Raw genomic sequence first — 259,214 nt, forward strand, 5'->3', positions numbered from 1 at the left:
CCTGTCTGTCCTGTAGTTTACAGTTATTATCTCTATTTGTTGATATTCCAATATGTGGCTTGGACACTGCTGGCAGGTTTGTTTTGTAGACGCGAGAGTTCAGGGTCCTTTTAAGTGTCAACTCTAATCTGTTCAAGTCTTGTTGGGATTGCGTTCAAGTGAAGTTCAAGTGAAGTAGCTCATGTACCGAGACATCCAAGCCTGGTATCTCATCTCATCAAGTGGTTTATGATCTGTTTCCACCTTTACTGGTCTACCATAGGCATCATAATGAAACTTCTCGAGTCCATGTACTACTCCTAACATTTCTCGTTCAATGTTCGAGTAGCGACGTTCCGTCTCCGTGAGGAGTTTGCTGCCAAACGCAACAGGTCCCTCGTCCTGAAATAGTACTGCTCCGTGGCCGCGCTGCAGAAGCGTCAACCTGGATCGTCACTGGCTGCTTGCCACTGAAATACTTCAGTGCTGCAGGTGCCGCAATTGCCTGCTTAATGCTGTTGACACTGGTCTGGTGTTCTGGGGACCAGACAAACTCACTGCCCGATTTAGTAAGATCCGGTAATGGTGCTGACGATGATGCGAGATTAGGTATGAATCTGCTTAGGTACTGTACAGCTCCTAGAAATGACTGTAAATCCTGGACTGAAGTAGAAGGATCCATAGCCGTTATTGCCTCTATCTTTCCAGGATCCACTTCCAGGCCATTTGCATTTAGAATATGGCCATAGAATGGAATACTCGTACACTTGACACGACATGAATCTGGGTTAAACTTGATCCCAGTTGCTTGAGCCCGTTCGATCACAGCACTCAGATTTTCATCATGATCACTGCCATCGTCTTTAAATCCAACGACAACAATATCATCAGCGATACCTGTGACTCCCGTAAGGTCACCAAAAGTCTCTTCCACCTTCTTCTGGAACACATCCTGTGCGCAGACCAATCCAAAAGGTAGCCGGAGAAAACGATATCTCCCGAAAGGACTATTGAACGTGGTGTAATATGAAGCTTGATATTCCAGTAACCACTCTTTGCATCAATAGTGGCTCATTAGTAGTACATCATCTAGGGTTGGTGTACAGTAGTGAGGCCTTCTTATCGCCTTATTTAAATCCTTGGGATCCAGGCACAGGCGTATCGAGCCATTTGACTTAGTGACGCACACAAATGAGTTAACCCAGTCTGTGGGTGTGTCCACTTTCTCTTTAATTACTTTCTCGCATAGAGAATCTAACTCCGCTTTAAAAGGCTCGCGTAAAGCCTCTTGTACGCGACGGGGTGGGTGTATAGCTGGTGGTACAGTTTCGTCTAGCGTTATGTGGTATTTGCCTTCGAAGCAGCCAATGCCATCAAAGCAATCCTTGTAATCACTAACCAGTTCCTCTTTAGCATTGTTACCATCTGGTTCCTTTCTTGGGGTTTCTTGTGGAGATCAGTGTTATCAATTCCAGTTTCTGACACGTTGGAAGACCGAGGATAACTGGTCCCTTGCAATCAACAACATGAAATACACTGTTTATAGTCTTGCCCTTATGTTCAATCTCTAAGGTGCAAGTACCATACTGCTTTATCAAGTGTCCTCCGTATGCTGTTATCTTAATCGTACTGTCTGAAAGTTGACTGTCCGAGAAAAGTTCTTGGTACTTGTCATCGGGAATGACTTTTCTGCTCCAGTGTCAACTTTAACAACGACAGGCTTCGTGTTAATTTTTACTGTCACCAATTCCATTCTGGATGACATCACATCAACATTAAGTGAGTGAAAGTATAAGTGCTCTTCATGAGGTTCAGGGCCAGCCTTTTCCATTAAGTGTAATTGCTGCCGCTTACTTTTAGATGCTGACTTGCTTGTCCATTTGTCGGGTCTTGGAGGTGCATTTGGAGTGGATTTAGACCTGCATGCACGCTGCCAGCGGTGTAATTTATTACAACCATTACACTTTGTGTTATACGCGGGGCAGTTCTGACGCTTTGAGAGATCATGGGCCAAACCACAGTTCCCACATTTCTGGTTTGATGGGGTTGACATGCCTTGTCCACCATGTTTGTTTGGTTTCTTGGAGAGTGAGTGGATCTGTTCACTGTTATCCGGTGAATTCATGCCTTGAATCTGCTTTTTGGTGGCTTCCTCAGTCCTCGCAATGTCCATTGCTTTATTTATGGTGAGGTCAGAAGCTTGTTTTAGTAGTCCTGACCGTACCTGGTCCGAGTTTGTTCCAAAGATCAGTGCATCAATCAAGTGCTCATCAGGGCTTGTGAACTTGCACTCTTGAATGAGAACCCGAAGTCTCTTCATGAACTTGTCGACTGACTCGTCGTCTTCTTGTCTCATTGTTCTTAATTTAAACCGGGAAAGCCTGAAATTACTTTTAGGAGCGATGAATTCCTCAAATTTCGTCCAGTAAGTGTCGAGTTTTTTCTTTTCCTCGTTCGTGAGGTTCCATGTCGAAACGGTTTCTATCCCATCGTCGCCTGACCACAGGAGGAGATATTTGACCTTTTCTTCCTCAGATTTGCTTTTCAAAGGTCCATCGAAGATCAACTCACACTTTGCCTTGAATTTTTTAATACAGCTGAGTTGCATCTAGCGCATTCCAGTCGCTGGATGGCGGGGTAACTCCAGCGAGCTCCATGTTCAACTCGAACAAAATATAACGTCCAGGGGCCGGTTCCTGAAAGGCCGATTAACTTAACCCTAGATCAGCGCCTAATCCTGCGTTAAAATTCGCTAATCGTAGGTTAGCTAACCTACGGATAACTCACCGTTCCCGAAAGCCATGTAATCCCCCGATTTACTAACCCTAAGCGAGTGAAAAACTGGTTTGACGAGCAAACTTCACACAGGATACCCACAGTAGATCAACAGAGAGCAACTCAAATATTTACCTTTGGTGATTTCATTTTGAAGAGAAGCCCCAAAACACCTCTACATCGCCTGTAATTACCTCCAATTCATTGCCAAAAATGTCATTTGCAGGATTTGAGTTTGGTGCGTGACACTAGCGAGACAGATTTATTTCAATTATAAAATTCATGTAACTTTCTGTCTGTCCCAGCACAATTTTCCGTGTCAGCATCGCAACAAAGCAAAATGTTAGGACATTGATCCCTACATTGTTTTTGTGTAACGACGTCTTCTTTGTCGGCAACTTCATTTTTATAAAACTTAAGTTCTACTACAAAGTTTGGGAAGCCTGTGTTACGCCAACTAAACCGTAGGTTAGCGAGTTAACCCACCTCGCCAGCAGGGTTAGATTTTACCAACAAAATAACCCGGAGTTAATGCTAACCAGAGTTTCGGGAACAGAACTAATCCGGGGGTAAAAATTTAATCGTGGGTTAGGCCCCAGGTATTGTTAGAAGCTGCGGCTTTGACCTACTATCCGACTTCTGACGACATGTTATGTTTTGATGTCGGATGGCCCCACAACAAGTGGGGCCGGTTGCATAAAGCCTGGATAAGTCTTATCCACCGGTTAAATCCGAGTGGTGTGATTTGGTTGCATAAAGCCCGAATAAAGGTTATCCAGTGGTTAAAGTTATCCGGATGATAGAGGTCGGATAAAATCTTATCCACCGAATAAATGTGGAAAAAAACAAAATGGCGTCTTGCTTTCCATATATATATACGCTTATCCATGCAAACGACGATTTTTACTGGTGGTAAATTTACAATGAACTACGAACTTACATGCAGCTTTGGCAGGACTGGAATCAAACTATATTGTCCGTTCTGTCGAGAAATGTGACTTCCAAAGACAGGAAGAAGCTAAACACTATCCCCTGCGATCATTACATTACAATCTGATTGTGCTGCTTGGCCTTAAACGGGGAGAGTATCCTGTCCCGACCAGAAACGTCACCAAGCGGTCTGGTACCGCTTGATATTTTGGACTTCTCTGTTTGCTATAAAGTAGCACACGCCACGAAAAGGCAAGTAGGAGTCGGGAAATCAGTCTTAGATACTTTGAACTTCTCTGTTTGCTGTAATGTAGCACACGCCACAAAGTGAGAGTCGGGAAATCAGTCTCAAGGGGTGGGACTCGATCCTATGCGCGCGCGGTCAGACTCTTCTCTAAATATGTCTAAGTGAAATTCAAAAAGATTTTTAAATGTTTTTATGTTTTTTTTTAAGTTCGTTTCCGTCCTTGTTCTTTATTTTCAACTAGCATTACAGATGGTTTCTCAGCAATTTCTACAGTATTTTTGTAGATTTATATCTGCTAGCTGTTTATCTCATTATCTTAAAAATAATTTAATTGTTAGGCGGCCCTGTGTTTTTGTGTTGCGTTTTGCTGGAACCAATAGCCATCTGAAAATCGCTGATTACGCGAGGGAAGAAGTTTAACTGAATACCAGTGAACTTAATTATATTTGTGGCATCGCGCTTGAAGATGCCAAGTGTTATGTTTCTGATATCTGATGGCTCGGATGCAAGAAGATATCACATCAACTGAGGTTTACTAGGACGCCATCTTGGCTCGTTTACATGCGTCTATGCTGATTATTACACAAGGATACCATAACATATTATAACACAGGGATACCATAACATCCCTCCTCTTCTGAACACTTTGAATGCAATAAACAAAATGATTGCACAAATGTCTCAAGTCCTGTACTAGCAGAGAACAAACATAGTTTCAAGTCCAGTCTCTCAGGAGCTTTCCTGATTCTGGTTGAATGACGTAGTGGTGGTTTATCCACTGTATTGGCAGAGGTGTCAGGAATACTGCTAGTATCAGGTTTAGGGTCGCAAACATCATCTCCGAGTGCAGTGTCTGTTGGTTGAAAGCTAAATGTCTCACCAGTCCGATGAAGATGACGACGACTCCGTCTCAGGGTTCTGCCAATTTCCATGGCAACCATGTATGAGCGGGGTTCTGGTGTTGCATTCTGTATGACACCAGGTTCCCATTTGTGTGATTTTGGATTTAGTACCCGTACATTCTGATTTGGTGTGAGCATGGGAAAACCCTTAGCACCCTTGATTGTATTTGTCCTGTCTGTCCTGTAGTTTACAGTTATTATCTCTATTTGTTGATATTCCAATATGTGGCTTGGACACTGCTGGCAGGTTTGTTTTGTAGACGCGAGAGTTCAGGGTCCTTTTAAGTGTCAACTCTAATCTGTTCAAGTCTTGTTGGGATTGCGTTCAAGTGAAGTTCAAGTGAAGTAGCTCATGTACCGAGACATCCAAGCCTGGTATCTCATCTCATCAAGTGGTTTATGATCTGTTTCCACCTTTACTGGTCTACCATAGGCATCATAATGAAACTTCTCGAGTCCATGTACTACTCCTAACATTTCTCGTTCAATGTTCGAGTAGCGACGTTCCGTCTCCGTGAGGAGTTTGCTGCCAAACGCAACAGGTCCCTCGTCCTGAAATAGTACTGCTCCGTGGCCGCGCTGCAGAAGCGTCAACCTGGATCGTCACTGGCTGCTTGCCACTGAAATACTTCAGTGCTGCAGGTGCCGCAATTGCCTGCTTAATGCTGTTGACACTGGTCTGGTGTTCTGGGGACCAGACAAACTCACTGCCCGATTTAGTAAGATCCGGTAATGGTGCTGACGATGATGCGAGATTAGGTATGAATCTGCTTAGGTACTGTACAGCTCCTAGAAATGACTGTAAATCCTGGACTGAAGTAGAAGGATCCATAGCCGTTATTGCCTCTATCTTTCCAGGATCCACTCCCAGGCCATTTGCATTTAGAATATGGCCATATAATGGAATACTCGTACACTTGACACGACATGAATCTGGGTTAAACTTGATCCCAGTTGCTTGAGCCCGTTCGATCACAGCACTCAGATTTTCATCATGATCACTGCCATCATCTTTAAATCCAACGACAACAATATCATCTGCGATACCTGTGACTCCCGTAAGGTCACCAAAAGTCTCTTCCACCTTCTTCTGGAACACATCCTGTGCGCAGACCAATCCAAAAGGTAGCCGGAGAAAACGATATCTCCCGTTCCAGTAACCACTCTTTGCATCAATAGTGGCTCATTAGTAGTACATCATCTAGGGTTGGTGTACAGTAGTGAGGCCTTCTTATCGCCTTATTTAAATCCTTGGGATCCAGGCACAGGCGTATCGAGCCATTTGACTTAGTGACGCACACAAATGAGTTAACCCAGTCTGTGGGTGTGTCCACCTTCTCTTTAATTACTTTCTCGCATAGAGAATCTAACTCCGCTTTAAAAGGCTCGCGTAAAGCCTCTTGTACGCGACGGGGTGGGTGTTTAGCTGGTGGTACAGTTTCGTCTAGCGTTATGTGGTATTCGCCTTCGAAGCAGCCAATGCCATCAAAGCAATCCTTGTAATCACTAACCAATTCCTCTTTAGCATTGTTACCATCTGGTTCCTTTCTTGGGGTTTCTTGTGGAGATCAGTGTTATCAATTCCAGTTTCTGACACGTTGGAAGACCGAGGATAACTGGTTCCTTGCAATCAACAACATGAAATACACTGTTTATAGTCTTGCCCTTATGTTCAATCTCTAAGGTGCAAGTACCATACTGCTTTATCAAGTGTCCTCCGTATGCTGTTATCTTAATCGTACTGTCTGAAAGTTGACTGTCCGAGAAAAGTTCTTGGTACTTGTCATCGGGAATGACTTTTCTGCTGCAGTGTCAACTTTAACAACGACAGGCTTCGTGTTAATTTCTACTGTCACCAATTCCATTCTGGATGACATCACATCAACATTAAGTGAGTGAAAGTATAAGTACTCTTCATGAGGTTCAGGGCCAGCCTTTTCCATTAAGTGTAATTGCTGCCGCTTACTTTTAGATGCTGACTTGCTTGTCCATTTGTCGGGTCTTGGAGGTGGATTTGGAGTGGATTTAGACCTGCATGCACGCTGCCAGCGGTGTAATTTATTACAACCATTACACTTTGTGTTATACGCGGGGCAGTTCTGACGCTTTGAGAGATCATGGGCCAAACCACAGTTCCCACATTTCTGGTTTGATGGGGTTGACATGCCTTGTCTACCATGTTTGTTTGGTTTCTTGGAGAGTGAGTGGATCTGTTCACTGTTATCCGGTGAATTCATGCCTTGAATCTGCTTTTTGGTGGCTTCCTCAGTCCTCGCAATGTCCATTGCTTTATTTATGGTGAGGTCAGAAGCTTGTTTTAGTAGTCCTGACCGTACCTGGTCCGAGTTTGTTCCAACGATCAGTGCATCAATCAAGTGCTCATCAGGGCTTGTGAACTTGCACTCTTGAATGAGAACCCGAAGTCTCTTCATGAACTTGTCGACTGACTCGTCGTCTTCTTGTCTCATTGTTCTTAATTTAAACCGGGAAAGCCTGAAATTACTTTTAGGAGCGATAAATTCCTCAAATTTCGTCCAGTAAGTGTCGAGTTTTTTCTTTTCCTCGTTCGTGAGGTTCCATGTCGAAACGGTTTCTATCCCATCGTCGCCTGACCACAGGAGGAGATATTTGACCTTTTCTTCCTCAGATTTGCTTTTCAAAGGTCCATCGAAGATCAACTCACACTTTGCCTTGAATTTTTTAATACAGCTGAGTTGCATCTAGCGCATTCCAGTCGCTGGATGGCGGGGTAACTCCAGCGAGCTCCATGTTCAACTCGAACAAAATATAACGTCCAGGGGCCGGTTCCTGAAAGGCCGATTAACTTAACCCTAGATCAGCGCCTAATCCTGCGTTAAAATTCGCTAATCGTAGGTTAGCTAACCTACGGATAACTCACCGTTCCCGAAAGCCATGTAATCCCCCGATTTACTAACCCTAAGCGAGTGAAAAACTGGTTTGACGAGCAAACTTCACACAGGATACCCACAGTAGATCAACAGAGAGCAACTCAAATATTTACCTTTGGTGATTTCATTTTGAAGAGAAGCCCCAAAACACCTCTACATCGCCTGTAATTACCTCCAATTCATTGCCAAAAATGTCATTTGCAGGATCTGAGTTTGGTGCGTGACACTAGCGAGACAGATTTATTTCAATTATAAAATTCATGTAACTTTCTGTCTGTCCCAGCACAATTTTCCGTGTCAGCATCGCAACAAAGCAAAATGTTAGGACATTGATCCCTACATTGTTTTTGTGTAACGACGTCTTCTTTGTCGGCAACTTCATTTTTATAAAACTTAAGTTCTACTACAAAGTTTGGGAAGCCTGTGTTACGCCAACTAAACCGTAGGTTAGCGAGTTAACCCACCTCGCCAGCAGGGTTAGATTTTACCAACAAAATAACCCGGAGTTAATGCTAACCAGAGTTTCGGGAACAGAACTAATCCGGGGGTAAAAATTTAATCGTGGGTTAGGCCCCAGGTATTGTTAGAAGCTGCGGCTTTGACCTACTATCCGACTTCTGACGACATGTTATGTTTTGATATCGGATGGCCCCACAACAAGTGGGGCCGGTTGCATAAAGCCTGGATAAGTCTTATCCACCGGTTAAATCCGAGTGGTGTGATTCGGTTGCATAAAGCCCGAATAAAGGTTATCCAGTGGTTAAAGTTATCCGGATGATAGAGGTCGGATAAAATCTTATCCACCGAATAAATGTGGAAAAAAACAAAATGGCGTCTTGCTTTCCATATATATATACGCTTATCCATGCAAACGACGATTTTTACTGGTGGTAAATTTACAATGAACTACGAACTTACATGCAGCTTTGGCAGGACTGGAATCAAACTATATTGTCCGTTCTGTCGAGAAATGTGACTCCCAAAGACAGGAAGAAGCTAAACACTATCCCCTGCGATCATTACATTACAATCTGATTGTGCTGCTTGGCCTTAAACGGGGAGAGTATCCTGTCCCGACCAGAAACGTCACCAAGCGGTCTGGTACCGCTTGATATTTTGGACTTCTCTGTTTGCTATAAAGTAGCACACGCCACGAAAAGGCAAGTAGGAGTCGGGAAATCAGTCTTAGATACTTTGGACTTCTCTGTTTGCTGTAATGTAGCACACGCCACAAAGAGGCAAGTGAGAGTCGAGAAATCAGTCTCAGGGGGTGGCACTCAATCCTATGCGCGCGCGGTCAGTCTCAACTCTAAAGATGTCTCATTGAGATTCAAAAAGATTTTTAAATGTTTTGAATTTTATGTTTTAAGTTTATTTCCGTCCTTGTTCTTCATCTTCAATTAGCATATCGCAGATGGTTTCTTAGCACATTTTGTAGTATTTCTTGTGGATTGATATCTGCTAGTTGCTTATCTAATTATCTAGAGATAATTACATTGTCAGGCGTCCCTGTGTTTTCGGGTTGCGTCTTACAAGAACCAATAGCCACCTGAAAATGTCTGATTACACAAGGGAAGTAGTTTACCTGTATACCAGTGAACTCAATTATATTTGTGGCATCGCGTTTGAAGATGTCAAGCCTGTACATTGGCCTTAAAAGGGTGCTCTATTTGTTCAAGGCTTATATTTGCCGAACGTTTATTTCTACTCCAAAAAATACTCTCATCAATAATTATAATAGAAAAAATAATCAATTAGGTAATAATGTTAAAAATCATTTCTTCATCTGATCTTGTCGTGTCTTGTGAATCAGATAAGAGACAATGAGTAGGTGATCCCTTGTAAATTACAGTAAATGTTATTTTTATTTTCACTTTCAATGGGCATAGTAAACAGAGAGGGACTGAGTGCCTACACTGATCTTCATTTTGGAGGACCCCCACCCCTAAAAAAAGAAATTGAAACTCAAGAAAAAATGGAAAGGCCGTTTGTATTGATCACGTAGTATGGGGAAACCACTCAATCCCTCTCTGTTGGCTATGCCCATTTAAAGTGAAAATGAAAATAACTCTTTTAACATTATAATGCAAAATTCAGTCAAGCCAATGGTAATCTAAATCACTTATCTGCCTTTCACAATTAAAACATTTTCTTATTATCTTTTTTTGTTCTAGGTGCGCAATTTTGGAGATCTGCTAGAAAATGTCTTGTGATCAAACAAACAGAGTTCCTATTCTTGAACAAGAAAAAAGGCAAAGGAAAGAGCCCAAAGCAAAGTCAGCTTCTAGAGGAGATCCGAAAGATGGTTTCCGATGCCTGCGATCAGCCCCCTCGTGAACTGGCAGCAAATTCGTGAACTGGCAGCATGAACTGTCAGCAAATTCAGAGGCCGCAACAAGGGAAATGGCACAGCAAGAAGTAAAGGAGCTTTTCAAATGCTCCCTATGCTTTTCCACCAGCTCTCTGCCAGCTGCAAGTTGTCCCAGATGCTACAAGCTCATCGGATGTGTGCCTTGCACGGAACAGTGGGGAGAAGCTTCTAGGAATGAATCTAGATATCCGTTTTGTAGAACCAGAAGACAGTACTGCATAGCACCAGTGGTGCGTGGCCTCGCGGACATTTTGGGTCAGCCCATATTCCTCCCCCAATGGGAGATGAAGATGAGGAAGAAGAAAGTTATGATGATCTTAGGCCCATTCTGTGACATTTCATTATTCTTCTCCAAATGTTCGTTTTGCCCTTGATGATGATTATATAATACAATAATACATATTCTTGGACGATTGTGTCCACCTGTGAAGCAGTCATTCGTTTGATACCTCGATTCTTGCAGAAAAGCCTGATATTCCTCTCCGAAAAGCCTCGACTAACTTTTGGAAATGTTTCTGTCAGTAATTGCTTATTTTTTCGTAACACTTTTTTTGTTTAACCAGGTTTTCTATCGCTTCTTGATTCTCGTTCAAATATTCCGCCATATTGATTTTTTTCAAGAAAAAAGGCGGGAATCAGTACACCGCAAAGAGTGATGGTTATACTAAGTAGCCCGCCTGTGATTGGAGAAAATGAATATAAGCTTAAAATAAATAAACCTTGTTCGTTGAATAATTTACTGTTAATGAAAATAAACAGAAATATCGTATAATAAAATGGTATTGGAATATTCCAAATGGCTGCATCCAAATGTGAAATGGAAGATGCAGGAAATATCAATTTTAAAATGAAAATTGACAGTATCGAAAAAAGCATAGGGATTTTTCTATTTCAAAGTCAAAATGACAAGTTTAAATTTAGAAATAACCTTTTTTCATCAACAAAAAATGAATGATATGCCAAAAGTAGAATTGCCTGAAATTCTCACTGATTTTTGTACTTTGCTTTTGCGACTTTGTATTTTGAATTTGCGAGTTTGTATTTTGCTTTTGCTAGTTTGTACTTTGCATTTGCGAGTTTGTATTTTGCTTTTGCGAGTATGTATTTTGCTTTTGCTAGTTTGTACTTTGTATTTACTAGTTTGTATTTCGCTTTTGCTAGTTTGTACTTTGCATTTGCGAGTTTATATTTTGCTTTTGCTAGTTTGTAGCGGAGCTTTAGGTATAGAAATATGGTATAGCTATGCGACTTGGTTTTGTGGTCATCGCGCGGTTACCCTGTGGTGTCACAATCCATCCATCAATCCAGTCAATCGTGCAACTCCCAGGCTCCACTCTATCTTACGCTGTTATGTGTTTTTTTTTACCGCCTCGCTTTGTGCTGCAAAGTTCGTATGTTCACAGAAAAAGGCAGCTTGAAAATTGTATTTAATGAGCAAATATGCGGATTCAAATGGTCTGAAGTTTTTGAGGAAACGTTTTGTCTGAAGTAAAAGCCGATGTAAAATCTACCCGCGAGTGTTCGTGAATCCTGCCCGTCGTAGCAGCAGCTGCTAGAAAGAGGACTAAGAGAGGAGAGGCTCTACACTGCCATTCTATATTATCTATATTCATTCACGTCTATATCTATGTAAGGAGATCCCGAAAGGAGGCCTTGAATTGATGTCTGTTTTCAGCTATAAAAAGCATTTACTTGTGTTGACGAATTCCTTGCTAGCAGAAATATCACGGTTTACAACAAAAAGCGAACACAACCACTAGGCAACAAACATAAAGCAACAAAAAGAAATCACTGCCAAGGTGAGTTTTGGACGATGATTTGTATTGAGAATATGACAGTTATTTTTTGTTGTTGTTGTTGTGCTGCCCGTTTGTTCGCTTTTTTCCAAAAATCAATCGCTCAAACTAAAACACCGTACCAGCTTAAGTTTGACGTCAAGATGCCATATCACTATCGTCTATCCTTGCTTTGATTGGCTAAAATACTATCTACTTGAATTCCGATTGGCTTATAATTTATTCAACTGACAATCGCCGTGAAAATGTTACATTGGTAAATACTTACAAGTTCTATAAATTCAGGCGTATATTCCTCACGGTAAGTAAAAATTTAACGACAGAAATACGTAGTAGTCTAGTTACTGTATCAATGACACTTAGCTTGTTCGATTTATACATACATATGTTTTTAGAGTACAGATGTTTACAAGTTTTCATTTTCCCCCAACACTATTCCAGATTGGAACAGCCTTCCAGCACACACCGCTAGTGCCAGTTCATTACTTTTAAGACCTTAGTTTCGAAATAGAGCTGTATAAATTATTATAATGTACTGTTTTAGTCTTATTTATTTATGTATATTTTGGTATTTATGTATATATTATTTTGGTATAATGCAACTCAGCTTAACCGAGCATTAAAACTGAAACTGAGAATTTGTGGTGTAACGAACAATTTTTCTATCAACCTTAAATAATAAGGAAAGGGGAAATGTTAGGAGAATGCTCAATCAAGTTGTTGCATTACTGTTAAAGTTTTCATCAAAGATATACAGTAGTCCGGTTTCTTTTTTCTCTCTGTTTTGACTATTTTCATACGCAATTGCTAATGATTTGCTGTTTTCCCTCTGCACCCTGAATAAATTAAAATAGGTTAAGTTTGAAATTAGACATTTTCATTTAGCTCTAATCAGTAATATCAAGATTTTTTTTAAATTTGCTTCCCAAGTCAATTTGTTCTCCCCCATTTGATTGAATTTTATTTTTTAGTAGCATTGGCATGTGTTGATCCAGCTGCAGGGTTTCTATAAAAAAAAAACAGCAGACCACCATGCTAAAGGGTGGGTTCACCAATATGTAATGCATGATCGAGGTATATTTGTGGATCAGTAGTAAGTGGCACCTGAAGTGTATCTAACTATATCATTATATCTTTGAAATGCTGTTTCATCCATTATTTGTTTCTTTGCAAGGGCAAAGCTGGTCAGTATGTAGCTTTGATACAAGGTACATTAATGGAACTTCTATAAAGGGATTTATTTGAAAAATAAAATATTTTATGCGTTCCGTATTTTTTGCATTATGCTTGTAAAACAATAACTCCAATTACAAAATGGGTCAGCTCAGTCTACCCCCGGTGGGGAGTCTTGACGCATGGCGAATCCTCGCCGTTATGACGTATCATGCTCATGCATTTATTGTTGAAAAAACAAATTGTTAGTGACAGCATGACTTGTTAGCTGTCACAATGTGATTAGTATGTCCTGTTGGACAGTTGGTTGGTGACAGCATGGTTTTTATCTGTCACATGTTACAAACAAACGTTTATGGACAGCATGGTATAATGTCTGTCAATATTGATTGAAGTATGTCATCTGTACGTGGACAAATTATGATGCAGCAATTAAATGGGACTTGTCATGTTGCGGCGTCAAGTGTTGACTGCCAGGCTTTTCCCGCTGCTAGCCACTATAAAGGCGTTGTTGTTTCTGTATCGTTGTAATTATGTATTGTCAATTACTGTTATATTAATGTTACATGAACTTGATACTGGGTTAAAAAAATAATTCAAATGTGTTCACATCCTTTTAGATGTTGCGAAAAAGCACAAGAAGGAGAAAGGCAACAGCTATAGTGGCAAAGACACAAAAAAGGGCAATGCTAACAAGGAGCCAGCTCCATTATCTCTTGCAGATGCAGATAACACTACTTATCATCCAGCACCACCAGTAATGTCCATTATGATAGATATTGACCAAATAGCCAGGAAGCAGTGGTGAAGGGACTGAGCCAGCAAAAAGACGCACCCACACCAAGCCCAGATCCAGTGGTGGTGGCAGAAGAGGTGGTGGAAAATTTATAAAGCAGTGTTATTCAGGCAATCTCAGGTGAGGCGGTTCCCATGGGGTCAGCCCAGCCAAACCAGGGGCAATATTCCACTCAATGTCAGTTCCCATTGATGCTCGGGTACCAGAAAAGATACAAGCAAAAATTTGGAGCAACGAATTCTTTGATTTAGGGTTTTACTCACAACAGTCACAGCATCTTGTTGTAAATGACCCTAAGTCATCTGATGTAGCCACCCTAAGTCATCTGATGTAGCCACCCTAAGTCATCTGATGTAGCCACCCTAAGTCATCTGATGTAGCCTCCCTAAGTCATCTGATGTAGCCTCCCTAAGTCATCTGATGTAGCCACCCTAAGTCATGTGATGTAGCCACCCTAAGTCATCTGATGTAGCCACCCTAAGTCATCTGATGTAGCCACCCTAAGTCATCTGATGTAGCCACCCTAAGTCATCTGATGTAGCCTCCCTAAGTCATGTGATGTAGCCACCCTAAGTCATCTGATGTAGCCACCCTAAGTCACCTGATGTAGCCTCCCTAAGTCATCTGATGTAGCCTATCCCACTATATGCCTGGAGCCAACAACTAAAACACGCCCACCCCTCTCCAAACAATTCCCAAGCCTTTTCAAAGTACAAATTCGCAAAAGCAAAATACAAACTTGCAAAAGCAAAGTTCAAACCCCCAAATACAAAATACAAACTCGCAAAAGCAAAGTACAAACTAGCAAAAGCAAAGTACATACCCAAAAGCAAAATACAAACTAGCAAAAGCAAAGTACAAACTTGCAAAAGCAAAGTACAAACTCAAGCAAAGTACAAACTCAAAAGCAAAATACAAACTAGCAAAAGCAAAATACAAAGTCGCAAAAGCAAAATACAAACTCGCAAATCGTTTTGGGGTACGGCGTGGTGATAATCTTACCACATGTCCTGTGTTTGCCACAGAATTGTATGTAAACCATTCAAAATCTATAAGAATTGGTATTGTATCAGTGTTTACTGTTTCGTCATTTAACACCCGATAAGGAGTTCAGAGAAAGAATTTTTCGTCGTCTGCTGCAGAATCTGTTTTTTAAAAGTATACCTTAAAAGTTATACCTTAATGAATTTAAACTTCCCGGATCACATACTTTACATGGTTTTCTTGCAGGCAGTGCAATAACTCTGGCTTTGTCTGGCGCAGAAATTAATGACATTCTTACTCACGTCGGATGGAAATTTTTCTCTACTGCTTCTCACTACATGCAGCTATCCAAGGTCTTGTCTGCTTCGTCTGCACCATCCCGTTTGAGGGAGGCGTCTTCCAGCCAAACCGACCCAGGACAATCTTACCGACTTCTGAACCCTCTGCAAAACTTCTCTTCCTCGTCCCCTTCTTCGCAGTTGCATATAGTTTTACGATGGTTAAAATCTCCCGGGTTTTGGTTTAGACTGTTAGTCGGTAGATTTGTAAAAAAACGTTGATTAAATGAATGATTTGTTTGATTTTTTAGATTGGTATATTATATATACCTATAGAAGGGGAAATAATATGATATTATATATGCCAAGGTTTGTTTAGCATTCCCCACCTAGGTAGGGAACCATTTACATGTATACCATACCTTAATATGGAATACTCGCGTGTATTGTTAGTACGTGAATGTATTACTATCCTAAGTACTAAGAATATTAACATAATAGTACTAAGAGTATTAACATAATAGATATCCCATCATACACCGGGGTACATATATTCGCCCGTACAAGTGCCTTTGTGTCAGTCTCTTCGATGCCTTTGAGTTAACTGTCAAGCGCCCACCCATCCCACCCCAGATTCACACACGCGAGTAATCCGCTGTCCACCATGGACAGTCCCATTTTCATGTATTCCATATCTTTATATGGAATACTCGCGTGTATTGTTAGAAAGTGAATGTATTACTATCCCAAAAGAAAAGCATCTAAGATGTTGTAGTAGAGGTACGATCTTTATATCCTTCCAAACACGATAAGACACAAACTTTGGGAAAACAGATATATTCAGTACAGTTGTCTTGCGCACAACTCTCCGTATTTCTTCTAGTTTTACAATCAACATATCAAATTACTCTATCGGGCGATAGTTACACAATCAATTATTAACTAAAAGTTCCACCTCTCATACCTTCAGCCTCTATATTTATTGAATTATTAATAGGCAGTCATCTTCTAAGATTCCAATCGAGTTCATAAGTTGCTTTCCAAAGAGTGTTTTTTGTACGTTCTTGTGTTAGTGGGCTAGTTCAAACTCATTGAGGTTGATGAAAAATGGAAACCCAAATGTCACCCCTTATCACATTCCATAAAAATTTTGGCAAGAAAACCATTTACCAGCCAACCTTTGCTGGGGACTTGTACCTGACCTGCAGTACTGGGTTGATGCATACTTGGGTACTGTGTGGCTTGCTGCCTCCCTAAGCATTTAAATTTGTTAGTCATTTTTTGACAAGGATGTAATATGTGTGTGTAATAGGGACAGGTAAGAGAGATACAAACATTACTGTTAGTAGTATCCATCCTCTGTGATTAGCTCCCCCCCCCTAATATACATGTACCTCAGCTCACAGTTTTAACACTAAAATGTATGACAATAGCACCCTGACAACACCAAGAAGTGTCGTCTCCTGGCAGGCACATAGCTACCTTTTGGATAAATCTCAATGGATACATGGTCAAAGCCCTTTCAAAAGACACAGATTGGAAGAATAAAATTGCAATTTATTTTTAGGACAATGCTTTGGTGCCTCAAAGAAATTCTGGCTACGTGCCTGCCTTTGGCAAGCACTCGTAAACCAAAGGCCATGAACAGGGGAATTAATTGGCAAGCACTCCTATCCCAAAGGACATCAACAGGAGAATTAATTGGCAAGCAATCCTAAACCAAAGGCCATCAACAGGGGAATTAATTGGCAAGCACTCCTAAACCAAAGGCCATCAACAGGGGAATTAATTGGCAAACACTTCTAAACCAAAGGCCATCAACAGGGGAATTAATTGGCAAGCACTCCTAACCCAAAGGCCATCAACAGGGGAGTTAATTGGCAAGCACTCCTAACCCAAAGGGTATCAACAGGGGAATTAATTGGCAAGCACTCCTAACCCAAAGGCCATCAACAGGGGAATTAATTGGCAAGCACTCCTAACCCAAAGGCCATCAACAGGGGAATTAATTGGCAAGCACTCCTATCCCAAAGGCCATCAACAGGGGAATTAATTGGCAAGCACTCCTAACCCAAAGGCCATCAACAGGGGAATTAATTGGCAAGAACTCCTAAGGCCATCAACAGGGGAATTAATTGGCAAGAACTCCTATCCCAAAGGCCATCAACAGGGGAATTAATTGGCAAGCACTCCTAACCCAAAGGGTATCAACAGGGGAATTAATTGGCAAGCACTCCTAACCCAAAGGCCATCAACAGGGGAATTAATTGGCAAGCACTCCTAAACCAAAGGCCATCAACAGGGGAATTAATTGGCAAGCACTCCTAACCCAAAGGCCATCAACAGGGGAATTAATTGGCAAGCACTCCTAACCCAAAGGCCATCAACAGGGGAATTAATTGGCAAGAACTCCTAACCCAAAGGCCATCAACAGGGGAATTAATTGGCAAGCACTCCTAACCCAAAGGCCATCAACAGGGGAATTAATTGGCAATCACTCCTAACCCAAAGGCCATCAACAGGGGAATTAATTGGCAAGAACTCCTAACCCAAAGGCCATCAACAGGGGAATTAATTGGCAAGAACTCCTAACCCAAAGGCCATCAACAGGGGAATTAATTGGCAAGAACTCCTAACCCAAAGGCCATCAACAGGGAAATTAATTGGCAAGAACTCCTAACCCAAAGGCCATCAACAGGGGAATTAATCGGCAAGCACTCCTAACCCAAAGGCCATCAACAGGGAAATTAATTGGCAAGAACTCCTAACCCAAAGGCCATCAACAGGGGAATTAATCGGCAAGCACTCCTAACCCAAAGGCCATCAACAGGGAAATTAATTGGCAAGCACTCTTAACCCAAAGGCCATCAACAGGGGAATTAATTGGCAAGAACTCCTAACCCAAAGGCCATCAACAGGGGAATTAATTGGCAAGCACTCCTAACCCAAAGGGTATCAACAGGGGAATTAATTGGCAAGCACTCCTAAACCAAAGGCCATCAACAGGGGAATTAATTGGCAAGCACTCCTAACCCAAAGGCCATCAACAGGGGAATTAATTGGCAAGCACTCCTAACCCAAAGGCCATCAACAGGGGAATTAATTGGCAAGAACTCCTAACCCAAAGGCCATCAACAGGGGAATTAATTGGCAAGCACTCCTAACCCAAAGGCCATCAACAGGGGAATTAATTGGCAATCACTCCTAACCCAAAGGCCATCAACAGGGGAATTAATTGGCAAGAACTCCTAACCCAAAGGCCATCAACAGGGGAATTAATTGGCAAGCACTCCTAACCCAAAGGCCATCAACAGGGGAATTAATTGGCAAGAACTCCTAACCCAAAGGCCATCAACAGGGGAATTAATTGGCAAGAACTCCTAACCCAAAGGCCATCAACAGGGAAATTAATTGGCAAGAACTCCTAACCCAAAGGCCATCAACAGGGGAATTAATCGGCAAGCACTCCTAACCCAAAGGCCATCAACAGGGGAATTAATTGGCAAGCACTCCTAACCCAAAGGCCATCAACAGGGGAATTAATTGGCAAGCACTCCTAACACAAAGGCCATCAACAGGGGAATTAATCGGCAAGCACTCCTAACCCAAAGGCCATCAACAGGGGAATTAATTGGCAAGCACTCCTAACCCAAAGGCCATCAACAGGGGAATTAATTGGCAAGCACTCCTAACACAAAGGCCATCAACAGGGGAATTAATTGGCAAGCACTCCTAAACCAAAGGCCATCAACAGGGGAATTAATTGGCAAGCACTCCTAACCCAAAGGCCATCAACAGGGGAATTAATTGGCAAGCACTCCTATCCCAAAGGCCATCAACAGGGGAATTAATTGGCAAGCACTCCTAACCCAAAGGGTATCAACAGGGGAATTAATTGGCAAGCACTCCTAACCCAAAGGGTATCAACAGGGGGAATTAATTGGCAAGCACTCCTAACCCAAAGGCCATCAACAGGGGGAATTAATTGGCAAGCACTCCTAACCCAAAGGCCATCAACAGGGGAATTAATTGGCAAGCACTCCTAACCCAAAGGCCATCAACAGGGGAATTAATTGGCAAGCACTCCTAACCCAAAGGCCATCAACAGGGGAATTCATTGGCAAGAACTCCTATCCCAAAGGCCATCAACAGGGGAATTAATTGGCAAGCACTCCTAACCCAAAGGCCATCAACAGGGGAATTAATTGGCAAGCACTCCTAACCCAAAGGCCATCAACAGGGGAATTAATTGGCAAGCACTCCTAACCCAAAGGCCATCAACAGGGGAATTAATTGGCAAGCACTCCTAACCCAAAGGCCATCAACAGGGGAATTAATTGGCAAGCACTCCTAACTCGAAGGTCAACAACGGGAAATAATTTGCTCATTCTGTAGGACCTCACATTTCTATGTTATTCAAGCTTGTAGGGATACGATGAGGAGGCTTGTAGGGATACAAGGGAGAGGCTTGTAGGGATACGAGGGAGAGGCTTGTAGGGATACGAGGGAGAGGATTGTAGGGATACGAGAGGGAGAGGCTTGTAGGGATACGAGAGGGAGAGGCTTGTAGGGATACGAGGGAGAGGCTTGTAGGGATACAAGGCTGAAGCTTGCAGGGGGACAAGGGAGGGGCTTGTGGGGATACTAGGGAGAGGCTGGAGAGCATCGCAACGATTTTACTATGCTCGCACCCATTCACGACGTTTGATCGTGTACAGTTGTACAAGAAGTATCATTTAATTCAACAGTTATACTATATTTTATCAGTATTATTATTGTTATCATTATTATACGGACACACTTGTAACGTCGAGAAAATAATCTGATAATAACAAACTTCGCTTGTGGTCTGTTCATCAGAATGAGCCATAGGGGGGACTAGGTAGTTTGAGTGAAACCCCCCTGGGGGTCGCCGCGGGCCCCTCCGACCCCCCCAACCCCATCTTAGGTTTGGGAGCCGCGCCTCGCCCCTCCGAGCCCCCCAGCCCCTCCTTCTATATATCAAGCATATAATGTTTCACGTACATGAATAGTTAGGGCAATTGTTCATGTAGGCATGTAATGTTTCACGTACATGAATAGTTACGGCAATTGTTCATGTAAACATATAATGTTTCACGTACATGAATAGTTAGGGCAATTGTTCATGTAGGCATATAATGTTTCACGTACATGAATAGTTAGGGCAATTGTTCATGTAGGCATATAATGTTTCTTGTACATGAATAGTTAGGGCAATTGCTCATGTAGGCATATAATGTTTCACGTACATGAATAGTTAGGGCAATCGTTCATGTAGGCATATAATGTTTCACGTACATGAATAGTTAGGGCAATTGTTTATGTAGGCCGGGCGCGGTTCGCGTACACGACTTTTTGGGGCAATTGTTCATGTAGGCCGGGCGCGGTTAGCGTACACGACTTTTTGGGGCAATTGCAGTTCGAACCCCCAAGGACTTGCAATTAGACATCCGTCTGTCCTGTGGTATACCGAGCGTTCGAAGGATGAGGTGCGGAAAGGATTATTGCGGGTGGCTAAAGGTCGGCCACGCAAACACGTGCGGCCGCAGGTGCATGGACACTTACTGCAAGGTGCACCTCCAAAGGCTCCGTAAGGGCATCCCCCTCCCCGTGCCGTGCAGGATCTGTGGCATAGGGACTCGGTCGGAGACGCGGTTGTGCCGCCCCTGCGGAGCGAATCGTGAAGGGCAGAGGATGCGTGGCGCCGAGAGGCGCGCTCGGAAATGGTTCGCACTCGTCCTGTCTGACATCGCAGCCCGCGGTACGGGCAATTGATACTGGGTGGCACAAGGCATACCCAAACGCTCGTCCTGTCCGACACCGCGGCCCGCGGTACGGGCGATCAGAGATTGGGTGGCACAATGCATACCCAAACGCTCGTCCCGCCGGCTGTGGTACGGGCAATTAGAGACTGGGTGGCACAAATCATACCCGAACACCCGTCCCGCCGGTTGTGATACGGGCAGTCGGAGACTGGGTGGCACAGGGTATACCCAGGGTACACAGGGTATACCCAAACATGGACGCTCATATAGAGGAGATTCTTGATAGCATGCCTGACAAAGAGGCGCCCGCCGACAAAGAGAGCTTAGACCCCGAGGAGTACTATTCTCTCTTCGTCGACGGCGCCCATCTTCGGTTCCCAAGCGTGGATGCCACCCTTCGGGGCCAAGACATAAGCGCCGGTGTTTACCAGGAGATACGAGATCTTGGTGGAACAGGTGTCTGCTCTAAAGCCGGTTATGCGGGGGCCTGATATTAATGACGACGGCTCGGTGTGGTGGGTCTCGCACGAGCGAGAGTCTCTGCGGGCGAACGCAGTGCTTCCGCTGGTGCTCGGGATGGTAGACCCCGACCGGCGTTACGGACTCTTCGCGGTCGTTGGTAAGGCCCCCGCAGAGCCATTGGCGCCAATCACGGAGGAGGAAGGGCGCTCGGAGCACAAGATTGGTGGTTCGTTAGTCAAAAGAGGGGACCAAATCGCAGTCGGCGCCCTGGAAGGCATCGATGCGGGTATTTGGGAGAAAGGACGAGAGTACCTCGTCTACGTGAGATACGAGCTTCGCCCTTTACCTGAGCAAAATGGGGAGCCTGGGCCAATGTTTGAGCGAGAGGGGAGTGACGCCTTCGCTAACTGTGTTGTAAGCTATGTTGCCGACTTCTTGAGGAACCGCGGCACCTCGCGCTCCCTTGGTCTGACCAAGACACGAGGCAAGATCCTCGAGCGATTTGTCAAGAAGCTGGCCACTACGGGATGCACCAAAGAAGACCTCTTTGAGATGGAAAAGAAGCTTGAGATAAAGCTGGTAGCCGTGGACGCCCTGGGCAATGTTATGTGGGACTCGGGGAAGTACGAGAGGGGGTACACACAAATCCGCATCCCTTGCCACAATAACCACGCCTGGGCGGAACTTCCGACTGAACCACCTGCGATCGCGAGCGTCCACGGCCTAGATTTCGAGGCTGAGGGGGAGCTTCGTTCGTTATGTCAGGAGAAGGCAGCGCCTCGCGCTACCAGTGCCGCCACAAAAATGCGTGAGGCAAAAGTGCGAGAGGTGCTCATTCGCTTTATAAACAGGGCGATCCCCAGAAGCATGAGGATCTGGCTGGGTGGGCGTGTTATAATCACGCACGAAGGCAAACTGTACCGATCTGGACAAGACGGATGGGCTATCGACAGGGCGTTTACAGACGAGACTGGATATGATCCTCAATGGCTCCCTGATGACCACCCAGCCTACCAAGAGTACACCGAAGCTACGCACTCGATGGGCGGTGCAATAGGGTATCGCTTGAAGAAGTGGACCCAAAGAGAGAACATCAGGCCAACGCCTCTTAAATACAGGGACGTCTGGCGAGCGGCGCAGGTTGAGTCCAAAGTGTGGAATAGCAAGGAAACTTAAAGGCGAAGCCTCATGCGCACATCGACATGCGTGCGGCGTACCTAGGATGCGAGGACAGCGTCTTCGGCGGCGCCTCGGACGCCATTGATTTGGTACGGAAATACGGCTTCCCTACGAACGTGTATCGTATCGCGGATGTTGTGGGACGGCCATTGAGCGAGGTTCTTCAACTGACCGGGGCCATTCAGCTGACCGAGTGGGGGTTCTCTGAGGCCTGCCACCCCTACACTTCCGGGAGGGTAGGGCAGCACTTGGAACAAAACGAGGGCTGGATCACTACGCCAGAGCTCAAGGACCTGTTAGACTCGGGTGACCTCGTCATGGCCGCGGCGAGGGAGGTGTTGTATAGCGTCGGAAAAAAGGACTCCATCAAGTTCCCCCACTCCATCGCGTGCCGCCCCGGCGGCGAAGACTCGCAGTACCCTGAGGGCCGAGATCTCGCTGTCCGTTTCGTAGGCAAGTGCGCTCGCCATGGCGACGAGTCCTCGGTCGTAGTCCGCGACCGTGAAGGAGCCGCGTATCTGACAAACCTCCTTGCGGGCACCGACCACTTACTTAACTTCGAGCATGCCGACGGGGCTCATCTGATCCAATACAAAGACGTTGTCCGGCGCTCACAATGGTACCATATCAGGGCCTTCGTCTTGGCGTACACAAACATAGCGTTGCGACGCATGTTGAGGCGGATCCCTCGCGAAGACGTCCTCCGAGTGTGCACAGATGCCATATACGCAAAGGCGGTGCCCAGTGGTGTGAAGCTCGTGGAGCGAAATCCGAGGTATGGAGAGTGGCGCCACAAGAAGCCTGGGTACGAGTGGCGACCCGAAGCGGCTTGGGGTCCGAAGAGGTCGGGGTGCTTGGCTAGGTAGCCAAGCACTGCGCCGAGTCTGCCGTGCGATCTAGTGGCCGCAACCTCTGCAAGGATGTATCTAGCCAGCCAGGGAGGATCGGGGAAGACCGAGTGGGCGGTGAGCATGTTCCGCGGCCGCAACGTGGTGGTGCTCACCCCCGAGAACGACCTCGCCCACGACCATCGCAACAACCCGCGACTCGCGTGCGCGGGGCGCGCTCAAACCTACCACCACTACCTCTGCATACCAGCGGAGAAGCCGATAGAGGAGTGGAGACCTTCCTAGCTGGGGCACAAACTCGACCGTCTCGCAAAAGTGATTATCATTGACGAGTGCTGTAAGGTACAGACTAAAGTGCTACGCGCCATCCTAGGGTATCTCACCACGCGGCCGTGTCAGGTAGTGTGTTGTGGCGACTATGGGCAGGTCCCGCCCTGGGGAGATAAAGAGGGGCCTCACGATATGCTCAAGTTGTGGGAACATCCGCTGGTTTGAGTCCGACTACAGCTGCCTGTGTGAAGACTGCGGAAAGCCGTACAGTACATGCAACTGCGGCTCTGCCGCGCCCTCCTCCAGGCTCCACGGCATAAAGGGCCGGATTTGGTGTCAGCCAGACTCCCAACAGCTTGAGGTGTTTCGAGAGGAGTGGGATGGGGTGGCGTTCGACGCGGCGATCGAGCAGGCCCACCCAAGCGATATGTGGGTGTGCTCGACCAACAAGATGGGGGCCCTTGTTCAGCAGCGATTGGTAGAGCACCACAGGAAAAACTACCCCCGATTGCCAGCAACCATCCGCTTTGACCCCGATCCCAGCGTCGCGCATCGTTATCGCAAGCAAGGGCGGCCGGTGCCCGTGCCAGGCAAAAGGGGTGAGAAGGTCGGCGCGTACAAAGGCACGGTAGTCGAGGTTCCTTTCGACGCGGTCCTTTACGGGCTTCCCCTCGAGTGGAAATACGCGGGCTGGGAGACAGTCCACCGGGTGCAGGGCAAGACTATCCAGACTCCAAGACGCTTGTTTATCATAGACCACAGCTTAAAGGGCTGGATCACGAATGCTGTATACACCGGCATCTCCCGCGTGCGGCTCGCCGACCAGATAGTCCGCGTGATCCCCCCCCCGGTGACACCCCAGGTGCCTTGGTTCCCACAGGACTGCAGGCTACGCCCAGTGAAGAGCTCATTACAGCGCGAATCAATGATACGCTATAGACGACAGGCAAAAGGGTCGCACAAAGTACACGGGGCCGCACCACGTTCTGACGGTAGACCACGTACTCGGCATGATTGCTGACGCGGAAAAGAAGTGCACGCTCTGTGGCACTCAGCTTCTGCTTCAGGGGTACACCAAGAGTCATCCCCAATGCTTCAGTATCGACCGGCTGGACGACAGTCAGGGTCACTACAAGTGGAATGTCAGACTCACGTGCCTTAGCTGCAATAGAAGGCACAAGCGCTGATCACGCTAGTGTGCTGCTAGGGTGACGCTAGCGCGACCAGCAGTCTGTTTTGTCACGCTAGCGTCACGCTACGCAACTGCGAACGCGTGAAGCCGTGCTTAGAGTACGCCGTGTAATACAACACTGGCTGTCCGGGCTCCATGACCCTCTTTAGTATTGGGTATGCCTTGCTTGTCCACCACGGGTCCGTCGCTCGCCGTCGGCCCTTGTCCTGAACGTCTTCCTCGTTTACGGCGATGTACACTTCCGTTCCTACCTCTAAGGGGACCTCTAAGGGAGGCTTTTCGGCTTTGAGAGGAACGCGCCTCAGCCTTATGGCGTCTTTAGGCGCAAAGCCAGTCATGCGAGTCTTCGTTGCGTTTATGTCCGAGATGACGATTGGCAAAGCAGTAACCCACTCGCGGTTTGTCTTGCCGGATGCAAGCTCCATCGAGTACTGCGCACGAAATAGGTGCTGTGCCAGCCAGCGATGGAAAGACTCGGCGAAAGCTTGGCTCCTGTGGTGCCCTGGCTCAGTCCGTCGGACCTCCACCCCGTGGTCTGTTAGGAGCTTTGTGGTAGCACCCTTGAACTCCGTGCCGTCATCAACCATGAGGACTCTAGGCCATGTGAGAGGTCCCTCTGCATAGATGCCAGCGAGTTCGCGGGAGACGACGGCCGCGCTCTTAGTCTTCAGTGGGCGGGCGGCTTTATATCGTGAAGCAACGTCAACGACAGTCAGGGCATACTTGTACCCGCGGTCGGTTGGCAAGAATAGCAGGTCCGACTGGTGGATACGGTTTGGTATCTGCTCCGAGAAGTGGGCGTAGGTAGTCGGAGGAGGGGGTGTCTGTGTGTAGCCCCCAACGGGCTGCGAGCTTACCCACTTGCGCACTCGATCTATGGAGCATGAGCCCTTGGGAAGTTTGGCATGCAGAGCGGTCACTCCCTGGAAGCCACCTCTGGCGTATATACAAGACGAAGGAACGCATCGAGTTCTTCGTCGGACATGCGCTTGCCGTTCCGGCGGGCCATTACGTGTGTATCGCGATGCATTGCAATGCGTTGCAACGCATGTATCAGTCTCCAACAGGCGTTTGCCGTCTGCTGCGCGAACTCGGTCTGCAATCATCTTATACGTATACGCATGCGTATACGCGCAGCATGGAAAAAGGCCGCCTAGACGCAGCGCTGGAACGGCAGCTGCATCACAGCAAGCGGCTAGCTGCGTAGCCGATGGCGAGAGCGCCGGCGCCAATGTACGCCAACTCGGCGTTCTTCTGCGTTTTGCTGGGGATGTAGTAGTCGGACAGCTCGGGGGCCCACATCGACTCCAGGGATTGTTTCGGCCGGGTCTGGTTGTAGAGTTTGAGCGCGTAGTCGGTGTCGGTGAAGTTCTGCTTTGCGAGGGACCCTCTCGTGACTTTGAGCTTGCCAATCGAGGATTTTTTGTCGCCGCTGTTGGTAGCGTCCATAGTCTTGTTGGTATTTCTCTAGGGCCTTGTCGTGCCTCTCCTTCTCAGCTAAGGAACGGCTCTCATCGTTCGACAGGAACTTTGCGAGGTAGTTGCCACCAACGAATGCAGTCGCGTTTAGGACGGCGCCGCCAACCAAAATCGCGATAGAGGCCATGTTTGTGCGAAGCACACTTCACGTGCGCACACTTCACGTGCTGTGTGAATGCCTTCGGCGGCGCATGCGCATGAATTTTGCAAAGCACGCACGAGTCTAATACGCGGCCTACGCACGCCACAGTACATACTACATGGGCAGGATCTTCTGGTCCTCAAGGTAACCCTTCAAAGCGACAGCACCTGCAACGGCGGCAGTCATTTTTGCGTAGTTCATGGCGTTCGCGGAGGGGTCTTTGGTGAAGTCCTCGCGTAAGACCTTGCGCCCAACCCAGCCGATACCGGCGACGAGGCCGGTTATGACTGCGGCGTCGGTGATGGTCTTTTTAATCTTGCTCTGCTGCATCGTCGACATTATATATGCGTACACGCGTATGATGCACGGACGTGCGGATATGGGTGGGCCCTCATGTCTAAATATCTGCTTACTCCATGGATAACAGCCGAGATTTGCATTGTCCGGGAGCGCGAAGCGCTGTCGCCGGAACGCGATCCTTGGTCTGCTGCGCGGCCGCCAGCGGCGGCCTTGCGGGCGGAGTCACGTCGTCGGTAGCTCGCTGGTTAACAGCTGGTGTGCGAGTGAACGCGGCAGCTAGCTCCCGCCTACGTGTGTAGAGGCCGAACAATGACACTAGAAGACCAGCGACCCCGATAACCGTGCTAGCCGACCAGGCAGAGTTGCTTTTCGTGACTGGTGTGCTACCTCGCGTTGACACCGCGCGTCAGCGCTTGCCGTTCCGGCGGTGTTCACATGACGTGCTATGTGTAACGCCCCGACGGCTAAAGCCATCAAACGACCGCATCGTAGAGACAGGCTTCCGCACAATGTGCGGAGCTCGTTGTTGATGATGTAGTCGGACACTAGGTCATTGTGAAGATCGACCACACTGTCTATCGGCAGCGCCATGCCTACTAGCTTGGTCGTAAGCTTCAGAAAGCTGTCTGCCAGGGCGTCCGTAGTCCGGCTGGCTAGAGCGGTCTCGTATTGCTTTTCGTACTTCCTCACCTCCACGGCGCTCATGCGTTTGACGTCGTCGTGAGTCAGGGCCTTGCCTACCATTTCTCTCGACTTCCCCGAGGCTACGAGAATCGCGAGTTTCTCCCTCGCGTCTGCTATCTCAGTTTGCTCACCTCCGGTTGCCGTTCCGGCAGGATGCGTCGAGCAGTCCAACGACTCGACGGCCGGGAGGCCGGCGGCGCCCCCCTCAAGAAGACTCTCAAAGTATTCGTCGCTCATCATGCCGTGGCTAAGGTGCAACACGTGTGATCAATGCGTTATGCCCTAGGGCGGTGGTTACCGTTCAACTAGGGCGGTGGTATAAGGGTGACGCAAGCAAAACTCTAACTTCGAGAACTTTTTCGTCTTGAGGGCCTTCATTTTCTCTTTCATCTTCATATCTGAGAGCTCCGCGCCGTAGTCATGCTGGGTAGCTTTCATGTCCGCCTTGCTCGGGGTATAGAAGACCACCAAGTCCGCGATGTTCTCACTGAACGGCTTCGTGATGCTGGTGAGCTGCTGCGTGATCACCCACACGCTAATACCCACGTGGCGCGCGCTGAACGCCAAGTTGACGAGCTGGTCAGAGCGCCTCTTTACGTCTTTCGAGGCCGCACAGTCGTCGAGTATGATTAGCGTGAGAGCGGAGACAAACCTCAGCAGTATGTCGATCTGACCCGTCTCAGGTGCGATGACAAACAGACGATTGTCGCCCTCGCCGAAGCCGTCGTATGTTTTGTTGTAGACAAAGGTAGGGCACATGAGCACGATGTAGTCAAACTTTCCCCGGAAAGGGCCGCGCAGCCGGTCCACTACGAATTGGGTCTTCCCGCATGACGTCGGGCCCACGATGAGAGCGTTAAATGGGATGTTTTTCGGTTCCATACCGCGCTGCCGCAGCGCTTCGCGCAGAAACTGTCTGTGCTCAGTATTGTATGGACTCTAGCTGTCCGTTCATAAGGTTCATTTGGGCGTCGGCCACCACAAACACGTGACAGTTTACGGTACCCGTGCCGCTTGCCGTGCGTTTTATCTCGAGGTGCACACCGTCACGGGTATTGACCAATCGGAGACCACCCCCATGGATAGCACTGTCGTCCGTCGTTCGAAGGTCGATCCACAGAGCAAACTTGTCATCGCCATAGAACGACTCGGGGCCGACCGCCGGGGCAGCAGGCGCTCCGCTGTGCCCCCCCCCGGGGAGGGGCGGACGAACCGCCTTTTCGCCTCCCCCCAGAAATCCGTGGGGCGCAGCCCCTGGCTGAAGACCTTGTTTGGCATGCCGTCGATTGTAACGCGAACGCTCTTGATGTCGGGGTACACGAACTTCTCAGAGTCGCGAGCCCCTGCCATGTATGGCTCCACAAAGACCACTCATAGACCTTCGCGGCAGGTTGACACTCTCGTTGATTATGCTGTCCGTCCCTTTGCTAATATGGAAGGTGTTGTGAAGGTTCACTTGCTCGTAGAAGAACGTTGTGCCGTTTTGGTAGGCGGCGGCTGCAGACCGGGCGAGGTTGTTGTCCCTCAGGCTTTCGTATTCATTCCAGCTCTAGATTTTTGATGCCATAGGATAATTTGGTAGCATCGCTTCCGACTACTACCTGGTCAACCGTTGCGAACGTGATCCCGAAGAGCAGCGCCTCGGAGAGCGCCCTTGGGTACAGCACGCCGTGGTCCGTCAGCAGAGAATGGTCTAGCGGGATGGTGTACCTCGCCCCGTGGGCGGCGTTTAGAGCGTTCTCCTTGGCGTTACTAGTCGCTTTATCGCCAGCCTTGGAGCGAAGCTTGCGCATGTTTTCTGACTGTATGCCCTGCTCCAGGCGGTCCTCTCTCTCGACCTTGGACAGGTAAAGCTCCTCATACGTCTTGAAGACGTCGTAGCGGTTGGTGTCCTGGAGCGTTTCTCCTGCAAACGTGATTTTCAGGCGGCTCACGAGATTTCGGCCGACGTTGTTCACGACGGTATTATTTGCATGGCCTGAGATGGAGAGATCGAGACCGACCCTCAAGGAGCCAGGCACGAGCGTGACGCCTTCCGATAGCTTTGGGACCGCCACATATAGCGTCTCGCCTGGGGAGGCCGTCGACGGGTTGAGAGTGACCCGGTGAACAGTTCTCTCGGCTTTCAACCCCAGAGGAGTTCTGGGTGTTCGTTGGGGGTCAAGTTTATCGCTGACTGACGTCGTATACGTATATATACTATATATACATAAAGTACGAAGCCGCGTGGCTATGGTGCGGACTGTTAGACATGTCTAATATAGCGTAGCACGAGTTATGCGCACGCATCGTGGGTGATGTTGACGTTGACATTGACATTGACGATACCTTGCCGGGTGCGTCCGCCGATCGCGGAGCGGGGGACGACGAGACGACGCCCCTTATCCCGTTTGACCCCGACGATGGGGAGTCGATCCCAATGACGAGCACGTCATCGCGTATGCATGCTGCGCATAGCATGGCTACGCGAAGCGCAACGCAAACGACCGCTGAAAATCCTCGTTTACCACAGAGGGTGCAGCGACAAGACTCGGTCTCCAGTCCCTCAGGGAGAAATACCCAGACCTTAACGAGAATCTGATACGGTTCCAGTCAGACCAGAGGGGAAAGACGCTAATACAGCTTCGCAACCTCGGTCAAGGAGATTGGACTAAACCAAGACAGCTGTTCAACGATGACGGGGGCGTTCGACAGGACGTTGCAAAGCTGAAAGGCTTCAAGCTGGCGATGGGGTCCGTGGCAGAGGTAGACGCGGTCATCCAGGAGAACACAGAACGGGTCCAAGAGCTGCAAGGGGTGGTAGCCACAGACAGGGAGACCATCGACGACACTAACACGTCAGAGAGTAGCCGCCAAGAGGCCAGTGAGCGCAACGAGGAGAGGCTGTCCGAGATTGACGAACTAGAACGCGAAAACCGAGAGCTCGAGAACCAAAAGCCGCTAAGAGAGCTCATCAAAGCCATCTTCAAAAAGTACGGCTTTACCGTCACCGCCATCTGGTTGGCCGTAGCAACAACGATCGCGGCCATTGTGACGTCGCTCGGCAAGTCGCTCTCCTCCGTGGCCAGAGGGGTCGGTAACGGGCTTAAGGCCATCGGGAAAAAGCTAGGTGAGCTTCTCCCCGGGCTAGTAGGCAGTGTTTAAGGCTGCAGGAGAAGCGGTGAAATTCCTTGGCGAAAATGCGTGGCTGCTCATTCTAGCCGTAGCCGCGTTCTTGGTTCGTCGATAGCAAAGCAGTCATCGGAAGAAGTAATACGCCGCGGCCACCGCGAGTGCCGACAACCCCGCCTTGAGGGAGGTGTGGTCGCTTTTTTCGCCCGTTCCGGCGGCAGTCTTGCTGTGCGCAGCGTGCGTACGTGGAGAGGGGGCAGGGACCGCGCCCTCTGGGTGCACTTTCGCAGGGGCGGAATCCTTGCTTTGCCGCCGGGACGGCACGCGGTCGATCCCAGGGTCAGTCGCGTGTTGCACCCTAGGATGCTCGCCGGCCATGTTATGAGCACCGAGTGGCTTTGTCTCGGTGTTGATCGCGTTTGCGCCGAGCGTCATGGAGTCCGTGGCTTTCTGCAGCTTATTGTTGTAGCCCACGACGCTTTGCGTGTTTATTACCAGATCGCTCGGCATCAGCCACACTCCCGGTGCGACCGCAAGACTCAGTCTCACCTTGGCCTCCTGCACGGCTAACTGGTACCTTTGCACGCTTTGAGCGATGTCGTTTTCTATGATCGCGTCTTCAAGCAGCTTCGTGAACTCCGCCTGCGCCTCCATGGCCGGCCCACCGGCCCCCGCGATAGAGGAACGGACGTTTACCTGCGCCCCAAGCACTGTGTAGACGAACGCCTCGACCGAGCGGTCGAGTCTTCCTAGCCCTGCTTTTGTCAGCCCCTCACCTTTGGGAGGCGCAAACCAGCTATATTGCACGCCCCCGTGGTCGTCGTTGCGTATGTAACCCACCTGCTTCCCACTATTGTACGTCCCACCTTCGTCGCTAAACAGATTGAGGTGGCTCGGGTACACGTCTGCCGCTGTGTCGTAGCCACGGATCACGTGCACGTTCCGATACCCCTCCACCGGGTAGAACACAAACACATCGCCTAGCCCGTGGTTCCGCCCGCCTTTCCATCGGAAGTCCGGCTTACGCGGCAAACCGAACTCTATACATAGACGCTCGAAAGCGGCCTTCTTGTAGGGGTTACCTTTTTGCGTGAACGGGCTGTCGCCAGGCAGAGGGGCGCCGAGCTCGTAGAGTATCCTCCGGGTGGTAGAGTAGACGTGAAACCTTAGAAATCCCCTGATGACAGAGGGGAGCGTGGCGAAAGCGGGGTCGACTAGGGACACCCCACATCCGGCGGTTGCGCACCAGACCGCAAAGTTGAGTTGCTGTGGCCAGTACCCATAGGAAGGCTCCGATAGCCACCGGCGAGACTCCTTGGCGGACTTGTGCGTGACTACTGTCTCTTTGAATATGTCTCGGACCCTAGCCGTGAATGATTTGTCCTCAGCCACGTGTATCTCTAGCTGCGTGAGTAGTGGGGTGATGTCTGAGGCCGTGCTCTCCACGGGGGTCGCGGGCACGGCGTAGAGCAGCTATTGCGCGAGGGTCAGAGACCTAGGGAAACCGGTTTTTGCGCGTTTGACTTGTTCGGCTATAGCGCGTTTGATATGTTCGGCTATAGAGGCTCGCGCCGCAACTGCCGCCTTCTTCGTCTCCTCCTCCTCCCTTCGGGGAATCGCCTCCTCGTTCAGCATCCGCCAGCCTTCCCAATCCATGCTCAGCCCTATTAAACACGAAGGCGGGCTATGTTCAACACAATGGTGGTCCTACATGCTGTGTTCACCGGAGGCGAACTGACGCTCTTCTTCGAGCAGCCGATAAGGCGCCCACGCTTCGTGGCGCTCCGGCAGTGCTCGCTGTTTAACAGCTGGTATAATCTCGAGCGGGAGCATCAGATAACGACCATAGCCTCCCTCCCGCCCATCGCTACTCTGCCAGCCGGGCACCACACGGCCGAGTCCATCGTGGAAACGATCAACCGCGCTCGTGTCCAAAGGCGTTGCGTTCCTGAATGCCGAGCTTTGCGCACTATTTGGCCTGGAGGCTAAAGACGATCAGTTGGGTGGACGGGGCCTCGTACTGCCCGTGGGGGGGCCCCACTTAAGGTGACTTTGCCGAAAATAGAGGCCCTCTACATCTTCTGCGATATCGTAGACCGCTCGCAATGCCTCGCCTTAGACGAGCCTTCAAACGTTCTCGCTTGCCTAGAAACCCGCGGGAGGCCGCACGAGAAAGTCGTCTATGGGCCCGACATCCCCGTTTGTGTCGCAGCATCTTCCTCTGAGTTTGTCTCGAGTATCCGAATATGGATCACTGATGACCGCGGTAGACGGGTGGACTTTGAGGGCAAGCCTGTTCGCCTCGTATTAGAGCTAACCTAGGTCCGACATAACAAGCATGGCAAACAGCGACGTTAGCAGCGGTGCCATATACCCCTCGCTTCCCAGCGTCTGCCCCCCGCAAACGCACACGACGCCCACCGCTCCGGCAAGCATCGGCGGCGACGTGCAAAGCTTCCGACTCCAGAAAATATGTGACACTCAGGCGGTTCTAGACAACGAGATAACGCATCATCGACAGGTGCGGAAGAAGTATAAGCGCGCCTTTGCCGTTACCCATGCTGTGTCTGTGGCATCCGGCATCGCTGCAGGGGCGCTTTCCAGCGCCGGGGTGGGGGTCTCTTTGAGTGGGATAGGGGTTCTGATCGGCGGTCCGCTGGCAGGGGTCGCTGGGCTGGTCGGTGTCGTGGGCGCGGGCGCGGGGGTAGTCTCTAGAGGTCTTACGACCAAGGTGGCTAAACACGAAGACACGATGGTTTTAGCGGAGAGTAAGAAAAACTCGATCAGCGAGCTGGTCTCTAAGGCTCTGCAGGACGGGCATATCTCAGACGAAGAGTTTCGGCTAATACTTCAGGAACAAGAGAGATACTACGCTCTCAAAGCCGCTATCAGAGCTCGACACGGCCTCGCACCGCGTGAGAAAAAAAGCGGAAAAGGGCACTCCCTGGGGACACGCGAAAAGATGAAAAAAAGGCTGCGAGAAATTCGCGAGGAGTTCGGGAGCGAGGTGTTCGAGTAAAACTCAGGTTTAAACGCCACGCCAGCGGCTATGAATTTACGGCCGAAAAACGGTCGTTCCGCGCTCCGTAGGTTGGCGGCCCTCCCCGACACCATCGCTATTTACCCCAAAAAGTCGTGTAGGCGAACCGCGCACGGCCTACATGAGCATTTGCCCCAAAAAGTCGTGTACGCGAACCGCGCCCGGCCTACATGAGCAATTGCCCCAAAAGGTCGTGTACGCGAACCGCGCCCGGCCTACATGAACAATTGCCCCAAAAAGTCGTGTACGCGAACCGCGCCCGGCCTACATGAACAATTGCCCTAACTATTTATGTACGTGAAACATTATATGCCTACATGAACGATTGCCCTAACTATTCATGTACGTGAAACATTATATGCCTACATGAACGATTGCCCTAACTATTCATGTACGTGAAACATTATATGCCTACATGAAAAATTGCCCTAACTATTCATGTACGTGAAACATTATATGCCTACATGAACAATTGCCCTAACTATTCATGTACGTGAAACATTATATGCCTACATGAAGAATTGCCCTAAATATTCATGTACGTGAAACATTATATGCTTGATATATAGAAGGAGGGGCTGGGGGGCTCGGAGGGGCGAGGCGCGGCTCCCAAGCCTAAGATGGGGTTGGGGGGGTCGGAGGGGTCACTCAAACTACCTAGTCCCCCCCGCCATACATGAAGTACCTACCTTGTTTAACTCGCGCAATTTTACGTAAATATCCCCAGGAACGGAAAAAAACTTAAAGCAATCTCTTACTAATACACTTAACCCTTTCACGCCCAAGTTTTTTTTTACTGACGCACACAAAATGACACCAGGTCTACAGTTTTTCTCTTTTTCCATAGAATTACATGGGCTGACATAGTAAGAACAAATATCGCCCACATAATTATCGATCGGAATAAAGTACTTGTTTTCCAAATATTGTATTGCAACAATTTTTATAAGCAGGCAAAGACAAACTTTTTTGAATTTAGCGCAATTTAACTGCGTGCTCGTCATTTGTTAGTTCCAGTTTATGCATGTTTTCAGATAAACTACATCAAATTAACTTCAAAGATTCATAGTTAACTCTTCAGGGAAGCATATCCAAGTATTATACATAGCTATTTTTCAGGTTTAAGCGAGCTGGTTGTGATAGTCATGTCAGCACCGTTTCTGCACAATACAGCATCAACATGGCGGCAATAAAAGCACGGCTTGCATGGCCATTTCATTTCTAAATTTTAATGCCTTTATTTCATGGATTGAACAAAACTCAACTGTCCATTTTTGCTCATAATTGTCTAATTGATTGACAATTGGCCATAATCTGTGAATAAATCAAACATAGCACAACAACACGAGGATTTGAGAACATCATCGAGCGGAACGAGTGGTGACTATTGAACAAATTCAAGATGGTATTGTGAAAAATTTTCTGCATTGTTGTTCAGATGCGGCCAAAATAGGCTTGCAAGAAAGTATTATTTGCTGCTATTGGTTTTGCAATGTCCAACTGGACGAGAAACAAGTCTTTTTCACTCAAATATTGGCAATTGTCCGATGCCATGAGTACTTACAAAAATACCGAGATGGTGGCTGAATTTATTCACCGCTAGTTCCTGCATCGTTCGCTGTTGCTCTCAAACCACTCAGAATCTTTCTCTTCGTTTCCTTTTTGCCATTTAGAAGCGCCTCAAACAAGTTTGTTCGATTGACAAGAAATTCAATCAATTCAGAATGATGAAAATATAAAAAAAAACAAAGTTCAAAGTCATTATTTGGATGATTCTTCGGTCCGATGAATGGAGTAGCTTCTTGTTCCTCAATGGCAGTACCAGTTCTGTACCAAAGTTGGTCTTTGGGTCGCAAAATACCGACATTTTTCTGCTAGAAATTAGCCCACGGCCATCGTTGTTTAACGATTTTGAATCTGTCTCTCCCAGGCCGTAAAACTCTTTTAAATCTCTATAAAAATCACCCAGAATATCATGAGTCAAATCCATGATCTAAAGGCAAGGTCCGTGGTCGTGGATGGATTTCGAACGCGCGAAAAAGTTTTAACTTTGGATAAAAATTTCATGACGAACGGTTCGTATTCCCTGCTAGCAGAGGCCTCTTTTCTCTGTATTTCGCTGGGCTGGAGTTCGCGAGTAAAAGATACCTCTGCCATGGGTCAAAACTGTTTCTGTTGCGCATGCGTCAGCGTTAATAAGCGACCGACGTGCCAAAACCCGTACCATCGCGCGAAAGCTGTCAATATGCTAATATGCTTTGCATAGGTTTAGTCGGAAATCATGAATCAAACTCCGGTTAGTTCTCCTCTTCGAAAAAAGAAAACAACTGTTCAATTTCAATCACCTAAAACGTCACTAAAAAGATTGAACAACAAACGCAGCAAAGTGTATCGGCGTGTTGGGGATTTAAAACTACGATTAAAACTACGGAAAGAGTGCTTGTCTGAATCGGTTTTTTATGAACTCAACAAATCTCTCGTGGGCTCATCAATCACGTGACATCATGTCCACAGGGAACCCAATAACAATAAAAACGATAATGTCAATCTATGAATGTCAGTTATATATGAGCTCAGACATCCTCCGGGGGGGGGGGGGGGGGGGGGGGGCGTAGTTGTCGGGCCCAGTCTGCGATGCGGTCCCTTGTGGCAGCTGTGATTCGCATGCTTCTCCTGATAGGTTGGTTGGACTGGAGCTGACCTCCTGTCTGCGCGTCTGCAGTTTCCCCAACATCAGTAGTAATCTCAAGGGGATATAGCTTGGAGATAGGTCTGTTCGTGTGACCCTTAGCTGTTTTTAAGGTTACAGCCCGTACACATCCGTCGGCACCTCTAATCAGATCTTCCACTACGCCTAGTTTCCACTTCAACCTCTTTTTCTCGCTGTGGATCTGGACAACGTCTCCTATCTTGACGCGTGTTTCACCGCCGGTGATGATGTTGTCAACATAGAGATTGTCCCTCATGTCCTGTGTGACTGGTGTCTTATGATTATCAAGGTGTGTTTGAAGGACAGCATTCAGCATAAAGGGGGAGCTCGCAGAGCCAAAAAGGACCGACTTGAAACGGTAGGTCTGGAACTCACTTTCGGGGTCACCGGGATCGGATAGCCATAGGAACCGGGTCATGTCGCGGTCAGCTTCGCTGAGACGTACATGGAGGAAAGCTTTTTCTATATCGGTAGAAATTCCAATAGGGTTGGCGCGAAACCGCACTAAAATCGAGCCCATGTCGGCTAGGTAAGGTGAACCGACCTCTAGGCAGTCGTTCAGACTTGGGGTCGAGGGAGCCTGGTGACAACTACAATCGAAGACAATACGAATGGGCGTGGTCGATGACTCCTTTTTTACATGGTGGTGGGGTATGTAGTGGGCGTGGTCAGACGGGTCAGGGCTGCTAACCTTCTCAATGAACCCTCTGGCCTCTTGTTCCTTGATGATGTCGTCATAACTCTTCATCAAATCTGGTGAAGTCGTCGTGCGGTAGCCCTTGTGCGTCTCTCGCAGATACTGAAGTTAGTTGGGAGAGGGGCGTGCTCTTCTTTCCAGGGAAACCCAGCAATGTATGTGCCGTCTTCGTCTCTAGTGATCGAGGTGGCCTGGTAATTAGTCAAGAAGTTCTTCTCAGGGGGGTCAGCATTGGGTGATATGCCCATTGACTCTAGGGACCAAAATTGCTGTAGATCAAATTCATCTTCTTGGTGGGCTGAAATGTGGAATATGTTAGTCACATTGCCCTGCATCCCCCTGGCCCTTACAGGACCAGATAGTAGATAGCCCAATTTGGACTGCATAGCTGTGGGCCCCTCTTCCCCTCGGATAATCTTATCTTGAACAATGTCCCAGTAATGGTCAGCACCAATTAACAAGTTGATCTCGAAATTACCACTGGACACTGGGTGTGCTAATTTCAATCCTTTCAGGTGGGGCATGTTACTGACATCTGTGTGATATTTGCATTGCAAGGGGGTGGCTATATGTGGAACAACAAGCACCCGGAGAGGAATCCTATCCCCTTGCTCACTGATTACTTCAACATTTGTCTTCTAGTCTCCTAAGGGAATGTTCTGTTGCCCCGAAGGCAGACATGGAGATATTCTCCCTTGAAATAGGCTTTGCGCCGAGTTCATCAGCGAGTTTCTTAGTAATGAAGGAGCGTTGCGCGCCCTCATTGAGAAGTATGTTCACCTCCCTGCTAGTATTCCCAACCCTGACATGGCTTACGGCAGTTTTTAGAAGTATCGGATACTCATGGGTGATGCCATAGGGGTGTGCTGGTGCTAATGTGGTATGAACCGACTGGGATTGCTCTGCTTGGGGTGGAAGCTCCTTGTCCCCAGGGTGAGGACCTTGCCCCTTGTCTCTCTCACAAATTGTGGTGTGATGTTTACCTCTGCATTGACGGCAGCGAAACTTCGAGGTGCATTTGGAGCTGATATGGGAGGATGAAAGGCAATTATAACAGAGCCTTAGCTTGACAACAATGTCCTTCCTTGCCTTAGGGTCAGAAACGGTGGCGCAGTTATGTGTACTGTGCTTCCTTTTACAGTAAACACACTGAATGACCTTGGGTTTGCCTTTCCCCTGGGGATGAGGCCCCTTTACCCCGGTAAAGAATGAGGCTGTGGGTGTAGAATCCGACAGGAGGGGGGATCCTGCTTCTAAAACCATAAGCTCATGCTTAAGAGCTTCCCTCAGACCTTGTATGGTCCAGTCCCCCCCTTGTTGTGTCCTGGCTAGGTTGCGCTTGGTTTCATTAGGGAGCTTTCCTAAAATAACAGGAATAAGGAGTTCCCCAAAGGAGTCTTGGGACTTGCCGAGGGCTTCTAGTGCTCTTATATTGGTTTCCAATGCATCACAAAAGGGGCGCAAGCTCTCAAGATTGCTTGTGGGAAATTGCAGATATAATAGAGCAGTCATATGAGCATTCGTCAGTCTGTGTGTTTGCCCAAAACGTTCCTTGAGGGTGGCCAGTGCCTTCACATAATTATCCCCTGAAATTAGGTAGCCCCCAATTGCTTGCTCTGCCTCCCCTGAAACCTGGGCCTTTAGGTAATTAAACTTGTCTACATCAGGCAAGCCTGGCTTGCTGTGAACAGCTACATTAAAGGAATCCCAGAAGGTCATCCACTCCAACGGGTCCCCACTAAAAACGGGCAAGTTCAGCTTTGGGAGACGTGTGCTATAGGAGTTGAAGTTACTTGCTTGGGGAATGAAAGGCTCATTGCTGGGGTGAGTAATGTTTGGGGGCGGGACAACTTGAGTTGTGTTTGAGGGTGGCACGACTTGGGTTGGATCTATATTGGTTGGATTTTGAGACATGGAAGAAGCGCTTTGGGGAGAGGATGTTGAAGCGACAGACGGCGGAACGACGGGGGAGGGAGTATTAACACTCGGTACATTGTCATTGTTAATGATCACACTTAGCTTTGCAATCATATCTGTGATCCCTTCCTGGATTTCCTCCGTTTCCATTATTTCCTCCTCCAAATCTTCAGGCTTCTCGATTTTCGGGGCTATGATCTCATCTAAGTCTCGGAGTTTCCCAGCCTTTGCTTCGAGTTGTTGCGTTGTGTTTTTCGCCGATGCGAGTTCGAGTTCGGTAAACCCGCCATCTTTGGTAAACATCTCCTCGGATTTCTTCATTAACTTCGTAAGATGGCTCCTGTGGCCTCGCCGAGAGGCAATTAGACGTTGCAGCTCCTCCATCCTGGTCACGGCACCAATGTATCGGCGTGTTGGGGGATTAAAACTACGATTAAAACTACGGAAAGAGTGCTTGTCTGAATGGGTTTAATGAACTCAACAAATCCCTCGTGGGCTCATCAATCACGTGACATCATGCCCACAGGGAACCCAATAACAATAATAACGATAATGTCAATCTATGAATGTCAGTTATATATGAGTTCAGACACAAAGACAAGTTTTGTCTTGTTTGTGGGATTAATTTCAAGACATCTGGGCAGGCGAGTTTCTTCAATGTAAATATCGCACAGTTGGATTCGAAGAAAATGTTACAAAACTTTTTGGTAAACTTAGATCAGCTATTCCCAGAAGAATATGCAAAACCTGTAAACGGACAATTCTGAATGAAGATAAGGTCTTTTATTATTCGTCGCGTGATATTTCTACGGAGGACGCCGTTTCGAATGCGGGCTTATTATCACGCAGCGGATATACGTTTCATGCATGCGCTAGTCATTGTGGGCTCAAATAGTGGCCAGTAATTAATGAACGGAGCATGCGCTCTGGATCTCGTCCACGATCGTGGACGGCGGTTTGATCAAACGAACTTGCGACCCATGGCAGAGGTATCTTTTCCTCGCGAACTCCAGCCCAGCGAAATACAGAGAAAAGAGGCCTCTGCTAGCAGGGAATTCGTTGTACTGACTTGTACTGAGCTGTAAGAGAGAAACGTGCAGAATTTCATGCTCTATCGATTCCACGTGTTAGGTTTCCATATAAGGCAGTCCTTTTGTCTTTTTGTCCAATGACATAGAGGCATACAGCAAAATACGGAAAATTCCGTATCTAGGCGCGAAAGGGTTAAAAACAAATTATAAAGTTAGATAAGGAAACACTTCGCAGGCGGAATGTTTGTATAAGCGTCCGCTTATAACGCGAGTTTTCCTCTGACGAACAAAATGGCGGCCGGGTGCGAGGTCGACCAAAGTAAATTGAGACTCGATTTTCTACACGAAAGCTACCATTCCACAGGGCCGCCAAGATATTTGTGAAAACCTGAATAAACAAGCTTTCAATTGAGCCTGAGCCCGCTTGTTCTCGTAGAATGAGTACTCGGACCGGTCTAGGTAATGTGGGGGGGGGGGGGGGGGGGGGGCGTGATGGACTAACAGAAGATTGATTTTTGTATCAAACAGACATGCAGGAAGCTGTCAAAGAGTAATTTGAAAAATTATGAAATCACCCTTGGTGGAGGAGGGGCTGAAGTAGCAGGTAGACTAGAAAACAAGTTTAAAAAAGGATGTTTTACCTGTATAAGAAAGCAACTGTCTCTGGCAGGCATGTTCCGTGTCTATCTTAACACATGGACCCCTCAACCGGCCTGTACCGGCTTTGGGAAGTACCCAAAAAATTCATAAATTCAAAATAAACACAACAAGATGAAGATACTCAGGCATCAGTCTAAGGGATAAATGGTCTTGCAGATATGCATCCAACCAAGGTGTTGGCATCTACTCTTAAGCCAAATAATAGCACAGGTTCTTTGACAAATCTCAAATCGAACAAGAAGAGAAAAGCAGAATCACCCCTCTCAATAAAACGCTCAAAATACCACACAAGGGAGAGAGATCAGCAAACACAGCTCAAGACACAAATAGATACCTTTATTCTGATCCTCCAGGTACATTTCCTTGGCCTCAAAACACAATGTCCATTCCTTGAAGGATTGTACAACCACGAAAATATCTTTACGTATTGCAAAGCATTCTGGGAGATCCAGGGGGAAATTCACGAGGGGAGGGCCAGTCAACACTCCTCTCCCGAAAGTCAGATGGTTTTTTAGAAGTCTTTTCACCCCGAAGCCAAACAAATCAATTCCAGCTCATACAGACCCAGAATAGCAGTGTAAACAATTTTCGAATCAATTTGGTTTCAGAAAAGACAGCATTTAGGAGAGCTGTGGTGTTAAATTAGAAAATTATTTTCTCATCCGGGCAAAGCCAAACAAGAACAAATCATCATGAATCCACCTTTGCTTGCAAATATCCATAAGCAAAGCACTCAATTATGCCCCAAAAGACTTCATGATGTCCTGAGACACTCTCCTAATATGCTCATAGCTGTATTTTTGATGAAAAATACAAGCAACCATCAACTTGTGCTGGCTTCAGCACAACGACGAGGGATTAAAAGTGGGGACCGCAAAGCACTGTTGGAAAGCTTGGATACCGCTGACTAGGTGCAGCTGTGTTTGACTTTGACGGGCTGTATAAAACTCAGAATAGAAGGGAGGTATCTGTTTTCAGTCTGTTTTTTGTAAATTCAGCTCCAAAAAGCCAGGAGTCAATGGGTTAAACTATTGTAATAAGGGTCGGACCATTTGACTTTTGAGTCAGCTGGAATTTATCCCCATGCGCAGGATTTTTTTCTCATGATCAATTCTGACAAGTGACAAGCGAGTCCCGTGTCCACCCTGTGGCCATGTGCTGGCGCAGGGTATTAGAAGATGCTTTTCGGTAAACGAAGCATAATGGTTGTGCATTGCATCTTTTAGGGTCAAAAGAAATCTGTAAGTGAAATATATAAGCTCCTTTCATAATGAGAAAATGAAGAGGGAGATATTACTGTATTTCTTTGGTGTTTTTATCCTAGATATTTCTGGGGATTTGTATCAAAGCTGTGGACAAGTGCACGGCTTCCGGTAAAGGAGAAAATAAAAACTAGCTGCACGGCTGGTTTCCCATTTTCTTGATTTTAGCCGAAATAACAGGCAGGCCCGTACCCAGGATTTTTCTCCGAATAAGTTGACTAATTTTTCCGGGGGAGAGGGAGAGGGGAATAAGTTCTCTGATAAAAATATGTCCACCCTTGCACTGCCTTTACAGTGCCTCCACGGGACGTTTATTGTTTTGTCTACAAACAGCACGTCTATTTTGAGAAACGAAAGTGGACCTTCGTCCGTTGTGGAGGGGGGGATTGTTCGCACCCCCTGCACCCCCCTGGGTACGGGCCTGACAAAGATCTTACTTTAAAACCCATCCACAGCCAAACGATGTTTTAAAACTATGCAACGAGCGACCCGCAAATGCTCGGCACAGTATGAACGAGACGTGGAGTTCGACACTGTCGTATTCGCCTTGCCTCGCATAACAGCCGCGCAGGAAGGAAACAACTAGATGCACTGCTTTTGATCTTTTCGCGATTTTAAGCCAAAATGAAAAGTTCTGACTTTAACAACCTCCCACCGTTATTAAGAACCATCAAACGATGGCATCGAGCTTGAAAAAAATTCGCAAAAGGCGACATGCGAATGCTCGGCAAATGAACGAAGCGCGCAATCCGACACAGTCGTTCACCATCAATCGCCAAACCATACAGGTAAGAACTATTTTAAAATATTTTCTGGCGCTAACCTTGGTCTATGGATTACTAAGACTGCTTTTTCCACCAATTTCTGGACGACAGCCATCACTAAAAGCCAAGAAAACACACAAGCCAAAAGAAGCCGTGCAAGAGTTCCAACGCTAGTTGCACGGCTGTCATAAATATCCGGTCCGCTTTGAAAAATTCAATCTAAAACCATAATATTGAACGTCTGAATTGTGAAAAATCATTTCTAATGGATCAGTGAAAAATACAAACAAAACAATAAATTTAAAGGCCCAACAGTCCTATTCGAAAACAACAACAACAAAACAACATGGTGAACAAAACTTTGGGGGAGGGGAGGGGGAGGAATTGAATTGAAAAGGGTATTTCTTACTTCCATTATTTTTATTCTTATTCTTGCGTTTATTGAATAATCTATTCAATTATTTACTTATCCACAATTTTTCAACTTTAATTTACAGATTTATACTCATTATCTTTTATATTCCTAATTTATTATTCAGCAAAGAGCATCAAACTCTTCTTTCGAGCTCGTTTCCTGTAATGGAGAATCATGCATTTCTTGCTACTACTACTATTTCCCGTGAAAGTATTCCAGCGATGCGTCAAAGTGATTATTAATAAAAGCCGCTCCTGTTTGCTTCCGCTTCCGGATCTATTATTGAGCCCGAGTGAGCGTCGCCCATGCCAGATTCCCCAGTGTATGTGGCATTTCCGTTTCATTGTTTTGATAAATTGTCGGTATATTACAACATTGTATTTAAAGAAAGGTTTTCTTGCTATCGATGACATTGACAGTACCGGCTTTCCATTTCGGAGTTTTTTGTCAGACACGTTGTCATTGTCTGTCGATTCCATACGCAGCGGCTCAGCTTTCCACAACATTCGTATAATATTCTGAATTATAGAATATCGATTTGAATTGGGAGGGAGGGAGGGGGCAACCCTAAAATAGAGGAGTATCTGATGTTTTCTGTAGCAGAAATGTACTCAGATTGAATGTCACTTTTTTTAAAGATTTTTTTCTCGCCAACGCGAACACAAAGTTATCAGGCTTCTTAAGCGCAAACGCAAGACAGAAAAGGGTTGCGTTTTTCTTTCGCTTTCAATCGGTCAGAATTACCGATTTCCCCTACTCCTTATAAGAGTAGTGATATTAAAGCAGAAAACATAACTACGAGTTTTATTTTTACTTGATTCTAATATACGTCTGCAATCTTTTGTATATTATTACAAGTAAAAAAAGTTTTTTTCATGCAGGGAAAGATTAAAGCATTGTCCTTGAAACACTACTCTAGGCCAATTAGTTTTCATACAAACATATTTAAGAATTTCTTTAAAAAAGTTGAGATCCAAAATATATCTCTAAAATCCCTTCATACAGCCTAACATGACGCCTGTGGGTGACCTGTGATTTCATCTCTCCTTCCAGATCATCGAGAGATGTAGAGAATGTAGAGAAGTAGTTTCTTCCCAGGGGTTGTCAATACTCACGGGAACTCGTGACGTATTACGCCACATAATCGGTACGTGAAATGTTTGATTTGTGTCGCCCGACGCATGGTTTATCTAGCAACTTTCCACGTTTCCAACACCCATACCACCTCAGATACCAGGAGACGGCAGATAATGTGGGCAGACACTACGTCAATGGAGAGTGCGGTGCGCAATAGCAGTGCGGGGTTCACATAAACGATATGTGGTTTCTCAAATCAACACCAGTTAATACCACTGGTGTCTTAACATCATTTCCAAAGGCGGAGTATCAATTTCCCACGCTTAGGATTAGCAATTACTTTGAACAATTGATTTCGAATACTAAACGTCGAATTTTTACGCTCGAGTAGGCACCGGGCAGGCGTTACTACACAAGGTCACGTGACCAACTGGCTTAAAACCGCGAGTCACAAACCAAAACCACACGGAGCATCAGCTTCGCATCCGTTTACTTGAGACTGAAGTGTCCAAAACAAGCCACAAGAACGATCGACCTCGTCGGACAGTGATCTACCCCACGTGCCTGAAAATTCAAGTCTAAAGTTCTGCTCTGATTTTGAAACGGCCGTACACTCGAAGGATTTAAGCACATGCGCATCGAACGATCGAAAATTTGTAAATCGTGATGGCTGACTGAGTTTGATTGTGATGGTTAACAAATCCTGGGAATAAATCGTGAATGGAGCACTAGCTGAGTAGATCTAGTGCTATATAGAACAACACACAGCCAAGTTGAGGTAGGTTATTTCAAGCAATCTCATTTATTTGTGTTCGATAGTTTATAAATACGCGTCCATTTGAGTTTTATGGCTGTTTGTTTTTACGTCCAATTCGCTCCAGATATCGTTGGCCCTCCTACAGACTTGCTAATTTGCAAGTAAACTTTATGGTACTGTTAACTTCGAAATACATTTTAACAAGAGAAAATACAAATTTACTTTTTTGGAAGACCCCAACATTCATGTATTTCAACATGAACTCGCGAGGTCTTGTAAGACGCTTTTGCATTGAAATGGAGTGTTGTGAGGAAAGATAGCCATCAAAACCCAGATCAACAGACAAAATCCCCGTGCAAATCGCTAGCTTTATTATAACAGAAACAGCATCCAATTAACCTTTCACTATACACTACTGTTTAAATATGTCAAAATACAAGTAAACTGCATTAGCCAGTTCAGTATTTGCAAAAACGTAGTAGTAGGTTGTGTACACAAGAATGCTAGTGTGTGGAAAGCTAAATAAAATAGCTCTATCCCAAACAAAAATCTCCAGAAAATCTAAACGTCGAGTTAGCCTGTCATCAGGTGCGCTGTATATATAGTATGTGTTTCTATAAGGTCTTTCCTTTCGTTTGAGTAACATTCTCTTGCCCTTTCAAGTGTTTTGTGTATTTTATCCAAACTTTACATTGACCTACATTCTTGAATTCCTATTTATCTAGAAATGACATGTGACAGATCTTGTTAAATTCTTGCTAATGTTGTATGTAGGTAATTTTTTACTGTTGCCGTTTATAGGATCTATACAAAATAGGGGTTGATTTTCATTGAGATGTTTTCATTCATTAAAGTAAAAGATTCTTTCAAGGCTTTTGTAAGTACCTAAAGTCATGTTTCCTACTCAAAGGGCATTGCGCTTAGCCACAATCTGAATTACAAATCTTAAAAACAAGCAATGAACATCCTAAATCATTCATAAGTATTCCTGCGCTGTCTCAAATTTCAAGCTTCAGTTATTTTCAGTTAAAATTCATGATTTTCAAGTGCCTCTTTCTCATGATCAGAGCAATTGTCTGTTGTTGAGACTAACAATATGTTATTTTGATGCAGAAACATTGTTTTATACTGTTTGTATTCACGACTTTAGTACTCCTGGTTGGATTTTACCAACAGATAGGTCTCCCTAATTCTGTTTTTGTATTATTATTATTAATATCAATAAGAAATACATGTAAGATAGGTCTATAAAGTCCATTAATTATCCAGAATGATAAAGATTTCTGTAAGTGTTATTTTCATTGTCTGTCACATCAGACATTGCATCTCACCCACTCTAGATGATTATGCCATGTGGCTTATCTTATAGTGCAGATGAAATTGTGATCAAGGAGCAAAACTATCATCTTTATTCTATTTCATGAAATATTAAATAGTTCAAACTGTGAATTTATTTAATGTCTTTTTGAAAGTGCTGTGTTTATAATTTGGGGTTGCATAAATAATATTTTTATCTACTTCCTCCTGCTCTTACTTTCCTATTTGTCTTTTTATTTCTTTCAGTGTCCATCATTTTTTTATTTTTGCTCTTCTTGGGAAATGCCAAAATGATTCATAAGCCATCTGGTATATTGATTTGAAATAGAGCATTTGTTACTTACAGAAGTAGGAATTCTGTTTTGCCAACAGTAGATTTGTAATAATTCTCTGCCTTCTGATAAATGCAGGTTCTTATTTCTTACTGAGTGTAGGGTTATTGGTGTGTAAAAACACATGCGAGATCATGCATTTTTTTAACTCAGTCCATTTTGAGTAAATTTACCCTTGATGCCTTACCAACCATTTCCAATGCTGTGGGGAAAAAGTAAATGTCTAATTGTAAGACAGCTTGATGTTGTCTTGAGCATGCATTTCTGTGGGGAGTCCTAAAAAGTGTGAATTATTTTGGATAAATGTTGAAAATATACAGTTATACATATTTCAAATAAGGTTGCACTTGAAGAATCCATGTAGCGAAAAACCTGCAATGCTCAATGGGTATCAAATAAAGAAGCGAATAGGCATTAAAAAAAAACAGTTTGAGGCTAGAAAAACTGTAGAATTCTTTTTTCATTTTCCTGTGAACATTCGCATGGCTTTCAGATACCAGGATTCACCCATTTATTTGCAACTGCACAAAGAACTGCAGGTTATAATTCAATGATTTCCAAGTGCAGCATTATTTGAAATATAGGTATTATATACACCTATTTAAAAAAAAGTTGCACTTTGGTTATCGCAGATGTGTGTGTCGTAACCCGAGGGGCACCATGGGAGAAATTAACTGTGTAACAAACAGTGCTAAAAATGACCTCTTCGTAGTCCCAAGATCTTAGGTAGCGGGTTATTTGGATGAGATTTTTTCTAGGCTTTTTCTATTGATTAAGTGTGGTTTTACTTGGGGAGGTCAAAGTGGACACTGTGGCGATATTCACAAAATTTGGTAGCAAAGATGCACAATTCGTACGGGAAGACAAGTTGTGAATGTGAAGTTTAAGGAGCATGAAGAGCTACCATATTTACTCATGTATAATACGCACTTATGTATAATACGCACCCCTATTTTTGAGGTCATTTTGAAAAAAAAATAGAAAATTAACTGTATTCAAGAAAAATCCTATATAAAAAATATGTTGAAAAATGATATTCAATACCAGTGAAAAGTCAATAAAAATAAGCACGTGGAAGGCATAGATAAACAGTAAAACATTATTTTTATGTTCAAGTTTTTATTTACATGGTCAAAAGTTACGTAATGGTGTTACAGCATAATTTGTTTATTTTCCAAGTTGACAAAAATTTTTTTTACAATTTCCCATTTATTTACAGATCTTCAAAACTAAGGAATGTTACCGCTGTCCATACCTTTATAAAGGTATTCGGAGAATCCTTCAAACTCGGGTTCAGAATCAGAGGCAAAAAGTTCTCTCACAAATGAATGATTGTCCGATTCGTCATCGCTATCTGTGTCCTGGCTGTTTGAGATCCCACACTTGAGGATTGATCTCTTGATCATAACCTCCGGAATGCTTTTCCACGGCGTAGCTTCTTAGAAAATCCGACATTGACTTGAGCTAAGATAGCTGATATTATCTACAAAAGCACAGGCTCTTAATTTGCTCTATCCTCAATCCATTACTACTTAAAGTTTATGTGATATCTGTAATTGTAGTCATTTGGAGTTTACTTGCAAAATATTTTAATTAATTCTATCAAATTTTATATTAGTCAGATAGCTCTACAAATACAAGAACTGAGGGCTGATTTCTGGGCGAACATCCTTATGTTTGACCCAGATATGCTGGTGTTTTGGACGAGTCTGGTTTTGTAAAGTTTCTACTTACACTAAAATGGCTTCTCTCATCGACACTAAAATAATCATTTTTTTCGTTATCACTCAAAAAGGCCAATGTACAGTCAGTCGTTCTTTTGTTTAAAACCGTGATTTCTGATTATTTTAGGACAAAACGAATCACAAGAAATTACGGTTTCACCGGTCTTCAATTTTTGAAAGTAGAAATTGTTTCCACTCACTACCATTTGTGAACTTTTTCACATCCTCAAATGTTGGAGGCAAATGTTGACGGCTGATCTCCCCCCCTGTCTGAAAGTAGATTCCATTATACACTGTGGGTTACGACACACACATCCAGGATAAAAAAAGTGCAACCTTTTTTGAAATAGGTGTATATGTAACTATTCCTATCTACTGTGCAGTAATATCAATCAACTGATAAAACTATCTCTCTTGTCTCTCCCATAGCCCTGCCATCAAATATAGGTATTATATATATGTCACTATTCCTATCTACTGTGCAGTAATATCAATCAACTGATAAAACTATCTCTCTTGTCTCTCCCATAGCCCTGCCATCAAATATAGGTATTATATATATGTCACTATTCCTATCTACTGTGCAGTAATATCAATCAACTGATAAAACTATCTCTCTTGTCTCTCCCATAGCACGGCCATCAAATATGAATGCCAGCACAGCAGCATGGAAGTGGCTGCAAATATCATCATTTCTCTTTTGTATTGGAACTTCTATCTCATCCAGTACTAGAACACTTTATCAAAGCTGTTTAGGTAAGGTTTTTGGTTTATTGTGTGCGTTCATTTGCCTTGTTATGATACATGGCCTCTATTTATCCAGATACAGTCACCTCACAGTTACAATTCTTTTTAACACCTTACAAGGTGTCATAATCATTGAACCATGATTGTCATTTGTTATTTACACCTTACAAGGTGTCATAATCATTGAACCATGATTGTCATTTGTTATTTACACCTTAACTCTGCTTGGCCTTTCTCTTTCAGATTGTATAACTTTCCCTCAAAGTACAGAGTATAGTATTATAGATGCAAAACAGATATTTATTGATGATGAACAGAACAAAATAATTGTAGCTACTAGGTAGGTTATGAATACACTCATACAGCTATCTACTGTAAAATACACTCATACAGCTATCTACTGTAAAATACACTCATACAGCTATCTACTGTAAAATACACTCATACAGCTATCTACTGTAAAATACACTCATACAGCTATCTACTGTAAAATACACTCATACAGCTATCTACTGTAAAATACACTCATACAGCTATCTACTGTAAAATACACTCATATACAGCTATCTACTGTAAAATACACTCATACAGCTATCTACTGTAAAATACACTCATACAGCTATCTACTGTAAAATACACTCATACAGCTATCTACTGTAAAATACACTCATACAGCTATCTACTGTAAAATACACTCATACAGCTATCTACTGTAAAATACACTCATACAGCTATCTACTGTAAAATACACTCATACAGCTATCTACTGTAAAATACACTCATACAGCTATCTACTGTAAAATACACTCATACAGCTATCTACTGTAAAATACACTCATACAGCTATCTACTGTAAAATACACTCATATACAGCTATCTACTGTAAAATACACTCATACAGCTATCTACTGTAAAATACACTCATACAGCTATCTACTGTAAAATACACTCATACAGCTATCTACTGTAAAATACACTCATACAGCTATCTACTGTAAAATACACTCATACAGCTATCTACTGTAAAATACACTCATACAGCTATCTACTGTAAAATACACTCATACAGCTATCTACTGTAAAATACACTCATACAGCTATCTACTGTAAAATACACTCATACAGCTATCTACTGTAAAATACACTCATACAGCTATCTACTGTAAAATACACTCATACAGCTATCTACTGTAAAATACACTCATACAGCTATCTACTGTAAAATACACTCATACAGCTATCTACTGTAAAATACACTCATACAGCTATCTACTGTAAAATACACTCATACAGCTATCTACTGTAAAATACACTCATACAGCTATCTACTGTAAAATACACTCATACAGCTATCTACTGTAAAATACACTCATACAGCTATCTACTGTAAAATACACTCATACAGCTATCTACTGTAAGCACAATCTAGTTTTTGATGTTGCATATGACTTATTTTAAAACTTTCCTTTTAAATGTAAATAATGGTATATTTTGAAAAAAAAATGAGGAAAGTAAATTGATCACACGCAGATACCAGTAGTTCTCACTGTGATTTAGTCCTGATTTGGATTTTGAATCCTGAGTTTGTCTTTACCTCCTGTCTCTGCAACCAACCAAGAAATATCTGATGATTTGGGTTTACATATTTTAGCATGTTTTATGTCCATTTTTTAAAATTAACATGTGTTTGTTTTGTTTGATGTACTGTTTGTTTTGTTTGATGTATTATGTGTTTGTTTTGTTTGATGTACTATGTGTTTGTTTTGTTTGATGTACTATATGTTTTGTTTGATGTACTATGTGTTTGTTTTGTTTGATGTACTATGTGTTTGTTTTGTTTGATGTACTACGTGTTTGTTTTGTTTGATGTACTACTTCTTTGTTTTGTTTGTTGTACTATGTGTTTGTTTTGTTTGTTGTACTATGTGTTTGTTTTGTTTGATGTACTACTTCTTTGTTTGTTTGATGTACTATGTGTTTGTTTTGTTTGATGTACTACTTCTTTGTTTTGTTTGTTGTACTATGTGTTTGTTTTGTTTGATGTACTATGTGTTTGTTTTGTTTGATGTACTACTTCTTTGTTTTGTTTGTTGTACTATGTGTTTGTTTTGTTTGATGTACTATGTGTTTGTTTTGTTTGATGTACTACTTCTTTGTTTTGTTTGTTGTACTATGTGTTTGTTTTGTTTGATGTACTATGTGTTTGTTTTGTTTGATGTACTACTTCTTTGTTTTGTTTGTTGTACTACTTCTTTGTTTTGTTTGTACTACATGTTTGTTTTGTTTGATGTACTATGTGTTTGTTTTGTTTGATGTTCTATGAAGTTTCCAAATTCTTAGAAGCCTGTATGGTTAGCATATGACTGCCAATTTTTTTATTTTGTTCAGTAATTATATTATCATTATTACTGTTTTTTTTTTTGCAGAGGGACTGTGTTAAGACTCACTGCTACATCCCTAAGATTATCATCACCATCTGAAGATGTATGTTAACCTTTTATCTTGATCCCTTTTGGCAATGATGAGCTGAACATAGCAGAAGAGATTATTCAATTAACGGCTTATTGAACAAAAGAAGGAATTCACCCCTTGGCTTGTCAAGGTTGTGGCTTAGTATTATGAACTATGATGAATATTTATAAAATAAGTATACAGTAGGACAATATAGATAATAATATGTATGATAGTATAGTACACATATAGCGATATCATTTAGCCATGAAGCTGTTTTCAGTTTTACGAAAACTTTTAATGCATTTTTAGGTTCTGCCAAGAAAGTGTCTATTTTCTGTATTTTTAAAAATTTCCTATTCAATTTTTTAATGGTTTGTCATAGATTGTGGATCTTAAACCTAAAGACAGTGCAATACAGCGGTGTATGCAGATGGGGAAGTCACAGGTAAAAATAGTCATATAGTAAATATACAGTAGTTATTGTAGCCATGGTAAACGTGGTTTAAAGTTCAATAAATTATATAATTAAAGAGTTCTAGCCTGATCCTAACTGAGTCTACCCATCAACTCCTTCTATCGCATTCAAGTGTTTTACTTATTTTTTTATTGGTGTAAATGGTGTTCATTGTCAATCTGTTTGTTAATTAATTACTCTATTTTAAATTTATCCATTTGTCTGGCTCATTTAATATTTCCCTCTTTCTTATTCCTGAATTACGTACTTGTTTATTACTAATTTGTCCATGTTTTCATCAATTAAATATGAGTCTTCATTTTCAACCCTTAGGCTGTTTGCCATAACTTTTTCAAACTGCTTTTACTGGATACAAATCAGAGACTCTTTGCATGTGGGACAAATGCTGCAAACCCTACCTGTTGGAGATTCAATGTAAGCTGTAGATAGATAGAGTATGCAATTAATTGACAAAAAGTTTCCCTAGACCAATACTGTATAGATTACAAAAGCTGCATATATTCCAAAATTTCATGTCAAATTGTGATTTAAATATATCAGGTTGCCATATATCAAGTTGCCATAGGTCACATTGTCATTTTAAAAATATTGACTATTTTTCATATTGAAAATTTAAACGGACAAGTGACTTAGTTTGGCTTTTTAATCTCGGGATGTATCCTTCTATGAAAAATATTTTTCTTGCAGAGGACAGCGTCTTTATCACCACTTCCTCCCACTGGCATTGAAGGGGAGACAAGAAGCCCAGAGCTCCCAGACCAGGATGTGACTGGTGTATTTGTCTGTAAGTTAAGCTCCCAATATGCGATTGCAGTGATGTTTGTATTTAACCTTTGTGAATTCGATTTTGTGGCTTTTAGATTATAGCATTTTTTAAATACTCATACAACCAACATTTATTTTCTCTTCCAGCTCAACCAGACAATGGGGAATACTTGTTCACTGGGATAAGTATCAGGTCTGGAACGAGGTCCACCATCTACAGAACCACAGCCCAGGACTCTATTAATAATTATTTGGCAACAGAAGGAACTGAAGCCTTCCTTAAAGGTATAAACTTTGTTTTGCAATGCTTGTCCACCACAACATATATATTCTTCTGTCAAAGTTAAAGGGAGCAGCATCACAAAAGACATCTTACGACATAGTTCATGGCCCAGTGGGTATAGTACAGTACAGCCTGGAAGAAACTTAACATTTTGTGTGTGTTTTCTGCGCGAATTTTGCATGTTTTTTGCGTGTAGTTTGAGTGTAATTAGATTCATACTCTCCAACTACACGCACCTACAGGGGACTACACGCACCAAGCTACACATACCTGTTAGCCTCATTAACTTATTTGGAATCCCTTGAGAGCATTCGTGGCTACAACTCAATGCCATGCATTTGTATGTGAAAAGAAAACTTGGGCGTTTGGCGTTTGATGTGATAGAATTTCACTATTCAAAAGCCTGATACAACTTTAGCTCCTTTACTTTATAATATCGGCAATAAAAACTGATCTCTTTAAACTTCATGCCTAATTTGGCTTAATACAAGTAGTTTTACCAAGCGAAAGTAGAAAGTTTTTTTTGTATTAATAAGAAGGAGTAAAAGCGAAGGTTATGTGTTGAACTGGTGCTTTCTTGCTCAATCAACGAAAAAAGTTACCAAAGCCATGTGAAACTAATATATTTAGCCGCGCTCCGTGCTACTAAAATCGCTACGAAATGTTTAGTATGTTAGTCTAATTCACGAGAAATGCTCATTATAAGATCACGGCAATCAGACAGTGTGTTAGTTTTACCAACAACAAAAGAACGTGCAAATTCACACCGGCTAGTCACTGTATACAAAGTCTCGCCAGCTAGTCAGACACTATATGTAGTTGTTTGTCACTAGCATGACATGATGTTGTGTTTAGGAAGTGTAGTAAATTTCGCTTGTTAAAACGCTAGGGTAAAACATTGACGACGACAACGGCATGTTAATGTTGACGGCAACTTAACTATGATTGTTTTCCCTTGCTATTAAACTTGCGCATCAAACAGACCCCTCATAAACGAATACTCTATATCCCAGCTTTAATTCGCTATAAAGAACGTCGCAATCGGTAAAATATTCTATTTAGTTTGGGTTGTACGCAAGATCGAGAAAGCGAGGTGACAATTGATCTTCGCTTGCCTTTGCAAAACAAAGACATTGTTATGTCAGCGGCAACTAAACTATGACTGTTTTCTCTTGCTATTAAACTCGCGCATCAAACAGACCCCTCATAAACGAATCCTCTATATCCCAGCTTTAATTTGCTTTAAAGAACGTCTCAATCAGTAAATTAGTCGATTTAGTTAGGGCCGTACGCAAGATTGAGAAAGCGAGGTGACAATTGATCTTCGCTTGCCTTTGCAAAACAAAGACAGTGTAATGTCGGCGGCAACTACCGCATTATTTTAATGCATACATGCCCGTACGCTTCAACTAAAACGTCCTCGTTTCAAGTGGCTTTCGTATGAAAGTATTTTCGGCATTATCAATATTTCTCCCTTCATTAAAAATTCGAGCGAACAATAGCCAACATTCCTGCACAACAAAGGAAAACTACACACACCGTTCGTGTAGTACACTCAGCGTTTTACACGCAAAATCCGCGCATACACTACACTAAAAAAAAACGTGCCCGACGCTGTTAAGTTTCTTCCAGGCTGTACTGTACATCATAATGCATGGCCTAGTGGGTATAGTACAACACAATGCATGGCCTAGTGGGTATAGTACAACACAATGCAAGGCCTAGTGGGTATAGTACAACACAATGCATGGCCTAGTGGGTATAGTATAACACAATGCATGGCCTAGTGGGTATAGTACAACACAATGCATGGCCTAGTGGGTATAGTACAACACAATGCATGGCCTAGTGGGTATAGTATAACACAATGCATGGCCTAGTGGGTATAGTACAACACAATGCATGGCCTAGTGGGTATAGTACAACACAATGCATGGCCTAGTGGGTATAGTACATCATAATGCATGGCCTAGTGGGTATAGTACAGCACAATGCATGGCCTAGTGGGTATAGTACAACACAATGCATGGCCTAGTGGGTATAGTACATCATAATGCATGGCCTAGTGGGTATAGTACAACACAATGCATGGCCTAGTGGGTATAGTACATCATAATGCATGGCCTAGTGGGTATAGTACAACACAATGCATGGCCTAGTGGGTATAGTACATCATAATGCATGGCCTAGTGGGTATAGTACATCATAATGCATGGCCTAGTGGGTATAGTACATCATAATGCATGGCCTAGTGGGTATAGTACAGCACAATGCATGGCCTAGTGGGTATAGTACAACACAATGCATGGCCTAGTGGGTATAGTACATCATAATGCATGGCCTAGTGGGTATAGTACATCATAATGCATGGCCTAGTGGGTATAGTACATCATAATGCATGGCCTAGTGGGTATAGTACAACACAATGCATGGCCTAGTGGGTATAGTACAACACAATGCAAGGCCTAGTGGGTATAGTACAACACAATGCATGGCCTAGTGGGTATAGTACATCATAATGCATGGCCTAGTGGGTATAGTACATCATAATGCATGGCCTAGTGGGTATAGTACAACACAATGCATGGCCTAGTGGGTATAGTACATCATAATGCATGGCCTAGTGGGTATAGTACAACACAATGCATGGCCTAGTGGGTATAGTACATCATAATGCATGGCCTAGTGGGTATAGTACATCATAATGCATGGCCTAGTGGGTATAGTACATCATAATGCATGGCCTAGTGGGTATAGTACAGCACAATGCATGGCCTAGTGGGTATAGTACAACACAATGCATGGCCTAGTGGGTATAGTACAACACAATGCATGGCCTAGTGGGTATAGTACAACACAATGCATGGCCTAGTGGGTATAGTACAGCACAATGCATGGCCTAGTGGGTATAGTACAACACAATGCATGGCCTAGTGGGTATAGTACATCATAATGCATGGCCTAGTGGGTATAGTACAACACAATGCATGGCCTAGTGGGTATAGTACATCATAATGCATGGCCTAGTGGGTATAGTACAACACAATGCATGGCCTAGTGGGTATAGTACATCATAATGCATGGCCTAGTGGGTATAGTACATCATAATGCATGGCCTAGTGGGTATAGTACATCATAATGCATGGCCTAGTGGGTATAGTACAGCACAATGCATGGCCTAGTGGGTATAGTACAACACAATGCATGGCCTAGTGGGTATAGTACAACACAATGCATGGCCTAGTGGGTATAGTACAACACAATGCATGGCCTAGTGGGTATAGTACAACACAATGTATGTCCTAGTGGGTATAGTACAACACAATGCATGGCCTAGTGGGTATAGTACATCATAATGCATGGCCTAGTGGGTATAGTACAACACAATGCATGGCCTAGTGGGTATAGTACAACACAATGCATTGCCAAGTGTGTATAGTACAACACAATGCATGGCCTAGTGGGTATAGTATAACACAATGCATGGCCTAGTGGGTATAGTACAGCACAATGCATGGCCTAGTGGGTATAGTACATCACAATGCATGGCCTAGTGGGTATAGTACAGCACAATGCATGGCCTAGTGGGTATAGTACAACACAATGCATGGCCTAGTGGGTATAGTACAACAATGCATGGCCTAGTGGGTATAGTACAACACAATGTATGGCCTAGTGGGTATAGTACAACACAATGCATGGCCTAGTGGGTATAGTACAACACAATGCATGGCCTAGTGGGTATAGTACAACACAATGCATGGCCTAGTGGGTATAGTACAACAATGCATGGCCTAGTGGGTATAGTACAATACAATGCAATGCCTAGTGGATATAGTACAACAAAATGCATGGCCTAGTGGGTATAGTACAACACAATGCATGGCCTAGTGGATATAGTACAACACAATGCATGGCCTAGTGGGTATAGTACAACACAATGCATGGCCTAGTGGGTATAGTACAACAATGCATGGCCTAGTGGGTATAGTACAATACAATGCAATGCCTAGTGGATATAGTACAACAAAATGCATGGCCTAGTGGGTATAGTACAACACAATGCATGGCCTAGTGGATATAGTACAACACAATGCATGGCCTAGTGGGTATAGTACAACACAATGCATGGCCTAGTGGGTATAGTACAACACAATGCATGGCCTAGTGGGTATAGTACAACACAATGCATGGCCTAGTGGGTATAGTACAACACAATGCATGGCCTAGTGGGTATAGTACAACAATGCATGGCCTAGTGGGTATAGTACAACACAATGCATGGCCTAGTGGGTATAGTACAACACAATGCATGGCCTAGTGGGTATAGTACAACACAATGCATGGCCTAGTGGGTATAGTACAACACAATGCATGGCCTAGTGGGTATAGTACAACACAATGCATGGCCTAGTGGGTATAGTACATCATAATGCATGGCCTAGTGGGTATAGTACAACACAATGCATGGCCTAGTGGGTATAGTACATCATAATGCATGGCCTAGTGGATATAGTACAACACAATGCATGGCCTAGTGGGTATAGTACATCATAATGCATGGCCTAGTGGGTATAGTACAACACAATGCATGGCCTAGTGGGTATAGTACAACACAATGCATGGCCTAGTGGGTATAGTACAGCACAATGAATGGCCTAGTGGGTATAGTACAACACAATGCATGGCCTAGTGGGTATAGTACAACATAATGCATGGCCTAGTGGGTATAGTACATCATAATGCATGGCCTAGTGGGTATAGTACAACACAATGCATGGCCTAGTGGGTATAGTACAACATAATGCATGGCCTAGTGGGTATAGTACATCATAATGTATGGCCTAGTGGGTATAGTACATCATAATGCATGGCCTAGTGGGTATAGTACAACACAATGCATGGCCTAGTGGGTATAGTACAGCACAATGCATGGCCTAGTGGGTATAGTACAACACAATGCATGGCCTAGTGGGTATAGTACAACACAATGCATGGCCTAGTGGGTATAGTACAACACAATGCATGGCCTAGTGGGTATAGACAGCTTGGTAAAATTGATGTTACTTATGAGAGATTTGAAGTTAACTTGAAATATAGTTTACTGTCAAGAACATTGTTGACATTTTCAGACGCTCACTTTGTGTCATCATACCACATCCCGGATGAATTCATCTACTTCTTCTTCAGGGAGACTGCCATTGAAGAAAAGCCAAAGGTTGAAATTAATATTAAAAACACTAATCAATATTAAAAACACTAATGAATATTAAAAACATTCATCAATATTCAATAGGAACCTTATTGTTCAATAAGATACCCTTCTTTGGACATGTGAGATGGGATTGAAATTGTCTCCAGGGAAATATTTGAGTATATTGAAAAAGCTATCATGGCGTCATGAAGCTTTACTGTTTATAATGTTGCATGTTCATTAGCATATAATTTGATACTCTATCTTACCTCTTGCTCGGAATTTCTCCACCAAACATTTATAGAATCCCCCCTCCATATTTACAATGTTTTATCCAATCCCTGAACTTTTGAGAAATCAGTCTTGAAAAAAGTTATGTTCTTGTGAAAGTCTTGTTGACACAACCTACCCGCCATTTACAACTTTTCTTGGAGTTTCTAGTAGCCTTATGAACACTTTCCTGCAACGTTTTCTTTTCTTCCTCCAAGGTTCTAGGGGCCCTGAACTTTTGTTTGGAAAGGACATGTAGTGTTCCCTAAAAGTTTGTTTATCTGTTACTCTGTTCTTTACATCTTTAGGCTGTTTATTCAAGAGTGGGAAGAGTCTGCTCTGTAAGTATTATCACAGTAAACTGAATCATTACAATAAAAATGAATAACATCTCTATGTGTGTGACTACATGGTTTGTAATATCTGTAAGTATTATCACAGTAAACTGAATCGTCACAATAAAAATGAATAACATCTCTATGTTTGTGACTACATGGTTTGTGATCTCTGTAAGTATTATCTCAGTAAACTGAATCATCACAATAAAAATGAATAACATCTCTATGTTTGTGACTACATGGTTTATGATTAGTATCTGAGATTACATTTTTGCTCTCTAAGTATGACTCAGGAGGCTTGTTTGTGCTGAGCAAGAAGTTCACATCATTCACAAAATCAAGAATTGAGTGTGCATCTCCTGGGGATGTACAGTTTAACTTTGACCTGATTCGTAAGTCTTTAACGCAGATTCTCAAGTTGCTTGATTATTCACTGGGATCTTGTTGTGGTATTTAGAACCCACTATTCTATTATCATTTTCCTATATATTTTTTCAGAATCAACTTTCAAGTATGGGGATGGCCCTGAAGCTATTATTTTTGGTGTGTTCACAACACCCAAGTAAGTGCTTGCTTTTCTGGTATATGTATTTACCAAACAGCAAAATGTAAACATTGTATTTGTACAAGCAACAGGAGTACGATGCTTTCACCAACTTGTGCTTCTTAAGTTCGAATTGGGAAGTTTATTGTCATTTTTATATCTTTTTCTGAAAGATAAACTTTAAAGTGTTTCTGAAGCGAAAGGAAACATAGCCTTTTTGTGTCATTTTTTTAAACCTCAAATATCAAAGGAACAACATTTCAAAGCTGTCGATCCACATAAACCCATTGGAAAAAAGTATTGCGTGAAGTAGGTGTTTTTGTCCCATCAAGTGCGACATTTTGAAGGGCTTGTGACATCACTTGCTCAGCGGGAAGAAAAGCGCGCGAAAGGAAGGCGACGGTCATGGCCACAACACAAGCCCATATGAAGTTTACTTTGCGGATTCCCGAGGCCACAAAAGCTGCAAAAATTATGGCCTAACAACTGACTTGTCGATGTTCCTTCCGCCCCTAAAATGACATGGTGCAAAAAGATTAATCTTGTGTGAAGATCGTCGAGGAAATCAGAATGTTGCACCTTTCTAACCTTAGGCAATTTGAACTGCTACTTCGGAGCCTACTGCTACTTTGAAGCTGCTACTTCTGAGCCAACGAGTTACACAAAGTTGACATTCTTGTAGCTAGGCACAGAAAAATCTATAGCGAATCTAAGAGCAATGTGGGGTTCGAACTGTGAAAGGGTTTTAAAGAGAAATAAGTCTATCAAGAAGGCAAAGTCGTTGAGAAAATGGCAAGGTATTTGTCTTGTTTTGTTCGGTTTTGATTGCTTACACGTGCGCTCAATGGATTCGCGTCATCGTTCACAAGCCATTTACTTGTTGTTCTTCTTATAATTCGTATTCAATTGACCTTTATGAATTATCTCTAGTAGAGGGTCTTAACATGACTATCAATCCTAGCTAAAGATATTTTGGTTAATTATAGAAATCTGAGCTGAAGGGTCGTTTACAGTGTTTTGGTCGATTGACAATCCGCTGTAGAGTGGAACCTACACAATCAGGTTTAGGCAAGGTGGAAATCGAACACACCAAAATAATAATCCCCTCAAAGTGTTCTGGGGCCATTAGAATAGCAAAACATGCTGATGGGGCAAAAAATTCATGATTTGATTGAACTAATAAAGCATTTTGTGGTGTTGAGAGGGGGGCACATTTTTTCATGTCTGCCTATTTTGCTAAACAGGGGGGGAAAAGTTTCCTCCCCCTTGTTCTAAGCTATAGCCCTGCTGCTAAATCAAACTGTTTTTATTATATGTCACCTTAAGAGTTAGAAGGGGAATGTGCATCTACTCAGGTGACTACACAAAGAAGTTTGTTTTTCCACTTAGGGCTACAACTAGGGGGATCAAGTGTTTCCAGGGTGGCTAGTATAAGGATTTCATGGAAAGGAGATCCAATGTCCTTTTTTATGTTTTCATACAAAATCTCAGAGATTAGGGGACCACAGCAGTCCACCCCAAGGTACACCTTAGATGGAGAAAGAAGGCTATAGAGAGTTACCTAGCCTTACCTTGCTAGTCCACCAGAATTGTATAAGCTTGCTGTCATATGCTCGGTGAAAAAGACTATATAATCCATCATGTTGACCCTCGCCCTCAACTTTTCATAGTACAGTATGCAAATAATTTCTTCTCCTGTATCTATACTATTAGCAGTAGAATGTTTTTTTAATAAAACCATTTTTGCCATTGCCCCCCTTCACAAGATTGAAGTTAGAAGCTAACAAAGTGCAACCAAGGGATAAGTTTCAAATACCCCAAAGCGCCATGTAGAGTCATCAGCAATGGTAAAAGAAAACAAGGAAGAAATGAAAATAGTGATGCAATTAAAAAAAGTATTTCTAGCTAATCAAAGACAAAATGCAGACGTCAAGGATCAAAGAAAGAACAGTCACAAAATTAAAATTTAAATGAAATAAAGCCTGAATTGACTGTTATCAGCTAGGAAATAAAAGCTTATTGTATAACAGACTAATGCACATACACTGGCTAGACACTCAAGAGTTAGTGACTATTCATGGTCACATTTGTGACTTGGTATCAAACAAGCAGCCTTCTATAAATCGGAGTCACTTTGCTTCCCAAACAGCCAAATGGTGAATAAATATTGGAATCAATAAACTTGTGGATATTCTCAATCAAGAAAATTTTGCACAAGACTATGCTAAAGAAAAGGGGTATGTATGCTGTACAGCCAATCTAAGGTTCTGAGCAACTTAAATTTGAAATGAGTGAGTAAACCTTTAATTTTACGCAATGCACAATCATGGCGAGTTTGTAATGGGCATGCCAAGTGCAATGACAGACCGCAGGGGTCATCTTGAGCCCTCTTGGCTGAGGCCATACGATTATGATGATGAAACGAGAGCGATATCACTGAAGCTTGTATATTTGGATAGTGTCTCTTTGCTTTGTATTTACTGTATTATTTGATGAAAACTAATGAAGATGAGTCCCTCACATAAACCAAGCTGATGTTGACTTGAAATTGAGTACAGACCCTGTAGCATTACTGTGCCTCTCAATGATTCTTACAAAATTAAAGTATGTAATACTCTATCTCATGGGCCCTCAAGTGCACATCAACAGAAGCCCAGCATCTGCAAAACAGCAAAAGAGAGAGTCATTATCTAAAAAAAGAACATTTTAAAAGTCAACATGATAACTCTGATGAGTATTTTTAGAAAAGAAATTATGGATCCTAACAAATTATCCAAGTCAACAGAATCCCCATTAGACCTGAACTAAATGGATCAGGTTTCACAATAACGTTTTGCTATTTGAATACAGTGCATTGTTTTTTTTATTACAAAACGGTGTAAAATACTTTATATAAGTTGTTACTTAATTAATATAACTTAATTAATATATATTAATTTTGTGAGTCCCCATTTTGACTTTTTCGAAACTAAATGGATTAGGTTTCACAATTATGTTTTGCTAGTTGAATAAATTGCATTCATTTTGTTAAATACAAAGTAGAAGGTAAATTTATGATGTGATGTATGATTTCTTCTCGGATTGCTACTGAAAACCAGCAAAAAAGTTAAGCTTCGGCGAGCGTATTATCGTATTTACTCGCATCCAGATCACAGCTCGAGTACAGAAAAATAAACTTACCAAATAAACTGACTTCTGGAAAACTGCCCTGGAAGCCGTGCTATTATCCTCTCTGATGGTAGATACAACAGATCATTTTATAATCCACTTATTTCTCCGTTTGTATCATGCAAACGACTCTCACTCGTTCAGCTTCAAGGGAATGCACTGCTCCTTTCTATCCAAATTCGCTCCTGTTGCCTGCCGAAGAGTTTTGTATGACTCTTCACTAGACTATTTGTTGTAATCAGACATTGTAAGAATATAAATGCAATAAATAGTAGGACAAACTAGTGAACTTTTTGGTCAATAATCGATTCAAAATGACTCCTTCAGCATAGTAAGCAACCGTGTGATGAAACACGGGCAGTGCCTATAATGTAATTTTGCTTTATTTTTTGTCGCACTTGTTACCGCTCTTTGAAGAATAATTGCATCATGTTGCTTGTAATCTTTTAGTTTGACTTTTCTTTTATAATATTAAGTGAAGATTGAATTTTATAATAAGCCTAAGAACAGCCTGACACGATTTTCGCTTCAGAAACACTTTAAGACAAAAACTTCTAAATCACTCATTGGCCCATACTTAGCAATACACTTTGCTCCAAAACGTATCAATTCTCTACCTATAAACCTATGCCATATTTACTCATGAATAATACACACTTTTTTCATACGAAAATGTCCTCCAAAATTGGGGCGTGTATTATACACGAAACTTCTTGTTTGTTGCTCTGCAACATGTGGTTTTGTTGTACCAAATCTAAATAAGCAACAAAGTCTGGAGAGTGTTCCATGAAGGACTCAGGCGAGAAAGAAGTAGATGTTTTTTATGTTTGTTTTAGGCGAATGTCACGATTATTCTCTAATACTTCCCATCTAGGATTTTTGTCAAATATAGTTACCTTAAAAAATCAGTGTGGGAATAATACATAAGAGTGTATTATGCATGAGTAAATACAGTAAATATTTTATTATAGAGACTGTTTTTTATGTTTTTTTCTTGGCCATTTTCTAGGAATGGGTTAGCTGGCTCTGCAGTGTGTTTGTATCCCATGAAGACCATCCAGTCAGTATTTGCCTCAAGCTTGTATCTTGAGGAAAAGACTGTAAACCAAGACCCAGTTATTAAGGGCTGGGTCACTACAGGCCTGCCGCAGGGCCTGGAAGCTACTCCTGGAAGACCTAAGGTATGGGTGTTTCTACTCTCATTTCAATATATGCATGCTTGGATACTTTTGAAAAGTGTTCTTATGAATACTCCTTCAGAAACAGTTGATAACTCAAGCATGCAAGAATATAGACCATTATTCTTTTAAAAAAACCCAGGAAATTGGTTTTACAAAAGCATCATCGTTACTACTAAAACTGGCCAAACAATCCTGTTTTTATCATCACTTGACAGACAACAAAGTATCACCAATTCAACATCATCATTTTCAGTGCAAAAACTTTGGCAGTTTTGCTGTTTATTGTATAACCTCTTCTTGCTTTTCAGTGTTCACCAGATCTGGATACAAAGCGATACAGTGTGGAGGTCTTTAAGTTTGCGAAAGAGCACCCAATTCTTTCAGATAGCATCAAACCAACTGACAAAAAGCCCTTATTCATCAAACAGGGAGTTAGGTCTGTTCAAATCCATTCCATTACTTTGACAGCTCATTGTTTTTTAACTCATGATTGGTATCTGCAGATTTACCCAGATGGTGGTTGATAAAGTCTCTATTGTTGCTGGATCCACTATCAAGACAGTCCCTGTCATGTTTTTAGGAACAGGTACGGGTAATTCTAAACAGATAACTGGTTATCTGGGGTGGTCAGATACCTGGGAATCTTTTCAACATTTCCAAGGGAATATGGGACATGATCTCAATCTTAGGTTTTCATCCTTTATATTGAGGTGTGGCTCATGTTTTCCTGCTTCTTAGATAATGGTACTGTGTACAAGGTTTTCCAAAATCCCACCTCACAGGAAGTCAGCATTCTTGAGCAGAGAGATGTGATGAAGGTAAATCTTCCCCAAATTAACTAATTTGGAATTAACTTTCGTTGTGAAAGCTACTGAAATTGTTTGTAACTTTCAGAATCAGACACCTATTTATCAGATGAAACTTTATAAGGTAACCCATAAAATATTAATAACTAGTTATTTACCCTACACAAGTCTATGATATGGTCCAATTTCTACCCAACGTCTATTCTACAGTAATTACCAGGGAGAAAGTAGAAATATTTTTTGACTTTATAGAGGTTTTATTGTTTTTAGCAAACATGTTCTTGCTTTGCCTACTTAGGCAAGTGTTGACATGCCTTCTCTGATAGGATGCAGTATTTATTGGTGGACATTCAAGTGTGATCCGAATGCCAACACATCACTGTGCCCACTACACCTCGTGCACAACATGTGTCCTGACACGTGATCCCTACTGTGGCTGGAGTGAGGACAAGTGTGTGACCAAAGGACATGCAAACACCAGGTAATTTAAGTTCCTCATCTGCTGGCCTTTTCTTTTGTCATTGAAAGTGTTATAACTTCCTGCTGTTGTTTTCCTGTTTAGCCTTTTTGCTCGTTTTTTTGTATGATAATTAATATTTTGTCTGCAGGTACTTTACATAGTTTAGTATTTCCTTCTCTTATTGGAATGATAAGATGTATAAATGATGGCAAAAATAAACAGTGCACTAAGAACTATATTCATTAAAATGCTGAACTACACTGTTGTTGATTGTAAAATTACAACTTGTAAAATTATAACTAACTGAACTGAACAGATTGGCCTTTGAGGTATGTCTCAACTCTCCTTGACAGATTGGCCCTTGTGGTATAAGACTCAACTCTCCTATTTATATTTCAGCTCATGGATTCAGGATATCAATTATGGGGATTCTGCCTCTGTATGCCCAAGTGGTACGTCTGCAAACATGCTTGCTCCTTAAGGCTCTATTTCAGTGAGCCGGAGACTGAGACCCACATACCGCAGTAAAAGGCTGGAAATTCAACATCATCATAATGATAGAAAACCTCCTTGAGTTTCGAAAATCTCATGGGGTTATGCAAGGCTCCCCTTACACTAGCCCCAGCTCTCTCATGCGGCCTTTCAAAAAGCTATCAAAACAAATTCTTGTATTCTTGGATAGAAACTCAACATAACCGCCAGCTGTTGTTCGCAGGCTACATGATTGCCATTCAATGCAATACTACAAGTATGTTCAGCCCAACGATAGCACCATTTCTTTCTACTTCACACTCTTACCAACATCCATTTGATACTGGGTCCCATTTGCCAGTGCTGACTAAGAACATGTCATTTTTACCACAGAGCCCCCAAGTTGTGCCATTGAGGTTATCAAAGAAAACCCAGGACAAGAAACAATCCTGGAGTGTAAAGCAGAGGGGATCCCTGTGCCAGAGGTAGTGGCCTGGGAGAAGGACTCAGTCAAGCTAGCTTATGATGGAAAGTACAGAATCCAGAAGACTGGGTCTCAGGGCTCTCAGAGGCTCTCCATCTCTCCATTTGGAGTGAAACACCTTGGGACATACACTTGCCAAGTTCAAAGTACTATGGGTAAAGCGGATTGTTCACTAGAGGTCAAAGGTGAGTTTTTGATGAACATAGTGCACAAAGACGGACGGGTTGTCCTTTAGGAATATGTCTGCTCACCTCATTATCAGCCGTTTCTGTAAGCTCCCATTACCTGCTCCCAACAACAGCTGGGCGATTTTTCTGACCTTTTGACCAAAGGACACCATTCCCCATTTCAAAGTTTGCAAGCTGATCTGGGCATGCATCTTGTGTCAACAAACGTGCCAATTTACATAAGTTGTGTACCGCAAACTACGTCATGGACCTGTTGTTAGTGGGGCTGAGGATAATAAGACTGCAACTCTCGATATCGGCTGGAAATAGAGCCTATGTGTGGCTGTGGCTTGGCTAGGAAATGGAGCCTGCAATACATGATGCATATTTGTGTGCAACATTTTTTCCCATTTTTGCATGAGACTAAGAAGATATTTGAGTGTAGGGCTGTACTGTCTCTCTGGTCTAGATTTAGAGCAATTCACTCTGAGTGCAATTTTGAATGAAGTCCGTCTTTTTTCTTCTAATGTTACCTTTTGTTGCCAAGGTTCCTTGCCTGCGGTTACATCTGGGTTTACCAAGCATGCACTAAAGACCTACTTCTCCTGTACCGCCAAGGGCACCCCCCTGCCTAGCATATCCATGTACAAGGTGTCAGGAGGGGTCAGCCAGCTCCTTCCTGGCAATAATGTGTCCATAGAGCAGGACATGGGGTTAAGGGCATACTATTGTGTCGCGCAGAATGCGTTTGGACCTGCTGTTGGTAGGAACTACACTATTGAAGGTTGGTAAAAACGCATTCTACCACCCCTCCTCTATCGACCACTATCAATTACTATCAATAACTATTACTATCAATCACTATCAATAACTATCAATCACTATCAATTACTATCAATAACTATTACTATCAATTACTATCAATCACTATCAATAACTATCAATCACTATCAATAACTATAAATTAATATTACTATCAATTACTATCAACCACTATAAATTACTATCAATCACTATCAATTACTATCAATAACTATAAATTACTATTACTATCAATCACTATCAATAACTAGAAATTACTATTACTATCAATTACTATCAATCACTATCAATAACTATAAATTGCTATTACTATCAATTACTATCAATCACTATCAATAACTATAAATTACTATTACTATCAATTACTATCAATAACTATAAATTACTATTACTATCAATTACTATCAATCACTATCAATAACTATAAATTACTATTACTATCAATTACTATCAATCACTATCAATAACTATAAATTACTATTACTATCAATCACTATCAATTACTATCAATAACTATAAATTACTATTAGTATCAATTACTATCAATCACTATCAATAACTATCAACCACTATAAATTACTATTACTATCAATAACTATTAATCACTATCAATAACTATAAATTACTATCACTATCAATCACTATCAATTATGAATAGACAGTGCATAAAGTATTTAAAGTAGTATTAGCAAGTAATTTAACACTTGCACGTAGCTCTACCAAATTTGTACTAGACATCCTCATCTTCAGCACTGCCCCATCCAGTTTGTCAGATATTAAAAGCAAACAAGTTTTTTTCGATGCCAGAGATTCTCGATTATGAGCGCTGGCCAGAACCTTTATTAAAATTTATTCATCTCTAAATCTCCCAGAGTGCCCTGCATGCCCTGTCATGTGACACCACAGGGAATTTTAAGATACAATTTCTGAAGTACCTGATGGCCGCACTCCTGGGGTTCACAGCCTGAAAAATATTTTGTTACCTGGCCGAGCTATGTTCGGGGATTTAATAATTTGCTTTTGTCTTTAGTTTTCAATTTCGGAGTATAAATACTAAGAAAAAAATGGAAGTTATTCAGAACTTCAATGCCACTGTCTTGGTTGTTTTTTTGTGCGCCTACACAAGCTCACTGTACCTAAGTTGAGATGTCAACAGCCAATTTGTTTGTTGTCTTGCGCGCTAAATAAAGCGTAGGTAACATGTTTGAGGCTCTTTTTGCAAGATAATCGTAATCATCTTATCCTGGGTACCAATGGCTCCAAACTTCACTTCAAAGAGCCGTGACAACAACTGATTGATTAATAACAAACTCCTGCACAAATTTTGACAGTGAGTAAATGTGTGTTTTGCGGTCAAGAAAAATCGTGATAAAAAAATTGAGCTATTTGCTTGATGGCAAATCCAATTGTTATGTGGTCGAGCTCTCATTATTTTTCTTGCCCTCTATTTGATGATCAATATGTTAAAACTGTTAAAAAAATATAACGTGGTTGGATCATATGCAAGCCTGAGTTAATGAGCAAAATATATCAACATCGTTCGATAAAGGATACTTTGAGATGAATGCACCATCTAGACAGACGGACCGTGCAAGGTCTTGCTTAGAATGTACATGCACCATGCTATAAAGAATGGTACTTTGGTTGTAATACGAGACGGGGTACACGCTTCAAGCCCGGTCCATAGTGCGCTTCAGTATGCCAACATCCTGCAAATAGCCAATTGTCAAATTACGTGCTAATACTAATTTAGACTTTTCCAGATAAGACAAAGTAAAATAAAAACAGGGATTAGAACAACAATTCTTTTGTTTTATTCAAAATAAATTGATTTTTGGAAATAGGAAAACGGTTACCACTTCAACAATGTATCAGCAAGATATTTTTTCTCTCTGTTATGAATTAGTTGCATATACTCCATAGATCGCAAGCTGAAGGTGGGGATCCGTATCACAAGTGAGACGTGGTCAAATGACCTTGGTGACATGACAAGCATCGCATACAGCACCCTAGCAGCCCAAGTGTCAAGTGCTGTGTCAACAGTCTACCATAAGTACCCAGCATTCATCAGGACTACTGAGATAACATTCCGGTAAGAGCAACTACATTCAACTCTCTTGTACTGACTAGTCACCTCTCTTGTACCAGTCACCTCTTTTGTATGGATCACCTATCTTGTACCAATCACCTCTCTTCTACTGGTCACCTCTCTTCTACTGGTCACCTCTCTTGTACTGGTCACCTCTTTTGTACCGGTCACCTCTCTTGTACCGATCACCCCTCTTCTACTGGTCACCTCTCTTGTACCGATCACCCCTCTTCTACTGGTCACCTCTCTTGTACCGATCACCTCTCTTGTACCGATCACCTCTCTTGTACCCGTCACCTCTCTTGTACCCGTCACCTCTCTTGTACCGGTCACCTGTCTTGTACCAGTCACCTGTCTTGTACCAGTCACCTCTCTTGTACCCGTCACCTCTCTTGTACCGATCACCTCTCTTGTACCCGTCACCTCTCTTGTACCGATCACCTCTCTTGTACCGATCACCTCTCTTGTACCGGTCACCTGTCTTGTACCAGTCACCTGTCTTGTACCAGTCACCTCTCTTGTACCCGTCACCTCTCTTGTACCCGTCACCTCTCTTGTACTGGTCACCTCTCTTGTACCAATCACCTCTCTTGTACTGATCACCTCTCTTCTACTGGTGACCTCTCTTGTACCAATCACCTCTCTTGTACCGATCACCTCTCTTCTACTGGTCACCTCTCTTGTACCAATCACCTCTCTTGTACCGATCACCTCTCTTCTACTGGTCACCTCTCTTGTACCGATCACCTCTCTTGTATCAATCACCTCTATTTCTAATATGTCAGATATTTCCATTTTAAGATTGAAAATGTGTTTTGCTTCCATATACTTCTTGGTGCATGTCTGACAAATCTATTAACCCATGTTAACCCAGGTCAGGTAGTGTTGTGTGCGAAATGCGACTTCAGTTTGCCACGGATCCCTTGGACAAACACCAGGAGCTACTAAGTGACCTTCAACAAGCTGTTGACGATGGAAAGTTGGTGTCCTTCACAGTGGACAGCAAACACAGGCTGTACAACTACAACACGAAAGGTGCATACATATAGTCTGCTTCTCTTTAGTGCTTTCCAGGGCTTAAAACAAAAACCTGCATATAAGCCATCCTTATGAAATGTGTGATTACAGGAAAAGAATCAGAGGGAATTGTTTATTCTGGGGAAGTGCAAACCACCAGAGAATAAAACCCCTGTTTTTTTTTTTCTTACAAACACTAGATTCTGGCAAATTTCTGAGGGAATGCACACACTAGCTTTTAGCAAATTTCTGAGGGAATGCACACACTAGATTTTAGCAAATTTCTGAGGGAATGCACTCACTAGATTTTAGCAAATTTCTGAGGGAATGCACACACTAGATTTTAGCAAATTTCTGAGGGAATGCACACACTAGATTTTAGCAAATTTCTGAGGGAATGCACACACTAGCTTTTAGCAAATTTCTGAGGGAATGCATAAACTAGATTTTGGCAAATTTCTGAGGGAATGCACACACTAGCTTTTAGCAAATTTCTGAGGGAATGCACACACTAGATTTTTAGCAAATTTCTGAGGGAATGCACACACTAGATTTTAGCAAATTTCTGAGGGAATGCACACACTAGATTTTAGCAAATTTCTGAGGGAATGCACACACTAGCTTTTAGCAAATTTCTGAGGGAATGCATAAACTAGATTTTGGCAAATTTCTGAGGGAATGCACACACTAGATTTTAGCAAATTTCTGAGGGAATGCATAAACTAGATTTTGGCAAATTTCTGAGGGAATGCAAACACTAGATTTTGGCAAATTTCTGAGGGAATGCACACACTAGATTTTAGCAAATTTCTGAGGGAATGCAAACACTAGATTTTAGCAAATTTCTTGAGGGTATACAAACTCTCATTCGGGGGGGGGGATCTTTTCTTAAAGCGGCAAGCGCACCGGTTTACTTGCTGTCAATTACGTTACAATCTCAGTGTCAGTGTCTATTGGAAGGTTCTTCAAGAATGCGACAGATGATTTACAGCTGTTTGCCTGTTATAAAAAAAGTGTAGATTCTAATAGTAGCAGACTGGTGTAATTGCGGCTTTCAAATGCTTTCAAATTCAATTGCAAGCCGCCGGCAATATGCAAATAAAATGTGCATTTCAGTAGTGAAATACATCAATTTGAATTATCCCACAATAAATACGGCTCCATTTTATTGCTAAAGCATAAAATAAACGGTGTAATGTAATCTAATCTCTACTGTTTAAATTATTTGTAAATTTAAGCAATACGTTTTTTTTTCATTATTTTGCACTTGTATGGTCTGCCGGATGATGATTATAATACTTGATGCAATCGTTTCATTTCATTCGTTTCCACACACAATTACACATTTAAACCTTTTTTTCTTGCTTTCTCCATTTCTATTACTTTACTTGATAACAATAATTTTCTTGCCGTACAATACTATACAATATTGCACACACTAGATTTTAGCAAATTTCTGAGGGAATGCAAACACTAGATTTTAGCAAATTTCTTGAGGGTATACAAACTCTCATTCGGGGGGGGGGATCTTTTCTTAAAGCGGCAAGCGCACCGGTTTACTTGCTGTCAATTACGTTACAATCTCAGTGTCAGTGTCTATTGGAAGGTTCTTCAAGAATGCGACAGATGATTTACAGCTGTTTGCCTGTTATAAAAAAAAGTGTAGATTCTAATAGTAGCAGACTGGTGTAATTGCGGCTTTCAAATGCTTTCAAATTCAATTGCAAGCCGCCGGCAATATGCAAATAAAATGTGCATTTCAGTAGTGAAATACATCAATTTGAATTATCCCACAATAAATACGGCTCCATTTTATTGCTAAAGCATAAAATAAACGGTGTAATGTAATCTAATCTCTACTGTTTAAATTATTTGTAAATTTAAGCAATACGTTTTTTTTTTCATTATTTTGCACTTGTATGGTCTGCCGGATGATGATTATTATACTTGATGCAATCGTTTCATTTCATTCGTTTCCACACACAATTACACATTTAAACCTTTTTTTCTTGCTTTCTCCATTTCTATTACTTTACTTGATAACAATAATTTTCTTGCCGTACAATACTATACAATATTACTGAACCAAATTATCTTACTTTCAAATTATCAAGTATGAGGAGTGCGCATCTAAGAATCTTAAATTTTTCGAAACATTGTATGCTTGTTCCACTTGCACTCTTTCACAAAATCAATCTTAATTAATTAATTTATTTTTATAAAACCAAGAATATGTTCTAAGAAAAGTCCCAAGTCATACTAAAGCTTGCGTTTTCTAAGAACTTATATACAAGAATTGCTTTTTCACGGGCTCAACATATTTTTCATATTTTCCCAAGATGATAGAAAGGTTACATGAAATCACCCATCTTTAACAGCTCTTAGTCACGATGAGTTCACCTTCTTCTAAGAACTTTCTTCTAAGAACTTCTGTCACACTCTCAACTCGTCCAAATTTCGCTTACGCACTTCACAGTAACCTGCATGTCTGATTGGGTGATTGGCCGTTGATTTCAGAGAACTTCAGTAAAGCATCAACAGGTCAGCCTACTTTGATCTTGTTTACAGGTAAACCCCATATTTGGACTTTTCGAAGAAAGCAACACCTCACATATTGTAAATTACTTTTTCCAGGAATACAGAAAATGCTTCTCAGTGTTACCCACAGTAATTGCCGTTATGCTTGGATGATTTGTTTACACGCGGAAACATTAAAACATGAGAGTGAGAGCGAGTGTGAAGAACAATAGCTTTTTCTTGGGGCTGTTTTCAAGATTGTCCTAAATACCTCAACAGTGTGCTCTTTTTGTTTATTGTTGTAAGTTTTTTGTTTTGATATTCTATTGTTACTTGTTTTAATCTTAATTAATGAGAAAAAATAATTTCTAAGGGATAAAATCGTAAATCCGTCTTGTGATAATCCTAATCAATCAACGTATTTAACTCTGCTGCTATTTGGTAGTACTATGGTCATCACCACTTATTTGAAAAACCTCTTGTTTCTTACAGGACCCACTGGTGGATATAGAGAGTCAGGTAAGCTAACCATGATATATTAATAGTCACCAAAAAGCCACCAAAATCCTTGTCTCACACCTTGTCAGCCTAAACCATTTGGTTGGCTTTCGCATTCCCATTGTCGCGCCTAAACCCATGGGACGGCAGTAAATTGATTGGTGTGTGGGTGGTAGGAGCCATCACATCTGCTCCCATGATAACAACTAAACTTTGCATACAAATTCAAATGTAATCCATGATAAAATTATAGATACAGATAGTTTTTTACTTAAGGTGTATTTGTATGGGTGGTTTGATGTTTGATAAAAAGACGTCTTTTCGGTGCATGTCTAACTTTGCATTCAAATTACTGTAGCACCAAAGTATGAGTGACCATGTTTCAAAAATCATCTTGAATCATGCTACTCTTTGTTTTTTTTTAAAAAAAGGTAAGAATAAACATTTTCAGTGGTATGCTACATTTATAGCTTATATTCCTTTTTCCAAAACAACTTCCTAGTCATCTCCACCAAAGGCTTATCTTTAACTCCCTATCTTTTTTACTTGCAGCCGTGGGAGTTGACAGCGGACTTTTTGTGGTCGCCGTCATGGTAGCCATTCTCATCAGCATCATTATTGGTTTCCTTCTTGGTGTAAAGTTTCACCAGCGAGCTCTTAACACGTGTGGAAAGAAGCCAGAACCTGACGACATAGATGCCACACCCTCTAACAAACACAAGAACGTCACTCACTTGAAGTACACTAAATCTCCTCCTAAACTAATCCACGAGGATGAAACAGAATATCAGGGCACACGGCAGACACTACTGCGGCGTGGACCTGATGGGGCGGAGGCAACAAAAGCAGAAGAAGAATCATCTGACATTGAGTGTGATAGTGACACTTCAACTGCGGGTAGGATAGATTATAGAGCATCTTCACCGAGCTCGCAGGGAAATGGTCGGCTCCCGACAGAGTCAGCTATTTAAAGGAGATCTGTGAAACAGAGATGCAATGCGTTGTTTTGCAGCTTGATGATGACCATGTGCCGCTGTTAAAAAGCAGCGTATGCTGCTCATCCAACAGTGCAAGTGTTGCAAAGGTGAAGGACGTGTGCAATGGAATGGAAAATATGTTGCTTTTACCAGAAGGGCAATCTGAAAAGATGGTTTCCTTTGAATAAGTAAGATATGTTGCTTATTCAGACATTGTTACAAGCTGTCTAAGAGCTTCAGGAACATGGTATAAAACTTTGGATCAATGTTGTTTCCGAAGAATCAGAAAGAATGATTCTCTCCTGCCCAGTCGTCCTTAGCGTCTTGAATCCCTCGAGACTGACACTAAGGACGGCTACGCAGCAGACTTAGAGCAAATGGTTCAACTAAATTTCTTAAATTTTATCTTCGGAAATTCTGTGTTATTATAGTATGTGACATAGAGTTAAAAGTCAATTTTAAAGACCGTTGGAGTTTTTTCACAGCAACAGTAAGTGAAACCATCAATTGAGTTACATATTATGCATTAACGTACATCCACTCTATAGCAAGCCAGCGGGATCCATCTTGTACAAACTGTTGTTTGTTTATGTGCCATACATACACATAAAAAAGTATTTTTATTTTGTGAAGAATTGTACAGAGAATAATTATGTTTTTAAGATTTTGATTAGCAATAGTTTGCTTGCAATTAAGCTTTTAATGGCTTTAGTTAATTTGCTGTAAACAGTTAGGAATAAAGATTGTGAGATGTTTAAAATCAACATGAAATAAACAATGAAGTACTTTGGCCAGCGATTTGGGAGACCACTGTTACAACATCATTCGGGAATTATTGGCTTCTTCCCTCTCCGTAACAAGGTGCCCCTAATAACGTACTGCCCCTAATAACAAGGTGCCCCTAATAACGTACTGCCCGTAATAACAAGGTGCCTTTGATAACGTACTGCCCGTAATAACGAGGTGCCCTTGATAACGTACTGCCCCTAATAACGAGGTGTCCTTATTCACGTGCTGCCCCTAATAACAAGGTGCCCTTGATAACGTACTGCCCCTAATAATAAGGTGCCCTTGATAACGTACTGCCCGTAATAACAACGTGCCCTTGATAACGTACTGCCCCTAATAACAAGGTGCCCTTGATAACGTGCTGCCCTTAATAACAAGGTGCCCTTGATAACGTACTGCCCCTAATTACAAGGTGCCCTTGATAACGTACTGCCCCTAATAACAAGGTGCCCTTGATAACGTGCTGCCCGTAATAACAAGGTGTCCTTGATAACGTACTGCCCCTAATAACAAGGTGCCCTTGATAACGTACTGCCCCTGATAACGAGGTGTCCTTATTCACGTACTGCCCCTAATAACAAGGTGCCCTTGATAACGTGCTGCCCCTAATAACAAGGTGCCCTTGATAACGTGCTGCCCCTAATAACAAGGTGCCCTTGATAACGTACTGCCCCTAATAACAAGGTGCCCTTGATAACGTACTGCCCCTAATAACAAGGTGCCCTTGATAACGTGCTGCCCCTAATAACAAGGTGCCCTTGATAACGTACTGCCCCTAATAACAAGGTGCCCTTGATAACGTACTGCCCCTAATAACAAGGTGCCCTTGATAACGTGCTGCCCCTAATAACAAGGTGCCCTTGATAACGTACTGCCCGTAATAACAAGGTGCCCTTGATAACGTACTGCCCCTAATAACAAGGTGCCCTTGATAACGTGCTGCCCCTAATAACAAGGTGCCCTTGATAACGTACTGCCCCTAATAACAAGGTACCCTTGATAACGTGCTGCCCCTAATAACAAGGTGTCCTTGATCACGTACTGCCCCTAATAACAAGGTGCCCTTGATCACGTACTGCCCCTAATAATAAGGTGCCCTTGATAACGTACTGCCCGTAATAACAAGGTGTCCTTGATCACGTACTGCCCCTAATAACAAGGTGCCCTTGATCACGTACTGCCCCTAATAACAAGGTGCCCTTGATAACGTACTGCCCGTAATAACAACGTGCCCTTGATAACGTACTGCCCGTAATAACAAGGTGCAATTGATAACGTACTGCCCGTAATAACAAGGTGCCCTTGATAACGTACTGCCCGTAATAACAAGGTGCCCTTGATAACGTACTGCCCAATAACAAGGTGCCCTCGATAACGTACTGCCCCTAATAACGAGGTGTCCTTCTTCACGTACTGCCCCTAATAACAAGGTGCCCTTGATAACGTACTGCCCGTAATAACAAGGTGCCCTTGATAACGTACTGCCCGTAATAACAAGGTGCCCTTGATAACGTACTGCCCGTAATAACAAGGTGCCCTTGATAACGTACTGCCCCTAATAACAAGGTGCCCTTGATAACGTACTGCCCCTAATAACAAGGTGCCCTTGATAACGTGCTGCCCCTAATAACAAGGTGCCCTTGATAACGTACTGCCCGTAATAACAAGGTGCCCTTGATCACGTACTGCCCTGATAACGAGGTGTCCTTCTTCACGTACTGCCCCTAATAACAAGGTGCCCTTGATAACGTACTGCCCCTAATAACAAGGTGCCCTTGATAACGTACTGCCCGTAATAACAAGGTGTCCCTATTCACGTACTGCCCCTAATAATGAGGTGCCCTTGAAAACGTACTGCCCCTAATAACAAGGTGTCCTTGATCACGTACTGCCCCTAATAACGAGGTGCCCTTGATAACAAGGTGCAAACGATGTTAGAGAGGAATTTGCATTTCATGTGTTTATGCTTGAAACATCAGCAAAACTACTTAAAATTTCAGAGGCAAAAAACACCATTTTAAACCTTGTTTTGATTCCCCAATTCCACCATTCATGTTCACAGACCGCCAAGTTATTTTTCAGCTCGTTTGTAGAGACATAGCATAAAAATGCGAGGAAAGTCACAGCCTTATATGTTCTTGCCCTCTTCTTATTTTTTTTTTCTGCCCCTCGCTTTTATGGCTCTCTTGTCTTCTTGCCCTGCATTCTTGCCCCCGTGGATGGAGTCAACACTAGATGATAAGCACAGGAGAAAGGAGAGAATAGTTGTCGGCCTGTGTACCCTGTCTAAACATAATTGTTTCTTTCTATTAATCTGCTAGTAAAACACTTGGCCATTAATCATCTGAGGGAATCTAGTTGACTTTGAATAGATTCCAACTGAAAATAAACAAGACACAGCATCAATAAAAAGGAAAAAATAAATATACTAAACTAAAAGTTTAATCATAACTTTTAAAATAAGAAATTGTAACCCTCTAATACATCGCAAGGGCGTTGAGGTCACAGTTGCAAGAACAAGGCGTAACAAAGTCCTGGATACCTGTGGATGCCTCTAACAAGACACAGACAGCTGAACCCCTCTAACATGACACAGACGGCTGAACCCCTCTAACATGACACAGACAGCTGAATCCCTCTAACATGACACAGACGGCTAAACCCCTCTAACATGACACAGACAGCTGAACCCCTCTAGCATGACACAGACAGCTGTACCCCTCTAACATGACACAGACAGCTGAACCCCTCTAACATGACACAGACAGCTGAACCCCTCTAACATGACACAGACAGCTGAATCCCTCTAACATGACACAGACGGCTGTACCCCTCTAACATGACACAGACAGCTGAATCCCTCTAACATGACACAGACGGCTAAACCCCTCTAACATGACACAGACAGCTGTACCCCTCTAGCATGACACAGACAGCTGTACCCCTCTAACAAGACACAGACGGCTGTACCCCTCTAACATGACACAGACGGCTAAACCCCTCTAACATGACACAGACAGCTGTACCCCTCTAACATGACACAGACAGCTGAACCCCTCTAACATGACACAGACAGCTGTACCCCTCTAGCATGACACAGACAGCTGTACCCCTCTAACATGACACAGACAGCTGAACCCCTCTAACATGACACAGACAGCTGTACCCCTCTAACATGACACAGACAGCTGAACCCCTCTAACATGACACAGACAGCTGAACCCCTCTAACATGACAGACAGCTGAACCCCTCTAACATGACACAGACGGCTAAACCCCTCTAACATGACACAGACGGCTAAACCCCTCTAACATGACACAGACAGCTAAACCCCTCTAACATGACACAGACAGCTGAACCCCTCTAACATGACACAGACAGCTGAACCCCTCTAGCATGACACAGACAGCTGTACCCCTCTAACATGACACAGACAGCTGTACCCCTCTAACATGACACAGACAGCTGAACCCCTCTAACATGACACAGACAGCTGTACCCCTCTAACATGACACAGACAGCTGAACCCCTCTAACATGACACAGACAGCTGAACCCCTCTAACAAGACACAGACGGCTGTATCCCTCTAACAAGACACAGACAGCTGTACCCCTCTAACATGACACAGACAGCTGAACCCCTCTAGCATGACACAGACAGCTGTACCCCTCTAACATGACACAGACAGCTGAACCCCTCTAACATGACACAGACGGCTAAACCCCTCTAACATGACACAGACAGCTGAACCCCTCTAACATGACACAGACAGCTGTACCCCTCTAACATGACACAGACAGCTGTACCCCTCTAACATGACACAGACAGCTGAACCCCTCTAACATGACACAGACGGCTGTACCCCTCTAACATGACACAGACAGCTGAACCCCTCTAACATGACACAGACAGCTGAACCCCTCTAACATGACAGACAGCTGAACCCCTCTAACATGACACAGACGGCTAAACCCCTCTAACATGACACAGACGGCTAAACCCCTCTAACATGACACAGACAGCTAAACCCCTCTAACATGACACAGACAGCTGAACCCCTCTAACATGACACAGACAGCTGAACCCCTCTAGCATGACACAGACAGCTGTACCCCTCTAACATGACACAGACAGCTGAACCCCTCTAGCATGACACAGACAGCTGTACCCCTCTAACATGACACAGACAGCTGAACCCCTCTAACATGACACAGACAGCTGAACCCCTCTAACATGACACAGACAGCTGTACCCCTCTAACATGACACAGACGGCTGTACCCCTCTAACATGACACAGACAGCTGAACCCCTCTAACATGACACAGACAGCTGAACCCCTCTAACAAGACACAGACGGCTGTATCCCTCTAACAAGACACAGACAGCTGTACCCCTCTAACATGACACAGACAGCTGAACCCCTCTAGCATGACACAGACAGCTGTACCCCTCTAACATGACACAGACAGCTGAACCCCTCTAACATGACACAGACGGCTAAACCCCTCTAACATGACACAGACAGCTGAACCCCTCTAACATGACACAGACAGCTGTACCCCTCTAACACGACAGACAGCTGTACCCCTCTAACATGACACAGACAGCTGAACCCCTCTAACAAGACACAGACGGCTAAACCCCTCTAACATGACACAGACAGCTGAACCCCTCTAACATGACACAGACAGCTGAACCCCTCTAGCATGACACAGACAGCTGTACCCCTCTAACATGACACAGACAGCTGTACCCCTCTAACATGACACAGACAGCTGAACCCCTCTAACATGACACAGACAGCTGTACCCCTCTAACATGACACAGACAGCTGAACCCCTCTAACATGACACAGACAGCTGTACCCCTCTAACAAGACACAGACAGCTGTACCCCTCTAACATGACACAGACAGCTGAACCCCTCTAACAAGACACAGACAGCTGTACCCCTCTAACATGACACAGACAGCTGAACCCCTCTAGCATGACACAGACAGCTGTACCCCTCTAACATGACACAGACAGCTGAACCCCTCTAACATGACACAGACAGCTGAACCCCTCTAACATGACACAGACGGCTAAACCCCTCTAACATGACACAGACAGCTGAACCCCTCTAACATGACACAGACAGCTGTACCCCTCTAACATGACACAGACAGCTGAACCCCTCTAACATGACACAGACAGCTGTACCCCTCTAACATGACACAGACAGCTGAACCCCTCTAACATGACACAGACGGCTAAACCCCTCTAACATGACACAGACAGCTGAACCCCTCTAACATGACACAGACAGCTGTACCCCTCTAACATGACACAGACAGCTGTACCCCTCTAACATGACACAGACAGCTGAACCCCTCTAACATGACACAGACAGCTGAACCCCTCTAACAAGACACAGACGGCTAAACCCCTCTAACATGACACAGACGGCTAAACCCCTCTAACATGACACAGACAGCTAAACCCCTCTAACATGACACAGACAGCTGAACCCCTCTAACATGACACAGACAGCTGTACCCCTCTAACATGACACAGACAGCTGTACCCCTCTAACATGACACAGACAGCTGAACCCCTCTAACAAGACACAGACAGCTGAACCCCTCTAGCATGACACAGACAGCTGAACCCCTCTAGCATGACACAGACGGCTGTACCCCTCTAACATGACACAGACAGCTGAACCCCTCTAACATGACACAGACAGCTGAACCCCTCTAACATGACACAGACAGCTGTACCCCTCATAAAGAAAAGTCTATTTCCTCCACTTTGGTGGCAAAACAGTGGAACCCTTTCTATACTGTTAACCCTTATGTATTGTAACCCGCAGTGGTTCATGGGTAACGTAAAAATGGCTAAATCCTGGTCTCTGAAAGCTGTGTGAACGTTTAAAGGTACATAAACAAGATTGCCAAAGCTTTCTAAGCCTGTGTTTATTTTTTATTTACAATTATATTTTTATTTATTTGATACCCATGAAGCACTGCAGGTTTCGATACATGGATTCTCCTTATTTGAAAGAGATGTATACTGGGGAGCTCAAGTCATCCGACTTCAAAATATCGGGGTTCCACTGTACAAATGAATTTCTTACTTGGTTATAAAAGGCAAAGAGCTCATCGTGTGTGAATTCAATATGGATGTTTTCCTGCTCCTGTGAAAAATATCAGAACTCATAATTATTTCAATCATCAATCTACCAACAGAATCAACAATTAAAAGCGTTGTTTCACTTTACAGTAAGACCCTTTAGCATATTTGCGAACCATGCACAGTTGCATACCCAGGAAATGTTGAGAGAGGGAGGATGCAGTCAGTCGGCCAAACCACTAAATAGGATTTCTACAGCACTTGTGCATAGGTTGTTAACCGTGGTAAATCAAAGGAAACACCATATGATTTGTCATTCACACAATTCTTGCAGGTTCACTTGAAGCGAAAAGAGACCAAACACCTTGATCCAAGTTCGCGACATTTGGTTCTCAGCCATAATGTATTTTCCATCCTTAGAAATGGACACTAAAAGTAACCAAGACTGTAGGGTTTTGAAGCTGTTTTCAATTTTCGCTAATCAAAGTGCGCTGCAAAAGGAGGAAAGGTGTAGATCAGGAGAAGGGAGGGGTGGATCCAAGGAGGAGTAGATCCAAGGAGGGGAGGGGTGGATCCAGGGAGGGGAGGGGTGGATCCAGGAAGGGGAGAGGAAGATCCAAGAAGGGGAGGGGTGGATCCAGGAAGGGAGGGGTGGATCCAAGGAGGGGAGGGGTGGATCCAAGGAGGGGAGGGGTGGATCCAAGGAGTTAAGGGGTGGATCCAGGGAGGGGAGGGGTGGATCCAAGGAGGGGAGGGGTGGATCCAAGGAGGGCAGGGGCAGATCCAGGGAGGGGAGGGGTGGATCCAAGGAGGGGAGGGGTAGATCCAGGGAGGGGAGGGGTGGATCCAAGGAGGGGAGGGGTAGATCCAAGGAGGGGAGGGGTGGATCCAAGAAGGGGAGGGGTGGATCCAGCGAGGGGAGGGGTAGATCCAAGGAGGGGAGGGGTAGATCCAAGGAGGGGAGGGGTGCATCCAAGGAGGGGAGGGGTAGATCCAGGGAGGGGAGGGGTGGATCCAAGTAGGGGAGGGGTAGATCCAAGGAGGGGAGGGGTGGATCCAAGGAGGGGAGGGGTAGATCCAGGGAGGGGAGGGGTGGATCCAAGGAGGGGAGGGGTAGATCCAAGGAGGGGAGGGGTGGATCCAAGGAGGGGAGGGGTGGATCCAGAGAGGGGAGGGGTAGATCCAAGGAGGGGAGGGGTAGATCCAAGGAGGGGAGGGGTGCATCCAAGGAGGGGAGGGGTAGATCCAGGGAGGGGAGGGGTGGATCCAAGGAGGGGAGGGGTAGATCCAAGGAGGGGAGGGGTGGATCCAAGGAAGGGAGGGGTGGATCCAAGGAGGGGAGGGGTGGATCCAGCAAGGGGAGGGGTGGATCCAAGGAGGGGAGGGGTGGATCCAGGGAGGGGAGGGGTAGATCCAAGGAGGGGAGGGGTAGATCCAGGGAGGGGTAGGATAGATCCAAGGAGGGGAGAGGTAGATCCAGGGAGGGGAGGGGTAGATCCAAGGAGGGGAGGGGTGCATCCAAGGAGGGGAGGGGTACATCCAGGGAGGGGAGGGGTGGATCCAAGGAGGGGAGGGGTAGATCTAAGGAGGGAAGGGGTGGATCCAGGAAGGGGAGGGCTTCCAAAATAGGGAAAATATAAAACATAGAATGGGAGGAAAATTTTTGAATAAGCTCCTATATACATTTTTTTTTTTGAGAATTGCTTATTACAAATTTGGTAATCAAGGTTTACCTTCCCAGAAGTGGAGATGCCTAATTCAAAGACAGCATTGGGCAGCTTCATCTTTGACATGTTTGCTTGAGCCATCTGCAGGTTGAGCCGCCAGTTCACACAGTCAAGCTAAAAGTGGCACACAAAGTAAAAGCTAGTCTATAAAGCATTGAGGTATATAGCTGTGTGAATACATCATAGTCTAGATGAGTGTGAATACATCATATCTAGATGAGTGTGAATACATCATAGTCTAAATGAGTGTGAATACATCATATCTAGATGAGTGTGAATACATCATATCTAGATGAGTGTGAATACATCATAGTCTAGATGAGTGTGAATACATCATAGTCTAGATGAGCGTGAATACATCATATCTAGATGAGTGTGAATACATCATAGTCTAGATGAGTGTGAATACATCATATCTAGATGAGTGTAAATACATCATAGTCTAGATGAGTGTGAATACATCATAGTCTAGATGAGTGTGAATACATCATATCTAGATGAGTGTGAATACATCATAGTCTAGATGAGTGTGAATACATCATATCTAGATGAGTGTGAATACATCATAGTCTAGATGAGTGTGAATACATCATATCTAGATGAGTGTGAATACATCATAGTCTAGATGAGTGTGAATACATCATAGTCTAGATGAGTGTGAATACATCATATCTAGATGAGTGTGAATACATCAAATGTGGTAAAGCTAATTTTTAGGGAGATCACAAGTTTGTAGATTATAGTTGTATATGAAGTCTTTGCCTTAATGTGCTTATACACAGGAACCCAAACACCCCTAAGACCTTTAGATTTCATACGTTTCTGAGGATTTGGCTGTGTAGTATCAAATTTTGGAGTTTTTACAATATCATTTTTTGAACTTGAGTTCGTTTTTTAAGAACTCCCCCAAACCCTCTTTTGTCAAGGGCGGATCCAGACTATTGCAAATGCAGCAGCAAATTAACAGCCAGATTTAAGGGAGTTGATTTGTTTTTAATCACAGCTTGTACATTCTTTTCATATCTTAATTTTTCATACACGATTCCCAGGCTCAACATACCAATTGTCCATGTCAATTTGCTCTACAAACTTTCACAGTTATCAGTGGCTATTTTAATGCATATCAATACATGAGTTGCATATTACACATTCCTATGATCTTTGATCTGCCAACATTTGGTGTTCATGGCTGTCAAGAGATTGGTGACAACTTGAACTGGTTCTACTTGTTGCTATTCTCAGCAACCTCCACTACAGTTGTGTTCTAAAATAGAAATCTTTGCTACAGCTGCAGAGGTCTTGTTCTTTATTTTAGATTTTTTTGCTACAGCAAAGCCTGGAAATAGCAGCCTTTGCGATAGTGATTAGTTTAAACCAATTAGAATCCAGCATGGCCGCTACATACATGCTGAATGTCTAACCTGTGATTTTGTTCTGGCGAACTAAAAAAAATACCAAAATAACTCATCAAAGAACTTGGTAGTCCTTTGAATTTGATGAAAAATAAGCTTTTCTTCAGAGAAAGGCTAGAAAGAGATGTCATTTTATATAACAAGGAAAAAAAACAGCAACTTTACAAGAGCTGTGTGACTCTTCTTGGAGAATTCAGTAGTTTTCTCTGTGATCAGAGAAAGGGAACTGTGTTTTATCGCTTCCAAAAGCATTCAGAAGGGATCGTTGTCAAGGTTTTTTCCGGCAATATTTGATTTTAAGTCTGGTGCCACTCTCACTATCATACAAGGGTAGGGGGGTTATAGGCTACTGGTCATTAATAATTATGCTACACTCAGATTTTTTCCTGGATACGTTCCTGTTTGTGACAATATCCAAAAAAACTTTTGCTTGGAATACATCTCCAAAACCATTACCTGTACAGGAGCTAAGCTTCTCTTACGAAGTTTATCAATAAGTGACTTGCCACTGGCCACCCAGACCTCCACAATAGAATTCACCTTGGGAAATACATGAATCAATTAATGAAACAGTAACACAAATAATAAAATGGGAAAATCATACTGACTCATAAAAAGCATGAAGTAAAATTAAAGGATAAAGCATAGGTAGAGGTAAATGATGAGGCATAGATTGTCTTTATTTAAGTGTATATAATTATTTACCTTGTCATCTTCCAAGTTAAGATTCTGTAGCTGTTGCTGTAAGCCTTGTGGTTTTGCGTTATGGTATGCAGCCTGGCACACATACAAGAATAGAGGTCATGTCACGGCACTACTAAAAACAGGCGGAACCGGCAGAACCAGTTTATTTTGCTTAGTTATAGGGGTAGGGATGTCATTCTAGGATCACCATTTATTTCCTTTCTAATCTGAACATAAAAAAAAACATCCCGTAGTGAAATGCAAATACAACATCACTAAGCGCAGATGTGCTACGTTATTTCACGCATATTTGACATTCTGTCATATGCAATTTGTATCCATTTGTATCGGATTAGTAACAAAAGACCCTTGTTTTAGAAGCGCGTCTTGTTAGCGGTAACACATGCAAGCGTTCGTAGTTTTAGCCTTTGTAGGTTTAGTGTTCCGATTTCCGTTGAAAGTTCCGGATAAAAAAACAAAACAAAATCCTTATTTAGAAGCGTGTCTTGTTAGTAGCGTTGTTCATAGCGTCCTGTTAGAGATAACGCCAAATATCATACTGTAATACTACTAATCAGTTATGCTAAGAATTATCAAAACACCATAGAGCACCCTCCTGTTAGCCCCATCAAATGCATGACCAGTCCAAATTTACACACACTTAGAAATTGTTCAATAGGATAATACGTTTGTTGTATGATATAACAAATAAACAAAGTTGTAAAATACTTCGTTCTTTGTATTTTTCTTTGTCTGCAAAGGTACACCTGAAGCCCTGGGCACTATATAGCTACGGACGCTTGCAGTATTACAGTATAATATTTTGTGTTACTTCTAACAAGACGCGCTTCTAAACAAGGGCAACCTTGGCTAGGCTATAATTGCATAATATTTCCGGATATCCCAAGTGTGTGGGGCCAGATCTTAAACTTTGAATTGCTTTGAAATCTTCAAAGTACTTTAAAATCACTTACAATTGTTTCAGATTGGATTTTGATTGTATTCCTTCAGCACATGTACATATAAAGAAGTGGGTAATTTATTAGTAACAAATTCCAGTTACAATCCTGCCCTTTGCACGCTTGCAGTATTACAGTATGACATTTGGTGTTATCTCTAACAGGACACTATAAACAACGCTACTAACAAGACGCGCTTCAAACAAGGATTTTTTTTGTTTTTTATCCGGAACTTTCAATGGAAATCGGATAGCTAAACCTATGAAGTCTAAAACTACGAACGCTTGCATGTGTTACCTCTAACAAGACGTGCTTCTAAAACAAGGGTCTTTTGTTACTAATCCGATACAAATGGATACAAATTGCATATGACAGAATGTCAAATATGCATGAAATAATGTAGCACATCTGCGTTTAGTGATGTTGTCTTAGCATTTCACAATGGAATGTTTTTTTTTTAAAGTTCAGATTAGAAAGGAAATAAATGGTGATCCTAGTATGACATCCCTACCCCTATAACTAAGCGAAATAAACTGGTTACGCTGGTTCCGGCGGTTCCGCTTTTTAGTAATGCCGGTCATGTCATGTTCCTACATGACATATTTAAACTCAATACGATTGATCATACATGCCACATTAATACATGACAATCAAAGACTCAATAAGATTGACCTTATTTCCAGCTGTAAGTAACAACCATCTAACATTACTCCCCCCCCCCACTAAAGAAAATCTTCCCTTTCTCTAGCATTTCGGGGTTCTGACCTGTTCAAACACAAATGCACATGTCTCTAACACAATGTGTAGGTCATCCTTATCTAGTGCAAAGGCAACTTGGAGTTTTTCCTCTTCTTCTGCTGTGAATGCATTTTCATCCTGAAGAAGAAAAAACAATTATGACTACTAAACTGAAATCAAACTATTCAGAAATAAAGTTCTGTGTTGTCTTTAGCAGGATAGTTTTTTTGGAAAATCAAAAACCTGTAAATAACCAGAAGAACCCACCCCCCCCCCCCACAAGAAAAAAAATAAACACAATGAGATCAAGATACTCAGGCATCAGTCTAAGGGATAAATGATCTTGAAGATATGCATCCATCCAAGGTGATAGCAACTACTTTATAGCCAAATAATAGCTCAGGTTCTTAGGCGAATCTCAAATCAAACAAGGAAAAACAGGAGAATTGAACCTCTCAACTAAACACTCAAAATACCACACAAGGGAAAGAGATCAGCAAACACAACCTAAGACACAAATAGATACAGTGGAGCCTGGATTCTACGTTATGCAATCAACATAAAATCTATGTATTGTTAAACAGAGGTCCTTGATTTTACAATAATTATAAACAAAACTCCATTGTATTGTTGTAGCAAGGTCTGGATAATAATCAACTATCACAAAATATTCCTATTGTATCTGTACTCTGTGTAAGACTGTACAGTTTCTCTCTGTTAAACTATAATCTGTGTTTAACCAGATCTGTCCAAACAAAAAATCTTCCCTTTCTCATTTATCCCTTAGATGTGTGGTGCCCCGGTTTTTTTTTTTGCACTTTGTTGATACAGAGAATCAATCAGTAATATTGTTGTATGGAAAACAGATTGGTATCGTAAAATTGAAAATATCGTTGAATTTCTTATACATTTCACCATATTTTTGCCGGGAGAAAGGAACATCATCGTAAAATCGCGGTAGTTTGTTAAATTCTGTATCTTATCATCAAGGTTCCCCTGTTCCTTTATTCTCATCCTTCAGGTCCATTTCCATGGCCTCAAAACACAATGTCCACTCTTTTAAGGTTTCTAGAATCATCTTTCTGCCAGATTGCAATGCTTTTTTGGAGATCCACAAAAAAATGACCAGTCAACATGGGGAGAGCCCCACCTTTCCATTCCAACAATTTCGAAATCAATTTTAGCTGTACGAGAGGAGGGGTTAGCTGTACAAGGGGAGGGGTTTAGGGGGGAGGTGTTGGGCCGTACTTGGGACAAGCATTTCTATAGAAAAAAAATGTTTGCTTAGAAAGATATGTTTACTGACCCTTAAATGAAGTTTCTGCACGATTCTTGTGAGTAGTAACGGGAAACGCGATGTATCTATGTTATTTATTAGCTGTACAGCAGTCCTTAACCTGGAGATACAACGATATAATTCACAAATCAGTACAAATAAGTATATAGACAGTCTGCACAATTCTACAACAACAACAAACCCTAAAGGCAACCAGGCAATAAAGAATCGAATAGCATGAAATACTGTATTAAATCGTGTTTGTTTTGATCTCACAATCTCTAGTTTTGATCTAAATAAATTTGCCTTACTTGGCAGTCGATTGAAACAACAGCGCCATCTTGAATTTGCAACAAAATCGAACTGGACCCAGCCCCACGCGACTAATATCCAACATTCCCATATTTCGAAAAAAAAAGAGACCTTTTCTTTTTTTTTTTCTTTTTTTTTTCGACTCCATAATATATTCAAAGATAAAATCATAAGATAATCTTAATTGTTTTGGTTTCGCTATAATTTATAAATCATGTTTTTTAGCAGATCTTGTGCGTGGCCGGGTACTCTGGGCCTGGGCCGATTCTGCGCAGATCGCCTTTGAGTGAGTCATCATGGCGGCGGAAGGAGCTGAAATGTCGAAAATAAACGTCGTCGTAAAAACCTCGAAAAATAAAGAAACCATCGCGGTTGAACCGACTGCTACGATAAAAGAGGTATTGTATTGTCCACCTGACTCGATTGTAATAGGTTAGATCTAATTTTTTATTATTTATCCTCAGTTTAAAGAAATGATATCAGAAAAATTTGGAGCTCCAGTCCCTCAGCTCTGCCTTATTTTCGCCGGCCGAATTTTGAAAGACCATGACACGTTAGCATCAAGTGGTGTGTATACGATCCTTCATAATCAATCTAAATCAACCAGAATCTTTTCTTTGTCCCTTCTAGTTTCTGATTCTGTTTTGGTTCTAACAATTTCAGCCATCAAGGATGGACTCACCGTTCATCTGGTAATAAAATCGGAAAATAGAGTAAGTAAGATTGATCGTTAATTTACTTGGGTTTCCTTCTTTTCTGAGTCACTGTAATCGCATCTCACTCGAGGAAAAAATGCACTTTACTCGGAGTATTTATGCGAAAGTCTTTTAACCTTGTTTTTTTTCACAGCTGTTATAATGTAATGTCATAAGCCAGGTAATAAATTTTTAATCTTCTGCCTTCTCTTTGCTGTATTGAATGCAAAAAAAAAACTCTAAAAGTCTTGTTGCTGTTTACATATCGGTAAATTAAAAGGAGCTAATTAAACTTGGAGAAATCGGAGATTTTCATGTGGAAATCGAAAACTTCTTACATGATGAACAATGTCTAAAAACGCAATTTTGAAGCTAAAGGGAAATTAAAGAAAATAGTATCTTATAGTGATAAATACAAAAAACCCAAATAGTCATGTTCCAGAAGAATGAATACAATACACCAATCTGCCCTGAAGAAGTCTTATTAAAGACGAAAATTTGGCAAAGTCAAATTCCAGTTTTTGGTGTATTGTATCTTATAGTGCATAGCACGCGCTATTCTAGAAAATGCGCGTTTTTGTCAGTTGTAATTTTTTTGCGTCTCGTGCCACTATTCTGATGTAAATAAGCTTGTAACGATTCACCTTCTTCAGTCTGCCCTGAAGAAGTCTTATTAAAGACGAAAATTTGGCAGAGTCGATTTCCAGTTTTTGTGTATTGTATTCATTGTTCTGGTACGAGATCGCGAGATCGTTTGGGCTTTTTGATTCTATTCGTATCTTATAGTGAGATACATATGAAAAATGGCATTTTCTTTTAAACTTTTTATCACATTTTCCACTCGATTATTTACTTGAATTTTGCCCACGGAAATGCTCTCAGCCCATGTCCATCCATACATTTTTGAAAATGGAGGTTTATTCCCAGTATTTTAAAAATGTCACAATCACAATCCAACTTGTTATCACTTTCTTGCTGGCGCAGTTTATTCTCGCCTTCAAGAGTTATTTTCTGGGTCCTCCTGTTTTCCTCCCTCTCCCCCCAAAACCAACATTTTCGGTCCTAAGCTGTGTTTTATGTATGGTGGCTGCCTTAGGTGCCTTTCTATGCATTCAACTCGACCATGTATGACCATGTATGTACGTCATATCTGGGCCCTTGTTGTATCCTAGACCACGTCATATCTGGGCCCTTGTTGTATCTTACAAGGGGAATAAGCTTGACCAATTTATTTATCTTATATTTTACGAAAATACTGGATGCAAAAAAGAATCAGTTACTATGAATGTGCTGCGAGGCAGTCTAGAATTAGATAAATTGTTTGCTGAAGACTTTTCAGAAAATCAATCATGCAGCCGTTTCAGGCTCCCACACAATATCAAGTGACTCAAAGAATCAGTTTCCAACTGCTAATTCAAGCGAGTAACTGAGAAACATTCAATCAAATATCATTAATAAAGTATCAGAATTTAATGGTCCATGGTTATTTTAAAGTTTTCTTGCAAATGAATCATTGTATGTTTAATTGTAAACTGCTTTTCCCTGGACTGTGGAGACAATTATCACTTAGTAACTTTGTCCATTAAACATGTATTTACTCCTCTTCCTATCCAGGGACAGCAGCAAGCTGCAAGCCATGCTTCCCAGGTAATAACCATTTTGTACAGATATAAGAACATTACAAGAAAACCTTATCATCAAATTTTGAGTTCAATTTTTCTTGCTGGTCAAACAGAAATGACACATAACTCAGTGGGGTAATTGTTCAGAAGAGCTGTTTTAATAAAATCATGGACAAGCAAGATTTTTTACATTGATTATAGGCTTTAGGGCATTCGTGAGTGGTGTGTGCTTGGAATGTGATTAAAGCTGAAGTTCTCACAGTGGAATTTGAAACTTGTTTATGACAATGTATCCTCTTATCAAGTTTAGATTTTACTCCAAAATGCTAAGTTTTTATCAATTCCATTCTCTCACAAATTGCTTAAACACTAATATACTAATATCCCATCAAAATTGTCAAGACCAAGAAAATTCTCAACACTCTTCTCAACTTTTTATTCATGTTTGAGTTTAGATAAAGTTGTAAAATAGTCTTGCTACACCAAACAATTTTGTAATCCTGTACTCTCACATCCTGTTTGCTTTGTCAGACCCCATCTCCTCCTACTGCCCTGTCACCGTCCGTCCCCCTGCCCACTGGGACCCCTAATCCCTTGGACCTTGCCGGCCTTGGGGGGCTAGGTGCTATGGGACAATCAGGGAATCTGCAAGAGATGACTCAACAGCTACAGCAACAGGTATTAACCCAGGTGGCAACCAGGACAAAAATTTGGCCTACATTCTGTATAATGATTTTTAAGTACCTCAGTGATAAGCTATTCTCAAAATATGTCATATAAGGATAACCTGGTGGATAACCTGTGAATGTGAGGCAGGACCATTTTGCACAAATGGGTTCTATAGTATAAAGTCATTGCCTTTGTTTCTGTAGAAAGTTATTGCCTTCGTTTAGTACAAAGTTGTCGCTTTAGTTTAGTTGCCTTTGTTCAGTACAAAGTCGTTGCCTTTGTTTAGTGCAAAGTCGTTGCCTTTGTTTAGTGCAAAGTCGTTGCCTTTGTTTAGTACAAAGTCGTTGCGTTTGTATAGTTCAAAGTCGTTGCCTTTGTATAGTACAAAGTCGTTGCCTTTGTTTAGTACAACGTCGTTGCCTTTGTTTAGTACAACGTCGTTGCCTTTGTTTAGTACAAAGTCGTTGCCTTTTTAGTACAAAGTCGTTGCCTTTGTTTAGTACAAAGTCGTTGCCTTTGTTTAGTACAAAGTCGTGGCATTTGTTTAGTACAAAGTCGTTGCCTTTGTTTAGTACAAAGTCGTGGCATTTGTTTAGTACAAAGTCGTTGCCTTTATTTAGTACAAAGTCGTTGCCTTTGTTTAGTACAAAGTCGTTGCCTTTGTTTAGTACAAAGTAGTTGCCTTTGTTTAGTACAAAGTCGTTGCCTTTGTTTAGTACAAAGTCGTTGCCTTTGTTTAGTACAAAGTAGTTGCCTTTGTTTAGTGCAAAGTCGTAGCCTTTTTTAGTACAAAGTCGTTGCCTTTGTTTAGTACAAAGTCGTGGCATTTGTTTAGTACAAAGTCGTTGCCTTTATTTAGTACAAAGTCGTTGCCTTTGTTTAGTACAAAGTCGTGGCATTTGTTTAGTACAAAGTCGTTGCCTTTATTTAGTACAAAGTCGTTGCCTTTGTTTAGTGCAAAGTCGTTGCCTTTGTTTAGTGCAAAGTCGTTGCCTTTGTATAGTACAAAGTCGTTGCCTTTATTTAGTACAAAGTCGTTGCCTTTGTATAGTACAAAGTCGTTGCCTTTGTTTAGTACAAAGTCGTTGCCTTTGTTAGTGAGCTCTAGGGGAGACAACTGCTCTTCTTCAGAATATTTAGCGTAACATCTTTTCAAGAGCTCAAGTAATTCTTGCTCAGTTTTAACGTAGAGATACGAAATGCCATTGTTAATGTAGAGACAAGCCTAATGTGCTTTAATCTATAGCATTTGAGAGGAGGGGCCAAAATAGCTAATTCTAAAGACTGGAAAAATATTTTGGAATAAGCCCCCCCCCCCCCCCCCAGTTTGAGACAAAAATAGAATAAATCCCTGGGGCTTATTTGAGATTTTACTGTTGTATGTAAGTTCTTACTGTATGTTGTATATAAGTTTCATCACATTTTGTATCTTGGATTTTGATAATGATCTTGACGTTTTTCCCAGATGATGTCTAACCCGGACACCATGAGACAAATCCTGGATAATCCTATTGTACAGGTTTGTATTTGCTAGAAATTGCCAAGATAAATATTCTTTGAGTGCCTTCATAGCGTTTTGAAAACCTAGGTTTCTTTGTTTGGGAGAATTAGAGAACAGATCAGTGGAGCTCAAGACGGCAGGTCGAATGCTTCATCTTTGCTTAGGAATGCAATAATAAAAAAAACTGACTTAACAACAGTGTGCTTGTGCATGCAGAAGACAGTTTGAAAATTGAAATTTTCTATCTTGGACTGAGTGGATTTTTTCATTTAAAGCGACAAATGTACTAGTTTACTACTGGAGGGACGACAGAAACCTCAGCAGACAAGAGACAAAAGAATCTATTAGAATCCATTCGAATTTAACAGGCTATGAGCTCTAAATTTTCAGTCACATCCTCAAAGAAACGCTGCTTTTACAATTTTGAAATATTTTTTACCCATTTTCCATTAACGGGTGACACTTCCATTTTAACTGCCGTTTTAACTCTAACTATATTAATATATTATTGTAAACTATCTCACCACAGGGTTCAAAATAACTTTGTAAATCTGCTAAATTTTGCCGGCTTTTTGGATTTTGGTGGGAAAAAAGCCTGCATACTCAAAATATGAGAAAGGGATACAGAAAAAAAGAGTTGGCAAAGACCAGAAAACAGCCAGCTATTGCCAGCAGCCAGCCGCTATTTTGAACCCTGCACTATGCTATAAACTGTTAACCAAGGCTGTGTAATTTCTTAGAGAGTTACTGGAATCAAGGAAATTTTAGGCTGAACATTCTCCTATGTAATAAGTCTTGTGGCAGCAAGGGGATCTATTTCAATTGATTGGAATCTATTGCAGAGCATGATGTCTAACCCTGAGCTCATGAGAAACATGATTCTAAGCAACCCTCAGATGCAACAGCTAGTTGAGGTACAGTATTGGAAGAGTATCACTCTGTGCCTATTACCATTGGGTTCCAGGTTTGATTTGGGGCTCAGATGTGATTTGAGTTTGTTTGTTCTTACCTTTGCTCCAAAGTTTCTCTCTAGTTTTTCAAGTTTTCTCCATTCACAAAATCTAGTATTTTCAATCCTAAGCTGTGTTCTGACAACATAGCAGCATAGTGCGTATTTTATACTTGACCTTGTGGATCTGTGGAACTCAGCCTCTCAACTAGAGTGGAATCTGGATTTTACCTTAACCTTGATTTTATCATTAGTATTCCTTACTCCCAGGGGAATACAGCAAAATGTACAAGAAATTACCTCGATCTTACAATATTGGATACAACAATATTCTTGATTTTACGATATAATTCTGTTCTCCAAAGTGTAATGTTGACCTCAATTCAATATTGCTGATTCTCTCTATCAAGGTAAAGAAAAACTTGAGACACCACACATATAGTACAGTTAATCGATTTTTTGATTTACAGTCTTACACAGTAGTTAAACAGTCTTTTACAGAGTACAGTTACAATATTTTCATTTTTTGGAAGTTGATATTTAACCTGACCTCGCTACAACAATCTTTTCAATGGATTTTCCTTTATATCCTAAAATCATGGACCTCTTTGTAATGATACCTCGATTTTAAGATACATTTTCTTTCTCCTGGAGCATATCGTAAAATCCAGGTTCTACTGTACAAGTAGGGAGCTATTTATTTTACTGCAGTTTGTACCAGTTTTGTATGAAGAATGCATTTGGAATTCGTACTTAGAGGGAATAACATCCACTCTAGTGACAGCCAGAATCAATATAAGGAATAATCTCTTTCAGAGAAATCCTGAGATTTCACACATACTAAATAACCCTGACCTGATGCGCCAAACTATGGAGATGGCTCGCAACCCCTCTGTAATGCAAGAAATGATGAGGAACCAGGACAGAGCTCTTAGTAACCTGGAGGTATGGTGTTAATATATAGCACAGGGACCAGGGCTTTTAGTAACCTGGAGGTATGGTGTTAATATATAGCACAGGGACCAGGGCTTTTAGTAACCTGGAGGTATGGTGTTAATATATAGCACAGGGACCAGGGCTTTTAGTAACTATGAGGTATGGTGTTAATATATAGCACAGGGACCAGGGCTTTTAGTAACCTGGAGGTATGGTGTTAATATATAGCACATGGACCAGGGCTTTTAGTAACATGGAGGTATGGTGTTAATATATAGCACAGGGACCAGGGCTTTTAGTAACCTGGAGGTATGGTGCTAATATATAGCACAGGGACCAGGGCTTTTAGTAACTATGAGGTATGGTGTTAATATATAGCACAGGGACCAGGGCTTTTAGTATCCTGGAGGTATGGTGCTAATATATAGCACTGCTTTTTTAGAGGACACAAGAAAACAACAGGCAATGGGTTAATTTGTCTGTATGTCCCTTAATAGTGTTTCACTTGTGTTAGTGTGTTCCTTGTTGTTTGACTGTTCTGATAATGGATCCGTGTAGAGTCTACCAGGTGGCTTCAATGCTCTTCAGCGGATGTACACAGATATACAGGAACCCATGATGAATGCTGCACAAGAACAGGTATTTTGTTGAAGAATGTTGTATCCTGGAAGCGACTGAGACAATATTGGTCTTAATGTATATCCAAGGTTCCATTCTTATCTTGGCCAAAGTTAAGTTTTTCCTCTGTTTCTATGTACCACAAAGCCCTGTTTTTCACCATGTAAGAATAGGGCGAGCTAAGAGGGTGACTTGCTCAGTCTTTTAATTTTGATTTGAGTATGAGCAAGAAAACAAAGGGAGTGGGCAAGAAATCAAGCGCTCTGAAAGCCCCACTGCATGAGTTGCACAGTGGAATCTTAGCAATTTGCTTTTAACACACTAAGTATGGGACTACGATGAACACACTAAGTATGGGACTACGATGAACACACTAAGTATGGGACTACGATGAACACACTAAGTATGGGACTACGATGAACACACTAAGTATGGGACTACGATGAACACACTAAGTATGGGACTACGATGAACACACTAAGTATGGGACTACGATGAACACACTAAGTATGGGACTACGATGAACACACTAAGTAAGGGACTACGATGAACACACTAAGTATGGGACTACGATGAACACACTAAGTATGGGACTACGATGAACACACTAAGTATGGGACTACGATGAACACACTAAGTATGGGACTACGATGAACACACTAAGTATGGGACTACGATGAACACACTAAGTATGGGACTACGATGAACACACTAAGTATGGGACTACGATGAACACACTAAGTATGGGACTACGATGAACACACTAAGTATGGGACTACGATGAACACACTAAGTATGGGACTACGATAAACTAATAACACACTAAGTATGGGACTACGATGAACACACTAAGTATGGGACTACGATAAACTAATAACACACTAAGTATGGGACTACGATAAACTAATAACACACTAAGTATGGGACTATGATGAATACACTAAGTATCGGACTACGATGAACACACTAAGTATGGGACTACGATAAACTAATAACACACTAAGTATGGGACTACGATGAACACACTAAGTATGGGACTACGATGAACACACTAAGTATGGGACTACGATGAACACACTAAGTATGGGACTACGATGAACTCACTAAGTATGGGACTACGATAAACTAATAACACACTAAGTATGGGACTACGATGAACACACTAAGTATGGGACTACGATAAACTCACTAAGTATGGGACTACGATGAACACACTAAGTGTGGGACTATGATAAACTAATAACACACTAAGTATGGGACTACGATGAACACACTAAGTATGGGACTACGATGAACACACTAAGTATGGGACTACGATAAACTAATAACACACTAAGTATGGGACTACGATGAACACACTAAGTATGGGACTACGATGAACACACTAAGTATGGGACTACGATAAACACACTAAGTATGGGACTACGATGGGCACACTAAGTATGGGACTACGATGAACACACTAAGTATGGGACTACGATGAACACACTAAGTATGGGACTACGATAAACTAATAACACACTAAGTATGGGACTACGATGAACACACTAAGTATGGGACTACGATAAACTCACTAAGTATGGGACTATGATGAACACACTAAGTATGGGACTACGATAAACTAATAACACACTAAGTATGGGACTACGATGGACACACTAAGTATGGGACTACGATAAACTAATAACACACTAAGTATGGGACTACGATGAACACACTAAGTATGGGACTACGATAAACTCACTAAGTATGGGACTATGATGAACACACTAAGTATGGGACTATGATAAACTAATAACACACTAAGTATGGGACTACGATGAACACACTAAGTATGGGACTACGATAAACTCACTAAGTATGGGACTATGATGAACACACTAAGTATGGGACTATGATAAACTAATAACACACTAAGTATGGGACTACGATTGACACACTAAGTATGGGACTACGATGAACACACTAAGTATGGGACTACGATGAACACACTAAGTATGGGACTACGATAAACTAAGAACACACTAAGTATGGGACTACGACGAACACACTAAGTATGGGACTACGATAAACTAATAGCACACTAAGTATGGGACTACGATGAACACACTAAGTATGGGACTACGATAAACTCACTAAGTATGGGACTATGATGAACACACTAAGTATGGGACTATGATAAACTAATAACACACTAAGTATGGGACTACGATTGACACACTAAGTATGGGACTACGATGAACACACTAAGTATGGGACTACGATAAACTAATAACACACTAAGTATGGGACTACGATGAATACACTAAGTATCGGACTACGATGAACACACTAAGTATGGGACTACGATAAACTAATAACACACTAAGTATGGGACTACGATAAACTAATAACACACTAAGTATGGGACTACGATAAACTAATAACACACTAAGTATGGGACTACGATGAACACACTAAGTATGGCACTACGATGAACACACTAAGTATGGGACTACGATAAACACACTAAGTATGGGACTACGATAAACTAATAACACACTAAGTATGGGACTACGATAAACTAATAACACACTAAGTATGGGACTACGATGAACACACTAAGTATGGGACTACGATAAACACACTAAGTATGGGACTACGATGAACTAAACATTTGGTCTTCTTGTTAGATGCAACAGATGCATGGCAACCCCTTTTCTGCTTTGTTTGGACAAGGTAAAGTGTTGTAGTATGGATTTATTTATTGCTATTTCACAAGAATGGGTGCATTATCTTTTTGTTTTGAGCAATACCGCAGTAAGATATTCAGAAACACTTTCTGGACATTCAGACCTATTTAAAGGAGTATGTTTTCAAGATAAAGTGCGAATCTTTCATGGTTTCAGGCGGTGCAACCACAGGCTCATCCACCCCTGCCACCAACACCAACAGCACCAGTAATAACCCCCAGCTTGGCACAGAGAACCTGTCCCCTCTGCCCAACCCATGGGCCCCGCCAGCAGCTAGACAGAGTACCCCTCCTGCTGCCACCACAACACCACAAGCTGGTGCACCCTCTACAACTACTACACCCACAGCTACTACTGGATCTACGTAAGTTTTTATAACAACACCCACAGCTACTACTGGATCTACGTAAGTTTTTATAACAACACCCACTGCTACTACTGGATCTACGTAAGTTTTTATAACAACACCCACTGCTACTACTGGATCTACGTAAGTTTTTATAACAACACCCACTGCTACTACTGGATCTCTGAAAGTTTTTATAACAACACCCACACCTACTACTGGATTTACGTAAGTTTTTATAACAACACCCACACCTACTACTGGATCTACGTAAGTTTTTATAACAACACCCACACCTACTACTGGATCTACGTAAGTTTTTATAACAACACACACTGCTACTACTGGATCTACGTAAGTTTTTATAACAACACCCACACCACTACTGGGTCTACGTAAGTCTTTATAACAACACCCACACCTACTACTGGCTCTACGTAAGTTTTAATTACTACACCTACAGCTACTACTGGATCTACGTAAGTTTTTATAACAACACACACTGCTACTACTGGATCTACGTAAGTTTTTATAACAACACCCACACCACTACTGGGTCTACATAAGTTTTTATAACAACACCCACACCTACTACTGGCTCTACGTAAGTTTTAATTACTACACCTACAGCTACTACTGGGTCTATGTGAGTTTTTATAACAACACCCACACCTACTACTGGATCTACGTAAGTTTTTATAACAACACCCACACCACTACTGGGTCTACATAAGTTTTTATAACAACACCCACACCTACTACTGGCTCTACGTAAGTTTTAATTACTACACCTACAGCTACTACTGGGTTTTACGTAAGTTTTTGTAACAGCACCCACAGCTACTACTGGGTTTACTACACCCAAAGCTTCTGCTAGGTCTACTCAAGTACTGTTTTAGTCATACACTTGAATTATCCGATTAAAACATGTTTTGTATGAGTGTTGTGCAGAAGAAAATATTATTGTGATTGGCACTCATTAAATTTATGTTTTCACCAACAGCACCCCACCTCCTGCCAATCCACTGATGAGCGGCATGTTCCAAGCCCCGGCCATGCAGAACCTGATGCAGCAGATGTCATCCAACCCTCAGATGCTCCAGCAAATGATGCAGGCGCCATACATGCAGCAGATGATGCAGCAGATGGTCTCAAACCCAGACCTTATGTCTAACGTGAGTCAAACCCAGACCTTATGTCTAACGTGAGTCAAACCCAGACGTTATATCTAACGTGAGTCAAACCCAGACCTTATGTCTAACGTGAGTCAAACCCAGACCTTATGTCTAACGTGAGTCAAACCCAGACCTTATGTCTGACGTGAGTCAAACCCAGACCTTATGTCTAACGTGAGTCAAACCCAGACCTTATGTCTGACGTGAGTCAAACCCAGACCTTATGTCTGACGTGAGTCAAACCCAGACCTTATGTCTAACGTGAGTCAAACCCAGACCTTATGTCTAACGTGAGTCAAACCCAGACCTTATGTCTAACGTGAGTCAAACCCAGACCTTATGTCTGACGTGAGTCAAACCCAGACCTTATGTCTGACGTGAGTCAAACCCAGACCTTATGTCTAACGTGAGTCAAACCCAGACCTGATGTCTAACGTGAGTCAAATCCAGACCTTATGTCTAACGTGAGTCAAACCCAGACCTTATGTCTGACGTGAGTCAAACCCAGACCTTATGTCTAACGTGAGTCAAACCCAGACCTTATGTCTGACGTGAGTCAAACCCAGACCTTATGTTTAACGTGAGTCAAACCCAGACCTTATCTCTAACACGAGTCAAACCCAGACCTGATGTCTAAGCGTGAGTCAAACCCAGACCTTATGTCTAACTTGAGTCTTTGCGAATACATAGCCTGGTCTGACGTGCATTGTGATTAACCTTGTACTAGACTGTGTTGTACACCAATATGAATACAAAAAGCATTTGATTCTGTAGAACATTTGATATTACTTCATAAGCTAGACCATTATGGGGTAATGGGTATGACCGGTTTCTGAGTTCAGTTAACTCAGATTGGTTCTTTTGTCTCAAACAAGTGTACTACCTTATGTGGTGTCCCCCAAGGATCTGTTCTTGGACCGCTACTTTTCTTAATACAGTCGAAGCTCTCTGAGCGTCCGCTCTCGTAAGCGACCAGCCCCGATAACGACCACGATCACGAATCACTGATTGAATTGTCACACAAACTTTGTAATTCTAAGCTCTCGTAAGCGACCAACTTACTGGTGCGACCAGCTCCGTTAACGACCACAATTTCAAAACACCAACTGAAATTTTATTTTATTTTTAAGCCCTCGTAAGCGACAACAATGATTTTTGGCTTTACAACATCAGTCAACACCTGATAAACATCATATACAATGCATGCTGAAATCACATATAAAGCGGAAATGTTGTAATGTTTCACAAAAGCCGCCTTTCCAGTAGAGAACTATTAAAGATTTCCATAATTTCAATTTTCTAACTTCAATTTCAACCATTTCTTTGTCTCCAGAAAATGTGTAAATGCAAGGAATCTCTAGTCCATTGCCAGCTCCACGACTTATCCTTTTTCCAGTTATAATAGCGATCCACTTGTTTGTTGCACGCTTTAGAAATCGGCTAACAAAAGACGCCATGCGATCGTAGTAGACGCAGAAGATATTCTCATGACGAAAAGCTTAAGTCGTCGATATAAACGAGCATAACGAGCTACTTTGCGTAGAATTAATTGTTATTAAATAAAACAACTCACTCTCATGATAAGTCAAATACCTAGTTTTAAAATCAAGCAATAAACCAAAATATCAAAGCGTTGTTATTATCACGATGACATTTAGATTCCATTTTAATTAAGCTCCCGTAAGCGACCAACACCTATTGTTCAAGTTTTTGGCGCCTAGTGGTCGCTTATGAGAGCAAGCTCTCGTAAAAGACCAGCTCCGTTAACGACCACAATTCTCAGTTCCCAAAGTGGTCGCTTACGAGAGCTTCAATTGTATATATTAATGATATTTACAACTCCTCTACAAAACTAGACTTTTATTTATTTGCTGATGATACTAATCTCTTTTATGCAGATAGAGATTTGAAATAACTTGAATACACAGTGAATTAAGAACTATCCAAAGTCCAACAGTGGCTAATCGCAAACAAACAAACAAACTACCTTGTTACACTCAATTTTCGCGACGTCAAAATTTCGCGATTTTAAGAGGGCGATATTTCGAGACACTTTATTTTCGTGATTTCGCGATTTTCGTAAAAAAGTAGGTCATTTTATTTTCGCGATTTTGCGACTTGGGGACAAAAAAATCAAGCAAAACAAGTGAAATTAAATTGTGCTTTAGTTACAAAACTGTAACATAAACATGTGGGGCTGAATTTAGTTCCACAAAAATCTATATATACAGGACATTCATAACAAGACAGCACTTGTAAATAGTTCACATTTATTTGTCCACTCTAGTGATATTCATAGTTTCAACACTCCTATAACAACTAAGACATTCAAGAAGTCAAGATATAAAATCGTTTTCAAATTTGGAGCCAATCTCTGGAATAGTATTCCACCTGACATTTTTTTTTCACCTAACATGCGTGATCTTTTCAAACCAAATTTTAAGAAATATATGCAAACATTATTATTTGAAATACTGAGAGTTGAGGATACTTATATTGATACGCCAGGCATATCTAAAATCTCCAAAATTTGACTTATTACCTTTCCATAACTCCCCCCCTCCCCCCGTATTTAAAAGACTTCGTGATATATCATTATACTCAAATTAATTCATAAGTCTTTGTCACCTTTTCGCTGCCCGCCTCAATTAGCCTTAGCTATCTGCATTGCTGTCAATTGCCAATAAAAAAGTATCATCTGCTATATGACATATCCCATTTCCCCTTGTGTAATTTATGGGTTTTAGCTCTTTTTCACTGTATTTGCCAGATCTCATATCTAACCTATTTATTGACCTGCAGAGAATGTAATTTAGATTTTTTTATTTTCAGATCTTGCGCACCAATCCAATGTTCCAAGGAAACCCTCAATTAGCAGAACAGGTGAAAATTATTTTGTTGACACTTTATTTGTATGATTGATAGTTTGTTGTCAGTTTGTATAAGCATGTTTCATTGGTGGCTTGTTGTCAGTTTGTATGAGCATGTTTCATTGATGACTTGTTGTTGGTTCGTATGAGCATGTTTCTTTGATGGTTTGTTGTTGTCCTCAGGTCTCGTCAAGACTCCCTGAGTTTATGGCCCAGGTACAGCTGAATGTACTTTTCATCGACACATTAACACATATTTCTGGTAATTTTTGGGTGCTTAAACTGATTAAAATGACTGACTATCAATATTGTAGATGCAGAATCCTGCCTTCCAGCAGTCCATGGCGAATCCACGAGTTCTGCAAGCAATGATGCAGATCCAGCAAGGGATGCAGCAGCTACAGGCTGAGGCACCTGGCCTTGTCCAAGGGTATGAACAACTTGCTCTCAGCAACTAACGCAGCTATGTATTGAAACCTACATGGTCACCATAGCTTAAGCTTGGAATGGAAATAGGGACTTTTTGAACTATATCAAAGTCTAATACTAAATGATGGGGTCTAACTCTATTAAACATTGTGTGGCCAGATACTGTGGTGTTTAATTCTGTAGTGATATGCAGGCTGTTTGAACTAGGTACCTATTTCGTGTTTGATATTTTTTTACAAAGCTAAAGGTGACTGCAGTTAGCTATTTATAAAAAAAGATTAGGGTATTTAGGTAAAATAGGGTAATTAGGTCAAATAGGGTATTTAGGTCAAATAGGGTATTTAGGTAAAACTAGAGATCAACGAAATTAACGTGGAACTATGCAAGAAATGTTATCTCTATTTTTGAGTTCATTTAATCCTTGGGAATCCAGTTTTAGTGTAATTATGCCATAAAGTGTAATTTCATCAAAGGGTATTTATGTCAAATAGGGTATTTAGGTTATATTTAGGTCAAATAGGGTATTGTGGTTATTTCCATTTATTCATTAGCCCAGTCCGCTAATATGTTCTTTATTTGTGTACAGTGGGGGTCTGGGAATACCCCCATTTGGCATGAGCACCACAACATCAGGATCTACAAGCAACAGTGCCGTGTCTACTACATCTACTGCCGGCAGCAACACCACCACCACACCCTCTTCAGGTAGGTGACATTAAACAGTGCCATGTCTACTACATCTACTGCCGGCAGCAACACCACCACCACACCCTCTTCAGGTAGGTGACATTAAACAGTGCCATGTCTACTACATCTACTGCCGGCAGCAACACCACCACCACACCCTCTTCAGGTAGGTGACATTAAACAGTGCCGTGTCTACTACATCTACTGCCGGCAGCAACACCACCACCACACCCTCTTCAGGTAGGTGACATTAAACAGTGCCGTGTCTACTACATCTACTGCCGGCAGCAACACCACCACCACACCCTCTTCAGGTAGGTGACATTAAACAGTGCCATGTCTACTACATCTACTGCCGGCAGCAACACCACCACCACACCCTCTTCAGGTAGGTGACATTAAACAGTGCCGTGTCTACTACATCTACTGCCGGCAGCAACACCACCACCACACCCTCTTCAGGTAGGTGACATTAAACAGTGCCGTGTCTACTACATCTACTGCCGGCAGCAACACCACCACCACACCCTCTTCAGGTAGGTGACATTAAACAGTGTCGTGTCTACTACATCTACTGCCGGCAGCAACACCACCACCACACCCTCTTCAGGTAGGTGACATTAAACAGTGCCATGTCTACTACATCTACTGCCGGCAGCAACACCACCACCACGCCCTCTTCAGGTAGGTGACATTAAACAGTGCCGTGTCTACTACATCTACTGCCGGCAGCAACACCACCACCACACCCTCTTCAGGTAGGTGACATTAAACAGTGCCGTGTCTACTACATCTACTGCCGGCAGCAACACCACCACCACGCCCTCTTCAGGTAGGTGACATTAAACAGTGCCATGTCTACTACATCTACTGCCGGCAGCAACACCACCACCACGCCCTCTTCAGGTAGGTGACATTAAACAGTAGTTAATGGTAGTCACAGCAGCCGTCAGACTGCTAACCAATAAGAGAGTGTCAGAAACCCCTGAGAGTTGAAAAGGGTTAGGGTTAGGGTTGTAATAAATTCACACTTAATCAACAAAAAATGCAAAGCTAATAAACAACTCAAACTTTTATATAGCGATTCTCAATACACGCGACCCTTCACATTGACATTCTAACAGTGATTTTGGTTAGTTCGTGTTCGCGTTTCCATAACGATCCATAACGAAGGCAGACTTCATTTGTTTCGTTTATAAGAAGATGTAGTTGACTTTACTCAGGGCCCGAGAGCCACAAGAAACGCAAAAGTCCAGTTCTCGTAAAAGGGTAAAATATATTACAAAACATTCAAGGTTCAAGTTTTGCCAGTCATCTCACTAAGAAAGCAACGAAACTCTTCCTTCAAGGTTTGATCACTGCCATGCAAGTCAACAAACAGCCACGGTTATCAGCGATAATTTAATCTTGTTTAGATAATATTTGATTTTGCGACCTGCTAATTAGATCATCACTCTCTCTAATTCCTGTGAAACCTTTGCCTTCACTGTTCGTGCCTTGTTCCAAACGTTTTGAAGCAATTTCAGCTGATCATTTGAGCCAAACCGACCTACGCGCTTCGATTCTCAATCTCACAAACAAATGAAGTTGACTGCGAAACTACGATAGTTATGGAAAGACTGATGATTGACGTCCACAAACTAACGAAAAGCACTGTTTTGAATGTCAAGGCGAATGGACGCGATGTATTGAGAATCGGGTAAGTACTTTAAGTACGCATCCTGAAGTGTATCATATAAGATATCATATTAAATGTCCCATAAGATAATAGCATACATAGGCATCCACACCATACACAGCTATCGCGGTTCGGCAGATTCAGCCCCGAAATGCTCACGGATTACGAATTATGATGATTATTTCAGCGGATTGGGGGATTTTGGAAATACGGCGGATCACGGATCTGTTGACAATTTGGGCACGGATTTCGGATTTTGACTGCTTTGACAGTCGAATTTCTAATTTTAAATGGATTTCAATCGATGCTATTGTTTATCCAAAGCTATCCACACCATAAACAGCCATACACACCATACACAGCTATCCACACCATACACACCATACACAGCTATCCACGCCATACACAGCTATCCACACCATACACAGCCATACACACCGTACACAGCTATCCACACCATACACATCTATTCACACCATACACAGCTATCCACACCATACACAGCTATCCACACCATACACAGCCATACACATCTATTCACACCATACACAGCTATCCACACCATACACACCATACACAGCTATCCACACCATACACAGCTATCCACACCATACACAGCCATACACACCATCCACAGCTATCCATGCCATCCACAGCTATCCACACCATACACAGCCATACACACCATACATGGCTATCCATGCCATCCACAGCTGTCCACACCATACACAGCTATCCACACCATACACAGCTATCCACACCATACACAGCTATCCACACCATCCACAGCTATTCACGCCATCCACAGCTATCCACACCATACACAGCTATCCACACCATACACAGCTATCCACGCCATACACAGCTATCCGCGCCATACACAGCTATCCACACCATACACAGCTATCCACGCCATACACAGCTATCCGCGCCATACACAGCTATCCGCACCATACACAGCCATACACACCATACACAGCTATCCGCACCATACACAGCCATACACACCATACACAGCTATCCACACCATACACAGCCATACACACCATACACAGCTATCCACAGCTATCCACACCATACACAGCCATACACAGCCATACACACCATACACACTATACACAGCTATCCACGCCCTCCACAGCTATCTATACGATACACAGCTATCTACACCATACACAGCTATCCACACCATACACACCATACACAGCTATCCACACCATACACAGCTATCCACACCATACACAGCCATACACACCATACACAGCCATACACACCATACACAGCTATCCACACCATCCACAGCTATCCACACCATACACAGCTATCCATGCCATCCACAGCCATACACATCTATTCACACCATAAACAGCTATCCACACCATACACAGCCATACACACCATACACATCTATTCACACCATACACAGCTATCCACACCATACACAGCTATCCATGCCATCCACGGCTATCCATGCCATCCACAGCCATCCACATCTATTCACACCATACACAGCTATCCACACCATACACAGCAGCTATCCACACCATACACAGCTATCCACGCCATCCACAGCTATCCACACCATACACAGCCATACACGCCATCCACAGCTATCCACGCCATACACAGCTATCCGCGCCATACACAGCTATCCACACCATACACAGCCATACACACCGTACACAGCTATACGCACCATACACAGCTATCCACACCATACACAGCCATACACACCATACACAGCTATCCACACCATACACAGCTATCCACACCATACACAGCTATCCACGCCCTCCACAGCTATCTATACGATACACAGCTATCTACATCATACACAGCCATACACACCGTACACAGCTATCCACACCGTACACAGCTATCCACACCATACACAGCTATCCACACCATACACACCATACACATCTATTCACACCATACACAGCTATCCACACCATACACAGCTATCCACACCATACACAGCCATACACATCTATTCACACCATACACAGCTATCCACACCATACACAGCTATCCATGCCATCCACAGCCATACACATCTATTCACACCATACACAGCTATCCACACCATACACAGCTATCCACACCATACACAGCTATCCATGCCATACACGGCTATCCATGCCATCCACAGCTGTCCACACCATACATAGCTATCCACACCATACACGGCTATCCATGCCATCCACGGCTGTCCACACCATACACAGCTATCCACACCATACACAGCTATCCACACCATACACAGCTATCCACGCCATACACAGCTATCCGCGCCATACACAGCTATCCACACCATACACAGCTATCCACGCCATACACAGCTATCCGCGCCATACACAGCTATCCGCACCATACACAGCCATACACACCATACACAGCTATCCGCACCATACACAGCCATACACACCATACACAGCTATCCACACCATACACAGCCATACACACCATACACAGCTATCCACACCATACACAGCCATACACAGCCATACACACCATACCCACCATACACAGCTATCCACGCCCTCCACAGCTATCTATACGATACACAGCTATCTACACCATACACAGCTATCCACACCATACACACCATACACAGCTATCCACACCATACACAGCTATCCACACCATACACAGCCATACACACCATACACAGCTATCCACACCATCCACAGCTATCCACACCATACACAGCTATCCACACCATACACAGCCATACACACCATACACAGCTATCCACACCATCCACAGCTATCCACACCATACACAGCTATCCACACCATACACAGCTATCCACACCATACACAGCTATCCACACCATACACAGCAGCTATCCACACCATACACAGCAGCTATCCACACCATACACAGCTATCCACGCCATCCACAGCTATCCACACCATACACAGCCATACACGCCATCCACAGCTATCCACGCCATACACAGCTATCCACGCCATACACAGCTATCCACACCATACACAGCCATACACACCGTACACAGCTATACGCACCATACACAGCTATCCACACCATACACAGCCATACACACCATACACAGCTATCCACACTATCCACACCATACACAGCTATCCACACCATACACAGCTATCCACGCCCTCCACAGCTATCTATACGATACACAGCTATCTACACCATACACAGCTATCCACACCATACACAGCCATACACAGCCATACACACCATTCACAGCTATCCACACCATACACAGCTATCCACACCATACACAGCTATCCATGCCATACACAGCTATCCGCACCATACACAGCTATCCGCACCATACACAGCTATCCACCCCATACACAGCTATCCACCCCATACACAGCTATCCACCCCATACACAGCTATCCACCCCATACACAGCTATCCACGCCATACACAGCTATCCACGCCATACACAGCTATCAACACCATACACAGCTATCAACACCATACACAGCTACCCACACCATACACAGCTATCCACGCCATCCAAAGCTATCTATACGATACACAGCTATCCACACCATACACAGCTATCCACACCATACACAGCTATCTACACCATACAAAGCTATCCACACCATACACAGCTATCGACACCATACACAGCCATCGACACCATACAAAGCTATCCATACCATACACAGCCATACACACCATACACAGCTAATTACGCCATACATAGCAGCTATCCACACCATACACAGCTATCCACACCATACACAGCCATACACAGCCATCCACACCATACACAGCTATCCACGCCATCCACAGCTATCCACACCAAACACAGCCATCCACGCCATACACAGCTATCCACGCCATACACAGCTATCCACGCCATACACAGCCATACACAGCCATACACACCATACACAGCCATCCACACCATACACAGCTATCCACGCCATCCACAGCTATCCACACCATCCACAGCTATCCACGCCATCCACAGCTATCCACGCCCTCCACAGCCATACACACCATACACAGCTATCTACACCATACACAGCTATCCACACCATACACAGCTATCAACACCATACACAGCTATCAACACCATACACAGCTACCCACACCATACACAGCTATCCACACCATACACAGTTATCAACACCATACACAGCTACCCACACCATACACAGCTATCCACACCATCTAAATTGTGACCGAGGTTTTGAATAGGTGCTGACCGAGGCCATTTTTGAGATAAGTGAATTTTCAGAGATTAAAAATATGACGATCATCCCTTGGATTGCTGTGTATACTGTGGATAGCTGTAGATAATTGTGGATGGTGTGGATAGCTGTGGATGGTGTAGATAGGTGTGTATGGTGTAGATAATTGTGGATGGTGTAGATTGTTGTGGATAGCTGTGGATGGTGTAGATAGGTGTGGATAGCTGTGAATAGCTGTGGATACATGTGTATGGTGTGGATAGCTGTGGATGGTGTGGATAGCTGTGTATGGTGTGGATAGCTGTGTATGGCGTGGATACATGTGTATGGCGTGGATACATGTGTATGGTGTATATGCCTGTGTATGGTGTAGATAGCTGTGTATAGTGTAGATAGCTGTGTATGGTGTGGATAGCTGTGTATGGCTGTGTATGGTGTGGATAGCGTGGATAGATGTGTACGGTGTGTTTGGCTGTGTATGGTGTAGATAGCTGTGTATAGTGTGGATAGCTGTGGATGGTGTGGATAGCTGTGTATGGTGTGGATAGCTGTGTATGGTGTGGATAGCTGTTGATAGCTGTGTATGGTTTGGATAGCTGTGTATGGTGTGGATAGTGTGGATAGCTGTGGATGGTGTTGATAGCTGTGTATGGTGTGTATGGCTGTGTATGGTGTGGATAGCTGTGTATGGTGTGGATAGCTGTGTATGGTGTGGATAGCTGTGTATGGTGTGGATAGCTGTGGATGGTGTGGATAGATGTGTATGGCTGTGTATAGCTGTGTATGGTGTAGATAGCTGTGGATGGTGTAGATAGCTGTGTATGGTGCGGATAGCTGTGTATGGTGTGGATAGCTGTGTATGGTGTGGATAGCTGTGGATGGTGTGGATAGATGTGTATGACTGTGTATAGCTGTGGATGGTGTAGATAGCTGTGGATGGTGTAGATAGCTGTGGATGGTGTAGATAGCTGTGGATGGTGTGGATAGCTGTGAATGGTGTGGATAGCTGTGGATGATGTGGATAGCTGTGGATGGTGTGGATAGCTGTGGATAGATGTGTATGGTGTGTATAGTGTGGATAGCTTTGTATGGTGTGGATAGATGTGGATGGTGTGTATAGTGTGGATAGCTGTGGATGGTGTGGATAGCTGTGGATGGTGTGGATAGCTGTGGATGATGTGGATAGCTGTGGATGATGTGGATAGCTGTGGATGGTGTGGATAGCTGTGTATAGTGTGAATAGCTGTGGATAGCTGTGTATGGTGTGTATGGCTGTTTATAGTGTGGATAGCTGTGTATGGTGTGGATGGTTGTGGATGGTGTGGATAGTTGTGGATGGTGTGGATAGCTGTGTATGGTGTATGGCTGTGTATGGTGTGGATAGCTGTGTATGGATTGTATGGCTGTGAATAGTGTTGATAGCTGTGTATGGTGTGGATAGCTGTGTATGGTGTGGATAGCTGCGTATAGATGTGAATAGCTGCGTATGGTGTGTATGGTGTGATATGATACGGTATGATACACTATCTTATGATACACTTCAGGCGTACTTAAAGTAGTTACCGAGAATCGCTATAAAACTGTAGAGTTAGTGGAATCGGTCCAAAAAAAAGTGCTGCGCATAGTGTTTCCAAACCTCTCTTACCATGAGGCATTATCACACGCTAAATTGGAAACACTATGCCAGCGTAGAGAAACGGCATGCATCGCTCTCGTGGCAAAGGCCAAACGCGGAGGCCCCCTTAAACGCTTAATTCCTATTCCTGTAGCAACGCACCATGGGTATGGTTTACGGTCCGGTACGGCGTCTGTTGTCCCCATCTGCGGCCGTACGAATAGGCTCAACAATTTCTGTACTTATCGTTATCAACAAGTTATGTAAATGTAAGGATGTATTATATATATACTGGCTGCCCTGTAATCCAGCTTTCGCTGCAATAGGGTTAATAAACACATTATTATTATATTATTATTATTAGGTGGGCTCCCTGTGCTTAGGCTGAGGAACCACTCAGTAAATGCAGTAAATTAATTTTTGTCTTGCTAATAATTATTAATTGTTTATCCACCAGGTTCGACCCCTGGAAACCCCAACCCTATGATTGGATCTAATCCAGACCAGATGGCCCAGCTCATGGCTCAGATGATGTCTGTCATGTCTTCTCAGGTAATAGTGCTCCTTTTGGACCATAGTGGAAGCATTGAGTGATTGATTGTGATAATGATGATTATGGTAGTGGTGATGATGATGGATAGATAGATGCTGAGATAATGAGGGATTCACTTTATATCACAATGATAATGTATGCATGCCCCTCAACAGAAACAAAAGAAATAAAAGCTATTTACAAATCTGTTTACAGCAAAATCTTTGACGAAACTATTTACCATAACAATCCTTTGCTGATTTATAAACTTATTTAACAGTGTTGTGATGTATTCTCTTAGTTTTGCGGAGAAGGGGGTGATTGACTTGGCTTCTTTGATTTCTAGTGGCAATGCATTCCACCTTTTAGCTGCTACAAACTTTAAGCTGTTTTTGCTAATGTAGTCCGAGCCTTTGGAAGTGCTAAGTTATGGTTTGCTGCATTTTTAGTGTTCTTGTTATGTACATCACTACACTTAAGGAACATATCTCTGATATAGCATGGGGTCATATTGGTGGTAGTGTTGGTGGTAGTACCACCACGGTGGTAGTGGTGACGGTGATGATGTTGGTGGTGATTCTGTTTCTAGGGTTGTTGTGATGATGATAGTAACGGTGATTTTGATTGTGATGGTGGTGATGATAGTGGTGGTGGTGTTCTAGGTTGTGGTGATGGCTGTAGTGATGATGATGATAGTGGTGGGGTTTTTGATGATGGTGTTGACAGTTCTGGTTGTGGTGATGATGACGGTGGTTGTTTCATATTATACCATTCCTGCTTCTTTGTTGGCTTTTAACGGAAGGGGGTTATTAATGGGTTGGTATTTTGGGCCATTGTGAAGGGGGTTATTAATGGGTTGGTATTTTGGGCCATTGTGAAGGGGGTTATTAATGGGTTGGTATTTTGGGCCATTGTGAAGGGGGTTATTAATGGGTTGGTATTTTGGGCCATTGTGAAGGGGGTTATTAATGGGTTGGTATTTTGGGCCATTGTTCATCTCCAGCAGGGCCAGCATCCTGCCGGCCAGAGTCCTGAAGTCCGATTCCGAACCCAACTGGAGCAGCTGGCGGCCATGGGATTTGTGGATCAGCAGCGAAACATCCAAGGTATGACACTCAATAAATCAGCATATAGTCATGGGTGGATCTAGGAGTGGGCCGAGTAGAGGGGTAACGCTAACCCATTACAGGTCATTTAGTATTACAGGGTGAGGGGTAACGCTAACCCATTACAGGTCATTTAGTATTACAGGGTGAGGGGTAACGCTAACCCATTACAGGTCATTTAGTATTACAGGGTGAGGGGTTACGCTAACCCATTACAGGTCATTTAGTATTACAGGGTGAGGGGTAACGCTAACCCATTACAGGTCATTTAGTATTACAGGGTGAGGGGTAACGCTAACCCATTACAGGTTATTTAGTATTACAGGGTGAGGGGTAACGCTAACCCATTACAGGTCATTTAGTATTACAGGGTGAGGGGTAACGCTAACCCATTACAGGTCATTTAGTATTACAGGGTGAGGGGTAACGCTAACCCATTACAGGTCATTTAGTATTACAGGGTGAGGGGTAACGCTAACCCATTACAGGTCATTTAGTATTACAGGGTGAGGGGTAACGCTAACCCATTAGGGGTCATTTAGTATTACAGGGTGAGGGGTAACGCTAACCCATAACCCATTACAGGTCATTTAGTATTACAGGGTGAGGGGTAACGCTAACCCATTACAGGTCATTTAGTATTACAGGGTGAGGGGTAACGCTAACCCATTACAGGTCATTTAGTATTACAGGGTGAGGGCCCATCCCTTTTGTTTTCTCTTGAGAGTGGACACCTTTAGTTTCTAAGTTTATCTATTCATGATAAGTTAAACCCTTTTGTTCTGATTTTAGCCCTAACAGCCACCGGTGGAGACGTCAATGCAGCCATTGAGCGGCTCCTACAGTGATCCAGGCCTTGTCCAATAGGAATCATGAATAGCAGACAAGCCGCCAAGGCAGCACCACCAATTTATATATATATCAAGCAACTGCTAAGACGAGGTCGGACTAGTGAAAATGACAACAGGAGAAGCAGTCTTGCTGAGCACTAAATGAGAGGAGGTTTTCCCTGAGGAAGATACTAGTTAGCATGTGATGAACTAGGTAGATCCCCCCCCCCTCACCACATGCTGTACAGTCTTGATTCGCCTGCTCTATTGATGTGCGGCAGGTATATGATTGGACGAAGAGAATATGTTCTAAAAAATACAGTGTTGTACTCAAATAAATGCTCACAGATTTTTTTCACATTTTACGTAGAGGATGTCATTTAGTATCTGAAAATGTGTAGATTAGGGCTAGTCCCTTTTAACACACTTCTTCCTTCTAGTTGATATAATTTACAATTATTTGCTTTTAGCAACTTTTGAGCCAACAAGCTTGTTCTTGGTACTGTCCGAAACCATGATCTATGATTGTCTTTTTTTTTTTAATCCATTCCTGCATGGAAATTTTTAATAAAAACTAAAATAAGGTTCACCACTTACCAGAAACAGACCAGGAATATTTGTGGTGGGTTCCACTTTTCTCCTCTTTCTGTCCTATTAGCGTTGGCAAAGATTCCGGCGCAGGCAAACAGTGTCACCCCCCATCCCTGGACACGCCCTTGCACATGTTTATCCTTAAGTATTTTTAAGGCTCGTGTAAAGCATTTACGAATAAGGGGACTTCTGTGTCCCTGGATGGATCATCCGTAAACTTTTTATGGTTTTCTGTGCTTTCGAAAAATAGCAATCCCTCAATCATCTCTAAACCTCGGGTTTAAATCTAAGTAGTATAAAAGAGGCTCTGTTATTAACCTGTGACCACTTAAGCACCTAGCTGTGTATATTAGCCACCGCATAGCTTCAGGCGAAGCCGCGGTGTAGCGGTGGTCCATATATGGGGCGAGGCGCTTCCGTGGGTTTTACCCATGATTACGTGCGGGCGTAGCCGCGGTGGTCCATATATGGAGCGAGGCGCTTCCGTGGGTTTTACCCATGATTACGTGCGGGCTTAGCCGCGGTGGTCCATATATGGAGCCAGGCGCTTCAGTGGGTTTTACCCATGATTACGTGCGGGCTTAGCCGCGGTGGTCCATATATGGAGCGAGGCGCTTCAGTGGGTTTTACCCATGATTACGTGCGGGCTTGTCGCGTAGTCGCGAAGCCGGTTGACGACAACCTTTTGTCAATCGACTATCGTAACCCGCAACGGTTCATGGGTAACCTATAAATGGCTGAATCTTGGTATCTGAACACCATGTGAACGTTTAGAGGTACATAAACAAGAATGCTAAAGCTTTCTAAAGTTGTGTTTGTTTTTATCTACACTGGTTTTAATTATTTATATGTTACCCACGAAGCACTGCGGGTTACTACACAGAGATTCTCGTAGTGCAACCTTATTTGAAAGAGCTTTCTAAGCTAGATTTGTCAGCCTACCGTGGGGTGGTGCATGCGCATCCTATTTGTCACCGACGTATTTATGACAGTAGCGTGACATCCACCTTGTATGACAGTAGCGTGACAGCCACCTTGTATGACAGTAGCGTGACATTACCCACCTTGTATGGATGTAGCGTGACATCCACCTTGTATGACAGTAGCGTGACATTACCCACTTTGTATGACAGTAGCGTGACATCCACCTTGTATGACAGTAGCGTGACAGCCACCTTGTATGACAGTAGCGTGACATTACCCACCTTGTATGACAGTAGCGTGACATTACCCACCTTGTATGACAGTAGCGTGACATTACCCACCTTGATCGATCGATTTTATGTACATAAAAAAAACTAGGAGAACACTTGCATTCACGAGCTGGTTCACAAAGCCTTTGATTTTCTGTTTTGTTTTCAGGAATGGAATGAAGTTTGCATTTAAGCTTGATTAAATTCAAACGCGATGTGAAGTGATGGGTTTTATTTTTTTTATCAGCAATTCAGGAACTGATTGTGACATCCTATAATATTATATAATGTTATCTCGATGTTATATAATGTTATCTCGAAGTAATATAATGTTATCTCGATGTAATATAATGTTATCTCGAAGTAATATAATGTTATCTCGATGTTATATAATGTTATCTCGAAGTAATATAATGTTATCTCGATGTAATATAATGTTATCTCGAAGTAATATAATGTTATCTCGATGTTATATAATGTTATCTCGAAGTAATATAATGTTTTCTCGATGTTATATAATGTTATCTCGAAGTAATATAATGTTATCTCGATGTAATATAATGTTATCTCGAAGTAATATAATGTTATCTCGATGTTATATAATGTTATCTCGAAGTAATATAATGTTATCTCGATGTAATATAATGTTATCTCGAAGTAATATAATGTTATCTCGATGTTATATAATGTTATCTCGAAGTAATATAATGTTTTCTCGATTTAATATGTTATCTCGATGTAATATAATGTTATCTCGATGCTATAAAATGTTATCTCGATGTAATATAATGTTTTCTCGATGTAATATGTTATCTCGATGTAATATAATGTTATCTCGATGTAATATGTTATCTCGATGTAATATAATGTTATCTCGATGTTATATAATGTTGTCTCGATGTAATATGTTATCTCGATGTAATATCTAGATGTTATATAATGTTATCTCGATGTAATATGTTATCTCGATGTAATATAATGTTATCTCGATGTTATATAATGTTATCTCGATGCATCTCACGGCAGATGCGGAGCGCTTGCTGGTTCTGACCTTTTGCTGGTAGCTGGTAGCTACCAGAAAAATTGGCAGACAAGGTAAAATTGTCTGCCAATTTTACGGATTCTGCATCGCGTTTCTCGCCAGCGCCTCTCTACTGCTAATGGCCATCACCGCGGTTAATTGCTATTTCCGGGTGGTCGGCACGAAATGCTACCAAAGGCTGTTTACCACAAGGCGTACAAAGCTCCTTATTTGCTGGGCTTGGCTACTGGCTGCCATCACTCCGATTCAGTATTTGACAAGTGGAAACGACTATCTGTTTATACCTGGGAAATGCATTTGTTTTTTCGGTTATACCACAAATACTAGTACAGTATATGGCTATATAAATGTAGTATTCTCGATGCTTGTTATAACCTTTTGTTATTTCGAGATTTTCCGGACAATTCGAAGTCATCAAGTGCGAGCAAACACCATCTCTGGGGCAAACATCAAAGTGACGCGAACCCGTATTGGGTTTTCTGTTGTGTTCGACACCGATTCTAGCTATCGACATCGTGGACTTTTCTAGAGGCAATTTCTCGCTTGCTCAGGGACTTTACCTTTTCTACTCTTGGCTCAGAGTATTGTCGTCAGTTATCAACCCTCTGATTTTACGGCGCTATGAACCCTATGTTCCGAGAGGAATACAAGAGTATCTTAGGCATACGATGTGCTGGTCGCAATATAGAGGTTGCACATAAACAAGCAGTGCCAGGGATACGAAGTGCTGGTCGCAATATAGAGGTTGCACACATACAAGCAGTGCCAGGGATACGATGTGCTGGTCGCAATATAGAGGTTGCACACATACAAGCAGTGCCAGGGATACGATGTGCTGGTCGCAATAAAAAGGGTTGCACACATACAAGCAGTGCCAGGGATACGAAGTGCTGGTCGCAATATAGAGGTTGCACACATACAAGCAGTGCCAGGGATACGATGTGCTGGTCGCAATAAAAAGGGTTGCACACATACAAGCAGTGCCAGGGATACGATGTGCTGGTCGCAATATAGAGGTTGCACACAAAAGCAGTGCCAGGGATACGATGTGCTGGTCGCAATAAAAAGGGTTGCACACATACAAGCAGTGCCAGGGATACGATGTGCTGGTCGCAATATAGAGGTTGCACACATACAAGCAGTGCCAGGGATACGATGTGCTGGTCGCAATATAGAGGTTGCACACATACAAGCAGTGCCAGTGATACGAAGTGCTGGTCGCAATAAAAAGGGTTGCACACATACAAGCAGTGCCAGGGATACGATGTGCTGGTCGCAATATAGAGGTTGCACACATACAAGCAGTGCCAGGGATACAAAGTGCTGGTCGCAATATAGAGGTTGCACACATACAAGCAGTGCCAGGGATACGATGTGCTGGTCGCAATAAAAAGGGTTGCACACATACAAGCAGTGCCAGGGATACGATGTGCTGGTCGCAATATAGAGGTTGCACACATACAAGCAGTGCCAGGGATACGATGTGCTGGTCGCAATATAGAGGCTGCACACATACAAGCAGTGCCAGGGATACGATGTGCTGGTCGCAATATAGAGGTTGCACACATACAAGCAGTGCCAGGGATACAAAGTGCTGGTCGCAATATAGAGGCTGCACACATACAAGCAGTGCCAGGGATACAATGTGCTGGTCGCAATATAGAGGTTGCACACATACAAGCAGTGCCAGTGATACGAAGTGCTGGTCGCAATATAGAGGCTGCACACATACAAGCAGTGCCAGGGATACGATGTGCTGGTCGCAATAAAAAGGGTTGCACACATACAAGCAGTGCCAGGGATACAATGTGCTGGTCGCAATATAGAGGTTGCACACATACAAGCAGTGCCAGTGATACGATGTGCTGGTCGCAATATAGAGGTTGCACACATACAAGCAGTGCCAGGGATACGATGTGCTGGTCGCAATATAGAGGTTGCACACATACAAGCAGTGCCAGGGATACGATGTGCTGGTCGCAATATAGAGGTTGCACACACAAGCAGTGCCAGTAATAGAGGAAACTAGTCGACATACCACTAACGATGATGCCGACAAAGTTTGTGCTGGACAATAGCGGTATTCAACGGCAAGAAGAAAAGAAAAAAAAAGTCATCCAGGTTTCAAAAAATATCCTGCAAGCAGGCAGCGTTTAACTTCTTTCCCAAACAACCACCACAGGGAGCCCAGGCCCCCTTGGCGGCCAAAAAGTGGGTCATTTCATATAAAGGAATCTTCAAATACTAGGTTTTTACCACAAGATACCTATGACTGCCCCCCCCCCCCCCCCCCCCCAGCTAATCCTGGGTGGAGCTTCTCACCTCTACGGTTTTAATTAAGTTAGATTTTTTGCGGGTGTGCGTATGTATATTCCTTGTCTACTCCCGATGCTCTGGCGCTCTCATTGGTTATCGATGTAGCATCTCGACTGCGAAATGGCTTCCGTGTAACGACACCTAGTACAAAAAAGGTGAGCTCCCAGTGGGTTCGTTATATAGGATATCATATATTGTCCTAACCCTAACCATTGACAATATATAATATTTATCCTAACAGACAGATCGTGAACGCTGACAGAGATAAGGATGCCCAGGGCAGCTAGACTAAACAGAAGAAAATGCATTCACGAGTCGGCTTGCAAAGCCTTTGATTTGTGGGGTCAACCGTTTAAATGTATCCCACAAAATTTATTTCTCATATTTAATTCCTATAATTCTTGTAATTTAACAATAGTGATAGCGAGAATGGTAAAAAAATATGACGCATTGTAATAGCATCTACCGTCGAGTGTTTTTCATAAACCGGTTAATCAAAGTGTAATAGTCAAAGTGTAATAGTCAAAGTGTAATAGTCAAAGTGTAATAGTCAAAGTGTAATAGTCAAAGAGTAATAGTCCAAGTGTAATAGTCAAAGTGTAATAGTCAAAGTGTAATAGTCAAAGTGTAATAGTCAAAGTGTAATAGTCAAAGAGTAATAGTCAAAGAGTAATAGTCAAAGAGTAATAGTCAAAGTGTAATAGTCAAAGTGTAATAGTCAAAGTGTAATAGTCAAAGTGTAATAGTCAAAGTGTAATAGTCAAAGAGTAATAGTCAAAGTGTAATAGTCAAAGTGTAATAGTCAAAGTGTAATAGTCAAAGAGTAATAGTCAAAGTGTAATAGTCAAAGTGTAATAGTCAAAGTGTAATAGTCAAAGTGTAATAGTCAAAGTGTAATAGTCAAAGTGTAATAGTCAAAGAGTAATAGTCAAAGAGTAATAGTCAAAGTGTAATAGTCAAAGTGTAATAGTCAAAGTGTAATAGTCAAAGTGTAATAGTCAAAGTGTAATAGTCAAAGTGTAATAGTCAAAGTGTAATAGTCAAAGAGTAATAGTCAAAGTGTAATAGTCAAAGTGTAATAGTCAAAGTGTAATAGTCAAAGTGTAATAGTCAAAGTGTAATAGTCAAAGTGTAATAGTCAAAGTGTAATAGTCAAAGTGTAATAGTCAAAGTGTAATAGTCAAAGAGTAATAGTCAAAGTGTAATAGTCAAAGTGTAATAGTCAAAGTGTAATAGTCAAAGTGTAATAGTCAAAGTGTAATAGTCAAAGTGTAATAGTCAAAGTGTAATAGTCAAAGAGTAATAGTCAAAGTGTAATAGTCAAAGTGTAATAGTCAAAGCGTAATAGTCAAAGCGTAATAGTCAAAGTGTAATAGTCAAAGTGTAATAGTCAAAGCGTAATAGTCAAAGCGTAATAGTCAAAGTGTAATAGTCAAAGTGTAATAGTCAAAGAGTAATAGTCAAAGTGTAATAGTCAAAGTGTAATAGTCAAGCCAGCACAAAAGAGAAAAAAAGATACACTCTTTTTTTATAAGAACCTTTTTTATAAGAACGTCCAGCCTGAGATTTCACCAAATTTTAAGAACATGCTCATACCATGCCGAGGCTCAGATAACAGAAAAAAAATTTCTTATTTAGTCTTGATGCGTTTAAAATGCAGAATCAAATTGTGGCCATAGTAACAACCTTATTATTGCTATTGATAATTTGTGTAATTCTTTTACTAATAATTCATTATATTCTTATATAAAATAAAATTTAAGAATATGGTAAGGAACATATTCAGCCTTAAAATGCTCAACTGAAAATTAGACGTTCTTATAAAGACAGAGTGTATAGTGTATTCCAAAGATTTATAAAAACCACTCCGCGGTAGCCCCTGTGAAAACCACTACGCGGTAGCCCCTGTGAAAACCACTCCGCGGTAGCCCCTATGAAAAAGTAGCGACGTCAAACTGTAAACACACTCTCCCGTTAGATGTGTTGACTGGGCAAGGGGGACCCAGTCGGTCGCTCTTTACGAGACATTTGCTCATCCCCTCCCCTCCCATTCACTATTGTAGGGTTGAATGACCCAATGCTTGAACAGGTGACGCAAGTGCATACGTCAACACTTTTGATTAACGGGAGAGTGTTGGTATCTTGTCCTACACTCACGAATACAGCCCTTGATCTTATCACCCTTTCAAACCTTTACGAACTTAACCCAGGGTCACTAGACCTATTATCACCCTTTCAAACCTTTACGAACTTAACCCAGGGTCACCAGACCTGTTATTCTTTGTACGGACGAGATCTCGCTCGCTTTATCACGAGCTGCGAGTGCAATTGGACCACGTGCTTGGTCATTTACATAACCGAATGGAAGCCAATATGGCTGAGTTCAAACGTCGTATTCTCCATGACCCGTATTCTCCATGACCCGTATTCAATGCAAATGGGTGCAAATAAAGATGAAACAGTCGACTCGATTCTTTTGCATGCATTTGCATTGAATACGGCTCATGGATAAAACGACGTTTGTACTTAGGCTAAGACGACTAACTTTGTCTGGGAAATGTTGTAATGGGAAAATAACACCGATTTCTTGCCAAATGTTTGCATAGCCATTATATAGTTTTATTCTTCATTGAGCAAATTTCTTCGAAAATAATGGGTTACTAGAATCAACTGATGAAAATAATGGTGTCTTCTCACATCACAGGTTTGCACTCTATTTCTGTGGACAGTGACGATGATGGCTAGGGCTTTAGTAAAAATAACCCTCCCATGATTAAAGAAGGCAAATTATTTAGATCGTATTTCCCCTACAGTTGTAAAGAGTTCTGAATCTCCTTTACTAGGATTGAATTAATCACCATCTTCTCGCTGTTCACCGTGATTATACAATCACTGTCACGCACTCGTATCATGACAAACACAGGGATCCCAAGCGTCAGGGTCTTCCCAGCAAATCTATACACCTCGCCAGTCTCATCCGACGGGGAGCCGAGAACTGGCGTGACGTTCGCTGCTGCACACACTCTAGAGCAGATATCTTCCCTCGTCTCTTGATTTGAGGGTAGCGTTAAAGACCCTGTGCTTTCGTTCATCCCACGTAATTTGCCTTTAAAAATAAAAAAGTTTACGAATTGAAGCTTACTTAACAATAGTAAGCATACAAAAATACTCTATCCTGATAATAAATAGAGCCTTGGGGAACTCACTTTGTGCTGTGATGAAGTCACTTTCATTCATCGAACAGCCTTGGATGATCTCTCCTACGGGTGCCTTGATCACGACAGGGAACTTGTGAACGGAAGTGCTTAAAATGAAATAGAATCACAAACACATCAGAATAGTTCACATGAAATAGAATCACAAACACATCAGAATACATGAAAAAGAACCACATCACATCAGAATACATGAAATAGAATCACAAACACATCAGAATACATGAAAAAGAACCACAAATACATCACATCAGAATACATGAAATAGAATCACAAACACATCAAAATACATGAAAAAGAACCACAAATACATCACATCAGAATACATGAAATAGAATCACAAACACATCAGAATACATGAAAAAGAACCACAAATACATCACATCAGAATACATGAAATAGAATCACAAACACATAAGAATACTTGACATGAAATAGAATCACAAACACATCAGAACACTTTCATGTTAAAACATGAAATAATTACTCCGGTAACGCTCTAAACTGTACACGAGGAAATTGGGCAATATTCTTTTATCAAGATAAGTTACCCGTAACTATTACGTAATAAAGTAGTTAAGTAATAAATCAAAGTAATAATGATAGATTTTGAAAGCTAACCACCCTCCTTGCAAATGAAATGGGGGGGGGGGGGGGTTACGAGGATGCATTGATTTTCTACAAGACATAAGCCCTGGGTGATATCGAATAATCAATGAATTTCCATTATCAGATCCATTACCCCAATTTCCATAACAAAAGAAAAACTACTGTATAATCCCAAAACAAGTCCTACAATATATCAAAAACAAGTTCTACCATATATCACAAACTAGTTCTACCATATATCACCAACAAGTCCTATCGTATATCACAAACAAGTCCTACCATATATCACCAACAAGTCCTATCGTATATCACAAACAAGTCCTACCATATATCACAAACAAGTCCTACCATATATCGAAGTTAGCCGGTTGCGTGGTATCATTGAAGTCGATTCCTAAAGTTACTGAGATTGTTGCTCCAGGCTTGAGACATCCTAAAAGAAAGGACATATTTAACCCAGTATGATGGAAGCCTCCAAGGCACAAACACAAAACATACCTATTTCTTGGAATTCGTAAAGCTTCACTCCTGAACCAAGTTTCTGGGACAAAATAAAAAAAAAGAAAAGAAAAGTTGATATATATATAGGTATAGCCAGTATGAGCAGGTTCGGATAGTAGCGATGACGAATCCCCCTCTAGATGTGTTACCTTGTCCCCTACATGGATGCCAGAAATACTTGTATCGCTTGTATTAGTGAAGGTGATCTCTATGGCGACCATCGTGGTTGAATAGATACAGGGGCTTCGGGTAAACCGGTAAAAGGCAGCAAGACCGTTCCCTGCCATCCTGTGCAGCAATTCGTATGACTTGGCTGATGAGTACGAGTGTGAGAACTGTGCAAAAGAAACAACCAGTTTAGTCAAATGAACCTAGGTATATATTCCTCAGTGCCAGGTTAAGGTCTAAGGGACAAGGTATATATTCCTCAGGGTCAGGTTAAGGTCTAAGGGACAAGGTATATATTCCTCAGGGCCAGGTTAAGGTCTAAGGGACGAGGTATGTCTTCCTCAGGGCCAGATTAAGGTCTAAGGGACGAGGTATATATTCCTCAGGGCCAGGTTAAGGTCTAAGGGACGAGGTATGTCTTCCTCAGGGCCAGATTAAGGTCTCAGAGATCAAGGTATATCTTCCTCAGGGCCAGGTTAAGGTCTAAAGGATCAAGGTATATTTTTCTCAGGGCCAGGTTAAGGTCTAAGGGACAAGGTATATTTTCCCCAGGGCCAGGTTAAGGTCTAAGGGACAAGGTATATTTTCCTCAGGGCCAGGTTAAGGTCTAAGGGACAAGGTATATTTTCCTCAGGGCCAGGTTAAGGTCTAAGGGACAAGGTATATTTTCCTCAGGGCCAGGTTAAGGTCTAAGGGACAAGGTATATTTTCCTCAGGGCCAGGTTAAGGTCTAAGGGACAGGGTATACCTTGCTCAGGGCCAAGTTAAGGTATAAAGGACAGGGTATACCTTCCCCAGGGCCAGGTTAAGGTATAAAGGACAGGGTATAACTTCCTCAGGGCCAGGTTAAGGTATAAAGGACAGGGTATACCTTCCTCAGGGCCAGGTTAAGGTCTAAGGGACAAGGTATATCCTCCTCAGGGCCAGGTTAAGGTCTAAGGGACAGGGTATAACTTCCTCAGGGCCAGGTTAAGGTATAAAGGACAGGGTATAACTTCCTCAGGGCCAGGTTAAGGTCTAAGGGACAGGGTATACCTTGCTCAGGGCCAGGTTAAGGTATAAAGGACAGGGTATACCTTCCTCAGGGCCAGGTTAAGGTCTAAGGGACAAGGTATATCTTCCTCAGGGCCAGGTTAAGGTCTAAGGGACAAGGTATCTCCTCAGGGCCAGGTTAAGGTCTAAGGGACAAGGTATATCTTCCTCAGGGCCAGGTTAAGGTCTAAGGGACAAGGTATATCCTCCTCAGGGCCAGGTTAAGGTCTAAGGGACAAGGTATATTTTCCTCAGGGCCAGGTTAAGGTCTAAGGGACAAGGTATATCCTCCTCAGGGCCAGGATAACGCTAGTCTTACTCGACACGCTGGGCGGCTATTGAGCTCCAGTAACGGCTGCTTAATAACAACAGAAATTCCTTTCCGATTCTTGACCAAATCAGAATTTAGTTCCATATCCTTAAACTATTTTTGCCAAAAATCTCGGCCAATCAGATTGCTCGTCTTATCATGTCGCACTTGTGAAACACATATTGTTCGGATAAAATTTGGCGGACAAATAACACAACAACGACGCTCTGGATGTAGACTTTCACTTCTAGAATACATTATTAGAGCAGCAACGAGAGAAAAAAAAACTACAGAAAAAACTGACTCCCTCATTATCAACAAATCAGTTGTACAGTAAGGTTTTAATGCTGAACAGTTAGTAAAAACAGCGAATAAAGTAAGCCTTTAATAAATTTACTCGATATGATTGTTTGTTTTCGCCAGAGCACGTGCATGCGCATACGTTATTAAGCACTGTCCCTGGACGCACAAAAGTATAGAATTCTTGAGATACGAATGAGCGCGTTTATTCTAGGTGATGCAGTCCATAATATAAACCCGTCGACTGTGGGGTTAACTTCAAAGCCATCTGTTTTTAAAACTGTATGTATGCCTTCACAATCAGAATAATAGCGGAGCCCCATACCTTAAGAAAAAGTGGTCCAGTTGGCGGGTCAAACTCCGCACACAATCCGACACTGCATTTAAAGTATGGTATTTTTAAAGCAAAATATGTAATTTGGAGTGCACGAATTATCAGCCAATCAACATTCTTATATACCTTGCATTTTCACGTACTTGACGTCTTTTGATGCGGGAGAATTCAAGTTTTACCGAGGTAAGTTGTAGTGTGTTTTTGATTAACCCATTGACTTCTGGCTATTTTTGAGCTGAATTTACAAAAAACAGACTGAAAACAGATACCTCCCCCCCTATTCTGAGTTTTATACAGCCCGTCAAAGTCAAACACAGCTGCACCTAGTCAGCGGTATCCAAGCTTTCCAACAGTGCTTTGCGGTCCCCACTTTTAATCCCTCGTCGTTGTGCTGAAGCCAGCACAAGTTGATGGTTGCTTGTATTTTTCATCAAAAATACAGCTATAAGCATATTAGGAGTGTCTCAGGACATCACGAAGTCTTTTGGGGCATAATTGGGTGCTTTGTTTATGGATATTTAAAAGCAAAGGTGGATTCATGATGATTTTTTCTTGTTTGGCTTTGCCTGGATGAGAAAATAATTTTCTAATGAATCACCACAGCTCTCCTAAATGCTGTCTTTTCTGAAACCAAATTAATTCCAAAATTGTTTACACTGCTATTCTGGGTCTGTATGACCTGGAATTGGTTTGTTTGGCTTCGGGGTGAAAAGACTTGTAAAAAACCATCTGACTTTGGGGAGAGGAGTGTTGACTGGCCCTTCCATCGTTAATTTTCCTCTGGATCTCCCAGAATGCTTTGCAATACGTAAAGACATCTTCGTGGTTGTACAAGCCTTCAAAGAGTGGACATTGTTATTTGAGGCCATGGAAATGTACCTGGAGGATCAGAATAAGGTATCCATTTGTGTCTTGAGCTGTGTTTGCTGATCTCTCTCCCTTGTGTGGTATTTTGAGCGTTTTATTGAGAGGGGTGATTCTGCTTTTCTCTTCTTGTTCGATTTGAGATTTGTCAAAGAACCTGTGCTATTATTTGGCTTAAGAGTAGATGCCAACACCTTGGTTGGATGCATATCTGCAAGACCATTTATCCCTTAGACTGATGCCCGAGTATCTTCATCTTGTTTTGTTTATTTTGCATTTATGAATTTTTTGGGTTGTGGGTACTTCCCAAAGCCGGTACAGGCCGGTTGAGGGGTCAATGTGTTAAATGAGCTGTAGTTTCATTTGATTGCGTTGAAGAAATGCTTAATTTTTAAATGTTGTATTTAATTTAATGAAGCGGGATAACTAACACGCAGACTCGCCACAACAAGAACATGTCCGTTCAAATTTCCTTTCATTCACAACTCAAACAATAAATTAATTCAAAGGATAGGAAAACATTGTTTAAAAATATGTTTTCAATTTGATCATGAAAGTTTTCACGTTGATGCAAGAAAAGCTGGTTTAAACATTTTTAGCAGTTTGTATCCGGAGTCTGGGGTTAGAGTGATTTTTAATGAGAGAACGTCACTAAGCATTTACTAATCAATACGGAAATCGATACAAAATTATGCTGTGTACATCAAAAATTACTTTAACTAACGCCCTACAAACTTTCAAATGCTGCGACTATTATTCAGGATGTTATAGCGCAAAAACCGCCCGGAGTTCGAGCTACCAACTGTATAGAAGAAAAATTCGAGTTTTCGTGATCTGATGTCCGAAATGAAGCGCTCGATCATCTACTCGAATTGCCACGTGACTTTTTGCCGGGAATCTCTCTCTTTACTTTTGAAAATGATGCTGATTGGTTTATCGAGACAATGTCCTGTTTCGTTATTGGCCGATCTCACAGTCGAGACGCAGTTGGGACCAATTGGAATGCGTGTCGTTATAATTAAAGCAGCTGTTACTGGAGCTCAAGCGCCGCCTAGCGTGACGAGTCAAGCGCCGCCTAGCGTGACAGTCCATTACGGCTGCGAGGGAGACTGGCACAAGGTATATCTTACTCAGGAATCAAGGTGAGGGATCTTGTAAAGTAAAAACATTATAATAATATATAATATTATAATAATATAACTCTGTGAAAACTTCGGAGGGGGCCAGAACCCCCCCCCCCCCCCCCAAAAAAAAAAAAAAGACGATCCCAGCAGTTCTTATAAATATAATGCCAAGCTATTAGAAGCTGCGAATATGGTCATTCAAAATAATCGGATAGGGAGGGATGGGTGGGGGATCACCACTATCCAGTTGTTGGAAGAGAAGAGCGGATTAGTGCTGATTATACATCAGAAAAGATTTGTCCATGTGATACCTGACCGCGCATCCTCAGAAGCCAATGCTGGGAACGCACCTGGATAATTGTGGATACGAGACCATTGCTTCTAGACTTACCGAGGATATATTTGAGAAGGTAAAATCATTGCCAATAGATAGGGACTCCATGTCCGCTGCAAGTGTGGGTGACAATGTGGGTGACAAAAGACTGGAGCTGGCTGGGGCAGATTGAGTTGAGACATCATTTACTGTAGAAGTATGCACACCACTTATCATTATGAATACCTGAATCCAACCTATATATAGATAGATATATATATATATATATATACAGCCGTTTCCCGAAATGTTGTCCTATCCAAGAAATATATATAGATATATACCTTTTGTCTTTCCATCCGATTTTGACAGCTAAACAAAGGTTACCTATATCATTATATATCATATATATATATCATATATATATATATCATTATTCATATCCCTTAGAGTGCTATCCCTTAGAGTGCTATCCCTTATTATCTTTTTTTACTTACAGTATAAAACAAGCCTAGGTGCCATCCTTTAGAAAATGTGAAAATGTGCATGTGACCCTTATTGACCAATGATCCTGCGTGAAAATTCATCGCTGGGATATGAATAATGATATATATATATATATATTCACGCGGGATCATTGGTCAATAAGGGTCACGTGCACATTTTCACAGGAAAAATATCAGGCGATAACGTCCAGCCAACGTGATATCTGGCGCCCGTTGGACAAGGCGTGATCCCGGAGATAGAAGCTGTAAACAACTTCGCGGAACGAAGGTCACATGGCCGCCATTCAAAGCACATTTTCATATTAGGCCTCGTTTCCATGCTCAAAAACCGTGCGCGCGCTTAGTGCAGCCGCCAGAAGGGGTTTATTTACAAAATATTCAAGCCGAATATTTGCCGGTTTTCCAAGAAAGTGCTCTATAGCAGAGGAGTGTGATATTCCATGAATTGAAACACTCGACTCGTATTAAACTTATGAAAAAATATCAAGTTGAGTGATTCAATTCATGGTATATTATTATTTATATAATGACAGTTATATGTGAATTAACGGCAGTGATATACGAATTTGTGTCAGCCGTTTTTTGAAAAAGGTATATTGTTTTCTTACGGTCATCAAGGAATAGCAGTTGGTCAAGAGCGTTCTCCTTCTTTGGCAACTTTGCCAGTTTAGCTTTAGCAGGTGTCGCCTAGAAAAGAGAAATAAAAACAAAACTCACGTTACTGGCGGAGCCCCATAGATATAGAGAGATTTCCGTCACAAGCCAACAACACTATCTGCCCCTCTACCCAGGCCTCTAGAGCGCACATTAAAAATAAGGCGTTTTAGTACAATTCGCTAAGATATTTTCTGCTCTACTGTAAATACACTAAAAGACGAATGCAAACAAGCCAAGAATTGCCCAAAGAGAAAAACTAGAAAGCATTCATTCTTGGGAATATTAATCATGATTTTAATCATGCTCTGAAGGGGAACCGAGTTAATTTAAAAATAATATTTACTATCCATTATGTTTATATCTGTAAATAATGATAAAAGTATATCATCTGTGATGGACCTCACTGGAGAGTTAGGACAGAAATAAAAATCGAAACTAATCTCTAAATTTTGAGTAGTAACAAAAAGCAAGTATGAGATAATAGGGTAGAATTTATCCAGTATAATTTATCCAGTTCAGGGGAGTTAGTCATCCGGGTTTTGAGTTCAGTTTGAGTAAAGCAAGTTTGAGTCAGCTGGAGGCTACTGCATAAAGCAGGCATGTGCACAGGGTTGGCTGAGGGGGGGGGGTGCGCAGTTGTAGGTATCATATGGAAAAAGCATAGTATTTGAAGATTCCTTAATAAGAAATGACCTACTTTTTGGCCTGCCCCCCCCCCCCCCCCCCCCCGTGTACGTGCCTGCAAAGATAAAGAAAGCAAAAAGAGGCAAACCTTTTTAGGTGTTGCGGGCTCCTCGTCTGAGTGACTGTCTCCAGACTCTTCACTTTCTGAAGGCGAGGCTGAGGCAGTTTCACTTTCACTGTCACTCTTAGATTCTGTACCACTGCCTGGAATTAGACAAACACAACAATAAATCACTTCTCTTTTCAAAGGTTGTTAAATGTCAAAGCAATCTTAAATAATGAATAAAGTGGAATTTCTCATCGAGAAGTAAACTGCTCGGACAGTATCTAATCTTGTCATTCATTCCTTTTACCCAGAATTCAAACTCCTTAAAATCTCTTTTATCTGGGAAAAGCAAGCTGTAAACCAAACTTGTTGACATTATAACTTTAGACATGTATCAGATGCACCTATCGAGCACGAAAACACTTTCTCTACAAGTCTCACAATGATGTGTCATCGACTATGGAGCAGAGAACTACGCATTTAGCTGTAACACCCAAATATGAAAAACAAATCAATAGCATAATTGAACGACTCTGAAAGCTTTCTTTTTCTGGCACCCACCAGTTTGTGACTTTTTCTCGGACTCGGTGCCACTTTCTGTTTCACTGCCACTGCCCGACTCATCTTTGCTCTCACTTGCTGAACTGCTTTCTTCATCACTGTTAGTCTCATCCGAATCACTGGAATCTTCTGAAAATAGCACTAGAGGTGAGCCTAGAACTCAATGAGGTAGGGAGAATTCGATATTTGAAATGACCTACTTAGCTGAGATAAATGCTGTGGGTAAGCTGAGACTTGAGTAAAGTGTGTTTTTATGGACTACATACCTGATTCAGAGTAGAACGTTGACTTCTTTTTTTTACCCTTCTTGATGCCACCACCATGCCAAATAGGCTCCACCTGCAAACAAACAACGATGGTTATAAAAAAAAGCTATATTCCACAAAGAATCTGTTTGTATGATAGGCTGCAGTCAAACTACATACATTAGAACCAGGTGGGGTAGGGGGTGATCTAAAACACTTATCCTTTCCATTGGAGTGTTATCCCTTAGAGTGCTATCCCTTGGGTGCTATCCCTTAGAGTGCTATCCCTTGAGTGCTATCCCTTGGGTGCTATCCCTTGAGTGCTATTCCTTAGAGTGCTATCCCTTGAGTGCTATCCCTTGAGTGCTATCCCTTGAGTGCTATCCCTTGAGTGCTATCCCTTGGGTGCTATCCCTTGAGTGCTATCCCTTAGAGTGCTATCCCTTGAGTGCTATCCCTTGAGTGCTATTCCTTGAGTGCTATCCCTTGAGTGCTATCCCTCAGAGTGCTATCCCTTGGAGTGCTATCCCTTGGGTGCTATTCCTTGAGTGCTATCCCTCAGAGTGCTATCCCTTGGAGTGCTATCCCTCAGAGTGCTATCCCTTAGAGTGCTATCCCTTAGGGTGCTATCCCTTAGAGTGCTATCCCTTAGAGTGCTATCCCTTGGGTGCTATCCCTTGAGTGCTATCCCTTGGGTGCTATCCCTTGGGTGCTATCCCTTGAGTGCTATCCCTTAGAGTTCTTAGAGTGCTATCCCTCAGGGTGATATCCCTTGGGTGTTATCCCTTAGAGTGCTATCCCTTGAGTGCTATCCCTTGAGTGCTATCCTTTGAGTGCTATCCCTTAAAGTGCTATCCCTTGAGTGCTATCCCTTAAAGTGCTATCCCTTGAGTGCTATCCCTTGAGTCCTATCCTTTGAGTGCTATCCCTTAAAGTGCTATCCCTTAAAGTGCTACCCCTTAAAGTGCTATCCCTTGAGTGCTATCCCTTGAGTGCTATCCCTTGGGTGCTATCCCTTGGGTGCTATCCCTTGGGTGCTATCCCTTGGGTGCTATCCCTTAGGGTGCTATCCCTTGAGTGCTATCCCTTAGAGTTCTTAGAGTGCTATCCCTTGAGTGCTATCCCTTGAGTGCTATCCCTTGGGTGCTATCCCTTAGGGTGCTATCCCTTAGAGTGCTATCCCTTGAGTGCTATCCTTTGAGTGCTATCCCTTAGAGTTCTTAGAGTGCTATCCCTTGGGTGCTATCCCTTAGAGTGCTATCCCTTAAAGTGCTATCCCTTGGGTGCTATCCCTTAAAGTGCTATCCCTTGGGTGTTATCCCATGAGTGCTATCCCTTAGAGTGCTATCCCTTAGAGTGTTATCCCTTAAAGTGCTATCCCTTAAAGTGCTATCCCTTGAGTGCTATCCCTTGAGTGCTATCCCTTAGAGTGCTATCCCTTAGAGTGCTATCCCTTGAGTGCTATCCCTTAGAGTGCTATCCCTTAGAGTGCTATCCCTTAGAGCGCTATCCCTTAGAGCGCTATCCCTTAAAGTGCTATCCCTTAGAGTGCTATCCCTTAGAGTGCTATCCCTTGAGTGCTATCCCTTAGAGTGCTATCCCTTAGAGTGCTATCCCTTAGAGTGCTATCCCTTAAAGTGCTATCCCTTGGGTGCTATCCCTTAGAGTGCTATCCCTTAAAGTGCTATCCCTTGGGTGTTATCCTTTGAGTGCTATCCCTTAGAGTGCTATCCCTTAGAGTGCTATCCCTTAGAGTGCTATCCCTTGAGTGCTATCCCTTGGGTGCTATCCCTTAGAGTGCTATCCCTTAGAGTGCTATCCCTTAAAGTGCTATCCCTTGGGTGCTATCCCTTAGAGTGCTATCCTTTGAGTGCTATCCCTTAGAGTTCTTAGAGTGCTATCCCTTGGGTGTTATCCCTTGAGTGCTATCCCTTAGAGTGCTATCCCTTGAGTGCTATCCCTCAGAGTGCTATCCCTTAGAGTTCTTAGAGTGCTATCCCTTAGAGTGCTATCCCTTAAAGTGCTATCCCTTGAGCGCTATCCCTTAAAGTGCTATCCCTTGGGTGCTATCCCTTAGAGTGCTATCCTTTGAGTGCTATCCCTTAGAGTTCTTAGAGTGCTATCCCTTGGGTGTTATCCCACGAGTGCTATCCCATGAGTGCTATCCCTCAGAGTGCTATCCCTTAGAGTGCTATCCCTTAAAGTGCTATCCCTTAAAGTGCTATCCCTTGGGTGCTATCCCTTAGAGTGCTATCCTTTGAGTGCTATCCCTTAGAGTTCTTAGAGTGCTATCCCTTGGGTGTTATCCCATGAGTGCTATCCCATGAGTGCTATCCCTCAGAGTGCTATCCCTTAGAGTGCTATCCCTTAAAGTGCTATCCCTTAGAGTGCTATCCCTTAAAGTGCTATCCCTTGGGTGTTATCCCTTGAGTGCTATCCCTTAGAGTGCTATCCCTTAGAGTGCTATCCCTTAGAGTGCTATCCCTTGAGTGCTATCCCTTGGGTGCTATCCCTTAGAGTGCTATCCCTTAGAGTGCTATCCCTTAAAGTGCTATCCCTTGGGTGCTATCCCTTAGAGTGCTATCCTTTGAGTGCTATCTCTTAGAGTTCTTAGAGTGCTATCCCTTGGGTGTTATCCCATGAGTGCTATCCCTCAGAGTGCTATCCCTTAGAGTGCTATCCCTTAAAGTGCTATCCCTTGAGTGCTATCCCTTAGAGTGCTATCCCTTGAGTGCTATCCCTCAGAGTGCTATCCCTTAGAGTCCTTAGAGTGCTATCCCTTAGAGTGCTATCCCTTAGAGTGCTATCCCTTAGAGTGCTATCCCTTAAAGTGCTATCCCTTGAGTGCTATCCCTTAGAGTGCTATCCCTTGAGTGCTATCCCTTGAGTGCTATCCCTTGGGTGCTATCCCTTGAGTGCTATCCCTTAAAGTGCTATCCCTTGAGTGCTATCCCTCAGAGTGCTATCCCTTAAAGTGCTATCCCTTGAGTGCTATCCCTTAGAGTGCTATCCCTTGAGTGCTATCCCTCAGAGTGCTATCCCTTAAAGTGCTATCCCTTGAGTGCTATCCCTTAGAGTGCTATCCCTTGAGTGCTATCCCTTAAAGTGCTATCCCTTAGAGTGCTATCCCTTAAAGTGCTATCCCTTGGGTGCTATCCCTTAGAGTGCTATCCTTTGAGTGCTATCCCTTAGAGTTCTTAGAGTGCTATCCCTTGGGTGTTATCCCATGAGTGCTATCCCTCAGAGTGCTATCCCTTAGAGTGCTATCCCTTAAAGTGCTATCCCTTGAGTGCTATCCCTTGAGTGCTATCCCTCAGAGTGCTATCCCTTAGAGTTCTTAGAGTGCTATCCCTTAGAGTGCTATCCCTTAAAGTGCTATCCCTTGAGTGCTATCCCTTAGAGTGCTATCCCTTGAGTGCTATCCCTTAGAGTGCTATCCCTTAGAGTGCTATCCCTCAGAGTGCTATCCCTTAGAGTGCTATCCCTTAAAGTGCTATCCCTTGAGTGCTATCCCTTAGAGCGCTATCCCTTGAGTGCTATCCCTTAAAGTGCTATCCCTTATTATCTTTTTGGCCTAGGTGCCATCCTTTAGAACCCATGTATAAAACTGCTATTATCCCTTACAGAGATTCGGGCACAATATAGCCACCAAACCACAAGGCTGCCTTTACACCGCCCTAAAATGCTTTACAGGGAATCTGTCATCTTGTTTAACCCTCTCATTCTAGGGTTCTGTGAGTAAATATCTCCCTGGTCCATCTTTCATCACAGTAATTTTTTTATAAAGCTACAATGACTTAATGGCACCATATTTCTCTTAGGATATGTTCCCAGCATCTTACCTCAACGTTGCGCACTGATGGGTCAGGAGCGACAGGAGGGAAGTCTGGCAATTCCTGGTAGTCAATGGCTCTTGCGTTAATCATGTGGGACAAAGATCCAAGCTGGTAGCCCTGCCGATCTGTCATGAGTGAGGGTAGACACATAAGGGCCACTAGCAATACAATACAGTATACAATACAATAATCCTATCAGCATATCTAGCCTGAATAGCAAGCCCAGAGGGTTGAGTGAAGGTAGACACACAAGGGTCATTAGACTGCATAGCAATACCAGAGGGTTGAGTGAAGGTAGACACATAAGGTTCATTAGACTGCATAGCAATACCAGAGGGCTGAGTGAAGGCAGATACATAAGGGTCATTAGACTGCATAGCAATACCAGAGGGTTGAGTGAAGGTAGACACATAAGGGTCATTAGACTGCATAGCAATACCAGAGGGTTGAGTGAAGGCAGACACATAAGGGTCATTAGACTGCATAGCAATACCAGAGGGTTGAGTGAAGGCAGACACATAAGGGTCATTAGACTGCATAGCAATACCAGAGGGTTGAGTGAAGGCAGACACACAAGGGTCATTAGACTGCATAGCAATACCAGAGGGTTGAGTGAAGGTAGACACATAAGGGTCATTAGACTGCATAGCAATACCAGAGGGTTTAGAAAGAAGGCAGATGGAGATAAGGCACATGCTAGGGTGAGGGAAGGATGCGGAAGGGCTTTATTTTGCCTATAAGGCACATGCTAGGGTTAGGGAAGAATGCGGAAGGACTTTATTTTGCCTATAAGGCACATGCTAGGGTGAGGGAAGGATGCGGAAGGGCTTTAATTTGCCCATAAGGCAGGGTTTCCACAATTACAGTGGTCCCTTCACAGCAAAATAAAAAAATAGCATCACAGTGAGTTAAAAACAGCAGCATACGGGGCGAGGCACATGACATGATACGACACACGACATGTCACATGACAGACATATAGCTTTACAAGTGCGGGGACCGTCCGGATCATAGTTATGTTTGAGCACATCAAAATACTATCTCATAATTATTTGTTTGAGAGATCTGAGGTATAAACGTTCACTCAGTGAACATTTTATGCTAGATGTAAATAACATTCTTATTTGCCAAGAAGCTAATTGAGGTGTCAATCATTTTTTGTGACAGTTGAAGCATTTCTGGCGTTTTAGATGAAGATTAATAACATTATCAGTCAATAAAATATCTTTGTTTTAGCCATGGAAACTTGGTAATTTTACATTAACACCAGCCAATTTAGATATAATAGGCCCCAGCCTGTTGACTTGCTCAACAGTACAGGCCTTTTGTTCACCGAGCCACCAGGGACATATTAACAAAAGGCCTTTAGGGTTGAGCAAAACTGCCTACCTATTTATCTAAATTATATGAATACCTTTAAATACTGATTCTATCAGAGGTGGAGGCTTGGTTGCTAAAAAGATCTTCTTCAAGTGCTTGTGTAGGTTTCCGCTCTACAAACAAAATGGATAATCATTAGCATGAAAATGGATAATCATTAGCATGAAAATGGATAACCATTAGCATGAAAATGGATAACCATTAGCATGAAAATGGATAACCATTAGCATGAAAATGGATAATCATTAGCATGAAAATGGATACTCATTAGCATGAAAATGGATACTCATTAGCATGAAAATGGATACTCATTAGCATGAAAATGGATACTCATTAGCATGAAAATGGATAATCATTAGCATGAAAATGGATAATCATTAGCAATGACATGTGGTACACCCCCACATACTCATGGTACACCCCCACATACTCATGGTACACCCCCACATACTTAGGGTACACCCCCACATACTCATGGTACACCCCCACATACTCATGGTACACCCCCACATAATCATGGTACACCCCCACATACTCATGGTACACCCCCACATACTCATGGTACACCCTCACATACTTATGGTACACCCCCACATACTCATGGTACACCCCCACATACTCATGGTACACCCCCACATACTTAGGGTACACCCCCACATACTCATGGTACACCCTCACATACTTAGGGTACACCCCCACATACTTAGGGTACACCCCCACATACTCATGGTACACCCCCACATACTCATGGTACACCCCCACATAATCATGGTACACCCCCACATAATCATGGTACACCCCACATACTCATGGTACACCCCCACATACTCATGGTACACCCTCACATACTCATGGTACATCCCCATATACTCATGGTACACCCCCACATACTTAGGGTACACCCCCACATACTCATGGTACACCCTCACATACTCATGGTACACCCTCACATACTTAGGGTACACCCCCACATACTAATGGTACACCCTCACATACTCATGGTACACCCCCACATACTCATGGTACACCCCCACATACTTAGGGTACACCCCCACATACTCATGGTACACCCTCACATACTCATGGTACACCCTCACATACTTAGGGTACACCCCCACATACTCATGGTGCACCCCCACATACTCATGGTACACCCCCACATACTCATGGTACACCCCCACATACTTAGGGCACATCCTTAGGGTACACCCCCACATACTTAGGGTACACCCCCACATACTCATGGTACACCCCCACATACTCATGGTACACCCCACATACTCATGGAACACCCCCACATACTCATGGAACACCCCCACATACTCATGGAACACCCTCACATACTCATGGTACACCCCACATACTCATGGTACACCCCCACATACTCATGGTACACCCCCACATACTCATGGTACACCCCCACATACTCATGGTACACCCTCACATACTCATGGTACACCCCCACATAATCATGGTACACCCCCACATAATCATGGTACACCCCACATACTCATGGTACACCCCCACATACTCATGGTACACCCTCACATACTCATGGTACATCCCCATATACTCATGGTACACCCCCACATACTCATGGTACACCCTCACATACTCATGGTACATCCCCACATACTCATGGTACATCCCCACATACTCATGGTACACCCCCACATACTCATGGTACACCCCCACATACTCATGGTACACCCCCACATACTTAGGGTACACCCCCACATACTCATGGTACACCCTCACATACTCATGGTACACCCTCACATACTTAGGGTACACCCCCACATACTCATGGTGCACCCCCACATACTCATGGTACACCCCCACATACTCATGGTACACCCCCACATACTTAGGGCACACCCCCACATCCTTAGGGTACACCCCCACATACTTAGGGTACACCCCCACATACTTAGGGTACACCCTCACATACTTAGGGTACACCCCCCCCCCCCCCCCACATACTTATGGTACACCCCCACATACTTATGGTACACCCTCACCAGCTTTCTTTTGCCCACTGCCCTATCCAACCCACTATGTATCTCTTTACCCCCTGCACCCTAGGTGCCCTTGTAGGTATGACACCAGCTTTTAACAGATTAACAACTGTTGTATCCACTCACAGCTTCTCCAGGGAGAACCATTTGTTTTAGAAATCTTGCTCTGTCTCGGACATCGTAGTTCTGATCATATCTGGCCAAGTTTAGCACATACTGACAGAGCAGTCTGGTCTGTAAATAATATGGCCAAATGACAATCAACCACTCCTTTGTTATTCTTTACTTCTTAAAATAACACTCTATTTAAAAGGAAACCCCAAAATACCAATCTAGAATAAAATCTGATAACTTATTAACAAAATTGTGATCAAAAGCTTCCCATTTGATTAAACTTGGTATATGTAAAGGAGGGTGCAACGATTTGGTCAGGTAATTTTTGACGTCACTGACACACAGGATGTCATGAAGGTGTCAAGGGGAGGCAGCAGGATAGTCACGTGACGTGTGACGTAATCGATGACATAATAAAAATTTCAAAGTCTAATGGTAGAAACGTCGAAACATCAAACTTGAAAGATGTCATGTAGTTCAAGGAGATAGTCATGTTATGTGTGATGTCATTGGTGAAAATGAGCGAAAATAAGCAAAGTTTGGGTTAGGAACTCCGCTTTGAGGCAGTGCCTTAATGTGTATATTAGGGCGGCATACATTAGTTACCTGCTTGGGGTTAGTTATCGAAAGCTTTGATCCCAAACTCAAGATCTGGAGCTTCACAATATCTTCCTGAATAGGAAAAAAACAGAATGAGTTAAGGAGGGAATGGTAATACAAGCAGCAGAATAGTAAACTTTTGTGGCAGCATTGCTGCAAAAGTCTGCAAGTGATTTAGCACATTTTACTACCAGCAGACCAGCTTTTGTCACAGATTCCTTATGGATGACTTGCTTCTGTCACAGATTCCTTATGGATGACTTGCTTCTGTCACAGATTCCTTATGGATGACTTGTTTTTGTCACAGATTCCTTATGGATGACTTGCTTTTGTCACAGATTCCTTATGGATGACTTGCTTTTGTCACAGATTCCTTATGGATGACTTGCTTTTGTCACAGATTCCTTATGTATGACTTGCTTTTGTCACAGATTCCTTATGGATGACTTGCTTTTGTCACAGATTCCTTATGGATGACTTGTTTTTGTCACAGATTCCTTATGGATGACTTGCTTTTGTCACAGATTCCTTATGGATGACTTGCTTTTGTCACAGATTCCTTATGGATGACTTGTATTTGTCACAGATTCCTTATGTATGACTTGCTTTTGTCACAGATTCCTTATGGATGACTTGCTTTTGTCACAGATTCCTTATGGATGACTTGTTTTTGTTACAGATTCCTTATGGATGACTTGCTTTTGTCACAGATTCCTTATGTATGACTTGCTTTTGTCACAGATTCCTTATGTATGACTTGTTTTTGTCACAGATTCCTTATGTATGACTCGCTTTTGTCACAGACTCCTTATGGATGACTTGCTTTTGTCACAGATTCCTTATAGATGACTTGTTTTTGTCACAGATTCCTTATGGATGACTTGCTTTTGTCACAGATTCCTTATGGGTGACTTGCTTTTGTCACAGATTCCTTATGTATGACTTGCTTTTGTCACAGATTCCTTATGTATGACTTGTTTTTGTTGCAGATTCCTTATGTATGACTTGCTTTTGTCACAGATTCCTTATGGATGACTTGCTTTTGTCACAGATTCCTTATGGATGACTTGTTTTTGTCACAGATTCCTTATGGATGACTTGCTTTTGTCACAGATTCCTTATGGATGACTTGTTTTTGTCACAGATTCCTTACGGATGACTTGCTTTTGTCACAGTATCCTTATGGATGACTTGCTTTTGTCACAGATTCCTTATGTATGACTTGTTTTTGTCACAGATTCCTTATGTATGACTCGCTTTTGTCACAGACTCCTTATGGATGACTTGCTTCTGTCACAGATTCCTTATGGATGACTTGCTTTTGTCACAGATTCCTTATGTATGACTTGCTTTTGTCACAGATTCCTTATGGATGACTTGCTTTTGTCACAGATTCCTTATGGATGACTTGCTTTTGTCACAGATTCCTTATGGATGACTTGCTTTTGTCACAGATTCCTTATGGATGACTTGCTTTTGTCACAGATTCCTTATGGATGACTTGTTTTTGTCACAGATTCCTTATGGATGACTTGCTTTTGTCACAGATTCCTTATGGATGACTTGCTTTTGTCACAGATTCCTTATGGATGACTTGTATTTGTCACAGATTCCTTATGTATGACTTGCTTTTGTCACAGATTCCTTATGGATGACTTGCTTTTGTCACAGATTCCTTATGGATGACTTGCTTCTGTCACAGATTCCTTATGGATGACTTGCTTTTGTCACAGATTCCTTATGGATGACTTGCTTTTGTCACAGATTCCTTATGGATGACTTGCTTCTGACACAGATTCCTTATGGATGACTTGCTTTTGTCACAGATTCCTTATGGATGACTTGCTTCTGTCACAGATTCCTTATAGATGACTTACTTTTGTCACAGATTCCTTATGGATGACTTGCTTTTGTCACAGATTTCTTATGGATGACTTGCTTTTGTCACAGATTCCTTATGTATGACTTGCTTTTGTTACAGATTCCTTATGTATGACTTGCTTTTGTCACAGATTCCTTATGTATGACTTGTTTTTGTCACAGATTCCTTATGTATGACTTGCTTTTGTCACAGATTCCTTATGGATGACTTGTTTTTGTCACAGATTCCTTATGTATGACTTGCTTTTGTCACAGATTCCTTATGTATGACTTGCTTTTGTCACAGATTCCTTATGGATGACTTGCTTTTGTCACAGATTCCTTATGGATGACTTGTTTTTGTTACAGATTCCTTATGGATGACTTGCTTTTGTCACAGATTCCTTATGTATGACTTGCTTTTGTCACAGATTCCTTATGTATGACTTGTTTTTGTCACAGATTCCTTATGTATGACTCGCTTTTGTCACAGACTCCTTATGGATGACTTGCTTTTGTCACAGATTCCTTATAGATGACTTGTTTTTGTCACAGATTCCTTATGGATGACTTGCTTTTGTCACAGATTCCTTATGGGTGACTTGCTTTTGTCACAGATTCCTTATGTATGACTTGCTTTTGTCACAGATTCCTTATGTATGACTTGTTTTTGTTGCAGATTCCTTATGTATGACTTGCTTTTGTCACAGATTCCTTATGGATGACTTGCTTTTGTCACAGATTCCTTATGGATGACTTGTTTTTGTCACAGATTCCTTATGGATGACTTGCTTTTGTCACAGATTCCTTATGGATGACTTGTTTTTGTCACAGATTCCTTATGGATGACTTGCTTTTGTCACAGTATCCTTATGGATGACTTGCTTTTGTCACAGATTCCTTATGTATGACTTGTTTTTGTCACAGATTCCTTATGTATGACTCGCTTTTGTCACAGACTCCTTATGGATGACTTGCTTTTGTCACAGATTCCTTACAGATGACTTGTATTTGTCACAGATTCCTTATGTATGACTTGCTTTTGTCACAGATTCCTTATGGATGACTTGCTTTTGTCACAGATTCCTTATGGATGACTTGTATTTGTCACAGATTCCTTATGTATGACTTGCTTTTGTCACAGATTCCTTATGGATGACTTGTTTTTGTCACAGATTCCTTATGTATGACTTGCTTTTGTCACAGATTCCTTATGGATGACTTGCTTTTGTCACAGATTCCTTATGGATGACTTGTTTTTGTCACAGATTCCTTATGTATGACTTTCTTTTGTCACAGATTTCTTATGGATGACTTGTTTTTGTCACAGATTCCTTATGGATGACTTGCTTATGTCACAGATTCCTTATGTATGACTTGCTTTTGTCACAGATTTCTTATGGATGACTTGTTTTTGTCACAGATTCCTTATGGATGACTTGCTTTTGTCACAGATTCCTTATGGATGACTTGCTTTCGTCACAGATTCCTTATGGATGACTTGTATTTGTCATAGATTCCTTATGTATGACTTGCTTTTGTCACAGATTCCTTATGGATGACTTGTTTTTGTCACAGATTCCTTATGTATGACTTGCTTTTGTCACAGATTCCTTATGGATGACTTGCTTTTGTCACAGATTCCTTATGGATGACTTGTTTTTGTCACAGATTCCTTATGGATGACTTTCTTTTGTCACAGATTTATTATGGATGACTTGTTTTTGTCACAGATTCCTTATGGATGACTTGCTTTTGTCACAGATTCCTTATGGATGACTTGTTTTTGTCACAGATTCCTTATGTATGACTTGCTTTCGTCACAGATTCCTTATGGATGACTTGTATTTGTCACAGATTCCTTATGTATGACTTGCTTTTGTCACAGATTCCTTATGGATGACTTTCTTTTGTCACAGATTTATTATGGATGACTTGTTTTTGTCACAGATTCCTTATGGATGACTTGCTTTTGTCACAGATTCCTTATGTATGACTTGCTTTTGTCACAGATTTCTTATGGATGACTTGCTTTTGTCACAGATTCCTTATGTATGACTTGCTTTTGTCACAGATTCCTTATGTATGACTTGTTTATGTCACAGATTCCTTATGGATGACTTGTTTTTGTCACAGATTCCTTATGGCTTGCTCAGGATACACACACCTTGTTCATCGCTCAATTATGTGTCTAATGGGTGGGAATGTCTAATGTTTATCACCCACTTGTACAACTCTTGACGTCATAAGTAATATACAAATTAGATATTTGGACATCACCCAAATGTTTAATTTTTAGAGGGATAAAAGTCAGGTTTCTGATTAAATCAAGTATCGAAAACAAGAGGCATTAGGGTTAAGATATTACACTACTATACTAACTAGACAATACACAAAAGGGAATTTCGAGTCAGGGTCTGTTTAAGATATTATGATTAAGCCTACTTCTTTACAAAACAACTTGTGAATAAGGAAAGCTCTTCTTGAATAGCTTGTGTAGCGAATATTTGAATATTCAAAGAGATCAAGCCGACATAATTTATACTTTAAGTAACTAATTTGGGTGTTACTGGTTAGGGACTCCTCTCAATAAATCACGTGGACTCAATCTCAAGATGGACAATAATATTCAGTCTGTAAAGTGACAAAAAGCTTGTTGTAAAGCAGATTGCATTACACAGTTAACGATCATAAGTGTGAGCTAATGCGTAAACACTTTTAAGGTATTTTGAGCTATGAGATAGAGGTGTACATAATTATAAGAAGGTAGTCTAGATCACCTCTGAGCGGAATGTCTTGGCCACCTTTCTTAGCACATCGGGTGCTATTTTTGGGACCTTTTCACAGTATTCGCCAAGTAGCCACAAGATGCTAGCCCGAGCCATTGGCACCTAGGCAACACAAATAGAGTCAGAGCACAGATTTAAAGAGCACAGCCAATGGGTAAGAATTGGTTCATTCCCTTTTTTCATTCCCGTTTTTCATTCCCGTTTTTCATTCCCATTCTAACCTTGCACAAAGACGTCGCTTACTCCCTTACTCAGCTAGCGTAAACTACCTTTTTTTCCTCTAGTATTGTTCACAGCATATTTTTTACAGAGATATCTTTAACTATTCAAAAAAAGAAGAAGAATTGATCAATGCCCATTCAGAAGTTCAGAAGCAGCCAGCCATGGAAGATTAGCAAGGGAAGAATGCAAAAAAAGAACAACAAAATGAAATGAACAATAGCCAAAGCGAGGCAACATGACAAGCGCAAAGTCACAGTTTGAAATGCCCATTTTCAAAAAAATTAAATCGCTAAATAATAACCCTTCAATGGAGCTCAAAGATAAACTGAATGTTTCTCAGTATATAAATTTAAATCCACAAAAACACCCCAAAAAAATTAATAGGGGAAATTTTATTTGGTGGCCAAAAAAGCAAAAAAGTTAATTTTCTTCAATTTGAGAGTATCAGTTAGTCCACGGAATGGACCCTGAAACCTACGATCAACAAAACCAATTACTTTAATTTTTGGTATGTTATTAGAAATAAAAGGTAGCTAAATAATAATGGTCCTTTCCGGCGTATGGATTTACAGTATACCAGGAGCGCATTTTAAAGTAGATACTGTAAACAACAAAAAGGTGCCAAGATCTCAGAATTCCTCTTATAGATATAATTATAAAACTCCCTCATGTTGTTTTTTCCAAAATTTCCCTACGGCAAACAGCACTTTACAAATAGTGAAATTAACATGCACAACAATGTAAACAAAATGTGCATTTTTATAGAATTCATCCATAGTACATGACATGGCCAAATAGATTAAAGTTTTGATTCATGTAGCAAAAGGATACGAGTTGTGATTGACTGAGTGGTTAAATTCGTGGGTAAATTTGCGTTTTTCGCGATTCGCGAACTTAAAGCTTCGAGAAAAATAAAGAACGTGAATTTTGATCTCAAGAAATTCAATTTATAATAGAAAAAACGTTGAAGGTTGTATTGAGCTCCCTCAGTGGTGAAATGTAATGATACTCGATAATGGCTGCAGGAAACAACAACAATTCTTGAATTAATTAAAGACTGACTTTTACGGAAATTCAAAAGGGTTTTGGTTTTGTCCAATTATAATGGTCTTGTTTTAGTTTTCATTAAACTTCATTTTTTGTAAAAACGAAAAAAGTCACTTGAGCTTCAAATTCTCGAAATGAAATTCCCTTCAAAGACATTTTTCTCAGCCGCCCAGAAATGTAAGAGTTGCTAAATGTGCCAAGAAAACTTTCGTGAAAGTAAAGTGAGTGAAAATAAAGAAGAATAAGGTAGCTTAAACAGCTATTTAAACTATGGGGCTCCGCTGGGGCTGGGGCCAAGTATCGCCTGATACTTGGGTTACTAGTGGGGCCGAGTATCACCTGATACTTGGGTTACTAGTGGGGCAGAGTATCGCCTGATACTTGGGTTACTAGTGGGGCCGAGTATCGCCTGATACTTGGGTTACTATTGGGGCCGAGTATCGCCTGATACTTGGGTTACTAGTGGGGCCGAGTATCGCCTGATACTTGGGTTACTAGTGGGGCCGATTATCGCCTGATACTTGGGTTACTAGTGGGGCCGAGTATCGCCTGATACTTGGGTTACTAGTGAGGCCGAGTATCACCTGATACTTGGGTTACTAGTGAGGCCGAGTATTGCCTGATACTTGGGTTACTAGTGGGGCCGAGTATTGCCTGATACTTGGGTTACTAGTGGGGCCGAGTATCGCCTGATACTTGGGTTACTAGTGAGGCCGAGTATTGCCTGATACTTGGGTTACTAGTGGGGCCGAGTATTGCCTGATACTTGGGTTACTAGTGGGGCCGAGTATCACCTAATACTTGGGTTACTAGTGGGGCCGAGTATCGCCTGATACTTGGGTTACTAGTTGGCAGAGTATTGCCTGATACTTGGGTTACTAGTTGGCCGAGTATCGCCTGATACTTGGGTTACTAGTTGGCAGAGTATCGCCTGATACTTGGGTTACTAGTTGGCCGAGTATCGCCTGATACTTGGGTTACTAGTTGGCCGAGTATCGCCTGATACTTGGGTTACTAGTTGGCCGAGTATCGCCTGATACTTGGGTTACTAGTTGGCCGAGTATTGCCTGATACTTGGGTTACTAGTTGGCCGAGTATCGCCTGATACTTGGGTTACTAGTGGGGCCGAGTATTACCTGATACTTGGGTTACTAGCGGGGCCGAGTATCGCCTGATACTTGGGTTACTAGTGGGGCCCAGTATTGCCTGATACTTGGGTTACTAGTGGGGCTGAGTATTGCCTGATACTTGGGTTACTAGTGGGGCAGAGTATCGCCTAATACTTGGGTTACTATTGGGGCCGAGTATTGCCTGATACTTGGGTTACTAGTGGGGCAGAGTATCGCCTGATACTTGGGTTACTAGTGGGGCCGAGTATTGCCTGATACTTGGGTTACTAGTTGGCCGAGTATCGCCTGATACTTGGGTTACTAGTTGGCCGAGTATTGCCTGATACTTGGGTTACTAGTTGGCCGAGTATCGCCTGATACTTGGGTTACTAGTGGGGCCGAGTATTACCTGATACTTGGGTTACTAGCGGGGCCGAGTATCGCCTGATACTTGGGTTACTAGTGGGGCCGAGTATTGCCTGATACTTGGGTTACTAGTTGGCTGAGTATTGCCTGATACTTGGGTTACTAGTGGGGCTGAGTATCGCCTGATACTTGTGTTACTAGTTGGCAGAGTATTGCCTGATACTTGGGTTACTAGTTGGCCGAGTATCGCCTGATACTTGGGTTACTAGTTGGCCGAGTATCACCTAATACTTGGGTTACTAGTGGGGCCGAGTATCGCCTGATACTTGGGTTACTAGTTGGCTGAGTATTGCCTGATACTTGGGTTACTAGTGGGGCCGAGTATCACCTGATACTTGGGTTACTAGTTGGCTGAGTATCGCCTAATACTTGGGTTACTATTGGGGCCGAGTATCACCTGATACTTGGGTTACTAGTTGGCCGAGTATCACCTGATACTTGGGTTACTAGTTGGCCGAGTATCGCCTGATACTTGGGTTACTAGTGGGGCTGAGTATCACCTGATACTTGGGTTACTAGTGGGGCCGAGTATCGCCTGATACTTGGGTTACTAGTGGGGCCGAGTATCGCCTGATACTTGGGTTATTAGTGGGGCCGAGTATCGCCTGATACTTGGGTTACTAGTGGGGCCGAGTATCGCCTGATACCTGGGTTATTAGTGGGGCCGAGTATCGCCTGATACTTGGGTTACTAGTGGGGCCGAGTATCGCCTGATACTTGGGTTACTAGTGGGGCCGAGTATCACCTGATACTTGGGTTACTAGTGGGGCTGAGTATTGCCTGATACTTGGGTTACTAGTGAGGCCGAGTATTGCCTGATACTTGGGTTACTAGTGGGGCCGAGTATCGCCTGATACTTGGGTTACTAGTTGGCTGAGTATCGCCTAATACTTGGGTTACTATTGGGGCCGAGTATCGCCTGATACTTGGGTTACTAGTGGGGCCGAGTATCGCCTGATACTTGGGTTACTATTGGGGCCGAGTATCGCCTGATACTTGGGTTACTAGTGGGGCCGAGTATCACCTGATACTTGGGTTACTAGTTGGCCGAGTATCACCTGATACTTGGGTTACTAGTTGGCCGAGTATCGCCTGATACTTGGGTTACTAGTGGGGCTGAGTATTGCCTGATACTTGGGTTACTAGTGGAGCCGAGTATCGCCTGATACTTGGGTTACTAGTTGGCCGAGTATCACCTGATACTTGGGTTACTAGTTGGCCGAGTATCGCCTGATACTTGGGTTACTAGTGGGGCTGAGTATCGCCTGATACTTGGGTTACTAGTGGGGCTGAGTATTGCCTGATACTTGGGTTACTAGTTGGCCGAGTATCGCCTGATACTTGGGTTACTAGTTGGCCGAGTATCACCAAATACTTGGGTTACTAGTGGGGCCGAGTATTGCCTGATACTTGGGTTACTAGTGGGGCCGAGTATCGCCTGATACTTGGGTTACTAGTGGGGCCGAGTATCGCCTGATACTTGGGTTACTAGTGGGGCCGAGTATCGCCTGATACTTGGGTTATTAGTGGGGCCGAGTATCGCCTGATACTTGGGTTACTAGTGGGGCCGAGTATCGCCTGATACTTGGGTTACTAGTGGGGCCGAGTATCGCCTGATACTTGGGTTATTAGTGGGGCCGAGTATCGCCTGATACTTGGGTTACTAGTGGGGCCGAGTATCGCCTGATACTTGGGTTACTAGTGGGGCCGAGTATCACCTGATACTTGGGTTACTAGTTGGCCGAGTATCACCTGATACTTGGGTTACTAGTTGGCCGAGTATCGCCTGATACTTGGGTTACTAGTGGGGCTGAGTATCGCCTGATACTTGGGTTACTAGTGGGGCTGAGTATTGCCTGATACTTGGGTTACTAGTTGGCCGAGTATCGCCTGATACTTGGGTTACTAGTTGGCCGAGTATCACCAAATACTTGGGTTACTAGTGGGGCCGAGTATTGCCTGATACTTGGGTTACTAGTGGGGCCGAGTATCGCCTGATACTTGGGTTACTAGTGGGGCCGAGTATCGCCTGATACTTGGGTTACTAGTGGGGCCGAGTATCGCCTGATACTTGGGTTATTAGTGGGGCCGAGTATCGCCTGATACTTGGGTTACTAGTGGGGCCGAGTATCGCCTGATACTTGGGTTATTAGTGGGGCCGAGTATCGCCTGATACTTGGGTTACTAGTGGGGCCGAGTATCGCCTGATACTTGGGTTATTAGTGGGGCCGAGTATCGCCTGATACTTGGGTTATTAGTGGGGCCGAGTATCGCCTGATACTTGGGTTACTAGAATGAACTAGAAGGCTGCATCTGGTGGCTGACAGAGACTCTGCCGTAAATAAGAACTCAACAAATGACAACAAGTACCGTTATGGAGTCTAGCAGTCTAGCCATGTGAGCAATGATGTCTGACAGTCCTTTTGGCTGAAACACATGAAAACAAAGCGCATTTTGTTATTTTCAGTTCTCAAGAAAATACAACTGTAAATAAATAGAACAACCCAAGATTAAATGTCAATGCTAGATAGAAGGGTAAAAGGACATTTAAATTAGCGGACTAATTTAAATCTCCGGACTTTCAAGGAGAGAGGGGGAAAAGCAGTCCACAGTTCCCTGATGACTTATGACGAGCTTAGCGGTACGAATAACTCCATTATGACGAGCTTGGCGGTACGGATAACTCCATTTTGACTAGCTTGGGGGTACGGATAACTCCATTTTGAGTTTGCAACATTCGGACACGCAAAGGAGGTGAATATAACATTCGGACAAACAAGGGAGGTGAATATAATATTCAGACAAACAAAGGAGGTGAATATAATTGTGATCATCTCACCTTTAGCTGCAATAACTTCTTGATTACAACCACGCTCTCGGCAACAACCACTTCTACAAGGTACAACATTAAGAATGGACATCACTCATCACCACCATGATAACTATCATTCAGTACAGCATACAACATGCAGTATCAATCACCATCACCATCAACAACACCATCACCGTCACCATCACCATCACCATCACCGTCACCATCACCATCAACAACAACTTACAACAATACCACTTTCAACACCTTTTCAACACTACCATCATCAACACCTTACAACACTACCACAATCAACACTACGCCTATATACCACACAACACTACCACTACCACTACCTAGAGAATGTTCAGAGGAGTGCGCTCAAGATCGCTTTCCCAGGTAGTAGTTATGAGGGCTCACTCACGCTTGCAAAGCTTCCAACGTTGCATGAGCGTAGTAATATCGCATGCCAGCGATTCGTTTCCAGAATCAAACCAGAGAATCCTCTTTTTGCTATCATTAAATTACGCATGATCCAGGTTATAATCTCAGATCTAAATCTAAATCTTATCAGAGGCCTACTAATACGAGTCGTTTCAACGAGTTCGTTACTGTTAAATATGCTAATTACATTTGATTAATTGTACTTTATTGTATTGCTTACTTGTATCTCTGACTCACCTGTAATCCAGTCTATACTGCGAAAGGTTGAATTAAACTCATTATTATTATTAATAACACCTTACAACAATACCACTATCAACACCTTACAACAATACCACTATCATCATCTTACAACACTACCACTATCAACACCTTACAACACTACAACTTTCAACACCTTACAACACTACCACTATCAACACCTTACAACAATACCACTATCAACACCTTACAACACTACCACTATCATCACCTTACAACACTACCACTATCAACACCTTACAACACTACCACTTTCAACACCTTACAACACTACCACTATCAACACCTTACAACACTACTACTATCAACACCTTACAACACTACCACTATCAACACCTTACAACACTACCATCAACAACACCTTACAACACTACCACTATCAACACCTTACAACACTACCACTATCAACACCTTACAACACTACCACTATCAACACCTTACAACATTACCACTATCAACACCTTACAACACTACCACTATCAACACCTTACAACACTACCATCCACAACACCTTACAACACTACCACTATCAACACCTTACAACACTACCACTATCATCATCTTACAACACTACCACTATCAACACCTTACAACACTACCAATATCAACACCTTACAACACTACCATCAACAACACCTTACAACACTACCACTATCAACACCTTACAACACTACCACTATCAACACCTTACAACACTACAACTTTCAACACCTTACAACACTACCACTATCAACACCTTACAACAATACCACTATCAACACCTTACAACACTACCACTATCATCACCTTACAACACTACCACTATCAACACCTTACAACACTACCACTTTCAACACCTCACAACACTACCACTATCAACACCTTACAACACTACTACTATCAACACCTTACAACACTACCACTATCAACACCTTACAACACTACCATCAACAACACCTTACAACACTACCACTATCAACACCTTACAACACTACCACTATCAACACCTTACAACACTACCACTATCAACACCTTACAACACTACCACTATCAACACCTTACAACACTACCATCAACAACACCTTACAACACTACCACTATCAACACCTTACAACACTACCACTATCATCATCTTACAACACTACCACTATCAACACCTTACAACACTACCAATATCAACACCTTACAACACTACCATCAACAACACCTTACAACACTACCACTATCAACACCTTACAACACTACCACTATCAACACCTTACAACACTACCACTATCAACACCTTACAACACTACCATCAACAACACCTTACAACACTACCACTATCAACACCTTACAACACTACCACTATCAACACCTTACAACACTACCACTATCAACACCTTACAACACTACAACTATCAACACCTTACAACACTACCACTATCAACACCTTACAACACTACCACTATCAACACCTTACAACACTACCATCAACAACACCTTACAATACTACCACTATCAACACCTTACAACACTACCATCAACAACACCTTACAACACTACCACTATCAACACCTTACAACACTACCACTATCAACACCTTACAACACTACCACTATCAACACCTTACAACACTACCACTATCAACACCTTACAACACTACCACTATCAACACCTTACAACACTACCACTATCAACACCTTACAATACTACCATCAACAACACCTTACAACACTACCATCAACAACACCTTACAACACTACCACTATCATCACCTTACAACACTACCACTATCAACACCTTACAACACTACCACTATCAACACCTTACAACACTACCACTATCAACACCTTACAACACTACCACTATCAACACCTTACAACACTACCACTATCAACACCTTACAACAATACCACTTTCAACACCTTACAACACTACCACTATCAACACCTTACAACACTACCACTTTCAACACCTTACAACACTACCACTTTCAACACCTTACAACACTACCACTATCAACACCTTACAACACTACCACTATCAACACCTTACAACACTACCACTATCAACACCTTACAACACTACCACTATCAACACCTTACAACACTACCACTATCAACACCTTACAACACTACCATCAACAACACATTACAACACTACCACTATCAACACCTTACAACACTACCACTATCAACACCTTACAACACTACCACTATCAACACATTACAACACTACCACTATCAACACCTTACAACACTACCACTATTAACACCTTACAACACTACCACTATCAACACCTTACAACACTACCACTATCAACACCTTACAACACTACCACTATCAACACCTTACAACACTACCACTATCAACACCTTACAACACTACCACTATCAACACCTTACAACACTACCACTATCAACACCTTACAACACTACCACTATCAACACCTTACAACACTACCACTATCAACACCTCACAACACTACCACTATCAACACCTTACAACACTACCACTATCAACACCTTACAACACTACCATCAACAACACCTTACAACACTACCATCAACAACACCTTACAACACTACCACTATCAACACCTTACAACACTACCACTATCAACACCTTACAACACTACCACTATCAACACCTTACAACACTACCACTATCAACACCTTACAACACTACCACTATCAACACCTTACAACACTACCACTATCAACACCTTACAACACTACCACTATCAACACCTTACAACACTACCACTATCAACACCTTACAACACTACCACTATCAACACCTTACAACACTACCACTATCAACACCTTACAACACTACCACTATCAACACCTTACAACACTACCACTATCAACACCTTACAACACTACCACTATCAACACCTTACAACACTACCACTATCAACACCTTACAACACTACCACTATCAACACCTTACAACACTACCACTATCAACACCTTACAACACTACCATCAACAACACCTTACAACACTACCACTATCAACACCTTACAACACTACCACTATCATCATCTTACAACACTACCACTATCAACACCTTACAACACTACCAATATCAACACCTTACAACACTACCATCAACAACACCTTACAACACTACCACTATCAACACCTTACAACACTACCACTATCAACACCTTACAACACTACCACTATCAACACCTTACAACACTACCATCAACAACACCTTACAACACTACCACTATCAACACCTTACAACACTACCACTATCAACACCTTACAACACTACCACTATCAACACCTTACAACACTACAACTATCAACACCTTACAACACTACCACTATCAACACCTTACAACACTACCACTATCAACACCTTACAACACTACCACTATCAACACCTTACAACACTACCACTATCAACACCTTACAACACTACCACTATCAACACCTTACAACACTACCACTATCAACACCTTACAACACTACCACTATCAACACCTTACAACACTACCACTATCAACACCTTACAACACTACCACTATCAACACCTTACAACACTACCACTATCAACACCTTACAACACTACCACTATCAACACCTTACAATACTACCATCAACAACACCTTACAACACTACCACTATCATCACCTTACAACACTACCATCAACAACACCTTACAACACTACCACTATCAACACCTTACAACACTACCACTATCAACACCTTACAACACTACCACTATCATCACCTTACAACACTACCACTATCAACACCTTACAACACTACCACTATCAACACCTTACAACAATACCACTTTCAACACCTTACAACACTACCACTATCAACACCTTACAACAATACCACTTTCAACACCTTACAACACTACCACTATCAACACCTTACAACAATACCACTACCAACACCTTACAACACTACCACTATCAACACCTTACAACACTACCACTATCAACACCTTACAACACTACCACTATCATCACCTTACAACACTACCATCAACAACACATTACAACACTACCACTATCAACACCTTACAACACTACCACTATCATCACCTTACAACACTACCACTATCAACACCTTACAACACTACCACTATCAACACCTTACAACACTACCACTATCAACACCTTACAACACTACCACTATCAACACCTTACAACACTACCACTATCAACACCTTACAACACTACCACTATCAACACCTTACAACACTACCATCAACAACACATTACAACACTACCACTATCAACACCTTACAACACTACCATCAACAACACCTTACAACACTACCACTATCAACACCTTACAACACTACCATCAACAACACATTACAACAATACCACTATCAACACCTTACAACACTACCACTATCAACACCTTACAACACTACCATCAACAACACATTACAACACTACCACTATCAACACCTTACAACACTACCACTATCAACACCTTACAACACTACCACTATCAACACCTTACAACACTACCACTATCAACACCTTACAACACTACCACTATCAACACCTTACAACACTACCACTATCAACACCTTACAACAATACCACTTTCAACACCTTACAACACTACCACTATCAACACCTTACAACACTACCACTATCAACACCTTACAACACTACCACTATCAACACCTTACAACACTACCACTATCAACACCTTACAACACTACCATCAACAACACCTTACAACACTACCACTATTAACATCAACACCTTCAACACATCACTTACAACATATCACAATCAACTTTATAATTATTATTGTTAATATTTCCAACACTATCAATAATCACAGCTTTTATCAAATCACCGACTCTCCCTACTCACCATCCCTATTAGACAGAAGCCTGACAAGCCCAGCGAGACAAGTCTCTGTAACCTCAGGAATATTAGATGCGCATCGGCCTATAGCTTGGATTGTTGAGGCCACAAATTGCTTATCCACACTGGTGATATAACTCTGCAAAGAGAGGTAATTTTTATATCACTATAGAAGAGCAGGGTCACTATCAAGAGAGGCAATCTTTCTATCACTTACAGGGACGTGGACGAGGCAATCTTACTATCACTTACAAGGACGTGGACATGGCAATCTTACTATCACTTACAGGGACGTGGACATGGCAATCTTACTATAACTTACAGGGATGTGGACATGGCAATCTTACTATCACTTACAGGGACGTGGACATGGCAATCCTACTATCACTTACAGGGACGTGGACATGGCAATCCTACTATCACTTACAGGGACGTGGACATGGCAATCTTACTATCACTTACAGGGACGTGGACCTGGCAATCTTACTATCACTTACAGGGACGTGGACATGGCAATCTTACTATCACTTACAGGGACGTGGACATGGCAATCTTACTATCACTTACAGGGACGTGGACATGGCAATCTTACTATCACTTACAGGGACGTGGATGAGGCAATCTTACTATCACTTACAGGGACGTGGACATGGCAATCTTACTATCACTTACAGGGACGTGGACATGGCAATCTTACTATCACTTACAGGGACGTGGACGAGGCAATCTTACTATCACTTACAGGGACGTGGACATGGCAATCTTACTATCACTTACAGGGACGTGGACATGGCAATCTTACTATCACTTACAGGGACGTGGACATGGCAATCTTACTATCACTTACAGGGACGTGGATGAGGCAATCTTACTATCACTTACAGGGACGTGGATGAGGCAATCTTACTATCACTTACAGGGACGTGGACATGGCAATCTTACTATCACTTACAGGGACGTGGACATGGCCATCTTACTATCACTTACAGGGACGTGGAGATGGCAATCTTACTATCACTTACAGGGAGGTGGACATGGCAATCTTACTATCACTTACAGGGATGTGGACGAGGCAATCTTACTATCACAGGGACGTGGACATGGCAATCTTACTATCACTTACAGGGAGGTGGACATGGCAATCTTACTATCACTTACAGGGACGTGGACGAGGCAATCTTACTATCACAGGGACGTGGACATGGCAATCTTACTATCACTTACACGGACGTGGACATGGCAATCTTACTATCACTTACAGGGAAGTGGACGAGGCAATCTTACTATCACGTACAGGGACGTGGACATGGCAATCTTACTATCACTTACAGGAGCGTGGACATGGCAATCTTACTATCACTTACAGGGACGTGGACATGGCAATCTTACTATCACTTACAGGGACGTGGACATGGCAATCTTACTATCACTTACAGGGACGTGGATGAGGCAATCTTACTATCACGTACAGGGACGTGGACATGGCAATCTTACTATCACTTACAGGGACGTGGACATGGCAATCTTACTATCACTTACAGGAGCGTGGACATGGCAATCTTACTATCACTTACAGGGACGTGGACATGGCAATCTTACTATCACTTACAGGGACGTGGACATGGCAATCTTACTATCACTTACAGGGACGTGGATGAGGCAATCTTACTATCACTTACAGGGACGTGGACGAGGCAATCTTACTATCACTTACAGGGACGTGGACGAGGCAATCTTACTATCACTTACAGGGACGTGGACATGGCAATCTTACTATCACTTACAGGAGCGTGGACATGGCAATCTTACTATCACTTACAGGGACGTGGACATGGCAATCTTACTATCATTTACAGGGACGTGGACATGGCAATCTTACTATCACTTACAGGGACGTGGACATGGCAATCTTACTATCACTTACAGGGACGTGGACATGGCAATCTTACTATCACTTACAGGGACGTGGACATGGCAATCTTACTATCACTTACAGGGACGTGGACATGGCAATCTTACTATCACTTACAGGGACGTGGACATGGCAATCTTACTATCACTTACAGGGACGTGGACATGGCAATCTTACTATCACTTACAGGGACGTGGACCTGGCAATCTTACTATCACTTACAGGGACGTGGACATGGCAATCTTACTATCACTTACAGGGACGTGGACGAGGCTATCTTACTATCACTTACAGGGACGTGGACATGGCAATCTTACTATCACTTACAGGGACGTGGACATGGCAATCTTACTATCACTTACAGGGACGTGGACATGGCAATCTTACTATCACTTACAGGGACGTGGACATGGCAATCTTACTATCACTTACAGGGACGTGGATGAGGCAATCTTACTATCACTTACAGGGACGTGGACGAGGCAATCTTACTATCACTTACAGGGACGTGGATGAGGCAATCTTACTATCACTTACAGGGACGTGGACATGGCAATCTTACTATCACTTACAGGGACGTGGACATGGCAATCTTACTATAACTTACAGGGACGTGGACGAGGCTATCTTACTATCACTTACAGGAGCGTGGACATGGCAATCTTACTATCACTTACAGGGACGTGGACATGGCAATCTTACTATCACTTACAGGGACGTGGACATGGCAATCTTACTATCACTTACAGGGACGTGGACGAGGCTATCTTACTATCACTTACAGGGACGTGGACGAGGCTATCTTACTATCACTTACAGGGACGTGGACATGGCAATCTTACTATCACTTACAGGGACGTGGACATGGCAATCTTACTATCACTTACAGGGACGTGGACATGGCAATCTTACTATCACTTACAGGGACGTGGACATGGCAATCTTACTATCACTTACAGGGACGTGGATGAGGCAATCTTACTATCACTTACAGGGACGTGGACGAGGCAATCTTACTATCACTTACAGGGACGTGGATGAGGCAATCTTACTATCACTTACAGGGACGTGGACATGGCAATCTTACTATCACTTACAGGGACGTGGACATGGCAATCTTACTATAACTTACAGGGACGTGGACGAGGCTATCTTACTATCACTTACAGGGACGTGGACATGGCAATCTTACTATCACTTACAGGGACGTGGACATAGCAATCTTACTATCACTTACAGGGACGTGGACCTGGCAATCTTACTATCACTTACAGGGACGTGGACATGGCAATCTTACTATCACTTACAGGGACGTGGACGAGGCTATCTTACTATCACTTACAGGGACGTGGACATGGCAATCTTACTATCACTTACAGGGACGTGGACATAGCAATCTTACTATCACTTACAGGGACGTGGACATGGCAATCTTACTATCACTTACAGGGACGTGGACATGGCAATCTTACTATCACTTACAGGGACGTGGATGAGGCAATCTTACTATCACTTACAGGGACGTGGACATGGCAATCTTACTATCACTTACAGGGACGTGGACATGGCAATCTTACTATCACTTACAGGGACGTGGACATGGCAATCTTACTATCACTTACAGGGACGTGGACATGGCAATCTTACTATCACTTACAGGGACGTGGACGAGGCAATCTTACTATCACTTACAGGGACGTGGATGAGGCAATCTTACTATCACTTACAGGGACGTGGACATGGCAATCTTACTATCACTTACAGGGACGTGGACATGGCAATCTTACTATAACTTACAGGGACGTGGACAACAGGAATACAATAGTAGGGTCACAGCAGCATTTTATTGCCAACCTCTCTCGATTATTTGCCTTATATCTAGTGTTAGCTGCATTTTTTGGTTATTCAGGCAGCTGTTGGCTAATTGTCAACAATAATTTACACCGGACGGAAAGCTTCTCCTTACCTGAAACTCCCTTAAGATTGTACCAATACTTGTTTCTCCAGCAACATTTGTTAGAATCTCAAGCTGATGAATGGCAAATTTGGAAGAAATTAAGTGAATACAGAAACAATGAGAAATTGCTTTAAATATTTTAAAGCAGACTTTGCCAGATTTCGAAAATTTAGTTTAATATCAACTATGTTATTCTTATTTATTTGTTGAACTGCTTTATTAAGCGGCAAACAAAAAACTGAAAGCCAACATGTAAAGCCTTTTTTCATACAAAATGTATTTTTCCATTTTAATCTCAAGCTGGTGAATAGCAAATTTTGAAGAAAATAAGTGAATACAAAAAAAGCAATTGTTTTAAATACAATAAAACAGACTTTACCAGATTTTAAAAATTTAGTTTCATATCAACTATGTTATTCTTATTTATTTTGTTGAACTGTTTTATTAGGCAGCAAACAAATAAGTGAAAGCAAAGCATCTAAAGCTTTTTTTCCTACAAAATATATTTTGCCATTCACAATGAAATTAAAATAATAATGCACCAACAAGCCAGATTTTATTTGTAAAATAAGTTTTTACCCCTAAAATATTACCATCAACACTAACCTTGAGCAGGCGAATATGGGTGGGATCACTTGAGTGTACAAAGAAGCTTTTCAAGTATGGCTCAAATGTCCCCTACAAATGAGTATAAGAACATCCAGAAGTAAGAATAAGAAACACAAGAAGTAAGAAAGACATAGATGACAGTTCACGCAAAAAATCATGGCTTCATTAGCATACCATTTTAATCCATCTCGGAGTGCACGGCTTCCCTTATGTGAGTGCAAGGCTTCCCTTATGTGAGTGCACAGCTTCCCTTATGTGAGTGCACGGCTTCCCTTATGTGAGTGCAAGGCTTCCCTTATGTGAGTGCACGGCTTCCCTTATGTGAGTGCACGGCTTCCGTTATGTGAGTGCACGGCTTCCCTTATGTGAGTGCACGGCTTCCGTTATGTGAGTGCAAGGCTTCCCTTATGTGAGTGCACGGCTTCCGTTATGTGAGTGCACGGCTTCCCTTATGTGAGTGCACGGCTTCCCTTATGTGAGTGCAAGGCTTCCCTTATGTGAGTGCACGGCTTCCGTTATGTGAGTACTCGGCTTCCCTTATGTGAGTGCAAGGCTTCCCTTATGTGAGTGCAAGGCTTCCCTTATGTGAGTGCACGGCTTCCCTTATGTGAGTGCACGGCTTTCCTTATGTGAGTGCACGGCTTCCCTTATGTGAGTATGTGAGTGCACAGCTTCCCTTATGTGAGTACTCAGCTTCCCTTATGTGAGTGCACGGCTTCCCTTATGTGAGTGCAAGGCTTCCCTTATGTGAGTGCACGGCTTCCCTTATGTGAGTGCACGGCTTCCCTTATGTGAGTACTCGGCTTCCCTTATGTGAGTGCAAGGCTTCCCTTATGTGAGTGCAAGGCTTCCCTTATGTGAGTGCACGGCTTCCCTTATGTGAGTGCACGGCTTCCCTTATGTGAGTGCACGGCTTCCCTTATGTGAGTGCACGGCTTTCCTTATGTGAGTGCACGGCTTCCCTTATGTGAGTGCACAGCTTCCCTTATGTGAGTACTCGGCTTCCCTTATGTGAGTGCACGGCTTCCCTTATGTGAGTGCAAGGCTTCCCTTATGTGAGTGCACGGCTTCCCTTATGTGAGTGCACGGCTTCCCTTATGTGAGTGCAAGGCTTCCCTTATGTGAGTGCACGGCTTCCCTTATGTGAGTGCACGGCTTCCCTTATGTGAGTGCACGGCTTCCCTTATGTGAGTACTCGGCTTCCCTTATGTGAGTGCACGGCTTTCCTTATGTGAGTGCACGGCTTCCCTTATGTGAGTACTCGGCTTCCCTTATGTGAGTGCACGGCTTCCCTTATGTGAGTACTCGGCTTCCCTTATGTGAGTGCACGGCTTCCCTTATGTGAGTGCACGGCTTCCCTTATGTGAGTGCAAGGCTTCCCTTATGTGAGTGCACGGCTTTCCTTATGTGAGTGCACGGCTTCCCTTATGTGAGTGCACAGCTTCCCTTATGTGAGTACTCGGCTTCCCTTATGTGAGTGCACGGCTTCCCTTATGTGAGTGCAAGGCTTCCCTTATGTGAGTGCACGGCTTCCCTTATGTGAGTGCACGGCTTCCCTTATGTGAGTACTCGGCTTCCCTTATGTGAGTACTCGGCTTTCCTTATGTGAGTGCACGGCTTCCCTTATGTGAGTGCACGGCTTCCCTTATGTGAGTACTCGGCTTTCCTTATGTGAGTGCACGGCTTTCCTTATGTGAGTGCACGGCTTCCCTTATGTGAGTGCACGGCTTCCGTTATGTGAGTACTCGGCTTCCCTTATGTGAGTGCACGGCTTCCCTTATGTGAGTGCACGGCTTCCGTTATGTAAGTGCACGGCTTCCCTTATGTGAGTGCACGGCTTCCCTTATGTGAGTGCACGGCTTCCCTTATGTGAGTACTCGGCTTCCCTTATGTGAGTGCACGGCTTCCCTTATGTGAGTGCACGGCTTCCCTTATGTGAGTGCACGGCTTCCGTTATGTGAGTGCACGGCTTCCCTTATGTGAGTGCACGGCTTCCCTTATGTGAGTGCACGGCTTCCCTTATGTGAGTACTCGGCTTCCCTTATGTGAGTGCACGGCTTCCCTTATGTGAGTGCACGGCTTCCCTTATGTGAGTACTCGGCTTCCCTTATGTGAGTACTCGGCTTTCCTTATGTGAGTGCACGGCTTCCCTTATGTGAGTGCACGGCTTCCCTTATGTGAGTACTCGGCTTCCGTTATGTGAGTACTCGGCTTTCCTTATGTGAGTACTCGGCTTTCCTTATGTGAGTGCACGGCTTCCCTTATGTGAGTGCACGGCTTCCCTTATGTGAGTGCAAGGCTTCCCTTATGTGAGTGCACGGCTTCCCTTATGTGAGTGCACGGCTTCCGTTATGTGAGTGCACAGCTTCCCTTATGTGAGTGCACGGCTTCCGTTATGTGAGTACTCGGCTTCCCTTATGTGAGTGCACGGCTTCCCTTATGTGAGTGCACGGCTTCCCTTATGTGAGTGCACGGCTTCCCTTATGTGAGTGCACGGCTTCCGTTATGTAAGTGCACGGCTTCCCTTATGTGAGTGCACGGCTTCCGTTATGTAAGTGCACGGCTTCCCTTATGTGAGTGCACAGCTTCCCTTATGTGAGTGCACGGCTTCCGTTATGTGAGTGCACGGCTTCCGTTATGTGAGTGCAAGGCTTCCCTTATGTGAGTGCACGGCTTCCCTTATGTGAGTGCACGGCTTCCCTTATGTGAGTGCACGGCTTCCCTTATGTGAGTGCACGGCTTCCCTTATGTGAGTGCACGGCTTCCGTTATGTGAGTGCACGGCTTCCCTTATGTGAGTGCACGGCTCCCGTTATGTGAGTACTCGGCTTCCCTTATGTGAGTGCACGGCTTCCCTTATGTGAGTGCACGGCTTCCGTTATGTAAGTGCACGGCTTCCCTTATGTGAGTGCACGGCTTCCCTTATGTGAGTGCACGGCTTCCCTTATGTGAGTGCACGGCTTCCGTTATGTAAGTGCACGGCTTCCCTTATGTGAGTGCACGGCTTCCGTTATGTAAGTGCACGGCTTCCCTTATGTGAGTGCACAGCTTCCCTTATGTGAGTGCACGGCTTCCGTTATGTGAGTACTCGGCTTCCCTTATGTGAGTGCACGGCTTCCCTTATGTGAGTGCAAGGCTTCCGTTATGTGAGTGCACGGCTTCCCTTATGTGAGTGCACGGCTTCCCTTATGTGAGTGCAAGGCTTCCGCTATGTGAGCTGGAGTTTTCTGGAGTTTTCACAGATACAGTAGCGGACGGATCATGTGTAATGATGAGAATAAGAAGAACAAGTAAGAAAGACATGAATAGCAGACGGATCATGTATAATGATGAGAATAAGAAGAACAAGTAAGAAAGACATGGATAGCAGACGGATCATGTATAATGATGAGAATAAGAAGAACAAGTAAGAAAGACATGGATAGCAGACGGATCATGTATAATGATGAGAATAAGAAGAACAAGTAAGAAAGACATGGATAGCAGATGGATCATGTGTAATGATGAGAATAAGAAGAACAAGTAAGAAAGACATGGATAGCAGACGGATCATGTATAATGATGAGAATAAGAAGAACAAGTAAGAAAGACATGGATAGCAGATGGATCATGTATAATGATGATACCTTTCGAGTGGAAGACATGGTAGCTATGTTGCTTAACACCACTGTCTGCACTTCCCTAGAGTAAAAAAATTTGATATGACATGAATAAATTGTAATTTAATACAACAGGAACAAATTGTCATTTGATACAACATGAACAAATTGTAAATTGTGAAATTTATTGAGTATGGTACATGAATCAAACCTCTTTTCTTCAATCTTTTCAACAGTGGAACATGTAGACTGGTATCTTTACCTGTGCCCTCGCAAAAGCTTGACAAGAGCTCTGGCAACAATTGTGACTTCGTTAGCAGGTGCGCAGTGGTGGTACAGCCTTGCGACAGCCATCACAACCTGGAACAGGCACTACTGTAAGCACATACGAATAAAAGTGAACTAACAAATAAATTAAGAATAAACTTAATAAATTAAGGATACTAAACAGACCTCTTACCTCTAAAGCACTGCAAAACTTATTATACTTGGTACATCACAAAGCAAAAATTGCGCTCATATTATAGTAAAACTAAACTGAGAAATGTATTAAGGCGACTCACTACAGTACCAGAAGTTCGACACCTCTCCAATTTGCACTTTTGCTACACGGGCGCATTGCACTGATTTGTAGGCATAAATGCATAAATGGCATAAACAACAACTTAATCTAATACCAATAATGCTGCTTCCAGATCGCAAGTTTCACTGAAATAAATCCATGGAGCTTGAAGATACTGTTGTTTTCCTATTGCGAGGAGATTTTGAAGAATTTTCACATAAGCGTTTTTGAGAAAATGAAGGATGATGAAGACCACCACAAAACTTTGTCTCGTATTTTGCTTGATATCTATATTCTAAGAATTGATGCCAAAACCGATTGAAAGTTATTTACATCTCTAAATTTCTTTCTTACAACGTTGGATGATGCCTCGCCATCTTAGAGAGCTACCACTTCATTTGGCGCTGCAAAAATAAAAATGCATCTCATATCAAATCCAAACGTACATTTTTTTTCTAGATCACTGACCGAATACAATCATTTGATCAAAAGCCATACCATGTTAATTTGCGTTTGTCTGAAAAGATTCGGAAATGTGACGAAGTGTGATCACATTCCATTTTGCACTCTAGACAATAGCTATAGTAAACGACCAAAAGATAAAGTTTTGAGAAAAAAGTTGTTGTTTAGGTTCAATAAAACGATATGAAGGAGGTTTTCAATGATCCCTCAATTAACACAGCGTGCTTATAAATCATCAAAGTATTCGGTCAGTGTCTTGACAAAAATTGGACGTGGGGATTGGACACATTTTTATTGTTTATCGGTTTTGGCATCAATTCTTAGAATATTAGTATCAAGCAAAATAAGAGACAAGTAGGTTGTCAAATTTACCTTTTTGGACGAAGTTTTGTGGTGGTCTAAATAATACAGGTTAATATTGTATGCATTAAATCTGTAAAATCAACATCCTTTATTTTCTCAAAAAAGCTTATGTGGTAGATTTTTTTAAGTCTCCTAGCAATTTGAAAAAAATATTAAGCTCCATGGATTTATTTTGGTGAAACTTGCGATCTGGAAGCAGCATTATTGGTATTAGATTAGGTAGTTTGACGTCATATCTTGGAGAGACCACGCCCTACCTTGAGATATTTCAGCATATATGAAAATTTATGCCTACAAATCAGTGCAATGCGCCCGTGTAGCAAAAGCGCAAATTGGAGAGGTGTCGAACTTCTGGTACTGTAGTGAGTCGCCTTAGACTGAGAAATGAATTATTTTTGTATTTCTACTTACTGCATATAGGGTCTGTATGATTTAAACTATGATAATGTAAGGCTGAGGTTATCTTCATCTTTCAATTCCATGCATCTGAATTTGAATACTAAGTATGAAGTCCTGAGTCCAATTTTAGATAATATAGTAAGTCATCCATAACTCATTTCTTTCCACTGTAAGGCAATGGCACAATTGAATGCAGATAAAACACACAAGAGGGTGCAAAGAGGCATGCAATGATATCCCAATTAAAATATTTAAAAAAAAAACAGTTGAATGTGTGATAGTTCATTAGCAGACATGGATCTATCTACATAATCCTAGTACAATGGATAACACTTCAGCAGAACTTACAGATGCATTCCTGCTCTGCAGTAGTGGCTTACAAGTCCTGAGTAGAAGCCTGTGGTCAGGGTCCATAATGTAAGGGTGTTTTTTCTCTGGTTTTGGCTTATCTTCATCATTATCATTATCATCAGCCTCACTACTATCTGACTTGGCATAAAATTCTTCCCCTGTTCCATTTTGTTCCTGTAACAAAGTTTGGGCAAATAATACATTACTTTTCATTTGAGATCATGACTCTTTAACCGGTGGATGAAGGCCTTGCTAAGTCCAAAGCTCTTATACTTTAAACTGTGTCTGTCAATGTTTAACTCAGATAAAAAACAACACATTCTATCTTAAAAATGCAAACAATATTACTGCCACAACTGCTGCACATCAAGAATCAAAAATCAAAGAAACAGCTGAATCTGTTGGATTGAGTTATTTAGTAGGCTGAATCTGTTGGATTGAGTTATTTAGTAGGCTGAATCTGTTGGATTGAGTTATTTAGTAGGCTGAATCTGTTGGATTGAGTTATTTAGTAGGCTGAATCTGTTGGATTGAGTTATTTAGTAGGCTGAATCTGTTGGATTGAGTTATTTAGTAGGCTGAATCTGTTGGATTGAGTTATTTAGTAGGCTGAATCTGTTGGATTGAGTTATTTAGTAGGCTGAATATGCTGGCCAGTCAGCAGACAAATTCAGGAACAAACCTGGTGATGTTAGGCAATATGGCTTATAACAAACCTGGTGATGTTAGGCAATATGGCTTATAACAAACCTGGTGATGTTAGGCAATATGGCTTATAACAAACCTGGTGATGTCAGGCAATATGGCTTATAACAAACCTGGTGATGTAAGGCAATATGGCTTATAACAAACCTGGTGATGTCAGGCAATATGGCTTATAACAAACCTGGTGATGTTAGGCAATATGGCTTATAACAAACCTGGTGATGTAAGGCAATATGGCTTATAACAAACCTGGTGATGTTAGGCAATATGGCTTATAACAAACCTGGTGATGTTAGGCAATATGGCTTATAACAAACCTGGTGATGTTAGGCAATATGGCTTATAACAAACCTGGTGATGTTAGGCAATATGGCTTATAACAAACCTGGTGATGTTAGGCAATATGGCTTATAACAAACCTGGTGATGTTAGGCAATATGGCTTATAACAAACCTGGTGATGTTAGGCAATATGGCTTATAACAAACCTGGTGATGTTAGGCAATATGGCTTATAACAAACCTGGTGATGTCAGGCAATATGGCTTATAACAAACCTGGTGATGTTAGGCAATATGGCTTATAACAAACCTGGTGATGTTAGGCAATATGGCTTATAACAAACCTGGTGATGTTAGGCAATATGGCTTATAACAAACCTGGTGATGTTAGGCAATATGGCTTATAACAAACCTGGCGATGTTAGGCAATATGGCTTATAACAAACCTGGTGATGTTAAGCAATATGGCTTATAACAAACCTGGTGATGTTAGGCAATATGGCTTATAACAAACCTGGTGATGTTAGGCAATATGGCTTATAACAAACCTGGTGATGTTAGGCAATATGGCTTATAACAAACCTGGTGATGTTAGGCAATATGGCTTATAACAAACCTGGTGATGTTAGGCAATATGGCTTATAACAAACCTGGTGATGTTAGGCAATATGGCTTATAACAAACCTGGTGATGTTAGGCAATATGGCATATAACAAACCTGGTGATGTTAGGCAATATGGCTTATAACAAACCTGGTGATGTTAGGCAATATGGCTTATAACAAACCTGGCGATGTTAGGCAATATGGCTTATAACAAACCTGGCGATGTTAGGCAATATGGCTTATAACAAACCTGGTGATGTTAGGCAATATGGCTTATAACAAACCTGGTGATGTTAGGCAATATGGCTTATAACAAACCTGGTGATGTTAGGCAATATGGCTTATAACAAACCTGGTGATGTTAGGCAATATGGCTTATAACAAACCTGGTGATGTTAGGCAATATGGCATATAACAAACCTGGTGATGTTAGGCAATATGGCTTATAACAAACCTGGTGATGTTAGGCAATATGGCTTATAACAAACCTGGTGATGTTAGGCAATATGGCTTATAACAAACCTGGTGATGTTAGGCAATATGGCTTATAACAAACCTGGTGATGTTAGGCAATATGGCTTATAACAAACCTGGTGATGTTAGGCAATATGGCTTATAACAAACCTGGTGATGTTAGGCAATATGGCTTATAACAAACCTGGTGATGTTAGGCAATATGGCTTATAACAAACCTGGTGATGTTAGGCAATATGGCTTATAACAAACCCGGTGATGTTAGGCAATATGGCTTATAACAAACCTGGTGATGTTAGGCAATATGGCTTATAACAAACCTGGTGATGTTAGGCAATATGGCTTATAACAAACCTGGTGATGTTAGGCAATATGGCTTATAACAAACCTGGTGATGTTAGGCAATATGGCTTATAACAAACCTGGTGATGTTAGGCAATATGGCTTATAACAATCCCTAACTAAAAACCATCAAACATGTGCATGCCACATGAATGTGAATATGTCAAAGGCAAGTTGAGTTTATAGTCAGCACACATTCAAACAAGACCATAACACAAAGGTTTTCATTTTTCAAGGTACACGGGGAGACTAGTTTCAAGTTTAAGTTCATAAGATCAAATTACACGGCTACAAAGAACAAAGCCTTAAATAAGCCACAGACTTTTATCTAAAATTAAGCAGGGCAACAGACTATAAGTACAAGCTTAAAATAGTCCACAGCCTTAAATAAGCAGGGCCACAGACTTGGTTGGGTATTTCGATTTGATCTAAGGGACCTGCAGATACCGCTGACTTGGTTGGGTATTTTGATTTGATCTAAGGGACCTGTAGATACCACAGACTTGGTTGGGTATTTTGATTTGATCTAAGGGACCTGTAGATACCACAGACTTGGTTGGGTATTTTGATTTGATCTAAGGGACCTGCAGATACCGCTGACTTGGTTGGGTATTTTGATTTGATCTAAGGGACCTGCAGATACCGCTGACTTGGTTGGGTATTTTGATTTGATCTAAGGGACCTGCAGATACCGCTGACTTGATTGGAAAAAGATTTTTTATTATTTACCTTCATTAGAAGAAAAATCTAGTCACAAATGTGATCATTAGTCTCTTACTGTAAGAAGTACAGTACACACTGAACGTATTTTAACATTTACCAACGTGGATTTGGCGTGGATTATGAGTGGGTTCTGCGTGCGATTCATGCACTTCTACTGCGTGGAAAACTAGTGAGTGGAGTCCACTCACTGCGTGGAATTTTCCTTTGTTATGCAGTTTATTGTGTGGATAGTAATTGAAGTGTACAGTGGTGGGACCAGAACGCATAATACGAAAACTCAACCCAACGCTTGATTACTCGGATAAGTAAGAGCTCGCTAACAACAAAATCGAGATTTCGTAGATATTTACGGAAAACTAGCATCGAAAGCTCTGAAAAGATCCGAAATAAAGTACTAAACAAATTCTACATTTTTGTTAAACTTTAACATATAGAGATCGTCTTACTAGCCGCCCATAAAAGCAGATATTATTAAAGAAGAGCGTAACCCGTGTTTAAACCCATACTAAAACAACAACATTTTGCCGAGAACCCAGTCAAGTGCTCGAATGATCAGAACATTGCCGAATCGCCAAACCTAGTGCAAGTAAATAAACGGCTGTAGATGATTTTTCGCTAACAATAAACTTACTTATTTGACTGAATTCTGATAACATACGTGACTTGAGATCAACGAGCAACATGCTCGGGCAAACAACATTGCGCTCCGTTGAGCGTTCGAAACCAGAAGAAACGTCACTTTTGGGTTTCAGTACGGTACTTAACATTTCCCACACATATCGACGCAAGCTCGATTCCTTATCGATTCCTTCACACGACGCGGCTTCTTGATTTTTTAGCGTGCCGCAATTGTTGCTTTATTAGCAAGACTTCGTCATGTTTGTTTACGTTAAATTCTTTGACCGGGCTCAGATTACTTTTTTGTTGTTTTCTAATGAACCTCTATTTCCAAAAGTAATAAAAAGAGATTCAAAAGCCATTTAGACGTATGTTCATAAAGGGTGTCCCCGGGTTTGGTTTTAGATTTGTCAACTGACTAAAAAAGTCCTTGATGTGAGACATTTCTATTGTCTTCAATCGGCGACATTACGGATTGCAGAATATCAAAGTATAAAAATAAACATTGACAGCACAACGACAGGTACACATCAAATAGTGTCAAAAGTCTACTCCTGGCTTAAAATTGGCATGTGAACTACAATGAAGAGTTGAATTCTGCCGCTTTGATGCCATATAATTCACTAATACAAAACGCTTTTACTGCCGTGTTTGAATTTACATACTAGTAAAACTGAAGTAAAATCATGCGAGAACCGACTTTACGAATAGGCAAGCTATTATTGAACAAACTAAACTAGAAACTATATCCTTCTATAGATATACCTCTGAGGCAACAATTGTTTTGAGTAATATTAATGCACGACAAGGATGTTCACTTCACCAACTGCACTTTCGTTTTGAGTGCTTGTTAGCGATCACAAACAACCGAACAGGAAAGGTAAACAAGCATATCGGTCTATAATACAGTGTTACGGATATATTAACTGCTTAAGATCAGAAGCTACTTTGTCATATCGCGGACAGTGGAAAACCACAAACTGATTTATGTGTCTGTCTACTGAAACCTCACTTCATATTCATGTCACCTCGAGTCGCCATGTTTGTCTTCCCATTGTTCTAAAATACATCCTCCCCGCTATGTGATAGTCTCTCCGCCAATCTTTACAGGCAATGTGAATGTCAGCTGTCTTTGTCAGAATTCGTTTGGATTTTAAAAAACTCTAACGTTCAGTTTTAAAGAATTTTTAATTTCGACGTCGCCATATCTAATTCCCCTCGATCTAAATAGTCATCTTCTTCGCTAATTCTTTGCTAGAAGTCCTTGCTAAAGCATCAGTCTCCATCGGTGATGTCTATAGAGACTAACGAAAACATTTGAGCGGAGTTTTATGTGTCTTCAAAGTATTTAATACCAGTCAATGAAACCGCGTAAAATTTAATGTTCTCAAAGTGAACTTCGAAAACACTTCTTCAAAGGAACGTATTACTGTGTATTGTTTTGAATTCATCATCATCTGGCAAAAAGGTACATTCAATCTTTTAATGAGCAAAGAGATTTCAGTGCGTGGATCCCAAAGAGGTGCATGGACAAACTGAGTGGACTCAGAATCCACACAAAATCCACTCAGAATCCACGCCGAATCCGCGCGAGGAATGTTAAAACACATTCAGTCTGTACTGTATGTACCTGCTGATTTGGGTCTAGAAATTGAGTACGCGCATATCTTGTCAGCATGTGGATGACGGTAACTTGACCCCATTCGTCAATGTCAACCAGTAGTTGGCACAACTTGCGGTAGTTCTTATGGATGAGGTCAATCCTTTCAGGGCATACCTCCTCAAACGCCATGACGGCACTCCCGGCAACAAGCTTCAGAGAAAATACATGGATTAGTGAACTATATACCTGATTTCATATACCTACAGGACTACAATCAACAAGCTTCAGAGTAAATAAATGGATTAGTGAACTATATACCTGATTTCATGTACCTACAGGACTACAATCAACAAGCTTCAGAGTAAATAAATGGATTAGTGAACTATATACCTGATTTCATGTACCTACAGGACTACAATCAACAAGCTTCAGAGTAAATAAATGGATTAGTGAACTATATACCTGATTTCATGTACCTACAGGACTACAATCAATACACTACAGAGGAAATACAATATCAGCTTAAGAGTGTGTGGTAATATATTCTCACAGTGGTTTTGTCCTTGAGTAGCTTTTCAATCACTTCTATCAGGTACTCTTTCTGTTCAGGATCCAGGCTGGTATCACACACATAATGAGAATAACATGGGTTTCAGTGAAACATCAAGTATGACATAAAAACAACAAGTTGTAATTAACTCGGATGATTGTGGCAATAAAGGAAATGTCTCAATTATGAAATTTTCCATGTGCATGATTGAAAAAAGCCTGTGATTTACAGGTTCTCACAGACATTATCTTAAGTAGTGCCACTGTGTTGCGACAATTATACATCTTTATAAAATAATTGAGATAGTACAGGCACTCTGATTGGTGGGATTGGTCACTTTCATTACATGATGAAGGTCAGCAAAAATTGTGTAAGGGGAATTTGTGCATCATCAGTCAACAACCCTGTGAATTCCCACAAACTTCTACCTTTTAACACTAAAAAATATTATTCTTCGGGAGAAAAATGTGTCCCAGGTAAATAGGAAATTACAAAATAAGTCTAAATAGATGAACCACCAAACGATGAAGTAAACTGAGAACTTGAGTCTACAAAGAAAAAAGCTTTAAAAGAAAAAAAAACATATTTTTTTGTTCTTCATTGAGTCAAAGTGCCAGTTCTCCATTGTTGCGAAGAGCCAGCGTTTTGAAGTCCCCAGATTTATCATCTTTACAGTAGTATTTCGTACAGTATGCAACGTAAATTATCTAATAAATGCCAGTGGCATTTAGTAAAATTCAATGGTGAATGAGGGAGACATTCAATAGATAGGAGGCATTTATTAGAGAGGGGCTTTCATTATAAACTATAACAATACAACAAACCCAAGTGCAGTAGTACAGTGGGGCTCCAATTTTAACCAGGATAACGTAAAATTATTGTCTGCATAGCAAGCGTATCTTGACATTGAGCAAGATGCTACCCGCTTACCAGTGTTGATTAAAGCAAGAAGACAATTAATTTTGATATGCATAAACACAATTACCACAGATGTTGTTTGTTTTTACGCTGAGAGGGAGGGGGGTAGGGTAGTGGGGAGGGCATTTGACAGAGTGGGGTAGGGTAGTGGGGAAGGCATTTGACAGAGTGGGGTAGGGTAGTGGGGAGGGCATTTGACAGAGTGGGGTGTCAATAAGTGTAATATGAGTGTATTGTATGTATTACTAGACTTAGTGTTTTGTATGTATTACTAGACTTAGTGTTTTGTATGTATTACTAGACTTAGTGTTTTGTATGTATTACTAGACTTAGTGTTTTGTATGTATTACTAGACTTAGTGTTTTGTATGTATTACTAGACTAAGTGTTTTGTATGTATTACTAGACTTAGTGTTTTGTATGTATTACTAGACTAAGTGTATTGTATGTATTACTAGACTTAGTGTTTTGTATGTATTACTAGACTAAGTGTTTTGTATGTATTACTAGACTTAGTGTTTTGTATGTATTACTAGACTTAGTGTTTTGTATGTATTACTAGACTTAGTGTTTTGTATGTATTACTAGACTAAGTGTTTTGTATGTATTACTAGACTTAGTGTTTTGTATGTATTACTAGACTTAGTGTTTTGTTAGACTTAGTGTATTGTATGTATTACTAGACTTAGTGTTTTGTATGTATTACTAGACTAAGTGTATTGTATGTATTACTAGACTTAGTGTTTTGTATGTATTACTAGACTAAGTGTTTTGTATGTATTACTAGACTTAGTGTTTTGTATGTATTACTAGACTTAGTGTTTTGTATGTATTACTAGACTTAGTGTTTTGTATGTATTACTAGACTTAGTGTATTGTATGTATTACTAGACTTAGTGTTTTGTATGTATTACTAGACTAAGTGTATTGTATGTATTACTAGACTTAGTGTTTTGTATGTATTACTAGACTTAGTGTTTTGTATGTATTACTAGACTTAGTGTTTTGTATGTATTACTAGACTTAGTGTTTTGTATGTATTACTAGACTTAGTGTTTTGTATGTATTACTAGACTTAGTGTTTTGTATGTATTACTAGACTTAGTGTTTTGTATGTATTACTAGACTAAGTGTTTTGTATGTATTACTAGACTTAGTGTTTTGTATGTATTACTAGACTAAGTGTATTGTATGTATTACTAGACTTAGTGTTTTGTATGTATTACTAGACTAAGTGTTTTGTATGTATTACTAGACTTAGTGTTTTGTATGTATTACTAGACTTAGTGTTTTGTATGTATTACTAGACTTAGTGTTTTGTATGTATTACTAGACTAAGTGTTTTGTATGTATTACTAGACTTAGTGTTTTGTATGTATTACTAGACTTAGTGTTTTGTTAGACTTAGTGTATTGTATGTATTACTAGACTTAGTGTTTTGTATGTATTACTAGACTAAGTGTATTGTATGTATTACTAGACTTAGTGTTTTGTATGTATTACTAGACTAAGTGTTTTGTATGTATTACTAGACTTAGTGTTTTGTATGTATTACTAGACTTAGTGTTTTGTATGTATTACTAGACTTAGTGTTTTGTATGTATTACTAGACTTAGTGTATTGTATGTATTACTAGACTTAGTGTTTTGTATGTATTACTAGACTTAGTGTTTTGTATGTATTACTAGACTTAGTGTTTTGTATGTATTACTAGACTTAGTGTTTTGTATGTATTACTAGACTTAGTGTTTTGTATGTATTACTAGACTAAGTGTTTTGTATGTATTACTAGACTTAGTGTTTTGTATGTATTACTAGACTTAGTGTTTTGTGTGTACTACTAGACTTAGTGTTTTGTATGTATTACTAGACTAAGTGTATTGTATGTATTACTAGACTTAGTGTTTTGTATGTATTACTAGACTAAGTGTTTTGTATGTATTACTAGACTAAGTGTTTTGTATGTATTACTAGACTTAGTGTTTTGTATGTATTACTAGACTAAGTGTTTTGTGTGTATTACTAGACTTAGTGTTTTGTTTGTATTACTAGACTTAGTGTTTTGTGTGTACTACTAGACTTAGTGTTTTGTATGTATTACTAGACTAAGTGTATTGTATGTATTACTAGACTTAGTGTTTTGTATGTATTACTAGACTAAGTGTTTTGTATGTATTACTAGACTTAGTGTTTTGTATGTATTACTAGACTTAGTGTTTTGTATGTATTACTAGACTTAGTGTTTTGTATGTATTACTAGACTAAGTGTTTTGTATGTATTACTAGACTAAGTGTTTTGTATGTATTACTAGACTAAGTGTTTTGTATGTATTACTAGACTTAGTGTTTTGTATGTATTACTAGACTAAGTGTTTTGTATGTATTACTAGACTAAGTGTTTTGTATGTATTACTAGACTAAGTGTTTTGTATGTATTACTAGACTTAGTGTTTTGTATGTATTACTAGACTTAGTGTTTTGTATGTATTACTAGACTTAGTGTTTTGTATGTATTACTAGACTAAGTGTTTTGTATGTATTACTAGACTAAGTGTTGTGTATGTATTACTAGACTTAGTGTTTTGTATGTATTACTAGACTTAGTGTTTTGTATGTATTACTAGACTTAGTGTTTTGTATGTATTACTAGACTAAGTGTTTTGTATGTATCACTAGACTTAGTGTTTTGTGTGTATTACTAGACTTAGTGTTTTGTGTGTATTACTAGACTTAGTGTTTTGTGTGTATTACTAGACTTAGTGTTTTGTATGTATTACTAGACTTAGTGTTTTGTATGTATTACTAGACTTAGTGTTTTGTATGTATTACTAGACTTAGTGTTTTGTATGTATTACTAGACTTAGTGTTTTGATGTACTACTAGACTTAGTGTTTTGTATGTATTACTAGACTTAGTGTTTTGTGTGTATTACTAGACTTAGTGTTTTGTATGTATTACTAGACTTAGTGTTTTGTGTGTATTACTAGACTTAGTGTTTTGTGTGTATTACTAGACTTAGTGTTTTGTATGTATTACTAGACTTAGTGTTTTGTATGTATTACTAGACTTAGTGTATTGTATGTATTACTAGACTTAGTGTTTTGTGTGTATTACTAGACTTAGTGTTTTGTATGTATTACTAGACTTAGTGTTTTGTGTGTATTACTAGACTTAGTGTTTTGTATGTATTACTAGACTTAGTGTTTTGTATGTATTACTAGACTTAGTGTATTGTATGTATTACTAGACTTAGTGTTTTGTATGTATTACTAGACTTAGTGTTTTGTATGTATTACTAGACTTAGTGTTTTGTATGTATTACTAGACTTAGTGTTTTGTGTGTATTACTAGACTTAGTGTATTGTATGTATTACTAGACTTAGTGTTTTGTATGTATTTCTAGACTAAGTGTATTGTATGTATTACTAGACTTAGTGTATTGTATGTATTACTAGACTTAGTGTTTTGTGTGTATTACTAGACTAAGTGTTTTGTATGTATTACTAGACTTAGTGTTTTGTATGTATTACTAGACTTAGTGTTTTGTATGTATTACTAGACTTAGTGTTTTGTGTGTATTACTAGACTTAGTGTTTTGTGTGTATTACTAGACTTAGTGTTTTGTATGTATTTCTAGACTAAGTGTATTGTATGTATCACTAGACTTAGTGTTTTGTATGTATTACTAGACTTAGTGTTTTGTGTGTATTACTAGACTAAGTGTTTTGTATGTATTACTAGACTTAGTGTTTTGTATGTATTACTAGACTTAGTGTTTTGTATGTATTACTAGACTTAGTGTTTTGTATGTATTACTAGACTTAGTGTTTTGTGTGTATTACTAGACTTAGTGTTTTGTATGTATTACTAGACTTAGTGTTTTGTATGTATTACTAGACTTAGTGTTTTGTATGTATTACTAGACTTAGTGTTTTGTATGTATTACTAGACTTAGTGTTTTGATGTACTACTAGACTTAGTGTTTTGTATGTATTACTAGACTTAGTGTTTTGTGTGTATTACTAGACTTAGTGTTTTGTGTGTATTACTAGACTTAGTGTTTTGTATGTATTACTAGACTTAGTGTTTTGTATGTATTACTAGACTTAGTGTATTGTATGTATTACTAGACTTAGTGTTTTGTGTGTATTACTAGACTTAGTGTTTTGTGTGTATTACTAGACTTAGTGTATTGTATGTATTACTAGACTTAGTGTATTGTATGTATTACTAGACTTAGTGTTTTGTGTGTATTACTAGACTTAGTGTTTTGTATGTATTACTAGACTTAGTGTTTTGTATGTATTACTAGACTTAGTGTTTTGTATGTATTACTAGACTTAGTGTATTGTATGTATTACTAGACTTAGTGTTTTGTGTGTATTACTAGACTAAGTGTATTGTATGTATTACTAGACTTAGTGTTTTGTGTGTATTACTAGACTTAGTGTTTTGTGTGTATTACTAGACTTAGTGTTTTGTATGTACTACTAGACTTAGTGTTTTGTGTGTATTACTAGACTTAGTGTTTTGTATGTATTACTAGACTTAGTGTTTTGTATGTATTACTAGACTTAGTGTTTTGTATGTATTACTAGACTAAGTGTATTGTATGTATTACTAGACTTAGTGTTTTGTATGTATTACTAGACTAAGTGTTTTGTATGTATTACTAGACTTAGTGTTTTGTATGTATTACTAGACTTAGTGTTTTGTATGTATTACTAGACTTAGTGTTTTGTATGTATTACTAGACTAAGTGTTTTGTATGTATTACTAGACTTAGTGTTTTGTATGTATTACTAGACTTAGTGTTTTGTTAGACTTAGTGTATTGTATGTATTACTAGACTTAGTGTTTTGTATGTATTACTAGACTAAGTGTATTGTATGTATTACTAGACTTAGTGTTTTGTATGTATTACTAGACTAAGTGTTTTGTATGTATTACTAGACTTAGTGTTTTGTATGTATTACTAGACTTAGTGTTTTGTATGTATTACTAGACTTAGTGTTTTGTATGTATTACTAGACTTAGTGTATTGTATGTATTACTAGACTTAGTGTTTTGTATGTATTACTAGACTTAGTGTTTTGTATGTATTACTAGACTTAGTGTTTTGTATGTATTACTAGACTTAGTGTTTTGTATGTATTACTAGACTTAGTGTTTTGTATGTATTACTAGACTAAGTGTTTTGTATGTATTACTAGACTTAGTGTTTTGTATGTATTACTAGACTTAGTGTTTTGTGTGTACTACTAGACTTAGTGTTTTGTATGTATTACTAGACTAAGTGTATTGTATGTATTACTAGACTTAGTGTTTTGTATGTATTACTAGACTAAGTGTTTTGTATGTATTACTAGACTAAGTGTTTTGTATGTATTACTAGACTTAGTGTTTTGTATGTATTACTAGACTAAGTGTTTTGTGTGTATTACTAGACTTAGTGTTTTGTTTGTATTACTAGACTTAGTGTTTTGTGTGTACTACTAGACTTAGTGTTTTGTATGTATTACTAGACTAAGTGTATTGTATGTATTACTAGACTTAGTGTTTTGTATGTATTACTAGACTAAGTGTTTTGTATGTATTACTAGACTTAGTGTTTTGTATGTATTACTAGACTTAGTGTTTTGTATGTATTACTAGACTTAGTGTTTTGTATGTATTACAAGACTTAGTGTTTTGTATGTATTACTAGACTAAGTGTTTTGTATGTATTACTAGACTAAGTGTTTTGTATGTATTACTAGACTTAGTGTTTTGTATGTATTACTAGACTTAGTGTTTTGTATGTATTACTAGACTAAGTGTTTTGTATGTATTACTAGACTAAGTGTTTTGTATGTATTACTAGACTAAGTGTTTTGTATGTATTACTAGACTTAGTGTTTTGTATGTATTACTAGACTTAGTGTTTTGTATGTATTACTAGACTTAGTGTTTTGTATGTATTACTAGACTAAGTGTTTTGTATGTATTACTAGACTAAGTGTTGTGTATGTATTACTAGACTTAGTGTTTTGTATGTATTACTAGACTTAGTGTTTTGTATGTATTACTAGACTTAGTGTTTTGTATGTATTACTAGACTAAGTGTTTTGTATGTATCACTAGACTTAGTGTTTTGTGTGTATTACTAGACTTAGTGTTTTGTGTGTATTACTAGACTTAGTGTTTTGTGTGTATTACTAGACTTAGTGTTTTGTATGTATTACTAGACTTAGTGTTTTGTATGTATTACTAGACTTAGTGTTTTGTATGTATTACTAGACTTAGTGTTTTGTATGTATTACTAGACTTAGTGTTTTGATGTACTACTAGACTTAGTGTTTTGTATGTATTACTAGACTTAGTGTTTTGTGTGTATTACTAGACTTAGTGTTTTGTATGTATTACTAGACTTAGTGTTTTGTGTGTATTACTAGACTTAGTGTTTTGTGTGTATTACTAGACTTAGTGTTTTGTATGTATTACTAGACTTAGTGTTTTGTATGTATTACTAGACTTAGTGTATTGTATGTATTACTAGACTTAGTGTTTTGTGTGTATTACTAGACTTAGTGTTTTGTATGTATTACTAGACTTAGTGTTTTGTGTGTATTACTAGACTTAGTGTTTTGTATGTATTACTAGACTTAGTGTTTTGTATGTATTACTAGACTTAGTGTATTGTATGTATTACTAGACTTAGTGTTTTGTATGTATTACTAGACTTAGTGTTTTGTATGTATTACTAGACTTAGTGTTTTGTATGTATTACTAGACTTAGTGTTTTGTGTGTATTACTAGACTTAGTGTATTGTATGTATTACTAGACTTAGTGTTTTGTATGTATTTCTAGACTAAGTGTATTGTATGTATTACTAGACTTAGTGTATTGTATGTATTACTAGACTTAGTGTTTTGTGTGTATTACTAGACTAAGTGTTTTGTATGTATTACTAGACTTAGTGTTTTGTATGTATTACTAGACTTAGTGTTTTGTATGTATTACTAGACTTAGTGTTTTGTGTGTATTACTAGACTTAGTGTTTTGTGTGTATTACTAGACTTAGTGTTTTGTATGTATTTCTAGACTAAGTGTATTGTATGTATCACTAGACTTAGTGTTTTGTATGTATTACTAGACTTAGTGTTTTGTGTGTATTACTAGACTAAGTGTTTTGTATGTATTACTAGACTTAGTGTTTTGTATGTATTACTAGACTTAGTGTTTTGTATGTATTACTAGACTTAGTGTTTTGTATGTATTACTAGACTTAGTGTTTTGTGTGTATTACTAGACTTAGTGTTTTGTATGTATTACTAGACTTAGTGTTTTGTATGTATTACTAGACTTAGTGTTTTGTATGTATTACTAGACTTAGTGTTTTGTATGTATTACTAGACTTAGTGTTTTGATGTACTACTAGACTTAGTGTTTTGTATGTATTACTAGACTTAGTGTTTTGTGTGTATTACTAGACTTAGTGTTTTGTGTGTATTACTAGACTTAGTGTTTTGTATGTATTACTAGACTTAGTGTTTTGTATGTATTACTAGACTTAGTGTATTGTATGTATTACTAGACTTAGTGTTTTGTGTGTATTACTAGACTTAGTGTTTTGTGTGTATTACTAGACTTAGTGTATTGTATGTATTACTAGACTTAGTGTATTGTATGTATTACTAGACTTAGTGTTTTGTGTGTATTACTAGACTTAGTGTTTTGTATGTATTACTAGACTTAGTGTTTTGTATGTATTACTAGACTTAGTGTTTTGTATGTATTACTAGACTTAGTGTATTGTATGTATTACTAGACTTAGTGTTTTGTGTGTATTACTAGACTAAGTGTATTGTATATATTACTAGACTTAGTGTTTTGTGTGTATTACTAGACTTAGTGTTTTGTGTGTATTACTAGACTTAGTGTTTTGTATGTACTACTAGACTTAGTGTTTTGTGTGTATTACTAGACTTAGTGTTTTGTATGTATTACTAGACTTAGTGTTTTGTATGTATTACTAGACTTAGTGTTTTGTATGTATTACTAGACTTAGTGTTTTGTATGTATTACTAGACTTAGTGTTTTGTATGTATTACTAGACTTAGTGTATTGTATGTATTACTAGACTTAGTGTTTTGTGTGTATTACTAGACTAAGTGTATTGTATGTATTACTAGACTTAGTGTTTTGTGTGTATTACTAGACTTAGTGTTTTGTGTGTATTACTAGACTTAGTGTTTTGTATGTACTACTAGACTTAGTGTTTTGTGTGTATTACTAGACTTAGTGTATTGTATGTATTACTAGACTTAGTGTTTTGTATGTATTACTAGACTTAGTGTTTTGTATGTATTACTAGACTTAGTGTTTTGTATGTATTACTAGACTTAGTGTTTTGTATGTATTACTAGACTTAGTGTTTTGTATGTATTACTAGACTTAGTGTTTTGTATGTATTACTAGACTTAGTGTTTTGTGTGTATTACTAGACTTAGCGTTTTGTATGTATTACTAGACTTAGTGTTTTGTGTGTATTACTAGACTTAGTGTTTTGTGTGTATTACTAGACTTAGTGTTTTGTGTGTATTACTAGACTTAGTGTTTTGTATGTATTACTAGACTTAGTGTTTTGTATGTATTACTAGACTTAGTGTATTGTATGTATTACTAGACTTAGTGTTTTGTATGTATTACTAGACTTAGTGTTTTGTGTGTATTACTAGACTTAGTGTTTTGTATGTATTACTAGACTTAGTGTTTTGTGTGTATTACTAGACTTAGTGTTTTGTATGTATTACTAGACTTAGTGTTTTGTATGTATTACTAGACTTAGTGTTTTGTATGTATTACTAGACTTAGTGTTGTGTATGTATTACTAGACTTAGTGTTGTGTATGTATTACTAGACTTAGTGTTTTGTATGTATTACTAGACTAAGTGTTTTGTGTGTATTACTAGACTTAGTGTTTTGTATGTATTACTAGACTAAGTGTTTTGTGTGTATTACTAGACTTAGTGTTTTGTGTGTATTACTAGACTTAGTGTATTGTATGTATTACTAGACTTAGTGTTTTGTGTGTATTACTAGACTAAGTGTTTTGTATGTATTACTAGACTAAGTGTTTTGTGTGTATTACTAGACTTAGTGTTTTGTGTGTATTACTAGACTTAGTGTTTTGTATGTATTACTAGACTTAGTGTTTTGTGTGTATTACTAGACTTAGTGTATTGTATGTATTACTAGACTTAGTGTTTTGTGTGTATTACTAGACTAAGTGTTTTGTGTGTATTACTAGACTAAGTGTTTTGTATGTATTACTAGACTTAGTGTTTTGTGTGTATTACTAGACTAAGTGTTTTGTATGTATTACTAGACTAAGTGTTTTGTGTGTATTACTAGACTTAGTGTTTTGTGTGTATTACTAGACTTAGTGTTTTGTATGTATTACTAGACTTAGTGTTTTGTGTGTATTACTAGACTTAGTGTATTGTATGTATTACTAGACTTAGTGTTTTGTATGTATTACTAGACTAAGTGTTTTGTGTGTATTACTAGACTTAGTGTTTTGTATGTATTACTAGACTAAGTGTTTTGTGTGTATTACTAGACTTAGTGTTTTGTGTGTATTACTAGACTTAGTGTATTGTATGTATTACTAGACTTAGTGTTTTGTGTGTATTACTAGACTAAGTGTTTTGTATGTATTACTAGACTAAGTGTTTTGTGTGTATTACTAGATTTAGTGTTTTGTGTGTATTACTAGACTTAGTGTTTTGTATGTATTACTAGACTTAGTGTTTTGTATGTATTACTAGACTTAGTGTATTGTATGTATTACTAGACTTAGTGTTTTGTATGTATTACTAGACTTAGTGTTTTGTATGTATTACTAGACTTAGTGTTTTGTGTGTATTACTAGACTTAGTGTTTTGTGTGTATTACTAGACTTAGTGTTTTGTATGTATTACTAGACTAAGTGTTTTGTATGTATTACTAGACTTAGTGTTTTGTGTGTATTACTAGACTTAGTGTTTTGTATGTATTACTAGACTTAGTGTTTTGTGTGTATTACTAGACTTAGTGTTTTGTATGTATTACTAGACTTAGTGTTTTGTATGTATTACTAGACTTAGTGTTTTGTGTGTATTACTAGACTTAGTGTTTTGTATGTATTACTAGACTAAGTGTTTTGTATGTATTACTAGACTAAGTGTTTTGTGTGTATTACTAGACTTAGTGTTTTGTGTGTATTACTAGACTTAGTGTTTTGTATGTATTACTAGACTTAGTGTTTTGTATGTATTACTAGACTTAGTGTATTGTATGTATTACTAGACTTAGTGTTTTGTATGTATTACTAGACTTAGTGTTTTGTGTGTATTACTAGACTTAGTGTTTTGTGTGTATTACTAGACTTAGTGTTTTGTGTGTATTACTAGACTTAGTGTTTTGTATGTATTACTAGACTTAGTGTTTTGTGTGTATTACTAGACTTAGTGTATTGTATGTATTACTAGACTTAGTGTTTTGTATGTATTTCTAGACTTAGTGTTTTGTATGTATTACTAGACTTAGTGTTTTGTATGTATTACTAGACTTAGTGTTTTGATGTACTACTAGACTTAGTGTTTTGTATGTATTACTAGACTTAGTGTTTTGTGTGTATTACTAGACTTAGTGTTTTGTATGTATTACTAGACTTAGTGTTTTGTGTGTATTACTAGACTTAGTGTTTTGTGTGTATTACTAGACTTAGTGTTTTGTATGTATTACTAGACTTAGTGTTTTGTATGTATTACTAGACTAAGTGTTTTGTATGTATTACTAGACTAAGTGTTTTGTATGTATTACTAGACTTAGTGTTTTGTGTGTATTACTAGACTTAGTGTTTTGTATGTATTACTAGACTTAGTGTATTGTATGTATTACTAGACTTAGTGTTTTGTATGTATTACTAGACTTAGTGTTTTGTGTGTATTACTAGACTTAGTGTTTTGTATGTATTACTAGACTTAGTGTTTTGTGTGTATTACTAGACTTAGTGTTTTGTATGTATTACTAGACTTAGTGTTTTGTATGTATTACTAGACTTAGTGTTTTGTATGTATTACTAGACTTAGTGTTGTGTATGTATTACTAGACTTAGTGTTGTGTATGTATTACTAGACTTAGTGTTTTGTATGTATTACTAGACTTAGTGTTTTGTATGTCTTTATTCTATTTCCACCAGTTATACTGGTGCGGAAGGCACAACAGAGCTAGGCTCCAATTCAAGTACCCCCTTCAGTGTATTGTTAGTAAGCATTGTAAGCACTGTCACTGGGGGTGGTCACCGCCAGAGGGTTTATTGCGTCCCCAGTGGTTCTTTTACGTCCCTTCGGTTCAGGTTAATGTAGTGCAGCTTGAAGAGACGGGACCTCCGGTTTAGTGTCCTTATCCGAGAAGACTGGAAACACGGGAGAATAACTTCAACTCACTTGTGACACAAATTCGAACCAAGGCAGGAACCCGGAAAAATCCCCAGTTTGAGCCAGGATTCGAACCTTGGCCACAGCGGTGAGAGGCCGACGCGCTAACACACTCGGCCACCCGTGCTTCCCCGTGTATTACCCGTGTATTACTAGACTAAGTGTTTTGTGTGTATTACTAGACTTAGTGTTTTGTGTGTATTACTAGACTTAGTGTTTTGTGTGTATTACTAGACTTAGTGTTTTGTATGTATTACTAGACTTAGTGTTTTGTATGTATTACTAGACTTAGTGTTTTGTATGTATTACTAGACTTAGTGTTTTGTATGTATTACTAGACTTAGTGTTTTGTATGTATTACTAGACTAAGTGTTTTGTGTGTATTACTAGACTTAGTGTATTGTATGTATTACTAGACTTAGTGTTTTGTATGTATTACTAGACTAAGTGTTTTGTATGTATTACTAGACTTAGTGTTTTGTGTGTATTACTAGACTAAGTGTTTTGTGTGTATTACTAGACTTAGTGTTTTGTATGTATTACTAGACTTAGTTTTTTGTATGTATTACTAGACTTAGTGTTTTGTATGTATTACTAGACTAAGTGTTTTGTGTGTATTACTAGACTTAGTGTTTTGTATGTATTACTAGACTTAGTGTTTTGTATGTATTACTAGACTTAGTGTTTTGTATGTATTACTAGACTTAGTGTTTTGTATGTCTTTATTCTATTTCCACCAGTTATACTGGTGCGGAAGGCACAACAGAGCTAGGCTCCAATTCAAGTACCCCCTTCAGTGTATTGTTAGTAAGCATTGTAAGCACTGTCACTGGGGGTGGTCACCGCCAGAGGGTTTATTGCGTCCCCAGTGGTTCTTTTACGTCCCTTCGGTTCAGGTTAATGTAGTGCAGCTTGAAGAGACGGGACCTCCGGTTTAGTGTCCTTATCCGAGAAGACTGGAAACACGGGAGAATAACTTCAACTCACTTGTGACACAAATTCGAACCAAGGCAGGAACCCGGAAAAATCCCCAGTTTGAGCCAGGATTCGAACCTTGGCCACAGCGGTGAGAGGCCGACGCGCTAACACACTCGGCCACCCGTGCTTCCCCGTGTATTACCCGTGTATTACTAGACTAAGTGTTTTGTGTGTATTACTAGACTTAGTGTTTTGTGTGTATTACTAGACTTAGTGTTTTGTGTGTATTACTAGACTTAGTGTTTTGTATGTATTACTAGACTTAGTGTTTTGTATGTATTACTAGACTTAGTGTTTTGTATGTATTACTAGACTTAGTGTTTTGTATGTATTACTAGACTTAGTGTTTTGTATGTATTACTAGACTAAGTGTTTTGTGTGTATTACTAGACTTAGTGTATTGTATGTATTACTAGACTTAGTGTTTTGTATGTATTACTAGACTAAGTGTTTTGTATGTATTACTAGACTTAGTGTTTTGTGTGTATTACTAGACTAAGTGTTTTGTGTGTATTACTAGACTTAGTGTTTTGTATGTATTACTAGACTTAGTTTTTTGTATGTATTACTAGACTTAGTGTTTTGTATGTATTACTAGACTAAGTGTTTTGTGTGTATTACTAGACTTAGTGTTTTGTATGTATTACTAGACTTAGTGTTTTGTATGTATTACTAGACTTAGTGTTTTGTATGTATTACTAGACTTAGTGTTTTGTATGTCTTTATTCTATTTCCACCAGTTATACTGGTGCGGAAGGCACAACAGAGCTAGGCTCCAATTCAAGTACCCCCTTCAGTGTATTGTTAGTAAGCATTGTAAGCACTGTCACTGGGGGTGGTCACCGCCAGAGGGTTTATTGCGTCCCCAGTGGTTCTTTTACGTCCCTTCGGTTCAGGTTAATGTAGTGCAGCTTGAAGAGACGGGACCTCCGGTTTAGTGTCCTTATCCGAGAAGACTGGAAACACGGGAGAATAACTTCAACTCACTTGTGACACAAATTCGAACCAAGGCAGGAACCCGGAAAAATCCCCAGTTTGAGCCAGGATTCGAACCTTGGCCACAGCGGTGAGAGGCCGACGCGCTAACACACTCGGCCACCCGTGCTTCCCCGTGTATTACCCGTGTATTACTAGACTAAGTGTTTTGTGTGTATTACTAGACTTAGTGTTTTGTGTGTATTACTAGACTTAGTGTTTTGTGTGTATTACTAGACTTAGTGTTTTGTATGTATTACTAGACTTAGTGTTTTGTATGTATTACTAGACTTAGTGTTTTGTATGTATTACTAGACTTAGTGTTTTGTATGTATTACTAGACTTAGTGTTTTGTATGTATTACTAGACTAAGTGTTTTGTGTGTATTACTAGACTTAGTGTATTGTATGTATTACTAGACTTAGTGTTTTGTATGTATTACTAGACTAAGTGTTTTGTATGTATTACTAGACTTAGTGTTTTGTGTGTATTACTAGACTAAGTGTTTTGTGTGTATTACTAGACTTAGTGTTTTGTATGTATTACTAGACTTAGTTTTTTGTATGTATTACTAGACTTAGTGTTTTGTATGTATTACTAGACTAAGTGTTTTGTGTGTATTACTAGACTTAGTGTTTTGTATGTATTACTAGACTTAGTGTTTTGTATGTATTACTAGACTTAGTGTTTTGTATGTATTACTAGACTTAGTGTTTTGTATGTATTACTAGACTTAGTGTTTTGTATGTATTACTAGACTTAGTGTTTTGTATGTATTACTAGGTATTTTGTATGTATTCAGTTTAATACAGCTTGGATCAAGACAAGCAACAATTGGCATTGACATCTCACATTGTCATCATCTGGCATCAAACCTGGAAGCGAGTTCTGAGAGGCAACACAGAGTGTCTAACAACCGGGCCATCTCGGCTTCCAGTTAAGGAAACTGACTCGTTAGGAAACCATCCACTACAAAACCGATTCAACTGGTTGCCTAATGGCACTCATCAATGGTCGCCTCGTAAATATTATTTCCCTATGCCATTTATTCAGGATATTAATCTTAAAAACCACGGCCAAATAGCAATGCTATTCTTTATCACGTTCTCCACAAACAAACAAGAATCTTATCATTGCTTCACATATTGTAAATTACTGTTCCATTAAAGGTTCATATCCAAATCCACAGACCCATATAAACTTCTAACAAAGATAGAGCATCATTTTAATTCTCTAATTTATTACACTGGCATTTAAGGTTTCTATGCCATCTAACAAAACTAGAGTGTATGCATAGTTTTTCAAAAATCTGTATCTGTAAGGTTGCCTAACGACTCGAGTCATTAGGCAACTGTTGAAGAGTGCCATTATGCAACCAGTTGGGTTGGTTGCGTAGTGAACGTTTTCCTAACAACCAGTAACCTTAAGGACTGTGGTTTTACGGAATGGGAATTCACAGAGTTACAGCTATGTACTGTATAGTAGAATATTGTTTGATAGCTGTTTATACCTGTACCCTACTGACCGAATTATATGAGAAATAACAAAAGATGTTTGATACCTGTGGAGCTTGGGGATGGCATGGGCAGCTGTCTTCCTTACAAATGGTGACATGTCTACAACTCCCTGTTGAAACAAAGGTTGTAAGTATTCCATGGTTACGCCCTGGCTGAACTACTGTAGAATATCTATGATTATGGAACTACTATAGAATATCTATGATTATGGAACTACTGTAGAATATCTAGGATTGTGGTTATGCCAGTATTCGATGGTTGAACCCTGGCTTAACAGTGCAAGTGCTTTGATCAGTTATACAGACAGAAGAATGAGCATATTACCTCTTTGATGGACAGCATAAGAATTGGCGCAATGACGTGAACACGGATACTGGACAGCACGCGTAGAGCACTTGCACGAATCAGTTGGTTTGGATCCTGGACAGAAAAGAATAGATTGTTAATGTCATCAAAGGCATGTGTACATTTTGCCATTTATTCCTTATATAGTTGATTTTATAACAAGATGAGCCAAACAGAATACCTTCATATTTCATGAGCATATTTAAGAATATTAAGCATATTTTGTACTATTGTCACTTTTTCAAAACTTCAACCTTCAATTAACCTAGCATTTTAATTAACTCAGAATTTATAATAAATATATGAGCTCTAGGTATATTTTAACATGTACCATAACATTTAAGTGCTTAAGGTATATTTTATCATGAACCGTCTCATCTATGAGCTCATGGTATATTTATCATAAACCATCATATCTATGAGCTTATGGTATATTTATCATGAACCGTCACATATATTGAATAGCAGTAGCTGTGATTGAGGGAGAAAATGATACGCCACCTTGAGGGCCTTCTGAAAAGTGCTGATAGACAGTAGGGCAAGGTCTTGCTGCTCTTCTGCGTAGCGCACAAGGTAAACATAAACTAGCTTTTTCACCTGCCAAAAGAGACATGCTCTCATCACCAACTAATGCAGGAATTTGCCAGTAAAGGGGAGAGGGGCACACAAACTCACTCTCTAAATTTGAACGGGCATACAAATAACAGATGCCGTTGAGTACTCAATATCAATATTAAAAAAAGGGATAGAAAACTGAAGTGAAGGAAAATCACATCTATTAAAAATTTTCACACTTAATAACAACATCCATCACACAAATAGAGCAATATTTTTTTATCAAATCACAGCAAATATAATCAAAACGTATAGTATTTCAGATAAGGACGGCACTGTAGAGATAACAGGAGATGAAGAACAAAATTTCCGGTTAGTGAATTTTGTGAAGGGGAGTGCGTGGTATTGCGTAAAATAAACCGTAAGCTCACCTCAACATTCTTAGAAACAACATTTTTCACAACAGCTGGGAACAGCTCCGACATATCTCTACCGGTGGCCATGTTCTTCATAATAACAGAAGAATTTGGTGAGTAAATTTACGCCACGTAGTAGAACACAAACAAATTCACATCAGATGAGATAAATAGCTAACTTACTATTTGTCAACACTATACTTACAGATATGATTCGCTTCATAGCATCTAGCTTGTGGTTGTCTTTGGGACCGTCCAGCATTGCTTTCAAATCGTCATGCCTAAGGATTAAACAAATTGAAGTAAATCAGGACAAAAAATACTAAACCCCAGACGCCTCGACCCAGTCTCGTGATGTTCGAAAAAGCTCAAATTTCCAAACCTTTTGAAATCACTAGAAAACAATCCACCAGGGTTTGAGTCTGCAACGTCCGGCTCCCCCATTGGTTTTTCCGCGTTGTAAGACATCTTTTAGAAGAGAAAATAGAAATAAAGCTCAGTTATTCGGTACCATCATCTTCCGCCGTTAGACCAAAATGGCTGCCAGCGTGAAAGGATTTGACTGGTAAGTACAGTCGGACCCAGGCTATGTTGTACTTTGATTGTTATACACAGGAAGCCCAAGCAAAAGTTTATCTGTACAGCTGGAAGTACCCTGGGTACCGGGTCAGAGCCTCCAGACTACTCTCGCCCAGTGACGCGCGTCTCGCGGCATTTTGGCTGGAGAGCGTCACTGCTATTATACAGCTATTTCCGCCAGTACCGGTCAGCGGTACTTAGTTATGTTACGTTCACCAAACCCCGCCACCTCTCCGCCATCTTGTTTTTGCTGTGTTACGATACTGGCTTTGGTTCTCTGTTGATTAAAGCGTTTCCAAGTTGTGTCCTAGTTTGTGGTCTTATTCAACTGGCGTGGTGGCAGCTGGATTTCGTCCCTTCGTCTCTTTCGCCAAAAAAAATCACAGAATAGAACAGCAAACGCCGCTGTGACAGCACAACTTATTTACCGAAGAAATGGCTGCTACTCACAGAGCACCAAAACAATGGAGCCTATCTAAAACCGAAACTATCACCAGTTTTGAAAACTGGAAGCAAAACCTGATGTATACGCTGTCTCTCGACCCGACCTTCGAAAAAGGTAACAAACATCAAAGACGTCAAACGATATCTTGGTGTCGCCACCATCGCCAAGGATGGCTTACTCGTCGTAAAACGTGAAACACCCTTATCGCCCAGCCGTGAGTGCATCATTGTTCCACGTCGCGTTCTTGACGGCGTACTCACAGCTCTACATATTCAGCTATGTCACCCGTCAACTCACCAACTCAAGATGGCCACCAAGCGCTATCTGTTCGCCCTTGATCTTGAGAAGGCCATCGTTCGCGTGTCTCAAGCTTGCCACCATTGCGCTTCTCTCCGTACAAGCAGCAAAGCACGTATAGAACAGTCGTCTTGCGACCCGCCCGACGCCATTGGAGTTTCTTTCGCAGCAGACGTCATACGTCGGTCACGCCAGTTTATCCTGATTGTACGAGAGTGCGTGACTTCGTACACCACCAGCTTACTGTTAACCAATGAGCAACACTCTACCCTTCGCGATGCTCTCATTCGTCTTTGCGTGCAGATGCGTCCCCTCGACGGTCCCGTCGCCATCATTCGCACTGACCCAGCCCCAGGATTTCAAGCGCTAAAGGAAGACAAGCTCCTGCAACACCATCGATTAGTCCTCGAAATTGGACGCGCAAAGAACGTCAATAAGAACCCGGTAGCTGAAAAGGCAGTACAAGAGTTAGAACGTGAGATCCTACAGCTTGACCCACTAGGGGGCCCTGTCTCTGAAGTAGCACTTGCAGTCGCTACAGCTAATCTCAACGCCCGCATCCGATTACGTGGTCTGTCTGCGAGGGAAATGTGGACTCAGCGTGACCAGTTTTCCAACAGTCAACTCCCCTTCCAAGACCAAACCCTCATAGAGAAACAGCACGACCAGCGGAATTCTAACCACGCGTACAGCGAGAAATCTAAAGCGCCCGCAGACTTTCGCCCATCCACAGCAATCACTGTTGGCGACCTCATTTACCTGCATCCCGACAGGAACAAGACCCGAGGGCGAGATAGATATCTCGTCGTAGACACTGAAGGAGGCTTCTGTAATATCAGAAAGTTTATTGGCTCGCAGTTACGTTCTACGTCATACAGAGTAAAAAAAACAGATTGCTACAAGGTTCCATCTGAAGTACCGGACAAGACACCGACTGCAGCCTATGACTGTGACTCTTCCGCAGATGAAGATGACACTCCGGCCACCAAGAGGCTTCCGCCCCCAGCCCCACCAGATATACCGACAGCGATAACTGATCCACCTTCCCGGGATGTATCACCCCAAAGTGATGCCGACGCCTCTGAGACGAGAGCTATGGACTCCAGTCACTGTCCCTCCAATCTTCAAGATGATGACACATCCCCACCTAGGAGGTCTACCCGCGAGCGTCACCTTCCCTTACGTTATAGAGATGACGACTTTATCACTGACTTTAAATAGGGCTTAATGTATAAACTATGCTAGCAATTAGGCTTACTGTTATAGTCCTATCCTTTAATCAGTCCATCGTATTTACATTGTACGCCGTGAAAGACATTAGTTGTGTGATTTCTCTACAGTAGATAGTATAAGAGAGAAAGAAAGGAAGTCACGCCAGTACCGGTCAGCGGTACTTAGTTATGTTACGTTCACCAAACCCCGCCACCTCTCCGCCATCTTGTTTTTGCTGTGTTACGATACTGGCTTTGGTTCTCTGTTGATTAAAGCGTTTCCAAGTTGTGTCCTAGTTTGTGGTCTTATTCAACTGGCGTTCAGTAAACGTTGTCCAAGAAGTGTCCAAGAGCGCACTGCCCACGCGCCCATACTGCGAGGTAGTATGGTTAATATACACACAATTTTTTTTAAATATATATCTGCGCGTCCTAAGGACACAAGAGCAGGTTTGGCACCTATCCCGTAAGAGGTGTCAAACGAAGACTCCGTAGCTACACTAAAAGAAAACCTGTTGGCAAAGTGGCTGAACAAAATAGCAACGACGACGGCGACCGACTGCAGGGAGAACCCAAAAAGCTTTCATACTTTGCGCACAATTTTAAACTAATTCAGATAAAATTCACTCGTTTATGTATTCCCCCAAAAAACTATAGTAAAACCTAGAATCCACACCATGAAACTTGGAGTTTTCACGTTGTCGTTTGAAGAAAAACGGCTAAAATGTATCAGACAGAAACCATTTTAGAGTATATTTTACGTCTGGCTCTTTTAATTCTAAATCGTTTTCTGCCGCCGTCTTTCGCGTTGCCGTCCCTCTTTTTTGCAGATACCTTTTACAATTGTACGCGGCACATAGAAAGAAATACCGGTAAGTACTTTAAGTACGCATCCTGAAGTGTATCATCCACAGCTATCCACACGATACACAGCTATCTACACCATACACAGCTATCCACACCATACACAGCTATCCACACCATACACAGCTATCCACGCCATACACAGCTATCCACACCATACACAGCTATCCACACCATACACACCATACACAGCTATCCATAGCTATCCACACCATACACAGCTATCCACACCATACACAGCTATCCACACCATACACAACCATCCACACCATACACAGCCATACACAGCTATTTACACCATCCACAACCATCCACACCTATTCACACTATACACAGCCATACACACCATACACAGCTATCCACACCATACACAGCTATCCACACCATACACAGCCATACACACCATACACAACCATCCACACCATAAACAGCCATACACAGCTATCCACACCATCCACAACCATCCACATCTATCCACACTATAAACAGCCATACACACCATCCAAAGCTATCCACACCATACACAACCATCCACACCATACACAGCCATACACAGCTATCCACACCATCCACAACCATCCACATCTATCCACACTATACACAGCCATACACACCATACACAGCTATCCAAACCATACACAGCTATCCACACCATACACAGCTATCCACACCATACACAACCATCCACACCATACACAGCCATACACAGTCATACACAGCTATCCACACCATACACAGCTATCCACACCATACACAGCCATACACAGCTATACACAGCTATCCACACCATACACAGCTATCCACACCATACACAGCCATACACACCATACACAGCTATCCACACCATCCACAGCCATCCACAGCCATTCACAGCTATCCACACCATACACGGCTATCCACACTATACACGGCCATACACAGCTATCCACACCATCCACAACCATCCACACCATGCACGGCCATACTCAGCTATCCACACCATCCACAGCTATCCACACCATACACAGCTATCCACACCATACACAGCTATCCACGCCATACACACCATACACAGCTATCTACACCATACACAGCCATCCACAGCTATCCACACCATCCACAGCCATCCACACCATCCACAGCTATCCACACCATACACAGCTATCCACACCATACACAGCTATCCACACCATACACACCATACACAGCTATCTACACCATACACAGCCATCCACAGCTATCCACACCATCCACAGCCATCCACACCATCCACAGCTATCCACACCATACACAGCTATCCACAGCTATCCACACCATCCACAGCTATCCACACCATCCACAGCTATCCACACTATACACGGCCATACACACCATGCACGGCCATACTCAGCTATCCAAACCATCCACAGCTATCCACACCATACACAGCTATCCACACCATACACACCTATCCACACCATACACAGCTATCTACACCATACACAGCTATCCACGCCATACACAGCTATCCACACCATACACAGCCATCCACAGCTATCCACAGCATCCACACCATCCACAGCTATCCACACCATCCACAGCTATCCACACCATACACAGCTATCCACACCATACACAGCCATACACACCATACACAGCTATACACACGATAAAGAGCTATTATCTACACCATACACAGCTATCCACGCCATACACACCATCCACACCATCCACAGCTATCCACACCAACAGAAATAGTTCTTTGGGGATAAGGGCATGGTATTTGCGACCACGAACCCTTACAAAAATAGACAACTTTTGAAATAGACATCTTTCGTTCGCCTCGCTCGGAATCTAGATCTTACGTAGATCTACTTATTTATCGGCAAAAATGAGAGTAACTTTATAAAGGTAAGGTCAAGAACGCGTGGTCTCAGAACATCACCGTCATGAAAGTGTGAAAAAAAAACACTGAAAAACGGCTATTTTCTTGGTGTTGGCGGGTTCCGTCATTCCACGATTTACTAACACCCCACGTGTCATAAGTAACAAAGACACTAAGTGGATTTTCATGAAATCGGGACAACTTCAACATAAAATCCGGATAACGATTCCAGTCAAATTCAAACGCAAAAGGCGTGGACTGCTATTTGTAATGCAAATAAAATGTATGTTATTCATACTCACGATCCTCGAACGATTTTCGTGTATCCTTCTCCAGACACTCGTAGGGCAAACTAACACCATTTAGTTGTTTTACGTTCTTGTTTGGCCCCGCCCTCTTCTGCGAGAAGGGTAAGGAGAGGACACTTTCGCCAGAAAAAAACAGCCCTTCTTTGACCCAGTGGCACCTGCCTTCTTGAGGGCCTCTCTCACGGTTTTTTCCTCCCTTGTATAGTGTGGATAGCTGTGTATAGCTGTGTATGGTGTGTATAGCTGTGGATAGCTGTGTATGGCTGTGGATGGTGTGGATGGTTTTGGATGGTGTGGATAGCTGTGGATGGTGTGGATAGCTGTGTATGGTGTGAATAGCTGTGTATGGCGTGGATAGCTGTGGATGGTGTGGATAGCTGTGGATGGTGTGGATAGCTGTGTATGGTGTGGATAGCTGTGGATGGCTGTGTATGGCGTGGATAGCTGTGTATGGTGTAGATAGCTGTGTATGGCTGTGTATAGCGTGGATAGCTGTGTATGGTGTGGATAGCTGTGTATGGTGTGGATGGGTGTGTATGGTGTAGATAGCTGTGTATGGTGTGGATGGGTGTGTATGGTGTGGATAGCTGTGTATGGTGTGGATAGCTGTGTATGGCGTGGATAGCTGTGTATGGCGTGTATGGTTGTGTATAGTGTGGATAGATGTGTATGGTGTGGATAGCTGTGTATGGTGTGGATATCTGTGTATGGTGTGGATGGCTGTGTATGGTGTGGATAGCTGTGGATGGTGTGTATCGTGTGTACGTATGTTGTGGTATACACTATCTTATGATACACTTCAGGATGCGTACTTAAAGTAGTTACCCCCAATTTCTGAAAACGACCGCTGACATTACCCCAGGCTTCACCGCGGCCTTGGATCGGTGGGCGCCATCTTCAAATAGTATCAAACTCAAGAACTTGTTCGAAAGGACTTTTTTGTCGTGTTTTACAATCTCTAGAATCATGAACCTACTGTGACTGAAAGTTAATAGCCATAGCAGTGTTATTTGTGTTATGTACAGTGCAGACTCGACGTAGAGCGAGTAAAACTATAGCCGGCTCAACATGGACTCGCAAAACAAACATTCCAAGGTAAAGGAACTTTACTCTCATAATGTACTGTCATTACCTGCTGAGCTTTTATGGTCACATCTCTATTTTTATTTTATTTTTTGTATTGTCCTTATATTTGTTTCAATTTTATTCAATAATAAGCGGTTTTCAGAAGGGCCCTAACTTAGATATAAAATAAATATATATAAAAATAATATAAAATGTTAAAAAAAATATTTACAAGATGTGGTTTAAAATTGTCACAACTAAGTTTTTACAAATATTGTTTAAAATTATCTAAAGATTGACAGTCCCTGGCCACAGAAGGCAGTTTATTCCACTCCGTGTGTACAAAACAGTTTGTTTACCCCAGTTGGTTTTGATCTTGGGAAGGCAAAAATTACTATTATTTCTAGTGTTATAATTATGACATCACTATTTCTTGAAAAAATGTTAAAATCGAAATTTACAAAATTATTGACAATTTTATACATATATATGAGGCAATGTTTTTCCTTTGCATGGCTAAACTCTCAATTTGTAAAAGCTGCATTTCTTTTACTAGCAGAACTATAGTTAGGTCTATCTAGAATAATTTTTGCTGCACGATTCTGCAGGATTTGAAGTTGGTGCATAATAATTATGTAATTTTTATCGCCCTAAATGACGTCCACATAGTCAAATAGAGGAACTACTAAACTCTTGTATAACGTCATTATTGCACTCATAGTTAAAAGATACTTAGCATGGCTTGATATACCTAATCTCTGGTTTATTTTCTTGGTCATATTATCAATGTATATAGAATTAGATCTTAGAAAAAAAAAGGAAATTTTGCTTGCCTCGTTAGCAGGGTACAGAAACAAACAGGACACAAAAGACAAGTAGGAAAATCATATGTCTCATGTACAAAAAATGGAAAGTGATGATAGTGAGAAGAGGCAGTACAGGGCACTGTCTCAAATCTAGAAAGAACCAGGTACTTTAAAATCATGCATCAGGTAAATCCATGGGAATTCTGGTGCATTAGTAGAGATAACAATGTTTATGGATGGCTGCTCCTGTTTGCCAGTGACCAAAAGAACACACTTTAAAGAGAGAGGTGCCCGTGGATAGCTATCACTGTTTAGCACTGGAGTCCTTCTTCATCCTTTGGCTTGACAGTCTTTCTGGGTTGTTCGAATCAGATGCAACGACCTTCATGCATGAATTTTTTTGGGGGGCACACTAAAGCTGCTCGAATTTTTTTTCATTTGATTTTTGTGTGCCAGAAATTTTTTTTGCTTTGGCCCCCCCCCCATCACTTTTCTAATGGTCCATCCCTAAATTATCAGCACCTATCACAATAGATAATTCTTGCACATTCATATATTATGGAGTGTGATTACTCCCAAAAAGTACAAATTTGGACTTTGAAGCATTTAAGGTCAGAAGATTTGACTTGAATTAAGAAGAAAGTTCTTGTAGGTCCTCGTTAAGGGCATTCATGATTTCTTGAGCCGAGGAACCATAGTAATAGATGACAGTGTCATCCACGTAAATAGCAACATCACAGTGCTTCAAGCATGTGGGGAGGCTGTTGACATAAATGAGGAAGAGAAAGGTCCCTAAAATACTTTCTGAGGCATTCCAATAGGTATATGACGTAGGGGAGAAAGGGAGCTGCCGACAGAAGTAGACATTTGTAGGTTTGCAAGATATGATTTAAACCATAAGAGAACACACGTGTCTATTCCAAGATGCTTTAATTTGTCCAGAAGCAATGAATGGTCCACCGTATCGAAAGCCTTGGATAGATCAAAGAATGCGGCGCCAGTCATCTTTCCCTTATCCAGGTTCTGCAGAAACTGAATCAGAAAAATGCGTGAATGCAGTCACGATAGAAAGCCAAATTGTTAACTTACGTTTTCGTTATGAGATTATGCTCTTTCAGATATCCATATACTTGGTATATAGGCTTTGGGGTGTATAGCTCCTTCTAATATTTTGCTGAGAGTGGGTAATATAGTAATCGAGCGGTAGTTACAATCCAGTCTGTGTCCAGATTTAAAAAGGGCTGTGACTTTTCCTTGTTTCCATAGTGACGAAAACTCATCTGATGTAAGTGATTGATTGAAAATGGAAGCCAAACTTGAACGTATACAGACTGAGGAATCCTTTAACAAACAAGCACTAGTACAGTCAAGTCCGATGGCTTTATTCGTTTAAAAAAGGGCTGTGACTTTTCCATGTTTCCATAGTGACGGAAATGTCCCTGATGTAAGTGATCGATTGAAGATGGAAGTCAAACTTGTGAGAAATCCTTTAACAAACGAGCACTAATACAGTCAAGTCAGATGGCTTTATTCGTTTTCAGTTTTTTCAACCCGTTAAAGACAAATGCCTCTAGATTGTATAGAAGTGAAACCTCCCAATGAGATTTAATATTTTTTCTTATTAACTCAAAGTTAAAAATAAAAACGTTTGGGTATTGAGGAATAGCTACTTAGAGGCAATTTTCTTTAACCCATTAACTCCTGACTATTTTAAAGCTGAATTTACGCACACACAAAAACAGACTAAAACTGATACCTCCCCCCCCTGTCCACTCTGTAAAGGCTTCTTAAACCATCTTGCTGCCATTACTGATTGCAAAGCATTCTGGGATCTCCGTAGATCAACACTCCTCTACCCACAGTCAGATGGTTTTGTATAGGTCTTTTCACCCCGAAGCCAAACGAATCAATTCCAGGTCATGCAGACCCAGGAAAGCAGTGTACACAATTTTGGATCAATTTACCTTCAGAAAAGACAGCTTTTAGGAGAGTTGTGGTAATACATTAGAAATGCCAGGCAATGCCAAACAAGAAAAAATATCCATGAATCTACCTTTTGCAAATACCCATAAGCACAGCACTCAATTATGCCCCAATAGACTTAATGATGTCCTGAGACACTCTCCCAATATGTTCATAGCTGCATTTTTGACGAAAAATACAAGCAACCATCAATAAGGTAATAGTGCTAGTAATAGTACTATTGTCAATGGGTTAATAGTACTATTGTCAATGGGTTAATAGTACTATTGTCAATGGGTTAATAGTATTATTGTCAATGGGTTAATAGTACTATTGTCAATGGGTTAATAGTATTATTGTCAATGGGTTTATAGTACTATTGTCAATGGGTTAATAGTATTATTGTCAATGGGTTAATAGTATGTCAATGGGTTAATAGTATTATTGTCAATGAGTTAACAGTATTTATTGTCAATGGGTTAATAGTATTATTGTCAATGAGTTAATAGTATTTATTGTCAATGGGTTAATAGTATTATTGTCAATGGGTTAATAGTATTATTGTCAATGAGTTAATAGTATTTATTGTCAATGGGTTAATAGTATTATTGTCAATGGGTTAATAGTATTATTGTCAATGGGTTAATAGTATTATTGTCAATGGGTTAATAGTATTATTGTCAATGGGTTAATAGTATTATTGTCTATGGGTTAATAGTACTATTGTAAATGGGTTAATAGTACTATTGTCAATGGGTTAATAGTACTATTGTCAATGGGTTAATAGTATTATTGTCAATGGGTTAATAGTATTATTGTCTATGGGTTAATAGTACTATTGTCAATGGGTTAATAGTACTATTGTCAATGGGTTAATAGTATTATTGTCAATGGGTTAATAGTATTATTGTCAATGGGTTAATAGTATTATTGTCAATGGGTTAATAGTACTATTGTCAATGGGTTAATAGTATTATTGTCAATGGGTTAATAGTACTATTGTCAATGGGTTAATAGTATTATTGTCAATGGGTTAATAGTACTATTGTCAATGGGTTAATAGTATTATTGTCAATGGGTTAATAGTACTATTGTCAATGGGTTAATAGTATTATTGTCAATGGGTTAATAGTATTATTGTCAATGGGTTAATAGTATTATTGTCAATGGGTTAATAGTATTATTGTCAATGGGTTAATAGTACTATTGTCAATGGGTTAATAGTACTATTGTCAATGGGTTAATAGTACTATTGTCAATGGGTTAATAGTATTATTGTCAATGGGTTAATAGTATTATTGTCTATGGGTTAATAGTACTATTGTCAATGGGTTAATAGTACTATTGTCAATGGGTTAATAGTACTATTGTCAATGGGTTAATAGTATTATTGTCAATGGGTTAATAGTATTATTGTCAGTGGGTTAATAGTACTATTGTCAATGGGTTAATAGTATTATTGTCAATGGGTTAATAGTATTATTGTCAATGGGTTAATAGTACTATTGTCAATGGGTTAATAGTACTATTGTCTATGGGTTAATAGTATTATTGTCTATGGGTTAATAGTATTATTGTCAATGGGTTAATAGTATTATTGTCAATGGGTTAATAGTATTATTGTCAATGGGTTAATAGTATTATTGTCAATGGGTTAATAGTACTATTGTCAATGGGTTAATAGTACTATTGTCAATGGGTTAATAGTACTATTGTCAATGGGTTAATAGTATTATTGTCAATGGGTTAATAGTATTATTGTCAATGGGTTAATAGTACTATTGTCAATGGGTTAATAGTACTATTGTCAATGGGTTAATAGTATTCTTGTCAATGGGTTAATAGTATTATTGTCATTGGGTTAATAGTATTATTGTCAATGGGTTAATAGTATTATTGTCTATGGGTTAATAGTATTATTGTCAATGGGTTAATAGTATTATTGTCAATGAGTTAACAGTATTTATTGTCAATGGGTTAATAGTATTATTGTCAATGAGTTAATAGTATTTATTGTCAATGGGTTAATAGTATTATTGTCAATGGGTTAATAGTATTATTGTCAATGGGTTAATAGTATTATTGTCTATGGGTTAATAGTACTATTGTCAATGGGTTAATAGTATTATTGTCAATGGGTTAATAGTATTATTGTCAATGGGTTAATAGTACTATTGTCAATGGGTTAATAGTACTATTGTCAATGGGTTAATAGTATTATTGTCAATGGGTTAATAGTATTATTGTCAATGGGTTATTAGTATTATTGTCAATAGGTTAATAGTACTATTGTCAATGGGTTAATAGTATTATTGTCAATGGGTTATTAGTATTCTTGTCAATGGGTTAATACTATGTGTGTATTGAAATATTGATACACCAGTTTTTTGATTATCAGATTGTAGATAGTTCTAGTTTTTCGTACTGTTGTGTTGTGGTACATACATGGCTTGGCACTTTAATACAGTTATTATCTTATCTTTATTATCTTTTGCCCTTGTGAATCTCCTTCATACAGTTATTATCTTATCTTTATTATCTTTTGTCCTTGTGAATCTCCTCCATACAGTTATTATCTCATCTTTATTATCTTTTGCCCTTGTGAATCTCCTTCATACATTTATTACCTTATCTTTATTATCTTTTGCCCTTGTGAATCTCCTCCATACAGTTATTATCTCATCTTTATTATCTTTTGTCCTTGTGAATCTCCTTCATACATTTATTACCTTATCTTTATTATCTTTTGCCCTTGTGAATCTCCTTCATACAATTATCTTATCTTTATTATCTTTTGCCCTTGTGAAGGTCAAGCAGTGGCTTGAAGAGAACCTCCCAGAGGATTTGGTTGCTAACTATGAGATCAATGCCACTACAATAGGCATGTTAGAACAGCTTGCGAGAAGAAACAGGCAACAAGAGAAGTATGCCAAGCTACTTATCAACGACATGAGACAAAAAGGGCTAGAGTATGCTGCTGAAGGTAAGGCTACTCAGGGTTAATTTTTTTCTTTAATCTGCTAGATTTTGCTGACTTTGTGGATTTGGGTGAAAAAAAAAAGCCTGCATACTAAAAATATGAGAAAGGATGAAAAAAGAGCCGGCAAAGACCAGAAAACTGCCAGCTATTGCCAGCAGCCGGCCACTTTTTAGAACCCTACTTCTCTCTTGGCCTGTATGGCACTGTCTGCTTGCAGTTAAGCAACATGATAAATATAGGTTTAATTCTAGCTACCAAAATGTTATTGTACTGTTATTATAACGGTGTTTGATGAATGACTCATTGTAAGCACCCAGAAGGAAGGAGTGGGAATTCGGAAACCGTGGTATTGCTTGTGGTGCTATTTACTGGTCTGCGGGCTTGTCGCACCACTTGCTACTAGCATCAGAGCGCAGCGCAGATTCCGATTCCCACCCTCCCTCCCTTGCACAAAAACTTGGTAATTGTAAATAAGTTACCTGATTACCCAAACAGGGAGATATTTCTGGAACTGTATATACATTATGTACTCATACTTTACACTCTACCTTGATTTGTAAATAAATTACCAGGAAGCCCAAATGGCGGTGTTTGCGTTGTTTATGTCTTTAACGACTAGCGCAGGATTGAATGGGCTATATGAGATATTATATGTGCTATATGAGATATTATATGGCCTATGTAATATGAGATATTATATGGGCTATATGATATATTATATGGGCTATATGAGATATTATATGGCCTATATGAGATATTATATGGGCTATATAATATATTATATGGGCTATTTGAGATATCATATGTGCTATTTGAGATTTATATGGTCTATTTAAGGATGAAAACCAAAAACCCTGGATTTATATGTTTGTTTGTATGATGCCATGTTTGTTTGTATGATCTTCTACATTCCCCCTCACCCCTCTACATTGTTCTTGTCATGTTTCCTCAGCTCAGAGATGGACAAGAGTTCTCTGTGACATAGGACTCCCATTATCAACCCTGTCTCAGTCTGGCCTGCTGAGTATCAAAACATTGAGCAGTATCTGTCTGTTGCTTGGTGTGAGAGACTGCTCTTCATCAAGGTATAGGTATCAAGACATTGACCAGTATCTGTCTGTTGCTTGGTGTGAAACAATGCCTATATCTACATAGAGAAGCTAGTGTGATAAAGGCAATACAGTAGCTTGCAAATCCTGACCACATGCTCATGCACCAAAGATGTGGTATGTGGTTAATCACTGGATCAATTTGACTTCAGTTACAGTAACATCAGCAAAGTCAGTAACTTACTGCTTTGGACCCGGCCCTGCATTGTTCTCTAGACATGCCCTCCCGCCTATTATACCATTGTCACAGTGATTGATCCACGTGCCCTTTTTTGTTGAATCGTGCACACTGGTTGCAAGCACAGGCAACTGGACATACTTACAAACTCACTACATCACTGGAATTTGGCATAGAGGGCTTTCCTTATCAATTATTTTTTATGTGTATATTTTAGCCTGATGTTTGGCCTGAGTGATATATCATATGATCTTGAGAAGGTTCAGAATGAGAGAGATGCAGAAAAAATACTGTACACTAGACTTCTTGGCAAGACTAAGGCAGCATTGGCAAAGGATAGTGTGCTACAGAGGTAATGCTGCTTTGCATGCTATTCGTGTGTACACCTGACCTGTCTGTCTGTCTGTGCATTGGTCCACCTATGTCTGTCCGTCCATCCGTCCGTCTGTCCGTCTGTATCTCATTCTGGCTATCTCTACATGAACTCTTTATCTTTTTAATGGATTCTAGGGCACTCCACACCCTAGAAGAGCAAGAGATTCTCCAGACCCCAGTGCTGGCCAAGAGAGCTCAGGACACTGGCTTTCTTCATAACAAGAGCAAAGAGTACAACAGGATCGTCAAACAGCTTGAGGTTGTACCCATTGACCACACCCTATTACCTGCAGTATAAACCCCATATATCCCATACGAAAATACACCATGCAGGTCAACCTGTAGTATAAACCCCCTATATCCCATACGAAAATACACCATGCAGGTCAACCTGCAGTATAAACCCCCTATATCCCATACGAAAATACACCATGCAGATCAACCTGTAGTATAAACCCCCTATATCCCATACGAAAATACACCATGCAGATCAACCTGTAGTATAAACCCCCTATATCCCATACGAAAATACACCATGCAGGTCAACCTGTAGTATAAACCCCCTATATCCCATACGAAAATACACCATGCAGGTCAACCTGTAGTATAAACCCCCTATATCCCATACGAAAATACACCATGCAGGTCAACCTGTAGTATAAACCCCCTATATCCCATACGAAAATACACCATGCAGGTCAACCTGTAGTATAAACCCCCTATATCCCATACGAAAATTCACCATGCAGGTCAACCTGTAGTATAAACCCCCTATATCCCATACGAAAATACACCATGCAGGTCAACCTGTAGTATAAACCCCCTATATCCCATACGAAAATACACCATGCAGGTCAACCTGTAGTATAAACCCCCTATATCCCATACGAAAATACACCACGCAGGTCAACCTGTAGTATAAACCCCCTATATCCCATACGAAAATACACCATGCAGGTCAACCTGTAGTATAAACCCCCTATATCCCATACGAAAATACACCATGCAGGTCAACCTGTAGTATAAACCCCCTATATCCCATACGAAAATACACCATGCAGGTCAACCTGTAGTATAAACCCCCTATATCCCATACGAAAATACACCATGCAGGTCAACCTGTAGTATAAACCCCCTATATCCCATACGAAAATACACCATGCAGGTCAACCTGTAGTATAAACCCCCTATATCCCATACGAAAATACACCATGCAGGTCAACCTGTAGTATAAACCCCCTATATCCCATACGAAAATACACCATGCAGGTCAACCTGTAGTATAAACCCCCTATATCCCATACGAAAATACACCATGCAGGTCAACCTGTAGTATAAACCCCCTATATCCCATACGAAAATACACCATGCAGGTCAACCTGTAGTATAAACCCCCTATGTCCCATACGAAAATACACCATGCAGGTCAACCTGTAGTATAAACCCCCTATGTCCCATACGAAAATACACCATGCAGGTCAACCTGTAGTATAAACCCCCTATATCCCATACGAAAATACACCATGCAGGTCAACCTGTAGTATAAACCCCCTATATCCCATACGAAAATACACCATGCAGGTCAACCTGTAGTATAAACCCCCTATATCCCATACGAAAATACACCATGCAGGTCAACCTGTAGTATAAACCCCCTATATCCCATACGAAAATACACCATGCAGGTCAACCTGTAGTATAAACCCCCTATATCCCATACGAAAATACACCATGCAGGTCAACCTGTAGCTGCTCAACCCAAACTACAGCAGAAGCAGAAGCAGAGCAGCATATCACATACTTTATCTGCATTCAATACATCCAGACAATAACATGAATCCAACTTCTTTAAAGCAGCACAGTTTCTTTGACATCAAAGGTGTTTTTGGGAAAGCGTATCCCCTTTCCGCATGTTTTTCACATACTTGCCCCTCATCATTCCCTTATAACCCCTCCCCTATCAACCTCACTGTAGGGATGTAGCCAAGTGTAGACAGACAGAGCTTTTAATAAAAGCCACCAGAAAACAAAGTTTTGCGAGTTTGATTATATTCATGCTTATTCTGTATTTGCAGGGAACAATAAAGAGTGTTGACCTTGGCCTTGGTAGAACTATCTACCATGGGTATCTAGTTAGCCAGTCAGAGGTTAGTAATTAGAGGTTACTAATAGCTAGGGGAGATTATCTATGTCCACACCAATAGCTAGGGGTGATTATCTATGTTCACACCCATAGCTAGGGTGATTATCTTATTTACACCAATAGCTAGGGGTGATCATCTATGTTTACACCCATAGCTAGGGTGATTATCTTTTTCACACCCATAGCTAGGGGTGATTATCTATGTCCACACCAATAGCTAGGGGTGATTTTTTCATGTCCACGCACAGAGGTAGGGGTTTTATGCTGCAAAATGTAATAACTACCGCAAAATGTAATCTTAAAGCAAAGAGAAAGCAAATGCCAACTGCAGATGAGGCCGTTCTCATCGAGTTCGGCAATTTCTAGACACAAGACACAGGTAAAATTTACATTTTTATTGCTTTTTTATTTTTTTTTTTTTATTGCTCCTCATATTTTTTCAAAATTCCCTTTGTATTATAACAGCAATAGGCCAGTTCCAAATTTATATGCACCCTGGATTTTGTCACTTTTTTAACCTGGGAATAATGTCACACCAGACCAACAAAAAACACTGCAAGCCAAGGCAAGAACAATGCACTTTCAAGTCACACTGCCTTTCTTTCACTAAGCGATTCTTTCCGTTTGTCTCTGTGTGAAAATTTCAACTTTTTCCGAATTTGTAGAGCATTTAAGTATTAGTCAATAGATACAGTTATTACATTTTGCATTATAACATTACATGTTAAATATTGTATTATATTTTGCATTGAAATGTTATTACATTTTGTGTTAGTTATTACATTTTGCGTTAGTTATTACAATTTGTGTTAGTTATTACATTTTGTGTTAAATAGGTGTTAAATATTTTATTATATTTTGCGTTAATTATTACATTTTGTGTTATTACATTAGGTATTAAATATTTTATTACATTTTGCGTTAGTAATTACATTTTGTGTTAATTATTACATTTTGCGTTATAACATTTTGCAGCGTTACAACAAGGGGTGATTATCCTGCTTTTGTTATTTTTAGGATGATAAAGACTTTGCTGCTATTTTGCAATCTCAACACCTTGCCTTTGACTTCTTTTACTCTAACCTTATCAACATTTCACAGGAAGTGGTAGGATTACAGGAAGAGAGAAAACCCCTGAAAGCAAAGATGGACACTTATCAGAGCTTGCCCCCTGTAAGTATGATGTATAGATTTAGGCACTTAGCGGAGCCAGCATACATTCAATTTAAGCCATATTATAAAACATATAGTGTGTGTATATGCATATTTTGATGTTGACCCCTCAACCGGTATGTACCGGCTTTGAGAACTACCCACAACCCAAAAAATTCATAAATGCAAAATAAACATAACAAGATGAAGATACTTAGGCACCGGTCTAAGGGATAAATGGTCTTGAAGATATGCATCCAACCAAGGTTATAGCAACTACTCTTAAGCCAAATAATGGCACATGTTCTTTGACAAATTTCAAATCGAAAAAGGAAAGAAAAGCATAATCACCCCTCTCAATGAAACGCTAAATACCACACAAGGGAGAGAGATCAGCAAACACAGCTCAAGACACAAATAGCAAATAGATACCTTTATTCTGATCCTCCAGGTACATTTCCCTGCAGGGGCATAGCCAGGGGGCCAGCCTTGACCCCCCCCCCCCCCCCCCTTAACAGCCAAAAATACAGTAAATGTATGAGACATTCATCTAAAATACAGGAGAAAATGCCTTGAAAGTCCCTTTTGGGCCCCCTCCTTGAAGGCTTGTAAAACCACTTGGATGCCATTACGGATTGCAAAGCAATCCCCAAAAACCTTCCCAGGCTCTTTTTTAGCAGATTTTAAACTAAATTAAATAAAATGGACCTTAAGATGCAAGAATGTAATGTTTGGCTTACTTTTTCTAAATCTTAGTTCGGTTAGACAATTATTTTTGAAAAAATCTGACGTGGGTACCCTGTGGTCTTAAACCCGAATAAACAATCAGAGCTTATAAAAGCGTAAACATATATTTTTGGAATCACTATGGAAAGGGCTTTCAGATCATATATGTCTCCCAAAATCTCTGAGGGGGGGGGGGTTCACTTTCTGGCCCACGGACTATTTACATATCCATTCAGCATATCGAAGAAAAACATTCACATGATCCTAATGTATTCTCTTTAAAATCTCTTGTCTTATTCAGGATGTTATCTTTAAAAAAGTCTCTTTTCTACTTCCAGGATACCCACGTCGGATTTTTTCGAAAATAATTATCTAACTGAACTAAGATTTAGAAAAAGTAAGCCAAAAATTACATTCTTGCATCTTAAGGTCCATTTTATTTAATTTAGTTTAAAATCTGCTTCAAAAGAGCCTGGGAAGGTTTTTTTGGGATAATAAATCTCTTGTCTACTTCCAGGATATCTGAATGGTTAACTTTAAATAAATCTCTTGTCTACTTCCAGGATATCTGAATTGTTATCTTTAAATAAATCTCTTGTCTCCTTCCAGGATATCTGAATAGTTATCTTTAAATAAATCTCTTGTCTACTTCCAGGATATCTCAGTCAATGGTTATCTTAAAATAAATCTCTTCTCTACTTCCAGGATATCTGAATGGTTATCTTTAAATAAATCTCTTCTCTACTTCCAGGATATCTGAATGGTTAACTTTAAATAAATCTCTTCTCTACTTCCAGGATATCTGAATGGTTATCTTTAAATAAATCTCTTGTCTACTTCCAGGATATCTGAATGGTTATCTTTAAATAAATCTCTTGTCTACTTCCAGGATATCTGAATAGTTATCTTTAAATAAATCTCTTTTCTACTTCCAGGATATCTGAATAGTTATCTTTAAATAAATCTCTTGTCTACTTCCAGGATATCTGAATGGTTATCTTCAAATAAATCTCTTGTCTACTTCCAGGATATCTGAATAGTTATCTTTAAATAAATCTCTTTCCTACTTCCAGGATATCTGAATGGTTATCTTTAAATAAATCTCTTGTCTACTTCCAGGATATCTGAATGGTTATCTTTAAATAAATCTCTTGTCTACTTCCAGGATATCTGAATAGTTATCTTTAAATAAGTCTCTTGTCTACTTCCAGGATATCTCAATGGTTATCTTCAAATAAATCTCTTCTCTACTTCCAGGATATTTCACTGGCCAGAGTGAAGGTTGAAGAAGCAAAGAGAGAGCTGGTATGTGATAACAAAATTTCTGAGCTATACAAATTCTGTGTACTATTTCCATTCCCATTGTGGCTGTAAAATGCATAAATTCCTTTCAATCCCATGCATTTAACAGTTTTATAATTTTAAGCATGATTTGGGGTCAATATATTTCAATAAACTTTATTGAGGGGCTTACATAATAACCATTAGAACAGTTTTCTTATGGCCATTGCCCCAACTCTGTGATCACTTTCAGGTTTAATGGGAGTGCCTTCCCCAAACCCAAACTGTAACCCTCAAACACAAGACATAACAATTACTTCTTATTACTTCACACACACACACACTTGCATGCACTACCACATACACCCAACAAGCCAGGACATTTTTAGATATTGACAAAGGTATCCCAAGCTCACAGTGTGTGATCACGCTACGTTAACACTTAGTGTGTAGTGAATATATGGGGTTAAAATGAGCCGTTCATTCTATCATGCAATTAAATCTTAAAAAGCTCAATAATATTAGTACTTTATTGTTGTGTCTTCAATGTATTCTGGATGAATTCTAAGGTTTTTCACAAAGTATTTTGCATCTACGCTGTTAATTTTTCCACCATTGAGATTTATAAGATTTCATTTCGTAGTAGAATAAATGGCTCTTTTCAACCCACATGTTTAATACAAACTAAGTGATCACACTTAAATGTGATGTTAATAAATTTAAAACAATTTCACAAATACTCAACAAGACAAAACTTTCTTATTGTTGTAAATGGAATGGAAATAAAGGGGTGGTTACCCTCCCTTGAACAGTTGAATTGATTTACAAAATTATCAGAGTACAGATTTTAATGTAAGAATTTTTTTTTTTTTTTTTTTGCAGGAAAAGCTTGAGAAACAGCTATCAGCCAACATCAACTTGCTTCATATTTAAACTGATTTCCACCTGCTATTTCCATCCAAATATTCCATGCTAACTATACAAACCAATTCATTAGCATTCCTATAAGTATTTGTTTAAATACCAACTATTTTTAGTTACTGAATTAAAGGCATCTCAACTTCATATTAAATGATGATTTATTAATTCTCTTTCAATGGATAAAAATTAAAACAAAACAAAAAAAACTGGTTGTAGAACTCAGAACAGTTCTAAGATACCCTTAGTGGAATTAACATGCATGCCAAAAATAAAATAAAATTTTTAATTACAAAAATTATAACCACCTTAAAATTGCCAGTATACCTACAAAGGATATAAATTTACCAGAAATGTGTGGTCTGCTTCATATACAAGGCAAGTATTTCTTTTCAGGTATATTTGCTAGCTGTTTGTTTTTTTAACATATGGAAGAAAACATAAAATCTATTTGCTAAAGCTTTTATACATAAAGAGTTGCCCAAAAAAACTCTTTCCTTTTTTAGGCATATTTTCCCTAGCAGATTGCTCTCAATTCACTTGTAAATACAGACTGGTAAATAAAGAATTGAAATTACATTGTAATACTACAACACAAATGATTTTGGTCTGGGTTTTCTCTTCCCCTTCCTAGGTAATGCCTCCTCTTCTTTCTTGGCCTCATGTGCCTCCCATTTTTTCTGACACTGTTTTTCATGAATGGAGATGGAAGCTGAGCCGTATGCTCGACCACAGATGTAGCACGTGACAGTAGAAGGTGTTTTAGTCTTGTGTTTAGCCACTGTTGCATCAAAAGATTCCTCCCTTTCTCTACCCTTTCTATTAGAATTATCAACATTCTCAAGATTATTATTTTCAATGTCATCAACTCCATCAATCTTTATAGTAACAGGTAGCTTGGCTGTTTGTTTGCGACTAGCCCTTTCAGTTTTCTTCAATCGTCTTTCTTTCTCCTCCTTCTCCAGTTTGATTTTTGCTGCATCCCATTTTTTAAGACATTGTTTTTCGTGAACCTGTAAGGAATGCTTTATAAACTCTTTGCCGCATATGTAACAGGGAACCATATTTGGGCGTTTAGGGGGTCCCAATCGTCCAAGAACAACTGGTGGTCCTAAACGTCCTTGAGATTTGGATAGCTCTTTCAAGGCCTGCAGACTACCAACATTTTGGGAAGGGTCCAATAAATTTTCACATGATTGTGATTTGATACTATCAGATGTGCTTTTGTTGTTTTGTTTACTTGGAGTTTTCAATTCTGTAGAATGATTGGTAGCAGAATGCAGTGTATTGGTAGAGTTGGCTTTGAACATGCCCCCGCTGCTCCCTTTGCGGGAGTAGTACCTGGGATTAGCAAGCTTCCATTTCTTTAGGCATTGGGGCTCATGGATTTTGAGTGATTTGGATCCAAACTCATTCCCACAGATATAGCAAACTAACATATTAGGGTTCTTAGTTGATCTGAACCTTGGTGTTTGGAAAGGGACTTGGCTAGTACTCGTGCTTGGGTTAGGGTCGTGTGAGTCTGATGACGCTGATGATAAGGGGGAACTATTCCTGGACGATGTTGTACTTCCATCTGCCTCTGGTTGCTTAGCAACATTACTTTCTGGACAACTAGACTTTGCTTTCAAAAATTTTATTGCGTTAACTCTGCTTGGTAGTACAGGTGTGCCGATATGTCTTCTTAAATTAGAAGCTGCCAATCTTGGTGCTGATGTTGGTGCAGTTTCTGTTTTGTTGCTTGCTGAACTATCATTCTCTTTGGTATTTTGTTCTGGTGAAAACTTCTCATTATGATCCTCCACCAATGGTTGTTGGCTACGATTTAGACTTTCCTTCACTTCTGCAACATCATATTCTACTTTAGCTCCAGGGATTCCAACAGTAGTTCCATCCACTGTACCTTCTTTCTCTTGAATATGTGGGGTCTTCTCTTCGGGCTCTTCTAGTGTGGAAGTTTGGGGTCTCAACGAATAAAGAAGATCTTTCTCAAATTCTAAATGGAGGGAATCCCTTTTCGCCCTAATATCATGTAGACTCCTAGTAAATTGTTCATGCCTTCTGAGGGGAGGAAAGACAGGCTCTTTCCATGGTTCTCTCTTCTTTTCCCGGGCTTTCTTTTCATCTTCTATTTCGCGTTGTTGTTTTTTGTTTGCCTCCCAGCGTTTGGCACACTGCCTTTCGTGGACATTTATTGAATGGGGGCCGAAATCTCGTCCGCAGATATAGCAAATTACAGTTTGCGGCTTTGGCATGACTATATATTCAGCCTTGAAAGAAAACAAACAAACGAATAATATAAGCAATTAAATTTTGTTCAATAGAACGGTTTTACTGTCGTGTGGCTATACAAACTTAAATTTTAATACGATAGTTCTCTCCTAATAAGCTAAATCACTAATAAGCTTTTATATTTATAGGCAGCATGCTTTTATCAGATCTCAGGTTTCTAAAATGGAGTATTATGTGCTCAAATAAAGCGATCCTGGCTCGGTGTTAAGTGCAAACAAGCAAATGTTTGTCGAACACCTCAGATATCTTAAAACAAAACCTGTTTTTCTATGGGTACTTGAGAAAGAAGAGGAGGAAACAAACGATCTATGGCGAAATTGCATCCCGTGAATACAAGCAAAGCACCAACAATATTACTGGATATCAGGTCGAGAACTCACCTAGAACTTACAATTTCAGACTCAAAAATGATGTCAAATACTTCCGATAGTTTCTAACGTCGTGGGGAACCGGCAAAAATGTCGAACCAAGCTAGCGATTCAATCAAGAAAATTGTTGATGCTTAAACCAGCAAGAGGGGAGCGTACGAAAGAATAAAGACACGCTATATTCCAGATGGATTCTACGGGGGGCTAAACCAAATTTGAATCTCTTTATCCACACTTCGACGCAACTTAGAAGAATGAACAATTAGCTCCGAGCTGAATATAATTTGAGGGCAATATTCCGAGAACGACGCCACAACAAACAGATTTCGAAATCCAAAACGCTTACCTGTTGTGTCCAATGCACCGAAAATGTTTCGTGAGAGTACCGAACCTTTCAAGCTATAAATCAGCCATGATTCACTGCCGAACTATAAACTACTTAGGCTCCCTTTCATAGCCACGGATGATAGAATCCGCAAATGGATCAACTCTATGAACTCACCCGTGAAATATTTCGTTCATGCAAGCGGGCAGGTGACTAACCCAACCAAAAATAAACCCGAAATTTGGCGTTTCCCTCGAAGTTCTTGCAGAAATTGATGCATTCTACCGAGCCTTGTCATTGTTTTGACGGATAAATTCTTAACGATCAGTTTGGCTGCCCGGTAACTGATTCCAAACGAAGCGCTAGAAAGTTTGAATGAAAATGAAAAACGTCGATAACAGCAATGACAACAAATCAACCGGAACTAATTACAAACCGGAAGTGACTTTGTTATGTTGGTGTGTAACATATGCGCCATTCTCGTTCCCAGAACTCCTCCGCTGTGTTGTGTGTCGGAGGCTCTGGAAGCAGTTTTGGAAGCAGACGGTTATGGGGGAATTTGATTGGCTATGAAATTCTGCGTAATGTGTTTTATTTCCGGTAGATAGCATTCACTTCCGGTATAAGGGGTTGCAAGGGGTTTCCTCAGATGATACAGGAGGGCCTTATTTTTGAACAGGTATTCTGATCAATTTCCTATTTTTCCTGAGGAGAAACCCAGACCCCTACAAAATGGATAAATGAATGTGATGCGCCTTATACAATAGTATTTACACCCTGTGATTTAGATTGAGTGGAGGGTCGAAATTTTTTAACCAAGAAAAAAAAATGCAGCAAGGCTGCTGTTAAATTGAATTTTTTCCTGGTTAAAAAATATCTTCTTGTTGTTTAGGGAAAGGTCATTATTTATCGGGGGGATAAATAATGACCTTTCACTAAACAAGAAGCTACGCTTGTTTATAGCGGGTATAGACGATTGCTTGCGTGAAACTAAGCGTGGAAATAATGAAATATCAGCGCTATTCGAAAAAGTAAAAATGTAAAATACTAACGAATGATAGCCGGCTTGCAGGCAAAACAATCAACGATTTCTCAAAAATTTCCAGCCATCTTGCAAACGATAAACCGGAACAGGAATACACCTATTTTAAAATACGTTGTCAGCGCATATGGCAATGGGCAATGGCAGTGGTACCATGTAAAATTACCAAGGGACTCCTCATATTTTACTGAAAGCAGATAAATGTGAATAACACGTGCGACAATTTAGCAGCGGGCCATTTGACTTTTTCGGGGGGGGGGGGGGGGGTTGAAAAGCAAACAACTGATTGAAAAAATCCTTGCGCCATTTAACATGATAAAAAAAGTATGCCAAAAAGAATTACCGCCTTTTGATAATGAGAGAAAAAATTCCTGCTGACTTGAATTCCCCCCTCCCCGTCCCCCGAAAGTCAAATGGCCCGCCCCTCAGTGTCAGACACTAAGAATGGCTAAGATGCATGAGAGATTGTGTAGTACGCTGCGTTTAATGATCCAGGTTTTCTAATCTGTGTCCGAGCTACTATCTGATGTTTTTATGTCTTTTTTTAATGATTATGATCCCTTTGAGTTCGATGCCTTTCTGGCTGAGAGCACATCCATGAGCCTTTGAGCTTCATCTTCATCATCAAATGCACCAGCCTTGATCAGATACTCGATCGCCTTTAGGAGAAACCTTGGTAGCAGTTTAGCTTTCCGAGTCTACGGGTGCTGACCTTTTCTTCAGCCTCTTCTCACATGACGCAATTCGCAAAATCTGTGGTATAGGGTTGGGAAACAAGTTGATGCGCAAGTTTATTGGCAGCATTTTCCCTTCTTCTGACTTTCTTCTTTTTTGCTCCTTTTTTCCTTTGGCCACTCTCTTCCCTTCTTCAATCGCAACGCTGTCGCAGTTGAATCTAGCACTTATTAATTTGTATGTGTTAGAAATCGCAGAGATCCTTCTCAGTGGCATGTATTGATCGCATGTTTTTATCTATAAACTTCATTTTACTAGCAGCCCAAAATTTCGAGATGTGGTTCACAGCTTGTCTCCTTTTTTGCAGCTGATGTTTAACTTCCTTCACTTTTCCTTCTAGCACCGACTGGATCATCAACTCGGACAAGGAGGCCAACTTCGCAGTATTTATTTTCCAGATTAAAAATTAAAAAAGTCTTTTTTGTTTATTGAGGTCATAAGGGGAGGGGGGCTGTACAGGACCCGAAATGATCCCAGGACCCGAAACGATCCCCAAAAGTTCCCAGACTGATCCCGGGACCCGAAACGATCCCCAAGAGTCCCCGAAATGAACCCCGCAGATTCCAGGAACTCCGAAATCTAGCCGTTATATAAGACACTATACTCTATCGTCCAACGGATCGCTATCTATTATTTAATATTATTATTTTATTTCGTAAGGTTTTAAAATCGTTTTTGATTTTAGAAAAAAAAAAAAAATTAAACCGAGGGGGAGGGGGGGTGTGCCCGTGTACCCAGGCCACCTCCCCTGGATCCGCCACAGCAAGACCACCTTTTGGCAGCCGCTGTCTTGGCTGATCACTAACCCTTTGTTTTATTATTTCTTTGTTTGTTTTATAAGAGAAATGGAACAAAAACAAATTGCTTGAAGTATTATTTTATCATTTATTCAAATAAACCTCTAACTTGTCGAACGCTAAACAATCGCAACCCTCCCCCCATACGTAGCAGCCCTGCCCTCCCCTCACTTAAATAATGGACCTTTTCCTAAAGGGTAATATCAGAACGATGCAAATTAGTTTAGATACTGGGATTTCGATATTTATACCGAGGGCAACCAAATATCACGGATTTGGAGTGACATAACCATACGATAACAAAAACTGCACTAACGGGGAGTACTGAAATTGTCAGTTTTTGCTTTTTACTTGCTCAATTCTTTGTACGAGCCAGTACACAAAGTAAAGTCGCTCATCTTTATTCCACTAAACTTTGAAGCTTGAGAATAAACACAATTGCATTGACAAAGTTTTATTGAAATGCTCATCTTTTTTTCTGTTATAATATACAAAATGTTATTTACATATTTGGACACTCAGTGCATTTAATGTTATTTATATATTTTTAGTTAAAATAACATGGCAGTATGTGTTTTTTGTATACTATTTCTTATTTTTCGTTTTAGGATTTTTATTTTCAGCTTTCCGGGATGTTGTTTTTGTCAGGTTCTTGTACTTCTTTTCGTCGCCCCTGAAACAACAGCACATTGTCACTATGGTAACCAAAGTGGCGGATCTAGGAGAAGGAGGGGGGGGGGGGGGTCAAAATCGCGTCATTCTTTCTTTCTTTTCAGTCCATATAACCTTTCAGAATTGTTAGATTTGGTTGATTCTTTATATTTTCCTCTTCCAACTGTTATGTGGCTCGTATGGACCATATAAAACCCGCGCGAATAACTCAAATCTGTAATATTGAGGTATTTTGGTCAGCCTTCGGAAAAAAGGCCGTAAACTAGATGACGTAGATCGGGATGTCAATCAAATCAAAATTTTTGAAACTTACAACAAAACCATATTCTATTTTTTCGCATATAATTCTCTGCTTTAAATGGTTCTCGTTTCATCGCAGGTTGCATTGCAATACAAAAAATCGCCGTCTCAGGATTTACTCAGGATTTATTGATTTCTCTCAATTTAATCTCCTTTCGCGCGGCCAAGAAAATTTTTAAAGCTCTGTAGAAAATTCAATGTTCAATCAAATTCAATTCCCTTTTCAGAATTTGGAAGTTTATAACTGAAAGGTTATAAGAACTTTAAATGAAATGGTGCGTGACTATATTGCGTGTTGCGTGACGTCGGTGTGTACCTGTCCATCACTGTCTTGTCACGACATCCCTTGCCTCCTTCCCAGTGTGCCGACTTGGCGCGGGTCATGGATGACTTGCACGCGACACAAGGGTTCTGAGAGAAGAACTGAACAGAGCAGGGAGTTAGTGGTGAGGCTCTCATTCATCCCTCCCGACTCTTATTCAGCAGTTGTTTGCGTGACATAGCATCTTGAACTCACCTGTTCTTTGCGTGACGAACCATCTCGAACTCACCTGATCTTTGCGTGACATACCATCTCGAACTCAGCTGATCTTTGCGTGACATACCATCTTGAACTCAGCTGATCTTTGCGTGACATACCATTTTGAACTCGCCTGTTCTTTGCGTGACATACCATCTTGAACTCACCTGTTCTTTAGAGCAGTAGCCGCACACCATACGGGAGGCGAACACCATCTCATGATTTTCACTCTCCTCGTGGCAGACATCACAAGGGTAGCATTTACCACAGCATGGGAACCTGACAGCATTAGATCATTTAGAGGATTCACGTCACGACCTGTATATGTACGCAAGGCGTGTGTGTGTACGCATGGCGTGTGTGTGTACGCATGGCGTGTGTATGTACGCATGGCGTGTGTATGTACGCATGGCGTGTGTATGTACGCATCTCGTGTATGTACGCATCTCGTGTATGTACGCATGGCGTGTGAATGTACGCATGGCGTGTGTATGTACGCATCTCGTGTATGTACGCATGGCGTGTGTATGTACGCATGGCGTGTGTGTGTACGCATGGCGTGTGTGTGTACGCATGGCGTGTGTATGTACGCATCACGTGTGTATGTACGCATGGCGTGTGTATGTACGCATCTCGTGTATGTACGCATCTCATTTATGTACGCATCTCATGTATGTACGCATGGCGTGTGTATGTACGCATGGCGTGTGAATGTACGCATGGCGTGTGAATGTACGCATGGCGTGTATGTACGCATGGCGTGTGTATGTACGCATGGCGTGTGTGTGTACGCATGGCGTGTGTGTGTACGCATGGCGTGTGTGTGTACGCATGGCGTGTGTATGTACGCATGGCGTGTGTATGTACGCATGGCGTGTGTATGTACGCATGGCGTGTGTATGTACGCATCTCGTGTATGTACGCATCTCATGTATGTACGCATGGCGTGTGTATGTACGCATGGCGTGTGCATGTACGCATGGCGTGTGCATGTACGCATCGCGTGTATGTACGCATGGCGTGTGTATGTACGCATGGCGTGTGTATGTACGCATGGCGTGTGCATGTACGCATGCGGTGTGCATGTACGCATGGCTTGTGCATGTACGCATCGCGTATATGTACGCATAGCGTGTGTATGTACGCATGGCGTGTGTATGTACGCATCTCATGTATGTGCGCATGGCGTGTGTATGTACGCATCTCGTGTATGTACGCATCTCATGTATGTACGCATGGCGTGTGTATGTACGCATGGCGTGTGCATGTACGCATGGCGTGTGCATGTACGCATGGCGTGTGCATGTACGCATCGCGTGTATGTACGCATCGCGTGTATGTACGCATCGCGTGTGTATGTACGCATGGCGTGTGTATGTACGCATGGCGTGTGTATGTACGCATGGCGTGTGCATATACGCATTGCGTGTGTATGTATGTATTTTACCGGGTAAGTGAGTGGTGTTTTACCGGGTAAGTGAGTGGTGTTTTACCGGGTAAGTGAGTGGTGTTTTACCGGGTAAGTGAGTGGTGTTTTACCGGGTATGTGAGTGGTGTTTTACCGGGTATGTGAGGGGTGTTTTACCGGGTAACTGAGTGGTGTTTTACCGGGTAACTGAGTGGTGTTTTACCGGGTAACTGAGTGGTGTTTTACCGGGTAACTGAGTGGTGCTTTACCGGGTAACTGAGTGGTGTTTTACCGGGTATGTGAGGGGTGTTTTACCGGGTATGTGAGGGGTGTTTTACCGGGTATGTGAGGGGTGTTTTACCGGGTATGTGAGGGGTGTTTTACCGGGTATGTGAGTGGTGTTTTACCGGGTATGTGAGTGGTGTTTTACCGGGTATGTGAGTGGTGTTTTACCGGGTATGTGAGTGGTGTTTTACCGGGTATGTGAGTGGTGTTTTACCGGGTAACTGAGTGGTGTTTTACCGGGTAACTGAGTGGTGTTTTACCGGGTAACTGAGTGGTGTTTTCCCGGGCATGTGAGTGGTGTTTTACCGGGCATGTGAGGGGTGTTTTACCGGGCATGTGAGGGGTGTTTTACCGGGTATGTGAGGGGTGTTTTACCGGGTATGTGAGGGGTGTTTTACCGGGTATGTGAGTGGTGTTTTACCGGGTATGTGAGGGGTGTTTTACCAAGTATGTGAGGGGTGTTTTACCGGGTATGTGAGGGGTGTTTTACCGGGTATGTGAGGGGTGTTTTACCGGGTATGTGAGGGTGTTTTACCGGGTATGTGAGTGGTGTTTTACCGGGTATGTGAGTGGTGTTTTACCGGGTATGTGAGGGGTGTTTTACCGGGTATGTGAGGGGTGTTTTACCGGGTATGTGAGGGGTGTTTTACCGGGTATGTGAGGGGTGTTTTACCGGGTATGTGAGGGGTGTTTTACCGGGTATGTGAGGGTGTTTTACCGGGTATGTGAGTGGTGTTTTACCGGGTATGTGAGTGGTGTTTTACCGGGTATGTGAGGGGTGTTTTACCGGGTATGTGAGGGGTGTTTTACCGGGTATGTGAGGGGTGTTTTACCGGGTATGTGAGGGGTGTTTTACCGGGTATGTGAGTGGTGTTTTACCGGGTATGTGAGTGGTGTTTTACCGGGTATGTGAGTGGTGTTTTACCGGGTATGTGAGTGGTGTTTTACCGGGTATGTGAGGGGTGTTTTACCGGGTATGTGAGGGTGTTTTACCGGGTATGTGAGGGGTGTTTTACCGGGTATGTGAGGGGTGATGCGTGTATGGTAAAGCACTTGTTCACCTAGTAAGCGCGAAAATTGAAACCTGTTTTAACTAAATTATCAAGGAACTTACCTCAACCACCTATAACTTTTCTTGTAGTGCTTGCAAGTGCCATTTTCTGGCAGAGGAAAGCCTTCCTTCAAACCCGGAGTCTTGGGTTGTCGCTTGGGCTTCTCCACCATCAGGGCTTGCTTTGCAGCTTCTGTAAGGCATCACACTTTGAATCATTTTCCAACATGAAAGACAAGTGGGGAAGGTGGTGTGGCGCGTTTTAATGTTTTAAAGTTTTACCAGGTCAGCTCATTGGAACTCCACCAATCAACGTGGCAAATAAATGCATAAACATGCATCAAGAACAAAACGTCCTACCAGTCAGTTCATATCAATCAGAACAGTGATTTCCACATCTTCGGCTAACTCCCCTAAAATCTTCTCTTGTTGTCTGGTGTAGCACGTGTCACACTATACTATAAGTTATATGTTGTCTGGTGTAGCACGTGTCACACTATACTATAAGTTATATGTTGTCTGTTGTAGCACATGTCACACTATACTATAAGTTATATGTTGTCTGTTGTAGCACGTGTCACACTATACTATAAGTTATATGTTGTCTGGTGTAGCACGTGTCACACTATACTATAAGTTATATGTTGTCTGTTGTAGCACGTGTCACACTATACTATAAGTTATATGTTGTCTGGTGTAGCACTTGTCACACTATACTATAAGTTATATGTTGTCTGTTGTAGCACGTGTCACACTATACTATAAGTTATATGCTGTCTGGTGTAGCACGTGTCACACTATACTATAAGTTATATGTTGTCTGTTGTAGCACGTGTCACACTATACTATAAGTTATATGTTGTCTGTTGTAGCACATGTCACACTATACTATAAGTTATATGTTGTCTGTTGTAGCACGTGTCACACTATACTATAAGTTATATGCTGTCTGCTGTAGCACGTGTCACACTATACTATAAGTTATATGTTGTCTGGTGTAGCACGTGTCACACTATACTATAAGTTATATGTTGTCTGTTGTAGCACATGTCACACTATACTATAAGTTATATGCTGTCTGCTGTAGCACGTGTCACACTATACTATAAGTTATATGTTGTCTGGTGTAGCACGTGTCACACTATACTATAAGTTATATGCTGTCTGCTGTAGCACGTGTCACACTATACTATAAGTTATATGTTGTCTGGTGTAGCACGTGTCACACTATACTATAAGTTATATGCTGTCTGCTGTAGCACGTGTCACACTATACTATAAGTTATATGTTGTCTGGTGTAGCACGTGTCACACTATACTATAAGTTATATGTTGTCTGTTGTCTGTTGTAGCATGCGTCACACTATACTATAAGTTACATGTTGTCTGTTGTAGCATGTGTCACACTATACTATAAGTTATATGTTGTCTGTTGTAGCACATGTCACACTATACTATAAGTTATATGTTGTCTGCTGTAGCATGGGTCACAATGTAAGTTACGCTCTTCGATTCATCAAACCTGGTAGAAGGTCTACAGCTGGCTGCAGCTTGAGGAACTTTGCTGACTCCACCTTGAAGAAGAGTTTCTGGTGACACTTTTTACACCAGCCCGAGTTTGCACCATAGTGAATGTCCTGAAATTGATGATGAGAGTTAGAGGATCAATAACGGCACTGGCCAGCGAGTTGGATTATAGTTGGTAAACACCTGGCTAAATAAAAAAGTTCTATACTTTACTGTTCCAATCCCCTAGCCAACTGGAAAAAAGTCACTTTCGATCATTCCTGGATGATGATCCAAGACAGCAGGGCATTGCTGTTGATGATGACGATGATAACAAGTAGTTATTGTGATTGTTTCGCTTGGATTGAAGTTGATGATAAATAATAACAGTCATTATCCAGGAAGGTGCCAATTTAAGCCAGTTTAAGACTGTAATTAACAGTTACAGCCAAATTCGTTGTTGCACAACCTCGGCGAATCCAAAATCCATGTCTCATTTGGGGATAGCACATAGTCAGACACAAGCTTTGGGGGGTTTCTCTGGTTTTGATTGTTTGGTTTGATTGACAACGCGCTATTCCCAAACGAAGAAAGGAATTTTGGATTCTGACAGGTCGCGCAACAACGAATTTGGCTATAATAACTAAATAAAAGCAAAACTGAAAAAGGCACAGGTAACTTGAAATCATCAGTTTATCAGTTTTTTTTTTTAATTTTGGTGATTAGCTTAAAGCTAAAATTAGTCCTTGTTATCATCTAAATCTTACCAAAGTGGAAAAGAGCAGACAAGATCATCATAATAAAAGCGTGCTCAAATCCGCGATTAGATACAGATGATCATATAAGTTACTCAGAATCCACTAAGGCGCGCATAAAAGACAAGAAAGCATTCTGAAACTCAAGTGACAACAAGCCGCCATAAATACAACTATAACCTCAAACTCGCGATGTGCGACTTAAGCTCTAACGTTTACCCCAAACAACTAGTATCTAATAAAAGCTTGTGAGATACAGATTATTTTTATGTAAGTTACTGCACGTCTTCGCGAGACTGCGCTTGGAAGCGCAAGTGGAGCCCCTGAAAGGCCTAATGGGATACATGCAGCAGCAAGGGATCGACAACTCATCCTTCCCACCAAAAGACTGGAGCGTCTTTGGCCAGCCCATCCGCACAAACAACGACATAGAGGGCTAGATAACGCTGTGAACCGCCGAGCGGGCAACAGGGTACATCTTCCATTGTACTCTCTCATCGACCTTCTAAACAGAGAGGCCCGACTAGTTCATGTCCAAATTCGCCTAGTTTGTGACCAGAAACTCACGCGCATCCAACGCCAAAAATACAGAAACCTTCAGGCGAAAGTTTTCCCGCACTGGGCAGAGTACGATCTTCAGCAACGCTAGGCCATGCAAGAGTACGATCTTCAGCAACGCTCGGCCATGCAAGAGTACGATCTTCAGCAACGCTAGGCCATGCAAGAGTACGATCTTCAGCAACGCTCGGCCATGCAAGAGTACGATCTTCAGCAACGCTCGGCCATGCAAGAGTACGATCCTCAGCAACGCTCGGCCATGCAAGAGTACGATCTTCAGCAACGCTCGGCCATGCAAGAGTACGATCTTCAGCAACGCTCGGCCATGCAAGAGTACGATCTTCAGCAACGCTAGGCCATGCAAGAGTACGATCTTCAGCAACGCTAGGCCATGCAAGAGTACGATCTTCAGCAACGCTAGGCCATGCAAGAGTACGATCTTCAGCAACGCTAGGCCATGCAAGAGTACGATCTTCAGCAACGCTAGGCCATGCAAGAGTACGATCTTCAGCAACGCTCGGCCATGCAAGAGTACGATCTTCAGCAACGCTAGGCCATGCAAGAGTACGATCTTCAGCAACGCTAGGCCATGCAAGAGTACGATCTTCAGCAACGCTAGGCCATGCAAGAGTACGATCTTCAGCAACGCTAGGCCATGCAAGAGTACGATCTTCAGCAACGCTAGGCCATGCAAGAGTACGATCTTCAGCAACGCTAGGCCATGCAAGAGTACGATCTTCAGCAACGCTCGGCCATGCAAGAGTACGATCTTCAGCAACGCTCGGCCATGCAAGAGTACGATCTTCAGCAACGCTAGGCCATGCAAGAGTACGATCTTCAGCAACGCTAGGCCATGCAAGAGTACGATCTTCAGCAACGCTAGGCCATGCAAGAGTACGATCTTCAGCAACGCTAGGCCATGCAAGAGTACGATCTTCAGCAACGCTAGGCCATGCAAGAGTACGATCTTCAGCAACGCTAGGCCATGCAAGAGTACGATCTTCAGCAACGCTAGGCCATGCAAGAGTACGATCTTCAGCAACGCTAGGCCATGCAAGAGTACGATCTTCAGCAACGCTAGGCCATGCAAGAGTACGATCTTCAGCAACGCTCGGCCATGCAAGAGTACGATCTTCAGCAACGCTCGGCCATGCAAGAGTACGATCTTCAGCAACGCTCGGCCATGCAAGAGTACGATCTTCAGCAACGCTAGGCCATGCAAGAGTACGATCTTCAGCAACGCTAGGCCATGCAAGAGTACGATCTTCAGCAACGCTAGGCCATGCAAGAGTACGATCTTCAGCAACGCTAGGCCATGCAAGAGTACGATCTTCAGCAACGCTAGGCCATGCAAGAGTACGATCTTCAGCAACGCTCGGCCATGCAAGAGTACGATCTTCAGCAACGCTAGGCCATGCAAGAGTACGATCTTCAGCTAGGCCATGCAGCTCCTTGCAGCTTGTTCTCGTCTTAGCGGTCCCGCTAGACTTAGTGTTTAGCTAGTTTTATCATATATAAACATATTTATTGCTCCTCTAAATATACGCGTGAAAAATTAAAGTACAAAACATGTACAAATAGTTGATAATAAAAACAAGTGAAAAAAAATAACATTTTGTAATGTCTTCTTGTTTTGCCGCTTCGAATGCAAGGAGGATTCAAGTTTAAATTATACAACATGTTTGTAGCAATCTATTCTGCAATAAAACGTGTCGGCGAAACGTCCAGGGTTGTCGGCGAACAAACCGCAATTCTTTTTATCTATAATAAATTCTTATTTATTTTGACTATTATACAATTTACGTTATTAGTTCCACCTGATACCAAAATTATCTAAAATATACAAAAGCAAAGTAGGAACCTACACAGAAATGCAACAAAATGAACACTAATGAAAAACTAAATTTTTCAGCTGGGATATCAGCGGGTAATGTCCAAGGATGTGAAATGGTATGAAAAATAAACAGTTGGCTCAGAAGCAACGCTTCTAGAGCAACCGTGAGATTTTGATGAAGGATGGCGATGATGATGACGATTTTGTTGTTATAAATGACTTCAGGCTTTCCAACAAAACACCATTTTGCATTTTGCTAATCAGCCACAGACTTACTTTAATAACATTTTCTTTGGAACAATTCAGACATCCGACCAGGAGACCAGTCTCACTAAGCATCAAGTCAAAAGGCTGCCACCTGTCAGGAAAATACCACAAGTTGATATTCAGTAACAATAATTTATGGGTGTGCTAACAAAAAATAAAAGGAAGACGTTTCTGGCGCAACAAAACACTAAGTAATAAGGGATCTTGATAATTGTCTCTTGTTAGCCCATATAGGTACATCTACTCTCATTGAGGCTCAGTAAAATCTCAAAAGGTTGATGACAGGTATCCTGGCGTAGAGAAGTACTGTGCAAGTGCTACTGCTGCAAGTACTGGTGCAGTGCTACTAAATGGGTGCTAAATGGTAATATAGATACCCATCAGTGTCTAGGAACCCAAGTACTGGTGCAGTGCTACTAAATGGGTGCTAAATGGTAATATAGATACCCATCAGTGTCTAGGAACCCAAGTACTGGTGCAGTGCTACTAAATGGGTGCTAAATGGTAATATAGATACCCATCAGTGTCTAGGAACCCAAGTACTGGTGCAGTGCTACTAAATGGGTGCTAAATGGTAATATAGATACCCATCAGTGTCTAGGAACCCAAGTACTGGTGCAGTGCTACTAAATGGGTGCTAAATGGTAATATAGATACCCATCAGCGTCTAGGAACCCAAGTACTGGTGCAGTGCTACTAAATGGGTGCTAAATGGTAATATAGATACCCATCAGTGTCTAGGAACCCAAGTACTGGTGCAGTGCTACTAAATGGGTGCTAAATGGTAATATAGATACCCATCAGTGTCTAGGAACCCAAGTACTGGTGCAGTGCTACTAAATGGGTGCTAAATGGTAATATAGATACCCATCAGTGTCTAGGAACCCAAGTACTGGTGCAGTGCTACTAAATGGGTGCTAAATGGTAATATAGATACCCATCAGTGTCTAGGAACCCAAGTACTGGTGCAGTGCTACTAAATGGGTGCTAAATGGTAATATAGATACCCATCAGTGTCTAGGAACCCAAGTACTGGTGCAGTGCTACTAAATGGGTGCTAAATGGTAATATAGATACCCATCAGTGTCTAGGAACCCAAGTACTGGTGCAGTGCTACTAAATGGGTGCTAAATGGTAATATAGATACCCATCAGTGTCTAGGAACCCAAGTACTGGTGCAGTGCTACTAAATGGGTGCTAAATGGTAATATAGATACCCATCAGTGTCTAGGAACCCAAGTACTGGTGCAGTGCTACTAAATGGGTGCTAAATGGTAATATAGATACCCATCAGTGTCTAGGAACCCAAGTACTGGTGCAGTGCTACTAAATGGGTGCTAAATGGTAATATAGATACCCATCAGTGTCTAGGAACCCAAGTACTGGTGCAGTGCTACTAAATGGGTGCTAAATGGTAATATAGATACCCATCAGTGTCTAGGAACCCAAGTACTGGTGCAGTGCTACTAAATGGGTGCTAAATGGTAATATAGATACCCATCAGTGTCTAGGAACCCAAGTACTGGTGCAGTGCTACTAAATGGGTGCTAAATGGTAATATAGATACCCATCAGTGTCTAGGAACCCAAGTACTGGTGCAGTGCTACTAAATGGGTGCTAAATGGTAATATAGGTACCCATCAGCGTCTAGGAACCCAAGTACTGGTGCAGTGCTACTAAATGGGTGCTAAATGGTAATATAGGTACCCATCAGTGTCTAGGAACCCAAGTACTGGTGCAGTGCTACTAAATGGGTGCTAAATGGTAATATAGGTACCCATCAGCGTCTAGGAACCCAAGTACTGGTGCAGTGCTACTAAATGGGTGCTAAATGGTAATATAGGTACCCATCAGTGTCTAGGAACCCAAGTACTGGTGCAGTGCTACTAAATGGGTGCTAAATGGTAATATAGATACCCATCAGTGTCTAGGAACCCAAGTACTGGTGCAGTGCTACTAAATGGGTGCTAAATGGTAATATAGATACCCATCAGTGTCTAGGAACCCAAGTACTGGTGCAGTGCTACTAAATGGGTGCTAAATGGTAATATAGATACCCATCAGTGTCTAGGAACCCAAGTACTGGTGCAGTGCTACTAAATGGGTGCTAAATGGTAATATAGATACCCATCAGCGTCTAGGAACCCAAGTACTGGTGCAGTGCTACTAAATGGGTGCTAAATGGTAATATAGATACCCATCAGTGTCTAGGAACCCAAGTACTGGTGCAGTGCTACTAAATGGGTGCTAAATGGTAATATAGATACCCATCAGCGTCTAGGAACCCAAGTACTGGTGCAGTGCTACTAAATGGGTGCTAAATGGTAATATAGATACCCATCAGTGTCTAGGAACCCAAGTACTGGTGCAGTGCTACTAAATGGGTGCTAAATGGTAATATAGATACCCATCAGTGTCTAGGAACCCAAGTACTGGTGCAGTGCTACTAAATGGGTGCTAAATGGTAATATAGATACCCATCAGTGTCTAGGAACCCAAGTACTGGTGCAGTGCTACTAAATGGGTGCTAAATGGTAATATAGATACCCATCAGTGTCTAGGAACCCAAGTACTGGTGCAGTGCTACTAAATGGGTGCTAAATGGTAATATAGATACCCATCAGTGTCTAGGAACCCAAGTACTGGTGCAGTGCTACTAAATGGGTGCTAAATGGTAATATAGATACCCATCAGTGTCTAGGAACCCAAGTACTGGTGCAGTGCTACTAAATGGGTGCTAAATGGTAATATAGATACCCATCAGTGTCTAGGAACCCAAGTACTGGTGCAGTGCTACTAAATGGGTGCTAAATGGTAATATAGATACCCATCAGTGTCTAGGAACCCAAGTACTGGTGCAGTGCTACTAAATGGGTGCTAAATGGTAATATAGATACCCATCAGTGTCTAGGAACCCAAGTACTGGTGCAGTGCTACTAAATGGGTGCTAAATGGTAATATAGATACCCATCAGTGTCTAGGAACCCAAGTACTGGTGCAGTGCTACTAAATGGGTGCTAAATGGTAATATAGGTACCCATCAGCGTCTAGGAACCCAAGTACTGGTGCAGTGCTACTAAATGGGTGCTAAATGGTAATATAGGTACCCATCAGTGTCTAGGAACCCAAGTACTGGTGCAGTGCTACTAAATGGGTGCTAAATGGTAATATAGATACCCATCAGTGTCTAGGAACCCAAGTACTGGTGCAGTGCTACTAAATGGGTGCTAAATGGTAATATAGATACCCATCAGTGTCTAGGAACCCAAGTACTGGTGCAGTGCTACTAAATGGGTGCTAAATGGTAATATAGATACCCATCAGTGTCTAGGAACCCAAGTACTGGTGCAGTGCTACTAAATGGGTGCTAAATGGTAATATAGATACCCATCAGTGTCTAGGAACCCAAGTACTGGTGCAGTGCTACTAAATGGGTGCTAAATGGTAATATAGATACCCATCAGTGTCTAGGAACCCAAGTACTGGTGCAGTGCTACTAAATGGGTGCTAAATGGTAATATAGATACCCATCAGCGTCTAGGAACCCAAGTACTGGTGCAGTGCTACTAAATGGGTGCTAAATGGTAATATAGATACCCATCAGTGTCTAGGAACCCAAGTACTGGTGCAGTGCTACTAAATGGGTGCTAAATGGTAATATAGATACCCATCAGCGTCTAGGAACCCAAGTACTGGTGCAGTGCTACTAAATGGGTGCTAAATGGTAATATAGATACCCATCAGCATCTAGGAACCCAAGTACTGGTGCAGTGCTACTAAATGGGTGCTAAATGGTAATATAGATACCCATCAGTGTCTAGGAACCCAAGTACTGGTGCAGTGCTACTAAATGGGTGCTAAATGGTAATATAGATACCCATCAGTGTCTAGGAACCCAAGTACTGGTGCAGTGCTACTAAATGGGTGCTAAATGGTAATATAGATACCCATCAGTGTCTAGGAACCCAAGTACTGGTGCAGTGCTACTAAATGGGTGCTAAATGGTAATATAGATACCCATCAGTGTCTAGGAACCCAAGTACTGGTGCAGTGCTACTAAATGGGTGCTAAATGGTAATATAGATACCCATCAGTGTCTAGGAACCCAAGTACTGGTGCAGTGCTACTAAATGGGTGCTAAATGGTAATATAGATACCCATCAGTGTCTAGGAACCCAAGTACTGGTGCAGTGCTACTAAATGGGTGCTAAATGGTAATATAGATACCCATCAGTGTCTAGGAACCCAAGTACTGGTGCAGTGCTACTAAATGGGTGCTAAATGGTAATATAGATACCCATCGGCGTCTAGGAACCCAAGTACTGGTGCAGTGCTACTAAATGGGTGCTAAATGGTAATATAGATACCCATCAGTGTCTAGGAACCCAAGTACTGGTGCAGTGCTACTAAATGGGTGCTAAATGGTAATATAGATACCCATCAGTGTCTAGGAACCCAAGTACTGGTGCAGTGCTACTAAATGGGTGCTAAATGGTAATATAGATACCCATCAGTGTCTAGGAACCCAAGTACTGGTGCAGTGCTACTAAATGGGTGCTAAATGGTAATATAGATACCCATCAGCGTCTAGGAACCCAAGTACTGGTGCAGTGCTACTAAATGGGTGCTAAATGGTAATATAGATACCCATCAGTGTCTAGGAACCCAAGTACTGGTGCAGTGCTACTAAATGGGTGCTAAATGGTAATATAGATACCCATCAGCGTCTAGGAACCCAAGTACTGGTGCAGTGCTACTAAATGGGTGCTAAATGGTAATATAGATACCCATCGGCGTCTAGGAACCCAAGTACTGGTGCAGTGCTACTAAATGGGTGCTAAATGGTAATATAGATACCCATCAGTGTCTAGGAACCCAAGTACTGGTGCAGTGCTACTAAATGGGTGCTAAATGGTAATATAGATACCCATCAGTGTCTAGGAACCCAAGTACTGGTGCAGTGCTACTAAATGGGTGCTAAATGGTAATATAGATACCCATCAGTGTCTAGGAACCCAAGTACTGGTGCAGTGCTACTAAATGGGTGCTAAATGGTAATATAGATACCCATCAGCGTCTAGGAACCCAAGTACTGGTGCAGTGCTACTAAATGGGTGCTAAATGGTAATATAGATACCCATCAGTGTCTAGGAACCCAAGTACTGGTGCAGTGCTACTAAATGGGTGCTAAATGGTAATATAGATACCCATCAGCGTCTAGGAACCCAAGTACTGGTGCAGTGCTACTAAATGGGTGCTAAATGGTAATATAGATACCCATCAGCGTCTAGGAACCCAAGTACTGGTGCAGTGCTACTAAATGGGTGCTAAATGGTAATATAGATACCCATCAGTGTCTAGGAACCCAAGTACTGGTGCAGTGCTACTAAATGGGTGCTAAATGGTAATATAGATACCCATCAGTGTCTAGGAACCCAAGTGCTGGTGCAGTGCTACTAAATGGGTGTTAAATGGTAATATAGATACCCATCAGTGTATAGGAACCCAAGTACTGGTGCAGTGCTACTAAATGGGTGCTAAATGGTAATATAGATACCCATCAGTGTCTAGGAACCCAAGTACTGGTGCAGTGCTACTAAATGGGTGCTAAATGGTAATATAGATACCCATCAGTGTCTAGGAACCCAAGTACTGGTGCAGTGCTACTAAATGGGTGCTAAATGGTAATATAGATACCCATCAGTGTCTAGGAACCCAAGTACTGGTGCAGTGCTACTAAATGGGTGCTAAATGGTAATATAGATACCCATCAGTGTCTAGGAACCCAAGTACTGGTGCAGTGCTACTAAATGGGTGCTAAATGGTAATATAGATACCCATCAGTGTCTAGGAACCCAAGTGCTGGTGCAGTGCTACTAAATGGGTGTTAAATGGTAATATAGATACCCATCAGCGTCTAGGAACCCAAGTACTGGTGCAGTGCTACTAAATGGGTGCTAAATGGTAATATAGATACCCATCAGTGTCTAGGAACCCAAGTACTGGTGCAGTGCTACTAAATGGGTGCTGGAACCCAAGTACTGGTGCAGTGCTACTAAATGGGTGCTAAATGGTAATATAGATACCCATCAGTGTCTAGGAACCCAAGTACTGGTGCAGTGCTACTAAATGGGTGCTAAATGGTAATATAGATACCCATCAGTGTCTAGGAACCCAAGTACTGGTGCAGTGCTACTAAATGGGTGCTAAATGGTAATATAGATACCCATCAGTGTCTAGGAACCCAAGTACTGGTGCAGTGCTACTAAATGGGTGCTAAATGGTAATATAGATACCCATCAGTGTCTAGGAACCCAAGTACTGGTGCAGTGCTACTAAATGGGTGCTAAATGGTAATATAGATACCCATCAGTGTCTAGGAACCCAAGTACTGGTGCAGTGCTACTAAATGGGTGCTAAATGGTAATATAGATACCCATCAGTGTCTAGGAACCCAAGTACTGGTGCAGTGCTACTAAATGGGTGCTAAATGGTAATATAGATGCCCATCAGTGTCTAGGAACCCAAGTACTGGTGCAGTGCTACTAAATGGGTGCTAAATGGTAATATAGATACCCATCAGTGTCTAGGAACCCAAGTACTGGTGCAGTGCTACTAAATGGGTGCTAAATGGTAATATAGATACCCATCAGTGTCTAGGAACCCAAGTACTGGTGCAGTGCTACTAAATGGGTGCTAAATGGTAATATAGATACCCATCAGTGTCTAGGAACCCAAGTACTGGTGCAGTGCTACTAAATGGGTGCTAAATGGTAATATAGATACCCATCAGTGTCTAGGAACCCAAGTACTGGTGCAGTGCTACTAAATGGGTGCTAAATGGTAATATAGATACCCATCAGTGTCTAGGAACCCAAGTACTGGTGCAGTGCTACTAAATGGGTGCTGAATGGTAATATAGATACCCATCAGTGTCTAGGAACCCAAGTACTGGTGCAGTGCTACTAAATGGGTGCTAAATGGTAATATAGATACCCATCAGTGTCTAGGAACCCAAGTACTGGCGCAGTGCTACTAAATGGGTGCTAAATGGTAATATAGATACCCATCAGTGTCTAGGAACCCAAGTACTGGTGCAGTGCTACTAAATGGGTGCTAAATGGTAATATAGATACCCATCAGTGTCTAGGAACCCAAGTACTGGTGCAGTGCTACTAAATGGGTGCTAAATGGTAATATAGATACCCATCAGTGTCTAGGAACCCAAGTACTGGCGCAGTGCTACTAAATGGGTGCTAAATGGTAATATAGATACCCATCAGCGTCTAGGAACCCAAGTACTGGTGCAGTGCTACTAAATGGGTGCTAAATGGTAATATAGATACCCATCAGTGTCTAGGAACCCAAGTACTGGTGCAGTGCTACTAAATGGGTGCTGGAACCCAAGTACTGGTGCAGTGCTACTAAATGGGTGCTAAATGGTAATATAGATACCCATCAGTGTCTAGGAACCCAAGTACTGGTGCAGTGCTACTAAATGGGTGCTAAATGGTAATATAGATACCCATCAGTGTCTAGGAACCCAAGTACTGGTGCAGTGCTACTAAATGGGTGCTAAATGGTAATATAGATACCCATCAGTGTCTAGGAACCCAAGTACTGGTGCAGTGCTACTAAATGGGTGCTAAATGGTAATATAGATACCCATCAGTGTCTAGGAACCCAAGTACTGGTGCAGTGCTACTAAATGGGTGCTAAATGGTAATATAGATACCCATCAGTGTCTAGGAACCCAAGTACTGGTGCAGTGCTACTAAATGGGTGCTAAATGGTAATATAGATACCCATCAGTGTCTAGGAACCCAAGTACTGGTGCAGTGCTACTAAATGGGTGCTAAATGGTAATATAGATACCCATCAGTGTCTAGGAACCCAAGTACTGGTGCAGTGCTACTAAATGGGTGCTAAATGGTAATATAGATACCCATCAGTGTCTAGGAACCCAAGTACTGGTGCAGTGCTACTAAATGGGTGCTAAATGGTAATATAGATACCCATCAGTGTCTAGGAACCCAAGTACTGGTGCAGTGCTACTAAATGGGTGCTAAATGGTAATATAGATACCCATCAGTGTCTAGGAACCCAAGTACTGGTGCAGTGCTACTAAATGGGTGCTGAATGGTAATATAGATACCCATCAGTGTCTAGGAACCCAAGTACTGGTGCAGTGCTACTAAATGGGTGCTAAATGGTAATATAGATACCCATCAGTGTCTAGGAACCCAAGTACTGGCGCAGTGCTACTAAATGGGTGCTAAATGGTAATATAGATACCCATCAGTGTCTAGGAACCCAAGTACTGGTGCAGTGCTACTAAATGGGTGCTAAATGGTAATATAGATACCCATCAGTGTCTAGGAACCCAAGTACTGGTGCAGTGCTACTAAATGGGTGCTAAATGGTAATATAGATACCCATCAGTGTCTAGGAACCCAAGTACTGGCGCAGTGCTACTAAATGGGTGCTAAATGGTAATATAGATACCCATCAGCGTCTAGGAACCCAAGTACTGGTGCAGTGCTACTAAATGGGTGCTAAATGGTAATATAGATGCCCATCGGCGTCTAGGAACCCAAGTACTGGTGCAGTGCTACTAAATGGGTGCTAAATGGTAATATAGATACCCATCAGTGTCTAGGAACCCAAGTACTGGTGCAGTGCTACTAAATGGGTGCTAAATGGTAATATAGATGCCCATCGGCGTCTAGGAACCCAAGTACTGGTGCAGTGCTACTAAATGGGTGCTGAATGGTAATATAGATACCCATCAGTGTCTAGGAACCCAAGTACTGGTGCAGTGCTACTAAATGGGTGCTAAATGGTAATATAGATACCCATCAGTGTCTAGGAACCCAAGTACTGGCGCAGTGCTACTAAATGGGTGCTAAATGGTAATATAGATACCCATCAGTGTCTAGGAACCCAAGTACTGGTGCAGTGCTACTAAATGGGTGCTGAATGGTAATATAGATACCCATCAGTGTCTAGGAACCCAAGTACTGGTGCAGTGCTACTAAATGGGTGCTAAATGGTAATATAGATGCCCATCGGCGTCTAGGAACCCAAGTACTGGTGCAGTGCTACTAAATGGGTGCTAAATGGTAATATAGATACCCATCAGTGTCTAGGAACCCAAGTACTGGTGCAGTGCTACTAAATGGGTGCTAAATGGTAATATAGATACCCATCAGTGTCTAGGAACCCAAGTACTGGTGCAGTGCTACTAAATGGGTGCTAAATGGTAATATAGATACCCATCAGTGTCTAGGAACCCAAGTACTGGTGCAGTGCTACTAAATGGGTGCTAAATGGTAATATAGATACCCATCAGTGTCTAGGAACCCAAGTACTGGTGCAGTGCTACTAAATGGGTGCTAAATGGTAATATAGATGCCCATCAGTGTCTAGGAACCCAAGTACTGGTGCAGTGCTACTAAATGGGTGCTAAATGGTAATATAGATACCCATCAGCGTCTAGGAACCCAAGTACTGGTGCAGTGCTACTAAATGGGTGCTAAATGGTAATATAGATACCCATCAGTGTCTAGGAACCCAAGTACTGGTGCAGTGCTACTAAATGGGTGCTAAATGGTAATATAGATGCCCATCAGTGTCTAGGAACCCAAGTACTGGTGCAGTGCTACTAAATGGGTGCTAAATGGTAATATAGATACCCATCAGTGTCTAGGAACCCAAGTACTGGTGTAGTGCTACTAAATGGGTGCTAAATGGTAATATAGATACCCATCAGTGTCTAGGAACCCAAGTACTGGTGCAGTGCTACTAAATGGGTGCTAAATGGTAATATAGATACCCATCAGTGTCTAGGAACCCAAGTACTGGTGCAGTGCTACTAAATGGGTGCTAAATGGTAATATAGATACCCATCAGTGTCTAGGAACCCAAGTACTGGTGCAGTGCTACTAAATGGGTGCTAAATGGTAATATAGATACCCATCAGTGTCTAGGAACCCAAGTACTGGTGCAGTGCTACTAAATGGGTGCTAAATGGTAATATAGATGCCCATCAGTGTCTAGGAACCCAAGTACTGGTGCAGTGCTACTAAATGGGTGCTAAATGGTAATATAGATACCCATCAGCGTCTAGGAACCCAAGTACTGGTGCAGTGCTACTAAATGGGCGCTAAATGGTAATATAGATACCCATCAGTGTCTAGGAACCCAAGTACTGGTGCAGTGCTACTAAATGGGTGCTAAATGGTAATATAGATGCCCATCAGTGTCTAGGAACCCAAGTACTGGTGCAGTGCTACTAAATGGGTGCTAAATGGTAATATAGATACCCATCAGTGTATAGGAACCCAAGTACTGGTGCAGTGCTACTAAATGGGTGCTAAATGGTAATATAGATACCCATCAGTGTCTAGGAACCCAAGTACTGGTGCAGTGCTACTGTGTTGTGTTGTTTGTCCGTCGCTACGACGAGGACCATCGTGTTCAAATTTTACATTTTCACCGTCATCCTGAGCGGAACTAAGGACGCTTGTGGGTGCGCAGATGGCTAATAAGGCCAATCTGTGCACGGAAAAGCCTGGGGCACTGAGGGCATGGTATTGTTGCAGCTTTGGGATCTTGAGACTTTCTGGCGGCTCTACGCTCCTCTGCGGCAGCTGTCCAATTTGCCTCGCATGCCTCAGCACCATTGCGAATGACACGGCGCCAACCTTGACGGTTTTGTGCCAGAAGCTCCCACGAGGTGTGATCGATGTTGAATGCTTTCAGCGAGAGTTTTAGGGTGTCTTTAAATCTCTTCTTCTGGCCACCTTTGCAGCGTTTTCCGTGCTGAAGCTCACCAAACAGAAGTTTCTTAGGAAGCCGTTCATCAGGCATACGAGCTACGTGCCCCGCCCAGCGGAGCTGAGACTGTTTCAGGATGGTGTGAATGCTGGGCAGACCTGCACGTGCAAGGACCTCAGTATCCGGGATCTTTTCTTGCCAGCGAACATTGAGAATTTTCCTCAGACAGGTAGTGTGGAAATGGTTTAGCTTCATCGCATGGCGCTTGTAGATAGTCCAGGTTTCAGACCCGTAAAGTAGCGTAGGCAGCACAACGGCACGATACACTTTGATCTTTGTATCTGTTCTTATCCCTCTCCTTTTCCAAACGTTCTTACGAAGCCTTCCAAATGCGGCGCTTGCTATGGCGAGTCTGTTGGTAACTTCGTCATCGAGGACAACGTTTCTGGAGAGAGTACTGCCAAGGTAGGTAAATTTGTCAACAGCATTGAGTTTTTGACCATTGATGATGATGTTAGGTTCAGTGTAGGGCTTTCCAGGCGCTGGCTGATGCATAGCCTCCGTCTTTTTGGTGTTTATTTTGAGGCCGAAGTTTTTACAGGCACTAGAAAACAGATCTACGCTGTGTTGCAGGTCTGCTTGAGAGGTAGCATTGAGGGCACAATCGTCAGCGAATAATATAGATAGTAATATAGATAGTAATATAGATACCCATCAGTGTCTAGGAACCCAAGTACTGGTGCAGTGCTACTAAATGGGTGCTAAATGGTAATATAGATACCCATCAGTGTCTAGGAACCCAAGTACTGGTGCAGTGCTACTAAAAGGGTGCTAAATGGTAATATAGATACCCATCAGCGTCTAGGAACCCAATTACTGGTGCAGTGCTACTAAATGGGTGCTAAATGGTAATATAGATACCCATCAGTGTCTAGGAACCCAAGCGTAGATGAGTACTGATGGATGATGGTGGGCCTAAAGGCGAGGGCCTGGATGTTGGTACATCTGGAACAGCGTGTGAGGATTGGTCTGAAAGATAAGCAGACATTTCAATTAAATTCTCATGAGTAATGATTATGTCTTTTGTGAAAATATTAATGGTTTGGTATAACTTTAATAATGATCTGTGCAATAAGAAAATAATGTGTAAAACAGTCAGTTATCCTTGGTCTGTTAAGTACCCTGGTTTGGCAATTCCATCTTTTATATCTGCATCTAATATATCTGCATGCAAAAGATATTTCAATAAAATTGATTTCACCCAATGAACTACTGTGTACTGTGGCAAATTCGAGATTCAAATTCGGTGGGTAAGATCCGGTTCTAACAATAACTGCCTTTTCACAACCATGAAGTAGTTTGTTCTCAGAATCGGCCCAACTCCCACTCATAGCATCCCAAAATCAATAAAAGCCAATATATAGATTTAGGCACTGCCTAAAAGCGGAGCCAGCATTGAACACCTTCTGTGTTGACTGATTGAGGTATTTTTGGGGGATCTAGGATCCTGCTCTTTACTGAGATTTATTTATTGTACCAACCAAATGGATCCAGGCCTTATTCAATAATTTAAATTATGCAGTACATCAAAGTTAACAAACACAATTCCTGGTGTGAATATGGCTGTCAAAGTTGTCAAGAGTCTAATGGTAAATTCTTATGTCCCATCATAGAAGTTTATAAATATTTTTTTTTTTAATCAAAACAATACTCCGACAAGCTTTGCCCTTGTGCAGAATAGGTCATGGATGTAACAGCATTCCACAGATTTGAAATAATATATTTAGACTGTTTAGATGCCATACTGTAATTTTGATGTATTGATTTAGTGGCGATTCTCTCCTTCATTGGACCGAATATTCAGAAAAATGTCTGGAAATTAAAATCCAAAAATATATCTCCTTTCATGCATTACATATTGGTGCACCCACATTTTACCATATAGTGGCCTTAATAATGGTGGCCTACTCCAAAATGAATGCAATGAAGAAAAAACAAATTGATTTTGGAAGCAAATCCTAAAAAAACATCTAAGGCATCACTGACAGTGCTAAAATGCTAACTTCTAATTTCAAACCAAACCCTTTCATTGATCTATGTTTGGGGTAGAGAGGAAGGAAAGAATATCAATTGACTAAAAAATAGTCGACGGGGGAGGAGATATAAAAGGAAATGACTCAACTTGAAAGGTTTGTTGAAAAAAATATAACAGTAATGAAAATAATTTGATTGAGTATTTTCTTGACATTTCCCCTTTCCCATTATCTTAAACCTTTCATCACCACAGGCCTCTAAAGAGGCCATGTCTATGCTATCCAAGCTATGTGAACAGAATTCTATTATTGAAAAAGAACAAGGTTGTTGCTAGTGTTATAAAGTTTAAGTATCTTGCCCTAAAAAACCCTTTCCTTAATAAAGGTTTCATTAATGTACATTTGTAAAGCTACATTCTGACAAGCTTTGTCCTTGCGAAGAACAAGTAATTGATGAAACAGGATTTCAAAGATAGAATATAGTGTCAGACACAATTTTAGATAAGATGCAATACTGAAGTTTTAATGTACCATTTTAAGTGGTGATTTTCCATCCTCATGGGAATTAATATCTACAAATATACATCCAGTAATGCATTATATTTTGGTGTTTTTAGAAACCCTGGATCCAACCATTCCAATGAAATAAATCTAAACCTTTAAAATAAATGTAATGGAAAAGGCAAGGAAATCCTAAAAAGATGATATAAGTGAAAGTACTAAATGAAAATTTCTAATTTAAAAATCAAATCTGTTTATTAATTTATTTTTGGTGTAGAGGGGAAACAGCAAAGAGCATCAATTGCATAAAAATAGTCAACATGGAGAAGGAAAGGAAGAAATATGACTCTTCTTTAACACATTGACCCCTCAACCGGCCTGTACCGGCTTTGGGAAGTACCCACAACCCAAAAAATTCATAAATTCAAAATAAACACAACAAGATGAAGATACTCAGGCATCAGTCTAAGGGATAAATGGTCTTGCAGATATGCATCCAACCAAGGTGTTGGCATCTACTCTTAAGCCAAATAATAGTACAGGTTCTTTGACAAATCTCAAATCGAACAAGGAGAGAAAAGCAGAATCACCCCTCTCAATCAAACGCTCAAAATACCACACAAGGGAGAGAGATCAGCAAACACAGCTCAAGACACAAATAGATACCTTTATTCTGATCCCCCAGGTACATTTCCATGGCCTCAAAACACAATGTCCACTCCTTGAAGGATTGTACAACCACGAAGATGTCTTTACGTATTGCAAAGCATTCTGGGAGATCCAGGGGAAAATTCACGAGGGGAGGGCCAGTCAACACTCCTCTCCCGAAAGTCAGATGGTTTTTTATAAGTCTTTTCACCCCGAAGCCAAACAAATCAATTCCAGGTCATACAGACCCAGAATAGCAGTGTAAACAATTTTCGAATCAATTTGGTTTCAGAAAAGACAGCATTTAGGAGAGCTGTGGTGTTAAATTAGAAAATTATTTTCTCATCCGGGCAAAGCCAAACAAGAACAAATCATCATGAATCCACCTTTGCTTGCAAATATCCATAAGCAAAGCACTCAATTATGCCCCAAAAGACTTCATGATGTCCTGAGACACTCTCCTAATATGCTCATAGCTGTTTTTTTGATGAAAAATACAAGCAACCATCAACTTGTGCTGGCTTCAGCACATCGACAAGGGATTAAAAGTGGGGACCGCAAAGCACTGTTGGAAAGCTTGGATACCGCTGACTAGGTGCAGCTGTGTTTGACTTTGACGGGCTGTATAAAACTCAGAATAGGGGGGGAGGTATCTGTTTTCAGTCTGTTTTTTGTAAATTCAGCTCCAAAAAAGCCAGGAGTCAATGGGTTAAATGTTTGAAAAGAAAATGTAATAACAATAATGTGGTAATTATATTCAGTACTTTCCTAAAATATCCCCTTTCCCATTATCTTTAGGTGAATAGAAAACTGTTTTCGTTACAGATTTATTATTTAAAAAGCAAAATTATGTTTTTAGTTTTATATAATATAAGTATCTTGTTCTAAAAAAAACCTATTGAGTGTGTACTGCTGAATCACATAGTAATGCCCTAGTCATTTGAGCCCCCTCCCTTATGGTCCTGGGGAAGTCAGGGGTTAATGTGGGGTTTTAGACCACTTTTTAACCAGGATATATCAAGAGGGGTGGTGGTATTGACTGTTTTTGGCCCTTAGCTTGGAAACAGGCTTTTATTAAAGTCTAATCCCCCACCCTTTTCTGGGACCATGTGTGTGGGGGTATCAAATGACTAGTGAATAAGAACTCCCTACTGTATTTCAGACATGTCTTTCAAGACATGATTTTCAATTCTCATGTCTTCCAGTCTTTAGCATTCATCTTGGCCCTCAGGTAGTCCCTGGTTCATAAAAAAGTAACATTTCTTTCAAAACAATCTTTTCATCAAGACATTTATAATCTGACTAATTTCCACAAATATTTGGAAAAATAATAATAAACACATGAGATGTGAGATGCAGACAATAACAATACATATTGGCAACAGGGGTTGAATTTTGTTTTGTTTTTATCCTCGGTAAGGAAAATTTTGTCTTGTAAGTTGAAAAAGTTGTTGTATCTTCTAAGGATATGTATCTTCTTAGGACTAAGAGCACAGGATATAAAGACAAGAACGGTCTTCTTTACCAGTATATGACAAATGCAACACGATATTGGTTAGCCTTTATGAAATATTTCAACAGAATCAAGAATAAAGATAGAACAAAGAATCTCAAAACAAAAGGTGTTATGCTCATTCTCAAAGCAAACAAAAAGGACAACAAAAAGCCCAATAACTGTCATATCCTCAATAGACAAAAGAAATCGTCGTCTGAAACTCACCTTGAATTTTGTCGCTTTCTTGTGGTTTTGTTCGCTTTTTAATGTGAACTATTACTTACTTAAATTTACTAGCAAAAACCAGACATATCCTTACATAAATCTTGGCATGAATGAATGTTAGTAGATCTCCTCTAGTTGACTTTATCCTTAAGTCACAAAATTTGAGGCAAAAAGAAAAATAATCAACGCATGACAAGAACTTTTCCCTTGCTCTGTGCTTGTATTTAGCCGCCATTACGGGGCCGAGTGAGGCCTGGGAGTTGCGCGGCTGACTGGCTGGCTGACGAGTGACACCACAGGGTACCCGCGCAATGACCACAAAACCAAGTCGCATAGTTATACTATATTTCTATACCTATGGAGCTCCGCGCGCGGCCTACTGCCGCGCTGGCTCCGCTACAATGAGAATGCGTTTCATTATTAATTTAAAACCCAACATTTGAGTTATGTCTCCACTTAATCCTTACAGTATATTGCATTGTAAAGCAGTATTATATGATGATGGTAATGACGTTGATTGGAAGATCAATATGCTGAGCATTATATGATGATGGTAATGATGTTAATGATATGATGATGTTTATAATAATGTTGAATGGAAGATCAATATGCAATAAAATGAAGATTACAACATGATGACATAATGTAGAGATATGATACAGTGTAGCACACTTACTTTGCTCTGTCTACTTTGACATCAACTTTAACCTTGCATTTCTCACACTCCATTGTCAATGCAAGAGCTGTTGCGGCTATTGTGCTAGTGTTTTCAGTGAGTTCCAGGGCCTTAAATCTGATCTCCGTCCCTTGACGCTTGAACTGGTCCCTTGCAGGCTCATCGCCTTGCTGTTTGTCATCATCAGACTCCTGCCCACTGTCCGACCTCAGGGACTCCTGCGGCAATGCCCCAGTACTCTGCTGGTGTTGGTACTCATCCTCTTCTGACCATAGCATAGAAGGTCTATACTGTGATGGTAAATTATACCTTGTTTCCATGGTTCCATCAGCTGCTAATACATATTGGACCTTAGATGTCTGTTCCATAGTTAACCTGTCTGCTAGCTGATTGTGCTTTGCCTTTGAAACCTTTTTCTTTTGTTGTTTATTGGAGACAGCTAAGAAGTCTCCAAGTACCAGTTCTCTTCTTTCTTGATTTCGTTCTTTGCGTGTTGAGTTTCCTTGTCTGGGGTTATGTTGAGGCTTGTTCACATGTTCAGTGTGTTGAGCTGGTTCTGCATGGCCTTCAGAACATGGACATTTATTCTTTTCTTCCTCTTCTGCCCTCATCTAAGAAATATGCCCACTTTAGAATAACTCAATAGAACCTTTAGCCTTCTTTCTTAATCCATTAAATTTCGTGGAATCAAAGTTCGCTGTCTTCATTTTTGCACATTTTTTGAAATCGTGAAAAACATGAAGTTAAGTAAAAAAATAAAAAACTACACAATGCCCTTTTTTATCCTGATTATGAAAATAATGATGACAATGGTGCTGATGATGACAATGATATGATGATCATAATGATTACAATGATTGTGATGACAATGATTATGATGACATTAGTAATGATGATTACAATGATGCTAATGATTACAATGATGATGACAATAGTAATGATGATTACAATAATGATGATGACAATGATGATGATGACTATAATAATGATGATGACAATGATAATGAAGATGATTAAAATGATAATTATAATGACAATGATGATGATGACAACAATGTTAGTTATTTCAATACTTTGACAATAATGATCAAGTAATGACAGAACATAATGAAAGAAATGGGTGTGGTTTGTTTGCAAACATTTGTAATGTAGTTCATATAAACTGTGTACCTGTTTTCCAGCATCTATGAACAACTCTTCAAGGTGTCTATCAAACCATAGCAAAAAAGGCCTGAACAGCAGGTTAACATTGTCTTTCTTTTCCCTTGCCTTCCTCTGGTCACCCAGCCATTTTTCTAATTCTCCATTGATATAACTAAAATGCAAAATAGAAATATGATTTCTAATGGCTCTGCAAGGGATTTGGAAGAGATTTACATATTTTTTTTTTGAAATTTGAAAACTTTTTTTGGATTTTAGACTGGACATTTATTTACAGGATATTTAAATGAGAAATTTCAGCCACTAGGTTCTTAGATACACAAGTTTTTCACTGGACTCTATAAATCTGTTGGTGATATGGATAATGGCATAATGCCCTATTAGGGGTGGAGTACAATATGTTATTAGGGGTGGAGTACAATATGTTATTAGGGGTGGAGTACAATACCTTATTAGGGGTGGAGTACAATACCTTATTAGGGTTGGAGTACAATACCTTATTAGGGGTATTGTATAATACCTTATTAGGGGTAGGAGTACAATACCTTATTAGGGGTGGAGTACAATACCTTATTAGGGGTGGAGTACAATACCTTATTAGGGTTGGAGTACAATACCTTATTAGGGTTGAAGTACAATACCTTATTAGGGTTGGAGTACAATACCTTATTAGGGGTAGGAGTACAATACCTTATTAGGGGTGGAGTACAATACCTTATTAGGGGTGGAGTACAATACCTTATTAGGGGTGGAGTACAATACCTTATTAGGGTTGGAGTACAATACCTTATTAGGGGTGGAGTAAAATACCTTATTTGCAGTGAAGTACAATACCTTATTAGGGGTGGAGTACAATACCTTATTAGGGGTGGAGTACAATACCTTATTAGGGGTGGAGTACAATACCTTATTAGGGGTATTGTATAATACCTTATTAGGGGTAGAAGTACAATACCTTATTAGGGGTGAAGTACAATACCTTATTAGGGGTGGAGTACAATACCTTATTAGGGGTGGAGTACAATACCTTATTAGGGGTGGAGTACAATACCTTATTAGGGGTGAAGTAAAATACCTTATTTGTAGTGAAGTACAATACCTTATTAGGGGTGGAGTAAAATACCTTATTAGGGGTGGAGTACAATACCTTATTAGGGGTGGAGTACAATACCTTATTAGGGGTGGAGTACAATACCTTATTAGGGTTGGAGTACAATACCTTATTAGGGGTATTGTATAATACCTTATTAGGGGTAGGAGTACAATACCTTATTAGGGGTGGAGTACAATACCTTATTAGGGGTGGAGTACAATACCTTATTAGGGGGAGTACAATACCTTATTAGGGGTGGAAGTACAATACCTTATAAGGGGTGGAGTATAATACCTTATTAGGGGTGGAGTACAATACCTTAATAGGGGTGGAGTACAATACCTTATTAGGGGTGGAGTACAATACCTTATTAGGGGTGGAGTACAATACCTTATTAGGGGGAGTACAATACCTTATTAGGGGTGGAGTACAATACCTTATAAGGGGTGGAGTACAATACCTTATTAGGGGTGGAGTACAATAGCTTATTAGGGGTGGAGTACAATACCTTATTAGGGGTGGAGTACAATACCTTATTAGGGGTAGAGTACAATACCTTATTAGGGGTGGAGTACAATACCTTATTAGGGGTGAAGGGAGGTCCTGTTTGTCAAAGACTGATACCTCAAATAGCTGGAACAAAGAAACATTCTAAATTGATTGGATAATTCCTGGATACTACATTTAAGGTCTTGGTAAAGGTAAATTTGACACCACTGTTTGATTTTGTGTTTTTTTTTGCAAAACCTGTATCAATAGTTCTTAAGTTTTATTTTTGCAAAAAAAAATTTCCCATAAATTGCATTCAGAGACGGCTAAAATGGGCCTTTGCTGTTTCCTGTGACTTGTTGACTGTGAATTCATGCCAAATCTTTGAAAGAACACAAGCTTGTCGGGCGTGAACTCGCGACAGGTTTTAAGATATCGCCTTCAAATTTTTGGGATATGATAAATAATTATGCCATGTCATAAAGTGTGTGAGGAATTTAAGATCTTAGACCAAATTTTGCCAGAAATGAGAGTTCCAACTTTGATTCATGATATTTTGTTGACAGTGTCAAATAACAAAAAGTCCTGTCACATCATCTATCTGTCATTGAGATGCAATTATGTGCAAAGGCATGCGCAATAACACGAAGGTGCATTATGCTCTAGAGTAAACTCCGTACTTTTGAGTTTGAGGCCTTAAAACTTAAACACAGGATTAGCTATTGCAAAAATAAAACTTGCAGGAGATAACTCAATCTTTTATCTTTTATTTGATATATTGTTTGTACATGTAGTGAAAATTGCGGCACAACAATATTTTTTTCCGCGGACACATCGTTTACCTTTACCGAGACCTTAAGATGTGGTAAGGTCCAGAGCACAGTGAGAATTTGCCAAACAAAGAGGAAGTGAGGGAGAGGGGGTAGATATTCTTTCAGTAGATTTAGAAGGAAAATGAAATAGTGTTGTAGTAAGTAATAAACTTTTTATTTAGACCTTTTTTGAAAATGAAGTAAATAAAATGAAAAATAAAAAAACAGACAAGGGAAAATTGTAACTTACCACTTTGGGGTAATCATTTGGAAACTTAACAACAAACAGACAAGGGAAGATTGTAACTCACCACTTTGGGGTAATCATTTGGAAACTTAACAACAAACAGACAAGGGAAGATTGTAACTTACCACTTTGGGGTAATCATTTGGAAACTTAACAACAAACAGACAAGGGAAGATTGTAACTTACCACTTTGGGGTAATCATTTGGAAACTTAACAACAAACAGACAAGGGAAGATTGTAACTCACCACTTTGGGGTAATCATTTGGAAACTTAACAACAAACAGACAAGGGAAGATTGTAACTCACCACTTTGGGGTAATCATTTGGAAACTTAACAACAAACAGACAAGGGAAGATTGTAACTCACCACTTTGGGGTAATCATTTGGAAACTTAACAACAAGACTGACAGCTTCCACATCAAACGGCTGAATGGAGCAAAAACAAAATTTTAACAATTGTATTAAGCAGCAAAACAGCAAACCAATGTCCCCTTATTAGACATGTAATCCAAAAAGCTGAAAATGACAAAAAGGCTATATACTTGCACTAAGAACTCATGAAAATTTTTGTGTGGAAAATTTACACCAAAATGACATGGTCATCACACCAGAGGAAGTGGCTTTGAATATCAAAATATTAAAGTTAATCAAAATCCTATCAATTTCAAACAATGTACATCATGATATCGTCCAGTCCCTTTTTGTGTTGTATGCCCTCAATTTTTTAATTCCGACAAGTAGTGCTTCGCAGATAACACAAACCTCAGCCTTGACAATTATTGATGTCACGCTCAACCTCATCCAATAATTGCTTATAATAATGATGACACACCGATAATCATTGTGGAAACACTGGTAATCATTATGATAATGATGACAAGCTGATTATCCTTGTGATATAACACTCACCCAGTCTGGATCAGAGGGATGAAAGTCAATATGGAAAGCTGTTCCCTCCTCTTCCACCACCCTCAGCTCATTCTGTCCAAATCGTTGACAAACGTGATTCAGCTCCTGTATCCGTAATCGCTTTGCTTCCAGCACATCAAGAGTCGAAAGCTTCTGGCTTGTTAAAGCTGGCTTCTGGACAACAGGTCTACTACGTTTGTCTTGTTCCACTTCATTCCTCTTTTTCCCTGTTCCATCCTTTCTGAAATCGCCCTCAACTTTCTTATTTTCAAATGATTCTGGTTGAATCGTCGACTCTTCCTGAATATTCTGTTGAGGTAATTTCTTTTCGTGCGAAAATTCGCATAAGTCGTTACGCTTACAACCAGAGCGGCTGAAGAAAAATCGACACCTTTTTCGAAGTCGCTTTTTAGGTGCGTCATTTACGGTTGTAGCGCACTCGTGTTTATCAGAGCTGCCTGGCTGAGTCTCACCCTCGGAAGCCGTGGGTAAACTTTCTGCTGTGGAAGGGCAGGAAGACCTTTCACTCTTATCGTCCTCTTTACTTATGATTTCTTTGTGTACAAACCGACATTTTTCACCGAACCTACAATTTCCTTTCTTCGCATAAAATCTGCAAACCTTTTGTCTCCTCGCGTTTTCTATCGGTGTTAATGGGAGTTTGTTTTCAGCGCTCGCGACTTGCGCTGGTTCGTCCGCCATCTTGTGTCGTGGGACATCCTCACGTGGGTCGGGGGACATCATATTTATGGGACGAAATTTACATTTGGTGGTGCAACAGGCTGCTCCCTAGTCCCCCGCGCAGCCGTTAGCTGACGTTTTGCATGTCTCGTATTGTTTTTGTATTTATTTTTGTAGTAAGTAATGTTGTTGACACAATAAAGTTGAAAAAGAAAAACTAGATCTTAAAAATAACTCCATTCTATTGCTAAAGCATAAAATTGTCTAATGGTGATAATATTTTTTTTAGAAACATAAACAACAGTTTCGCTAAGTTGATTTCTTTTCGGAAGCCTCACGAACTCTTCTCGGAACTATCCACGACTCTTTTCGGAGAGAAGTGAGTATATCGACTATTTGATGTCTTTTACATAAGCGCACCCCCCAAATAAGTGTCCCCTCCTCTCCCACTAAAAAAGATCCCAACTTGATTGGTGTAAATCTAAATTTTACTTAGTTTGCATTGACACCCTCACATTACAACACGGGTCGGTATCACCGCTTAATGTAACAACTGCCGCTTAATGTAACACTAGCGCTTAATTTAACAAAAATCGCCGCTTAATATAACACTGACGCTTAATGTAACAAACATCGCCGCTTAATGTAATACTAACGCTTAATGTAACAAACATCGCCGCTTAATGTAATACTAACGCTTAATGTAACAAACATCGCCGGTTAACGTAATACTAACGCTTAATGTAACAAACATCGCCGGTTAACGTAATACTAACGCTTAATGTAACAAACATCGCCGGTTAACGTAATACTAACGCTTGATGTAACAAACATCGCCGCTTAATGTCATACTAACGCTTAATGTAAGAACAAATCAACGCTTAATGTAAGAACAAATCAACGCTTAATGTAAGAACAAATCAACGCCTAATGTAAGAACAAATCAACGCTTAATGTAAGAACAAATCAACGCTTAATGTAAGAACAAATCAACGCTTAATGTAAGAACAAATCAACGCTTAATGTAAGAACAAATCAACGCTTAATGTAAGAACAAATCAACGCCTAATGTAAGAACAAATCAACGCTTAATGTAAGAACAAATCAACGCCTAATGTAAGAACAAATCAACGCTTAATGTAAGAACAAATCAACGCTTAATGTAAGAACAAATCAACGCTTAATGTAAAAACAAATCAACGCTTAATGTAAGAACAAATCAACGCTTAATGTAAGAACAAATCAACGCTTAATGTAATAAAACAGTTAACGCTTAATGTAAGAACAAATCAACGCTTAATGTAAGAACAAATCAACGCTTAATGTAATAAAACAGTTAACGCTTAATGTAAGAACAAATCAACGCTTAATGTAAGAACAAATCAACGCTTAATGTAAGAACAAATCAACGCTTAATGTAAGAACAAATCAACGCTTAATGTAAAAACAAATCAACGCCTAATGTAAGAACAAATCAACGCTTAATGTAAGAACAAATCAACGCCTAATGAAAGAACAAATCAACGCTTAATGTAAGAACAAATCAACGCTTAATGTAAGAACAAATCAACGCTTAATGTAAAAACAAATCAACGCTTAATGTAAGAACAAATCAACGCTTAATGTAAGAACAAATCAACGCTTAATGTAATAAAACAGTTAACGCTTAATGTAAGAACAAATCAACGCTTAATGTAAGAACAAATCAACGCTTAATGTAAAAACAAATCAACGCTTAATGTAAGAACAAATCAACGCTTAATGTAAGAACAAATCAACGCTTAATGTAATAAAACAGTTAACGCTTAATGTAATAAAACAGTTAACGCTTAATGTAATAAAACAGTTAACGCTTAATGTAATAAAACAGTTAACGCTTAATGTAATAAAACAGTTAACGCTTAATGTAATAAAACAGTTAACGCTTAATGTAATAAAACAGTTAACGCTTAATGTAATAAAACAGTTAACGCTTAATGTAATAAAACAGTTAACGCTTAATGTAATAAAACAGTTAACGCTTAATGTAATAAAACAGTTAACGCTTAATGTAATAAAACAGTTAACGCTTAATGTAATAAAACAGTTAACGCTTAATGTAATAAAACAGTTAACGCTTAATGTAATAAAACAGTTAACGCTTAATGTAATAAAACAGTTATCGCTTAATGTAATAAAACAGTTAACGCTTAATGTAATAAAACAGTTAACGCTTAATGTAATAAAACAGTTAACGCTTAATGTAATAAAACAGTTAACGCTTAATGTAATAAAACAGTTAACGCTTAATGTAATAAAACAGTTAACGCTTAATGTAATAAAACAGTTAACGCTTAATGTAATAAAACAGTTAACGCTTAATGTAATAAAACAGTTAACGCTTAATGTAATAAAACAGTTAACGCTTAATGTAATAAAACAGTTAACGCTTAATGTAATAAAACAGTTAACGCTTAATGTAATAAAACAGTTAACGCTTAACGTAATAAAACAGTTAACGCTTAACGTAATAAAACAGTTAACGCTTAATGTAATAAAACAGTTAACGCTTAATGTAATAAAACAGTTAACGCTTAATGTAATAAAACAGTTAACGCTTAATGTAATAAAACAGTTAACGCTTAATGTAATAAAACAGTTAACGCTTAATGTAATAAAACAGTTAACGCTTAATGTAATAAAACAGTTAACGCTTAATGTAATAAAACAGTTAACGCTTAATGTAATAAAACAGTTAACGCTTAATGTAATAAAACAGTTAACGCTTAATGTAATAAAACAGTTAACGCTTAATGTAATAAAACAGTTAACGCTTAATGTAATAAAACAGTTAACGCTTAATGTAATAAAACAGTTAACGCTTTAATGTAATAAAACAGTTAACGCTTAATGTAATAAAACAGTTAACGCTTAATGTAATAAAACAGTTAACGCTTAATGTAATAAAACAGTTAACGCTTAATGTAATAAAACAGTTAACGCTTAATGTAATAAAACAGTTAACGCTTAACGTAATAAAACAGTTAACGCTTAATGTAATAAAACAGTTAACGCTTAATGTAATAAAACAGTTAACGCTTAATGTAATAAAACAGTTAACGCTTAACGTAATAAAACAGTTAACGCTTAATGTAATAAAACAGTTAACGCTTAATGTAATAAAACAGTTAACGCTTAATGTAATAAAACAGTTAACGCTTAATGTAATAAAACAGTTAACGCTTAATGTAATAAAACAGTTAACGCTTAACGTAATAAAACAGTTAACGCTTAATGTAATAAAACAGTTAACGCTTAATGTAATAAAACAGTCAACGCTTAATGTAATAAAACAGTTAACGCTTAATGTAATAAAACAGTCAACGCTTAATGTAATAAAACAGTTAACGCTTAATGTAATAAAACAGTCAACGCTTAATGTAATAAAACAGTTAACGCTTAATGTAATAAAACAGTCAACGCTTAATGTAATAAAACAGTCAACGCTTAATGTAATAAAACAGTTAACGCTTAATGTAATAAAACAGTCAACGCTTAATGTAATAAAACAGTTAACGCTTAATGTAATAAAACAGTCAACGCTTAATGTAATAAAACAGTTAACGCTTAATGTAATAAAACAGTCAACGCTTAATGTAATAAAACAGTTAACGCTTAATGTAATAAAACAGTCAACGCTTAATGTAATAAAACAGTCAACGCTTAATGTAATAAAACAGTTAACGCTTAATGTAATAAAACAGTCAACGCTTAATGTAATAAAACAGTTAACGCTTAATGTAATAAAACAGTTAACGCTTAATGTAATAAAACAGTTAACGCTTAATGTAATAAAACAGGCAGGCAGGCAGGCTTCCATGCACAGTTGCTATGGTGTGAAATTTTGGGAATTAACTATTTACATTGTTTTAACATTCTTAAAAGAATGTCAAAGGTATAAAAATATCGGCTATAAAAGGCCAGTGAGATCTAGTTCAGCTATACCGCGCTTGAATGCGCGGTTCCCTTTTCTAAGTCCGTTTGGAATAGCATCCCAAAGCCGAGGGGCCAGATATCGAAACGATTTCATCCCATATGTAGTAGTGTTTACTTTAGGTAAAGTCATTTTAACATCTCCGCGTAGGTTATAACTGGAGTCCCTGATATTGATCAGCTCAGAACTGCAGAAATACTTGAAGGGACCTTACTACTTTTAGAACTGATTTTGAAAACTAAAGATAGCATTTTTTTTCAAGCCTTTGATTTTCTACAGTTTTTCGGCAGTTTTTGTAACTTGATTCGTGGTCACAGTATACGAAGCGTCCTTTCATTTACTTTTTCTAATTTGAAAGACAGGCGCTTGCTGCAGAAATGCCACGTTTCGGAGCAATAGTTCAAATGGGGGGGGGGGGGATAAAAGCTTGGTAAAGTTTGATATGTACAGGCCCGTACCTAGGATTTTTTTTGGGGGGTGCGAAATCCGAAAAAGTGAAGGGGGGAGGGAGAGTTAGGGAGTTCTCTGATAAAAGTTCAACCACCAAGGCTGCCTTTGAAGCATGCCTTTGCCGTCCCGTATCTCCACAGGACGTTTAATTTTAGATTTGGTTACATACAAGAGGGATCTAGTTTATTATTCTTAGTTTTGTCTACAAATAGCACGTCTATTGAGACGTGCGTTCGCACCCCTGCACCCCCCTGGGTACAGGACTGATGTATGTCCTGTGGGAGCATCTTTTTCATTCGTCGTAGAACTGCAGTTTGTCGGCTTAAAAAAAACTACAACGCTTACTGTAATAACGGACTTAACGCTTAATTTAAGAACACTCGACGCTTAATGTAATAACCATAAATTTAACTAAGAACGAAAATACTCATATCTCGGGATGGAAACATTGTCGGAAAACCACACTTGGAGAATGTCATGTAGGTATCAAGGGGGGTGCATAAACAGTCATGTGAGGTGTGACGTCATCGATGACGTCATTGTAATACAGTCATTAAAACGAAAATACTCATCACATCGTCGGGCAGCCACACTTCGATGACGTCATACCTCACATGACTATTTATGCACCCCCTTGACACCTTGACATTCTCCGAGTGTGGTCTACGTATTATCACAACTTCTTGACATTCTCCGAGTGTGGTCTACGTATTATCACAACTTCTTAACATTCTCCGAGTGTGGTCTACGTATTATCACAACTTGTTGACATTCTCCGAGTGTGGTCTACGTATTATCACACCTTGTTGACATTCTCCGAGTGTGGTCTACGTATTATCACAACTTCTTGACATTCTCCGAGTGTGGTCTACGTATTATCACAACTTCTTGACATTCTCCGAGTGTGGTCTACGTATTATCACAACTTCTTGATACTGTACCTATGTCCTATGTGCGCAAATTTTTGTTCTCAATCGATTCAGAAGCTGGTATTTTCCACAGAAATGAAATAAGCTCCCCCTCCCCGATGTGCTATTCGTTATTGCCTTGATGCGATATCGCTAGGCTGTTTATTCTTGTTTGACAATCGTTCAGTACGTCCTGTCTGACGACCCAGTACGAAGGCTTGGTTCGGTCATACGAGACAACTTGCACGTGTCGATCAGTCACCACGAAACCCAACACAAACAGCGCCTGTACGACACTGCTACACTCCAGATAATAAGAAATAACGCGACGCTTATAGCACGTGTCTTTCACGTGAAAGTAGAATAATTTGAGCAGATGGTTATCCTCGTAAAATGGTACTGGGCTGAAGTATTCCCCGGCGTATACTTCATACGAGGCGTCAGCCATTTGTACTGGAATCACCTCCCTGACATATGAACGGATTTTGAGACACTCGGACACATGCGGGCCCCATGACTTCACTAGTCCGACCACACTGTCTGCTATTTCCTCCGCCTGGTAATACTTGCCGCCGTTTGACAACTCAGTCATGATATTCGTCGCCAAAGTAAAAAGCTGCTGTGCTGCAGCGCTGAATTCTGATCCCAACACAGTGCCATAGACGCCGGGCCAGCTCTTTGCCGATTCAAGCTGCTTTTTCAGTGATTCAGGGGTCAGCAGAATATGCGAATGATCAGATCCGGAAGGTGCAGCGCGTTGCTCAGTATTAACTTCAGAACTGATATCATAAAAACTCTCCGCGCCCCGTGATGACTTTGACACAGCGTGACCCATGATGCCCCTCCTAAGCCCTTTTCTCTATGGAGTTTAACGTGTGTCCAAGTACGCTATTTTGAATAATTTTGGCTTTGTCCAAGGCTTTTAGCATTCTTATCTGAGTCGCTTGCACCTGCAATTTTCTAAATGCATCGTTGGACCAATTACACTTCATCCATGTATCGACGATAGGCGGACTTTACTGATGTGTGAAAACGACGCGTATTTTCTGTAATGTAGCCTTATATTGGATCACAGGAAACCCTGCATTTTAAAGCTCTAGAAAATGAAAGCTTCTGCGTTTCCTATATGCCGTCTTATTATGTAATTTAAGATCGCTAATGTCTAAGATCAAGCCAGAAGCAAAGCTTCTACTGTCACAGGTGTAAATCTTATGCAAACAAATCGCCAAAGTTTTTAATAAAAGAGATTCTGGAGTTAGCACTTTCTAATGATGTGTTTGTTTGTTGTCAAGTGCTATCGATACTGAGGTATTTATGAGAAAGGTAACGCGATGATTTTAGCATCGACCCTATAATAGGGAATGTTGTCTCCTGCGGAGTTTTTCTATGAGTCAAACTTACTGTCGCTTAACATTTTCTTCGATGTGTTTTATCTTAGACCCTTTTCATTGCCTTTTGCTGGGGCAGGTCAAAGTGCAATAATAACTTTTGTTAGTTTACCGCGAACACAAAATGTTTAATGCTTACTTATCAGTTCGTCGGAGCGTGATACTTGATGTTATTCGGGGTGTGCATATTGTGAGGATCCGGACGCGGACTGACGGACTATCTTTTCAAAGTATTTTCTGTATGATAATAAATAAACATATGGACATGACTTCGTGGTATCCATTCTTTTTCGCAGGGGACAAAAAGGGGAGGCTGCCCAGGTGTGATATCATCAACATCGGGTGGTTTTTTTGGATGGCATGATGCTAAAGGTGATTTGTTTATGGTGTAGACTAAAAAGGGCTAAGAGAAAGGTAGAGAAAGATATAAGTATATAGGTAGTGTGTAAAGAAGATTAGTTGAAGGGGGTATCTGTGTTGTGTGTGTACGGTATATTATCGCGGTAATGTAGTGTAGATGTTAATGTGGGGATAAGGAAGGGGATTGTATCGTTTCTTAGCTGAAGGAACGATGAAGAACGAAGAAAGAACACCGAGACATATGAGACGACTATATTCTTTATCCCAAAGAACAACAACTACAAGTCTACGAAACTCGTACAAGCGTGTCTACGCACGTGGTGTGTGACGTCACCGGAAGTTGTATAAACCGGATATCGTTACATCTCCTCTTTCAAAAATTTAAAAAAATACACTAACAAAATGTCACTGTCCTGGATAATAAAACTATTGAAAACGTACAGGCGGTTTCACAACCCTTCCTGAACGCGTGCGTTGCTCCGCTGGGACATCGGGGACATCCTGGGCAGCATTCTCCGGGGCTTTCTCTGAAGGTTGTTTCTCCTGCTGCTGCTGCTTGTGTGTCGTAGGCATCGCCAGTTTAGCAGGTCTGCTTGGGGAAGGGCAGTGCATTTCTATCTCTTCTTGCTGCGGTGTCTGCATCTGCTCTCTGGTTTTCCGCAGGTGTCGTCTGTTTCGTCGGTAAACCCGTCCGTCTTCAGTACGTACCTGATATGATCGAATATCAACTTTTCCTTCAACTCTTGCTTGCTTCCATTGCTTGGCCCTTCCCACTGTCTTTGTAGGTTGTAGACGCACAACATCTCCTTGTTTCAGCTCTTCTAACTCCTTCGCTCCACGGTTGTAATTCAGGCTTTGCCTTGCCTTCTGTAGCGTGAGCTTCTGGCGTAACCTGGGGAGCTGGTCACATGTTCAATTCCATAACTGTTTGTATACTGTCTAAACTCATGTGAGTCGAATGGCGGGCCATTGTCACTCATAATCTGGTCTGGAATACCATGTCTGGCCACATGTGGTTTGATCTTCCTCATCAATTCTTTCGCAGTCTTGCCTTCCAACCTGTCAACCTCAAAGAAGCCTGAATAGTAATCAACTGTTAGTACAAAGTCTTTCCCATTCAGTTCAAACAGGTCTATGCCTACTTTCTCCCATGGGCGGTTGGGGATTTCATGGCATATGATTGGCTCTTTGCCTTGCTCTGATAAGTGACTGTTGCAAATCTCACATTTGGCAACATACTCTTCTACTTCTTTATTCATTCCGGGCCAGTATAGGACTTCTCTAGCCCTGCGGAGACATCCCTGGATCCCTATGTGACTGGCATGTATCTTAGTCAACATTTCTACTCTGGAACTGTTGGGAATCACTAACCTCTCTCCCTTGAAGACCAGGCCGTATTGAAGTGACAACTCATCTCTAAAAGAGTAGTAATATCTGATGCTCACAGGAACGTCATCCTTCACCTCTGGCCAGCCTTGTCGGATTATAGACTTCAGCTCTCTCATTGTTGTGTCCTGCTCTGTAGCTTGTCGTAGTGATACTTGGGTAGCTTCGGAGACAGGTAGAAACTGTATCATGTCAATACTTTCTACTTCTCGCTCAGTCGTACCTCTCATCTCTCCTAGTAGCATCACATCTCCTACATCATCTCGACTAGCACTCCTCCTCTGCCCTCGGAAGGCTCTGCTTAGGGTGTCTGCAAGGTACATTTCAGCTCCTCTCTTATAGTTGACTTGCAGGTCAAACTTCTGTAGTCGCAACATCATTCTTTGTAGGCGCTTGGGGGCACTAATGAGGCTTTTCTTGAAAATGCTTTCAAGAGGTTTGTGATCCGTTTCAACTTTTATTGGCCGTCCATACAGATAATGCTCGAAGTGCTCCACTCCAAATACAATGGACAGCATTTCTTTCTCAATCTGAGCATAGTTCTTCTCGGTTTCTGTTAGAGAACGTGACGCATATGCGATGGGCTGTCCCTTCTGCATTAGACAGGCTCCCATCCCTTTCTCTGATGCATCACACTGCAGCTCGACTTCTTCGTGTGGGTCGAAGAACTTCAGAACTGGTGCTTGTGAAACAATCTTCTTCACATTCTTGAAGCTTTGTCCTTGTACTTGCTCGTCCCAGTGGAACTGGTTCTCTTCTCTGAGCACTTCGCGCATCGGTGCAGCTGCTTCTGAGAGATTCGGTGCAAACTTCTGGAGGTAATTTGCCATACCAAGCAACCTCTTGATATCTTGCTTGTTTGTTGGTGTAGGCATCTCTTCAATACCCTGTAACTTGTCGGGGTCTGGCTTCAACCCGTCTGTCGATACCACGTGACCCATGAACTTGACTTCAGCACAACGCAGCTTCAGCTTCTCCCTGTTGAGTTTGATACCCTTTTGGCGACAGCGAACGGCATCCTCGTCCACCTGTACCTTCACCATGGGGTGCCAAATGTAGTCAGGAAACTACTCTCGTCATCCAGTTGTATATGCCAGAATCCGTTCTTCGCATCTACAACACTGAACACCTTGGCATTAGTAAGCTGCGGAAGTAAGTCATCAATCACTGGTAGAGGGTATCTATTCCTCTTTAACGCTTTGTTAAGAGGCTTCGGATCTATGCAGAGTCTTATCTTTCCGTTAGGCTTCTTGACAACAACCATTGAGGATACCCATTCTGTGGGAACATCTACCGACTGAAGGACTCCTAACCCAACTAACCGATCAACTTCGTTCTTGAGTGGTTCTCGTACTGCCAGGGGCACCTTCCTGACTGGGAGGATTACAGGGGGGACAGTTGCATCGAGCTCTAGGTGTAGCTTTTGATCTGGTTTACCCTCCCCTTTAAACACATCTGGAAATTCACTAACTGGGTCTGAGGTTGGGCTTGAGTCTGACAAAGACATAATGTTCTCACTGTTCACTGTCATTAGCTTGAAATTCTGCACGGACTGTGCACCTAGCAGTGGGGTGTAGCCTCTAGGGACTATTGCAAACTTCGTCAGCAGTAGATCATCCTTGGGTTGAGGGTTTCTATGTTGACCACCCCTAGCGGTTTTAGCTCTGACTTGTTAAACATGACTAGTGTTGCGCTGCTTTTCTGTAAGCGTTTCAATTTTGGGTCATTGAAAACTTTCTTATACAAATCTTCTGGCAAGATATTGACTGTGGCTCCACAATCTAATTGGAACTTGATTAGCTCATCACGAAGGCGCATGTGTGCATAAATTTTCTTAGGGCTAAGTGGATTTGTGTTCAGAGTGTCCACAGACTCCACAGTAAATAATGCACCATAGTCACTGTCACTTTCATAATCAAGATTGTGTATTGGTTTCTTACCCTTCTTGCTTGCTTTTAGAGCCTTACATGCTACTGATAAGTGATTAAGTTCTCCACATGTATCACATGTTTTCTGCCAAGCAGGGCATTTTTCTTTATCTCTAGGGTGTAATCTATGGCAGAATTTACATTTGGGGTGGGGATTTGATTTGCTGCTATCCGTATGTGGCGGTTTTCTGGGTTCCTGCCTTCTACCCACTTTTGACCCTGTTTTTCTGCGCGGGGGGCCTGTTGTAATAGCGCTTATTTCGCCGGATTGCTGGGACATTTTCTTTAGCCTTTTAGCAGTAGCTTCATTTGCACGGCATATGTCAACACACTTTGCTAAGGTGAGTTTAGCTTCCGTCAGCAATTTCTTCCTAATACTGTTGTCGGCTATTCCGACTACGATTCTGTCCCTAATCATTCCATCTTGCAATTCGCCGTAATTACAAGTTTTAGCAATTGATCTAAGTGCAGCGATAAAGCTTTCTACTGACTCACCATTTTCCTGGTTTCTTCGGTTAAACAAATACCTTTCATAGATCTCATTCGTTTCTCCAACGCAGTGCGCTTCCATGAGCTCCATAATGCGATTGATATTTGTTTTGTCCTCTTCGTTTGCAAAGGGCAAACCGTCGTAGATCTCAAGTGCTTTGGGACCAATGCATGAAATCAAAGTAGCCGTTCTCAGCTCCATTCTCTGTTTATCCAGTTGCGAGGCTATTTCGTAGTTTATCCAGAGCCTTTTAAAGGTCTTCCAATTGTTAGCTAAGTTGCCTCTCGTCTCTAACTTTTGCGGTAGTTGGAGGTTGGTTTGTACAAACCCAGGCACACTCGTCGACTCTCCGCTTTCGTCTGGCATTTTGGGTTCTCTTCTCACTGTATTCTTTTACAGAGACTGTGAATCCTCTATTTCTGACACCATGTATCGTTTCTTAGCTGAAGGAACGATGAAGAACGGAGAAAGAACACCGAGACATATGAGACGACTTTAGTCTTTATCTCAAAGAACAACAACTACAAGTCTACGAAACTCGTACAAGCGTGTCTACGCACGTGGTGTGTGACGTCACCGGAAGTTGTATAAACCGGATATCGTTACATAGAGTGGGTAGTATTTGACGGCCAGTAGTACATTGTGGCGGAGGAGGGGGGACGGGAAGAGAGGTATAGAGTGGGTAGTATTTGACGGCCATTAGTACATTGTGACGGTCAAAAACTGGGAAAAGCTTATTTCAATTTCTTGCGGCTATAAGCTGCTCAGCGAGCAATGCTCAGATTAACTAACTGGTTGCGATCAAGTGTCTTCGTTCTAGAACAGAGAAAAGAAAAAAGACACCTGTGGCGTACGTGAAGATGATAATTCAGTTCTGTTCTCACTTGGCAGCATTCCTGACAATGAGTCTGTGAACCAAGCCTTCACACCTGTAGCTATTTGTAGTTATAATGTACGGTCGCACTCAGCAGCATCCCTGACAAGGAGCCTTCACACCTGTAGCTATTTGTAGTTATAATGTATGGTCGCACTTGCACTTGTCTGGAGGAGGACGCGGCAAGGGCAGACATCTTCCCAAAGAGAAACAGAATAGAGGTTCTCCACCAATATCTGCTGCTCTGCTTCAGCACGTCTTGCGCTCTGCTTACATCGCTGGTCATTACTGGGTCAGTAATCACTGCCTGTCCTACAATCTCTTCACCATCTGAATGGGACAATAAACCGACAGTGGGAGCCTCTCTGGACCTTCCAGAGCTGTCAAGTGTTTGTCAGTTGTTGCTCCTAAATGTGGGTCCGGAGAAAGGATGCGTGGTCGATGCAAGTTCGTCAAGTGGAACATCCCAGGCACAGCTATGTGCAAATGTGGCGGAAATTTGGAGGGCCAAAAAAGCGTGAACTATCCAAGTTGGTAAGAGATAAAAACCAAATGGAAATGATATAACCCTTTCTGTTCGTAGCTTTGCATACAGTGCAAATTTTAACTCAAATTTTGGACACCGCGTCACTCCAAATTGTCGTCCACTGTAACATGCGAGTCCGATGGCATCCCGTCACCCCGTGTCGCGTGAGAGTTCGATGGCATCCCGTCACCCCGTGTCGCGTGAGAGTTCGATGGCATCCCGTCACCCCGTGTCGCGTGCGAGCAGCTCCATGACATCCCGTCACCCCTTGTCGCATGCGAGCAGCTCCATGACATCCCGTCACCCCGTGTCGCGTGCGAGTTCGATGACATCCCGTCACCCCTTGTCGCATGCGAGCAGCTCCATGACATCCCGTCACCCCGTGTCGCGTGCGAGTTCGATGACATCCCGTCACCCCTTGTCGCATGCGAGCAGCTCCATGACATCCAGTCACTCCTTGTCGCGTGCGAGTCCGATGGCATCCCGATATCCGATAACATCACCCCTTGTCTTGTCATCCCTTGTCGTGTGCGGGTACGATGGCATCCCGTCATCACTTGTCGTCTCAGTTATAGCGGAGCCAAGCGCGGCCGCAGGCCGCGCGCGCAGCTCCATAGGCATAGAAATATGGTATAGATATGCGACTTTTTTGGGGTCATCGCGCGGGTGCCCTGTGGTGTCACTCGCCAGCCAGTCAGCCGCGCGACTCCCAGGCCCCACTCGGCCCCGAAATGGCGACTAAATACAAGCACGGAGCAAGGGAAAAAGTTCTTGTCGATTATGCGATGATTATTTATTTTGCCTCAAATTTTGTGACTTAACCCATTGACTCCTGGCTTTTTTGGAGCTGAATTTACAAAAAAACAGACTGAAAACAGATACCTCCCCCCCTATTCTGAGTTTTATACAGCCCGTCAAAGTCAAACACAGCTGCACCTTGGCAGCGGTATCCAAGCTTTCCAACAGTGCTTTGCGGTCCCCACTTTTAATCCCTCGTCGTTTTGCTGAAGCCAGCACAAGTTGATGGTTGCTTGTATTTTTCATCAAAAATACAGCTATGAGCAAATGAGGAGAGTGTCTCAGGACATCATGAAGTCTTTTGGGGCATAATTGAGTGCTTTGCTTATGGATATTTGCAAGCAAAGGTGGATTCATGATGATTTTTTCTTGTTTGGCTTTGCCCGGATGAGAAAATAATTTTCTAATGAATCATCACAGCTCTCCTAAATGCTGTCTTTTCTGAAACCAAATTGATTCCAAAATTGTTTACACTGCTATTCTGGGTCTGTATGAGCTGGGATTGATTTGCTTGGCTTCGGGGTGAAAATACTTATAAAAAACCATCTGACTTTGGGGAGAGGAGTGTTGACTGGCCCTCCCCTCGTGAATTTTCCCCTGGATCTCCCAGAATGCTTTGCAATACGTAAATATATTTTCGTGGTTGTACAATCCTTCAAGGAATGGACATAGTGTTTTGAGGCCAAGGAAATGTACCTGGAGGATCAGAATAAAGGTATCTATTTGTGTCTTGAGCTGTGTTTGCTGATCTCTCTTCCTTGTGTGGTATTTTGAGCGTTTTATTGAGAGGGGTGATTCTGCTTTTCTCTCCTTGTCCGATTTGAGATTTGTCAAAGAACCTGTGCTATTATTTGGCTTAAGAGTAGATGCCAACACCTTGGTTGGATGCATATCTGCAAGACCATTTATCCGTTAGACTGATGCCTGAGTATCTTCATCTTGTTGTGTTTATTTTGAATTTATGAATTTTTTGGGTTGTGGGTACTTCCCAAAGCCGGTACAGGCCGGTTGAGGGGTCAATGTGTTAACTTGGAAACAGGCTTTTATTAAAAATACAAACGATTCGAGGCTACTGCCTCTTCATCAGTGTCGAAGCAACTGAAAGATTGAGCGCGCATGTATTTGAAATGCGTGAGCAAAAAAATGCACAAGCTCAAACTAGATGAATTTGAAATCCACATTGAGTCCATGTGGCTTGAGTGTTCTGTGTCTAAAGATTGCGCGCGCTTCATCTTTTCTGCGGCTTTAAGTGTTCCAGATTTCATCACATATATTAGCATTCTGAGACTTGGTGTCCGGGTGACAAGAAGTACTGGGCGACAGGTAGCTCGTTGCCAGAGGAGTCGTTTCTCCTGTTAGCTGTCACTGAGTGGCGGTGTTCCCCGAATCTTTCCGCAAGCATCCTTTCCGTCTCGCCGATGTAGAGCTTACCGCAGACACGACAGGTGATAACATAGAATAAATCTGTGCCTGATGTGCATAATGGAAAATGTAATCATCACCATAGAAATCATCGCTAGGGAAACCATCACCATAGAAACCATCACTAAGAAAACCATCACCATAAAAAATAATCGCTTAGGAACCATCGACATAAAAATTATTACGAAGGAAACCATCACCATAGAAACCATCACTAAGGAAATCATCGCCATAGAAACCATCACTAAGGAAATCATCACCATAGTAACCATCACTCATCATCATCGCTGTTGTCGTCTTTGGGCTCTTTTTGAGAAGCTAAGGAAAATATATACATGGATCAGTTCAATAGCAGGTTGCTTATTATAACCTTTATTTCGGTTCTTGTTTGAATTTCTAAGCGTGATTAGAGGGCCTACGTAACGAGTTTTCCGCGGGCCACGGCTTACTCAACAATCCGTAATTACAGGATAAAAGGAAGCTATCAATTAAAGGGGTTGTGTCATGAGTTTTCTGTGGGCCGCGGTTTACTCAACAACCCGCCGTTTGAGGGAGGAGGCAAGCTAGTATGAAGAACCCCAGATAAATATTTGCTTTCTCGAAAGAATAATGGCGTTTCAACTTCATTCTTTGATCGCTTGCATTCTTCGATCGTTTTTACCACTAAAAGTGATGAAACGTGATCTTACTCGCGAGCTGATTATGAGACAGCTAAGCGTGCGATTTGAAATACTAGTGTAGGGGGTTTGACACCCTGACCGTGAGCACTTGCGAGTGATTTTCTAAGTTTGCAATCTTGCAGATTATCACATTGGTAGGTGCTGTGTCAGTTTCGGGCAGCTGTCTAGGATAGCTGGCGACAGACTATCCTCTGTGGTGGCGAGAGCTAGTATTGTCCTTACCAAGAATATGCCATTCATTACTACCCTTCGCCAACAACGCGCCTCGATGTAGGGCGGGTTGGCCCTTATTCGTCTTTTGGGAAAGAAAAAGCCTAGTGTTTTGCCAGGCGTCAGAGACAGCTACTCATCGAAGGGAATATTCTACAACAGAGGGCTGTCACGACACGCGTGGGGACGAGGTTAACTTTTTTAATCCTGTCCTGGTCTCTGAAAGCCATGCGAATGTTTAGGGGACGAGGCT

General features: G+C 41.2%; 12 protein-coding genes and 2 long non-coding RNA genes across 21 annotated transcripts; 5 read left to right on the forward strand and 9 right to left on the reverse strand.

The window, feature by feature from the left end:
• Positions 1 to 313: 313 nt before the first annotated feature.
• LOC125562955 lies at positions 314 to 2,587 on the reverse strand. Its single transcript, XM_048727315.1, has 3 exons — positions 1,648 to 2,587; positions 1,064 to 1,425; positions 314 to 931 (listed from the first exon to the last, which is right to left on the reverse strand). The coding sequence occupies exons 1-3, from the start codon at positions 2,585 to 2,587 to the stop codon at positions 314 to 316; spliced, it is 1,920 nt and encodes a 639-aa protein (XP_048583272.1).
• Positions 2,588 to 5,317: 2,730 nt separating this feature from the next.
• On the reverse strand, positions 5,318 to 7,553 carry LOC125562956. The gene is made up of 3 exons (XM_048727316.1): positions 6,614 to 7,553; positions 6,030 to 6,391; positions 5,318 to 5,935 (listed from the first exon to the last, which is right to left on the reverse strand). The coding sequence occupies exons 1-3, from the start codon at positions 7,551 to 7,553 to the stop codon at positions 5,318 to 5,320; spliced, it is 1,920 nt and encodes a 639-aa protein (XP_048583273.1).
• A 3,896-nt stretch (positions 7,554 to 11,449) lies between these two features.
• Positions 11,450 to 15,443, forward strand: LOC116611652. Its single transcript, XR_004293599.2, has 2 exons — positions 11,450 to 13,998; positions 15,109 to 15,443. It is a non-coding gene; the product is annotated as an uncharacterized LOC116611652 (long non-coding RNA).
• A 19,478-nt stretch (positions 15,444 to 34,921) lies between these two features.
• LOC116611647 lies at positions 34,922 to 37,091 on the reverse strand. The gene is made up of 2 exons (XM_032372063.1): positions 36,335 to 37,091; positions 34,922 to 34,947 (listed from the first exon to the last, which is right to left on the reverse strand). The coding sequence occupies exons 1-2, from the start codon at positions 37,089 to 37,091 to the stop codon at positions 34,922 to 34,924; spliced, it is 783 nt and encodes a 260-aa protein (XP_032227954.1).
• On the reverse strand, positions 36,074 to 39,569 carry LOC116611657. Of its 3 annotated transcripts, XR_004293602.2 has the most exons (3): positions 38,024 to 39,569; positions 37,035 to 37,338; positions 36,074 to 36,933 (listed from the first exon to the last, which is right to left on the reverse strand). XR_004293602.2 is itself a non-coding variant. In XM_032372074.2 (2 exons), the coding sequence occupies exons 1-2, from the start codon at positions 39,339 to 39,341 to the stop codon at positions 37,091 to 37,093; spliced, it is 1,566 nt and encodes a 521-aa protein (XP_032227965.2). In that variant the 5' UTR covers positions 39,342 to 39,569; the 3' UTR covers positions 36,074 to 37,090. The 3 variants fall into 3 exon arrangements, 1 of the variants encoding a protein (XP_032227965.2); XR_004293601.2 differs by having other exon boundaries at positions 37,035 to 39,568; XM_032372074.2 differs by having other exon boundaries at positions 36,074 to 37,338.
• Positions 39,570 to 44,589: 5,020 nt separating this feature from the next.
• Positions 44,590 to 74,813, forward strand: LOC116611653 (semaphorin-3B). 2 transcript variants are annotated; one of them, XM_032372068.2, is made up of 26 exons: positions 44,590 to 44,944; positions 48,930 to 49,052; positions 49,287 to 49,383; positions 51,470 to 51,527; positions 51,880 to 51,942; positions 52,285 to 52,386; positions 52,660 to 52,756; positions 52,885 to 53,022; positions 58,153 to 58,238; positions 58,793 to 58,825; positions 59,106 to 59,214; positions 59,321 to 59,384; positions 63,544 to 63,715; positions 64,024 to 64,151; positions 64,219 to 64,301; positions 64,454 to 64,533; positions 64,610 to 64,645; positions 64,848 to 65,002; positions 65,381 to 65,433; positions 65,846 to 66,121; positions 66,651 to 66,887; positions 68,849 to 69,017; positions 69,889 to 70,049; positions 72,549 to 72,599; positions 73,041 to 73,067; positions 73,599 to 74,813. In XM_032372068.2, exons 2-26 carry the CDS (start codon positions 48,944 to 48,946, stop codon positions 74,015 to 74,017), a joined length of 3,003 nt encoding a protein of 1,000 aa, XP_032227959.2. In that variant the 5' UTR covers positions 44,590 to 44,944; positions 48,930 to 48,943; the 3' UTR covers positions 74,018 to 74,813. The 2 variants fall into 2 exon arrangements, with proteins under 2 accessions (XP_032227959.2, XP_032227960.2); XM_032372069.2 differs by lacking the exon at positions 72,549 to 72,599 and having other exon boundaries at positions 44,591 to 44,944.
• A 2,009-nt stretch (positions 74,814 to 76,822) lies between these two features.
• On the reverse strand, positions 76,823 to 88,173 carry LOC5503835 (COMM domain-containing protein 10). The gene is made up of 8 exons (XM_001624731.3): positions 88,036 to 88,173; positions 87,755 to 87,845; positions 86,476 to 86,586; positions 84,773 to 84,844; positions 84,524 to 84,607; positions 82,662 to 82,769; positions 80,933 to 80,992; positions 76,823 to 77,191 (listed from the first exon to the last, which is right to left on the reverse strand). Exons 1-8 carry the CDS (start codon positions 88,125 to 88,127, stop codon positions 77,153 to 77,155), a joined length of 657 nt encoding a protein of 218 aa, XP_001624781.2. The 5' UTR covers positions 88,128 to 88,173; the 3' UTR covers positions 76,823 to 77,152.
• Positions 88,174 to 88,283: 110 nt separating this feature from the next.
• LOC5503831 (ubiquilin-1) lies at positions 88,284 to 113,585 on the forward strand. Of its 2 annotated transcripts, none has more exons than XM_048727355.1 (19): positions 88,284 to 88,434; positions 88,501 to 88,603; positions 88,700 to 88,749; positions 90,346 to 90,378; positions 90,885 to 91,031; positions 92,488 to 92,541; positions 93,366 to 93,437; positions 94,289 to 94,417; positions 94,967 to 95,047; positions 97,699 to 97,744; positions 97,915 to 98,122; positions 99,108 to 99,279; positions 102,112 to 102,162; positions 102,333 to 102,365; positions 102,464 to 102,579; positions 103,165 to 103,283; positions 111,215 to 111,309; positions 112,293 to 112,395; positions 113,188 to 113,585. In XM_048727355.1, exons 1-19 carry the CDS (start codon positions 88,333 to 88,335, stop codon positions 113,241 to 113,243), a joined length of 1,770 nt encoding a protein of 589 aa, XP_048583312.1. In that variant the 5' UTR covers positions 88,284 to 88,332; the 3' UTR covers positions 113,244 to 113,585. The 2 variants fall into 2 exon arrangements, with proteins under 2 accessions (XP_048583312.1, XP_048583313.1); XM_048727356.1 differs by having other exon boundaries at positions 112,296 to 112,395.
• Positions 113,586 to 120,964: 7,379 nt separating this feature from the next.
• On the reverse strand, positions 120,965 to 187,434 carry LOC5503833 (AP-3 complex subunit beta-2). 2 transcript variants are annotated; one of them, XM_048727564.1, is made up of 31 exons: positions 187,242 to 187,434; positions 187,065 to 187,140; positions 186,875 to 186,949; positions 186,390 to 186,485; positions 185,868 to 185,963; positions 185,588 to 185,652; positions 169,691 to 169,757; positions 169,168 to 169,350; positions 163,790 to 163,966; positions 161,918 to 162,015; positions 161,683 to 161,737; positions 158,055 to 158,126; positions 157,458 to 157,520; positions 153,586 to 153,718; positions 148,077 to 148,129; positions 147,608 to 147,664; positions 142,425 to 142,535; positions 137,791 to 137,856; positions 137,197 to 137,304; positions 135,087 to 135,165; positions 133,679 to 133,797; positions 129,858 to 129,930; positions 129,592 to 129,717; positions 129,073 to 129,188; positions 128,252 to 128,330; positions 127,216 to 127,346; positions 122,842 to 123,027; positions 122,690 to 122,732; positions 122,540 to 122,624; positions 121,574 to 121,671; positions 120,965 to 121,473 (listed from the first exon to the last, which is right to left on the reverse strand). In XM_048727564.1, the coding sequence occupies exons 1-31, from the start codon at positions 187,325 to 187,327 to the stop codon at positions 121,175 to 121,177; spliced, it is 3,171 nt and encodes a 1,056-aa protein (XP_048583521.1). In that variant the 5' UTR covers positions 187,328 to 187,434; the 3' UTR covers positions 120,965 to 121,174. The 2 variants fall into 2 exon arrangements, with proteins under 2 accessions (XP_048583521.1, XP_048583520.1); XM_048727563.1 differs by having other exon boundaries at positions 129,592 to 129,720.
• A 5,829-nt stretch (positions 187,435 to 193,263) lies between these two features.
• LOC116610661 (HAUS augmin-like complex subunit 1) lies at positions 193,264 to 207,367 on the forward strand. Its single transcript, XM_048727800.1, has 9 exons — positions 193,264 to 193,501; positions 199,048 to 199,222; positions 200,172 to 200,304; positions 200,724 to 200,858; positions 201,017 to 201,140; positions 202,957 to 203,028; positions 204,126 to 204,197; positions 206,160 to 206,207; positions 207,066 to 207,367. Exons 1-9 carry the CDS (start codon positions 193,475 to 193,477, stop codon positions 207,114 to 207,116), a joined length of 837 nt encoding a protein of 278 aa, XP_048583757.1. The 5' UTR covers positions 193,264 to 193,474; the 3' UTR covers positions 207,117 to 207,367.
• On the reverse strand, positions 207,063 to 210,508 carry LOC5503089 (zinc finger protein 474). 3 transcript variants are annotated; one of them, XM_032371369.2, is made up of 2 exons: positions 210,264 to 210,508; positions 207,063 to 209,371 (listed from the first exon to the last, which is right to left on the reverse strand). In XM_032371369.2, exon 2 carries the CDS (start codon positions 209,354 to 209,356, stop codon positions 207,689 to 207,691), a length of 1,668 nt encoding a protein of 555 aa, XP_032227260.2. In that variant the 5' UTR covers positions 209,357 to 209,371; positions 210,264 to 210,508; the 3' UTR covers positions 207,063 to 207,688. The 3 variants fall into 3 exon arrangements, with proteins under 3 accessions (XP_032227260.2, XP_032227259.2, XP_032227261.2); XM_032371368.2 differs by having other exon boundaries at positions 210,108 to 210,508; XM_032371370.2 differs by lacking the exon at positions 210,264 to 210,508 and adding an exon at positions 209,774 to 210,043.
• Positions 210,509 to 213,098: 2,590 nt separating this feature from the next.
• Positions 213,099 to 243,646, reverse strand: LOC5503090. Its single transcript, XM_048727814.1, has 12 exons — positions 242,888 to 243,646; positions 242,345 to 242,404; positions 241,008 to 241,060; positions 239,344 to 239,488; positions 238,174 to 238,784; positions 233,517 to 233,624; positions 221,826 to 221,907; positions 218,419 to 218,533; positions 216,960 to 217,089; positions 214,320 to 214,431; positions 213,949 to 214,055; positions 213,099 to 213,333 (listed from the first exon to the last, which is right to left on the reverse strand). Exons 1-12 carry the CDS (start codon positions 243,629 to 243,631, stop codon positions 213,246 to 213,248), a joined length of 2,355 nt encoding a protein of 784 aa, XP_048583771.1. The 5' UTR covers positions 243,632 to 243,646; the 3' UTR covers positions 213,099 to 213,245.
• Positions 232,831 to 233,262, forward strand: LOC125563077. The gene is made up of 2 exons (XR_007308108.1): positions 232,831 to 233,060; positions 233,229 to 233,262. It is a non-coding gene; the product is annotated as an uncharacterized LOC125563077 (long non-coding RNA).
• A 4,506-nt stretch (positions 243,647 to 248,152) lies between the features above and the next one.
• LOC5503092 lies at positions 248,153 to 251,235 on the reverse strand. Its single transcript, XM_001624151.3, has one exon. It carries the CDS (start codon positions 249,732 to 249,734, stop codon positions 249,024 to 249,026), a length of 711 nt encoding a protein of 236 aa, XP_001624201.1. The 5' UTR covers positions 249,735 to 251,235; the 3' UTR covers positions 248,153 to 249,023.
• Between the last annotated feature and the right edge of the window lie 7,979 nt (positions 251,236 to 259,214).

Source organism: Nematostella vectensis, chromosome 5, assembly GCF_932526225.1.
Source record: "Nematostella vectensis chromosome 5, jaNemVect1.1, whole genome shotgun sequence".
Classification (NCBI taxonomy): Eukaryota; Metazoa; Cnidaria; class Anthozoa; order Actiniaria; family Edwardsiidae; genus Nematostella; species Nematostella vectensis.

What these genes read in the sequence shown, in the direction of transcription:
- LOC125562955 (XM_048727315.1), bottom strand. Translation starts at nt 2,587, where the DNA reads ATGCAACTCAGCTGTATTAAAAAATTCAAGGCAAAGTGTGAGTTGATC. An exon ending in AAAGTCATTCCCGATGACAA is followed by an intron (nt 1,426 to 1,647) that starts GTACCAAGAACT and finishes GATCTCCACAAG; the next exon opens with AAACCCCAAGAAAGGAACCA. An exon ending in GTACACCAACCCTAGATGAT is followed by an intron (nt 932 to 1,063) that starts GTACTACTAATG and finishes GTCTGCGCACAG; the next exon opens with GATGTGTTCCAGAAGAAGGT.
- LOC125562956 (XM_048727316.1), bottom strand. Translation starts at nt 7,553, where the DNA reads ATGCAACTCAGCTGTATTAAAAAATTCAAGGCAAAGTGTGAGTTGATC. An exon ending in AAAGTCATTCCCGATGACAA is followed by an intron (nt 6,392 to 6,613) that starts GTACCAAGAACT and finishes GATCTCCACAAG; the next exon opens with AAACCCCAAGAAAGGAACCA. An exon ending in GTACACCAACCCTAGATGAT is followed by an intron (nt 5,936 to 6,029) that starts GTACTACTAATG and finishes GTCTGCGCACAG; the next exon opens with GATGTGTTCCAGAAGAAGGT.
- LOC116611647 (XM_032372063.1), bottom strand. Translation starts at nt 37,091, where the DNA reads ATGAAGAGTTATGACGACATCATCAAGGAACAAGAGGCCAGAGGGTTC. An exon ending in TGCAGACGCGCAGACAGGAG is followed by an intron (nt 34,948 to 36,334) that starts GTCAGCTCCAGT and finishes ATTTATTCACAG; the next exon opens with ATTATGGCCAATTGTCAATC.
- LOC116611657 (XM_032372074.2), bottom strand. Translation starts at nt 39,341, where the DNA reads ATGGAGGAGCTGCAACGTCTAATTGCCTCTCGGCGAGGCCACAGGAGC. An exon ending in TCGCTGCCGTCAATGCAGAG is followed by an intron (nt 37,339 to 38,023) that starts GTAAACATCACA and finishes TCCACATTTCAG; the next exon opens with CCCACCAAGAAGATGAATTT.
- LOC116611653 (XM_032372068.2), top strand. Translation starts at nt 48,944, where the DNA reads ATGAATGCCAGCACAGCAGCATGGAAGTGGCTGCAAATATCATCATTT. An exon ending in TGCAGATGGGGAAGTCACAG is followed by an intron (nt 51,943 to 52,284) that starts GTAAAAATAGTC and finishes TTCAACCCTTAG; the next exon opens with GCTGTTTGCCATAACTTTTT. An exon ending in CCATTGAAGAAAAGCCAAAG is followed by an intron (nt 58,239 to 58,792) that starts GTTGAAATTAAT and finishes TTACATCTTTAG; the next exon opens with GCTGTTTATTCAAGAGTGGG.
- LOC5503835 (XM_001624731.3), bottom strand. Translation starts at nt 88,127, where the DNA reads ATGGGAATGTTGGATATTAGTCGCGTGGGGCTGGGTCCAGTTCGATTT. An exon ending in GTGCATTTGTGTTTGAACAG is followed by an intron (nt 84,845 to 86,475) that starts GTCAGAACCCCG and finishes TATGTGTGCCAG; the next exon opens with GCTGCATACCATAACGCAAA. An exon ending in GAAGCTTAGCTCCTGTACAG is followed by an intron (nt 82,770 to 84,523) that starts GTAATGGTTTTG and finishes TGCCACTTTTAG; the next exon opens with CTTGACTGTGTGAACTGGCG.
- LOC5503831 (XM_048727355.1), top strand. Translation starts at nt 88,333, where the DNA reads ATGGCGGCGGAAGGAGCTGAAATGTCGAAAATAAACGTCGTCGTAAAA. An exon ending in GAGCTCTTAGTAACCTGGAG is followed by an intron (nt 94,418 to 94,966) that starts GTATGGTGTTAA and finishes GGATCCGTGTAG; the next exon opens with AGTCTACCAGGTGGCTTCAA. An exon ending in CACCACCACACCCTCTTCAG is followed by an intron (nt 103,284 to 111,214) that starts GTAGGTGACATT and finishes TTTATCCACCAG; the next exon opens with GTTCGACCCCTGGAAACCCC.
- LOC5503833 (XM_048727563.1), bottom strand. Translation starts at nt 187,327, where the DNA reads ATGTCTTACAACGCGGAAAAACCAATGGGGGAGCCGGACGTTGCAGAC. An exon ending in TTCTAGACCCAAATCAGCAG is followed by an intron (nt 163,967 to 169,167) that starts GTACATACAGTA and finishes ACTTTGTTACAG; the next exon opens with GAACAAAATGGAACAGGGGA. An exon ending in AACGTTCTACTCTGAATCAG is followed by an intron (nt 129,721 to 129,857) that starts GTATGTAGTCCA and finishes TGCTATTTTCAG; the next exon opens with AAGATTCCAGTGATTCGGAT.
- LOC116610661 (XM_048727800.1), top strand. Translation starts at nt 193,475, where the DNA reads ATGGACTCGCAAAACAAACATTCCAAG. An exon ending in GCTAGAGTATGCTGCTGAAG is followed by an intron (nt 199,223 to 200,171) that starts GTAAGGCTACTC and finishes ATGTTTCCTCAG; the next exon opens with CTCAGAGATGGACAAGAGTT. An exon ending in ATCTAGTTAGCCAGTCAGAG is followed by an intron (nt 203,029 to 204,125) that starts GTTAGTAATTAG and finishes AACATTTCACAG; the next exon opens with GAAGTGGTAGGATTACAGGA.
- LOC5503089 (XM_032371369.2), bottom strand. Translation starts at nt 209,356, where the DNA reads ATGCCAAAGCCGCAAACTGTAATTTGCTATATCTGCGGACGAGATTTC.
- LOC5503090 (XM_048727814.1), bottom strand. Translation starts at nt 243,631, where the DNA reads ATGATGTCCCCCGACCCACGTGAGGATGTCCCACGACACAAGATGGCG. An exon ending in AAAAGTTATAGGTGGTTGAG is followed by an intron (nt 214,432 to 216,959) that starts GTAAGTTCCTTG and finishes TAATGCTGTCAG; the next exon opens with GTTCCCATGCTGTGGTAAAT. An exon ending in GACAAGACAGTGATGGACAG is followed by an intron (nt 213,334 to 213,948) that starts GTACACACCGAC and finishes CTGTTGTTTCAG; the next exon opens with GGGCGACGAAAAGAAGTACA.
- LOC5503092 (XM_001624151.3), bottom strand. Translation starts at nt 249,734, where the DNA reads ATGGGTCACGCTGTGTCAAAGTCATCACGGGGCGCGGAGAGTTTTTAT.